General features: G+C 37.4%; 3 protein-coding genes across 16 annotated transcripts; 1 reads left to right on the top strand and 2 right to left on the bottom strand.

Moving 5' to 3' along the window:
- Nucleotides 1-18078: 18078 nt before the first annotated feature.
- Nucleotides 18079-18799, top strand: LOC102396414 (CDKN2AIP N-terminal-like protein). The gene has a single exon (XM_006046956.4). It carries the CDS (start codon nt 18099-18101, stop codon nt 18447-18449), a length of 351 nt encoding a protein of 116 aa, XP_006047018.3. The 5' UTR covers nt 18079-18098; the 3' UTR covers nt 18450-18799.
- A 38391-nt stretch (nt 18800-57190) lies between these two features.
- On the bottom strand, nt 57191-68904 carry LOC102395897 (cytochrome c oxidase assembly protein COX18, mitochondrial). 2 transcript variants are annotated; one of them, XM_006046954.3, is made up of 6 exons: nt 68463-68904; nt 67753-67853; nt 64985-65148; nt 64169-64293; nt 61656-61763; nt 57191-58761 (listed from the first exon to the last, which is right to left on the bottom strand). In XM_006046954.3, the coding sequence occupies exons 1-6, from the start codon at nt 68802-68804 to the stop codon at nt 58576-58578; spliced, it is 1026 nt and encodes a 341-aa protein (XP_006047016.2). In that variant the 5' UTR covers nt 68805-68904; the 3' UTR covers nt 57191-58575. The 2 variants fall into 2 exon arrangements, with proteins under 2 accessions (XP_006047016.2, XP_006047017.2); XM_006046955.3 differs by having other exon boundaries at nt 64169-64290.
- A 5234-nt stretch (nt 68905-74138) lies between these two features.
- Nucleotides 74139-240310, bottom strand: ANKRD17 (ankyrin repeat domain 17). 13 transcript variants are annotated; one of them, XM_044945787.1, is made up of 35 exons: nt 240162-240310; nt 239435-240052; nt 163300-163453; nt 158247-158403; nt 153468-153615; nt 153062-153209; nt 151677-151910; nt 148865-148959; nt 146699-146936; nt 145379-145570; nt 144884-145017; nt 142651-142738; nt 141106-141233; nt 140717-140860; nt 139975-140077; nt 137754-138506; nt 133220-133368; nt 124924-125035; nt 124649-124794; nt 121691-121833; nt 121068-121281; nt 119868-120043; nt 118659-118821; nt 115203-115298; nt 112303-112419; nt 101235-101406; nt 99520-99967; nt 98936-99091; nt 96767-96916; nt 93782-95418; nt 85963-86160; nt 76939-77187; nt 76219-76397; nt 75654-75818; nt 74139-74744 (listed from the first exon to the last, which is right to left on the bottom strand). In XM_044945787.1, the coding sequence occupies exons 2-35, from the start codon at nt 239855-239857 to the stop codon at nt 74685-74687; spliced, it is 7869 nt and encodes a 2622-aa protein (XP_044801722.1). In that variant the 5' UTR covers nt 239858-240052; nt 240162-240310; the 3' UTR covers nt 74139-74684. The 13 variants fall into 13 exon arrangements, with proteins under 13 accessions (XP_044801722.1, XP_025145703.2, XP_044801724.1 ...); XM_025289918.2 differs by lacking the exon at nt 240162-240310 and having other exon boundaries at nt 133220-133365; nt 239435-240113; XM_044945789.1 differs by lacking the exons at nt 239435-240052; nt 240162-240310 and adding an exon at nt 211106-211165.
- Nucleotides 240311-288358: the final 48048 nt, after the last annotated feature.

Below are 288358 nucleotides of genomic sequence, written 5' to 3'. Positions count from 1 at the left end.
ACAAAACGAATGGCTTAAAAAACAGATTTACTGTCCCACAGTTCTGGAGGCTAGAAGTTGTAGATCAAGGTGTCAGCAGGGCCATACTCCCTCCAAAGGTGCTAGAGAAGGATCTGTTCCAAGCCCCTCTCCCAGCTTCTGCTAGTTCCTTGGCTTATGGCAGCATAACCTCAATTTTCACAGAACTATGAGACTATAAATTCTCATTTGTTCCCCTTTGGCTTGGATTTAGTCAATGAGACAAAGGCCTACATATTAGGAAATTAACAGCCTACGAGAAAATTGAAGAGAGCTTTCCTATGCCCAAAAAGTAGTTGGAAAATGAAGCAATAGAAAGAAACCAACCTAAAATTCCCAATGCTCAGGCCATGCAAGGTTTGCCCTTGAGAACATTTTACCAGCATTGGCCTGCTTCCTCCACCAGGCCTCCCCTGGAAAGTGAACAATGTGTCAATCTCCTACATCTGTGTAAGTTTCCCACTTGTCTCCACTGAGCAACATTCTTCCCATGAGGTCATGTACAGCTCGTATCGTTATTCCAAATGACTTTTCAATCCTTTTGGCACCTAACTGGTATGTATTTAAACTATGAGCCCATGAAAAGTAAACCAAACACAAGATATGGTCCAAAGACCTCAGCCATTCTGCAGAAAAACACTTCCGCAGTTCTTCTTCCCTTTTTCCAGTCCAACCCAACTTTCCCACTCAACCCTCTTCTAACAACCCCCCTCCAAAAAAAGGAGGATTGGGAGTAAAACATTTTCACTGTTCACTAGGCACTGGGAAAGCACTGCCTCCTTTAAAGCTCACACCCCAGTACTTGGCACACTGAATTCTCGGCTGCTGTTTCATTTTTCTGACCGCCTTAATCATACTTGCCAGGCAAACATCTGTGGATTGCAAGGCACAATTAGAGGAGATGGAGAGTGCATGTTAAAGAAGGAGGGTGAGGATAAAAAAGGAGAAGGATGGGGAAAAGAAAAAGAAACAATAATCTTTTTCAGAGAAAAACACCATCTTCAGAGAAAATATCTGATAGGACTTGTATCCTTAAACTTCCACCCACTCACTCACCACTCCAGGATTCTTTCCCCCAAATTTAACCCAAGATGGAATCACCTCTAGTCCAGATTGAGGCAAGTTTGGCAGCTTTAGAGGTTGTGTGGTGAAAATTTAGTAACAATCTGCTTTTCTCTGCAAATTGCTAAGGCAATAGTGTTCCTTGGCCAATTCAAAAATCAAGTGATGCCCAAATAAACTGCAGCACATTCTTGTCTAGGGCTTTCATCCAACAGCCAGAGCAAGGTGCTGCCAGAGCTGCTGGTTCTGCCTGAGTCTCCTGCTGAAAACAGCCCTACTGTGAGACTGGCGTTCTGGGGCTGTTTCTTCTATAAAGGCATGGGAGTTGGAGTGAAAAATGGTATGCTTATAGGATGAAAGGAAGAGGACAAAGACAAGAAGATAAGGTAATTGTACAGAATGGTGCTACCACGTATGTAGTTATGATAGAGGCCAAATTGGGCATCAGTTTTATAGGATTATCACACCTAGATGTGATCAGGCTGAATTCAGTGTTAATCTGCAAAGATCTTCCCTGTGATTTTTATTTCAATTCACTTTCTAGTCCCTCTCTTTTGTTGAACAATACCACAAATAAATTGTATTAGCCCCCAAACCAGGGTGGGCTTCCCAGATGGTGCTAGTGGTAAAGAATCTGCCTGCCAATGCAGGAGACAAGAGATGTGGCTTTGATCCCTGGGTGGGGAAGATTCCCCTGGAGGAGGGCATGGCAATCCACTCCAGTATTCTTGCCTGGAGAATCCCATGGACAGAGGAACCTGGCTGGCTACAGTCCATAGGGTCACAAAGAGCTGGACACAACTGAGCACCTGAGCATGCAAACCCCAAACCAGGGTATGATTTCTCAGCTTCCATAGTCTGTCACACCTCTTGTCAATGAGAGCTCCTAGAAAGATATCTTTCAGACACATCTGTTTTTCTGCATAGACACTGGCATTAGTATAGCTCAAGTCCTCACCATCTTCTTTGCCTGGATTAATGGCAATGGACCCTTATCTCTCCCCCACATATACTCTTCTCTTTTCAGTCTATTCTAAAATCAGGATGATCTTTAAATGCAAACACAAACATGTCACTCCACTGCTTAAAACTCCTCATGGCTCCCTGCTGCTTTTATATTAAAGTTCAAACTTTCATCATGATTTTCAACACCCTGTTTTTATGGTTTCTGCCCAACTCTCTAGATTCTCCTTTTTTCCCCATAGTACTATGTTCCATCTATACCAAACTCTCTGTGGTTCCTCTAATGCACCCTCTTTCCCCCTCTGTGACCCTCCTTGCCTCCCACCCAACGTTTACACTCTCTTCTGGCAGCTTGAGATCGTCCCATGCTCCCCTCTTGCTCCTCCTCCCCCACTCCTCTTCCTTTTCATCATCTGCTAATTTCTACTTACCCTACAATCTTCAACTGTGATTTCACTTCATCTGAGTTAGGTGCTCTTCCCACAAGCTTTCTCAGAACCATCACTTTCTCCCTCAATAAAGTGTGACAGCCTATAACTGCTTGGTCACTCTTCTCTCTTCTGTTCTCTTCAACTGCTCATGAGAATGTTTTAATTTCTTTTAGAAGCAGAGAGAAAATAAACTTATAGATCAGAAAATATTTTAAAATATAATATTTGTCTTTATTGTTGTTTAGTTGCTAAGTCATGTCAGACTCTTCTACAACCCCATGGACTATAGCTCTTCAGGCTCCTCTGTCCATGGGATTTCCCAGGTAACAATACTGGAGTGGGGTTGCTATTTACCTCTCCAGGGGATCTTCCTGACCCAGGGATCAAATCCACATCTCTTGTATTGGTAGATGGATTCTTTACCACTGAGCCACCAGGGAAGCCTTAATATTAATCTTTGTGTGCTAGATGTGTATGCATGCTAAGACACTTCATACCAACACAAAACATAATTCTCAATACTTTCTTGGAGGAAGGAGATAAATTAAATCAATAGTGCCAAATGCCCATGAAAATCATAATGTCTGTCCTGTGAAGTAGCTGGAAAAATATATGCACATAGAGAACAAGTCTAAAGAACTGAAATCATCTCACTGTCTTGGAGCCTTGATGAAGCCCTTTGTTCTGGTGAGAAAGCTGAACACTATGGAAGATTCGAGGATTGCTTCTGTGCCTCTGACCTGTATGATCAGCAAACTGATGTTTCTCTAACCCTTTTTAAAAAATTTTTTACAGCTACTGTAGACAATCCACCAAAGGAAACTAAAATATGTTGCCCCCAAATATGCAATGCAAAAATTCTTCAATGCAAAAGTTCTGTTTTCAGCCCACTCTCTCCACTATTGATTTCACCTCATCTCATTTGGGTCACCTCTAACTCCCTCCTCCCTCTTCTCTTCTCCATGTAACGCTGTGAACCTCTCTGAGTGACCCTCACAGTAGAGAAACTTTTCATCTTTAACGAAGATGTTTTATCAATGGTGCTGTATAGAAGGAGAAGTTTTGAAACTACTGTAAAAATAAGACCATTAACTGGAAGTAGGAGGCTTAAGTCCAAACCCTGGCTCCAGGGAACTCCTGACTCCAAGGAACATTAATTGACAGGAGCTCATCAAACGCCTCCATACCGACACTGAAACCAAGCACCACACAAGGGCCAACAAGTTCCAGGGAAAGACATAACAAGCAAATTCTCCAGCAACAAAGGAACACAGCCCTGAGCTTCAAGATACAGGCTGCCCAAAGTCACCCCAAAACCGTAGATATCTCATAACTCATTACTGGACATTTCATTACACTCCAGAGAGAAGAAATACAGCTCCATCCACCAGAACATCGACACAAGCTTCCCTAACCAGGAAACCGTGACAAGCCACCTGTACAAACCCACACACAGCGAGGAAACGCCACAATAAAGAGAACTCCACAAACTGCCAGAATACAGAAAGGACACCCCAAACTCAGCAATTTAAACAAGATGAAGAGACAGAGGGATACCCAGCAGATAAAGGAACAGGATAAATGCCCACCAAACCAAACAAAAGAGGAAGAGATAGGGAATCTACCTGATAAAGAATTCCGAATAATGATAGTGAAATTGATCCAAAATCTTGAAATCAATATGGAATCACAGATAAATAGCCTGGAGGCAAGGATTGAGAAGATGCAAGAAAGGTTTAACAAGGACTTAGAAGAAATAAAAAAGAGTCAATATATAATGAATAATGCAATAAGTGAAATTAAAAACACTCTGGAGGCAACAAATAGTAGAATAACAGAGGCAGAAGATAGGATTAGTGAATTAGAAGATAGAATGGTAGAAATAAATGAATCAGAGAGGATAAAAGAAAAACGAATTAAAAGAAATGAGGACAATCTCAGAGACCTCCAGGACAATATTAAACGCTACAACATTCGAATCATAGGGGTCCCAGAAGAAGAAGACAAAAAGAAAGACCATGAGAAAATACTTGAGGAGATAATAGTTGAAAACTTCCCTAAAATGGGGAAGGAAATAATCACCCAAGTCCAAGAAACCCAGAGAGTCCCAAACAGGATAAACCCAAGGTGAAACACCCCAAGACACATAGTAATCAAATTAACAAAGATCAAACACAAAGAACAAATATTAAAAGCAGCAAGGGAAAAACAACAAATAACACACAAGGGAATACCCATAAGGATAACAGCGGATCTTTCAATAGAAACTCTTCAAGCCAGGAGGGAATGGCAAGACATACTTAAAATGATGAAAGAAATAACCTACAGCCCAGATTATTGTACCCAGCAAGGATCTCATTCAAGCATGAAGGAGAAATCAAAAGCTTTTCAGACAAGCAAAAGCTGAGAGAATTCTGCACCACCAAACCAGCTCTCCAACAAATACTAAGGATACTCTCTAGACAGGAAACACAAAAACGGTGTATAAATTCGAACCCAAAACAATAAAGTAAATGGCAACGGGATCATACTTATCAGTAATTACCTTAAACGTAAATGGGTTCAATGCTCCAACCAAAAGACAAAGACTGGCTGAATGGATACAAAAACAAGACCCCTACATATGTTGTCTACATGAGACCCACCTCAAAACAGGGGACACATACAGACTGAAAGTAAAGGGCTGGAAAAAGATTTTCCATGCAAATAGGGCCCAAGAGAAAGCAGGAGTAGCAATACTCATATCAGATAAAATAGACTTTAAAACAAAGGCTGTGAAAAGAGACAAAGAAGGTCACTACATAATGATCAAAGGATCAATCCAAGAAGAAGATAAACAATTATAAATATATATGCACCCAACACGGGAGCACCGCAGTATGTAAGACAAATGCTAACAAGTATGAAAGAAGAAATTAACAATAACACAATAATAGTGGGAGACTTTAATACCCCACTCACACCTATGGATAGATCAACTAAACAGAAAATTAACAAGGAAACACAAACTTTAAACGATACAGTAGACCAGTTAGACCTAATTGATATCTATAGGACATTTCATCCCAAAACAATGAATTTCACCTTTTTCTCAAGTGCACATGGAACCTTCTCCAGGATAGATCACATCCTGGGCCATAAAGCTAGCCTTGGTAAATTCAAAAAAATAGAAATCATTCCAAGCATCTTTTCTGACCACAATGCAGTAAGATTAGATCTCAATTACAGGAGAAAAACTATTAAAAATTCCAACATATGGAGGCTGAACAACACGCTGCTGAATAACCAACAAATCACAGAAGAAATCAAAAAAGAAATCAAAATTTGCATAGAAACAAATGAAAATGAAAACACAACAACCCAAAACCTGTGGGATACAGTAAAAGCAGTCCTAAGGGGAAAGTTCATAGCAATACAGGCACACCTCAAGAAACAAGAAAAAAGTCAAATAAATAACCTAACTCTATACCTAAAGCAACTAGAAAAGGAAGAAATGAAGAACCCCAGGGTTAGTAGAAGGAAAGAAATCTTAAAACTTAGAGCAGAAATAAATGCAAAAGGAACAAAAGAGATCATAGCAAAAATCAACAAAACCAAAAGCTGGTTTTTTGAAAGGATAAATAAAATTGACAAACCATTAGCCAGACTCATCAAGAAACAAAGGGAGAAAAATCAAATCAATAAAATTAGAAATGAAAATGGAGAGATCACAACAGACAACACAGAAATACAAAGGATCATAAGAGACTACTATCAACAATTATATGCCAATAAAATGGACAACATGGAAGAAATGGACAAATTCTTAGAAAAGTACAACTTTCCAAAACTCGACCAGGAAGAAATGGAAAATCTTAACAGACCCATCACAAGCACGGCAATTGAAACTGTAATCAAAAATCTTCCAGCAAACAAAAGCCCAGGTCCAGATGGCTTCACAGCTGAATTCTACCAAAAATTTAGAGAAGAGCTAACACCTATCCTGCTCAAACTCTTCCAGAAAATTGCAGAGGATGGTAAACTTCCAAACTCATTCTATGAGGCCACCATTACCAAAACCTGACAAAGATCCCACAGAAAAAGAAAACTACAGGCCAATATCACTGTTGAACACAGATGCAAAAATCCTTAACAAAATTCTAGCAATCAGAATCCAACAACACATTAAAAAGATCATACACCATGACCAAGTGGGCTTTATCCCAGGGATGCAAGGATTCTTCAATATCTGCAAATCAAACAATGTAATACACCACATTAACAAATTGAAAAATAAAAACCATATGATTATCTCAATAGATGCAGAGAAAGCCTTTGACAAAATTCAACATCCATTTATGATCAAAACTCTCCAGAAAGCAGGAATAGAAGGGACATACCTCAACATAATAAAAGCTATATATGACAAACCCACAGCAAACATTATCCTCAATGGTGAAAAATTGAAAGCATTTCCTCTAAAGTCAGGAACAAGGCAAGGGTGCCCACTTTCACCATTATTATTCAACATAGTTTTGGAAGTTTTGGCCACAGCAATCAGAGCAGAAAAAGAAATAAAAGGAATCCAAATTGGAAAAGAAGAAGTAAAGGTCTCACTGTTTGCAGATGACATGATCATCTACATAGAAAACCCTAAAGACTCCACCAGAAAATTACTAGAACTAATCAATGACTATAGTAAAGTTGCAGGATATAAAATCAACACACAAAAATCCCTTGCATTCCTATACACTAATAATGAGAAAACAGAAAGAGAAATTAAGGAAACAATTCCATTCACCATTGCAACGGAAAGAATAAAATACTTAGGAATATATCTACCTAAAGAAACTAAAGACCTATATAGAAAACTATAAAACACTGGTGAAAGAAATCAAAGAGGACACTAACAGATGGAGAAATATACCATGTTCATGGACTGGAAGAATCAATATAGTGAAAATGAGTATACCACCCAAAGCAATCTATAGATTCAATGCAATCCCTATCAAGCTACCAACAGTATTCTTCACAGAGCTAGAACAAATAATTTCACAATTTGTATGGAAATACAAAAAACCTTGAATAGCCAAAGCGATCTTGAGAAAGAAGAATGGAACTGGAGGAATCAACCTGCCTGACTTCAGGCTCTACTACAAAGCCACAGTTATCAAGACAGTATGGTACTGGCACAAAGACAGAAATATAGATCAATGGAACAAAATAGAAAGCCCAGAGATAAATCCACACACATATGGACACCTTATCTTTGACAAAGGAGGCAAGAATATACAATGGATTAAAGACAATCTCTTTAACAAGTGGTGCTGGGAAAACTGGTCAACCGCTTGTAAAAGAATGAAACTAGAACACTTTCTAACACCATACACAAAAATAAACTCAAAATGGATTAAAGATCTAAACGTAAGACCAGAAACTATAAAACTCCTAGAGGAGAACATAGGCAAAACATTCTCTGACATACATCACAGCAGGATCCTCTATGACCCACCTCCCAGAATATTGGAAATAAAAGCAAAAATAAACAAATGGGACCTAATTAACCTTAAAAGCTTCTGCACATCAAAGGAAACTATTAGCAAGGTGAAAAGACAGCCTTCAGAATGGGAGAAGATAATAGCAAATGAAGCAACTGACAAACAACTAATCTCGAGAATATACAAGCAACTCCTACAGCTCAACTCCAGAAAAATAAATGACCCAATCAAAAAATGGGCCAAAGAACTAAATAGACATTTCTCCAAAGAAGACATACCGATGGCTAACAAACACTTGAAAAGATGCTCAACATCACTCATTATCAGAGAAATGCAAATCAAAACCACTATGAGGTACCATTTCACACCAGTCAGAATGGCTGCGATCCAAAAGTCTACAAGTAATAAATGCTGGAGAGGGTGTGGAGAAAAGGGAACCCTCTTACACTGTTGGTGGGAATGCAAACTAGTACAGCCACTATGGAGAACAGTGTGGAGATTCCTTAAAAAACTGGAAATAGAACTGCCTTATGATCCAGCAATCCCACTGCTGGGCATACACACCGAGGAAACCAGAAGGGAAAGAGACACGTGTACCCCAATGTTCATCGCAGCACTGTTTATAATAGCCAGGACATGGAAGCAACCTAGATGTCCATCAGCAGATGAATGGATAAGAAAGCTGTGGTACATATACACAGAGTATTACTCAGCCATTAAAAAGAACACATTTGAATCAGTTCTAATGAGGTGGATGAAACTGGAGCCTATTATACAGAGTGAAGTAAGCCAGAAAGAAAAACACCAATACAGTATACTAACACATATATATGGAATTTAGAAAGATGGTAACAATAACCCTGTGTACGAGACAGCAAAAGAGACACTGATGTATAGAAGAGTCTTATGGACTCTGTGGGAGAGGGAGAGGGTGGGAAGATTTGGGAGAATGGCATTGAAACATGTAAAGTATCATGTATGAAACGAGTTGCCAGTCCAGGTTCGATGCACAATACTGGATGCTTGGGGCTGGTGCACTGGGACGACCCAGAGGGATGGTATGGGGAGGGAGGAAGGAGGAGGGTTCAGGATGGGGAACACATGTATACCTGTGGCGGATTCATTTTGATATTTGGCAAAACTAATACAATTATGTAAAGTTTAAAAATAAAATAAAATTTAAAAAAAATTTTGAAAAGTACTTGGCAAGAATAAAATACACCTAAGGACAACATTAAAAACAAAGCTAGCTAGGACTTCCCTGGTGGCACAGTGGATAAGAACCCACCTGCCAATGCAGTTTGATCCCTGGTCCCTGGAGATTCCACTTGCCATGGGGCCACTAAGCCCATGTGCCACAACTACTGAACTCACATGCCTAGGGTCTGTGCCCCGAAACAAGAGAAGCCATCACAATAAGAAGGCTGCACACTTCAACCGAGTAGTCCTCACTCACTGCAACTAGAGAAAGCACATCCAAAGCAATAAAGACCCAGCACAGCCAAAATTGTGGCTCAGTTGGTAAAGAATCTGCCTGCAATGCAGGAGACCTGGGTTCAATCTCTGGATTGGGAAGATCCCCTGGAGAAAGATAAGGCTACCCACTCCAGTATTCTGGCCTGGAGAATTCCATGGACAGTCCATGGGATCTCAAAGAGTCAGACACTACTGAGTAACTTTCACTTCCACTTCCAAAAATTAAAAATAAAAACTAAAACAAAATAAATTCACAGAAAATATGGGGAAAGTTGTTCTGCCTCCTTCTTGACCCTTTCAGGCAAATGAGAATTTCCTAAGGAACATTAAGAGCAGGCAGAGCAATCCACACAACAGATGGCTCCAATACAAGCCCGTTTACACAGGTCACAGTTTTCCAATCCAGTGCTTTTTCTGGATTATGGTGGAAGAGATAATGTAGATATGCAACCATATGATTTACCATCTACCTGCCTTCAGCAAAAGTCAGGAAAGAAATTTTGCTATACGGAGTGCTATGCCCAGGAGCTTTAAGGCTTAGGGCATACTTAATTTTTTTTTTCTTTTTAGTTTTTAATTGAAATTCTTTCCCTTTCAAGACCTCATCCTTTGTCTTTAGTAAACTATTCCCTTAACTTTCCCAGAAGTAAAAGTTGACATGAACACATATTTCTCTATCGCTAATTCTTACTCCACTCACCCTATAATATTGCTAGTATGGGAAGGGGGCCCTGTTGCCAGGGCAACCAGGAGGGCATAAGGTCAGCCTCAGTTGGATCTTCTAACTGATCAAATTCCAACTATGCTGTTGACTCATCTCAATTTTATAGATGTAAGATGGTAAAACATTTCATAATTCTTCTGACTTACATGTTTTGTCTATATCTTCATAAGTTCCTGCTGACCTGTCTTTTTTCCTGAATTCACTAATTTAATTCACTTATTTCTACTAACTAGAGATGATACTCAAAGTATTTGGAACAGGCATGACATGAAAAATACATCAGAATGGATGTATTTGCCAAATCAGAATGTATACCAGCTGTAAACAGGAAGTAAATCAGAGCATACTGATCACCAACTAGTCTAGTCTGTAGCTACCTTGAAACCTTTCCTTCCTGCTATCAAATAGACTTCTCCCCTGACTAGTTATTGCATACTTAATGTCCTAATGGCCCATCACCTTATACAACTGAATGATAATTAGATTTTGATATGAAATTTATCTGTGCCTTTCATGTCAGCTCATAGTTACTATGGAGAAGGCAATGGCACCTCACTCCAGTACTCTTGCTTGGAAATCCCATGGACGGAGAAGCCTGTTAGGCTGCAATCCATGGGGTCGCTAAGAGTCAGACATGACTGAGCGACTTCACTTTCACTTTTCACTTTCATGCATTGGAGAAGGAAATGGCAACCCACTCCAGTGTTCTTGCCTGGAGAATCCCAGGGACGGCGAAGCATTGTAGGCTGCCGTCTATGGGGTCGCACAGAGTCGGACACAACTGAAGTGACCTAGCATAGCATAGCATAGCATAGTTACTAAGATTTGTTTTTAATTATTTTAGATATCCCCTTCCTAGGAAGAAAGACTGTGTTAGAAAGTGGAGAAGAATATTAAAGACTGTATGTAGGAAGGAAAAATGGGATCTCAGAAAGTACAAAATTGTTTCCTAGTTGAGGTAGGAGTGGTCCCACATGATGGTCCGCAGTATTGTTCCTGAAATGCTTCTGGTCCTTCTCCTTCCTGGTATATGGAGCAATTGTACTTCCCATTCTGCTTTGGCAGGGCCAAATAACTAGTTCTAACAGAAGAGCTGTGGGCAGAAGTGATGTATGTCACTTCCAAGAAGAATGTTGCATTATTGCTGAGACCACCCAAGAGCAACTAGCAATCTTCCACATTCTAGCTGCTATTCCAGCTTTGATCCCAGAGTGAGGGTAACTTGAATCAGAGACCTCCAGCTGACTCACAATGAAAATGAAGTATGAGTAAAAAATAAACTTTTTAGTCTTAGGCCAATGAAGTTTTCGGCTTTGTTTCTTACTGAAACATACTCTAACCTATCCTGACTGATATATATAGAGAGAGACAGAGACCTCTGTCTAGTGTCTCCTCATTATGAGACACCTACCTCAATAGTTTTTAAGATCCACAAACTCCCTCACGTTGTAAACAAAATTTAGGAAGCTGGAGAAGAAGGCCCAGAGTGCTTATTACATTCTCCAAAAGGTGTGTGTGTATATTGTTTAAAAAATATTTACCTACATCAAGATCAGAAACGTATTAAAGGGAAAATGAGAAGAGTGTTAAATTCCAGCTGAGCTTGGTACTTAACTGGTTGGGAAGTTTCAGATAGGTAAACAATCTCAGTTCAGTTGCTCAGTCATGTCCGACTCTTTGCAACCCCATGGACTGCAGCATGCCAGGCTTCCCTGTCCATCACAAACTTCTGGAGCTTGCTCAAACTCATGTCCATTGAGTCGGTGATGCCATCCAACCATCTCACCCTCTGGCATCCCCTTCTCCTCCTGTCTTAAATCTTTCCCAGCATCAAGGTCTTTTCCAATGACCTTGCATCATTGGAATTCCTTGTGTCATTGCATTCTTCGCATCAGGTGGCCAAAGTATTGGAGTTTCAGCTTCAGCATCAGTTCTTCCACTGAATATTCACAACTGATTTCCTTTAGGATTTACTGGTTTGATCTCCCCGCAGTCCAAGGAACTCTCGAGAGTCTTCTCCAACATCACAGTTCAAAAGCATCAATTCTTGAGTGCTCAGCTTTCTTTATAGTCCAACTCTCACATCCATACATGACTACTGGAAAAACTATAGCTTTGACGAGATGGACCTTTCCATGAAGTGATGGGACCAGATGTCATGATCTTAGTTTTCTGAATGTTGAGTTTTAAGCCAACTTTTTCACTCTCCTCTTTCACTTTCATCAAGAGGCTCTTTAATTCTTATTCACTTTCAATCTCTGCTGCTGCTGCTAAGTTGCTTCAGTCGTGTCCGACTCTGTGAGACCCCATAGACAGCAGCCCACCAGGCTCCGCTGTCCCTGGGATTCTCCAGGCAAGAACACTGGAGTGGGTTGCCATTTCCTTCTCCAATGCATGAAAGTGAAAAGTGAAAGTGAAGTCGCTTAGTCGTGTCGGACTCTTAGCAACCCCATGGACTGCAGCCTACCAGGCTCCTCTGTCCATGGGATTTTCCAGGCAAGAGTACTGGAGTGGGGTGCCATTGCCTTCTCCGACTTTCAATCTCAGTGGAATCTAAATTTCATAAACAAAGCAGTGAACTTTTATATGTGAGTCATGACGTGTATGAATTAGCAAAGAAATTAAGAAGGCATTTAAATGATTCTTTCAATATTTAAACTTTGAATGAAAATGAAGAATGATAATGAAATAACTAATTCTTCAGTATAGTATAAGACAGCATATATAAATAACAGCTAATTAAAGTAGTGTTAATGATTATGGCTTTGGCCACCTCATGTGAAGAGTTGACTCATTGGAAAAGACTCTGATGCTGGGAGGGATTGGGGGCAGGAGGAGAAGGGGACAACAGAGGATGAGATGGCTGGATGGTATCACCGACTCGATGGACATGAGTCTGAGTGAACTCCGGGAGTTGGTGATGGACAGGGAGGCCTGGAGTGCTGCGATTCATGGGGTCACAAAGAGTCGGACACAACTGAGCGACAACTGAACTGAACTGAATGGTTATGGCTATCCTGCCTTTCGTTTGCTAATGATATTTCACATTTCAAAAAAATTGTTTTGAATCTTAAAATATTTGTGCACTAAAGCAATCTTTTCTTGAGCTGAAGGAAGCAATTTAATGCAGACAGAAACTGATTTGAGAAGAGTACACAATTTAAATTACTGACTCCAAAAAGTAATTATTGGTTGTTTCCTAAGAGAGCTGACACAGAGGAGAAAAGCCTAAGTGTTGAAAATAAAAATGTATTTGGGACTCCTTAAACAAAAAAGGATCATAAACTTATTCTCCTATGTTATCTTCTAGGGGTTTATAGATTGTGAAAACTTTTTTATATGCAATTATGATCAAACTCAGATAAATCTTATTCAGTTCTCAAGGTTTCTGTGTGAAATTGTATGAAGCTGGAAAATCTGTGGCTCTTCTAGAACCACAACTTTTCTCCTCAAAAGGATCCAGTACTTGAAGTCAGGAGCATGTAACTCCATGAGTTCACACACGTAACTACCTGGCCGTTACCCTGAAGAGAATTGGGGAGCCTGGGCAACGACCTCTCCAGACCATGCCTGTGAGGCGATATCTAAAACACCCTCTGAAGCTAACTGGAAAACACAGAATACTCTGTCATAGCACATGACGGGTCCCACACCTCCATCACGGAAGGGTGGAGGATGCAAACTTTAAAACACATGCTTTCTCCTGTTATCAAACATATAAGGGAGTCATTGCATAAATGGAGAAAGCATTCATCTGAGGAAGTTGATTAAAATGTAAAGGTTCAGAGACCCATCTATAAGAAATAGAATCAGTAAGTTACAAAATGTGCAAATATGACTTCATTGGAAAATGAGATACTAAAATCGGCACTCTGTAAATGTACATCCAGGCTGATATTTGGACTGACTGGGTCACAAGCAGTCAGTCAATCAGAATGCAGAAATCTCCTGACCACTTGAAATCCTACAAAGAGAGAATTGTTTGTTTACATAACTAAGCTGTAGCAGTCTCTATTTTGTATTTTGTAGGCAACAGATACCAGATAGAAATTTGAATTTATTCTTGATTGTGTGTGTGTAGTCGCTCAGTCGTGTCCAACTCTGCGACCCCGTAGACTGGAGCCCTCCAGGCTCCTCTGTCCATGGGGATTCTCCAGGCAAGAATACTGGACTGGGTTTGCCATGCCCTCCTCCAGGGGATCTTCCCAACCCAGGGATCAGACCCAGGTATACTGCTTTGTAGGAGGATTCTTTATGGACTGAGCCACTAGGGAAGCCCTATGTATGATTGGAGACTACTAATAACACCATTATAAATATTACAAAAATGTCTGACAGCAAAAGAGGGTTAGAACAGAAGAAAATAGATGGAGAGAAATTCTAAAATCCTTACTTCCTTCAGAATAAAAGCCAAGATCTTCACAATGGCCTACACCTCTGCTGCCAGCTGGCCCTCTTTACCCTCTAAGCTCATCTCCCCTCCCTCTCTGCTCCAGGCACTGACCTCACCGCTCCTCAAATATGCCAAGCATGATCCTGCCTCAGGGCCTTTGCAGTGAGGGCTCCTGCCATCTGGAAGCCTCTTCATCAAGATATACGCAGGGTTACTCCCTCATCTCCTTCCAGTCTTTGTTCTAAAGTCACCTTCTCAAGGAGGACTACCCTAAAAACATAAGCCACATAATGTACTACTCTTAGTGTTTATTGTCTATCTCCCTCTGCTAGAGCCAAGGTCAAGGATAGGGACTTTTTCCAGTTGGTTCATAGATTATTCCTAGTACAGGGCCTGATACATAGAAATGCTAGATGATTATTTGTTGCATGATAGAAAAAGAGAATTTAATTTAGCCATACAAAGAGAACAAAGTAAGTAATTCTGGAAACATTCAAGAGATACTGATGTGACTTAATAACTTTTTCAAGTGACCAAAAAATTAAATACATCTGATTAACACTTCAACGGGAGAAAGCTGATTTTCCAAACTGACATATCAGAGAACTTCAGAAAGAGATGGTATATATGGAGAAGGGTTAGCTCATTGGCTACTGAATATAGTGAACTTAATCTGACTCAAAAATAATTGTGTTATAGATTACTTTAGCACCTCATATGTGTTAAAATTATAATTAGCATCTCATTTTTAAAGAAATAATCATGGGTTTTTTTTTTTGTTTTGTTTTGTTTTGTAATGTTGTATTTTACAGTGTGGTTTTCATTCAGGGACTCTCCAGCTGCAGAGTTAGTGAAAAAGTCTGGCCCAGCACCTGACCTTTCCTCTTCACATCCCCAGTCGTAGAGATCTTTCTGCCACAAATCAATTTGGGAAGTGAAAAATCAGCACATTTAGTTAAGAAGGATGCACATATATAAGCTGATAGAGGCTGATTTTGCTGAGCTGAAAAGATGTGACCTCAACCTTTAAGAACCTATTTAACCACACTGCTCCAAAGAAGCTTTTGGATATTACAGTTAAATGTTTATGCTCTCCTTTGTGTCTGGGAGAAGCCATCCAACAACTTCTAGAAAAGCAGGCTGGTGGTTGGAAGGCTTCAGTTATAAGAAACAATTTTCTTATTACTGCACTTCCTCAAATAAAAGAATTCTCAAATCCCTGCTTTACAAGAAGGAATTCTTCCTCTGCCTGGAAAGGACAAAGCTCTCATTAGGTAGGTTCAATCACAGCAGGCAGAAAAATGAAAGGGCTGCCCAAATCCAAGAAAAGCTGTACAAGAGCGGTTATTCATATGTCATGTGTGTGTAAAGTTGCTTCATGAGGGAAACAACTATGTCTTCTTTATTCCCACATGTTACATATACATGATTGAAGTGAAGTGAAAGTCGCTAAGTCATATCCAATACTTTGTGACCCCGTGGACTGTAGCCAGCCAGGCTTCTCTGTCCATGGAATTCTCCAGGCAATAATACTAGAGTAGCTATCCATTCCCTTCTCCAGGGGCTCTTCCTGACCCAGGGATCGAACCAGGGTCTCCTACACTGCAGGTGGATTCTTTACTAAATGAGCCACCAGGGAATCCTATATACATGGTTGGCTTTCATTAAATGGCTGTTGAATGAATGAATGGTTTATAAACAAAAGAACCAATCACTGCTTCCTAGGATTAGGATGCTAAGTACTGAGCATCTATTTCTTATCATTCTAATCACACAGATTTTACTTTTTCTTTTATTTTTTCTTCTTCTGTATTAAACCCCATAAATGTTTCTTGAATTATTTTCTGAACTGCTTACTTTTGTCTTTTTGTATAACTTAATTCTTTCACCTTTTCATTCATTCAACAAATATTTGTTCATCCTGAACCAAACTTCATACTTCAGAGATAATAAAAGAGCAAAAGCCTTGGCAACACCCATGTGGACCTATACTTATTCCATCAATATTCTCTAACTGTCCTCAAGCAAGCTGCCTAATCTCTCCTAGCTTCAGCAACTGCATATGTAATCTAGAATAATACCCATTGAAGTAGCTTGTTTGAGGGCTAATTGAGATCATAATGGGTTTCCCAGATGGCACTAGTAGTAAAGAACCTGCCTGCCAATGCAGGAGATATAAGAGATGTGGGTTTGAACCCTGGATTGGGAAGATCCCCTGGAGGAGGGCATGGCAGTCCACTCCAGTATTCTTGCCTGTAGAATCCCATGGACAGAGGAGCCTAGCAGGCAACAGTCCATAGGGTTGCAAAGAGTCAGACATGACTGCAGCAACTTAGCACATACGTACTCAGGTATGCAGTAGGCAACTGATGTGTTCCTTGTCATCTGTGCATTCATTTCCTACTAAATGGTGGGAAATTTAATGACTGATAATCAAACCCATTTGAAGCTCCCAGAAATTAGAACATGTCATCCTGAGAGTCTCATTCCAATGGCATAGACTATGCTGTACATCACTGAGGCTCAACTTTGTTTTCCTCTGTGAACACAGAAAGACAGCAATAATCAGATCTCCTTTCAGTCAGTGGGTCATGTGACCATTAGAATGTAGAAGTGACATTCATCACTTTCAAACCTACTGACTGAAAAAATCTTCCAGGCTTAGCCCCTAACTGAAGCCCAGATGCACAGAATCCAAAGAAGGACTTCAAGACTTTGCATGATACAGAGGCGTAGAACAGAAGGAATCCAGGGCTCTAAATTACTGCATGGACTAGATCCTTCACTCACCACGCCCCCCTACCCCTCAATGACCTGCAACAAACTATGACATGTAAGTTGCTCAGTTTGGGAATTGTTTTGTTTTTACAGCAATTAGCCCATCTTGAATAATTCATTACACAAACCACCACTCAGTCCTAGGACTAAAAACCTGGAAACAGATTAATAGTTAATCAGTTCTCTCGATAAATTTCTTCAGAGCTGAGACTAGGTCTTAACATGTACCCTACTTGTCACTTAGCACAATACCCTAAATAAACAAGTTGCTTAATATCTATGTGTGAAGTGAGTAATGCCATAAGAGAGGATTAAATATTGTCGCTGCTGTTTAGTAACTAAGTTGTGTCTGACTCTTTTGCAACCCCGTGGATTGTAGCCCACCAGGCTCCTCTGTCCATGGTTTATACTTTCATACATACATATTTTAAATGAAGTCCATCCTCCACACTCAAGCTATTTTAAAATGTAAACCTTATTTCCTGAAATCATTCCCATTTAAGAAACAATCAAGATATGATGACAATTAAAATAGCAATTAAAATATAACCCTGTTTCCCCAAGTCACTTATAAAGAGCAGGGCTAGGGTGGAGAGGAGGAAATTATAGGGACAATCAAATGTGTAGGTGTGAATCCTAGTTGTATTTGAATGTTAAGCTCTGAGATTTCAAATCCTTAACACTTCCCTGTATCACTGAGTCCTGGAGAGGTCAGGGGTCATTTTCTCCTTGGATTAAAATCTCTAATCAGCCGGCCCTTAGCGGAGGAGGGCGCCATGGTGGGTGGCGAGGCGGCCGCTGCCGTGGAGGAGCTAATCTCCGGTGTGCGGCGAGCGACTGACTTTGCTGAGCAGTTCCGCTCCTACTCGGAGAGCGAGAAGCAATGGAAGGCCCGCATGGAATTCATCCTGCGCCACCTGCCCGATTACCGCGATCCACCCGACGGTGGCGGCCGCCTGGACCAGCTGCTGTCCCTCTCCATGGTCTGGGCCAACCACCTCTTCCTGGGTTGCAGTTACAACAAAGACCTTTTAGACAAGGTGATGGAAATGGCTGATGGGATTGAAGTGGAAGACCTGCCACAGTTTACTACCAGAAGTAAATTAATGAAAAAGCATCAAAGCTAAGGCAGAAGATTCATCACACTTCCATCATTAGTTACAGACTTGGAAAGGAGGCTGGCATGAATGCAACATTGACCTCAGCAGCCTCTTAAGATTCTTGGTATTAACAACATGTAGGAAAGAGGCAATTAGAATGAAAGGGAATCTTGTCTAGATTGGCATTTTTAAAGTTCTCGTTTTTCTAGTAGCTATCCGTTTTTCTAGTAGCTATCATTGTAAAAGTATGCATGGATATTTATGTGTTTATAAATCATGCCCTCTTTTGTTGGTCGAAATGTTTAAAATGCCTATTTTTTTTATGTTGATGTAATGGCAGGTAATGAATTATACACTTTGGATTTTTCAACAGTGTACCTTTAAGTGTGAAAAAAAAAATAAAAATAAAAAATAAAATCTCTAATCAATTTTGTTATTGCTATCATTTCCATTCTTCTAGAAGTCTTGCTTGCATCACTGCTGGACCACTTCTTAACAAATTCTCATATCTCATCTTTGATAAATTTCTCTTTCTGATTCTCAAGCATCCATCTGCAAGTGTACAAGTATATGTTTGACAACTAAAATACAGATTGCTAGTTCAATATTTATGGCCCACTCCCTGATGGACTGTGGGACACACTCCCCTGGAGCGATGATAAAGAGTGTTGTTTTTTTTAAGTGATAGTCTCAAAACATTTCTCCCCCAGAACAATCAAACAGTATCCCAAGTTCTAGGGCCAGTTGTTGGCTATCTCCAGGTGAATTGTCTACCTGGAGGTGATATTTTCGCTAGAAACCAGCATCAGTATTTCTCTCTTTACTGTTTAAATGCCAGTGGCCTGGGTAGCTGCCAATCCCCAAATACTCTTCCCACTATTTCTTTTTTGTTTTCTTGTGTTCTGTTCTCTTTTTTCAAATTTACTTATTTTTAATTGGAGGGTATTGGTTTACAATACTGTGTTGGTTTCTGCCGTACATCAACATGAATCAGCCATAGGTATATGTATATCCCCTCCTTCTTAAAACACCCTCCTATCCACTATTTCTTAACGTAAACTTTGTTAAATGTATTGTATATTTAGAAGGCTACACACAACTCAAACGTCCAGTTCAGTGAATCTCTCTTTGCTGTTGTTAGTAGGCCAGTTAGCGGAGAAGGCAGCGGCAACCCACTCCAGTAGTCTTGCCTGGAAAATCCCATGGACGGAGGAGCCTGGTAGGATGCAAGTCCATGGGGTCGTGAAGAGTTGGACATGACTGGGCGACATCACTTTCACTTTTCACTTTCATGCATTGGAGAAGGAAATGGCAACCCACTCCAGTGTTCTTGCCTGGAGAATCCCAGGGACAGGGGAGCCTGTTGGGCTGCCGTCTATGGGGTCGCACAGAGTCGGACACGACTGAAGCGACTTAGCAGCAGTGGCGGCAGGAGGCCAGTTAGAGAGCCAATTAGTTAGCTTTTCTCAGAAGTCTTAGAGAACCTCTTGCAAAAAAGGAATTTTGATAAGAGTTCCTGATATCCTAACATCTTTATGTGAGCAGAAACACCTCCCCACCCTCCTCTACTGCCACTCACACTTTTTTTTAAATTAATTTATTTGAAGGCTAATTGCTTTTGCTACATAAATAATGAATTAGAGTTAGCACTGGTGATTATGTCAGGAAAAAAGTTTGAAGGTTTGATATTTAGTCTATACCCTGGCATCTATTGATTTTGATAAAGCAGCACTTATTATTTACACAGAAGCAGCTCAGAGATGGAACACACATTGACACTGTGAACAGGGCTCTGAAGAAAAGACATGCGCTTCACTGGGGTCACATTTATGATGATTCGGAACAAAACTCTAGAAAAGGTGAGGGCAGGTGAGGAGTGGAGAAACTGGCCTCAGAGCAGAGCAAGAAATCCTTTTGTCTCTATCCATATACTCGCCACATGCTGTGCTCTCTCTCACCACTGGCTTCAAAAATCAACAGATAAAGATAATGGATTTATAGCTCAATATAGATTTCCATATAACCAAATCTTTCCTGTATTCTCAAGCATATCCAAAATATGTTCTTATTTAACATGGCATTTTAAAAAATGAAAAGTATTTCAGGGATTCAGGGACTTCCCTGGTGATCCAGTGGCTAAGACTCTGCGCTCCCAATGCAGGGGGCTTAGGTTCCATTTCTGGTCAGGGAACCAGATCCAACATGCTGCAACTAAGACCCATCACAGCAAAAAAATATATAAATAATGGAATGTATTTCAAAAGGTTGCATTCAAATGTTTTTAAGAAGGCAACTGTTCAGTTCAGTTCAGTTCAGTCGCTCAGTCGTGTCTGACTCTTCACAACTCCATGGACCACAGCACGCCAGGCTTCCCAGTCCAACACCAACTCCCAGAGTCTACTCAAACTCATCTCCATTTAGTCAATGATGCCATCCAACCATCTCATCCTCTGTCATCCCCTTCTCCTGCTGTCTTCAATCTTTCCCAGCATCAGAGTCTTTTCCAATGAGTCAGTCCTTCGCATGAGGTGGCCAAAGTATTGGAGTTTCAGATTCAACATCAGTCCTTCCAGTGAACACCCAGGACTGATCTCCTTTAGGACAGACTGGTTTGATCTCCTTGCAGTCCAAGGGACTCTCAAGAGTCTTCTCCAACACCACAGTTCAAAGCATCAATTTTTCAGCACTCAGCTTTCTTTATAGTCCAACTCTCACATCCATACATGACTACTGGAAAAACCACAGCCTTGACGAGATGGATCTTTGTTGACAAAGTAATGTCTCTACTTTTGAATATGCTATCTAGGTTGGTCATAACTTTCCTTCCAAGGAGTAAGTGTCTTTTAATTTCATGGCTGCAGTCACCATCTGCAGTGATTTTGGAGCCCCAAAAAATAAAGTCTGTCACTGTTATCACCATTTCCCCATCTATTTGCCATGAAGTGAGGGGACCAGATGCCATGATCTTAGTTTTCTGAATGTTGAGCTTTAAGCCAGCTTTTTCACTCTCCTCTTTCACTTTCATCAAGAGGCTCTTTAGTTCTTCTTCACTTTCTGCCATAAGGATGGTGTCATCTGCATATCTGAGGTTATTGATATCTCTCCTGGCAATCTTGATTCTGGCTTGTGCTTCATCCAGCCCAGCATTTCTCATGATGTACTCTGCATATAAGTTAAATAAACAGGGTGACAGGAGCCTTGACGTACTCCTTTTCCTATTTGGAACCAGTCTGTTGTTCCATGTCCAGTTCTAACTGTTGCTTCCTGACCTGCATACAGGTTTCTCAAGAGGCAGGTCAGGTGGTCTGGTATTCCCATCTCTTGAAGAATTTTCCACAGTTTGTGGTGATCCACACAGTCAAAGGCTTTGGCATAGTCAATAAAGCAGAAATAGATGTTTTTCTGGAACTCTATTGCTTTTTCCATGATCCAGCAGATGTTGGCAATTTGATCTCTGGTTCCTCTGCCTTTTCTAAGACCAGCTTGAACATCAGGAAGTTCACGGTTCATGTATTGTTGAAGCCTGGCTTGGAGAATTTTGAGCATTACTTTACTAGCGTGTGAGATGAGGGCAATTGTGCAATAGTTTGAGCATTCTTTGGCATTGCCTTTCTTTGGGATTGGAATGAAAACTGACTTTTTCCAGTCCTGTGGCCACTGCTGAGTTTTCCAAATTTGCTGGTATATTGAGTGCAGTGCTTCCACAGCATCATCTTTTAGGATTTGAAGTAGCTCAACTGCAATGCCATCACCTCCACTAGCTTTGTTTGAAGTGATGCTTTCTAAGGCCCACTTGACTTCACATTCCAGGATGTCTGGCTCTAGGTGAATGAGCACACCATCATGATTATCTTGGTCATGAAGATCTTTTTTGTATAGCTCTTCTGTGTATTCTTGCCACCTCTTCTTAATAACTTCTGCTTCAGTTAGGACCATATCATGTCTGGCCTTTATTGAGCCCATCTTTGCATGAAATGTTCCCTTGGTATCTGTAATTTTCTTGAAGAGATCTCTAGTCTTTCCTGTTCTATTGTTTTCCTCTATTTCTTTGCATTGATCACTGAGGAAGGCTTTCTTATCTCTGCTTGCTATTCTTTGGAACTCTGCATTTAGATGCTTATATCTTTCCTTTTCTCCTTTGCTTTTCACTTCTCTTCTGTTCACAACAATTTGTAAGGCCTCCTCAGACAGCCATTTTGCTTTTTTGCATTTCTTTTCTTGGGGATGGTCTTGATCCTTGTCTCCTGTACAATGTCACAAACCTCTGTCCATAGTTCATCAGGCACTATGTATATCAGATCTAGTCCCTTAAATCTATTTCTCACTTCCACTGTTTAATCACAAGGGATTTGATTTAGGTCATACTTGAATGGTTTCTTCAATTTAAATCTGAATTTGGCAATAAGGAGTTCATGATCTGAGCCACAGTCAGCTCCTGGTCTTGTTTTTGCTTACTGTATATAGCTTCTCCATCTTTGGCTGCAAAGAATATAATCAATCTGATTTCGGTGTTTGCCATCTTGTGAAGTCCATGCATAGAGTCTTCTCTTGTATTGTTAGAAGAGGGTGTTTGATATGACTAGTGCGTTCTCTTGGCAAAACTCTATTAGCCTTTGCCCTACTTCATTCTGTACTCCAAGGCCAAATCTGACTGTTACTCCAGGGGTTTCTTGACTTTTGCATTCCAGTCCCCTATAATGAAGAGGACATCTTTTTTGGGTGTTAGTCCTAAAAGGTCTTGTAGGTCTTCATAGAACCATTCAACTTCAGCTTCTTCAGCATTACTGGTTGGGGCATAGACTAGGATTACTGTGATATTGAATGGTTTGCCTTGGAAATGAACAGAGGTCATTCTGTCGTTTTTGAGATTGCATCCAAGTACTGCATTTCAGACTCTTTTGTTGACTATGATGGCTACTCTGTTTCTTCTAAGGGATTCTTGCCCACAGTAGTAGATATGATGCTCATTAAATTCACCCATTCCAGTCCATTTTAGTTTACTGATTCCTAGAATGTCAACGTTCACTCTTGCCATCTTCTGTTCGACCACTTCCAATTTGTGTTGATTCATGGACCTAACATTCCAGGTTCCTATGCAATATCGTTCTTTACAGCATCAGACCTTGCTTCTATCACCACTCACATCCACAACTGGGTGTTGTTTTGCTTTGGCTCCATCTTTTCATTCTTTCTGGAGTTATTTCTCCACTGATCTCCAGTAGCATATTGGGCATCTACCGACCTGGGGAGTTCATCTTTCAGTGTCCTTTTTGCCTTTTCCTACTGTTCATGGGGTTCTCAAGCAAGAATACTGAAGTGGTTTGCCATTGCCTTTTCCAGTGGACTACATTCTGTCAGACCTCTCCAACAAGACCCATCAGTCTTGGGTGGCCCTACATAGCATGGCCTAGTTTCATTAAGTTAGTCAAGGCTGTGGTCCATGTGATTAGATTGGTTAGTTTCTATGATTGTGGTTTCAGTCTGTCTGCCCTCTGATGCCCTCTCTCAGCACCTACCGTCTTACTGGGGTTTCTCTTACATGGGGTCTCTTCACGGCTGCTCCAGCAAAGTGCAGCTGCTGCTCCTTACTTGGGCATGGGGTATTTCCTCACGGCTGCCGCTACTGACTTTGGACATAGGGTATCTCCACTCCGCTGCTCACCGCTACAGCTGTGCGCTGCTGGAGTGGTGAGCAGTGGCTCCGCAGCAAGGCAACTGTGCCCACATTTAATTCACAAGGGAATGAGGGTAATGGACAAAATAAAAAGCATTCTAAGGATTATTCTTTCATCCCATAAAACACCACCAGTTATTTCCTCTTTTTAAATATTCTAATTTTGGATTTTATTGAAATACCAGTCTTTCCTTTTCTAAGACTGTCCATGAACTTGGGATTTCTGTCTTATCTAAAATCCTATAACTATCCACCTATCTTCAGACAGAACTAGAACTCCTATTTAAAGAATGCTATGAAAATTCCTTTTGAACCCATTTCATTTGAACCCATAACTAAACCCATGCACCACCCGACTACAGCCGCTTTGCTGCAGTTGGATGTGCTGGGATTTCTTAGCTCGTTCACTCTGCCTTCATAGGGTCTGAAAGGACAGTGATATGAGCACTCGGGGCTCTAAATGACTCCCCTCTTTCACCAGGAAGACGGATATGCTGAAATTATTTAGAGGCCCCTAGCACGTTTATTCGGAGAAGGCAATGGCACCCCACTCCAGTACTCTTGCCTAGAAAATCCCGTGGACGGAGGAGCCTGGTATGCTGCAGTCCATGGGGTCGCTAAGAGTCGGACATGACTGAGCGACTTCACTTTCCCTTTTCACTTTCACGCATTGGAGAAGGAAATGGCAACCCACTCCAGTGTTCTTGCCTGGAGAATCCCAGGGACCGGGGAGGCTGGTGGGCTGCCGTCTATGGGGTCGCACAGAGTCGGACACGACTGAAGCGACTTAGCAGCAGCAGCACGTTTATTTCACTGCTCTTACATGGAGTTAAGTGGAGCCTCTTCCCCGCCCCCCCCCCCCCATAATTTATTGCAAATTTTCTTGAAAAAAAAAGGAACTGTCTCCTGACACAATTTCTCCATTGTTTAGGTCTGATGGTGAAACATGCCCACTGGGTGAAGAGTAATCTAGTAAAAGGCCAGATGACAGGAAATGATGGTGGCATGCCCTGTGGGTAAGCAGGAAAGCTGAATCTTTAAGCCAGAATCAGGACTCTTAAAACATGCTGCTGGGGACTTCCCTGGCAGTCTAGTGGTTGACACTGCACTCTCACTGCAGGGGGCGCAAGTTTGATCCCTGGTTGGGAAACTAAGATTCTGCATGCCATTAAATGCAGCCAAAAAATTAAAAACTCAGAAAACAAAAAACAAGCTGCCTAATTTAATTCTAATTTTTACATACATGTATCATATGTATATCACATTTTTTTAAAAATGTAATTGATTATCAAAATTTTTTACAAAGTGCAGAGGATTTGTAGTGCAGTGAAACCATTCTGAAAGGCACGGTAATGGTGGATATATGACATCACACATTTGTCCAAACCCATGGAAGATACAGCACCAAGACTGAACCTTAATATGAAGCAGGGACTCTGGGTGAAGATAATGCCTTAATGTAGGTTGACCAGTTTAACAAATGTACCCCTCTGGTGCAGGATGTTGGTAGCTGAGGAGTTTGCCTATTGAGGGTTGGGGGATATGTCTTCTTTTTTTAAGTTTCTTACCTATATATTTTTCTTTTAATATTAAATCATGCAGAATAAATAAATAAATGCATAATAATATACCTTCTCTATGTTCTCTCATTCCTCTCTCTTGGCTAAAAGATAATATTGTAACTGCTTCTAATATATCTACAGTATCAGACAAATCATTTTCTAAATTTCTTCTTTTAAAGAGTTTTTAGGACTTTCCAGTGGTCCAGCGGTTAAGAATATGCCTGCCATGGGGAACACATGTATACCTGTGGCGGATTCATTTTGATATTTGGCAAAACTAATACAATTATGTAAAGTTTAAAAACAAAACAAAATTAAAAAAAAAAAAAAAGAATATGCTTGCCAAAGCAAGGCCATGGGCCCCTCCCAGGTTCAGAAAGATTCCACACACCGAGGAGCAGCTGAGCCACGGCGCCACAACTGCAGAGCCCACGCAGCCTACAGCCCGTGTTGCGCTCCGCAACAAGAGGAGCCACAGCAACGAGAAGCCCGCACGCTGCAACTGGAGAGTGGCCCAGCACACCACAACTAGAGAAAGCCCGAGCACAGCAATGAAGACTCAGAGCAGCCAATAATAAAAATAAAAAAATTAAAGAGCTTTTTATTCTTTCCATATACAGTTCCTAGACCTACCACTCTCTCGTTGCATGCAACTTCTTTTTATCCCCAAGAGGTCAAGCACGGCACTTTCCCACATTCACCCACTGGGGATCCTTTGCACTCTTCCTACCACAATGCCTTTTCCCTTTTTCTGCCTGGAAAAAAAGGTTTATACATCCTTGAATTTCAACTTATCTTCATAGTGAAACCCTCCTTAATATCCCAAGATAATATCAATGAACACAATCCCTCTTTTGGTTTACATCACTAGCATAAAATTTGTTAATTATATTATACTCTGGTTAATTATTCACAAAGTTGTCTTTTCACTGGATTGTAAGAAACTTGAGGCTCAAATGACCTTTGTCATCTTTGTATTCCCAGCTTTCACCTGAGATGGATGAATGCATTCACTTAATAAATACCCGGATACATTTTGATGTATAGCAAAACCAATGCAATATTGTAAAGTAAAAAAAAAAAAATAATAAATACCCATAAGTAGTTCACCTGACCAAAGAGAGGAGCCAGAATTCTCCAATTTGACCAATGAGAGGAAGCAGCAAAGTTCTTTTCTTATTTGTGTTTGATTGATTAGATTGTGTACATTTTTCTTCTATTACAGTCTTTCAGTGGACGCACTATTACCTATCTCTACTCTTCAATTAGGTTTAAAATAGCAAATCCCTCCCCACCTTTCATGAAAATGGCAATTTAAATTTGAGTGATGATCATCCACAAAGATTTATCTATTCAGCCACTCAAATATATTTTCTATCTTCCATAGGGGACAAATTAAGTTCTTTTTATCCATGGATTTCATCTGGGAGACAAAGAACAAGACTGTTTATATCAAGCTCACAAGCAGAGTACAAAATGTCTCTGAAAATTCAAAATCCCATGAAAATTTTGACATCAGCAAGATCTAACTCTCATGGGTTCCACAAGAATCAGCTCCTACAGCACCCACTAAATGATGTTTTCCTCCAGCAGCCTGAAGCCTGAACCAGACTAATGGGCTTCAGGAAAGAGTTGTGGTTTCAGAGAATGGGAAAATATGATGATCTACTGTTGGAAGCTACCCATCATGGCTGCTGCCACTACTACCTCTCACCCTTCATTTATCCACTGTCTCACACACACACACACACACACACACATCCCCACAACTCCCCTTTTGAGATAGGCTGCTATAAGACACATATATAGATGTACACTACTCTTACAGTGGTTTTCTAGGTTTACTTACTTTTACTTACAGGTTAAATGGGGTCAGTCAGGTTCCAGATTTTCCCAACTTCCAGAAACTCTAATCTCCAGGAACCCATGTGGAAAAGACATCAGGTAGAAACATCTGTCAGAGTTTGATGGGAAACCCACTGGGCTGGAAGACACTAGTCCTCAATTCTCTGTTGATTCTATCATGATCTTAAGCAAATCTCCTTACATTTCATGGTGTCAATTCATTCATTTACTATAGGATATATATATATATATAGTCTATATTTTGATATTGGACATGTGCTAAATGGTACATAAAGGGGAAGGGTAGGGACCATTATACTCGTTGGTAAGTAATTTAAAATAGTTCTTTTAATAGAAAATAAGTAAAGATATAGTTGGAGGATGGACCTAGAGATTTTCATACTCAGTGAAGTAAGTCAGACAGATAATGAGAAATATTGTATGACATCTCTTAAATGTGGAATCTAAAAAGAAATTATACAAAGGAACTTGCTTACAAAACAGAAAGAGACTCACAGACTTAGAGAACAAACTTATGCTTGCCTGTATACCTACTATATTTAAAATGAATAACCAAAAAGGACCTATTATATAGCCATGGAACTCTGCTCAATGTTATGTGACAGCCTGGATGGGAGGGGAGTTTGAGGGACAATCATACATGTATATGTATGACTGAGCCCCTTCGCTGTTCACCTAAAACTATCACAATATTGTTTGAATCAGCTATACCACAAAACAAAATTTAAAAACAAAATTTTTGAAAGATACAACTTGGAGTCAATTTTGAAGTTGTAGGATTTTTAAAAGATGAAATAGGAAATTTCAAAGACATATGATGCTCATTCTGAGTGGAACTATCTCTATTCCTCCAGACATCTGATGAATAGGCTCTTTTTCTTCTGTAATAGAAATCCCTTAGTGGAAAATGATTGCAAAATACTGACAAACACTCCCCAAAGTCCCTTCTATATCTTGCATCCTATGAGTCTGTGTATTAAACGGCAAACATGTTGTTTGCCAGTTTGATTAAAACCCCAGGTATAAATCACTATTGAAATCTAATGCTTTACATAGGAGTCAAAATTCCAGATTAAAGTATGTCACAATCCTAAGTCAAATGTCCTTTCTTCATGGAAGGGGAAGGAGAAAATAGAGTTATAATGAGAGAAGATTTTGACAAATGGACACCTGATTCTCTATAGATGAGGGATAAAAGCAAGAGTGAGAAGTAAAGGGAATACATAAAAACTACCTGGAAAGGGAGCTGAGACAAAATGGAACTGTCCCAAGGAGAAGGCACAGAGAAAGTTTGCTTTTTCAAGGTGGAAAAAACGAACTTCTCCCTGCAGGAATGTTGTAAAAACTAGACTCCAGAAAATACAGTCTAGGCAGCTTTACTACTTTGGTTCTGGACATCTCTGAGAAGTCATGAAGGTTAAATTGTACCATTCCCATTCTCCAGATTTTATGTACATAGATTAACTGTAAATCTTGGTGTAACACACATAGTCTTCATCTTATTACTTCCTGTTGAATATGGTGCATTTAAATACTGTAACTAACCACACACAGTATATCCAACCACTCTACGATGGCCCTGAAACCAAGAACATCAATGCTCACAGATAAATACATAAATTCAGATATTTTATCTTGACAATATCTATCAACAAGAAATAATACACCCCACTGTTATTCAACAGAGCTTTTATAAAATAGGAACTTGTTAGAAGAAACATATCTATATCAAGATCCACAAAATAAACACAAAATGTACTCTTGGGAAGATACATTCATGGGAAAATATTTTCTTGTACTTTAATTTCTGCTAAGGTTGTGATAACAGAGTTTGAGTCATAAGTACTAAAGGAATCAGTTCAAAGACTACACTATATAAGGGAACACTACTGTAGATCAAATCTCTACAGGCACAACTGCAATTCAGCTGTGTGAGCATCTGGCAATGTGGTCATTTGTATTTATTTTTTAAAGTGTGAAAAAAATGATATACTGAATAAATTATCCATGATTTATGAAAGGGAGGAATCATTATCTGAGACCAAAAGTACAAGTTCAGCATATTCTATGTGTCTTATGGCTTCACATATTTAATCAAGCAAAGATGAGAAAGGGAAAATGGAAGATGCTAATTTTCTTTATGGCAGAGATATATGTTGTAAAGTAGCTGGTAAAATAATTAGAAAAGGTAAATTCGCAAGCAAAGTTCAAAATTCTATCTCGTCTGCATGGCTCTAATGTACCTGGAGAATAAAACATTTCAAAGTCTAGGCTATAGTGGAGAACAATAAAGTTCTGTTTTCTGTGGAGAACAATAAAGTTCTGAAACCTTCATTGGGCTCTCCAAACAATTCAGGGTGTTGCCTTTGATCATCAAAGCCTCAGTATCATTTGAGTTCAGGTTTCCATAGAAACTACCTTTACGTAGTAGCATACTTGTTTCAGCTGGCCAAAGAACAGCTGCCAACAGGCCTTAGGCGTGAATACCAAGGGTTGGAAGCAACACATTTTCCATGGAGAGATTCCATATTTGGAATTCATCTTTTTCAGTTGGTTTCACCAAGTTCAGAAATATTGGCCTTCAGGCCATAGAATAAAGCCCAATTACCTGATACTTCTGGGAATATTTAGCAGTAAAATAAACATCAAGTCACAACATTATTAAGATGGCATAAGTATCTTGGCTTACATTCTCAAAATTTTTTTACTTCCTTCTGAATTGTTCCAAGCATGCCAATGTGTGTTGAAACTATAATTAAGTCCTCCCACTTCTCCATGAAAAAAAAAAAATCAAGTCTGCCTAAATAATAAAGGTTCCTGTGCAAATGCAAAGGATTTTAGAACTATCAGCAATGAGTTATTTTAACAAATAAAGCCCTTAGAACTAGAACATTTATTTGTACTGCGTATCTGGAGAGCTCAAGTAGAGACACAGAAATGTCCATCAAATGCATTCATTTATGGAGATCACCAGGGAAGGATTGATCCTCTTCTCCAACCTATGGAATGAGAATCTACAATTCAGCCTGAGAACAGCCCACCATGTTTAGGAAGCATTTATTTAATTAACCATTATCAAGTCACAAGTCAAATGTCACCTCCTCAGAGGCCTTCCATATGTACCAGAGATAAAGCAATACCACCTTGAACATTACTCTCTGCTGCTCCTTCATAGCAGAACTGGAAGAAAAAGAATCAGAAAACAGATCAATTGAGATTATCTAGGTTAAGTAAATGGAGAAGGCAATGGCAGCCCACTCCAGTACTCTTGCCTGGAAAATCCCATGGACAGAGGAGCCTGGTAGGCTGCAAGTCCATGGGGTCACTAAGAGTCAGGCATGACTGAGTGACTTCACTTTCACTTTTCACTTTCATGCATTGGAGAAGGAAATGGCAACCCACTCCAGAATTGTTGCTTGGAGAATCCCAGGGACAGAGGAGCCTAGTGGGCTGCCGTCTATGGGGTTGCACAGAGTCGGACATGACTGAAGCGACTTAGCAGCAGCAGCAGGTTAAGTAAAAGAAAGAAAAACTAATGAAGAAAATGAAAAGAGTTTCTATACCTATGAGAAACCATCAAGCTGTCAAAATATGCACAGTAAAAGTCATGGAAGTAGAGAATAAAGAGAAAGTGGCAGAAAAAAATGTGAATAAACAGTTGTTAACAACTTCTCAGATTTGGTATAAAAAATTAATCTAACAGTTAACTAATATTTGACAAGGGGGCCAAAGAATACTTATGTGTGGAAAGGATAATTTCTTCAATAAATGTTGTTAGGAAAATGAAATAATCACATATCAAAAAAAGAAAAAGAAGAAAAACTGGACCTTTATCTCTAATCCCCTCCTCAATTAACTCAAAATAGGTTAAAAACATAAATGGAGGGCCTGAAACTGTAGAACTCCTAGAAGAAAACATAGAAGAAAATCTCTGACACAAAAAACACAAGTAACAAGCAAAAATAAGCAAGTGGGACTACTTCATACTAAATCTATGGAACAGGAGAAAATGTTTGCAAAACATATATCAGATAAGCGATTAATATTCAAAATATGTGAAGAATTTTACAAATCAATAGAAAAAACAATCCAATTTAAAAATGGGTAGAGAAATTAAACAGACATTTTTCTAAAGAAAACATAAAAATGACCAACAAACACCTGTAAAGATGCTCACTCTCAGTAATCACCATGGAAATGCAAACCAAAATCACAGTAAAATATCACCTCATACCTGTTGGAATGGAAATCATCAAAAAGACAAGAGATAACAAGCATTGTTAAGGATGTGGAGAAAAGAAAACACTTAGACACTGTTGACAGGAATGTAAATTGGCACAGACACTATGGAAAATAGTATGAAGGTTCCTCAAAAAATTAAAAAAAAAAAAGAACTACCATAAGATCCAGAAATATCCAGAGGAAATAAAAACAGGATCTCAGAGATATATGAATTCTCATATTCATTGCAACATCATCTATAATAGCCAAGCTATGGAAGTAACCTAAGTGTCTGTTCATGTATGAATGGTTAAAGAAGATATAGCGAATATTTATGCAACAAAATATTATTTCAGGCATAAGACCAAAATACTGGCATATGCAACCAAATTGATGGTCCTTGACAACACTGAAAATGAAAGAAATTGAAAGTGTTAGTCGATCAGTCGTGTCCAACTCTTTGCAACCACATGGACTGTGACCGCCAGGTTCCTCTGTCCATGGGATTCTCCAGGCAAGAATACTGGAATGGATAGCCATTCCTTTCTCCAGGGTATCTCCCTGACCTAGAGGTCGAATCCAGGTCTCCTGCATTGCAGGCAGATTCTTTACTATCTGAGCCACCAGGGAACCTCCTTTGAGGACATTAGCTAAGTGAGATAAGTCAGAGAAAGAAAGGCATATACTGTATGATGTCATATATATATATAATATATATATAGTACCATATATGCAATATAATACTGTACTATATATTTGAAAGCTGCTAAGAGTATAAATCTTACATGTTGTCACCACAAAAAAGAAATGGTAATTATGTGATATGATGGAAGTGTTAGCTAGTGCTACCATAATAATCACATTGTAATAGATAAGCTTATCAAATCAATGCATTGTACATCTTAAAGTTACACAATGTTATATTCAATTATATCTCAATAAAGTTGAAGAAAAAAGTAATCTATCCACCCAAGAAGCTCAAGAACTCCAAGTAGGATAAACTCAGAGATCAAGTATTCACTGCCGCATTTTCATACCCTAGAATTGTACCTAACAAATAGAAGTCTCTCAGCAAATATTTGTTGACTCATTCAGTAAATTAATCTTTATTTCACAAATGAGAAGCCTGAGGCACATAGAAGCAGAATAATTTTCCCAAAGTCAAACAGCTAGTAAGGCATGGAGTTTGGTTTTAAATCCAGACAGACTGACAACAGAACTCAATCTTAAGTTTGCTGCTGCTGCTGCTGCTGCTAAGTCACTTCAGTCGTGTCCAACTCCGTGCGACCCCATAGACGGCAGCCCACCAGGCTCCCCCGTCCCTGGGATTCTCCAGGCAAGAACACCGGAGTGGGTTGCCATTTCCTTCTCCAATGCATGAAAGTGAAATGTGAAAGTGAAGTCACTCAGTCGAGTCCGACTCTTAGTGACCCTATGGACTACAGCCTACCAGGCTCCTCCACCCATGGGATTTTCCAGGCAAGAGTACTGGAGTGGGGTGCCATTGTGCGTACATCAAGTCCAGCCCCTGAGGTGCTGAAGTGTTCAAATCTGTATCTTCTATCTGAAACCCATGTAACATAATTAGCCATCTTCTACTGCCTCCTTCTGCTTCCATCTGAAGGACTTGACATTTCTGTAACATCACGTCTCAAGTCTTTAAAGATGGTGAGGTATCGAGGAAAGAAAGTGAGCTTTGGTGTCATACACACCTTGGTTTGAATCTCTAATTAGGCTCTACCAAAGCCCACGGACTGAGGACCCTGGTGGGCTACAGTCCACGGGGTCGCAAAGAGTCAGACACTAAGCAACTTCACTTTCACTTTTCAAAGCTTGTCACCTTAGCTAGGTAGTTTGATGTGCTTTCCAATTTTCACGTCTTGGTAGGCATAGAGAATGATAATATTTCTATAGAACACTGGGGAGAGGCAGCACCTAGGTAATTGGTCTGGAAATCCAAGTGTTTCATGCTCTTCCTATCCATCTCCTGGAGAAGGCAATGGCACCCCACTCCAGTACTCTTGCCTGGAAAATCCCATAGACGGAGGAGCCTGGTAGGCTGCAGTCCATGGGGTCACTAAGAGTTGGACATGACTAAGTGACTTCACTTTCACTTTTCACTTTTCACTTTCATGCATTGGAGAAGGAAATGGCAACCCACTCCAGTGTTCTTGCCTGGAGAATCCTAGGGACGGGGGAGCCTGATGGGCTGCCGTCTATGGGGTCACACAGAGTTGGACAAGACTGAATTGACTTAGCAGCAGCAACCCATCTTCAGGGCTAAGAGGATCATATGTGGGCATTCCTACAATCGATCTGCATACACAACCCTTGTTGTTGTTGTGCAGTCACTCAGTCATGTCCGACTCTGCAACCCCATGGATTGCAGCTCGTCAGGCTTCCCTGTCCTTCACCATCTTCCAGAGTTTTCTCAAACTCATGTTCATTGAGCCAGTGATTCTATCCAACCAGCTCATCCTCTGTCGTCCCCTTCTCCTCATGCCTTCAGTCTTTCCCAGGATCGGGGTCTTTTCTTATGAGTCGGCCCTTCGCATTGGGTGGCCAAAGTATTGGAGCTTCAGCTTCAGCATCAGGCCTTCCAATGAATATTCAGGATTGATTTCCTTTAGGATTGACTGGTTTGATCTCCTGGCAGTCCAAGGGACTCTCAAGAGTCCAGTTTTCTTATTTTAACTATAGGGTACCAGTTCATAAAATGGGGCAAATGATGTCTCATTCACAGAGCACTTGTGAACTATAAATAAAATATCATGGACAAAATGCTTGCTATAGACAGTCAATATGTAGGGGCTCAGTTGATGGTAGTTATCATCAGGGTTACTATGATTAGTATTGTTCAAAAAGAAATAACAAGCACCAAATGGAGTCACTTATGCTGAGTCCCATGTCAGCAAGCCAAGACTTAATTACAGTTTCAGTATCTCCCAGGATGTGACCTTTAACTAGTCAATCTGGGGAATTACCTGATTAGTACTGGTGAGGTAATCTGCAAGGCAGACCCCATTCTTCCCACAAAGGAAGGTGATTTTGCTGGGGAAAAAAGAAATTATTTCGTTTATAACTTTCTTGTCCCACCCCCTTTCTGCCTTTAAAAAATTTCATTTTTGACCACCTGCTGGGAGCTCCTTTCTCTTTGTTAGGTGAAATGCTGCCCAACTCATGAATCACTGAATAAAGGCAATATGATCTTTAAATTCCTTAGCTGAATTTTGATTTTTTTAACATTATTAACATCAGCAATAGTATTTGTTTATAGTTTCCATGGTCTCTCCAAACCCAATAAATAGCCTAAGCCAGATTCCATCATGCATGTTTGTTTCTCTGCTTCCTATAACACTGAAGTATTATTGCAGATTACTTTTAGTTTATTAATTTTGACTTCCTGCTCACTCAGTGATAAGGCACTTAACTGTACACTGTGGGAGATTTCAAGAGCATAACCATAGACTCCCAGAACAGGATGAGACTACTACCCAGTTGAATTGCTTCCCTCAAAGGCTTGAGTTCCTTCTGAAACATTCACTGAATGAGTATTTAGTCAATTTTCAGATACCTCCAATGATGAGAATATAACCATCCAAAGAAGCCCATCCTAGCTTGGGACACGATTTATTAAAAATTCTTCTTTACACTGATTCCAAGTCCAACTTTGTATATCTTCTGCCTACTGATAATTTTCAATTTGGAGCCACATTGAAGAGCTCCAATATATGTCATACAGACGTCATCTTGAAAGATCACATCCTAGGACTCAGACATACCTGGGATTGTCTGAAAAAAAGGGAACCTGAATTCAGTCTAGAGTATTATTTGTAGGAGGAACTGGAGAGCTTCCTGGAAAAGAAGTCATTCATTCTAATAAAAATCTGGCTGTGGAATGGTACATAGGAATCACAGTCTACAAATACAGGAGAACAAACAAACAGCTTCTTTTCTATAATAATTTAATTTTTGACAAATAGAATAACATACCTCAAATGATGTATGGCTCACAGATGATGAGAGAAGAGCAAATAAGTCAAGCTCAATGTCAGTTTCTGAGGCATTCTCCCAGTCCTGCTCCTATGTACTCATGCTTAAGTCCCAGGGACAGGAAGGGAGGACCTTACAGTGAAAAGAGAGATGGGATTTTTCTGAAATTAAATAATTACAATCTACAAGCCTGTGCTGATAAATTCTAAAATCTCCACAAAATAAAAGGTTGAGAGGAAACATTATATATATATATATATATATATATATATATATATATATATAAAATAAAAACTAAGTCAAGAAAAATATCAAACAAAAATGATTGATAAAGTTGAAAGGAATTGAATGTTATCAACTAATTACCTCTAATAAAAGATTTCAGGACTAGACAACTTTATTTGCAGGTATTTCAGTTCATTTTATTAAGCTAGCACAACCAAAATAGCAGAGGTGACCAAGGAGGGTCTAAAACACAAAAATCTGTAAATCTCACTCATGTGGGTTTGAAAGGTCAAAATAAAGTAAGAGCAAATTTTGCAAATTGGAGACATTAAAAGGATGGCTTTTTATTAAGGATATGGGTATACAAAGAGTGAAAGTGAAAATGTCAGTTACTCAGTTTCCCAGGCCAGAATACTGGAGTGGGTTGCCATGCCCTCCTCCAAGGGATCTTTCCAGCCCAGGGATTGAACCCGGGTCTCCTGCATTGCAGGGGCCACCAGTACTAAGCACTAAAATACCTACTTTTCTAAGATTTCTGTGATGATGCAAGTTTATGCTATATTGAGTTATGCTTCATAACATAGCACAAGTGAGGGTTACAACTACCCACCCCCTTCAGATCTCCTTTGTAGCACAGAGGCCTGGGCAGGGGGCCGAAGGGACCACATCTGCTGAAGAAGTCAGAGAGAAGGCCTGCTTTGGTGGGCAGCCTGGGTAGTGTTGCAGAGCTGGCATGAACCATCCACTCAGCTGGGACTCCAGGTGTCACTGCAGGAGGGAAGAAAGAGCGTGCACCCCCGACAGCCACTCTAACTGACTGAGAAACACACAGAAGAATGTCTAGGCAGACTCTAAGCAGAACTAGTTTGGAAGAATCTGGGGGAGCTGGAATTCTCACAAAATGGGTAAGTTATGGAGACCACAGTTTCATCTTTATACCCTTATGGCCTGGGGAGAAAGTTTTCAATTGTTTATTCTCCAGGAGTCCTCGACTTGGTGGAAGAAAGAAACACTTGCGAAGTTAATGATATTAGACAAGACAGGACTAAGTGGAGACTTTGAATTTGACACCGAAATACTTCAGAAGGAAGTTCTCGGATAACCAAGGGGCCAGGAAAAAAAATTCATCAAAGAGAAAAGAATTTAAGTTTTGACTGTACAGGACGGGCTGGCATGGAATGGGAAAACTGGAAATGGGAGCCTGAGGGCATTCGAGTGGCATGTTCATCCTGCAGAATCGTCTTGATGGAATGTTCTAGAAAGTTTGTCCTAGGAAGCAATCTCAAGGTAAAGGTCAACACTTCATATATAGTATATAATCTAACCTCATAAAAGGACTATTTATTTTACATGAAATCTTATTAGAGCATCAGAAGTCAAGACACATTAAAGAATAAAGTGTCTTCCTAGTGAACTTTTTCTGAAAATTTAAGGATGGACAGAAAGAAAAGACATAATTACAGAAAAACTGGTGCTATAATTTTACTGGAGAGGACCACTGCAATCTGACGGTGTCGAACGCCCTCTGGTGGTCATATAATGAGACTGGTTGCCCTGGGGATTTTCATTCATTTTTCTTAAATTGGAAATGGTTCCAAAAGATGAAATGACATTGATGAATCTTCAACACTTCCTCTTTCATTAATCTGCACACAAATTCAGCTCATCACAATTTATTTCCCTCCCCCAATTCTACTGTTTGGTGCTTCTAAAAAGCCCCTCCTTTAACGACAGCTACAGTAAAAGAACTAGAGAGAATTTGTGTACATATATAGATGATACTACGGTTAATTCCATTGGCAAGAAGATATTGTTTTGCACTTCTAAAGAAAATATCAAACATCATGAAAATCAGTGGTGTGGAAAACTTAGGCTTTTAATGTCATTCATAAAGATTTCACTCTTTTCTGTGAGATAAGCAAAAATGACACAAGTACGCAAAACACCCCACAAAGTGCCTGCCATAAAGCATGTATTCAGTCAACAGAATTTCTTTCCCCAGAATAACAAAGTGCCTGCCATAAAGCATGTATTCAGTCAACAGTATTTCTTTCCCCAGAATAACTAATGATCGATACCTAACTAGGGTTCAGAAACAAAATAGGCCTTTCACACACATACACTAATGGTGTCTAGGGGAATAGATCGATATGTTAATTATCTTGATCGTGGTAAGAATTTCACATTGTATTAGCATATCAAATCATCAGGTTGTTCACCTTAAGAATATGCAATTTTATTTTTTAATTATAAACCTGGGGGGAAATAAAAACAAGAGTATAAAAGGAGAAAAAAAAGAAAGAAAATGGATTTGACAGAAAATCAAACTGCCATAATGACACAGGATTGAAATTTTCATTATGAGACCTACTATCTGCCTGCCATATACTGATTCTTCTTTGCTAACCTTCGTTTAGCAACAGCTGAAAAGAGTGGGAAAAAACCATCCATATTCCTAACTACTGAAACGGAAAAGGAAAACTCAGTTCTCTGCTACTCATTGGACATACAACCTCAAACATATCACTTAATTTATTGGGGCCTCAGTTTCTCCATTTGAAAAAAGAGAGAGATTGTCATAGATCAGTGACTCTCTAATACAGCCCTTGGAACACCAACCAAGAAGAGTTCATTGGCTCTAGGTAAAATGAGCAACGTAGAAATCATGTAAGAAATTTAATTTCTTACATGAAATTAAATTACTAAAGTAAAAGATTGCCATTGGTTCTGAGAACAAATCTTCTTACCCATTTGATGTTAAAACATTCCTCCTTCTACGAAGCAATAATGACCTGATCTTAGGGGTGGCTTGAATGTCCTGTTTAAGTAAAACATTGCCAACCCAAAACTGACCCCTAATTTGGGGCCTATGATATCATTGGAAATCTACTGAAAAAAATTTTTTTCTGAAAGAGTGTGTATGGCAAAAAGACAGTTCAATCCGGAGACTGGCTGACCCAGGCTTTAACCTGTGTGTGTGTGCATGCTCAGTTGCTAACTTTGCAACTGAATGGATGGTAGCCCACCAGGTCCTCAGTCCATGGGATTCTCCAGACAAGAAGACTGAAGTGGGTTGCTATTTCATTCTCCAGGGAATCTTCCCAAGACAGGGATCGAACCTGCATCTCCTGCATTGCAGACAAATTCTTTACAGCTGAACCACCAGGGAAGCCCCAGAATCTATTAGTTACAGATTATATGACCAAGATGTGATTAAACCCTCTCTGCTTGAAAGGGTTGTTGATCTAATAAACCAAAGATCTGAAAACTTGGTTCCTTGCTGATTTCTAAAGGTCCTTCCAGTTCTGCTTTCTAAGCTAATACAAGGAAGTCAACTGGAAAAATACACTGGAGTGATAAAATTAACACTGATGAGCTGAAAACAGTGGATATTCTATTGATTCAGACTGAAATGCAAAGGAAGAGGAAAAGACAGTCTGCACATGAACATCACTGAGAAAGATTAGAATTCAAACAGAATGCCTTCTGTATATGCTTGTTACACAACTATTATACGCTAACGTACACATAAAAGTATAATTTCCTCACTCCTAAAAACAGAAACTTTTAGTCATGAGATTTTAAAATTCCAAATTTTCTCCTTGAATTTCATAGTCTTCAGTTCAGTTCAGTTCAGTCGCTCAGTCGTGTCCGACTCTTTGCGACCCCATGAACCGCAGCACGCCAGGCCTCCCTGTCCATCACCAACTCCCAGAGTTCACCCAAACTCATGTCCATCAAGTCGGTGATGCCATCCAGCCATCTCATTCTCTGTCATCCCCTTCTCCTCCTGCCCTCAATCCCTCCCAGCATCAGAGTCTTTTCCAATGAGTCAACTCTTCGCATGAGGTGGCCAAAGTACTGGAGTTTCAGCTTCAACATCAGTCCTTCCAATGAACACCCAGGACTGATCTCCTTTAGGATGGACTGTTTGGATCTCCTTGAAGTCCAAGGGACTCTCAAGAGTCTTCTCCAACACCACAGTTCAAAAGCATCAATTTTTTAGTGCTCAGCTTTCTTCACAGTCCAACTCTCACATCCATACATGATCACTGGAAAAACCATAGCCTTGACTAGATGGACCTTTGTTGCCAAAGTAATATCTCTGCTTTTTAATATGCTATCTAGGTTAGTCATAACTTTCCTTCCAAGGAGTAAGCGTATTTTAATTTCACGGCTGCAATCACCATCTGCAGTGATTTTGGAGCCCCAAAATATAAAGTCTGACACTGTTTCCACTGTTTCCCCATCTATTTGCCATAAAGTGATGGGGCCGGCCGGATGCCATGATCTTGGTTTTCTGAATGTTGAGCTTTAAGCCAGCTTTTTCACTCTCCTCTTTCACTTTCATCAAGAGGCTCTTTAGTTCTTCTTCACTTTCTGCCATAAGGGTGGTGTCATCTGCATATCTGAGGTTATTGATATTTCTCCCGGCAATCTTGATTCCAGCTTGTGCTTCCTCCAGCCCAGCGTTTCTCATGATATACTCTGCATAGAAGTTAAATAAGCAGGGGGACAATATACAGCCTTGATGTACTCCTTTTTCTATTTGGAACCAGTCTGTTGTTCCGTGTCCAGTTCTAACTGTTGCTTCCTGACCTGCATACAGGTTTCTCAAGAGGCAGGTGAGGTGGTCTGGTATTCCCATTTCTTTCAGAATTTTCCACAGTTTATTGTGATCCATACAGTCAAAGGCTTTGGCATAGTCAATAAATCAGAAATAGATGTTTTTCTGGAACTCTTTCGCTTTTTTGATGATCCAGGGGATGTTGGCAATTTGATCTCTGGTTCCTCTGCCTTTTCTAAAACCAGCTTGAACATCTGGAAGTTCACAGTTCACGTATTGCTTAAGCCTGGCTTGGAAAATTTTGAGCATTACTTTGCTAGCGTGTCAGATTGAGTGCAATTGTGCAGTCGTTTGAGCATAGTCTTATTTGTATCAATTTTGTGAACTCTGGTTCTAAAAAGGAAGAAAACAAAAGGAATTGGGAAAATGAGAACTCTAACTATATAGGGTCCCCAGGCTCCTTTGGTCTTTCACACTGCCTCCCCACAGAGCTTGGAGAGGAGAAAACACACACACAGGCACACATGTACCCACAAAAGTCCCTTCCCCCTCCCCCACAGTGTTTTTCCTCCGCCTCTGACGAAGCTGCCAGATCCAAATGTAGGTCACAGGCACCACCTAGAGGCATTAATCCTCCATCTGACTCTTACTGCTGTGAACTGATTGAAGTCAGTTCCAAATCCAGATGAGTTCTTCCTCTAGTCACAGACTTAAAAATTAATCAAGTAAGGTGTTCCCATCTCTAAAGGCTGTCAGGAGAAGTGACTTAGACTAAATGAAGAGATGTGCAAACAGACCCACCCTGTCAAATGGTTGGCTTATCTGTCTCCATCTCATTCGTTAGCATGTTTGTGGTTTCTCCTGCTGCCTATTCCGCAAGAAAGATGTACAACACAAAGCCCACAATTCCACCTTTGGGGGGATCAGGAAATAATGAACCCGTTAGCACAATAATTGCACACAAGCCTTAACTCAAGAAATAGCATGCCCTTTTAAAACAATGAAAATGTGTCTGCAATAAATGATGTTATTAATAGATCCTCCAGTTACCATTGCTATGAGGGACAAGGACTCCATTTCCATTAACACAAAAGTTAAATCTTTCGTGTGCTGGCTTTATCTAATCAGCAATAACAAGATATCTGGGTACTGTTTTAAATTGATCATCTGCACATCTTATCTAACTGAAATACATAAACAGAGTTCCCAGTATTCAAAGGCTAATCTACACCTAAGGTATTACAAATCACCAGGCAAAGTTAAGAGATAGTTTAAATAAGGGACTATGGGCTTCCTGGGCCCAGGTTGCACCAGTAGTAAAGAACCCACCTGTCAATGCAGGAGACATAAGAGACAAGGGTTCAAACCCTGGGTCGGGAAGATCCCCTGGAAGAGGGCATGGCAACCCACTCCGGCATTCTGGCCTGGTAAGTTCCATGGACAGAAGAGCCTGGAGGGCTACAGTCCATAGAGTCACAGAGTTGGACATGACTGAAGCGACTTAGCATTCACAAGCATGGGCTTCCTATGATTTATTAACTGAGCCTACAACCCAGGACTGAGTTTTACAAAAACCTCACACTTTTTTTTTAACTTTTAGGAGCTCAGCTTGGCAGAAATAATGTTGGCTATAGACACTGAAGTCCCAGGTTCTAGCCTCTATATCACTACCTAGTTTTGGAATCTATGGCTACTCATTTAACTTTTCAGTTTCTCATCTGTAAAATAAAGAGGCTGTTTCTTATGAATTATAAAGTTCTAAGGCATACAAATATTTCCTGATAATTTGAAAGTCCTCTGTGGAATAAAAGCCTATTAAAACATCTGCTCTTTATTAGAACTGATTCTTTCTACAAACCACTAGTGGGCAGTGTTGGGCTATCTGGTTAAGATAAACCACCTGTAGGGTGGACAAAGCGAATTTCTGCAGCTTCTCAGAACCTCAGCAGCCCTCCTGCCCATTACTCTAACAGTACTATCTCACCTGTGCTATAATACCCACCAACCACGAAGATCAAGAAAAGTCTAAAGAATTAAAGTCTCAGCATTAGATTTCATTTCATTTTCACCAGAAGTTAATCATTAGGCTCCACTCTGGTATTTTTAGCTCAATCTTTAATTAATCACTTTAATTATCATATTAACTCATTAAAATTTTAATATGCACCTGGATGACCCAGAGGGATGGTATGGGGAGGAAGGTGGGAGGAGGGTTCAGGATGAGGAGCATGTGTACACCCGTGGAGGATTCATGTTGATGTATGGCAAAACCAACACAATGTTGTAAAGTAATTAGCCTCCAATTAAAATAAATAAATTTAATTAAAAAAAAACAAAAAAGACTTAAGATCTTAATGAAAACAATTATATAAATTTATATAATAATACAAATCTTTGCTTTATCCAAATGTTTCTGAAAAGACATGTATAACTACCTTTTTTATGATGGTAAATGTTTCACTATTTTTAACTTTAGAAATTGTTCAGAAAAATCACAGAAAAACAAGAAGCCCCTTAACAGTTTGAAAATATCACTTTATATTTTGTGGCTTTTCCTTGGTGTAACAACTTTTGCTTTTTTCAATTTATTTTTCATTGAGATATAATTGATATATAATACAAGTTTCAGGTGTACAACATAGTGATTCACAATTTTTAAAAATTATACCCCATTTATAAGTATAAAATATTGGTTATATTCCCTGTGCTGTACAATCTATCCTTGAAGCTTATTTGTTTCATATATAATAGTTTGTACTTCCTGATTCCTTGTACTTATATTGCCCCTCCCTTCTCACCTCTCCCTACTGGTAATCACTACTAATTTGTCCTCTATATGTGTGAGTCTGTTTTGTTATATTCACTACTTTTAGTTTTTAAATTCCACCTAAATGATAACAGTATTTTTCTTTGACTCATTTCACTAAGTGTAATACCTGCCTCTTGAGAAATCTGTATGCAGGTCAGGAAGCAACAGTTAGAACTGGACATGGATCCAGCACCGTGCATTGAACCTGGACTGGCGACTTGCCTCATATATGATATTATGGATGCTTGGGGCTGGTGCACTGAGACGACCCGGAGGGATGGTACGGGGAGGGAGGAGGGTGAAGGGTTCACGATGGGGAGCACGTGTATACCTGTGGCAGATTCATGTTGATGTATGGCAAAACCAATACAATATTGTAAAGTTAAAAAATAAAATAAAATAAAATTTAAAAAAAGAAAACAAACAAAAAAAGAACTGGACATGGAACAACAGACTGGTTCCAAATAGGAAAAGGAGTACATCAAGGCTGTATATTGTCCCCCTGCTTATTTAACTTCCATGCAGAGCACATCATAAGAAATGCTGGGCTGGAGGAAGCACAAGCTGGAATCAAGATTGCCGGGAGAGATATCAATAACCTCAGATATGCAGATGACACCACCCTTATGGCAGAAAGTGAAGAGGAACTAAAAAGCCTCTTGATGAGAGTGAAAGAGGCGACTGAAAAAGCTGGCTTAAAGCTCAACATTCAGAAAACCGAGATCATGGCATCTGGTCCCATCACTGCATGGCATATAGATGGGGAAACAGTGGAAACAGTGGCTGACTTTATTTTTCTGGGCTCCAAAGTCACTGCAGATGGTGATTGCAGCCAGGAAATTAAAAGACGCTTACTCCTTAGAAGGAAAGTTATGACCAGCATATTAAAAAGCAAAGACATTACTTTGTCAACAAAGGTCCGTCTAGTCAAGGCTATGGTTCTTCCAGTAGTCATGTATGGATGTGAGAGTTGGACTATAAGGAAAGCTGAGGCCCGAAGAATATGCTTTTGAACTGTGGTGTTGGAGAAGACCCTTGCGAGTCCCTTGGACTGCAAGGAGATCCAACCAGTCCATCCCAAAGCAGATCAGTCCCGGGTGTTCATTGGAAGGACTGATGCTGAAGCTGAAACTCCAATATTTGGGCACCTGATGCGAAGAGCTGACTCATATGAAAAGACCCTGATACTGGGAAAGATTGAAGGCAGGAGGAGAAGGGGACGACAGAGGATGAGATGGTTGGATAGCATCACCAACTCAATGGACATGGGTTTGGGTAAACTCCGGGAGTTGGTGATGGACAGGGAGACCTGGTGTGCTGTGGTTCATGGGGTCGCAAAGAGTTGGACATGACTGAGCGACTGAACTGAACTGAAATGTCAAATGACCCTTCCCACAAGCTTCTGTACAATTTCACCTTCCTCCCCTAAGTCAGCATGTTCTTAGGTCAGTATTTTAGAGCAAAGTTTCATTCTAATGTTGCTCTGGGTGATTACTGTCTACAACAGAAGAGAAGGGGAACCAACCCCTTTCCTTTCAATATACTGCATGAGGTGAGAAACGTTGCACCCCACTCCAGTACTCTTGCCTGGAAAATCCCATGGACGGAGGAGCCTGGTGGGCTGCAGTCCATGGGGTCGCTAAGAGTCAGACACGACTGAGCAACTTCACTTTCACTTTTCACTTTCATGCACTGGAGAAGGAAATGGCAACCCACTCCAGTGTTCTTGCCTGGAGAATCCCAGGGACAGGGGAGCCTAGTGGGCTGCCGTCTATGGGGTTGCACAGAGTCGAACACGACTGAAGCGACTTAGCAGCAGCAGCAGCAGCAGCAGCAGCAGCAGGTCCACAATTTCTTTCCCAAAACAGCAGGAAAGAATCTTTCCCTTCAGAGCCGGGAAAGTCTTGGTTGATGGTGGCAGACTTGCAGTGTGACCCCTTAGACCAACTGAACAGATACCATTTTAAACCCATTTGAAAACCCCTGCCCCCAGACAGAGGCCAGTGGGTACATAATATCTGACTACACCTGGGAATAAAGGGAAGAAAAATCTTGTAGACAAGTCAATAGCCATCTAATGGGGGAGAAAAAGGAAAATTAAGATAAAATAAAGGAAACGTCTAGCTTAGAGGGAAAAAATAATTAATTCCACATTTTAGAGAACAAAACACTAAGTCTTGGCGACCCCAACTACCTTTCAGCACCTGATCTGGAGAAAGTGCTTGGGAATGCATATTCCTTGGACACAGTGGTGCATCAAGACAATCTCATTGTGTTTGGAAGAACAAGATACTTTAAAGCAGTGGACAGCTTTAGAGAAACACATCTGAAACTTCCCTGTAGAGCTCGTCTAATGTACTGCATCCATGTTAAATATGTGTGTACTTGTTATCTCAGCCAAAGGCAAACACAACTGCTTGGAATACTTACTCAAACACTGGCCCTGTCCCATCCACTGTAGAGAACTAGAAACATTATACCTGGGAGTTACAGGAGGGCTGTTGTTTTTAAGGGTCTGGATTTCCAATTCTTCTCACCATTTTCACTTGAGGTTACACTTTTGCTTGGGAATCACCTTCTTTTCTCTCTCCTCTGATGACCCTCGGCAGCCTTGGGCACTGCAAGAGGGGTGGAGCCATTCTATCCTGGTACTGACGAAGAAGCCTGCAGATGAGCATTCTATATGTAACGGAACTGAGCATTCTGGCGAGCATTCTGTATGTTGAGCATTCTGTATGTAACTCAGTGTCGCTGCACCAATACTGGACCTACATAGGACACCCTCACATCTGTGTGGAAGGCTGGGTGCATGCGTGCTAAGTCACTTCAGTCATGTCCTACTCTGCCACCCCATGGATCATAGCCTGCCAGATTCCTCTGTCCGTGGGATTCTCCAGGCAAGAACACTGGAGTGGGTTGCCATGCCCTCCTCCAGGGGATCTTCTAGGCCCAGGGATTGAACCCACGTATCTAATGTCTCTTGTATTGGCAGGTGGGTTCTTTACCTCTGGTGCCACAGGGGAAATCCCGGAAGGCTTGGGGGTCAGTGTAATACAATTCCAGAGAAGAAAAGAATAGGAACAGTTTGTTGCTTTTGCTAGTTGAAGGTCTATGGAATTACAGAGCTTTCTATCCCACTTATAAATCTGATTTTTTAGGGAATTCCCTGATGGTCCAGTGGTTGGGACTCTCTGTTTCCACTGTTGTGGTCCTAGATTCAATCCCTGGTCAGGGAACTAAGATCCCACGAGCTGAGTAGTGTGGCCAAAAAATTAAAAAAAAAAATTAGAAACTTTAGAACTGGAGTGGGCTATTAGATATAAATTGATGGAATGATTTCAAGCATGGGCTCATCATTACTCCCTTATCTTTTTAGTTTGTGTAAACTGGACATGTCCCAGGACTACTGTAAGTTGGTATTCTCAAACTATAACTTCAGCATCTATTTTCCGTCTGGGGTAACCACGGAGATTTAGGTGTCCACCAGCAAGATCATCAGAACAGTATGGAATACTGGAGGAGAGAGAAAGTGGTGAGTAGATCGGTCCCCCACAATCCATGCTTCTCTACCTGGGCATGTGAAGGTGAAAGTGAAAGTCACTCAGTCGTGTCTGACTCTTTGTGACCCCATGGACTATACAGTCCATGGAATTCTCCAGGCCAGAACACTGGAGTGGATAGCCTTTTGCTTCTCCAGGGGATCTCCCGAACCCAGGGATCAAATCCAGGTCTCCTGAATTGCAGGCAGATTTTTAACCACCAGAGCCACAGGGAAGTCCAAGAATACTGGAGTGGGTAGCCTTTCCCTTCTGCAGTGGATCTTCCCGACCCAGGAATCACACCCAAGTCTCCTGCATTGTGGGCGGATTCTTTACTGACTGAACTACCAGGGAAGCCCTGGGCACATATGAAGATCTAAATGATTTAATCCTAACCCTACTGTCTATATCTCAGATAGAGCTTGAGAACTGGTAAAACTTTATCTAAAACATCTGAAGCTTCAGACATAAGTGAAGGGGAGAACTGGGCCCTTTCTTGTGAGGATGAAATGGAAATAAAAGCTTTCTTGAAAAAAAAAAAAATGGCTGTGGGTACAGTTGCCATCTCCTGAGAAATGCTGCCCATGGGAGGCTGAGGTTGTATGTCTTACCTCTAGACACTTGGGGAGCACCTTGAGAGCTCTTGCAGAAATATTTCTTCAGGACAAAGGGAGCGGAGTGTCTTGACTGATAATGTGACTCTGGTGGCCAGTGCATTCACTTGAGCATACATTACCCTCCACAGCAGGCTTCCCTGGCTAATTTTAATAAACTCATGGAATTCACGTCCATGAAGCTTTTTCATAAAATCAAAGAGTAAAACCTATATACACACTTCTGTTGATGGATCACTTTCCTCCCTATACTTATGAAGGCCCAATTCTAGCTTAAATATCATGGAGAAAAATATCTTTGCTTTACTTTGTGTGGTCAATAGGGAAAGACTGAGAGGTTACTGAAGAAATGTATCATTTGGCAGGGTTTTCTTCTTTAAAAAATGTCTATTTCCCATGTATATGTATGACTGAATGCCTTTGTTGTCCACCTGAATCTATCACATTTTTAATTGGCTGTACTCCAATACAAAATTTAAAAGTTTAATAAAAAAAGATAGTAGTGATGATATTTTTCCAATTAAAATTATTTTCAAAGGAAAAAAAGTCTATCCCTAATCTCAGAAAAATCCCAGTCTTGAGAATTTTAATAGAATCTCACTGACAATGTGAGCAACTTTGCACATAGAATAAAAACAACAGCAGGGCCAGTGTGTGAGTTGCCATACCTACAAGGCCACGAGGAATTACCAGCTGTATGACTGCCTCACCTTTTTTGATCTCTGTGTGCCCTGATTCCATTAAAAAATTTTAGAGTAAGTGACAAGGTGTCAGATTAAGCTGGGGCTGAGCTGGGAGAATGAACATCTTACTTTCTGGGGAGTTCAGCACATCACTGATATACAGAAAAGACACCAGTTACTCAGGTGCAGCAACAGGAATAGCAAACCCGATATCGGGTCCAGAAATGTCACACGTGCATTTTGGACATACAAACAACTGACTACTGGAAGCTTACCACATGTAGTGATGGACAGGGTAGGATCCCTGAGATGGATGAGTCAGAGACCACGGTCAGGATCATCCTGGTAAGGTATTTTAATAAACTCCTGCCTCCAGGAAGATAGAAAGGAGAAAACGCACCCTGCCCAAGGCACTGGGCAGAACACAAATTGGAGAGGTTCCTCTAAAGAGCATCAGAAAGTGACTCCGCTCTCCCTACCTCCATCTTCGCAGACTACAGATACGAAGAAAAAGGGAGGAGATTATGGGAGATGGAGTGACTCCTTGGATCTAGACAGAGTAACGGCAACACGGACATTGGAGGAGTGCATTCATTCCCACTGCTCTTAATCTACAAGCACTAGGGCTTGGACCTGAAAAACAAGGCCAAAGATATGCCTAAATTAAGGATCCTGAGATGGGAAGATTATCCTGAATTATCAGAAAAGAAAGATGGTACTAAATCATGTCCGACTCTTGCAATCCCATGAACTGTAGCCTGCCAGGCTCCTCTGTCCATGGAGTTCTCCAGGCAAGAATAACTGGAGTAGGTTGCCATTTCCTTCTCCAGGGTGAATTATCAGAGTGGCCCCAAAAAAGCACAGGAGTCCTTAAAAGAGGCAGGCAGGAGGGTCACAGTGAAAGAAAGAGATGTGACAATAGAAAGAGAGCTGGGGGGATGGGGCAGAGATCATAAGCCCAGGAACTTGAGCAGCTTCCAGAAGCTGAAAAAGGCAAGAACTAGTCTCTCCAAGAGCTTCCAGAAAGAATGCAGCCCTGGGGACCCATTACAGACATCTGACCTCCAGAGTTGTACGACAGCAAATGTGGGTTGTTTTAAGGACTTCCCCAATGGCTCAGCAGGTAAAGAATTCATCTGCACTGCTAGAGACACAGGAGATGCGGGTTTGATCCCTGGGTCGGGAAGATCCCCTGGAGAAGGGAATGGCTAACCATTCCAGTATTCTTGCCTGGAGAATTCCATGGACAGAGGAGCCTGGCAGACTACAGGCCATGAGGTCGCAAAGAGTCGAACAGGACTGAGTGACTTAAGCACACACTAAGTCATTAAGTTTGTGGTAATTCACTATAGCAGCAATAGGAAAATAATATGTGATGAGAACTTCAAAATTTGGAATTGTGTCTAACTGCTCCATCTCTTAAGGGGGTGGAAACTATGAGATGGCTCAATCTCAGCTTCCTTTTGTAAGATGGTATAATTTTGCCTCCCCTCTTATCATATAGGCTTTCTTCTGCTACCCTTGCCTGCTTTGCAACATCCTAGCTTTATCATCATGTGGGCCTGGGCTGTGGATGGCTGGTCTAGCATTCACTGTGGATGAATCTGTTCCCCAGCTGACTTGGTCTCCTTGCCATGCATGCTAAGTCACTTCAATCGTGTCCAACTCTTTCTGACCCTGTGGACTATAGTCAGGTTCCTCTGTCCATTGGATTCTCCAGGCAAGAATACTGGAGTTGATTGCCATGCTTTCCTCTAGGGGATCTTCCCAACCCAGGGATGGAACCCACATCTGTTGCATCTCCTGCATTGCACATGGATTCTTTACCACTAGCACCACCCGGTAAGCCCTTGGTCTCCTTGAAAGTTAAAGTGTTAGTCACTCAATTGTGTCCTATTCTTTGCGACATGGACTGCAGTCCATCAGGCTCCTCTGTCCATGGGATGCTCCAGGCAAGAATACAAGAGTGGGTTGCCATTTCCTTCTCCAGGGAATCTTCCTGACCCAGGGATCAAACCCAGGTCCCCAGCATTGCAGGTGGTTTCTTTACTGACTGAGCCACTAGGGAAGTCCTGATCTCCTTATCTGAATTCAAATTTCCAAGAGAGATTTAATCAGTCCAGCTTGGGCTACTTGAACAACCCTGACCCAGTCATCTATGGCCTGCAATGGGAATGAATTGTCAATGGGTTATAAAACAAAAAAATCTTACTCCTGAAGGGTGGAGGGGAAATTACAAACATATCAGACAGGTAGAACAACTGAGTGGCAAAGTTGTCTGATGGAACCTCTGTTTAGCTACCACCGTCACCCAGTGCGATGACAGGAGTGAAGACATAGAGGAAGCCATTAAAAAGAGGGGTGACGAGGCAGTCAGTAGATGTCAGGAAAAATGGAGGGTAGGTAGTGCTATACCCAGTTAGCATGGGTATCAAGAAAAAGTTCTTTTTCTTGGGGAAAAGTAAGGGCAATAGTAATCTATGAGTAAAAGTTAAGAGGTCCCTCACCATTCACCATCCTCATCACTAGGGAAATGAAAAAAGAGCTGAAAGGGATGTGAACACTCTGAGGAGTTCTGTTTATCATGGAAATAAGACAGATAAGCAGAGTGGAGACGTTTGGGAGAGTAGGGGTACAGTGGGAGGCTTAGTTAAGAGAAGGGACACCTAGATCAGAATGAGTTTCCGAGAGAACAGATAACAGAAAGACCCAGTGATCATGCACAATGGATTTAGCCAACCGTGTGTTTTCCCAAATAATGAGCTTTAGCTGTGCAGGGGTTGGGGTCTGCTCAGAGGCACCTTCTGAGGCCTGGACGGGTTTTGTTTCTGGGACATCCCTAGTGGTCCGGTGGCTAAGATTCTGTACTCCCAACGCAGTGGGCCTGGGTTCAACTCTGGTCAGGGAACTAGATCCCACAGGCCACAACTAAAGGTCCTGAGTGCCACAGCTAAGACCCAGTGCAGCCAAATAAGTACGCCAACAAATTAAACAACAACAAAAGAGAGTTGTGTTTCTGAGCTTGTCCTAGCTCGTAAGAGCAGGCCAGTGCTGAAATCTGGTCCCAGGGACCAATCCCAGTAGGCCAGCCACTCTAGTTTTCTTTTACCACTATTGGAAAAGTTCTTAAAATATTTCTTAAAAACACCAATTCACAGAACATCTTGATGACAATGTCTTTTCAAAAGCTTTTTTTTTTCTCACCGTAACAATAGTTTGGGGACAGTGGGTTTTAAAAGAAACAAATAGGTCAATCTGGCTATATACCAAATTGTTAGGTTCTCTTTGGCCAGTAAAGGTCAACTCTTTCACGAGTTTGATAGGGGTGACTGTTAGTTATTCCTGCATCTTACTTTCCAGTTTCCCTAGCAAATTAAAATGAAAGGAAGTCTCAGACTAACTTCTACCACATATACATTTATGAAACAAGAAAAAAATTAGCAAGTGATTAGCAAGTAGACACAAAAAGTGCAGCTCTGTGCTCTGAGCTCTATGAAATCCCAGTCTCTTTCAGGTGACCTCATCACATCTGACATGAAGACTCATTACAGGCAGGGTTCTGCTATTCTTGAAAGGAAATCAGAGCTACTCACACAGATTAAGCCTTAAGACCGTCACTGAGGTTGTAGGTACAGATGGTTACATACCATCACAGACTCAAGGGATATGAATTTGAGAAAACTCTGGGGGACAGTGGAGAACAGAGGAGCCTGGAGTGCTGCAGTCCATGGGATCGCAAAGAGTCAGACACAAAGAGTCAGATTGCAAAGAGTCAGTTGTTCAGCAAATGAACAACATTCATTCAAATGTACGCAGGTCTCTAAACTATCTCAACCAACCCAAATGCCTTCATGCAACTAATTTGACCAATGAGAACCCATTTCAAATATCCATTGTGGTGATTAAAAAGCCACTACTTTCATCAACTAAAACTCTGTGATACTGTAATATATATAAAAAAGATATATTTGGCTTTGATTCCTGGCACACAGCTCCTAAAACACTTGTAATTTCCTAGGTGAAAAGAACAACAGAAGGATCTTTACTTATACTATTTGGTCTTTTATGCTCCTGAAGCTGTTCCTCAAGGAGCCGTGAGTTTGTTATTCCTAACAAGGCCTTGCAAACACAGCTGAGTTTATGGTAACAAGGTAATTTTCAGAAATCCTCTCCTAGATAACCAAAGATGGAGGCTGAATATTACAAGAGAAACCAATCACAATATTACAGGGTTGAAATTTTCAGCCCCATCCCTTAACCTCCCATCTGAGGACAGGGGCTGGAGACTGAATTCAACCACCACTGACCAATGCTGTATTCACTCACACCTACATAATGAAGCCTCCAAAGCATGGGAGTTGTGTGTTCTCAGCCCTACACACACCAACCCATGCAGTCCTTTCGTATAGCTGTTCTTGAATTGCATCCTTTAATATAGACAGATATTAGTCAGTAAAATGTTCTCCTGAGTTTTGTGAGCTGTCCTAACAAATTATCATACCCAAGGAAGGGGTTATGGGAACCGCAGATTTGCAACCTAGTCAGGCAGAAGTTGTAGATAGTACCTGAGATTGGTGCTGAAGTGAGGGAAGGGGCAATCCTGTGGGACTGTGTCATCTGTACTGACTCTGCAAGCAGATATGGTAGGGGGTGACCCAGGCACAGCAGCCCCAACATAAGAGAAGCCATTTTTGGCCTAAGCCATTCTGTGATCTAAGCCTACCTATAGTGCTTGCCCTTGAACAGGTCATCAACTATGATAAGGAAATGCAGGAACAAAGGAAAAGCAGTCAAGAATCAAACAGTTCAAAGATAAAACAGAGTCCCAGTTCTTCCTCAAGGGACATACAATAACCATCTGATACATACCTTTGAAGTCCTGAAGGAACTAAGGCCCTCATCCAGCTGAAAGAGGTAACTACACATCAATTAGGTGAGAACTAGACCCCAGATCCTGTTCCCAAACTATGGTAGGGGTAATGACGGTAATGAAGCTAAAGGCAAAGGAGAAAAGGAAAGATATACCCATTTGAACAAAGCTAGTGGAGGTGATGGAATTCCAGTTGAGCTTTTTCAAATCCTGAAAGATGATGCTGTGAAAGTGCTGCACTCAATATGCCAGCAAATGTGGAAAACTCAGCAGAGGTCACAGGACTGGAAAAGGTCAGTTTTCATTCCAATCCCAAAGAAAGGTAATGCCAAACAATGCTCAAACTACCACACAATTGCACTCATCTTACAGGCTGGTAAAGTAATGCTCAAAATTCTCCAATCCAGGCTTCAGCAATACGTGAACTGTGAACTTCCAGTTTTTCAAGCTGGTTTTAGAAAAGGCAGAGGAACCAGAGACCGAATTGCCAACATCTGCTGGATCATGGAAAAAGCAAGAGAATTCCAGAAAAACATCTATTTCTGCTTTATTGACTATGCCAAAGCCTTTGACTGTGTGGATCACAATAAACTGTGGAAAATTCTGAAAGACATGGGAATACCAGACCACCTGACCTGCCTCTTGAGAAATCTGTATGTAGGTCAAGAAGCAACAGTTAGAACTGGACATGGAACAGACTGGTTCCAAATCAGGAAGGGAGTATGTCAAGACTGTATATTGTCTCCCTGTTTATTTAACTTACATGCAGAGTACATCATGAGAAATGTTGGACTGGATGAAAGACAAGCAGGAATCAAGATGCTGGGAGAAATATCAATAACCTCAGACACACTTCCCTGGTGGCTCAGACAGTAAAGCATCTACCTGCAATGCAGGAGACCTGGGTTCAATCCCCGGGTTGGGAAGATACCCTGGAGAAGGAAATGGCAACCCACTCCAGTACTCCTGCATGGAAAATCCCCTGGATGGAGGAGCCTCGTAGGCTACAGTCCATGGGGTCACAAACAGTCTGACAGGACCGTGCAACTTAACTTTCACACAGATGACACCACCCTTATGGCAGAAAGTGAAGAACTAAAGAGCCTCTTGATGAAAGTGAAAGAGGAGAGTGAAAATGTAGGCTTAAAATGCAACATTCAGAAAACTAGTATCATGGCATCTGGTTTCATCACTTCATGGCAAATAGATGGGGAAATACTGGAAACACTGAGAGACTTTATTTTTTGGGGCTCCAAAATCACTGCAGATGGTGACTGCAGCCATGAAATTACAGATGCTTGCTCCTTGTAAGAAAAGCTATGACCAACCTAGACAGCATATTAAAAAGCATAGCCATTACTTGGCCAACAAAGGTCTTTATAGTCAAAGCTATGGTTTTTCTAGTAGTCATGTTTGGATGTGAGAGTTGGACCATAAAGCTGAACACTGAAGAACTGATGCTTTTGAACTGTGGTATTGGAGAAGACTCCTGAGAGTCCTAGGATTGCAAGGAGATCCAACCAGTCAATCCTAAAGGAAAACAGTCCTGAATATTGATTGGAAGGACTGTTGCTGAAGGTGAAGCTCCAATACTTTGGCATTTGATGCAAAGAACTGACTCATTGGAAAAGACCGTTATACTGGGAAAGATTGAAGGCAGGAGAAGGGGATGACAGAAGATGAGATGGTTGGATGGCATCACCGATTTGAAGGACAGGAGTTTGAGCATGCTCCAGGAGTTGGTGAAGGACAGGGAAGCCTGGTATGCTGCAGTCCATGGGGTCGCAGAGTTGAGAAAACTGAGTGACTCAACAACAACAAAGATAAGGGAGAACATATTTGATTTCAAAATCTCTACTTGGTTGTGACTTTTATCTTATTTTGGCCATCATGCAGCATATGGAATCTTAGTTCCCCAACCTGGGACTGAACCCACTCCCTCTGCATCGCCAGATTCTTAATCACTAGACTGCCAGGGAAGTCCTGTAATTTTTTTTTTTTTTACAAGCACTCATTATCTTTTACTAGGACTTGACATTTAAACCGTGACTGTAATTTTACATGGGAATTTCTAGTTTTTATCTGGATCCCCAAGTGGAACATCTGCATTTGAAGCTTCATACAAGCATAACTGAAGCTTCTACAATGGAACTTCACAGTTTTCCCAAGTGTAGCAACGCATGGGATACATTTTGAAGAGCATGAAATAAGAAGCTGTTAATTCTTACATAGATACAGAATTGGTATTTTAAATACTCTTTACCCTCAGAAAATCCAGGAAGTTTGAGGTTATAATTAGAAGAAATTCCTCAAGTTATTAATTATACCACTGTTGAAACATGCAGAAATGCAGCTGCAATGGAAGGGATATAGTTCAGTCTATTTTATACTCCAGTTTTAAGTTTTCCTGGAGAGCTACAACTTAGGCAGAAGACAAAAACCAAAGCTAAATATAATGCTGCCTTCTCAACTAAGGAAAAACAAATATAATCGCCTTATCAGGGATATAAGAGGAAAAGTATGCCCACTGAAATTTCCTTAAAATGGTCCCTAGAGGCTTGTTTGTCATGGAGTGCTTGGCCCTCTGGGGTCTAGTAGGGATCTTCAAGGACAGACATTTTTTTTTGTTGTTGTTGCCTTAGAACTCAATAAGACTGGGTGCTTTCCTGAAGCATTTACTTTTATTTTAGGTCTTTCCATCAATGTTTTTGTTCTCAAACACCCCAGAGTCCTCATTTTATAGAACAAAATCAGCAGTATAGGCCTAATCAATTAGACGATCTTGCAAAAGTTATATAAAAACTGGGTAGTCAAGAGGTAGTCAGTGGTAGAGTTCAAAGGAACAGGGATTTGTTATATATTCCTTTGGGACAGTTGTATATTTCCCTCATGTTCGAGTTACAGAAAAGCAAAAAGTTACTGTTTTAAGAACTAGGCAAGGCTTCTTTATGAAAGAGCTCCCTCTAATCTTTTGCTGCCATTCCTCAGCTGGTAATTTTTCTTTCTTGTGGTAACTGCTAGGTCTTGCAGTTCCTATGGACAGGAAATCAACCAGGATTAAAATGCTTTAATTTAATACACCTTTGCCAACAGAAAAAATTAACAGTCTAAGAAAAAAGATGGAAAATTTTATTCAAGCCGATTTGAGGATTATAATCTGGGAGACACTCAGAAAGCTCTAGGGGCTGTTCTGCCAATTAGAGGTCAAAGCACGAAAGTTCTGGAGACAAAGATGAGGATTGGTGGCGGGTAATCAGTCGCTCAGTTGGGTTTGACTCTGTGAGCTCATGGACTGTAGCCTGCCAGGCTTCTCTGTCCATGGGATTTCCAAGGCAGGAATACTGGAGTGGGTTGTATCCCCCTGTACTGTAGGGGATCTTTCCAAACCCTGGGATCAAACCTGTGTCTCCTGCGTTGGCAGGTGGATTCTTTACCACTGAAGCACTGGGAAAGCCTTTTGGGTTTATGTCAAATGATAGTATGACACTGATCGTTTATGCTATTTAGAGTTTACACAATCCAGACCCACAGGAATAGTGGGTCACAGGTCATCACAGTCCCTTACGAGGAGGAGTGTGGGAGGATCTGTTTGTGTGTGGGCTTTTTGACTGAGTACTAATAACCAAAACAAAAACAACAACAAAAAAGAAGGAAGTGTATCTCCTTGTGTCCACTGATGAGATTAAGATGGAATGTCATCTCCTAAGGAGCTCTGGTTTATGCAGATGAACTAAAGGGGAGGGAGGAAGCCCAAAGGGGTGAAGAAAAACTGTTAGTTTTTATTTTGCTATAAAACAAGAATTTTATCAATTATTAGCTGAGTTCTGGGAAGTCTTAGGTGAAACAGACATGAAGGCTAGGCTTCCTGAGTACAGCGGTGGTGAACTGGGGAGGACCCCCTTGTAGGACCCATTTCTTTCTCAAGGGCAATCCCTAAATGTACCCCTTAAAAGAAAAATTTGAAAGAGATATATAATATCCAATATATCCAACAGCATCTTCCTCTTGGTGCATAAGCAGCATGAAGATTTTGTTAACAGCATCCACAGAAAACAAATATACCAGTAAATATCATTTTACTTTATCTGAGAATAAGAGTTCCAAAACAGAAACACAATACTCACAAGAGCCATACAATTACCAAATAAAGTTCAAAGATTTTTAATAGTCCTTTTTACTTTTAGACTGTATTCCACAAATGATGGCAGGCCAGTTATTATGTACAGGAATCATGGAATCATTTCCTCCCCATGGCTATGTAAGTTCTCAGCTAATGAAGTTTGATCCAGCTGTTTGTTGGGATTCCAGCTGCTGACAGTTTAAAGCTCTTAGTGGTTGTGGCTTTCGGATCACAAAAGAGAAGGGTCTACTGTACTCTGAGATTACAGAAAAGACTCAACTCCATCTCCAGAATTCTACAGAACAATCCTATTTCATGATCATGTGATCAATGATTACATCTCTAATGAATGAAGACATGCTGTTCATATGCATCTTTCTGGCTGAATAAGCTGATTCTCCACGTACTGTTTAATTTCTAGTAACACTGAAACTAATGTATTTTCATGTATTCAGTAATTATTAAAACTTGATAAATACTATCCTGATCATTCAAGCTTTTAAAATTTTGCTCTTTTTTTAAGCTATGAAATTATGAATTAGGTAATATATGATATTCTCAGACCATCAATGTTATGTATTATCACATCAAGATGAATAAGTCTAAAGAAATCTCCCGACTAGCAATATCTTGACCCTAATACAGAATTTTTTCTTACTTAACAGGTTATCAGAGATACTGAGTTCCTTCATATTCTCTATGATTAGCTTAAGATTTTCTACTTTGGGTTCCAGCAGTACTCAGTGCTATACCCTGTATTGCAGACTTCTTAGAGAGAAAGGAATGTACACTTTTTATATTCTTTCAGAGCACAGCTGAAAAGCAACACCACCTACCATGTTAGGTACTTTCTTACACGTGTGGATTACTCCACAGCATGTATCTCAAGTCCCTTTCATTTTAAAATCATACATTAACTTGTTCCATTAGAATAATTTATTAACCAGGAATTACCAGAAGGCCTTCAGGAGTTGGGAGAGGGGCTCAAAAAAGGCCTCCATTTGTATTTCAAGGACTTTTCTGAAGAGAAAACTATGGCTTTATTAAAAGATCAAACAGGTCTACAATCCTCCACATCCTACAAATTTTAGAAATCACCTCACTGGATTCTCTTATTTTATACACTTTTCTAGTCCTGTTCTCCAAAGTTCTGGAATCTCTAGCAAATTGTAATTTTATAAACAGGGCCTGACACTTTGATTCCACTTTTATAGTCTTAGCATACAATTAAATATACTACATGTTTAGCAGTGAAAAGATTTTAAGTATTGTTATATATATCTGGATTATATCTTAATCCATAGTACTTACAGAGTTCATGATTTTAAACAAAAGCAAATTAAATCATACCTGAAGTTCTAAATCTTCTAAATACATTAACAGTGAAACCTGTAATTGTTTCAAAAATTACTAGAAAGTACGTGATTTTCTTGAAATGAACTTGGAGTGAAAGGCAGCCAAGAGGTCCTTATAAGGAGTGTCTGAATCTAACTTGGTCAACGGGATCCTGCAAAGTTGGCGAAACCTAGGAGAACGGAGCAGCAAGTTCTGTGAAAGGCCCATGAAGCTGGAGCACAACCAGTAGAGGACAATTGACTGCAATGAGAAGAAAGGACATGAATGTTAGCATCTCTCCATTCTCCAAGGTCTAGAGACAGGCAGGCAATAAAAAAGAAAATTAACAATCTCTGTAAACAGAGCACCAGGACTGAACAAGACCTTCAGGAGCTAATAGATACCTGGGTCAGATCTAACAGATAGTAAGAAAGTTGAAAAGAAGACCCCCCAAATGAAAAGAAACCAAAAGGAGAGGTATTGGTGACAGAAAGTGGATGGCAGAGAACTGCTCCCAGGCAGGGGTCCAAGAGAGATCTCATTTCCTTCTTTGGCAATTAAGCATATTGTTTCCCCACCTAGAGTCTCGACAAACTGCTACACACCAGGCAGGCTACTGGAGGCATTTATGATGGCAAACTTAGCTTCCCTACACCTATACAGAGTCACCTATCTTCCAAATTTTCCCAGGAACTAGTTTCTAAGTGTAGTCAGGAATAGATTATCTTTGCCTTTTCCTGAGACAAAGCATCTCAGCCCAACCCTCTACTTTTTTTTTTTTTTTTTTTTTTTTACCACCACTGAGATTCAGTTATTTAGGTCAAAGAGCTGTCTTTCTCATGTCTTCACAGAGCTGTTACATTAAGTTGCCTAATTCTGACTTTCCTATATATGAAAGAATCCACTTTTGGATATTTAAGATGTTTTTTTGGTCTCTGTTACTCACTTGGAACCCAACTTTTCATTAGAACTTTACTGTTACTTTACTTGATCTAGGGGTTTCCTCAGTTATAATTGGTAGTCTTTTAGTCTGCAGCCTCTTGAAACATCCCCATATATACATACAAACATACATCTTTTCTAAACTTCCCTTTGGCATCAGAAGGTAAGCAGGCCCCAGAGGCAAGACCATGTGCTGGCTGAGTCCAGTCCTGGGATCAAACTGCCTGAGTTTGAAATCTATGTATTTAACTTTGGCAAGTTATTTTTCTTGTTTTTCTTGTTACAGTTTTCTCTTCTATAAAGTGAGGGACAGACTGTACCCAGGGATGCTGTGAAGAATAAATGAGAAAATTCATGTAGTGTGGTAAGCACAGTGTCTCATATTAAGCATTTATTTGTCCCAGAACAAGTTTTTAAGGGAAGTAATAAAATCTTAAATGCAGATTATTAGTACAGTAGCTAAAGAATAAGAGCCAAAATGCCTGGATGTATGTGAAGACTCTGCCACTGAACAGATGAGTGACCATGAGTTACTTATCCTCTTTGTGCCTCAGGGTTAAATTGGAGATTACAATAGCACCTACTTCAGTGTACTGTTGGGAGAAATACATGTACTAATACATATGTGTGTGTGTGTGTATGTACATAAATGACTTAAAACAGGGCCTGGCACAAAGTTCATGTTGAATAAATATTAGCCAGCATCATCATCAAACTTATCTATGAAGCAAACAGTACCCTGGGCCCAACTACTTCAGACTACAAACTGCCTACTAAGTATCACTCATCTTCGTTAGTAATAAAATCCTAATTTTCAGCAAGGTATATTGCTATCTGGAAAAAAAAAAGACTATACTTTTCATCCTCTTCTGCAGTTCGGTATGACCACATATTTAAGACATAAGCACAAGTGTTTGGTAGGGCATCTGGCAAGGGTTCTTAAGTGATTGACTGTAGTTGAAGCATCTGACTGTAGCTGAAGCACCCTTTTACTATTCTTGCATGATAACAAGCTTCAGTGGCCATCATGACTACCCTGTGGCTTTCAAGACAAGAATGACAGGTTGTGGACAATGCAGCATTGAGAGAGAACTAGGCAGTCTTTCTCATGTCTTCACAGAGTTGCCATATCAGCTCTACATTAAACGCTTAATTCTGACTTTCCTATATATGAAATGGTCTCTGTTACTCACTTGGAACCCAACTTCTCATTAGAACTTTACTGCTATTTTACTTGATCTGCAGTTTTCCTCAGTTATAATTGGTATTATTTCTCCTTAGAAATGTAGAGAATTTGCATTATTCTGTTTTTACAGAGTATTTTATAACATTATTATTATATGAGAAGTACTATAACAGGCACTTGTTATTTCATTAATTTTCATATACATTATGGTGTCTCTTTTAGAAATGAGGAAACTTATTTTACACAGGATTAATGACAGTACTATGACTAAGTGACAGATGAAAAGTATTTAACAGACATATTTGATGCTGAAAACATACTATTTCAGATTTTTAAGACAAGTCCTATGAAGTACTTTTATACAAGGGATAGAACTTGAACTACCAGCAACAAATGACTACTACTTTACGGTCTCTGTGTTGATTCTGAGCAAAGACAGATACACTGACAGCTTTACCCATCTCAAGTATCCATGAAAAATATGCAAAAGGCTAAAAAAATGAAATAACTGCAAATATAACATTATTTTTCTATTTCTATAAAAGTTTTATTACATATAAATGGGGACAAGTATACCTATCTCATAAAATTTCTATGAGATCAAATAATATTACATATGAACCCATGTGGATCCTTGGTGGGGAAAATTTTTGTTTCTTTTTAAATGCTAAATTCCTTGGATCCCTCTGTGAAGACAAAAAGAATTCAATATATCAACTAATCAAACAGAGCAAATGCTACATTCATAGTACTGTTCATGGTACTCTGCAAGATTAAAAAAAAAAAAGAGGAAAATGGAGGGTTAAGACACATTCACGTAAAGGAAGATTAACCAATCCCAAGAAATATTCAGGTGTCACTTGGTGATAGAGTCAGTAGATTTGTTATTACAGAAATCAGAAACCAGTAAAGGACTAAGGAGTCAGAGGAAGCACAATAGAAGAGGCACAATGTCAGTCAGTCTAAGCTAAAAACAGAGAGAATTTATATTTAGCTCATGCTTCACACAATGCTGGTGCTTACTCACTGAAGGTACTGTTGCCGCTATTGGAATCATCAACACTGAGACTGCACGAACAAAGTGCGTAATATACGTCTGAAAACGAGACTTTCCAAGTTTTTGCAGGGCAAAAATCTGAAAGGGTAAAATAAACACACACATGCTGATTATCTAAATACACATTAAATGAGACAAGCTTTAAAATGCAAAGTGACTTTTGACTGGCCTCTACCTATATTTTAACAAAAGCAATAAAAATTAAAAAACAAAACACTGATTTGTTGATTAACTATCACTGGTTGATCAACTCTTTAATTCTTAAATGGAACTAAGTAACAGCAATAAAGAGATTCATCTATATTAAATAGGATCAAAGCGTAATTTTTATAGGTCAGTGTTTTTTAAAGATTGTAAAACTGAAGTCCCTTCAAGATAGGTATTATGTATGAATCATTACCCTTTTTTTTTTGGCACCTAAATACAGGGCCTGGCACAGAGAAAGAACTTAACAGGTATCTGAAAGGTTTGTGATCTGGTTACATGGACGACAGAAAAGAACTAAGAAGGCTAGGAAGAGGAGTTATGGTTTATGAATCACTTACAAGGCAGCTTAGCTTAATGATTATGAGCACAGATTCTGCGATTGCACACTCTAATTACGAGATTCACATGGCAGCCCTGCATTTAGTGGTTATGTGACTTTGGGCAAGTTACTTCACCTTTCCGTGCCTCCCATTCTCCACCTTAAGACTGGGATAATAACAGCACCTACATCATAGGACTATTGCTAAGAATTAAATGAGTTAATTCATGTGAATTGCTTACAATAGTGCCTGGTACACAGTAAATGTTAAGCAAGAATAGGCTTTTATTAAATTTATGCATGCTGGGTTGTTAGATGGAATAAAGGAAAGATGGGAGGACTGACGTCAATTCACTGGGACCTTGTGTCATCACTTCCTTCTTCCTAAGAAATACTAATTACTAACCAAGTTCACAGAACTATGCTAGATGCTCTTAGGGTAAAACACTTAAGACTATACACAGCGTCTTTCCTCAGGAAACCTTCACCTAAGGCCTGAGAATCTTCATATTTCTCATCTGAAAAAATAAGGGGTGTATTAGATTTCACAAACAGCAATCAGCAGATACGAGGTCTGTGAAATCTCAACTGCATTAGATCTTTCCTCCAAAATCACTGCAGATGGTGACTGCAGCCATGAAATTAAAAGACGCTTACTCCTTGGAAGGAAAGTTATGATCAACCTAGATAGCATATTCAAAAGCAGAGACATTATTTTGCCAACAAAGGTTCGTCTTGTCAAGGCTATGGTTTTTCCTGTGGTCATGTATGGATGTGAGAGTTGGACTGTGAAGAAGGCTGAGCGCCGAAGAATGGATGCTTTTGAACTGTGGTGTTGGAGAAGACTCTTGAGAGTCCCTTGGACTGCAAGGAGATCCAACCAGTCCATTCTGAAGGAGATCAGCCCTGGGATTTCTTTGGAAGGAATGATGCTAAAGCTAAAACTCCAGTACTTTGGCCACCTCATGCGAAGAGCTGACTCATTGGAAAAGACTCTGATGCTGGGAGGGATTGGGGGCAGGAGGAGAAGGGGATGACAGAGGATGAGATGGCTGGATGGCATCACTGACTCGATGGATGTGAGTCTGAGTGAAGTCCGGGAGTTGGTGATAGACAGGGAGGCCTGGCGTGCTGAGATTCATGGGGTCGCAAAGAGTCGGACACGACTGAGCGACTGAACTGAACTGAAGATTTCTTCTAGTTAAAGGGTGTATGTTCTTTTCAAGAGTCTAAGAACAATTCTTTATGGAATGAAAGACAAGTTTCCCCTAAACTCAAGTTGAGTAAAGTAGCATGAGCTAATGGTAAGATATGGCTAAAAGGTCGTATTTTATACATATGTTTCTCCATTTCATTTTATAAAGAAATTCTATGACTAAAAATGGCAGTCAGGTATGTTTAATTGACATATTAAACATATACACAAAACATCAACATATTGTGGGAATAAGACCAGACTGACATCTTAATTGCTGCCTTTACCAAAAAGCAAATCACAGAACTGTTATGTACTAGCATCGTACCATTTTACAGTTGAAGGAGATTTTGGAACTGTTCCAATTCAGCTCTCTTATTTTAAATTATGAGCATTCTGATCCCCAGAGAGGTTAAGGAACTGGCCCCAGAAAATTAATCAACAACTGATCTGCGACCAAAACCAAGGGGTCTCATGACTAGCTAAGACTCTGCACCCACAATGCAGGGGGCCCAGGTTCGATCCCTGGTCAGGGAAGTAGATCCAACATGCCACAGCTCAAAGTTCCTACACGTCACAACTAAGACCCAGTACAGTCAAATAAATAAACAAATATATATTAAAAAACCAAAAAACCAAGGAATCTCAATGTTAGCTCAGAGCTATCACCAGTAACTCAAATTCATTTCTATCTGATGTCAGGACAGCAACAGAAATCTCAATGATTTAAACGGCAAGCAAATCTTATTTAAAACCACTGACCTCCACTATTAATAAATTGATGACGCCAACGGAGACAGGCAGAATCCAAGTGGAATCCAGAGCAGTGAGGTCATGAAACCATAGGACCCCGCCAGCAGTTAACTGCTCCTGAACAGAAAAACCTGCTGAAACATTTTTATAAATGAAACAAAAGAATTTCTAAAAACAGCAGAGGGAAGTGATTCCAATAAGGTATTCCTCACACTGAAGACTTGCATTTTTCATTCAGGTTATTTTCACTCCACAACATAAGCTAGTTCTTGTACTGAGAAAGAGGTAAGAAGTTTCTGGAGCAAACGGATGTGGAGACACTAAAGACGTGTAGCAGTAACCTTTACAGACTGAAATTTAAAAAATTACTTGTCTATAGGCTGCTTTCTTTCAAGTCAATTTAGATTACTTTATGGTTAGAAATGCCTTTAAATGAAAGTAAAAACAAGTCCCTTAGTTTGTAACCTTTCATATTAATATTTACACTTATAACTGTGAAAGTTTTTCTGGCTTCTCCAATTTATAAATAGAAAAAATTCATGGCCCTGAAACCATATTATGGAATTATAACACTAATTTTATTAAGACTTCTAAGAAATAGTACTAGTGACATCCTTCCTAAACTGATTTGTCTTCTCAATACAGCTAGTTTGGTTACACCTAATATTTGAAATTCTATACTTGTGTAAAGGAGATGATAAAAGTATATTCCAGTTACAGAAAGTATGGATGTTTTTTATTTTATTTTATTTTTTGCTTTTTCTTTAGAATACAAGACAGTGTTAGAGAACTTGCTTGGGGGAATTGCATTTCAATAGTAACTACCTTCTGAATGTGTTGCCCCTGTGCTAAAATTTCGGAGAGCGATAGACATGAAGATCCACATTGGAAGCTGAATCCAGACCAGCACAGTTGCTTTGAAGGGGTGGCAGTTATCCCGAACATAGAGCTCTGAAACAAGCCTCCGCATAGTCTTTAGGTAAGTGAGCCTAGTTTGAGGGAAGAGGGAAAAAGGGAAAGGAGAAAACATCATCTGAATACTAGTTGTGCTTCATCCCTACAGGATAAACACACCCACGCTATGGTTACTGGCTAAAGGATTTATGCAGGATTTTTGACTGTCAGAAGCTATACCAAAGTGAAGTGAAAGTCGCTCAGTAGTGTCTGACTCTTCGCAACCCCATGGACTACATACTCCATGGAATTCTCCAGGCCAGAATACTGGAGTGGGTAGCCTTTCCCATCTCCAGGAGATCTTCCCAACCAAGGGACAGAACCTAGGTCTCCCGTATTGCAGATGGATTCTTTACCAGCTGAGCCATCAGGGAAGCCCAAGAATATTGGAATGGGTAGCCTAGCCCTTCTCCAGCAGATCCTCCTGACCCATGAATTGAACCCACATCTCCTGCATTGCAGACTGATTCTTTATCAACTGAGCTAAAAGGGAAGCCCCTAAGCTACACCAAGTGGTTGCTGAAAAAAAAGGAAAATAAAGCCTTTTACTCAAAGTTTGTTCACAATGTAAGCAAATTACATAACAATTTGAGAAATCCGCCACTGTCAAACTACCGGCTTTATTTCTGGAGGTCTTAGGCAAACTAGGCTTTAACAAAGGAAATTTCACTACTAACATGGTATGACCACAATTTGAATCAGAAATACTAGAGGTGAAAGCACATTTTACTCAAATGTCTCCACTCCAGCCAAACTCAATCACCTGATCCCTGAACATACCTTTCAGAGCAATGTGGTTTTGTACTATGTATGCTCCTGACCTGTCAAAACAGTCTCCATTCTTCAATCAACTCTTTCATAAAGATTTTCTTACTGCTTCTCTGTTAACCATATTAGTTACTCCTCTGTTGTTTTTGTTGTTGTTGTTGTTGTTTTCAACTCCTGTTCTTACGTCCCACTTGCTAGACTACAGTATTGGATGGGTCTTCATCTTTAAATCTCTTGTGGCATGTTTTGTACAAGGTAGGTTTTCAACAGGTTTGCAGAATTTAATCAAATTATAATGCACTGAATTAAGACAGTACACAGAGACATTCCAGGCTCCTTGTAATTCAGTCTTCGCCCACTCTTTCAACTTTATTTCCTGTTACTCTTTTTCTTGTCCCTTGAATGACCTGGGTCATCCAACAACTCAGACTTTCACATCACAAGCCTTGGAAGTTATTACATCATCTTTGAAGACTGTCCACTTTCCTGGCTGTTTGTTCACCTGACAAACTCCTTTTCATTCTTCAAAACCCAGTTAAACTGACAACACAGGAAACCCTCAGATAATGTCTTCCTTTAGAAAGTCATTCATCTGTGTAAGGATGTGTCTGGACAATCATCCTGCCAGGGATGCATAAGTACGGTGGCACAGTCTTACCTAGGCTGCATTTATAACCCATGTGAGCAGCTACTGTGTTCTTCTGGTCTAGAGCTGTAGCCCTCAGACTTCCTTGATCAGTAAAACGTCAAAACTATAGGTTTACCAACTTTTTATTTTATCAAGTAAAGATATTAAGCTATAAGAATGATTTTTTAAAAATGGCAGGTCCTTTTAACACTAAAGAGGGACTCAATTTCATATTGAAGATAGGTGGCAAATTTATACCTATATAGATAAAAATATATGGATAGGGCCTTCCCTGGTGGCTCAAATGGTAAAGAATCTGCCTGTAATGTGGGAGACCTGGGTGTGATCCCTGGGTGGGGAAGATACCCTGGAGAAGGAACTGGCAATCCACTCCAGTATTCTTACCTGGAGAATTCCAAAGACAGAGGAGCCTGGAGGGCTAGAGTCTCGGGGGTCACAAAAAGCTGGACATGACTAATACACACATATACCCATATATATACACATTACATATTCATACTAAAACACCCCTATTTTTCTCATTGCTGTGAGATGCTGAACACTTTGTCACAGTCTAGTTAAGAATCAGAATTTGGGAACCTAACTAAGCAGAACTAGGGTAGGCTGATAGGAGGAGGAAGACTTAAAAATTCTTAGTGGATGGCTGCCCACATGGAACTACAACATGCTCAAGCACCCTTAGGCAAGGGCTCTCAAAGAGCTCAGGGAGACAGCAACACAGGATAACTACAGCAGAGTAACAACTCCTGGCCTACCCAGTTGCTTTTACCATGGCATTTATATTTTCTGTCTCCTCATTCTTTTGGGCAGCTACCTGCTCTATGCTGTCAAAAAGGTTAAGTTTGTAAATAACTTGTATCTTTTGTTGACTAAAATCTCAACAAAGTGGCACAGTATCTGTATCCTGTGAAGCCTTCCCTAACTTTCCATGATGACCTAACTCCTGTACATAATCTTTTTTAGTTACTTAATCCAGTCATTATTTGATTACACATCTGTCTTTTTCAGTAGTCTGGAGTCCTTTAAGATCAAGGAACTCTGCTTTCTCTCTTTTTATGCTTTCAGTCCAGTATATAAACCTATCACGCCACAAAAACTTTTTAAAATATTAAAAAGTAAAAAGAACGACTTTGCTGCTAAAGCTACAGAATACCACACCCTGTAATAAATAATACATACATATAGTTTTTTTCATGGTCTTATATTCAGAGAATTAGCTTACCTGGCAACTCTCTTGGACCATCCCAACTGTTGTGCACAAACTGCAACTTCTTGATTAAGATGTTGTGCAATGTTTTTTATTTCTGGCTGCAAATTTTCCACCTAGCTAAAGAAAAAGTAGACTTTGTTATGAGCACATTAAAGATCTGTATTTATAACCATTCATAATTTTACTCTCTATTCCCTAAACTCGTTTAAAAAAAACGTGGTTTACTGGTTGTGTCAAGAAACTCTAAGATTGCTCACAAGATGTTAACTTACGATATCCTCAATTGCAATCAAATTAAAATTCCAACTTATACACTTATCAGTGTGATGTTGGGCAAATTATTCAACCTCTAAAGTCTTGTTCCCTCTTATATAAAATATATAACAGCACCTACTTCACAGGGTTATTTTAAGGATTAAATAAGCCCTACACTCCACACTTTTAATGTTCAATCCGTGGGCTTTCCAGTAATATAAACTGAAGAAACGGTAGTCTATTAAGTGTCTTTAATATGCTCTTTGTAGCTACAGAGCCATAAGAGAATCTGCATTTACTTCTGCCTGTGTCAATTCCTTTTTGTAAGCTTACTGCCTTAGAGGTGCTGATGATTAACAGTAAGTACTCCGGAAGTATCTGGGGACCTTAAGCCCCAGGTGAGACGTTGACCCTCCTCACCACGGAAGTGGGTACGCACGGTCCACGCGCGGCTCGGCACCCCTCACCTTGGCCAGGATGTAGTGCTGGTAGGCAGCCAGGGGTAGTGTGACGGCCCCGCGCAGGACCACGGTGGTGAGGAGAATGCTGCCCCACCAGGGCAGGCCCGAGGCGGTGTGGGCGAAGAGCAGCACGTCCTCTGCGCCCTGCACCGGCGCCGAGGTAGCCAAGGCCTCGTACCAGCCTCCCGCGCCTTTCGGGCCAACTGCGGAGACCGATGCCACCGCCCACACTGGCAGAGCAGAGCTCTTGGCGCCGCCCGCTGGGGCCCGTGAGAGCAATGGGTCCAGGACACGGACCTGCAGGGCAGGCCGGGGCCGCAGCCACCTAACGCTGAGCCGGCACAGCATCTCTGCGCCAGGGTTGGGTCCGAAACGCCGGCCTCACGGACCACGCGCGCTCGCACCGCTCCGCCTAGGCCGCTACGCGCATGCGCCGGCAACCCCGGCGTAAAGTGGGCGTGGGCTCGCGGGTGGCCACAGTTGACCTTCCCGGTCAAGCCAGTGACGTATTGAGTCGCACTAGAGATGACGCACGAGGCAGAAATGTCCCACCTTTCCCACGCGGCACCGAGCAAGTCTACTGCGCAGACACGAAACTTTCGCGCTGCTGTGGTGGAGCTCCTCGAGGCTAGACCGGAATTGTAGTGTTGGGGGTGGGACTTAGTGCCCGGAGCCCGGCGAGGCGTTCTCTAGGAAGCTCTCGTCCTGTAAAGTCGGTCTTCGGCATATACCTTTCCGTTCTTTTTGACTTAGCTAATCATGTCATGGTTTAAACTTTGTGGGTGCTTTTTGTGATCAGAAGGTAGCCCCCCACGTCTTTATGTGCACCCCGATTGCTTCCGCTAGGGATTGAGATAGATTATACTCAATCTATCTTGAACGCGTTGCTGAAATGCCAGTTTGGAGAGGCGTGAGTTTCTGTGTTGTTAAAATCAAGTCTTTATACTCTAAGCATACTTTAGTCTGTGGTATAAATATTTAATTGCCTCATCTGTCCTAATAAGCATTTTCAGAACCAGTTTTAGTGTTTCATCTTTCATTATAAAGAGCAGTAAAGTTTATTAAGAGTAAAGAACCATCTCCTGAGTTAAGGGGAGTTATCACTGGCAGCACGGTGACTTCTTTATTGGGGCTTAACGTCGTGTATAAACTTTCAGGAGGCTGAACAGCAACATCAGCTGTCTTCTGTTTAGAAGGAGCAGGCTAAATGTACATGGACTAGTTTTTAGCTTTGTGTTCCTGGGAACACAATGGGATGACATGGAGTTTCTTAACATAATGATCATCCCTAGACCTAGAGGCCAAATTGTGTTGAGGAACAAAATCATTGATTAAAACGAAGGTGCCGCCCAATATTGGGGTAATGTCAAACTGGAGCTACTGTTCTTGCTTCACTGTGCACCTGCCCAGGGGTTACCAGATGTTTTCTCTGGGTTCAGGAAGTGATCTTCCTTCAAATTGCATGATTAAATCCATTCATGAAATTTTATATGTTAACACACACATCCCAACATGTTATAGAATTTCTTTTCCAAAAGTAAAAGCCTGTATCACTGTCTCTCTATCCATTTGTCAAGTTAAAACAAGCAACCTATTGGTACCGAGTACTGGTTTAAAGTGGAAAATAATTTTACATGGAATTATCTTGGCCTGAAGGTTGAGGGAGCAAAGGAACAACTTCTATGCTGCTGCACTCCTCTCGTTGCAGAGACCTGATAACATTAGGAGCTGGACTTTCCACAGTGTCATTTAAACCTAAGGACTGTGACCTTTTGATATGTAGGAGAAAAGGAGTTGATGAAAGGAAAAAGATCCTAAAATAAAAACTCCACGTTTATGCATTCACTATTCAGATAATTTAAATCAAGAATTTTTAAGCTATTCATCAAATTCCTAAGACTTCGTTCTGTGGATTTGTATTCAGGAGTCGGGGCTGGAACTTCTTCAATGAGTGTAGGTTCACCTTTTGTGCTACATTTTGGGGTCACAGATTATAGTCTCATTTAAAAATGTTCCACTACTTTAAGTTTGAATATTGTGATCTAAATACAATTTATGAATATTTAACCTAATTTCATATACTTAAAACATACAGATTACAATTTGGTTAATGGAGATGATCAGGACTGGCTATCTACTTGGTATAGAATGTAGGGAGAAGTATTTGTCAATTATAAAGCCCAATGCAAATACAAAGTGTATATGTATGTACTGGTAACAAACATTGTGATACTCTGAGTATTTTGAGTGGAAAAGTATACTACAGAGTGACTATACAAATATTGGGCAAACCAGCTGAAATCATGCCAACCCTAATACTTTGCAAATGGATATATTATGTTTAAAAAGTTCATTTAAAAAACATTTTTAACATTTCTAACAAGTTCAACTACTTATTAGCTTATTCCTGTCTTTTTATTCATACTACATCACATAGCTAACTTTTTTCTTAATTTTATTTAAAGCTCCTGAAAAACAAAGACTATATATTTACTGTCAGAAGTTTCTGAAATTCTTATTCATCACTGAGCTGAACACAGGAATGGAGGTCAAAATGTGAATATAGGCTATTACATATATATATATATAGACTGTCTAATGTACAGTCATTTAAATTTTTCTCTTCCCAAATACACCTTCTCAAGTGTTTAACAAAAGAAACTTTAAAGGATATTTTCATGAGCAACTTAAAGTGATCCCTTGGAATCACATTTCTTTTTCCTATTAATGCACTGCTTTTAAAACCAGTTACCTAATATAGCATTAGCTTTTTTTCTCATTAAAAAAAAATTCTCTTGAATTATCATTGACTTTTAAGTACTAAGTATACGATATTGGCTTTTACTTTCAAAAGTGGGAACTGATTTCAAGGTAGACGTCTAATATAAAACCTCTTATGACCCATATATTAGTTCTATATTTTTACTGTCACATAAAGAAATTCTTATTTATGTCAAAGCCACAGTAACACATTTTTCTCTGTATTCACTTATCCAAAATATAAGTGATGGTGTTTTTGCAATCAAGGTGTATACCACTGTAGATTAAATATTAGAGCATTAATGATGCTCTCATCCTAAATCCCAATCATTTGGAATTAACAGCAGTTAATTCACAATACCGCCAGTTAACTGAGTGTTGTGACTTGCTTAATCTGGGATATATTTCCAAAAAGATTCAGGAGCATCTAGAATTTACAAATTATAAATATCCCAAACATTAATATTAAAAGACATCTGAATAGATACATTTATCTAAAGTAAAAATACAGAGTATTGGTATACTCAATCGCCATGTTAGTAATGGAAAACAGTGAAATGGTTTTCTTTGATATTTTGAATCATTCTGAAATAATCCTGAGTTAAAACTTTATTTGAAAGTTCTAGCATTCTTTAAATGTCATGCCAGATTTATCTCTTTAATCTAACACTTTGTATTGTTTTTAAAAATAAAGTGTGCAAAAATATTTATGAAATGTATAATTAGGTCATTTTAATCAATAGAAAAATAGAATAATATTTTCATGATAAACAAGACAGGAACTGTTAGTAAACTATTTACCTCCTTTTTCCTGAGAAGAAAAATGACTGTAAGATAAGTATAGTTATTACCCCCAAAAAAGTAATTTTCAATTACTAATAGATTGATTTAGCTTTGTAGTAAGAGGAAACAGAAGGGAAAAATACCTTTCACATAAATAGTAAAATCACGTTTTTGGAATATACTGGTATATGCTGAAATATATGTTGAAAAGGCATACCATGGGAATTCTCTTGGCACCAGTACACAAAATCATTTCTAAAATGGAATGATTGGTATAAACAGATTACACAATAATTGGGATATTAATTCTTTTGGGATTTAAAGTGTGAACTAACCTAACTGTTACATCTAAGAGTTAAGCTGCTTCTTAAAAGGGTGAGAGAAAAGAAATAACCTTATGTAGTCTGCAATTATACATACCACATACTTTCCAAAAAGGGGGGAAAAAAAAGACCTGCATGGTCTCAAAAGATGATTTTTTTATTATTCAAATAAAAGTGCACTGCATTACATCTGAAATATAAAAAATGTATCTGAAAAATGTTCCCAGTACAGACTTCTAAAACCATGGTATTATATTTAACAAGCCTGACCCCAAAAACTAAATTAGGAGCATTCCAATCAATAGTCCCCTGTCCCATAGCTTTGAAGTAAAAAAAAAAAAAAAAAATAGTTTTTCTCTCTGTTTTTTAGCAAGACACCCTATCTTAAGAAACCCACTGTTGTGAGTCAACACAAGGTCATGTGTTGTGATAAATACTGGGTGGTATCTGTTATCTAGCAGGATTATTTTAATTAGAAAATAACCCTAGTAAACACAGAAAAGAAACTAAGCAAAAAGTTATAGGATAGTGGCAAAAGTCATACATAAAATACTCTGTTAAATAGCATTATACCCCTTTCTTAGTAAAGTGCAATAATTTTATGTCATAGCTACATTTATTTGTAGGATATCATTTAGCTTTTCCTTTAAATATGGTTGTATCAATCACAGACAGGGAGAAAAACAAATTTATGTATTTTAAGACCACCTCCTAATTAAAAGATACAAATGTGTTTATAAATTTCTGGATATGTTTGATAAATCTTTTTACTCTTTACTTAGGTAACCAGAGTAAAAGAAATCATTTCATTTTCTTGAACAGTCAAGGAACCATATTAATATTGTTAAACTGGGTGATCTATCTGAATTTTAGTTAATGTTTGTTTCACCAATGAGGAATTATGTCTATTATTTTTTAAAGACATTACTTCACTTTTATGCTTACTTTCTATTTCAACCATATAATTTATTGTATCACATGAGACAGGGTAGGACACATATTCTTCTTGGAATATGTTACTGTTTATTTTTTCAAGTGAAATGAATAGATAAATCCCACTGAGTAGTTTAGTGTGGCCCTGTGTCTTACATAAACAGGTTAAACAGGATGCTTTATTTTGTAACCTGTGTATTCATGTCTACCATAAGTTGTCTTAATGACAAATGCCAAATTTATTACTTGCCCCAAGTTAGCTGTTGATCCCTTTCACTGATAATATACAAACAAGTGTAGAAATTAAGAAGGCTTTAAAATATGGAAAAAAAAAAACTTTAAATTATTGAAAACTGGAATTTTTATGTTGACTCCTGATGACTCCAAACCCAATGTTAAGAATCAATATTATCCAATATAAAATAGTACATTGAATTGTTTAATAATAAACAGTATATTAAGAGCTTGTATATGCTGACTGGGAACCAGTGGTGGCTTTTTAAATTCTCAGAAAGACTGAATGTTTTATGATTAGAAGAAACCACAGGTGATGACGCAGATTCTCCATCTCTCTGTAGCAGCCATTAGAGTAAAAATCTTTATAGAATTATTTCACGATCAGAAAGAAAATTTTACTGGTATTAGTGGCAAGGGTGAGGAGAGAAACAAAAGAGTGAAGAGAGAAGTGTGTATTAGTTTTTAAAAGTGTGACAAGGTAATAAAAAGACATGAAAAAGTGTTAAAATTTCTTACTCTATATGTGCCTTGCTGCAAACAAACTCAAAAGGAGAGCAGCACGGGTATTTTAAAAGCCAGCGTCGGGAAACATTCACTGATAATGCCCATTGTTTTACTTTATACTTAAATTACACAAGCAGAAAAGTTATACTTATTAATAGTTTAATGTATGAAGGAAACATCCAGATTTCTGAATATGAAGGTACATATCTCACATTAATTTAAGTCTACGTAAAGTAGAGCCTCTATACTGACATATTGAAATTTACTTTCTGCTTAGCCTTTTCTGTTATGTAAACAATTGTACATTTATTTGCCATTCTAAAACTTCAGGATCAAGTTTACATAATTTTGCTAAATTTCCGTGTTTGCTCAGAAGCAGTTTACAGTACTAAAACCAACCAGCCAAAGAACAGCTTCAACAGAAAGTTATGTCCAAAGGCGAAGAGGGAAAAGAAAAAAAGAAAAATGATAAGAAAAAGGCTAACTAAGGTAAAATGGATGATGATGGGGAATGGGCAGTCACAAATGTTCACAGAAAATAGGTCAGTTAGTAAGTTCTTCTGCAAAAAGCCTACACACTTCAGTCAAGCACATCAGTAGAATGATTTGGGAGCATAAATTTTTTTTTCGGCCACTTGTGATTTCCTCTGAATGAAAAGGAATCTGCAGGCTAACAAGCTGATCCTCATCAGCCAAGCTGGTTCATATGCACACTGTTCATGTGAGGTGCCCAGGGTCCAGTCCACACCTATGAATATAAAGTACATGTTTTATTAAATATGCATTTAACATATACTTGATTAAAATAAAACTCTTAAACACTAAGGAATATTTATGAACTAAACCAGCTAAGTTTCTCAGTTAATTGGCAACATACTGGGAAACAATAAAGAAAGCAGTGATAAACCACTATTATCTGTTGTTTTCCTGCCTCTACTCTTATCCCTCGAACAGGATCTGAATTACCATCATTTTTAAAAAACCGTTATCTGAGTACATACAGGTTGATGATTGTGGAATGAAAATCAGGTATTAAATATACACCACAATAAGTTAAAATATACAACCATCTCTAAGCATTTTCACAGTCACATAATATTTTGACATTTATAATACTTTTAGTAAATAACCTCTAGATGGACCTTTTTGCACAACTAAATTTTGATACATAAAGTTACAAAACTTTACAACTTAAAATTTTTTACCTACCACCCAATGGAATATATTATGTCTTTCCTAATTTTGGCCCCAAACCACTACCTTTGGTACCCTTTTCCATATCCCTCTGCTATATTTCAGCTATAATAAATTTCCCTTAATTTCCCCAACTGCCCATATTCACCAAACTCTCTCACAACCATGATTTATCTCTATTACATTTGTCTTGGCAGCTAGGTGCTATGCTTAGTTGCTCAGTCGTGTCCAACGCTCTGCGACCCCATGGACTGTAGCTCATCAGGCTCCTCTGTCCATGGAGTTCTCCAGGTCAGAATACTGGAGTGCATTGCCATGCGCTCCTCCAGGGGATCTTCCCAACTCAGAGATCAAACCCAGGTCTCCCGCATTGCAGCTGGATTCTTTACTGTCTGAGCCACCAGGGAAGCCCCTTGGAAGCTCATAATCATTAAATAAATGTTCATGGAATGATCAGCCTTACCGTTTGAGGGCCATTATTTTCTGTGGAGCTTGAAACCATCTTTATCAGGGAATTCCAAGAGGGGTCCGCAGCATGAGGGCCATTAAATATGGGTCCTCCAGCACCATCAGGAAGTGGTGCTACTGGAGGAATCATTGCATTCCCATACACAGAAAAAGGCATACCCTTAAAAAAGAAAACAAGGATTATGCACATTGAAGTCACTGGTTATTATTTTTCCCAGTATAATCAATACCCTAAAATTGTACTTGAAACTTCACCTCATTTTGGAACATGTAAGCTATCTAAGTGATTTAAAAATTATTTTCCAATATGATTTCTTCCAGCATTAGACAGAAGACAGTGTAAGCCTAGTATATAAAATCTTTTGTCCAAAAACATTTCTCTAAACAACTCAGACAAAATCAGGATTTATAAATATTTATATTTTAGCTAGATTTTCACCTATAATTTCAAGCCAAAGCTCCAGCACCATTTCACAAATGCTTATACATGGGAAGTAAAATAAGGCTAATAATCAGAAAATCATTTAGAACTAATGAACATGCTTTTAAATCACCATTACCCCAACTTTAGGAAAGTCCATGTATCCTGCAGGAACATGCTGATGGAATGTACCAGAAGGAGTTACAATTCCTGTACTCTCTCGCTCCATTGCTTGATGCTGTGAAAACACTCCTGGATCAGACATTGGCCTGTGAATCATAGGATTTCCCATCCCAGGGTTACACCAGTCTACTTTGTCTGAGGGAAGATGAAGAGGCAGAAAAAAATAATTGGAGATATTTAAAATCAGAAAACAGCAAAAAAAAAACTTAATATATGTCTAATATTTTCTACATTGGATGTGAATTCCTTCAGAATAATGACCTACTTTTATATCTTTACCACAATATTTCCATGTTTGTAGGTAGTGAAACAACAGCCGCATAATGTAACCTAAACAGTTTGTGTTACAAAACAAAAAAAAAGCTAAGATAAAACTAAAGAGCCCCAAAGGAAATATTAATATTTCCTTAATATGATGAAATGAAGAAAATAATATGCTTGCATTAAACTATACTCAGCAATGATTAACTCAGTGAGAGATCACAGGTGAACAAAAAAATTTTCAAACTCTTAAATAAATTGATTAGTCAAAATGAAGAGATATGAACACATATTTTCTTAAAAGAATGTTTATGATAATTAAATACTGCTTTTTATATTAAAATTATTTAAATATTTTAATATTTTGGTTAAATATATAAACTTAACTTCCAATAAGCAGAATAGCATACCATACCTTGATTGCCAGCAATCCCTTCAAAGGACCAGATGCCACTGTGTCCTACTGATGTGGACAAATTACTCCCAATAACAGATGGAGCTGAAGTTCCAGTTTGCCTGATACGTGCAGAACGTTCCGTCCCAATAGGGACTGGAACTTTTCTATCCTGAGAGACGTTGCTGGGCTTTTCTGACCCTAAAGGTACTGATGATGGGGCAGGAGAAGGTGCACGAACTCCAGAGGATACTGACTGTGCAGGAGAATCTAGAGAAAAGATATTGGGAAATAATATACACTGTCTCTATAGAGCCTGTAATTTTATAAACAAAATTTTAGAAATATGAGTATAATGCTTACATAATAAATTATGTATATTAAAATCTGGTTAAAGTTCTGTGACTTTGCAGTCATTTTTTAATTTGGCTCACAATTTTCCTATTTAGTTTTGGGATAGTAGAATGCGAAATGTGAATGATGCCTGCACACTAATTAATATTTAAATTAATTTGCCCTTGACCATAAGTAAAATATAACACCAGAGCAATGAGAAGACAATGTTTAAATTAAAAAGAAACAACAATGACAACAAAATGGAGGTGGGGAAAATCACTGATTGTATTGGCAATTTTCAAACTATTTTCCTTGGGAATATTTGTCCCTTGGTTGTATGTTAAAAAAAAATAAGTAAGTTTCTTTAAATCAGGACTTCACAGAACTTTAATATGCTGATAAAATACCAACAGAAGGCTATGTTTCATAACCCAACTGATTCACTGTACCTTGTGGATATGCCACAGAACACACTCTTAGAAGTGCCAATTTAAGTTTTACTTATCAAAACAAGGCTAGTTCTTAATACACAGAATTTGGGAATATTCATTAGTGATTTAGTCTCTTTATACACTATAGTGAAGAAAGTGAAAGAAAGTGAAAGTCGATCAGTCGTGTCCAACTCTTTGTGACCCCATGGATTATACACACAGTTCATGGATTTCTCCAGGCCAGAATACTGGAGTGGGTTGCCTTTCCCTTCTCCAGGGGAATCTTCCCAACCCAGGGATCGAACCCAGGTCTCCTGCATTGCAGGCAGATTCCTTATCAGCTGAACCACAAGGGAAGCCCAAAACAACAACAACAACCTTCTTTGGAGTAGAACTTGGGATATATTTCAAGCTCTTTTACTTTTTTTAATACATGCCCAGATGCTCAGTAGTGTCTGACTCTTTGTGACCCCATGGACTGTAGTCCACCAGGCTCCTCTGTCCATAGAATTTTCCAAGCAAGAATACTGGAGTGGATTGCCATTTCCTTCTCCAGGGGATTTTCCCCACCCAGGGATCGAATCTTGATCTCCTGCATTGCAGAAGGATTCTTTACCAACTGAGTCACCAGGGAAGCCACCATAGTGAAGAAGGAAAACCAAAACCAATCATACTTTTCTTATTAGAGTCTAAATATAAAGCATATTTAAAATTAAATACAGGCTAAACTGTAGAGGAACTTGAAGCTTAAAAAGTCAAAACAGTTACCTGCATAGTGCATAGCTACAATTTATTTGAAAACAGAAAAACTGGTTTAAATAACTATGAACTGAATCTTTGAGGGCTACATACAAGATGAGATTATGAAGAAGCCTATATGTAAAGACAGTCAGTAGTAAGAGGACTGACAAGAAACAGACTATGAGTGAGAGACCATAAATCCTTTAAAGAGAGAGAGAGATAATAGCTGTCTCAAATCTTAGATGGTTTCAAAGATCACCCTGCATAGCCTTAAGGTAAGCACCACTTTCCTTGAGATTCCCAGGTCTACAGTCCTTGCTACGAAAAGAGCCTAATTATAATTTTTCTTCTTATCCCTAATTATTATAATTTCTTTAATTAGAATAAACAAGAAAAATCTAATTCAGAGTCATGTTATTAAATATGCTAACTTATAGAGAAAAAACAGATTTTATAGGTTTTGTTGGAATACAATCTTGGGAATCTGTTTTAGAAAAAAAAAAAATACAAGTACAAAACTCGGTACAGGACCTTGGCAGGGCCCCTTGCAAATGAGATACCCTGAAACTTAAATTTCAGTAAATCCACTTCAGTTCTGAATTCAAATTGGAAGAGCAATGTGACTTACAAATGGAAAGAATGCTCCTGCAGGAAAACTGCACTGCACTGTCACGCCTCAGTTCAGTGCTAACTGAACTACAGTAGATCATGAGATGACTGTGGTTAGTTATGAGTAACAAAACTTTTTTTTCAAGGTTAAAGAAAACAGAAGAGAAAATAGCAGCATGAAAAAAAAAACAGCAGCATGAACATATACTGCAAGGATGTAAGTACTGTTTTATAGATATATTTCAGTCACACACAGGTATATGCATACTGAGTCATGATGTAAAATTAATTTTTTCCTTAAAAAAACCGTCATTATTATTATTTTTACTGCTTTTGGATACAAAAGAGCCTTATAAGATTGAAATGTCAAAGTGACCCACTGACTAGATTTGCCAAAGCCTGAAACTCACAGAGCACCAGTGATCAGTACTCAAAGCACGGACGGGTTGAGCACTGACAGGATAGACCTTAGCAGTCTGAGTGGGATACGGGCTCAGGGGATCTCTGCCTAGCCTGTATGCAGAAGGATCTTGGGCATCACCAGTCTGTTGTTTTGCAGCCTTGGGAAGGTTCTCTGCTTTCTTTTTTTAACTTTTTTATTTGGAAGTAAGGGACCCATGTCCCCCATATCTTAGTTTAATTTGCCCGAGTCCTAATATCATGTCCTGACATCCTATAGAGGAGAAGGGAAAAAAAGAAGTGGAATGCACGGAGAAATGTTGATAAAAGCTGTTTAAATACCTAAAACCAGATAAATACATTGTGAAGAATAAGTAATGCTTTTTGGGTTAGTTTTCCAACAGCATGCAGAATGGCAATTTTTATGAAAAATATATAGATAAATATGAAAAACAAAATTCTAAAAGACTACCATAAATAAACAAAGCTATGAAATGACATTTATGTGAACAGATAACATAAAGAATAATCAGAAGTCAGGTAAAACAAACTAAATGGTCATTAAAAAGTATTAAGATTTTTATTAGTAGTAGTAGTACTGTTAGTCGCTCAGTTGTGTCCAACCCTTTGTGACCCCATGGACTGTAGCCCACCAGGCTCCTCTGTCCATGGAATTCTCCAGGCAAGAATACTGGAGTGGGTGGCCATTCCCTTCTCCAGGAGATCTTCTCAACTCAGGGATTGAACCTGGGTAGGTAATGAAATGCAAACTAGTTAAAAGTTCAGTAATAAAAGGAAAAGTCTGAGAATCTTGGCTGATCAACCAGTCTAAGAGTTGCAAAATGATGACTCAAATTGTAATTCCTTTTACATTTATGAGTTGTCATTATACTGTAATGACATTGTAAGTCCCCCGTCTGCATTGTAAAATTTTATTTATAACCATTACATATTCCATGGATTGTTTTATCCAGTGAGCTGACATTATTCATTTTGATGGTTAAACTGTCCTGAATTTGGCTAGTGGGAGCTCCTTCAAGCTATATGCTGCATTCCTCTGACATGCCCAACCATCTAAACACGTAATTACTTTCTGACACTACAAGACTTTTTGCAGACTTCTCTTATACTCTTCCTGCCCCAGCTCTCAAATCAGCTATTTCCCCAACAAGCCCTAGTTTCTTTTAGTGGATTAAAACATTTAACAGACAGATCTGGATGCTGAATGTGCTTACTGCTACTGAAGATCCATTGCTTCTAGGCCCTTTTCAGTAGATAGTTCTGGGGGGAAAATGGCAACTTTATGTGATTCAATCCAAAACATAACATCATTTTAAAATCATGAGTTCATATTGATCCTCTAATTCCAATACAATTTCATAGCATTCTTCCTTGCCTTACTCTACATTCTTCTCTTCCTATAATCAGAGCCCTGGATTACATCATTTTCAATATTCTTATTTATTCATTTGCTCAGCCCTATAATATAACCCGCATAGGTTTAAAATCACTCATCCATAACATAAAATACAAATGTCCTAAGTAGAAGTGAAGATTTTGTCTGTAGTCTGTTTGTCTTTTGGGTTTACAAAATACTAATGTCTTCAAAAGTTTTTAGATTGTTTCTTTTTCATTTAGGTTTATGTTAGTAATTTAAAATGCAGATAGGTTTACTTGTTTTTATTTATATTCAATTTGAGTGTTTTTCCTTTCATCAAGGTTGGTTCTGTTTTAAATTTGTGAATATTAATATGGTTACAAAAACAAAACTATTATTTCTACTGAGATAAGTTCTCCTTCTTCCCTGTTTCCTTACATTCTGCCTCAAAGTCTGATGAGGAATAAAAGCAGTTTCAAAGTAAGTGCCCACAGATTACTTTACAAATTACAAAGGGAAAAATGATAATTTGATAGTGTAGAAACCAAGTGATCAAAGTTAACAGCACAAACTGACATTTTATATTTTCTAATGTAATACCGTGAGAAGGCTGCAACACTAATAGGAATATTCCTGTCAAAAATACATAACTTAAACTTAAAAATGAAGAAATATCAGAAAAACAAATTGAACCATTTTACCAAACAACTGATCTGTAACCTTAAAAAAAAAAGCTTTCTTTGAAAGATTCATAAAGTCTAAGCAAACAGTTCCAGGTTATTTGAAACTAAAAAGATATGGGAATTACATGCAGTCTGTGACACTGATTTTAATCTTGAAAAAGAGGAGATAATAAAGGCATTATTGGGATAACTGGTGAAATATGAGTATGGACTATATATTAGATAATAATAATGTATCAAAGTAAAATTTGCAGAAGTTGATAACTGCATTGCAGTTTTGAAAGAGAAAGTTCTTGTGATTCTAAAATATTATAATCTGGAGTATTTAGGGGAAATCAGTCTGTATCTGCAACTAACTGTAAAATGGTACAGTAAGAAACCCCTGCAGATGGTGACTGCAGCCATGAAATTAAAAGACATTTACTCCTTGGAAGAAAAGTTATGACCAACCTAGATAGCATATTCAAAAGCAGAGACATTACTTTGCCAACAAAGGTCCGTCTAGTCAAGGCTATGGTTTTTCCAGTGGTCATGTATGGATGTGAGAGTTGGACCGTGAAGAAAGCTGAGCACCGAAGAATTGATGCTTTTGAACTGTGGTGTTGGAGAAGACTCTTGAGAGTCCCTTGGACTGCAAGAAGAGCCAACCAGTCCATTCTGAAGGAGATCAGCCCTGGGCTTTCTTTGGAAGGAATGATGCTAAAGCTGAAACTCCAGTACTTTGGCTACCTCATGCGGAGAGTTGACTCATTGGAAAAGACTCTGATGCTGGGAGGGATTGAGGGCAGGAGGAGAAGGGGACGACAGAGGATGAGATGGCTGGATGGCATCACTGACTCGATGGACGTGAGTCTGAGTGAACTCTGGGAATTGGTGATGGACAGGGAGGCCTGGCATGCTGCGATTCATGGGGTTGCAAAAATTCAGACACGACTGAGCGACTGAACTGAACTGAAGAAAGCCCTACAATCCCTACACACACATATTTTACACACACACACACAACACACACACACTGAAGAAAGCCCTACAATCCCTACACACACATACTTTACACACACACACACTCTTTCTTTCTCTCTCTCCTCTCACACACACACACAGATACTCAGCAGGGAAAGGGAGGAATGTGGTAATATGTTAACAAGTAGTGAATGGGCGTGGGGGAAATATACAAGTATTCTTTATGCTATCTTAAAGGACCCTAGAGATATAAACAAATGCAACATGTTTACCTTAAAAAGAAAACACAACACATTTACCTTAAGTGGTTCAATGTTCAAAAGCAGAAAAGATCTATAAAAATGTTTTATGACAACTGTGTGTATGTGTTCTTAGTTGTGTCCGACTCTTTGTGACCCCATGGATTGTAGCCTGCCAGACTTCTCTGACCGATGGATTCTACAGGCAAGAAAACTGGAGTGGGATGCCATCACCTCCTCCAGGGGATTTTCCTGACTCAGGGATCCAACCTGCATGTCTTATGTTTTTTGCACTGGCAGGTGGGTTCTTCACCACTAGTACCCCTTGGGAAGCCCCATTGATCTTCCTTATAATGAACTAAATAAATAAATAACCATATTCCTCCAGTACACAAATTTATGTTGTATTGAATACAGCTTTAAATAACTGAGGCTGTAACTTTTTATTATAAGCCAGAAAGTTAAGACTAAAATGTCATAATCAGTTATTCCTTATAGTTATATTTACTTTCAATGTTCTATTAATAGTTTAAGTTTACATAAACCAGGCTAAATAGCTGTGTTATACTATATTCACTTTTTCTCAATTATGATTCTTAAGAAACTTTCTTCAGCTTTTTCAAAGATAGGTAAAGTATCCTCAATAGGAATCGCTATGAACTTCTCTTTTTTCTTGGTACCTTATTTGCATACTTACTACATTATTTCTGGCATGTTTTTGTCATAGTCACTTATTTATTTTTTTTTTCTTAAACCATTTATTTTAACTTAGGACACCTGTACAAGGATATATAATATTCCATGTGACAGTCTTTGTTATTTGATAAACACAAGAAAAACTATACAATATATACATTCACTATATATGTTCATGCTTTCACTGGCAGACATGCAAATCTCTCAAATATGAAATTTTTTTAATTCTTTCACTCAGTTGACCAGTCTCTATTAACTGAGCTCTAATGTTGTTAGAAGAAATTGTTAAAACTTAAAAAAAAAAACAAAAAAGGATTCTTACTAAAATTTCCTCAAAGTGAAAGCAATTTGATGTCTTTATCCTCACTAAATAAATAAATAACCACAAATACAAAAAATCCTACTACCCTTATTACAGAAATCTCTTAATGTGAGTTGAATTCTCTGTTTATGTAGCAGATGAGATTTAAAGTAGACAAAAAAGTAGCCTTATACTATAAGGCTACAAATCCTTCTTCATAGAAACTACATTCTCAAATCTAAAAGTAAATGTAAATCAACAGGTGACAAAACAAGACTTTTGATTCTCAAAAAATGATCCATCTTAGAAAATACAATATTCTAGATTTGATAGAACTGAAGTTGATTCTAATACTTTAAAAACCTGGAGAATCTATTTAAATTTCTCCTAATTTCAGATTGCCAAGAACATAAATTACAATTTTATAGTATTTATTTATTTATTGAGGTATAAGATTTACAACTTTTTGTTAGTTTCTGGCGTGTAATACACACTCTTCTCCTTTTGCCTTCAATCTTTCCCTATACACACACACACACACACACACACACACAAACACACAAACACACACACATATATAGGTACATGTACATATATACTGCTTTCCATATTCTTTTTATTTATGGTTTATTGTGTGCTAGTAGGCCAGCAAATTTGGAAAACTCAGCAGTGGCCACAGGACTGGAAAAGGTCAGTTTTCATTCCAATCCCTGAGAAAGGCAATGCCAAAGAATGCTTAAACTACTGCACAATTGCACTCATCTCACACTCTAGTAAAGTAATGCTCAAAATTCTCCAAGCCAGGCTTCAGCAATACATGGACGTGAACTTCCAGATGTTCAAGTGGGTTTTAGAAAAGGCAGAGGAACCAGAGGTCAAATTGCCAACATCCGCTGGATCATGGAAAAAGCAAGAGAGTTCCAGAAAAACATCTATTTCTGCTTTATTGACTATGCCAAAGCCTTTGACTGTGTGGATCACAACAGACTGTGGAAAATTCTGAAAGAGATGGGAATACCAGACCACCTGACCTGCCTCTTGAGAAACCATATGCAGGTCAGGAAGCAACAGTTAGAATTAGACATGGAACAACAGACTGGTTCCAAATAGGAAAAGGAGTGCATCAAGGCTGTATATTGTCACCCTGCTTATTTAACTTATATGCAGAGTACATCATGAGAAATGCTAGGCTGGAGGAAGCACAAGCTGGAACCAAGATTGCTGGGAGAAATTCAATAACCTCAGATATGCAGATGACAACACCCTTATGGCAGAAAGTGAAGAGGAACTAAAATGCCTCTTGATGAAAGTGAAAGAGGAGAGTGAAAAAGTTGGCTTAAAGCTCAACATTTAGAAAACAAAGATCATGGCATCTGGTCCCATCACTTCATGGCAAATAGATGGGGAAGCAGTGGAAACAGTGTCAGACTTTTTTGGGGCTCCAAAATCAATGCAGATGGTGATTACAGCCATGAAATTAAAAGACGCTTACTCCTTGGAAGGAAAGTTATGACTAACCTAGATAGCACACTGAAAAGAAGAGACATTACTTTGCCAACAAAGGTCCATGTAGTCAAGGCTATGGTTTTTCCAGTGGTCATGTATGGATATGAGAGTTGGACTGTGAAGAAAGCTGAGTGCCGAAGAATTGATGCTTTTGAACTGTGGTGTTGGAGAAGACTCTTGAGAGTCCCTTGGACTGCAAGGAGATCCAATAGTCCACTCTAAAGGGGATCAGTCCTGGGTGTTCATTGGAAGGACTGATGCTAAAGCTGAAACTCCGGTACTTTGGCCACCTCATGCGAAGAGTTGACTCACTGGAAAAGACTGATGCTGGGAGGGATTGAGGGCAGGAGGAGAAGGGGACCACAGAGGATGAGATGGCTGGATGGCATCACTGACTCAAAGGACATGAGTTTGAGTGAACTCCAGGAGTTGGTGATGGACAGGGAGGCCTGGTGTGCAGAGATTCATGGTGTTGCAAAGAGTTGGACACAATTGAGCGACTGAATTGAACTGAACTGAAGTGACTTCAGTCCCATTTCACTCTTTGTGACCCCATGGACTGTAGCCCACCAGGTTCCTCTGTCCATGGGATTCTCCAGGCAAGAATACTGGAGTGGGCTGCCATTCCCTTCTCCAGGTATAGTATTTAACTTATTAAGAGATTTAAAACTTAAAAATTCCAAACTTCGAAAAACTTTAAAACTTTTTTTTTAAGGGAACATAAAGGCAAACTCTTCCTCTAGAATTACTGTGTATTACTCACCATTTGATGCTGATGAACATGGAGTCAACAAACTAAGTGGGGAAAAATGTTGTCTGTTAAAGTTAGCAGCTGTGGGTGCTCCTCCAAGGGGTGCCCCAGGTCCATACATTTGACCTCCTGAAAGGTTTGAGGCAAAGTTTCCCAAATGTGTAGAGGAAGGTGTTACAGAACCATATGGCGAGTCCATATTGACAATACCTACAACGTAGAAGATAAATCATAATTTATAATAGTTACCCTTAAGATATGTAACTAAACTAGAAAAACCTAGAATTCCAAGAGGTTCCTAATAAATGCAAATATATTTTGGATTATTAAAAAAATTTCTCCTTGTTTACTTCTTCCAGTTCACTGACTCATTACCTCCCCCTTTATTTTATAAAGATAGCTATAAAAAGGAAATTAACATGAAAAATATTTTATATTTAATGTTAATTTTGGCAGATTATTACTATAGAATACATGGAGATTTAATATAACACTAAAATTTACATAGGTTTGGTGGGCAAGGAGTTGGATCAAATTTTATCTTTAAAAAAAATTATAGAAATCAATCATCAATCAATTAAAAATAAATAAACATTAAAAAAAAACACTTAAGGGGAGGGAGGGATGAGTAGGCAAATCACAGAGGATATTTAAGATACTGAAAATACTCTGGATGATAGAATGATGGTGAATACACATCACTAGACTTTTGTTCAAATTCACAGAATGTACAGCATTACAAGAGTGAACCCTCATGTAAACTAGAGACTTTGATAAGGATGTGTGAACGTACGTTCATCAATTGTAACAAAAGTACTACTCTAGTGTGGGATGTTGGTAATAAAAGAAGCTATGCCTGTATGGAGGCAGATGGTATGGGAAATCGTTGTACTTTTCTCTCAATTTTGCTGTGAACTTAAGAGTGCTACTTAAAAAAAAAAAAATCTTCAAAAAATGAAATAAAAAAGCTACAGAAAAAAGGACTGTAGATATACTCTTGTAATAAAGAGATCTGATGATCAGCACCTTAACTAAAGTGACCATGCTTTCCATAGCTAATTGAGACAGTCTGTTATTGAGTGCCTCCTGATATGATGCAGTGTGAGATTCAAACATTACCTATCTGATGTTCCTGCTAGAAATGTTTAACCAGAATGTAACCATGGATTGATAAAACAGGCAAATCTGAAATGTAGGACATTCTTCAAAGGATTCAATATGGATAAGAACAAAAGAAGGTGGTGAGATGTTTTTGACTGGAGGAGATCAAAGAGACATAGTAGCCAAAAGCAATGTGTGAACCTTGATGGCTGCATCAAAAGGAGAGAAAATAGAATGTATAGGCATAAAGGATATATCTGGCACGATGGTTTTACATATTGGGTGCTATTACTGCATTAATTTTCCCTTTCTAGGGTGTAGAAATAGTGGTATAGCTGTGAAGGCAAATGTGCCTGTCTTGACCTGAATCTAATACTTCCCTCTGATGGACTCTCAAGTTGAACTTCATGGCTAATTTTGGCTCTAATCACTGTATACCCCTTAAAACTTCACCTCCCTATGACTGTGTCCTTTTCCTATACTTTTCAAAAAAAACCAGTATTTCCTTTTTCTCTAAATCTTAATTTTAGTATGTTTTTAACATTTAGTAATATTACTCATAGTTTTACATTATTAGTAAAAATAATGGTCATTATACATAAATATAAAATGGAAGTTGATGGAAAATCCCAAGTCTTCCTGGTTAATTCCCACCCCCTCTGCCCCCCAAAAAACTAGCTACTATATGGCAAATATCCTTTCACATGTTATCTTTAAGCATATATTCACTTTGTGGTGGTGGGTGGTTTAGTTGCTAAGTCGTGTCTGACTCTTGCGACCCCATGGACTGCAGCTCACCAGGCTCCTATGTCCAGGGATTTCCCAGGCAAGAGTATTGGAGTGGATTGCCATTTTCTTCTCCAAATTTTACTCTTTCTTAACCCATTTCTGACAAAATGTGGTCTACTGGAGAAGGGAATGGCAAGCCACTTCAGTATTCTACCTTGAAAACCCCGATGAATAGTATGAAAAAAGGCAAAAGATAGGACACTGAAAGATGAACTCTCCAGATCAGTAGGTGCCCAATATGCTGCTGGAGATTAGTGGAAAAATAACTCCAGAAAGAATGAAGAGATGGAGCCAAAGCAAAAACAACACCCAGTTGTGGATATGACTGGTGATAGAAGCAAGGTCTGATGCTGTAAAGAGCAATACTGTATAGGAACCTGGAATGTTAGGTCCATGAATCAAGGCAAATTGGAAGTGGTCAAACAGGAGATGGCAAGAGTGAATGCCGACATTTTAGGAATCAGCAAACTAAAATGGACTGGAATGGGTGAATTTAAATCAGATGACCATTATATCTATGACTGTGGGCAAGAATCCCTTAGAAGAAATGGAGTAGCCATCATAGTGTTAACAAATGAATCCAAAATGCAGTACTTGGATGCAATCTTAAAAACGACAGAATGATCTCTGTTCATTTCCAAGGCAAACCATTCAATACCACAGTAATTCAAGTCTATGCCCCGACTAGTAACACTGAAGAAGCTGAAGTTGAACGGTTCTATGAAAACCTACAAGACCTTCTAGAATTAACACCCAAAAGGGATGTCTTTTTCATTATAGGGGACTGGAATGGAAAAGTAGGAAGTCAAGAGAAACCTGAAGTTTTCAGGCAGATTTGGCCTTGGAGTACAGGATGAAGCAGGGCAAAGGCTAATAGAGTTTTGCCAAGAGAACGCACTGGTCATAGCAAACACCCTCTTCCAACAACACAAGAGAAGATTCTACACATGGACATCACAAGATGGTCAACACTGAAATCAGATTGATTACATTCTTTGCAGCCGAATATGGAGAAGCTCTATACAGTCAGCAAAAACAAGACCGGGAGCTGACTGTGGCTCAGATCATGAACTCCTTATTGCCAAATTCAGACTTAAATTGAATAAAGTAAGGAAAAGCACTAGACTATTCAGGTATGACCTAAATCAAATCCCTTACCATTACACAGTGGAAGTGAGAAATAGATTTAAGGGACTAGATCTGATAGAGTGCCTGATGAACTATGGTCGGAGGTTCGTTACATTGTACAGGAGACAGGGATCAAGACCATCCCCATGGAAAAGAAATGCAAAAAAGAAAATGGCTATCTGACGAGGCCTTACAAATAACTGTGAAAAGAAGTGAAAAGCAAAGGAGAAAAGGAACAATATATCCATTTGAATGCAGGGTTCCAAAGAACAGCAAGGAGAGATAAAAAAAGCCTTCCTCAGTGATCAGTGCAAGGAAATAGAGGAAAACAACAGAATGGGAAAGACTAGAGATCTCTTCAAGAAAATTAGAGATACCGAGGGGACATTTCATGCAAAGATGGGCTCAGGACAGGACAGAAACGGTATGGACCTAACAGAAGCAGAAGATACTAAGAAGAGGTGGCCACACAGGAGAACTATACAAAAAAGATCTTCATGACCCAGATAATCACGATGGTGTGATCACTCACCTAGAGCCAGACATCCTGGAATGTGACGAGTCAAGTGGGCCTTAGGAAGCATCACTACGAACAAAGCTAGTGGAGGTGATGGAATTCCAGTCAAGCTATTTCACATCCTAAAAGATGATGCTGTGAAAGTGCTGCACTCAATATGCCAGCAAATTTGGAAAACTCAGCAGTGGCCACAGGACTGGCAAAGGTCAGTTTTCATTCCAATCCCAAAGAAAGGCAATGCCAAAGAATGCTCAAACTACCGCACAATTGCACTCTTCTCACATGCTACCCAAGTAATGCTCAAAATTCTCCAAGCAAGGCCTCAGCAATATGTGAACCATGAACTTCCAGATATTCAAGCTGATTTTAGAAAATGCAGAGGAACCAGAGGTCAAATTGCCAACAACTGCTGGATCATTGAAAAAACAAGAGAGTTCCAGAAAAACATCTGTTTGTGCTTTATTGAGTTTGCCAAAGCCTTTGAGTGTGTGGATCACAATAAACTGTGGGGAATTCTGAAAGAGATGGGAATACCAGACCACCTCACCTGCCTCTTGAGAAACCTGTATGCAGGTCAGGAAGCAACAGTTAGAACTGGATATGGAACAACAGACTGGTTCCAAATAGGAAAAGGAGTACGTCAAGGCTGTATATTGTCCCCCTGCTTATTTAACTTATATGCAGAGTACATCATGAGAAATGCTGGACTGAATGAAGCCCAAGCTGGAGTCAAGATTGGCAGGAGAAGTATCAGTAACCTCAGATATGCAGATGATACCCCCCTTATGGCAGAAAGAAGAACTAAAGAGCCTCTTGATGAAAGTGAAAGAGGAGAGTGAAAAAGTAGGCTTAAAGCTCAACATTCAGAAAACTAGGATCATGGCATCCAGTCCTATCACTTCATGGCAAACAGATGGGGAAACAGTGGAAACAGTAGCTGACTATTTTGGGGGGCTCCAAAATCACTGCAGATGGTGACTGCAGCCAGGAAATTAAAAGACGCTTTTCTTTGAAGGAAAGTTATGACCAACATAGACAGCATATTAAAAAGCAGAGACATTACTTTGTCAACAAAGATCTGTTTCATCAAGGCTATGGTTTTTCCAGTGGTCATGTATGGATGTGAGAGTTGGGTTATAAAGAAAGCTGAGTGCCAAAGATTTGATGCTTTTGAACTGTGGTGTTGGAGAAGACTCTTGAGAGTCCCTTGGACTGCAAGGAGATCCAACCAGTCCATACTAAAGGAAATCAGTCCTCAGTGTTCACTGGAAGGACTGATGTTGAAGCTGAAACTCCAATACTTTGGCCACCTGATGTGAAGAGCTGACTCATCTGAAAAGACCTCGATGCTGGGAAAGGTTGAAGGCAGGAAAAGGGGATGACAGAGGATGAGACGGCTGGATGGCATCACCAACTCAATGGACATGAGTTTGGTTCAACTCTGGGAGTTGGTGATGGACAGGGAGGCCCAGCGTCCTGCGGTCATGGGGTCGCAGAGTCGGATATGACCGAGCAACTGAATTGAACTGAACATATTACCTAGATGTTACATTTTTTGAAAAGTGAAGTATTTTCACTAAATTCCAACTTTAAAAAATTAAATAACAGATATTTCTCCAAGCAGACATACAGATGGAAAAAGCATATGAAAAGATGCTCAACATCACTAATTATTAGAGAAACACAAATCAGAACTACACGAGGTATCACCTTATACTGGTCAGAATGGCCACCATCAAAAAGCCCATAAACAATAAATGCTGGAGGGAGTATGGAGAAAAGGGTACCCTCTTACACTATTAGTAAGCATATAAATTCATATAGCCACTATGGAGAACAGTATGGAGGTTCCTTAGAAAACTAAAAACAGCTACTATACGATCCCTGGTCTCTGACTCAGAGGTAAAAGAATCTGCCTGCAATGTGGGAGACCTGGGTTCAATCCCTAGGTCGGGAAGATCTCCTGGAGAAGGAAATGGCAAGCTACTCTAGTATTCTTGCCTGGAAAATGCCATGGACAGGGGAACCTGGCAGGCTACAGTCCATGGGGTTGCAAACAGTTGGACACGACTGAGCGATTAACATACTATGTGACCCAGCAATCCCACTCCTGGGCATATACCATAATTTGAAAAGATATATTTACCTCAATGTTCACTGTAGCACTATTTACAATAGCAAGGACATGTAAGCAATCCAAATGTCCATCAACAGAGGAATGGATAAAGAAGATGCGGTACATATGTACAATGAAATATTACTCGGCCATAAAAAAGAATGAAATAATGCCATTTGTAGTAACATGGACGGCCCTAGAATTGTCATACTGAGTGAAGTCAGACAGAGAAAGACAGATATATGATATAGTTTGTATATGGAATCCAAAAAAAGAGAATAAATAAAAAAAACTTATCTACAAAACAAAAATAAAGTTATAGATGTAGCTCTGTACATATGTAGAAAACAAAACTTATGGGTACCAGGGGGTAAGGGACCAACTGGGAGATTAGGATTGACATATATACACTACTGTATATAAAATAAATAATAAGAACCTACTGTACAACACAGGGAACTTTACCTACTCCTCTGTAATGGCCTATATGGGGAAACAATCTTAAAAGGAGTAGACATATGTATGTATATAACTAATTCATTTTGTTGTACACTTGAAACTAAAACAACATTGTAAATCAAATATACTCCAATAAAATTAAAAAAAAAAAGAATTACATGTATTAGCATATGAAGCTTTACAATAAATTATATCGATTCTATTGTTTTAGTATTCAAGAGAAACTGCTTTTGAAAATTCACAAAAAATGTTTCAATCAATTCCCAGCAAAGAAATATTTACTGATCATGTTCATTACATTTATGTGCTAATAGGTAAACATAACACTCAGTTCCCATTAGTCCCAGAATGTCATCTCTTCAATAACACACATCAAGTTGGCAACCTTTCTGTAAAGGCATAAATAATATTTTTAGACATCAGTAAAGCATGGAAATAGAAAAAGAACATTATTGGAAAATTGTGGAGTATGAATAAAGTCTCTAGTCTAGTTAATTATAGTGTTCCAATATTAATTTCTTAGTTTTAATAAATTTAAATAAATAAATATATTTAATAAATATATCATGTTTATGTAAGATGTTTACATTAGGGGAAGTTGGGGTAATTATAGAAGAACACGTCTATAAAAAATATTTCAAAGTAAAAAGTTAAAAAAGAAAAAACAACCACTCAAAACCAGATCTTTAGATCTTCTTTAACTATCAGCACTGCCCAATAGAACTTTTTATGTTAACAGATGTGTTCAACATCTGCACTGTGCAATATGGCAGCTACCAGCTACATCTGCTCATTAAGTAAGGACTTGAAATACGATCAGCCTACAGACACTATGGAAAACAGGATGGAGGATCGTCTTAAGAACTGAAAATGGAACTACCACAATGATCCTGAAATTCCTCTTCTGGAAATATATTCAGAAGAAACAAAAATATTAACTTGAAAATATACCTACACTCCCATGTACATAATAGCATTATTTACAATTGCTAAGACATGGAAAAAAACCTAAGTATCCATTCATGGATGAATGGAAAAGAAGTTGTGGCCCACATACACTTGTTTTTTTTAATATGGCTGAATATTCCACTGTGTGTGTGTGTGTGGCATATAAACACACACAGTGGGATGTTATTCAGCCATATATATATATTAAAAAAGAAGGAAATTCTGCCATTTCTGATAAATGGATGTGCCATGAGGGCATCAAACTAAGTAAAACAAGTCAGACAGAGAAAGACAAAGTTTATATTTTCATTTATATGTAGAATTTAAAGCAAACAAACTCACTGAAAAAGATCAGATTTGTGGATATCAGAGGTGGGGGGAGGTGCAGATTGAAGGTAGAGTTGACTGTAAAGCAGAAGTAAAATAAAATTTTAAAAATATGTGGTAGTTTTTATTTGAAAAAGCAAACTTTTGATGGCATTATCTTATTAAATTAAAATATAAGAGACTGTTTTTTTATTTTGAGAGAGAAAAATGTATTTGATGAAATTTACTTATGGTAAATTTAAGGTAAAATCCATTGCAGTTTCTAAAAATATTAAAAAAAATAATAATGCCATACTAAATACACTCAATACTCACAACAGCATTTGATTTAGTAAAACAGTTTGTCCATCTGGCCCAGTAAGAGTAAAAGTACTAGAAAATAACCAGAGTTTTTGCATCATCTGTGTAAATGAGCAGGTGAAGAATGTCAGAAAATACAACCTTACCTGAGGGACTTGGAGCAGGTCTCTGTAATGGTGGTCTGAAACCTGGAGCTTTAGAAGTATCAGATTGATGTAAGGGATCTGAATTTGGCAAATATGAGGATTTTCCTGATAGCATAGATTCTGGTGTTGACTGAGATGAAACAACAGATCCTCCCCAGAAGGCATGAGCAGAAGTCGGGCTATTTTCAAACAATGTGCTAAAGGGCCCAAATGGTAAGGGGGCACTGAAATTGGGAGCAATAGGTTTATTTGCTGGATGTACTGAATTTTGACAAGCACTTTGTGTACTTAAGGTCGAAGGTAGCTGGACAGAGGAGGGAACACTGTGAGGTCTTTTAATGTGATTGACACTGAGGACTGCAACAGATGAATTTTGCACTGGAGCTGGATTCTTGTGAGGGGCAGTTGTGCCATGAGAGGGTGGTCTAATAGCAGGTGGTTCCATTTTAGGAGGAGGCTGGGAGCATCCCATTTGTGTCTGAGGCATAGGGTAAGTCACTGGGGCAGTAGAAGGCACCGCCACTGGAGCAGAACTTGTGGTTGCTAAAGAAGGGACAGTCATTCTGCCTTCCGGGGGAGGAACCTGAGACTGCTGAAGAGGTGGTCTTGGCTCCTGAGAAGCAGATCCCGGAGGCTGTTGCTGAGTAGAATGAACTGATGAACTCCCAGAAGAACTGCTGCTGTTTGGAGGTCTACTGTTTGTTGTTTCTACTACTGGTGGACTACCTGCTTCCGGCTCAGAGGAAGATGCCCCTTTATTTGGAGATGCTGTTCCACAATCCAAAGGGCTGTTTCTAGAAACTCCTCCTGGCTGGGCTGGTGGTGACGGGGAAGATGGGGATGATACTGGGTAGTGTTCTTTGGCAGTAGGCATAGGATATGTGGCATTTGTGGGTGCAGTGCTGTTGTTGCTTGCTGTGGTTGTGACCGTTGTGGTGGTGGCATTGGATGTCTTCACAACTGTGACAAAAAGCTGCCTTCTAACAGAAGGTGAACTCGGACTGCCATTTGTAGATGTACCAGGCACCGTTGAAGCTGATGAACTGGTTGTAGTTGTTGGACTTGAAGTTAAAGAACCTGCTGAATTCACCTGAGAACCACTGCTATTCTGATTGCTATGGCGAGGCACCATGTGAGGCTTAGGCGAGTTAGTAGCTCTGGCAGGGCTCAAAGGCCTGACAGGAAAAGGACCCCAAGTGGATTGAGCTGGTGGAAAAGTACCTCCAAAGTGGGTCATGGGCAACCTTGGTGGACGGATCTGCTGGAAAGTCTGAGCAGCAAGCAAAGCATGTGCAAACTGTGGAGGAGGATATGCTAATGGAAGAGAAACTGGAAAACCAGGCCTCACATTATTCACTGGATTCTTAATGGTTTTGTGAGTAGATGCAGAAGAAATTGCAGGCACAGTAAGTGCTGTGGCAGTTTGAGATGTTGATGACAGAGCTACAGTCGTCATTTTAATTCCCATTAAGGAACTGTTAGCAGCAGTGGTGGTAGGTGCTGATGACCCTATTTTGGAATTTGCTGAGGAGCTTTTCAAACGATTCTTTGGAATGAGTTCATCAATTTCTTTGTCTGGATCCTTGATCAGAGCATTGATCAACTGAGTTGCCTGTCTTGTTGATTCAGTGCCACCCCTACAAATGGACCAAAAAAAAAAAAAAATTAGGTCCAATTTCCCCTTTTTAAGATATATAAGGCCTAAATTCATTTGTGTGTGCACTGCATATGTATGCACATATATACAGAGAACAGATAAAAAGCTAAGCAGCAAGTTTTCTATTTTTGAGGTATTTTGCAAGCAAAGCGATAAACTGTCCAACACACCACTATATTTTTCAAAGGAGAAACAAATTACTTCTTTTCAAAAAATTTAATTTCACTATTGTTTCCTCAGGCTAAGCAATCATTTTCCTACTGTGAAATACATTCTAGATCGAAAAATCACTGCACTTAAAATCCTACATAATCCATACTGTTACCATTAAGTTCAACAATTGATCAACATTAAAAACAGTACAATTAAGCAAGAACAATAATATCACTGAGTAAGAAAACAGTCTTTTAAATTCAGGTAGGTAAAATGACTCTATTTACAGCATGTTTACTACTGGTTTCTTTATAAGTAGAGTGATTATTTTAACTATTTTGGACAGATGTCTCAAAATGAGAGAAGAATCCTGATAATGCCAACAATGGCCATAAGGTCAAAACCCAGTCTTCAATGTTTAGGAATGTATGTGGTTGACAGGAAAACCTTATGGAAACCCCGAGGTGGAGGATTTCTGCTTTCCCTCTTCTCTGGATAAGGCAAGTGTGACCACACCTACCCGAGAAGAGGCATAAAAAAGATAGGAGAGGAGAATAAGTATAAAGTAGAGTGAGTTAATTGCCTTCTTCCTGTTGAGGCAAGTTATTAAACTATAAGCCCCTCTATTACTATCAAGGGCACCAGTCTATCACAACCAAATTTATGATTTCTTACAATATCATCTTTATTTTAAGGATATTACAGCTTAGAAATACTCAAATATTAATTCAAAACAAATATCTACTTTAGATTTAAATCTATGACTGAGCTCATACTCTAAGTATTCAATCTAAGAATAATAAATCTCAAATGCTAACTTAAGAGAAAGATGGAAAACTACTAAAATGTGTTAGAAATCCTTTCCTTCTAAAAAATTCTCAGAATCAGTTTTAAGAATGCCTTATTAAATGTTTATATAAGGAAAAATTATTCAAATCTTTGTCATACACACAAAAAAGAAAAATTCTTTTAAAGTCCTTTGAAATACTTCATAAGAACATATAAATTAGAAAAACAAATTTTAAGAGTTGTTTTCTCTAAAATGAATCAAATTCTCATTTAAAAGTAGGCTATTAAATACAAAGTTCCATTGAAAACTCAAATGCTTATCTATAATTTTTAAGCTCTAATGCAATAAATATAAAGGGAAAAAAAAATAAGAGACAAAATTTTGCCTTATAGTTATTATCCGGTCTCCCGTCTTGTCTTTCTGCTTATCAATATCTATGTGTGCACCAGTGAACTCCCGAATCGCATTAATATTACAGCCTCCTCTTCCAATCACTCTGGATATCACAGTTGATGGAACAGATACTTTCTTTGACCTGTTTAATGGTTAGAAAAATAAATTAAGATAAATCATAAATATCAGTGGTTGTAATTAAGACAGTTATACTAATTTTATAATAAAAAATGCAGAACATTGTTGAATAAGCCTCTTCTACCTAGTCTCATCCTAAATGAAACAAGGCAACTAAGAGCCACAGAAAAAAAGAGTGAGTTTACCAAAAACTGTTTGCTTTTTTGACTTTTATCCTTCATTACGATCTATAAAGCACATCCATGTAGACATACACTCTGTAAACGCAACTACTAATGGCAAATAAGACAGACGGGTTCCCACCCACATATACTGACTGTGTAGAAACCAAGTAAGAAACATAACACGATGTCGTAAGTGCTCTAACAGGGTATCATAAAGACACACTGATGGGGTGTCTAATCTAGCCCAAGGAGTTAAGAAAGGTTTCTTGTGAGTGCCTTTAGGTGTCTGACTTACACCTTATATTCTTGTTTTTATTACCCAATATTTAACTGAAAGGATGATACTGAAAATTCATGTTTTCCTGCATTCTTCTAGAGGCCTTCAAATGATTATCCACAAATATGGATACTTGCTAAGGTATGTTTAGTTGTGTGAGGAAACAGAAAAGCCTGTTGGAATTCCAAAAAGCAAAACCCACCTAACATAAAATTACTCAGATTCAGCAAAGGTAGATATAAATTTCTTACAAGTCTAAACTAAAGAATACTTCTAAAAGAAAAACAGTATAACTCTCAATAAAAAGAATGCGCCAATTATGCTTCAATGAATAAGTAAATTATTTATTCACAACAGATTAAATACTAAATTAGAATTTTTTTAAAAACCTTGCCTCTCTGCCCTTTTATATATATAACTAAGTCACCTGATAATTCCTTTTCCCTTAAAGAACATAACTCAGGGATCATTATTTTAAATTAGTTAAGAATTTGTTTGTATACTATACTATAAGATGCATGCAGGGACTTCCCTTGGTGGTCTAATGTCTGGGAATCTGCCTTCCAAAAGAGGGGATGGAAATTTGATCCCTGGTTGGGGAACTAAGATTCCCACATGCCCTGGGGCAACTAAGCCCAGGCACCCACAGCTAGAGAGCCTGAGTGCTCCAGAGTCTGTTTGCTATAACAAATGAAGCCCACAAACCACAAGAGGAGCCTAAGTGCTGCAACTGGAGATGCCCACAACAGCAATGAAGACCTGGTACGGCCAAAAATAAATAAAACTGCATGCAAAAACCAGAATTATCTTTTTATATGAGAGCATGGATAATGGAACCTGGTGAGTCCCAGTCCACGGGGCTGCAAAGAGTCGGACATGACTGAGTGACTAACAGTGAGAATGAACTCTGGTGTTATGATTTTAATTAGTTTAAGAGCCATGTGACAGACAGAGATGAAGACAGAGATGGAGGCTGAGGGGAAGTCTTGGCCGAAAACAGGAAAAGAAATGTACATCATACTTTTTTTGGATCACATCCTTTCTAGGTAGGTGGTATCTTACCACCTTGCAGTTTCTGGGATACTGTTTTACTTTTTAACACACATTATTTTAAAAATCCCAAGCAAAATACAGTAAAATATTTTAGTTCTAAAACTCTTGAAGTAAAAATATTCTATGATTTGAAGACAAGAATAGTTTAAAATCAATATTTATTTACTCTCCAAATATTTATAAGCATGTGATAGACACTACCTACTGGGCTTCAAGGTTACAAGGAAGAATAAGACAATCTATCACCTTAAAGAAATTAGTTCACTACCAAAAGCCAGTATGTATGCAGGTGAAGCAGACACACAAAGACCTAACTTTTTATGTAAAATCTCCCAGCTTTGAAAGTATTAACATATACTTTTTTCCATATAAAATATAGTATAGGTTGTCTCCATTGGCAGCCCTGGGCCACCAGTTTGTTTGCAGCATTTGGAACAGTTGGGGAATTTAATCGCAAGGTAGACTGTACTTCTCTGTGAAATAGAGCACATATAAAAAGAATGAGAAAAACAAAGAAATAATCAATTACCTCCTTACAACCTCTTTCCATCCTTCTTCCCTCTTCTGTCCACGCTTGGGACTTGCTACTGTTAATTTCCCATTTGGAGAGGAAAGGGGAGATGGACCAGATTTTGTGCAAGTGGAGAGAGAATTACTGGTCACTTCACTGATAGTCTCTGACAATCTTTAACAAGGAGGAAAAACACACATTAAATATAGAACAGATGAAGAATTTTTGAATGATAACAGCAAACTAACACATGATTTTATTCTTTATTTTCTGAATATTATGAATAAATGAGAAATTTATTTTTCATTTTCCAATACTGGGCAAAATATGAAGGGGCAATTTTAAAAAGATATTATTTAGAGGTCAAATATAGCGGAACTAAAATACAATAACAATCTCTGAAAAACCACAACCGATACTTGTCATGGGTTAACAACCCAAATGAAGAAATTACACAGTAATTCTTTAAAGAAGTGTGCCTTCTTTAGAACAAAGACTAACACTTACTTTGTCTTTTTCATTTGACTGCTTTACTAAAAAATTCAGCAACAAAGTGTTTCATAATGATACTGTAAATTGTGAAAATAAAAATTGGAACTCACTTTATTGAAGTCTTGCCAGAAACAGATTTTCTCTCCTCCTTTGGAAATGTAACCAGAACTGATGGCTGTTTCTTGCTGGTCACAGTGGTAGTGACCACGGCAGGTGAGTGATTGTCACTCTTTCGGCTGCTGTTGCTGTTACTACTTTCATCACTGCAACTGGAAATTCTCATGTTATCACTATCTCCACTCTCGCTGGTACTGCTGCTCTTGGACTCTCCGTTCACCTTCTCTGGCTGACTGTATGAGATTGGTAGTGGATCATCAAATATAATTTGAACGTTTTCCGGAGTAATTTTATTTTTCCTGTTTTTCCTCTTTGAACTGGTTGTAGTTATGGTATTATTTCTTTTACCATGGGAACCTGCCAAAGTGGTCCAGGTTGCAGATATACCTATGGTAGTAGTGGTTGTGGCACTTGGAGGCTCTGTCAAGACTTCAGGTTCATCTGTAGAAGCAGTAATACCGAATTAGCAAGTTCTAGTGTTCTTGCCATACATTTAGCTTTAAGAACTTGACAAAAATAAACTGAGAGGCTACTCTACTACTACTACTTTTAGATATAAAGTCATCAGTCATTCCATTATTCACTAGTAATGAGATGGATATGATTTATCTATTCTCCTCTCTGTTCCTAAGTTCTAAATAACATATACTAGGAAGTTATAAAAAAATATTTCAGGGGACCTTCTTCATAGTCCAGTGGCTAAGACACTACACTCTCAATGCAGGGGACCCACGTTTGATTACTGGTCAGGGAACTAGATCCATCATGCCACAGATAAAATCTTACATACTGCAAGTAAAGACCCTATATGCCGCAACTGAAAAAGAATCCTGTGTCCTGCAACTAAGACCTGGTGCAGACAAATATATAAACATTTTTTAAAAATTTGGAATTCTTTTAGGAACGAATATGTTACTATATATTACATATTATTCATAATTATTAAATTTCTCAAGTGTAATAATGTTATTGTTGTGTACAGTATATATAAGACTATTCAAAAAAAAAGAGGAAAAATATAAACGTGCCACAATGTTATATGAATCTAGGTGACTTGCAGGTATTCATCATACTAACTCTTAAAATTTTCTGTAGCCTGAAATTTTTCAAAATAAAAGACTGGAAGAGAGGGAAATACACACATACACACCATACATATATGGTGGTTTAATGACAATGGTTCTTTCTAACGATATCCTTACCTCAAATGATTTTTAGTTAGAAAGTAATTAAAAGTAATTTCCTCATTTAAGAAAAAATCTGAACATGGTCTTGACTGTAGATGAAATTATGGAAGTACTGATAATTTTTTTTATGATTTTATGTATTTATTCCAGGTGCAATGTCAGACATCAGCAATTTATTTTCAGATAGCTTAGGGAAAAAAATATGTATATACACTTAGAGAAAAAAATAAAGCAAATATAGTAAAATGTTTGTTTTTAAATTAGGTGAAGGGTATTCAAGTGTTTGTTTTATCATTCTTTCAACTTGTGTATAGGTTTGGAATTGTTTACAATGGAAAGTTGGGATGAAGTCAATAAATAAAAAGGGCATAGAAATACTTTAGGGTTTAATAATATAAAAGATCTACTGTTATCTTGACTCATTGACATTTAATGTTATCTTAAGTTATTTATATTTAATGAAATATAATTTTGAATAGAAAGCATTATATGAAAGAAATTAGACGATTTAGAGAAAATACCTTCAACTTTATGTTTTTCTTTTTCTTGAGCAGCTTGGAGTTCAAAGTTTTCTTTATTTTTGGCTTCAATTTCTTCTAGCTTTCTTCTTTGTTCTTCCTTTTTCTTTCGTCTCTTCTCCTTTCTCTTTTCTCGTTTGGCAGCCAAAGCCAGCCTTCGACTTTCTTCCCTTAACTGTTAAAGAATCAATAAAACAGAATTATAACATTGGAATTTTCATTGGAAAAATGTTGTCACATAATGTCATTCATCATAAAGGTACTGGGATACCATAAAATTCAAAGTTATCTTAGTTCAACTCACTGATCAAAATCATACTCAAATCACTGTAAAGAGAAGATACTATTTTTAAATGTCAAGATCAAATTAATGATAAAAGACAACCTAATTTCAAAATGGATGATTGATAAAGATATATATAACTCCATAGTCACTAAGGAAATGTAGATGATAAGAGGTATCAGATAGCAAAAGTTTGGGAAAATGAATTCTTTCCTACACTGCCATTGGTATAAATATCAGAGTTTTTGGAAAGGTAATTTGAAAGCCTTCTATGAAAATTACAAACTGCTTATCCTAAGAATATATTCTATAAAATGTCTACCTCTAGTAGAAAAATACAGGTTTAATACTTTCCATTGCAAAAGCTGATTACTATGGTAGTAAAAGGAAACAGGCAAATTCATGTGGTGAGATCCAGGGTGGGGATAAATTAACAACAGTATACATTTACAGAACACTGAGCTGTGCTCACATGCTCAGTTATGTTGGACTCTTTGCAACCCCATGGACTGTAGCCCACCAGGCTCCTCTGTCTATGGGATTCTCCAGGCAAGATATACTAGAGTGGATTGCCATTTTCACCTCCAGAGAATCTTCTTGACCCAGAGATCGAACCCACCTCTCCTGCATCTCCTGCACTGGCAGGCAGATTCTTTACTACTGGTGTCACCTGGGAAGCTATCTATATATTTTATGTGCATTTTAAACATATGTCAAAACAATGATACTCAGTTTATGGAAAATGTCACAATAGCCTAACTAATGAAACCAGTGCTTAGAGACAAGCTTATAAGCCAAATCAGACTTAAGTTTCTTGAGAAAAAGTCTGATTTCGTTTTTTTAGTCTCCAGCCTTTGTTAGTCACTCCTCCTCCCTTTTGAAATAATCCCTGCTCAGGGTGACTGAAAGGTTTTGCCACCTTGAAAGTTTTCACATCCGGAGGCAATGCACCATAATTACATTCTCTTGGGTAAGAGATAAGATTTTTGTTTTTGGAAAGATAAATAATTAAGGAGAAACTATAGAAAATCAGATACTTTCTCAAGCAGATGGATTTCAGGAAAAAACACAAATGGAAACTGGAGATATAGAATTTGTTTGCATAGTATCTGCCCCCTAGAAACTTTTGCTGATCTTTCAAAAGTACCCAAGTTTCCTCTCAGTTCAGATCAGTTCAGTCGCTCTGTTGGGTCTGACTCTTTGCGACTCCATGGACTGCAGCATGCCAGGCTTCCCTGTCCATCACGAACTCCCAGAGCCTGCTCAAACTCATGTCCATCGAGTCAGTGATGCCATCCAACCATCTCATCTTCTGATGTCCTCTTCTCCTCCTGCCTTCTATCTTTCCCAGCATCAGGGTCACTTCTTTGCATCAGGTGGTCAAAGTATTGGAGCTACAGCTTCAGCATCAGTTCTTCCAATGAATATTCAGGACTGATTTCCTTTCCTTCAGGATTGACTAGTTGGATCTCCTTGCAGTCCAAGGGACTCTCAAGTCTTCTCCAACATCACAATTCAAAACCATAAATTCTTCAGGGCTCAGCTTTCTTTATAGTCCAACTCTCACAACCATACATGAATACTGGAAAAACAATAGCTTTGACTAGATGGACCTTTGGTGGCAAAGAAATGTCTCTGCTTTTTAATATGTGGTCTAGGTGGGCCATAGCTTTTCTTCCAAGGAGCAAGGGTCTTTCAATTTAATGGCTGCAGTCACCATCTGCAGTGATACTGGAGCCCAAGAAAATAAAGTCTCTCACTGTTTCCACTGTTTCCCCATCTATTTGCCATGAAGTTATGGGACTGGATGCCATGATCTTAGTTTTTTTAATTTTGAGTTTTAAGCCAGCTTTTTCACTCTCCTCTTTCACTTTCATCAAGAGGCTCTTTAGTTCCTCTTCACTTTCTGCCATAAGGGTGGTGTCATCTGCATATCCGAGGTTATTGATATTTCTCCTGGCAATCTTGATTCCAGCTTGTGCTTCATCCACCCCAGCATTTCACATGATGTACTTTGCATGTAAGTTAAATATGCAGGGTGACAATATACAGTCTTAATGTACTCCTTTCCCATTCTGGAACCAGTCTGTTGTTCCATGTCCAATTCTAACTGTTGCTTCTTGAACTGCACAAAGATTTCTCAGGAGGCAGGTAAGGTGGTCTGATATTCCCATCTCTTTCAGAATTTTCCAGTTTGTTGTGATCTATACAGTCAAAGGCTTTGGCGCAATCAATATTGCAGAAGTAGATGTTTTTCTGGAATTCTCTTGCTTTTTCTGATCCAACGGATGTTAGCAATTTGATCTCTGGTTCCTCTGCCTTTTCTAAATCCAGCTTGAACATCTTGAAATTCACGGTTCACATACTGTTGAAGCCTGGCTTGGAGAATTTGAACATTACTTTACTAGCATGTGAGATGAGTGCATTTGTGTGGTAGTTTTGAACATTCTTTGGCATGTTTATGTAGGCCAGTTTGATTGAGAATAGTAGAAAATCACTTTCAGATAGCATATCAGTGGTCTTGATTACCTAAGGTCCAACAGGGCATTTTAAAGACTTTTATCTTTTACTGTGCTGGAAATGACACTGTAGTTGTTCTTGTTGTTCAGTTGCTCAGTCATGTCAAACTCTTTGTGACCAGATGGACTGAAGCATACCAGGCTTCCCTGTCCTTCACTGTCCCTGGGAATGTCGCAAACTTATGTCCATTGAGTTGATAATGCTATCCAACCATCTCATCCTCTGTGGCCTCCTACTCTTCTGCCCTCAATCTTTCTCAGCATCAGGCTCTTTTCCAAACAGTTGGTTCTCTGAATCAGGTGGCCAAAGTGTTGGACCTTCAGCTTCAGTATCAGTCCTTCCAATGAATATTCAGGACTGATTTCCTTTAGGATTGAGTGGTTTGATCTCCTTGCTGTCCAAAGGATTCTCAAGAATCTTCTTGAGCACCACAGTCCAAAAGCATCAATTCTTTGGTGCTCAGCCTTCTTAATGTCCAATTCTCACATGTGTACATAACAACTGGAAAAACCATTGTTTTGACTATATATGGACCTCTGTCAGAAAAGTGATGTCCCTGATTTTTAGTATGCTGTCTAGGCTGTCACAGCTTTTGTTTCAAGGAGCAAGCATCTTTTAATTTCATGGCTGCAGTCACCATCTGCAGGTGATTTTGGAGCCCAAGAAAAGAAAGTCTGTCACTGTTTCTATTGTTTCCCCATCTTATCTTCCATGAAGTGATGGGACTAGATGCCATGATCTTAAGGTTTTTGCACGTTGAGTTTTAAGCCAGCTTTTTCACTCTCCTCTTTCACCTTCACTAAGAGGCTCTTTGGTTCCTCTTGGCTTTCTGCCATTAGGGTGGTGTCATCTGCATATCTGAGGTTATTGATATTGCTTCTAGCAATCTTGATTCCAGTTTGTGATTCATCCAACCTGGCATTTTGCATGATGTACTCTGCATATAAGTTAAATAAGCAAGGTGACAATATGCAGCCTTGAGGTACTCCTTTATCAATTTTGAACCATTCCATACCAGTCCATTGTTCCATGTCCGGTTCTAACTTGCTTCTTGACATGTGTACAGATTTCTCAGGAGGCAGGTAAGGTGGTCTGGTATTCCCATCTCTTTTAGAATTTTCCACAGTTTTTTGTGATTCACACAGTCAAAGGTGTTAGTGTATTAATGAAGCAGAAGTAGATGTTTTTCTGGAACTTTCTTGCTTTTTCTATGATCCAACAGATGTTGGCAATCTGATCTCTAGTTCCTTGGCTTTTCTAAATCCAGCTTGTATACCTGGAAGTTCTCGGTTCACATATTGTTGAAGCCTAGGCTGAAGGATTTTGAGCATTACCTTGCTAGCATGTGAGATGAGCACAATTGTGTGGTAGTTTCAACATTCTTTGGCATTGCCCTTCTTTAGGATAGAAAGAGAAAACCTTTTCCAGTCCTGTGGCTACTGGTGAGTTTTCCAAATTTGCTGGCACGAGTGCAGAACTTTAATAGTATCATTGTTTAGGATTTGAAACAGCTCAGCTGAAATTCCATCACCTCCACTAGCTTTATTTATAGTAATGCTTCCTAAGGCCAACTTGAGTTGACACTATAGGATGTCTGCCGTTAGATGAGTGACCACACCATTGTGGTAATCTGGGTCATTAAGATCTTTTTTGTACAGTTTGTCTGTATATTCTTGCCACCTCTGTTTCTCTGCATTATTCACTTAAGAAGGCTTTCTTTCTTGTCTCTCCTTGCTATTCTTCAGAACTCTGCATTCAGTTGGATATATCTTTCACTTTTGCCTTTCACTTCTCTTAAAAAAATACATATATATATATACACACACACTGGGTCTTAGCCGTGGCATGTGGGATCTAGTTCCCTAACCAGGAATCAAACCCAGGCCCCCTGCATTGGGAGTTCAGAGTCTTAGACACTGGGCCCCCAGGGAAGTCTCTCATTTCTCTTTTCTCAGTTATTTGTAAGGCCTCCTCAGACAACAATTCTGCCTTGTTGCATTTTTTTTTCCCTTGGGGATGGTTTTTGTCACCATCTCCTGTACAATGTTACAAACCTACATCCATAGTTCTTCAGGCCCTCTAACAGATCTAATCACTTGAATCTATTTGTCATGTCCACTGTATAATCATAAGAGACATGATTTAGGTTATATCTGAATGGCCTTGTGGTTTTCCCTACTTTCTTCAATTTAAGTCTGAATTTGGCAATAAGGAGTTCATGATCTGAGCCACACTCAGCTCCAAATCTTGTTTTCACTGACTGTATAGAGTTTTTCTAACTTTGGCTGCAAAGAATATAACCAGTCTGATTTTGGTATTGACCATCTGGTGATCTCCATATGTACAGTCGTCTCTTGTGTTTCTGGAAAAGGATGTTTGCTATGGCCAGTGTGTTCTCTTGGCAAAACTCCATTAGTCTTTGCCCTGCTTCATTTTGTACTCCACGGCCAAACTTGCCTGTTACTCCAGGTATCTCTTGACTTCCTACTTTTACCTTCCAGTTTCCCATGATGAAAAGGAAATCTTTTTTGTGGTGTTAGTTCTGGAAGGTCTTGAAGGTCTTCAAAGAACCAGTCAACTTCAGCTTCTTCAGCATTAGTAGTTAGGGCATAGACTTAGATTACTGTGATGTTGAATGGTTTGCCTTGGAAACGAACCGAGATCATTCTGTCATTTTTGAGATTGCATCCAAGTACTACATCACCGACTCCTGTTGACTATGAGGGCAACTCCATTTTTTCTAAGGCATTCTTGCCACAGTAGTAGATATAATGGTCATCTGAATTAAACTCACCCATTCCCATCCATTTTTAGTTCACTGATTCACTCTTGCCATCTCCTGTCAGACCACATCCTATTTACCTTGATTAATGAACCTAACATTCTCTGTTCCTATACAATACTGCTCTTTACAGCATCAGACTTTACTTTCACCACCAGACACATCCCAAAAGGGATTTTAAAAACTTTTATCTTTTACTCTGAGTGAAATGGTACTGTGGGGTTTTGGGCAAAAGAGTGATCTGGTCTAAGTGATACAAGATGATCACTTTAAGTGTTAAACAGAGAACAGATTGCAGAGCAGTGATGGAATCAGGGAGATTAGTTAAATGACTACTGTGGAAATAAAGATAAGATATGATATTAGTGACTTGAACCAGAGTGAGAAGTGATGAATAGTGACTAGGATTTCAGATAGAGATCCAAGGCAAAGGTCACTCAATTTTGCAACACAGTGGAGAAAAAATCAAAGATCATATCAAGACTTTTAGCCTGAGCAGTTATAGAGTTGTGGGTTTGGAGCAGGCAAAGATCAGGAGTTCATATTTGGACATTAAGTATGAGATGTTTAATTAGGTTTCCACAAGGACATGTTGAGTAGCTAGCTGGATATAAGAGACTATAGAGTGTAGGGAAGAGGTCTGGGCTAAAGATATAGATTTTGGATCAGCTATTATATAAAGGTAAGAAACAGGATGAGATGATCAATAGATAAAGAAGATCCTGTAAAAAGCTAAATGGCTTACCAACTAAGAGGAGAGATGAGGAGGAACTAGAGACACAGAAGGAATACTCAGAAAGATTAAGAGAAAAACCAAGAGTGTGTAATGTAACGGAGGCTAAGTAAAGAGAGTATGTCACGTGTTACTAGGTTTAGTAAGGTAAGGATAGAGAAGTAATCATTGGATTTAGCTACGTGAGAGTCCCTGGAGACCATAAAAACATAGTTTGGTAGAGCTGAGGGAGTGACAACCTAGCAGGAGTAGATTCAAGAAAAAAGGAACTGGAAATTACCAAAGTAGACAAGGAGTTCTGCTGCAAATGGGAGCAAAGAAATGGGCTTGCAGCCAAAGAAACAGGGGCAGGAGAGAGGTACTGGAGAAAGCAAAAGCTTTCTTAAGACTGGATAAAGAAATGTGCCTATTGATGAGGATGATTCAGGAAAGAGAGCAAAATGATACAGAAGAAAAGAGAATTGCTACAACAATGTTTTTGACTAAGCCATAGCAGACAGAAAATATGATCTAGCTCACAACTGGAGGGATTGGTTACAACAAGTTTATCCAGTGACTAGTAGGAGGTGTACAGGTGCAGGGGTTGGTGGGTTGGGAAGACAGAGTTGGGGGATGTCTCTGGCAGTTTTCTTCTGGTGCTTCAGTTTTCTCACTGATTGGAGTAGGATGCAAGATCATCAACTGAGGTTGAAAAAGAGGATATACTAGATGTCACAGGGTAAAGGAGAAAGAAACAATGGTCTAGATGAGTGGCAGGATAAACTAGGGAAATATATAGTATGACTACTGGGCAGCATTAAAGGGTTCACTGTCACACATTTAAAGTAAAATTAGTCATCAAGATTGATGTTTTTTTTCCCCCCTCTTAGAAACTTACAGTTACTAGGCTTGAGGTAAGAATAAGGAGAAAGAAGAGTCAGGCCAGTGAAGGGTGGCATTATAAATGGATCCGTCTATTTACTGGTAGACAGAATGTTTTCAGGATTGTTGGAGGCAGCTTTACTCTAGAGGGAGTAAAGCTGAAAAGAGGTGATAATCAGAGAACGAAATGTATAGAACTGTGATTGTGAGGTAGGCTTATGAATCAGTTCAGTAGTGGCAAAAAAAAAAAACAGACAAAAAAGAAAACATCCATTAGAAACATTTTAAAAATATACCCTACATAATTCCCTAAAAGATTAATGAAAGTTTACAAAGGGGATAAATAAGTGATAAAGTACAGGGGTAAAAACATTAAAAATGCAGACCAATAACATCCATCATGGATTCTAACAGCCCAAAGCATAACCTAGTTGTTAATGTCCTAAGAGATCAAGCAACTAACCGCGAGTATTCCAAAGTTAGACCAGAGGAACTGCTCCAGAGCATGAACTCTTGCACATAGTAAATAGTCAGTGAATCAAATGTTTGCTGCATAAGCATAAGGTAATCTGATAAATATAACAAGCCGTATTGAGCAGCAATTTTCACAAACCTATTAACCAACATTTTCAAATTAGAAAGGTTGATCAATGTAATAAGTTATCCATGTAGAACATCCAAGTTAAACTAGATAAGACCAACTTCAGTGATGTTTCTAAATCAGAAATGGTGCAGCCAGAATGTACCAAGTCTCAAACGGCAAAAAGGTGTATTTTTCCAGATGTAAATCATAAGCAAAAAATTGTGCACCAAACTCTAACACATCTCAATCTGATAATTTACCAAATACACTAGAAAGAAGCTGCAGTTTAGGCAGAATAGTCTCCTCCATAATCTAAAATTCTATCTATATACCACCCTCATTCAAAACTGCTTATAAAGTATCAATGCATATGGAATAATTTACATTTAATTAATTTATGATTAAGAATTAATATTATGGGGAAATATGCAATGACACTGAAGGAAATTCTTTTCGAATTGCTTTAAATCTGAGGCTCTGAAAACATGAACATTAAGGTTAAGAAAGGCTGGCAAGAATTCAAAGAAACAACACTTATGTACTGCTGATGGTATTAGGGAAATATTCTGGAAGTATCAAATTTAAAATATACTGACTCATGTGAAGAAAGAAACTTATTCCATAAAAATAAAAGTGCCAAAATATAGCAAAATATGTATAATAATGTTTATTGCAACATTATGTGTAGTGACAATACTGGAAACTTACTATGTAGTATATTACACAGTTATAAATCACTATCAATTGAAAATATTTTTCAGTTATTGACAGTGGGAAAACCAAGTATTAGAGTATTATGTTCACATCATTCTTTTATTTTTAAAGTATACTATCTTCACATACATGGATACTTATGTGTTCAACAAATGTTTACTAACATGCCAGGCATCATTTTGTGGTTCATACACTCTAGTGGTAGAGAGAGACAAACAAGTTAAGTAAAATGTAGTATTTAGAATATCAGAACATGAAAATAAAGAAGGGAAGAAGAGTAGAAAGATGTGAAAGGGAGACTATAATATGAGGCAACTTTGCAGAGTTCACAGTTTACACTGCACATATTGTAACAAAGAAAAACCCATTCACGTTAAGAATAGACATGCACAACTGGACATATGCCTAAATGCTGTCTGACTTTGTAATCCACAGGCTTGCAGTATATTCCTAAATGTATTTCATGTAATGTATAAACAACAAAGGGATGAAACAAAAATTTTATTTAAAAACAAACGTCTATGTCTCAGCTAAAAAAAAGGATGCTTTTTACAACTGTGTTTTTGTTTAGTTGCTAAGTCGTGCCCCACTCCTTTGTGACCCCAAGGACTGTAGCCTTCTAGGCTCCTCTATCCATTGGATGTCCCAGGCAAGAATACTGGAGTGGCTTGCCATTTCCTTCTCCAGGGGATCTTCCTGACCCATGGATCAAATTTGTGTCCTTTGCATTGGCAGGAGGGTTCTTTACCACTGAGCCACCAAGGAAGCCCTTCTGAGATTTATAACAATGCAAAAAGAAACAGTATCATTAAATAATACTTAGAGAATCTAACATTTAAAAATGAGAGAGTAATGCAAAAACAGGACATTATAATACTGTAAGGAGGAAGCACTAAAACCCAGGTGGACTTCAATTAAGGGGAGCAAGGAAACCAGGGAACTAAGAATAAAGAAGTAGATTTAAATCCTATCCTAGATTAGGTAAGTTATTTATTATCCCATAGATTTAGTTTTTCCATCTGTAATATGAGGGTAATAACACTTTTATAGAGAAGATTCAAATAATTTACATTCTCTCCTATAATTTGACCCTATATATCGCCTGGCATTTTAGTAAACATTAAATAAATACTAGATGCAACTGGTCATATTTCACTAGCTGGTTATGCCTTGGTCGTGTATGTCTTCCTAGTGCATTTGGTACTTCTGATAAATCTGTTGGCAACAAATTACAAGGTTCAGGATCAATGTAGTACAGATTTGGATGAGGATTAAGAAAACATTAGTTGAGATAACTGAGCACTATAGAGGCTAGGCTCTCTAAGTTCCAGACAGGTAAAGTAATCGTTACGGTGATTATAACAATCTGTTCTCAGGATATTATAATACTATAATACTGTATTATAATAGCCTGTAACAATCACTGTAATTATAACAATATGTTCATATTCAATTAAAACCTCAAAGTGGCCAAGAAAAAGCTAATTTTTATTTGATCAGAATATAAACTAGAAAATTTTTTTAAATGAAAAACCTTAATATAAAAAATATTTTTGACTTTAGAAAAAAATGTTTAAAATTATTTTATTTTCTTCATGCAAGATGAAATATGTAGCTTAACATAGTAAGTCTAAACAAGAAGAATGTACCCGACCCTAATGAAAAATATTCTCTTCTCTAAATTTTTGGTAGAATTCAGCTGTGAAGCCGTCTGGACCTGGGCTTTTGTTTGCTGGAAGATTTTTGATTACAGTTTCAATTTCCGTGCTTGTGATGGGTCTGTTGAAAAATATTCTAATATACAACTAACTTGTGAACAACATGGGCTTCAACAGGCCCATTTCATGTGAACTCCTTAAAATAAGTAAGTACTACAATACTACACAAATTGCAGTTGGTTGAAATCCATGGACTTGAAACGGCAGATATGTAGAGCCCAACTCTAAAGTTACGCGTGGATTTTCAGCTGCATGGTGGAGTGATCAGTGCTCCAGCCCCACTATTACTGCATATTTAAAAACTGCATGTTCAACTTTAGAGCATTTTTAACCTTTTTAAAAAAGATAAAACATGGCAGAATATATATTCTATAATATTGAATACCAACCAATTCTTTTCCTTCTATGATTACTATTTCTATAATATTACATTCTAGAGGACAGTTAGTGATAGAACAGAGAGTAAAGAAGCAGCTATGGGTCTGTCCAAACTATACAGTGTTTGGAGTATTTTACTCCCTGCAGGAATAATGGGGATGATGCTGTAGTATGCCTGAAAGAGATTTGGATGGGGATTATCAGAACATTTGTTGAGATAACTGAGCACTAGAGGCTAGGCTCTCTCACTTCCAGATCAATGCAATTCCTACAATAACATTTAGTTAATTTAACTATAAAAAAAACTACTTTAATGATATAACAATATTTAAAATACTCAATTCTACCAGTTGAGCCAAACTTGGAGAGAAAACCATGTACATAATTTAAAGCAAAAGCAAAACAAAGCAAAAAACCACAAATAAGGAGGAAGAAAAGCAGAAAGGAAAAAAGTAGATAATATTTTTCATATGTAAAGGTTATCATATGGAAAGGTTACCTTTTCCAAGTCTAACTCCTCTAATAAAATGCTGGCATTTTTGTTTGCTTCAGCAGCCTGTCTATCTTTGGCTTGTACTATTGATTCCATACAAAGGTGACACTTCTTCAGCATCTCCTAAAACAAAAAAATTAAGATGTTTCTAACCTCAAAATAATTAACATTTAGATAGATTCCTGAAAACATGAAAATATTAAATAAGGTACTTGAATGAACAAACAGTAAAGATCAATAGTAGGGCAAAAAGGGTACAAATAAAAACATAATTTAAATGGCATGTTTTTTAAAATACATAAGCAAAGAGCCTCTACTGTTCTTCAAAATAACATCCATCTGACTGGTACTAAAAGTATTTAGTCCTATAATTTTAAAAATGAGAAATCATACTGCAAATAGACCTGCAATAATCTGTTAGGTGGTTAACAGGCTAAAGGAAAAGGGCAATGTCAACAAAAGAAAATGGGTTTAAAAAATTTTTAAATACTTATTTGGCAAGAACTGTTCTCAAATACTTAGTTTGTTTCTGTAACTTCTTATGCTGAATCATTCATAAAAAACAATATTTATAGACTTTTCTCTTATTTCATTTTCAGAACACACTTTTTGACAGGAAAGGGATATTTCCATACTAAGATAAAGCCTTATTTTCAATTTCTGTCCCCCTACATAGATATCTAGGAATACTATTTCTCATGAAAAAATCTAGAGGCAGGCAAGACAGTGGATTAGCTATGTTAAATCAAAAATTAATGAGAAAAGTTGCTGTCACATAATAACTGGGAAAATGAAAGACATTTTTACATTTTTCAGAGGCATGACTTAGGATTTCATTCCAATATTTTGATTTCAATTAGAATTCTAAGGGATTTATTTTATGTTCTCTTCCTTTCCTGCAAAAAAATCCTAGCAAATTCATTCTTAAGCTGACAGTCTGACTTTTATATTATGTTGAACATGTTAAGAGTTTTCTTGACCATAAGTAAAAGTACTATGCTAATTTTTGTTTAAGTATAAAAAAAATTCACTGACTTGTTCCTCTCAGAAGAGTTATCAGTCTGGTTAGATTATATCACTAATGAATAGTAATAATAACTTGCTATAGGTTGTTTATTATCAACATTAAAATTAAATTAGCTTAAGTACTATCTAAAAAGCCAAAGTAATTCTATCACAGAAAATGTTTTATTACTTCATTCAGTTCAGTTTAGTTCAGTCGCTCAGTCGTGTCTGACTCTTTGCGACCCCATGAATCGCAGCATGCCAGGCTGCCCTGTCCATCACCAACTCCTGGAGTTCACTCAGATTCACGTCCATCAAGTCAGTGATGCTATCCAGCCATCTCATCTTCTGTCGTCCCCTTTTTCTCCTGCCCCCAATCCCTCCCAGCATCAGAGTCTTTTCCAATGAGTCAACTCTTCGCATGAGGTGGCCAAAGTACTGGAGTTTCAGCTTTAGCATCATTCCTTCCAAAGAACACCTAGGGCTTATCTCCTTTAGAATGGACTGGTTGGATCTCCTTGCAGTCCAAGGGACTCTCAAGAGTCTTCTCCAACACCACAGTTCAAAAGCATCAATTCTTCAGCGCTCAGCTTTCTTCACAGTCCAACTCTCAGATCCATCCATATGGAAAAACCATAGCCTTGACTAGACGGACCTCTGTTGGCAAAGTAATATCTCTGCTTTTCAATATGGTATCTAGGTTGGTCATAACTTTTCTTCCAAGGAGTAAGTGTCTTTTAATTTCATGGCTGCGGTCACCATCTGCAGTGATTTTGGAGCCCCAAAATATAAAGTCTGACACTGTTTCCACTGTTTCCCCATCTATTTCCCATGAAGTGATGGGACCAGATGCCATGATCTTCGTTTTCTGAATATCGAGCTTAAAGCCAACTTTTTCACTCTCCTCGTTCACTTTCATCAAGAGGCTTTTTAGTTCCTCTTCACTTTCTGCCATAAGGGTGGCGTCATCTGCATATCTGAGGTTATTGATATTTCTCCCGGCAATCTTGATTCCAGCTTGTGCTTCTTCCAGCCCAGCGTTTCTCATGATGTACTCTGCATAGAAGTTAAATAAGCAGGGTGATGATATACAGCCTTGACGTACTCCTTTTCCTATTTGGAACCATTCTGTTGTTCCATGTCCAGTTCTAACTGTTGCTTCCTGACCTGCATATAGGTTCTCAAGAGGCAGGTCAGGTGGTCTGGTATTCCCATCTCTTTCAGAATTTTCTGCAGTTTATTGTGATCCACACAGTCAACGGCTTTGGCATAGTCAATAAAGCAGAAATAGATATTTTTCTGGAACTCTCTTGCTTTTTCGATGATCCAGCGGATGTCGGCAATTTGACCTCTGGTTGCTCTGCCTTTTCTAAAACCAGCTTGAACATCTAGAAGTTCACGGTTCACGTTGCTGAAGCCTGGCTTGGAGAATTTTGAGCATTACTTTACTAGCGTGTGAGATGAGTGCAATTGTGCGGTAGTTTGAGCATTCTTTGGCATTGCCTTTCTTTGGGATTGGAATGAAAACACCTTTTCCAGTCCTGTGGCCACTGCTGAGTTTTCCAAATCTGCTGGCATATTGACTGCAGCACTTACACAGCATCATCTTTCAGGATCTGAAATAGCTCAAGTGGAATTCCATCACCTCCACTAGCTTTGCTCATAGTGATGCTTTCTAAGGCCCACTTGACTTCATAGTGTTCATTAGGAAAGTAAATACTCCGAAGAGTTTCTTAAGTAGCCTACTTCATTCCCAAATACTACATAAATGAAAATAGTTATATGCCACACATTATTGCTCAAACTAAGGCTTCTTTTCTTAATGTGGAATATACAAATATAAAAAAGCCAAATGGGATCCCAAGTTCATAGAGTGGGGATGAATTTCATCAGTGTATTACCTTATCAGTGATCGTTGCTATGTATCTCATACATTCAGAGTCTGATGGAAACTGATTGACTTCTTTGACTAAGTAGCGCACCACTTTCACATGACCCTAAAAAACAGATATCAATGTCAGACTGAAAACAAACTCTATCAGAATTCAGTAAATCTAGTCTGTCTGAACAACGATTTCATTGGCATTCGTGCCACAAAATAAACAGTTAAGTTGGGTATGATTGGCATTTCAAATAAAAAAGTGAAGTAGGAAATGGCAACCCACTCCTGTATTCTTGCCTAGAAAATTCCATGGACAGAGGAGCCAGGCAGGTTACAGTCCAAGGGGTCGCAAAGGGTCAGACATGACTGAGCGACTGAGCACACAAACAAACAAAGAGACAGGCTTTGGTTTTAACGAATTAGATAAATCTACATTGTTCACTTTCATTCCAACTCCTGAAAAGATACAGAATAATTTGAGCTAAAATTCTAGTCAGTCAGTCAGTGTTAGTCTAAATCATTCTGAATTTTTAAAAAGATAACCAAAAGTCAGTATGAAGAAATACATGATATGTGTGAAAGAAAAACCTCACCTTCCCCCCCAGCCCCAGCTAACTCATTAGATCTTAGCATCCTATTTCAATTTTAAGCATCAAAAGAGTAGAAATAACAATTTTGTTCTTTTTTTCAGGTGAAAACTGAACAGATAGTACTGTACTAGGTAATTAAAAGAAAATAAGATACACTTGCCTAAAGCTTAAATAATGGTTATATTATTTACTATTAACAAAATTCTCTATGTTAAAAATCTTTAGACCCTATTCAAGAGACTCTCTACTTTCTCTAATCTATACTATTAATGACACAACACCTCTAAACAGACGGATAAACATATGTTTATAGTCAGTACATTTCCTCTGTTGCCTTTATTTTTTACCTTCTCATCTACATCTTTTAAAATTACCTGTACCTTTTAACTAAACAGACATTTCTCCAAAGACATACAGATGGCTAATAGACACATGAAAAGATGCTCAGCATTACTCACTATTTGAGAAATGTAAATCAAAACCACAAAGAGGTATCATCTCATGTGGGTCAGAATGGCCACCATCAAAGTCTACAAACAATAAATGCTGGAGAGGGTGTGGAGAAAAAGGAACCCTCTTACACTGTTGGTGGGAATGCAAACTGGTACAGCCACTATGGAGAACAGTGTGGAGATTCCTTAAAAAACTGGAAATAGAACTGCCATATGACCCAGCAATTCCACTGCTGGGTATACACCCCAGGGAGACCAGAAGTGAAAGAGACACATGTACCCCAAAGTTCAATGCAGCACTGTTTACAATAGCTAAGGCATGGAAGCAACATAGATGTCCATTGGCACGCGAAGGATAAGGAAGTTGTGGTAATATACGGAACGGAATATTACTCAGTTTGAGTCAGTTCTAATGAGGTGGATGAAACTGGAGCCTATTATACAGAGTGAAGCAAGTTAGAAAGAGAAACACCAATACAGTATATTAATGCATATAATGGAATTTAGAAAGATAGTAACGACTACCCTATATGCAAGACAGCAAAAGAGACACAGATGTAAAGAACAAACTTTTAGACTATGTGGGAGAAGGCGAGGGTGGGATGATTTGAGAGAATAGCACTGAAACATGTATATTACCATATGTAAAATAGATGACTAGTTCAAGTTCAATGCATGATGCTGGGCACCCAAAGCCAGTGCTCTAAGACAACACAGAAGGATGGGGTGGGGAGGAAGGTGGGAGAGGGATTCAGGATGAGGGGACATGTGCGCCCATGGCTGATTCATGACAATGTATGGCAAAAACCACCACAATACTGTAAAGTAATTATCCTCCAATTAAAATAAATAAATTAATTTTAAAAAACTACCTGTATCTTTTAATGAATACCTTAAATGGCATTTGCACCTTTGCTTGATGCCTCATTAACACTTCTACAGTATTTAAAAATATTTATATGGGACAATTCAGTTACCTAATTTTGTCTGTGGATCTCTGATTACATTTTGTACAAAATGCAACACTTGGAATCTGTACAACTGTACACAGTAGGTAATAAGAAAATAAGTACTGAAATGAATAACAAAAGAGTATAAAAGGTGTATAAAAGTGCCCTGCTTAAGGAGCTAAGTCTATTTGGAAACATGAGGTATATGCATGTTATATGTTAAGGTAATAACAATATATTTGTCAAAATAAATGATAAAGGTAATAGCAAATTGTAGAATTTCTATAATCTTTAAGAGATAAGGTATTTCAATGTGAGCTCAAATGGAATGGGAAGAGTTTCTGTAGAAGTGGAGATTTACATTGCACCCAAGAAATGAGTAATTTTAGAAAATTGAGGAAGGACATGGGCATTCCTGAGATGAGAACAAAGGTGATATGAGAGACAGTGACACAAAAAAGACCAAGCAAGTGGAAAAATCACATGAGGGACTCAATGGGAGATGAGTTCAAAGGGCACTAGATTAGTCTCTGAAGAACAACTAAGATTCGATTTCAGAGGATTACAGAGACTGGCGAGACAGGAAAAGTTTCTTGAAGAGGATACTAACAGAGTGAAATGGTTAGGAAGATAAACTTGATATGCTAGCTTGCTTGAAGAGGGAGCTAGTCACTGAGAATAAGTATGATTAGCGAGGAAAAAAAATTCAGAGTCAGTGGGAAGGTAGCCTGGAACACCCAGGGAAGAGATGGTATAAAGAATAAGAGAAATTAATAAGAGAAAAAAGGAAAAGATTTTTTTAAAAACCAATTTTTCAATACAACAAAATAATTTGGAATCTGTAAGAGATTTTACCTATTGAATGAGAAAACTCAAAACTATAATCCCTGGAATAATAAACTGGCTTTCCAAATAACAAATCAGACCTGCATTTAGGAGATCAACCAAATCATTAAATCAAGTAACTTATATATAGTTCTATGTTATGCACTACAGAAGGTTTCAATTTCACAAAATTTATTTCTACTTCTGAAGGTTTCAAATATTGGCAGCTCAATTTTCATTCTTCTTTTTTTTCCCTAGAAATTAATGTGAATAATTAAAAATAAAATCAATTTAAGTTAAATTTTTCTGTGTGCTAATACAAGAAAACACTCATTCATAACTAAGTAATTAATTACTCTTAGCTGGATTCATATTTTGCAAAAGAGTAAGACTGCAACTAGATTTTAAAAATTCTACATAGTACAATTTTTAAAAGTTTACTTAGCTTTGACATCCAATACTGATACTATTGATAGCTTTTCTGGGATACCTATTATCTAACTTTCAATGTTGCCATCAGAGTGATTATGTGCTTATTATCTTACTGTTTTTACCTTTGCTGTTAGCTCCTAAAATGAGGGTCTTTAGTGATAATTAAATTATGAACTTCCTAGTCAAGTGAAAAACATCCAAGTGGATGAGAATGAAAGACTTCTACCTTTCTAAATGCTGCCATAAGAGGAGTTATCTTGCGGTTGTCGGCTGCATCCACATCTGCACCTGCTTGCACCAGTAACTGAACCACATCAAGGTGTCCGCCATTTGCTGCCAGCCACAATGGAGTGTTCCCCTTCTTGTTACGTACATCAATATGGGCTCCCCTAAATGAATGACACAATATCACTTTCAAATGAAATGACACAAATGATAATAAACATCAACTATTAACTTGTGAAAATATTCTTTAAAGGAAAAAAAATTATTTAAAAATATATAGGACTAAAAGGTATTTCTCTCAAAATTACATTATAAAGAATTTCCATTCATCAAATTAAAAGCCACTAAATCAAAATTAACCATACATCAATAACTGCTTTTCTTATTTTAAATTAAAAATAATTCATTCTTTGTGCATAATTTTGATTTTAAATCCTGAGAAAATGTAAAAAATTTTTAGAGAAATAAGAAGATACATCCTGTTAATATCATAATATACTAAACAGTATCCTAGAGCACAAACATTATCCTATGAGGTGGTTATATCTTTCAGATTATTTGTATTCATGTATTTATATTACGTGGTTTTGGACAAGAATGAATCCTAAAATAACATGAAGGTTTAGCACTCAGTGGGCACCATGGTGAATAAGACTCATGGCAAATAACACTAGTTGATAGTAGCTACTACTAAATACTACTATTAGGACACCATGCCAATCAAATTTAGCAGACAAGCAACTCTGAAAGACTGGCAGGCAACCTCTAAGTGACTTAAAATAAAAAAATTCTGGACTCTATCTTATATCTTGAACAGTTTCATAACTCACTTAAAAGTCCTAATTACCATAAAGAACATGAAAAATCAATGGTGAAGCCTAGATTATTGACAGACTTACACGAATTAGGGTGACATCTCTGCAAAACTATGTGGGTGATGGGACTATGGCTGACAACAGCTTATTATAGCACTTAAAAAGTGTATACCCAGACAAGAAAGGAAGTAAAGTATTTCTAGGCTGCACTGAAAAAAACAATGCAGCATAGCTCTGTATGGGTGGAAAATAACATAGGTAGGTTTAAAACATTAAAAAAAAAAATACACTGTTCATAGAAGTAATCACATCTGATTTTTAAATAGTACAATTTGCACAGAGAATAGTAATCACTAGTAACCCCATATCACATGTGGAGTATGGTAACATCATACCTGCCAATAAGAAGCTCACAGAATTTATAATGCCCTTTATCTGCTGCTATGGTTAAAGCTGTATCTCTCGAGGAGGGCACTGGAGGGGCATTAACATCAGCACCTTTATCCAAAAGGACTCGGCCCACCTCTGCATAACCACCAGAGGCAGCTTCCATTAGTGGTGTGAGGCCAGTCTACGTTTAGTGAAAAATAAAAAACAACACGTAAGAGACTAGAAAGTACCAAAATGTTAAAGAATAATAATTTGGGGGAATAATATTATATAGCTGTTACCAAAATTCACATCTCAATTTCAACACTGACACTACTAACCTCTCTCAGTTACAGTGACGTCTACTGAAAGCAGATGATTCTGCCTAATGTTAATTTGTGGGGGAAAAAAACGATGAAAGTACTTGGCATATGAAAGTGAAAAGTGTTAGTCACTTAGTCGTGTCCAACTCTTTGTGACCCTATGGACTGTAACCTGCCAGGCTCCTCTGTCCATGGGATTCTCTGGGCAAGAATACTGGAAGGGGGTGCCGTTTCCTCCTCCAGAGGATCTTCACGACCCAAGAACTGAACCTGGTCTCCTGCATTGCAGGTAGATTCTTTAACACTGAGCCACCGGGGAAGCTCTGTTCCTCTCTTCTCTTTCATGATAGTATATAGTTTTTAGCTGACAACCCTAATGTCATTATTACCTACAAAAATCTATTGGTGGGACTTCCCTGGTGGCCCAGTGCTTAAGAATCCACCTTCTAATGCAGGGGACATGGGTTCGATCCTTGATCAGGGAACTAAGATTCCATATGCTGCAGGACAACTAAGCCCATGGGCCACAGCTAGAGAGAAGCCCACGTGTAGCAACGAAGAGCCCACATGTGCAATGGAGATCCCTGCAAGCCCACAAAGAGTATTCCACGTGTCACAGATACACCTTTCACAGCCATAAACAAATAAATTTTTAAAAATAAAAAAAAAGAAAAAGAAAGCAATGTCTCTCTCGAAGATTAAAAAAAAAAGTTGCTAAGGTATTTTAAAGAGGTGATGCTTAATAACCAAGTCATATAGAATGGCTTCTGTTTAAATGTATAAATATATATGTAAGAGATGACTATTACTACAAAGTACTAGAATTATAATAAGCATATTGCCAATGTATACCTTAAACGTCAAAGAAATAAATCCATAGGCTAATCTCAGACCTCTTCTTACCTTAGCTCTGTGTTCCACATTTGCTTTTCTATCAAGCAGAAGACTAACCACTTCAGTTCTTCCTTGGAAGCAGGCTAAGGTAAGGGCAGTGTTCCGATTGGTTTCTATTTGAGCATTAATGTCAGAGCCCATGTCTAACAGGAGCTTAACGGCAGCTGTGTGCCCATTCATAGCTGCTAACATCAGAGGAGAAATGCCCAATTTGCTACCAGTTCTGGGGGTGGAATATGGGAAGAACAGAAGGAAAAATATACATTTTTAAATGTCCTGGAAAAATTGGATGATAATACAGAATTCTATCTCATGATTGAAGATTAAGATTCTTTATTCTGTAGACTTATTTAAGAACACACTTCAAATCCTTTACTACCCAGAACCAGAATACTTTCTGTACAATAATTTGGACTAAAATCAAATTAACTCATTATTAAAGTGAAGTTACTCAATTCCGTAAGAAATACAGTAATTGATAATTTTTTCAAGTTGTATGTCAATAATTTTAAATTTGAATTCTAAATTTGTAATGTAGGCATTTCCTAAGTATGGCATTAAAGATGTGTTGTTCTACAAATATCTTTAACATTACGCTCTTAAGGGACTTGGAGAGAGAGACTAAAACTTACCTAGAATTAATCTCAGCTCCTGCATTTAGTAATATTTTGATAATATTCACATAGCCACCAGAAGCAGCCAGGCTTAGAGGTGTGTAATCAGAAACATTCCTGTGCTCTTTATTTGCCCCTCGAGCCAACAACAGCTCCACCACCTGGAAAAAGAAAAGGGAAAAAATGGCTTTCTTCTTATGGCGAGACAATTTGCAAGGTGTATATTTATGATTTCTCTTTTTTTCTGGTATATTGTCTATAATAAAAGAAAGGGAAAGTCCTTTCATCCTTTGCACAAAATCAGTCTCAAATGAAAAGCAAAAGGTCTTAGAAGTCAACAAAGGGATAAGTAAAATCCATTTTGCAATCTGTTGAAATGACAGTATTTTCATTGAAAGATCTATACTTCACGTGTTCTATAGATTTTTTTTCCATTTGTACATGTAAATGTCCTTAAAAACTAAATAAAAAAAAATTTTGCAATAAAGCTAATACTTATTTTTCCCCAACATTTTACTATAAAAATTTTCAAGCACATGGAAAAATTGAAAAAAATTACATACATTCATCACCTAGATTCTACTATTAACATTCTACTATGCTTACTTTTCTATCACAGTTACTTGTCTGTTCATCATTGATGCATTTTGTTTCTAAGTAAGGTGTAGACACCTACAATTTCCCTTAAATACATCAGTAAGTGTACAATTAACTAACCTCTTATTTTTATTCAGGTTTTTTTTTTTTTTTTTTAGGTGAAATCTGTAACTTTAAATAAATGCACAAAACTTAAACTGTATATTCACTGAGTACTGACAAATGGATAAAACTAATTTAAATCTGCTATTTTTTTCCACTTTATTATTTTTTTAATTGAAGGATAATTGCTATACAGAATTTTGTGGTTTTCTGTCAAACATCAGTAAGAATCAGCCATAGGTATATCCATGTCCCTTCCCTCCTGAATCTCCCTCCCAGTTGTTATTTACTCATGTTCCTTCCCAGTCAATTCTACCCACAGGCTAGTTTCATTTACCACAGATCTTCATATAAATGAATCACACAGTGTTTGAGAGTAATTTGTATGTATTGTGTAGCATTCCATTAAATGAATACACTAGTTTATCTATTGATGAACATCACTACTGTTTCTAGTTTTGGCAATTTGGCAAAATTTAGTACTGTCAATCTTTAATTTAGCCATTCTAGTAGATGTGATATCTCACTGGGTCTTAATTTACATTCCCTGATAGCTGAGAATATTAGCATTTACTTAAGTGTCATTCAGGGGTCTTTTAGTCTATATTATACCACTTTTTTTGTCTTTTTGTTTTTTAAGTTCACATTCTTAACCACTTTCTTTTTTAAATTTTATTTTTTTATTGAAGCATAGTTGATTTGCTGTTAGTTTCAGGTGTACAGCAAAATAATTCAGTTATATATACATATATATACTGAACACGTATGTATTCAGTTATATACATATAAAATTTTTTCTTTTTCAAATTCTTTTCCCTTATAGGTTATTCTAAAATTTTGAGTATAATTCCCTGTGCTATATATATAGTAAGTCCTTGTTGGTCATCTATTCCATATATAGTAGTGAGGATATGTTAATCCCTAACTCCTGTTTTATTCATCAGCTACTCCTTTCCCCTTTGGTAGCTGTAAGCTTGTTTTCCGTGTTTGTGAGTCTATTTCTGCTTTGTATATAAGTTCATTAGAATCTTTTTTTTTTTTTAATTTCACATGTAAGCAATATCATACAATTTTTGTCTTTTTCTGAAGCTGTGACTTTCTATCAGATTTTTCCTTTAGTCAGTAAGCCTAAGTGGCTTATGTAATAAGATTATAAATCAAGTCCCCAAATTGGCATTAGGTTATTTTATCTTACAAGGAGTCCCTTAAGCAATAAAGTGTGTGTGTGTGTGTGTGTGTGTGTGTGTGTGCGCGCGCTCAGTCTCTCAGTCCATAGGGTTGCAAAGAGTCATTCATGACTGAGTGACTGAGCACACACACACACAGATCAAGTATTTCCAATGAAGTTTAAATTGAGATATATAGATTTGCTGGGAAGCTCTTCAAATCACACAGTGATCAAAAATTTCAGTTAAGTCAAAATTTTATTCATTATATTCCAGAAACAGAACATTTACAATTCTGACTGATAGAATCACCTCCACTGTGGAATACATAAGATAATGAGAATGGTGAAATAAAAAGAATGACCTAGAGTGCTTCCTAAATGTAAGATTCAACTATATTCAGTTATATACATATACAATTTTTCCCTATTGAGAAGTTATCAATACAAAGAGACAGCACAACTGGTGAATATAACTGGATTTAAAAAATGGATTTAAAATGGGGTTACCCAACTGATTATTAAGAAGACACACAAGTGAGTAAAGTTATAAGTTCTTGAGTCCACACCTAAGTACACCAGCTGTTCTAGCTAAAAAAAGCTAGAAGATTATATAATATTACCCAAGAACCAAGAGTTAAGAAGGGTTGGGGAACAATTAAAAGATAAAATTACTCAAAACAACTAAAAATTGAACACTCTTAATTCCCTACTAATCTTATATGTAGACAGCAACAGAGGCTAAGCTTAAGTGCTTTTCATACGAAATACCCTGGGAGAGGAAAAGATGAATGAATACAGGGCCCTGCTTATGGGAAGCTTGCTGACTTGATTTGGGATGTCTTAATCATTCTATTAGTCTGAATGCAGGATAGAGGGATTTCCATGGCAGGCAGTACTTTTAGATGAGTAGGATAATAAACAATGTATGCTTTTTTTGGCAAGACAGCTTATGCTAACATTAATTCTTATCCTTTTGCTAAAAAGCTAATAGCTTCGTTACTGTGATAAATCTTAATGTCTGTCCACTGTTCCTACAAAATCATATAAATTAAACCATATATTTGTTAAATGGAGGGAGGAAAAGAAATTATACTTGGGAACAATAATACCTCCTGTCTTCCCCCAGAACAAGCCAAAGATAGTGGTGTATCCTTGGTTCTTTCTGACTGGGCTTCAATGTCTGCACCGTTGTCCAGCAATATTTCAACAACACCAACATGACCAGCTGTAGCAGCCAATATGAGTGGAGTAAAACCTGAAGTAAAATAAAGATCTTAGCTAAGCAAAGAAACAGTGTTATTTTCTATTCTATCTAAGCATCAATATAGGACTACAAGTAGTAGATACAAATTCAGAAAAAAGTTAATGAACTTCTCTTGTCTACCTTTCTTGTCTCGGTGCTCAATACTAGCTCCTCTTTCTAGCAGAGTTTGTACCAGTTCCTCGTGACCACCAGCACAGGCAAGCGTTAGCGCTGTGTCATGATTACTCTCAGTCTGTAAAAAATTAATTGTTGATTAGTTCATCAGACAGTTAAAAATGTTAACATCAATTGCATAATATGTACATATTCCAAATACACACCCACACATATACCACTCTACCTTATCAAATAATTGGATATTAAATCTTTTTCTCCCCATTAGCAGTTAACATGTGAATTTTTTTTTTTAATAAAGACTAATATTTGAACTTGATGGGCAATTCTTAAAGCAAGCAAGAAAAAAAGTATGATTTTCCAACCAAATGCTATTTTCAGCTACATGTTTTAAGAAATACTACTGTGGACTCACTTTCTCTTCTACACATAAATGGAGTAGCACAGACAAGATTTATTTTCCCATTCCAAACAAAAAAGGAAGGTTATCTGAAATGACAGGCAATACATGACACTGATCACTGCAGACAGAAATGATTAACTTATTGTATTGCCCGGAGAGTTTCCAGGCTAAAGTGAAGGGAAAGGATACCCAAAAAGAGTCCGGCAGTCTCCCTGGAATTGAAGAAGAGTTTGGAGAAGTGAAGGTGGCTAGAATTCATGGGGCAGACTACTGGGGAGGAAGGCGCTACATTCAGATGGTTCTCCAGAGACCCACAGAGGGCTCCCCTAGAGTCTTCAGCTGAGCTCTGATCAGCACATGTGCATAAGGAAAATTATCGGAGGCCAGGGAAAGACCACTAGAAGGGGCTGAACACCACCAAGAGGTTAAACAGGACTGGGAATGGTTTGATTCCCACAGTAGAGCAGAAAGGCCCTCAAAACACACCAGAATACTGAGAAGAATCCTCAGCTATTGGGCCAAATTAGCTACTCTGGACTCAACTAAGAAAGCTGAAAAACAAGTCTTGAAATGAAAACACTATTTTCAAGTAACTGCATTCAAGGAACAAAGCCCATAAAAAGTCAAAGGAACAAAAAATATACATAAGATATAGAGTACTTTGAAACACCAAGACCTATAATTGAGACATGATGACACTGTTAATAGTTTACTTCTGACTTCTACCAATGATAGGGACGAATATTGGATTTACCAGTGGCCATACTCTAGCATGGTTTAAATACTTATTTAGTGAGTTGAGTCCTCACGTTTTTATTACTCTAAGCTGGTGCTATACAAAAAAGTTAACTACTAGCCATATGTGACTATTAGTACTTGAAATATGGCTAGAGTGACTGAGGAACTGAATTCTAAATTTTATTTAATTTTAACTTAAAAACTGATAATTCGGTTATTAGAAACCTTTTCTGTATGTCTGGGGCAAATTAAATAATGATACCTACTTTTTCAGTCATTTAATCAAATCTAAATGCAAATCAAGTATTTCCAATGAAGTTATATTGAGATATATATTTAGAAATAGAGTGGCAAGCCATCTGGATTTGCCCAGTATGGAGGCGGTTTCTGGGATGAGAGGTTTTTGGTGCTAAAGTCAGGAAAGTTTATGACTTATGATTTGACCACTCTAACCTGTAAGTATAACATGCACACTAAATTTTAAAGACTTCAGTATGAAGTAAAAATGTAAAATACCTCAGTAGCTTTTTAGTATTGATTGTATGTTTAAATAATATTATGGATATATTATGTGACATATAGCCTTATAATTAATTCCTATTTCTTTTTGCTTTTTTAAAATGTGGCTACCAGAAAATATGCAATTATGTATCTATCACTCTCATGGGACTATCTATTCCTGGAAGGTAATGAATATGTCTTATTTATGCTTGCATTCTCTACCTTAGTGATGTATTGCCTAGGAAACAATAGATGAGAATTAAGTTGAACAAATGACAGTAGCTATAAGAGTAATAGAATCAAAGACTATCGCTAATTAAAATAAGACTACATATATGATATATATATATATATATATATATAATATCACATAATAAATGCAAAAAGGACAGGCATAATCTCCCACAAGTTCAGTAATTCTAAAAACCAAGCTCCATTATAAAAAACTGAGTAACAAGACACAGAAGGAAAAAATAGAATCAAGAAATAAGAAAAAGCCTACTAGTCAGGGATGAAGAGGGTGACTGCAAAAGCTGCTCTGCAGAAGAGGCTGCAGAGAGCAGAGCTACTGACTGCAGAGATCAGGGATGGACTGGCCCCAAGGGAGAGATGCACCAACTACAACAATGGAGAAGGACATGAATACTTAAATGAGTGACAGCTCTGATTGTGTTATAGTAGTTGATCTTCATTTCAGGTCTATAAGGAAGGAATTATTGTGTCTGACTTTAGAGAAATGGAGACAAATGTCAGAGAAATAACCTAATGGTCACACATGCTAATGAGTGATAAAGATTGGTGTAAGAAAACCAAGAGGACAAAATGCTGCTTACCCTATAACATCACAGCGCAGCCCTAAGGCACAGCCAACTGAGGGAAGCATAATATTAAGTCTAACTGTATTATGCACTCTCTATGTTAGTGTACAAACTATCAGTAGAAGAGCCATCTTTATGACGAAGAGTCAACTTTACCAAGTTTATAAGTTTTCTAAAAGTTTTCTGGGGGTTAAAGAGTAAGTTAAGAAACCGGTGTCACTCTTAATAGAGAATGAAGAGACAAAGTTTTGAAAGGTAAGCATGAAAAATGTTAGAGAATCAGTAAAATTGGTTTTTTTCCCACATTATAAAATATCAATTCAGTTGACATTTATTAAGCATCTTTTACAGTCAAAGTACTCTGCAAGGAACTCCAGGGCTGACAAAGGTAAAAGAGTCTCTGCTTACTAGAAGTTTACAGGTACTGTACAAAGGAAATTTAGGTTCAAACTAAGAGAGAAATGTGAGTAATTTATGAGTTGGAGGAAAAAATATTTAAAGTTGAGCAGGGTGGTTGGTTAGTCAAATTCCTTGGGGAACTTAAAAGTAGGTCACTTCACTGTATTTCTGCATTAAGGGGAAATTAAAGCAGCTAATACTTTACAACAACCTATTAGAACAATAAAGAACAAACTTAAAGGTCCTGAAATGAAACTTTCACCCTCTCAAATACATACCTATGCATTCCCAAAACAGTAAGAAATATCCTGATTTGCAATACATCAAGAAAAAATTTAACTAAAGTAGGAATTTGGGTTAAAATTAACTACTGACAAGATATATATATATTTTTAAAAAGCACTTTTGAATATTTTTAATCTAGGAAATGAAATACAGATGATGATTTTCTAGAAGGTAAAGTAACACTGAATTTACATTATACTGGTTATTAAGTCACATTCTTGGTCATATATTGAGAGAAATCTGGAAAGAAGAGCTTTGTTAAGAGCTTTCCAGGTTTATATTCTAAAGAAAATTTTCATTTAGCTCACAATATCATGAAATATACCATTCTGTATCATAGTATGTTGTTATCATGATATATACATAGTATGTATATATCATGTTTATATCAGGTTTATATCATAAACCTGATATAAAACTTATCAGGTTTATAAGTTACCAGGAATGATTACTCAATTTTATAAGAGGAAAAAAAAAAACCAAGGAAGAATCATAAGACAAATGCAATATTAAAGGAAAAGGCAACTTTTAATGAGTTGGAATGTAATTGAAAAAATATATCTGAACTATAAAAAAAGAAATTTATTAAAGTACTTTGAAAACTGTTAGAATTTAAAGAGATGAACACTCGTAGACCTCCACAATCCCAAACATCTCATTCTCTAACCATATCAGGGGTCATATATAAGATCAAAAAGGATAGCACTTTAGGGCATTCAATAAATGAGACAAATCAGTAAGATAGTAACAACCCACTTAAAACATTTCATATAAACAAATAGAAAATAGGTGCATTTTAAGGTAGAATGCTTTAATGGCCGAGTATTACATATTACTATCAATTCATTTTATTCTGGTCTCCTTAATTTCTCTCATGAAATCATGATGAAACTATTTTCCAAGTTGCAAAGACAGGAAAAAGAGAGAAGTACCAAATGATATTTATACCACTAAAGGTAAAACATAGTTTTACAATTTCAGTATTGATATGTATTTACCTTCTTTAAAAGATAATAGATATATGCTAATTATTAAAAACAAAAGAAAAGTCAAAATTACTTAGAAAGCTTACTTTTTCTGTTTTTGAGATGTACTGCAATAAGATACTCCAAGTTTAAGGAAAGCCTTTAGAAATTTGAGAAAAAAGTGTCAAGTAGTTTAGAACTGGAACACAAGTTCAGTTCATGCCAGAACACAGGTTTTAGAACTCATGAACAGAACAACTAATTCTTTCTCACTTTTAGTGTCTAGCGGAAGGAGGAGCCTGGTAGGCTGCAGTCCATGGGATTGCTACGAGTCCGACACGACTAAGCAACTTCACTTTCACTTTTCACTTTCATGCATTGGAGAGGGAAATGGCAACCCACTCCAGTGTTCTTGCCTGGAGAATCCCAGGGACGGGGGAGCCTGATGGGCTGCCGTCTATGGGGTTGCACAGAGTCGGACACGACTGAAGCGACTTAGCAGCAGCAGCAGCAGAGTTAATTAAGGAGAAGGCAATGGCACCCTGCTCCAGTACCCTTGCCTGGAAAAACCCATGGATGGAGGAGCCTGGTGGGCTGCAGTCCATGGGGTCGTTGAGTCGGACACGACTGAGCAACTTCACTTTCACTTTTCACTTTCATACCTTGGAGAAGGAAATGGCAGCCCACTCCAGTGTTCTTGCCTGGAGAATCCCAGGATGGGGGAACCTGGTGGGCTGCCGTCTATGGGGCAACATAGAGTCGGACACGACTGAAGCGACTTAGCAGCAGCAGCGGCAGCACAGTTAATTAAAATTTAATACAATAATATATAGAAAATATTTAATTAATTCAGGGGATTCAACTCTGACAACCAGATTTACTGTTTCATATAAAACCATAGCTTTTAAAAATCTCTACATGATTCCTATCTACATGTTTCTATATCTAGAGTATCCAGGTATAAGTTTTATTATATCACTTAAGCAAAATAAAAATAGAGAGCAGAGCTATGTTATCAGAATATATAGTAAAACAGTCCCAAATAATCACTTCTAACTATCATTTATTGATGTCTGCTAAAATAAATTCTGGTACCAGCACAGCGTGTGGTATTAGTAATCTTAAAAGTCTGGAAAATATCCAAACAATTCAATAAAACCATTACATGAGAGGCGAAGAGCCTGTGGCACAAACACCAAGGGTGATTTCTAGTTATAGAACATAAGATTTGAGGACTCTTACAAGGAATGCAAACTTGTTATCTTTAGCACTCTTTAAGGGCCAGAAATTAAACAGAACAACTAAGCCTGTGTGCCTATAGACAATGCTCTGCAACAAGCGAAGCTACCACAATGAGAAGCCCACACATTGCAAGTAAGAGTAGTCCCCAATCACTCCAACTAGAGAAGACTGAGTACAGCAATGAAGACCAAGCATAACAAAATAAATAAATGAATAAATGAAATCAAATATTAGTTCCCAACTATAATGATCAACTAAACAACCATTTTCCAAGAATCATTAGCATTTCAAAAGGAGGTGTGTGTGTGTGTGTGTGTGTGTGTGTGTGTGTTAGTCACTCAGTCATGTACAACTCTTTGTGACAGGCTCCTCTGTCCATGGAATTCTCCAGGCAAGAATACTGGAGTGGGCTGCGATTCCTTTCTCCAGGGCGTCTTCCTGACCCATGGATGGAACCCAGGTTTCCCACATTGCAGGCAGAGTCTTGAACGTCTGAGGCACCAGGGAAGCCCCAAAATGAGACATACTGAAGCATTAAAAATTAAACTTCTTCTGTTCTTCCTTAAAATTTGTGATAAATATGCGGTACGACCTAGGAAATATGCTAAAACAATGCAGATTAAACACACATGACACCTTGTTATCTAGCCAGATTCATTTTTTAGATTCTAGACCCAAAGTGTTTGGTCATTTGAAAGCTGGCTGCTCTAAAAATTGGCTTTTAGGTAAGATGTCTCTCCTCACCTATAAAATGGGAATAGTAACAGTACCTACTTCATGGTACTGTTATAAAGATTAAGTTAAAGAAAAACAAGTAAGTATTTGTAAAGTGTTAAGAACAAAAAGTTTAAGTTTTGTTAAATAAACACATGAAGGATTCAATTAGAGAACTTTTAATCTTTCATAATAGAAGAATCTTGGTACTAACTTTTTCATCATATCACCTGTCTATAATAGCACAGTACTGTCACATATAAATCAAAATATGCATTATGTAAAATCTCATGGCATTTGTATTTGAGAATCTAATAAAAACTTCAGATGGATTAAGTACCAAAGAATCTTATATATACCACTTTAAGTAACTTCTTGGTATCAATAAAAACTAGTAAATTAAAAAAAGCAACACTGAAAGTTAAAGAAAAAGTGGTAAGCAATTATTTCTGACTATTAATTCTGTACTATGTGTTCTAAAACATGTAATGCAAGAAATTTCTAATTCCTAACTATTCAATTATGGTAAACTTCAAGAAAAGTATTGTGACTCAAATTAGTCTAACCCATCTGAAAAACCTCATGTAAAGAAGCAGATTTTTAAGGAGCCATAGTCAAATTTTTTTTTAATAAAAATGTGTACTACATTTAAAATGTATGTTGTATTTTAAATTTTAATATTTTAAAAGTATTTTTATGCAGCTTCTCAGAAATTTATGCTGGCTAAGTGGTAAAGTTAGATATTTCATTATATTTCATTATAATAATCTCAAATTCAATAAATTCATGATCATACTTAATGGAACCTTTTCTGGGGCTGTTTTATTTTAAAGCATTAAAAAAGAAATCCTTTTATATTTTGGTGAAGTTTCATTTTTACTTATGGACCAATTTTTGATCCCATAAAAACTAGAAAAAATACTTCTGGTTAAAACATTAACAGATTCAGAGCAAAACAGATTGGAGAAAATAATGCAAATTCAATAAAAAGTTCAATCCAATTCTATAATGCAATCCTTAAGAAATGTAAACCACTGTGGTTCATCAAATGAACGTCTTTTTCTTTTTTTAATGAAAAATGAGGCTTATAGTATGGTATCTGGAAGAGTACCTTTGAAGTTAAACAAACCTAAGTTTGACTACCAGCCCCACCACTTCTTAGTTAAATGAAGTGATTGTAAGCCCAATTCTTAATGTCTCTTTTAGCCTTGATTTTTTCATCTGGAAAATGAGGTTTTAGGAGTAGCTACTCATATGTGTAGTCTGAAGATTAAATAACGTTATTCCTTAAAAATAGCCCCTGACAATTTTAAGTGCTCAAAACAAAACAAAAAAAAGTTAGCTCTTATAATAAGAAAAGCAAGTAAGAACAAATTAAATTCCTTTTCCACAGTATTACCAAGAAACATTTTAATGAAAAGGAGGCTATTTTCAATAGCTTAATAGTACAGCCCCTTAATGGTGCAATGTTACACACACACACTTTCTCCCTCCCTGTCTCCTTCCCTAAAACTGATAATTATAAAGAACTGATCATTTATAAAACAAGTTTTATAATGTACACCACCACTCTCATACTAGTCTCTCTATCAGGTACTAATCAAAACACAAAAATAAATACACTGCAAACATTTCTCAGTCCTGAAGAAAGCCACATACCCTTACCTCCTTCAGCAGTCTTGTAAGCTAGGCCTCTTGGCATTACTTCAGGAAGAAACACAAGCTATCCTTTCTTCCCAACCTCACTTTGCTCTGAGGTTTCATGGTAAGTGAATGTTTTAAAATAACTTTTTTTTTTTAAAAGAACTTAACAGGTGTTATATACAGACACACAGAATTATTACATACTTCTGTCAGTAAGATCAGAATTTTCAAAGACAATATAAATGCAACTGAGTATATACATATTAGATGGAATTGAGTATGAATTTTAAAATACAGCTTCTAATTAAAGTTTAGATAAAATACACAAATCTTAAGTTTTGTCTCTTGACATCCTGTTCTAAAGTTTAAGAAAAAAAGATTACTTGATGACTGTGGAAACCAAATATTCACAGTAATTATCAGTAATAATCTGTGCTTAGAATTTTATTGCTTTAAATGTGGATTTTGTAATTTATATTTGTGGCTCAAGTCTTTGCCCAGAGACAAAGCAGTCTAGGATGATTTAAATCACTGATGAAAGTTTCACAGTGATACAATGCAGTTAGAGCTGTCACTCCTGAGTGTGGACTTACCTGCGCGTCAATGTCAATGGCAGGGTAGATAGGAAGCATGGCTGAAGGAGAGATGATAGGGCTTGGAGTTGGAGTCTGAGGTTGGGAAATGGAAGCAGCGATACTGTGGGTAGGAGTGTTTGACATTGCAGATGCTCTTCCACTGACTGCTGTTGGACAAAATAACTGCACTTAATAAGGATGAAACACTGTTAGGTAACAGCAAGAAATAATTATTAGAAAATAGTTAAAGATATTTAAAAACAAAATATCTACAGAGAGACTGCCATAGCACTAATAACACATTTTCCTGGTTATTTCTGACATTGGACACAGAACAAAATTTAAATATATATTGAAAGTAACCCATTTGCTAAACAATAATCCATGTAGAAAACAAATTCCCCTCTTACGGTATGTAATCATAAAACTTTAGTTCAAAATAACCCTGAAAGCAAAAATATTTTTATGAATTAAAAGTAATATATGCAAACAGTTATCCATATGTCTTAGTAATCAGAAAAGGAATAAAAGTTAAAACAGTCAAGTTCAGAAGGAGAAAATATGACTTTTACCTGCCAATTTCACACCTCACAGTCTAGAACTAATGAAAGTAGTATCACTGGGGATATTCACTATGGACTATTTAAAATACTTCCTATTCATTTATTAGCTATAGACAGGGGGTGGCCCTCAGTATGACAGTATGTATATATATAAATTTGATCCTCACAAAGAAACAGTTTCTCATGTACAGAAATTATTCTGAAGGAGGTAAAATGCCCAATCAATCAAGCAATCACACTGGACTTAGAAGGATGAAATTTAAAGATTAGGGTAGAAATAAATGCATGCATGCAACCATCCTTCAAACGTAGATTATTGTTAGTTCTTATAAGTGTAATTTTGCCATGATATTATTTTCACCAAAATAAGTAAATTAAGAAGGGGCTAATTAGGTCAGTACTTGAGCTGGGAGAATTTCAAGGTGGTAGCAGTTGAGGGTACTTTACTCCCTCATCAACTGACTTTTGGAGTTGACATGTGAATATCAATCCTTTCCCCCCTTATTGAAAATGCTAATCTTGAATGATCAACAGTAGTATGGATGTAAGTTACCAACGTAGTTATCAACTACATCAGACAGAAAATCATGATTCACAACTGGATCTGAAACCAGCAAGAGGTTATTTATGATACTACCAAGAACAAAACTGAAATTGACCTTATTATAACAATTATAAACATGATTGTCAATTAAAAAAATCTATTTTACATGAAATCCTCAGTTCAGGCACAAACATACACTATACATTATAGCAACACACATTCTATAATTATACATTTTTAAGTCCACTTAAAAGCCAAAACAAAAACAAAGGAGGAAACAAAACAAAACAAACAAAACACACTCTTCAAATCCTTAGGGATCCAGATCAATAGAAAAGGGTATGTACTAATTTATTAATTACCTAATGACCTTGATATTGTTACTCCATGCTGGTAGTTTTGTATGTTAAGAAAAAGAGCAAGACAATTCACACATTTTAGATAAAAATTTCAAAACCATATAAAATCTATGGCTCTTAAAATAGATTCCATATTCTCCTTTGATTAGATATTCACAAATGAAAATGCTAACCTAAACACAAAATTAGCTTAAACAGAATGAACATCAGTCTGTCCAAAAAATTGATTTTTACTTCATGATACTAAACAACAAAAAAATCTAGTTTACCATTAAATGGCTAAATTATAATTTATATTTCCATTAGAGTAAGTTCTTATAAAGAACATATTAAATTGGTTTTCTTATTTTTGGTCAAGGAGATAGGAAAAATCGATTTCCTCATATCACTTCCTTTCAGGTACCTATGAAATTGTTTTACTAAAACTAAATAACTGCCTGTCACTCATCCATTCTCTACAATTAAAATTAGTAACTGTAAATATGTAGGTACCTGAAGGAACTATGGTACAGACCAGATGTTTACATGTGGAACTTCCTTAGTGTTAAGAGTTCAGAGGTTTTAACAACAGGTAAGGAAAGAGGAGATTTTGAGAGCACAGCAAAGCAAGGTGTTAAGACTGGTTAAACAAGGAACTGATCTTGCTTTGGCTAGTATAGAAACCAGGGAAGATAGAAGATCTTGGCCAGCCAAGTGCTAGAGAAAAAGCGACTGAACCTTATAAGAGCATCTAATAAACTGGGACTAATGAATAAAGGACAGAGATTATGTTTAAGGAAAAAAGAAAGACAAGACTAAGCCTAATGAAGTTGTAAGATATTTAAAAATCCAAAGAAATGGAAATGGTTATTAGTTAACTGAAATAACAAGTACTACCACAGAAAAGTTTAAAGAAATGCTGTGGAAGTGAGTGTATATGTGTATGTTTGTGCATGTGTACATGCATGATGCAGGGATAGGTTGCAGGGAGGTAGCTGGTGGTTTGTAATCCTGTTGTTTATTCTGGCCATCTCTCCTCTCCCCATATAAATGAGAATAAACAAGCAAAGTATTTTTATAATATGACAAGTATTTGTCATATTTCCTGAAAAGTTTTATACTTAAAAAAAATTTTACATGAAGATACTGTAACACAGGGAGAATTTAATTATTTTGTTTGGTAAACAAATCACAAAAAAACTACAAGCCTCCAATGATTCTGACTGGCATAAAAATCATACAATTGGCAAATCATTATTGATAACTATGCCCAAGAACATCAGGTAAATTCTGATAGCATATCAAAATTTTAAATATATTCATTGGTATGCAATGTCCATTCACTTAACTGAATGAGTAACTCAATTCTATACATTCTTTGGTAGTTCAATTTACATAATAGAAAGAATACCATTACGATCTAAATGAATGGTCATGAAAGAAATATCAAATTCGGGATTTGGAGCTAATAATGTATGCTTCAATTTTCATAATATATCTACTGTTTTTAAAATTACATTCCCAATTATTATAAATAGCTAATGCTGATTGGTAGTAATTTTCAAATCTATAAAAAATTTATACTTCTTAACACAAGAATCTTTATTGTTCTTACTAATGATTAACAGCATTTTTTTCTGATGTAGTTACTGGACCCTCTAAGATCAGAAATTTTCATTCCACATATTACTGTTGAGGTGATACTAGAAGAGAACTAGGAAACTTTTGATTTTAATTTCTAAGTACAAAATCTGTCTCATTAGTTAGTTTCTTAATGTTACCTACTAAATATCTCATATATGCCTGCTCTTCACATCAGTCATATCCAACTCTTTGAGATCCTACAGGCTGTAGCCCACCAGGCTCTGTCCATGGGATTCTCCAGGCAAGAACACTGGAGTGGTTGCCATGCCCTCCTCCAGGGGATCTTCCCTACCCAGGGATCAAACCCACATCTCCTACACGGCAGGTGGATTCTTTACCACTGAATAGCCAGGAGGCCCAACTAAATATCTCAACACTACACAATTTAGTTTTCTCTTATTCTTTTAAAAAATTAAAAGTTAAATTATATATAATCTATCATATATAATGCTATGTAAACATAGTTTCAAAACTTCAATTATCCTTTAAATATAAACCAAAGAATTAAAAAGGGAGAAGAGAGGAGATAAAAATTATCAAAATTCACCTATTTAATACCTTTGTTTTCCCGTTTCTTCCTTTTCTAGTTTGGTTTTTTTTAATGGAAAAAAATGTCCTTTTCAGTATAGTATTCTTATGGTTCATAACCCTGTGAAATCTCATTCTACTAGTTTGTTATAAAACTCATGAAAAATATTCAATAAGTAAATAGAACTAGAACCACTGAAACAACTTCCTAAAATATATATATATATATTTTTTTGCCAATGAAACTAATTAAAATGTTAAAAAAATTCTCTGGCTATCCAGTTAAAGATATATCATTTATGATACTGTCAGGGGACTACTCCTTTCCATAATACAATTACAATTAGAAAGAAACTACACATTAACATTCATAAAGGATAAATCACTGACATACTATATAATCAAATCTTATTTGGTTTGGTACTTTTTTAGTGTTGTAAAAGTATTTACATTTTTTTAAAAATATTCATCAGATTTGAAGTCTGATCCATCAGGATATAAAGTATTTCTGTTCACAAATAAGATTTCTGATGTATCCTACTAGTTTTGCAGTTCAACTTCTATCAATTTCCCAGTTTACTGGTGTGAATACAGAAGCAAAAAAGCCAAAATTCTATCAGTGTTCTTAACTTAGAAAAAAACAAGAAACAAACAAACAAAAAATTAAACATCAACCCGACTACCAAAAAACCTAGATTCCCAGCCTACCCACCTAAGCCAGAAAGTTTCAGCCACTTGCACTGAATGAGCTAATTTTTAATTTGACCTGTATCCATCAGAGAACTTCTGAGATTGAAATAATATTTCTAAAGATATACATGGGTCAAGAGTCCAGAAATAGTTCTCAAGTTGGGTAACGGCAAAAAATTCTGGCACACTCTTACTCGCCTTAAGTAAATCATATTTGATACCTGCTCGTAACAATATAAACCCACCTGCCATGATGTCATCCAGCGTGTCATTGAGGGTCTGAGCAGGGCTGGCTACCATTAACCCTTGTTGTGTTTCTGTCAGAATTCCTTGCCCCAGCCCTGCCAACTGTGCTTGGCCCAGTACTGGCTGTCCAACTATCACTCCTTGCAGTTCTGTAAGATTTGCGATGGACCCTGGAGGCAAGGGACCTGCCGCCAGAGGCAAAGCTTGAGGCATGGCCAGAGGCTGGATTGGTGCAAAACCCATCTGAGCAGCAGTTTGCTGGGGTTCATCTTTAAGCAAAACGGGATCCACTTGCTGTAACCGTGCATAGTCTCCCTCAGAAAGCTGTTCTCCAACCCCAACCGGAGTCAGCAGTCCCAGATGTTGGCAAGACTGTTGCTGCTGCTGCTGAAGTTGAATTCTTTGAGCTTTAACCTCTAGATACTGCTTTTTTAGCTGCTGCTGAGTTTTCAGTTGTAACTCTCGTTCTACTTTCTGTAGTTCCTCCAAAATCTTTTGTTTCTTCTGGATTTGTTCCTCCCTTGTTTTGTTCAGCTCCTCGATCTTCTCCTTGGTAAGTTGGTCAGCATGAGCCAGTTCCAACGACTGCAGCTGTGCATTCTTTTCTATGGCTTCTTTTATCCTCTGTTCCAGTTCTGTTAACTTTCCCTGAGCCTCTTCTACAATGCTCTCTGGAGACTGATTGGTGATGTAACCCTGTACATCCTGGCTGTTTGCTGGCAAATGGCTGCTGGACTTTTGTTTAGAAGCAGCTGTGTGAAAAAGAAACCCCCTCAGAAGTGCACATGAATGGCATCCTCATTACAGAGTTACTGTTGGGAGGTTTAGTGCCAACAGTTATGCACCAAGTTATTATATCCACAGAAGGTGAAAATGCATTAAGGAGTTAAAAACAAATCCACCTTCTTCATCATAAATATAAAATGTATGTATTTTATGTGCATAGAATAATCTTTGGGAAATCAATTTCAGAATTTTAAAAATACCACATGGCTAAAATTAGACAACAGAGGGATGCAGATTTGTGATATCAAAGTGGTACAATTAAAATAAAATCTAAGACTATGTGTCGATAGATACTTCACCTGATCATAAAGATGTAAAAACTTATCATAAGAACAGAAAAATAATGCTAAATTATTATGATGTAGAGAAAACTTAAACCTCTAAGTCAAGGTTTTTCTACATTTAATAATCTGTGCCTTTTAAACACACACACATACACACAAAGAATACTCAAACCACTAAGAAGTACCAAGAAATTAAAATTCAACTAAAATAAATATTTGTTGGGGCCTACCATCTTCAAGACTGATAAAGGTAAGATAGAAATTCACATATTCATAAAGCTACTTGGCCAGTAGACAACTGGAATTCAGTTTCCCTGGAAGAAAAGATGCTGAACTATGACATTCATCGTATCTTCCGACAGCCAGGTGAATAAACGTTATCTGGCTATCGGTATAGCAATCATTTGCTTGGTATACCAAGTGAAAAAGATGCCAAGGCTCTAGATTGGTAGCAGTGATTGAAAAGAACTGGTGGAAATACTTAGTATTACTGTTGGTAAAATAATACAGGTAGCCAAAAACCAAAAAGTTAAAGCCACACTGGTTCTTCAGGTAAAACTCTCTAAAAAGAAAAACTGATTCAAACTAGTCGCTGTTTCGGGACATGCCTTATGAATCATACATGATGTAACATCCACAAGTAAAATATGGACCTGAGAGTTCTAAAGAAACAAACAACCATATCTGAAGTAACTTTGAATTCTTGGTTGAGAAAAGGCATTTCAGATATAAAATCTATATTAAACCAGTTATTCTAAAATAAAATTTAATTTTGATCTAGCTGTTAATATTATGCCTTATATCACTACAGAAATTTCAGTAATTTACAAAAATGTCACCCAATTATACCCAGTCTAATATCTTAACATGACTAGAAATTACTAGTTATTAGAGAAAATCACAGATAATCAGAATTGCATCAAAGATGAGCATCTGAATTTCTATTAATACTTCTCATTCCAGCACAAATCCGTGCTCTCAACTATGTTCTTTCCCAATAACATGCTTTTTTCATTGTTTTAAAAAAAAAATTTTTACGCCAACTTAGTAAAATTCATTTCTTTGTAAAAAAATAATTTTAAATGGCTATTTTTTTTGAATCTTATCATTTTTACTTGGACAACCTGAAGGCTTTAGAAGTATAACTGACCTTTATTCCTGATGGGAAGAGTGGTGGCAACATTGGCAGGTGGTTTGTCAGGCTCCTGAGGTGGGACAACCATGGGCAGTGCTTGAACTGGTACTCGCGGAGCCTAAGACAAATAAAACTGATTATATGTCTGCCTTTCCTATACCTTCCACTAAATAATATGCTTTAAATGATTCAGTTGGTAAAAAATCTGCCTGCAATGTGGGAGACCTGGGTTCGATCCCTGGGTTGGGAAAATTCCCTGGAGGAGGGCATGGCAACCCACTCCAGTATTTTTGCCTGGAGAATCCCCATGGACAGAGGAGCCTGGTGGGCTGCAATCCATGGGGTCGCAAAGAGTCGGATATGACTGTGCGATTGGATGCCACAGAATGAAGAATAAGTTATGAAGATCCATTCAAAGTATTTTTTAACCTAATCTCAGGAAACAATATATTTACTTAAAATATGCTGGTATCAAATTATTTCCATGACTTTTCTTTTTCTGGCCACACCACAAAAGTCCCATCCACTGGGACAAGGAAATCCCTAAGATATTTTTTTAAAACAGAAAGCAAAGCAAAATGGTATCAATCTAGAATGTGAGTATTATACTGAATGGTCATTAACTGTATCGAGTACATTATCTTTAACGAGAATTGCATATTATAACAAAAAACAACCATTCTAGTTTAATCTGGAACTATGACTAAAAAAGGGATAAAGATAATATAATATAAAATGCTTTAGTTTAGAATCTTACCCTATTTAAATCGTGGGATGGGGGGGTTAATTGAGTGACATCTGGTGGAGGGGCTGAAAGCAAATTATTAGGATAGTCCAAAAGATAGCAAACAACGCTTGTATGACCACCTTTTGCTGCTTCTATCAACATAGTTGAGCCATCCTAAAAGAGTGAATATGGAAAGGGAAAAAACAGTTTTTCAAATTAATTTACAGAACCATCAAGGAAGATAAAGCCAACAGGTCCCAGACACATTACAGTTTCCAATTTTAGTAAAGAACACTTTCCTCTAAAAACAGAAAATGAACACATTCAGAATGTCAATACAAGTTGAACTTGTAGATAACGTGTTATGCTCAATAGTGAAGATTAATTCACAATGCTACCTGAACATTTGAGTTACATACTTTTAAACGGTGAGTTGGATCTGCCCCATGAGCCAAAAGTAGTTCCACTACTGCCAGATGACCCCCTGCACAAGCCAGGGACAGTACAGTATGGTCATTATTAGCTGTGGTTCTATTCACATTTGCTCCTAAAACAGACAATCCATGAAAAATAATGTTAATAAAATGTTGTTTCTTAAATTATGGTAGACTTCAAAATCAAAGAGTAGAGAGAACAGGATAATGAAGCCCCACATATTCATTACCCAGCTTCAATGATTATAAACACGGCCAATCTCATTTCACATATATCCACATCCATTCTCCTCTCCCATCTTTAACTATTCTAAAATAAATCCCAAACATATAATTTCATCCATAAATGTTTAAGTATGCAACATTAAAAATTAAGTATAAAAGTATATATTACTCAATATAATCACTGTTTTATAAAAGTAAAATATAAAATTTTATCTAAATTTTTTTATCTTCAGTGGGCAAGATGACTCAAAACCAATAAATAAATAAATAAATAAATAAATCACACTGCCCTCTATGGGCCAAATAATGGAAGGAATTAACAAAAAATATGAAGTAATAGTAGTAAAATTCTCATCCCTGATTTGCAGCACTGTGCAAGGCATGTGGGAAATGGAAAAAATAGCAGGAAGAAACTGGAATCAGATTCATTAAAATTAAACAAAGGAAGAGAAGAGATAATAACTGAAAAAAATTTCATTCTTGAATATCATGTGTTATTCATAAACATGTAACACAAATGTTTAAATTGCCTAAAATAATTTGACCAATAATTTCTGATTTATTAACAAACTTCAGTATTTTTGGTAAAAAAGAAATGGCATATATTGCCTTTTTAATTGTATATCGTCTACATAGTCTCTCTTTATCAATGTTGCATCAAAAGTAAAATCTTTAATCTCCTATACTGAAGTTCATGAAAAAGTTTCAACTTGAACTCATATAGTAAATACCGAAGAGATAATTTAAAGAAAGTAATAATACGCTAATTTTGTTAATAAGGATGTTGGTTTTCAAATAGAATAAATGACCACGAATGAAAATGCATTTTTGGCATATTTTTTTCCATTTAAATTTTTAGCTTTTTTTGGGTGGGCTGTGCTATATTTATGATTACTTCTTTATATTTTACAAAGAAGGAAACCTAGGCCCAGGGAAATATAAATAAAGGAGAAAAGTGTCTTGCCTTCAAGTTAATCAGTGGCAGAAACTTGGCACAAAAATCCAGGTTTCAAGATAAATTATTACATGAACAGAACAGACTTCAGGCAATCTAAACCCTCATTTACATAGAGAAATTTTTCTTTATTGAAATGTTACTCAACAAGTGTGTTCCCAGTATGACAACTCTTCATGGAATGGTTCTATGTGTTACAGGGTATTTATCGACTACCCACTCACAAAAATCTCAGTAGCATCCTCCATCACATGATACCCACAAAATGTCCTTTACCTCTAAATCTCTTAATACCCAAGGGCAGGGAATAGACATCTCTGGGAAATAATCACTGCCTTACACAAACCTACCTTTACTAATTAGGAACTGAACAGTACAAACATGGCCAGCTCGTGCAGCTTTCATTAAAGGAGTTCTTCCACCTTCAGATTCATGCTCCTGTTTAAAAAGTACAGACTTATTTGATATTTAATTTCCAGTGAACAATTATTCTTTTTCATGAAAATCAAAAGGAAAAGAATTGGACTAATTTTGGAATCTAAATATATTAAATAACATGCTCTGAAGTAAATCAAGGAATACATTCTTTAAACTATCTCAAATTAGAAGCATGCTCTTTAGAAATATATTAAGAACTGAAATTATATTCAGTGATTGCTATGCCCTTATCTGAATCCATCTAGCTAATTTTTCCTTCTCTCTCTACAAAAGGGATTGTAGAACTTGAGCAATGAATGGCACTCTAGCACAGCCCTTTCCAATCAACATTATCTTCAACCACTACACGTAATTTTCTTTTCATAAGTTTTTATCTTATCTGTATGAATTTCTAAAGTACACCACTCTCTCTTATATACTTCTCATTATTTCTATTTTACCTTACATAGACAGTGATAATTTGAATATCTTTTTAATACTACCAATGACAAGATATTACTACAGATTTCTGGGTTTCAAAAGGATGGAGAACCAACTGCATTCTTATGATTCAGAATATCAGCACAGGAAAAACTTACAGGTCTTACAGTATAAAGGTTTGAGAAAACTACCTTTTATAAAGCATTTTATATGTCAATCTTTTTACACTTACATCTGATAATTTTTCTCTTAAGTCATACACTAAGTTGTTTTAACTGCAATTAACTAAGCAAGATTACACTGCTGCCATGTTTCACAGTCACTGTGGTAAACACTAAAAATATAGCCCCTAAGCTGAAGTAGGTCAAAACCTAAGAGAAATAGGCACATAACTATAGCTAGAATATAACATGAGTCGTAAGCTCATCAAGAGTTGTACTAACACAGAGCCAAAAGAGACCACAACAGTAATCTAAGTTAATCTTTTCCTTTCACAAAATGAGAAGTTAAATAAATTTTAAGAAACCAGTTAATTGAGGAGCCTGTTTCTGCCTGTGTGAGTTTCTGTTATAAACCATGAACTGCTACATGAAAACACACAGGTGCTCATGGTTTAACTAAAACCTACTTTTCTTACTCCCACACAGGTTAAACTGGAAGAATGCCTTTATTCCCCCACACAGGATTGCTTTATTTTTCCCTATCTCTCAGTCTATACTCCTACTAATTTTTCCAACCGGAGGAACCTCTTTTGTTACAACATCACGGTATCTATCTTTCTAAACCTTATCCAGCCCCAAAATAACATCTCAGATGACGTCTTCACCTCTTCTGAGCTTTCTGCTTATCCTTTCCCTATGACACCTCTTTATAATCTAAGAATGACCTCAGTATTTCACCCTTCTCACTAAAAGTTATCTGAGGGGACTGCCCTGGTGGATCAGTGGCAAAAAATCCACCTGCCTATACAGGAGACAGGAATTCAATCCCTGATCTGGGAAGATCCCACATGCCGCAGAACAACGAAACCCCTGTACCATAACTACTCAGTTCGCGCTCTAGAGCCCAGGGAGCCACAATTACTGAGGCCTGTGCACCCTTAAGCCTGTGCTCCACAACAAGAGAAGCCACTGCATTGAGAAGCCCACGTACTGCATCTAAGAGCATCCCCCAACTTGCCATAACTAGAAAAAGCCCAAGAAGCATAACTAGAAAAAGACCCAGCACAGCCAAAAAATTAAATAAATAAATCTTTTAAAACAAAAAAAAGGTATCTGAAAGAAAATATTACTTATCTTTTTAACTCCTTTATTTAATAATGCTTTGAATGGTACAGGTACAATTTATTTCCTAAACTACAGTGAAATGCCCCTAAGCAATATGTGCCTTTTTATGACAAATCAAAGAAACTTCTAAAAATAGTTAAGTACCTAAAAGAAAACTTGTACTATTATTACCATTAATTATTAACATATCAAACACAAAATTTTCCCCTTTTTGTAGGGGGAATGGGGTATTTGACTGGATATTGCTGCTAACGAGGAAATAAGAATGGACACAAAACAGCTTAGGGAAAAAATATGACTAAATGAATAAACAATGGTGAAAAGGTGAACATAAAATTAGAAGTAAAGAAATACCTTTTGTCTACAGCCTCCACAGGATTTTAAGTTAATTTCTTGTCTTAGCTTTAATTACTAAGATTTAGAAAGTGCCATGGCTTACCAGATCTGCTCCTGCCTGAAGTAAGACATCGGCTACATCAGTATGACCATTTTCACAGGCATATGTTAGTGCTGTATCCCCTGTTGCTGTTGTTGCATGAACATTAGCTCCTGCAGTGGTGTTAGACACACAGCCTTAACAAAAGAATCATAAAACACAAATGTGGATACTGAAATTCCTTTTAGAGAAGCCATATCGCCTCAGATTACACAAAATAGCCTTATTCATGTATAGAAAGAGAGAATATTGTCTGCATGTTTAAAAGCAAAAAAGAAAAAAAACTAGAAACAGACTACTGCTTAAAATTAAAACTGCAGATACTCTAAACAGCAATAAGGTAAATTATTTACTCAGAATACACACAAAAACATATCTTTTTTTCTACACACATTCAGTGCATCATACATCAGAAAAAAGTTATTTGCATTGTAACACTTTTACTTATATAAATCATGCAAAAAAACAAAAACACCTCCCAAATGCAAAAATGCCTACCTGCAGCTAGTAAGTATTTAACTAACTCCAAATGACCCTCTTGAGCAGCTTCCATTAAAGGGGTAGAACACCCCAGTTCTATATCAGCTCCTGCCTTAATTAAAAAGTCTGCCACTTCCAGAAAGCCTCCACAGCAAGCCAAAGTCAAGGCAGTTTCTTGAGTTTCTTCTGTCTGTGCATTGATATTTGCTCCTAAAATATATTTAAAGAAAGTCATTAACTTATCCCAGAGATAAGCAAAGAATGGTTATTTCCTAATAAACTATATTTCAAAATGAACATTTATATTACTTCACTAAATGATAAAGTGCTTCTCCCCCCACTTCAAGAGGCAGTTAAAAATAAAGAAAACCATCAAAACCACATCCATGAGGCCATATTTGATATACACTGCTGGAATAAGATTCAGCCAGAAGGAGTTGATCCAAGTCAATGTGGTTTAAGGACTTAGAAAAAATAAAATGTAGCTCCTTGTTATAAAGATCCAAAATAATGATGGTAAAGATGCTGATGAAAATAATATATATTTAACATGCTATTATTTGTCAGGAAATATTTAATGCATTTTACATATTTTTATTAGCTCCATTTTTGCAGCTAAGGAAATGAGATTAATTAACTTGTCCAAGGTCAGAACAACATTATCATCACTACTACCACCTTCACTACAGCTAACACTTAACTGGCTGCTGCTGCTGCTGCTGCTAAGTTGCTTCAGTCGTGTCTGACTCTCTGCAACCCCATAGATGGCAGCCCACCAGGCTCCCCCGTCCCTGGGATTCTCCAGGCAAGAACACTGGAGTGGGTTGCCATTTCCTTCTCCAATACGTGAAAGTGAAAAGTCAAAGTGAAGTCGCTCAGTCGTGCCCGACTCTTAGCGACCTCATGGATTGCAGCCTACCAGGCTCCTCCATCCATGGGATTTTCCAGGCAAGAGTACTGGAGTGGGGTGCCATTGCCTTCTCCGTCTTAACTAGCACTATATGACAAAAATGTCCTAAAAGCTTTATACGTATCTATAAACTCACAATAATACTAGAGATGATAATTTTTAAGGCACAGAAAGTTAGAAATATATAACTTACAACCCTACCCCACCCCAGTTTTCTGTTTTTATTCACACAGCACACAAAGGCTCTGAAAGCTCTTAAATACTAAAATAGCACAGTATGGGAGTTATTTTCAGAGCAAATACTTTAGCACCCCATTATGAATCTACTGAAAGAAAAAATAAGGAAAGATAAAATAAATTCAACTTTATAAATTATCATCTCACATGTTACACATTTATGCCTTAGTATCTTGATTGGTATTGGTTACCTTGGCCTAAAAGTAAAGCCACCATTTCTTCATGTCCTTCACGAGCGGCTTCCATCAGTGGTGTATAGCCTTCATCATTGACTTCTTCCAGGCTAGCTCCCCTTTCAATAAGCAAAGCTGCAAGTTCCACGTGCCCACCACATGCAGCCAAGGTCAACGGAGATTCAAATGAATCAGCAGGCATGTTCACTTGGGCACCACTGTCAAGAAGCAACCTAGCTACTTCAACATGGCCATCCTGATTACAATGTAATTAAAAAAGTGAATCAGCACCATTTTAAAAATTCGTTAAAAATACTTCTCAACTGCTATACAATGAAGTTCACTGATCTCAATTCAAATAAGAATTAATAAATCTACATTTAAGAGTTGAATAAGCAAGCTGACCTATTTCTATTCCTTCAGTATTTACTGTAGTGGTAAATAGAGACTGAGGATATAAAATATGTAGAAAAATGCTTCCAATCAAAAAACTTATTTACCAATAGGAAAAAAACACAGTTAAGTACACAAAACAAGAGATTACTGTGAGATAACATCAATACTGAATACTATAAGCTTAAATGCTAAAAGGATAAAGTTTAGAAAGGGGGAAGTAGGATTTTCATAGGAATCTTAAGGACAAGCAAATTTCTGATTAGGTAGACAAAGAAAAATGCAATACTTTTTAGAATGGGGGAATTCAGCATGATGTATTAGTGAAAGGGGAACACAGTATGTACATGGTACTTCCTTTGTTGTTCACAATCAAATGCCAGTGAAAATTAAGAAAAAGAAGTTCTCACTTAATATCTCTGTCTCCTTTATCGGTCTCCCTTTCCCACAGCTTTCCTCCCGTTCCCACACTGTTGGCAACTCCACGGCTCACTTTTCCATTCTTTCTTTTTTTGATATACTTTTTCCTTCTTCATCACCTCGCAGATATTTCACCTTCTTTCGAACATGTCATGCCCATTGTTACCTTGGTACTTGCCATATTACACAACTTTAATGGTTTTATGACTATTTTACTTACTGGCTGTTACCATGCTGTTCCTTTAAGCTCAGACTTTTCTTCCTCCATAAGCAGTCAACTCTTACATTTCCTTCAAAGTCCAGTTTAAAATCTCAGTCTCATAGCAAGTCTCTAAACCTATGGCCTCTACTAATATCTTTCATTTGCTTATAACATTTAATTCCATTGCATGAAGAGTAGGTCCACAGAATATTCCATTTTAATTATTTAATCTACACATAAGTTGTTTCTCTAGTGGGGGTGGCAAAACGGTTTTAAGTTCCTTATCATGGGGATATTACTGAGCATTTCACACACATTTTGTCATTTAATCCTCAAAACAACCCTAGAGAAGGATATTATCCTCATTTTAACAGGTGGGGAACTCTAAACCCTCCAAGAAAACCTGTTTGTTCAAAAGAATGATTTAACACTGGTATGGCAATAAGAAAAACAAAAATGGCTTAAATGGCTACTTAATATTTTTTAAATTACTAATTAAAATTTAACATCATTTCAATAATCATTCTCTGAAGGGAATTTGAGACAAGAAACCAAATTAATTTGGGGTCATTTTATCTTTGGTATGTTTTCTCATAAATCTCTCTATAAAGTTATTATGATACATTTCTGTGCCACAAGTCATAGACTGAAATACAAAAGTTTAAAAGTACTATTCTTACACATTCTCAAGAACAAACTAAAGTTCTTAAAAAAGGGAATTCGGGGTTGAGAAAAGACTATGACAGAGGAAGAATTATGTAACACAAACAATATTCTAATCTCAAATTTTTCATAAATTTTAAATTGTGGGTTTGATGAACATGTTTACTTTGTATTATGTACATACTCTTGTGGATTATGAGCTCATCTTTAACATCCTTGATCAATCTGTCAGAAAGTCATTTTTGCACCAATTATATAAAACCAGTATAGTTATGTGAGACCAAGAAAATGAAGGTTGTGTTACACAGCTTCAGAAAGCACTCTGATAAAAGTTAATGTTGTTCAACTGGCTCTGAAAACGACTGATAAGTCAGATAGCTAAGGTTCTGATCCACGGTAAGTCATGATAAACAGAATCTTTGAACCCAGGGAAATGGCACTCATTATCCACTGGCTCTGTCTCTATCTAATATATAAATTTTAAGTATGTATTTCACCAATCTTACCATGCAAGCCTCCATTAAAGCAGTGTGCATTTCATCTGTTTTATGCTCTTGATCTGCGCCTGCTTCCAAAAGAAATCGCACCATCTCTAGATGTCCTAAACCAAAAGTTCGTAAGATTACTTAAAAATGTTTTATTAGTCCAAAAAAGTAAAGTTATGTTTTGAAAACTTGTATTTAACTTACAGTAATAAATATATCAGCAGAATACTAAAATCAGCTACAAGCCATCCTTGACGGCCCAACACAAATTATACAAGTAATCTGTGCTGTTCTACTCCTTACCCTTTTGCCCCAGAAAATGCTGTTACTAGAATCCTTGCTGCAGGTGAACAAGGTTGGCACTAAAATGCAGCACCTGGAATATCCCCTCCACAACCTTGTTAAGCCCAGGCATGTCACAGTTATTTATACTATAGACTAAATTACCTTTTGTGAACTGCAGCCTGGGATGAAAAATCACCAATGAAGGTATTTTTTATGAGGCAATGAGCTTTAAGTTTCAATAACAAACTCACAGATGTTTTAGGAACAAGCTGTATGTAAGTTGGAAACTGCATATATAAAAATATCCTTGAAACAACACCATTTATATTTATCCATTTAGATATTAACATATATAGACACATACATATATATTCACACAGTTTCAAATAATCGATAAACTTCAATTCACATAATGATTACCTTATGAGTAGTTACAAGGATTACCGATTATATTTTTAAAAGGACTTCAGATACCATGTAAGAAACAATAGAAAAGTTACTAATTTTTTCTCCAACTGTATCTGGAATGAGCTTCAGTCAATTCTCAATCAACTGGGAATGGAGGGAAGGACTGGATAGTGGAATCATAGTTAAAACTAAATTAACTTTGGTGAGTAAGTGTTGTATCTGCCATACCTTGTTTTTGCTAACAAATTATACTTCCTTCCTCTCTGTCATTCTCCCTTCCCAAAGTCCACATCAATGTTTAGTCCTGGCCTGAATTCTATCCCTTCCCCATCTCCTCCATGTCAATGGAGGTATCCTAGGAGACCTCACGAGAAATAGAGCAAAGTTAAGAGTGTGCACAGATCCCTGGAAGTAGTAGAAATGTTCTCCAGGAGCTCATTTCTTTATCCAGGTTCTTTAATAAAAGCCTGCAAGCCCTAACCTCAGCAGGATGGGGCTACAAGCAAAGCAGAGAGGGAAGAGCAGTTATATATAACCCCATCTCAATGCTCACTGGCCAGGTGGCTTTCAGTGATAAAATGGAGCCAGTTTTGCTTTCAAACTATTTGTGAAAAGGTGAGAGAAAGCCACCCAATCAGCCTGCCCTAGAGGCTGCCCCAAGGCTTAATTCCTCTCCTCACAATGAAGATCAACCTCTGCTTAACTACCAAACAGAAGTGGAGAACTAAGAGACCTCAGCTGGGCTTCCTAAGCACCCTTAATCTGAATTATCTGTAACACCAGATAGTCAAAAGTCCTTGGGAGCCTATTTTAACATTTAACTTAAATTTCAGTCATTTATTTGTATAAGGATTATTTTAGCCATGTTTTTAACTGAAATTATTCCTAAAGACCTAACAAAACTTTGGCTGCTCTGAAATAGAAAAACAACATTGGGGCCAACACCAGAGTGAGGGAATCAAAGTCCTGGGTGCAAAATTTAAGGAGACATTCACTCAAAAGCTCGGAGAAGGCGATGGCACCCCACTCCAGTACTCTTGCCTGGAAAATCCCACGGACGGAGGAGCCTGGTAGGCTGCAGTCCATGGGGTCATGAAGAGTCGGACACGAATGAGTGACTTCCCTTTCACTCAAAAGCTAGTGGATATGAAGCTTCAGCCACTCAGAGTGAGTGCTTCCTTAAATTTTGTATTTTGCCTTTCAAGAGCTTTTTCTTGATGCCTCTAGGTCAAAAATGTATCACTTATTTTATGATAGAAAGAAGACACAGCTGCAGATGGTAGAAAACATTGAATTGAATGGCTATGCACATATAATATTTCATGAGATTTTCTTTTTGAAAAGTTTCTTCATTTATAGACATTTATCTGTCATAAAGGTTGATTCTGAAAAATATATGGCTCTGTGGCTATCATTTTAGAATCCAGAATCTAAATCATAGCTAGCTGAAAATTAAATATTTATTCAGACAATTATCTTCACCCCCAAAATAAGATACTTTACTCTGTTACCGATATTTTCAGGTTGACTGATGTCACTTAGAAGACTATGTTACTAACCTCTTTGTACAACTATATCTGGGCAGGTAGATTCAATTTCAACCAGCTCTTCCTTTATTACACATGTTGATGATACTCTAAAAAAATTGTTCTTTTGAATACAAACTGCCTTCACATCACTTATAATTTTTTTTCATATATCCTCACTTTCTTTTCCATTTTTCTCCTTCTTCATGATTACATACCTTCTTGTTAATAAATCGTTTTGATTTCCACTGCGTTTACTTTAAATTTACAGCCTAAATACGTCTGAATTCAATAGGATACTTTTGTGTAAACCAGTGAAAACACAAGCATAAACATTAAAAAGTACAATGCATATTAAAATTATGTTTCTGATAAAAACTGGGTCAATTACTATTTTTCATTGACAATATTTATAATATTGAATATTTTAAAAATTATATAAACTCCACATACTAAAAACTTTTAACCTCTGAAATACTTTAAACACTTTTATTTATAACATACTACATACTATTACCATCTTTTATTTTTTAAGTGAATAACCATACTACATGAACTGTCATTTCATGAGTTTAAAAACTTCATTTAAAAAAAAAAAAGTTTTTTTACTGTACCTTTGTAGCAAGCTAATGTAAGGGCACTCTCTTTAAATTCATTGGAATGCGTATTAATGCCAGCCCCATTTTCTAGCAGCAATCTGGCTACTTCCACATGTCCAGCACTTCCAGCTTCCATAAGAGGAGTATGACCATTTTCATTATGGTCCTCAATACTAGCACCGGATTCCAAGAGCACCTTTACAACATCTACATACCCTCCAGCACAAGCATATGTAAGTGCTGTATTGCCTATTTTAATGAAGAAAAATAGACATTCAGATAAAATAGCAAAATAAAACAGATTTAGTATCAAAGAGAAAACTAACATAGGAGACTATAAAACTTTAATAAATTTAGCTATTACACTTATACATATAATTCTTTTCTTTATTACATTTTATCTTACTGAAACCAACTCCCTATTTTTTCCATTTCAAAATCAGGGTTAAACACATGAGGAAAATCATATACACTTATCACAACTGTAGGGTTATAAAAGAACTGAGCAATTCTGAAACAAACTTTTCTCATGAGAAAAAAGTCACATTCATTCTAACTTTAAATCTGAGAAATGTTTCCCAAAGTGTATTTGTTCTTTAGATTGCAATTATTCATCATATATAGATATACCTCATACTGGTCCTTTTAATCACACGTTGCTTTTACTACAACTTTAAACATCAATTAACTGGTAGTCAAAGTTAAAATAATTTCAAAAACATTCCCTCTTAATGATAAAAATTTCCCTTATAGAGGGGGTAAAAAAACTTCTGGGTAAAATAAGGATTCCTAAAACCTCCTCAAATCAGAACCTATATAGACCTTTAAAATTATTTAAAATATTTAATAAGTTTGAAAATCTTGCATGAAGGAAATGCACAAAATGTATTTTCATATATTTTAGAGCTTTGATACAAATTCATCTATGCCCAAGTTTGAAAGAAAAAAAAAATTGATTTAGATTAACATTCTATCTCTTGTGGAGCATAATGCCTTTGTTTTCCTCTAGGCCACAATTTAATAACACTAGACAGTGACACACCTACCTTCTACTCCATATCCTTCTTGTTCTTCTCCCTATCTTCCCTTCCCTTCTTCCCTGATAAATAGAAAACCTGTGTTTGGGAGGTGTGGCCTATACTTCTTTATTTCTAAGAAAATGGTCCGTCTAACCCAGTCAGTGTTTAATATAAAAGAACCAAGGCCAAGATAGCCCTCATACATAAAACAGGAGATATTTCATTCAAAACACATTGTATATACTTTAAGCATAATGCACAGATGTACACAAATCTACAGTATTGATAACTGCAAAAGTATCACTAATGAGCACTTTCATCTGAATTAATTACTAATAGAGGGTGTTAAGATTTAAATACTGAAAAAGAGGTATGCAAAACCTGTTGAAGACTGTGCATTGACATCAGCTTTATGAGCTAGCAGCAACTTCACAATTTTGACATGTCCTCCATTAGCAGCAGCCATTAAGGGTGTAATGTCACCTTTGATCCCCCTATCTTCCACATTCGCATGCATTGCCAACAAAACCTTACAAAAGAAAAAGTTGAAAGGATATTAGAAAATTATGTATTCATCAAAATTTCTTGAACATACATTTACATTAACACCTACCTAGTCATATTACAGAAAAAAGCCAATAAACAAAAATTATATCTAACAAAACTATTTCTTGAAATGAGCCTGATGGTTGATTTCATTTTATTTCCTTAATACACAGGCCAAATTTTGACAAAACAAACAAAACAAAACAAAAAAACCTGTGAGCTTTATTTTGATAATACAAACCTGTGCAAGCTCATAATATCCAGCAGAACAAGCTAAACAAAGAAGGCTCTCCCCTTCCTCGGTATGTTCATTTACACTTCGCCCTTCAATGAGTAACTTTCGCACAGCATTTACATCTCCTTCTGAACAGGCTTCTGCCAAACTGCGGCTATTAGGAGAAGAATATTATGATATCAGGATGTAAGAAAATAAAAAATTGCCTGGCATTAAGTATTGATTTTTGAAGTTAATCTGGACAGTAGCACTAAATAAGAATGATTATTTCAATATGACTCATAACAAAAAGAAAATAAAATGATTCAGTTCACTGAGTGGAGTGGGTAGCCATTCCCTTCTCCATGGGATCTTCCCAACCCAGGGAGTGAACTCAGGTCTCCCTCATTGCAGGCAGATTCTTTACTGTCTGAGCCACCAGGGAAGCCTGAGTTTTTAAAATCTACATATAAAAGTCACTCAATTAAAATTATCAACATTACAAACTGTTTTCAGTCATGTAGCTGAAACACAGTCTTATTTACTATTTGTAGGGAAAAAAAAAACCCCAAAGTTTAAAACATAAAATTGTATAGAAGATCACATGAAGAAAAATTTGAGTTACAACTATAGTTCTGTTTGCAAAGCTCAGCCCCTAGAAAAATTTTATAAAATTTAATGAAATGGATAAAACTTTCACTAATTATAAAGGCGTATCTGGGTTCTACAATTAAGTAAAAGGAAATGAGACAGGAAAGTTTTGAGCATATACTTTGGACTAATCTAGAAATAACTATGGTGCTGGAGAAGACTCGTGAGAGTCCCTTGAACTGCAAGATCAAACCAGTCAAATCTAAAAGAAATCAGTCCCAAATATTCATTGGAAGGACTGATGCTGAAGCTAAAGTTTCAATACTTTGGCTACCTGATGCGAAGAGCTGACTTACTGGAAAAGACCCTGATGCAGGGAAAATATGAAGGCAGGAGGAGAAGGGGATGACAGAGGATGAGATGGTTGGCTGGCATCACCGACTTAATGGACATGAGTTTGAGCGAGCTCTGGGAGTTGGTGATAGACAAGGAAGCCTGGATGCTGCAGTCCATGGGGTCGCAAAGAGTCAGACATGAATGAGTGACTGAACTGAACTGATAAATAACTGATAAGCAGATTCTTTTTTTTTCGAAGTATTTACTTATACCATCACATTTTGGGGAAGTATGAAAAACACGCAGGTAAGGCAAAGGCTTAATTCAAGCAAAAAGGAGAGTCAAAGAAGTGGTAGAACAACAGAAAATTAGACTGAAAGTGTAAGTTTTTGCCCTGTAAATCGCCCATAAGAATTTCAATTATGGACATTTCTAAAGATGTTTTCACTTATAGATAAAATTCATTCTTAGCAAAACACTAAATCCAAGTCTCAATTAATATTCTCTTTATTTAAAATAAACCTCAATTCTTACAGCTTCTTATTAAAACATGGCCCTGCCACTTTAGGTACTAAAGGCATCCAAGGATAACCTCTTTTCCATTCCCCTACTCCCACTAAAACTCAGTTTCAACATCATCCTTGATCATGATTATGGTAAAGTCTCCTAAGCAGTCTCCCTGCTTTTACCCCTGCTCTCCTCCAGGCTTTTCAATGATGGTACCAGAGAGATCTTGTTTAAAAAGGGAAGTTGATCATGTTACTCCTCTGCTCAGAATCCTCCACCAGCTTCTAACCTTACTCAGAGTAAAAGTTAAATTCTTATCCTGTCCAGTGGGAGAATCTCATACTCCTTTTACTTCTCTGGTTTCATCACCTACTATTCTCACTCTTACTCTTTCCACTTTAGCCAAGTTGGATTTCATGTTTTTCATTAAATATGCTAGTTCGGCTGCAAGGCCAAGATTTATGTATCTGCTATCCCCCTGACAAGAGAACTTCTTTCAGGCACAGATCATTGCCTTTTCTCCAGGAGATCTTCCCAACGCAGGGACTGAACCCAGGTCTCCCGCGTTGTAGGCAGATGCTTTACCATCTGAGCCACCAGGAAAGTCCCAAATAACTCAATGTTATCTATTTCAAGTCTTTGCTAAAAAACCACCTTCTATGTGAGGATTTCCCTGATTACTCTATTAAAAATGCAACATGACCTCCAACCCCAAACACTACCTTAGCACTTTTCCATTCAATGTTTTCTGCCCAAAGTCCCTTGTTAACTGTACTGACCCTTGCCAAAGTGAAAGTCTTAAACAGCACTTAATAAGTTTCTCTTAATCTTGCATTTTACAGGCACTGACAGTCTCTAGACTCAGTGTTCTCTATCACCTTTAAGTAAGTTCAGGACAAATCCCTCCCACATGACATTTCCTGTAAAAAAAAACACACTCTTTTCTCCCTTTCAGGTGATCTCGCATTCTTTCTTTGCCCCTCAGGCACATATTCTCCTCTATTTTCCCATTTGAACTTTCACTCCATTTCCTTAGGTGTGTTAGCTTTAAAACAGCCTTTCAGGAACTACTCTAGCAACAGCTGAAGTTCAAAACTTCCAAGCAAAATGTATGTTAAATTTGGTACATGGCTCCACACTTAACTAATGTAAAATCTGGCACACAGCATCACTGCACTCCCCTTGGTTCTCAAACTTTGCTGAACAAATATGACTGTCACAAACATGCTCTACTGTTTTGCTGATCACTTCTAGTACTTTCAATGCCAAAGAATCAATGACTCTTTATTGTTCCTATTTCCCGTTTGAACTAGACTCTCCAAAGTGTTTAAAATCTCTTCTCTTGCCAGTCTCAGAAGGCACTACATTGAAAAACATCTAAAGAATATCAATAATATTGTAGGCTACTAAAACTGAATGGTAACTAAGGAACAGAACCTGAGGTTAACTAGAGTCAATCAATGAGAAGGATGGTAAAATAAATTAATAAAATGAATGAAGAATTAGATGAATGAAGACAGAGTTAAGAGAAACAGCAAATTCACACTCTTGCTAATATTATATAACCTCTCCTTCAGTCTTAAAAATACTATTATACAAAAGACAATTCTCGAATGTTATTTTTTATTCTCTAAATTCATACACAAAAGAATATTCCTATTTCCTCAACTGTTTAAAGGCAATGGCTAAAATGCAGTTGACCCCTGAACAACATGGGGGTGAGGGGTAACCACACTCCACTCAGTTGAAAATCTGCAAATAACTTAACAGTCAGCCCTCCATATATGTAGTTCCTCTGTATCTATAGTTCCTCTATATCTATATATTCAACCAACCACAGACTGTGCAGCAGTACAGTATTTATTATCAAAAAAATCCTGTGCTGGGAGTTCCCTGGTAGTCTATAGGTTAGGATTTGGTAGCCACTGCTGTGGCCCAGGTTTAATTCCTAGTCAGGAAACTGAGATCCCACAAGCTCTGCAGTGCAGCCAAAAAAAGAAATTAAAAAATAAACCTGTGTATAAATGGACCTGTGCAGTCAGACCTGTGTTGTTCAAGGGTCGACTGTAAACAAAATGGCTTAATGGCTTGTTTTTAATTAAAGGGAAAAAAAGAAGCCTTTGAGGAATCAAGACAGTAACATGTTATTAATGGTTCTTTTCCAGCTGCTTCCCTGGCATTATATTTTTAACTATACTATCCATAATTGTTTTATATACAAGATGACGTGATATTTTTTTTTTATTGCACAACATCATTAGAAAAACTTAATAGGCCAAGTCACAAAATATTTACTGAGTTCTTATTAAATGTGAAGTATTATATAAAAGGAACTATAGGATATAGAAAGGTAACATCCTTGGAACACAATCATATTCAAGTTATGGAAACTACATTTACAAAATTTTTGAACATTCAAAAACAAATAAAAACCGTCCCTTCAAAATGGTCAGAACTATGACATGACTTTCACTTTTCACTTTCATGCACTGGAGAAGGAAATGGCAACCCACTCCAGTGTTCTTGCCTGGAGAATCCCAGGCACGGGGGAGCCTGGTGGGCTGCCGTCTATGGGGTCACACAGAGTCGGACACGACTGAATGACTTAGCAATAGCAATGACATGAATGGAGAAGGAAATGGCAACCCACTCCAGTATTCTTGCCTGGAGAATCCTATGGACAGAGGAGCCTGGCAGGCTATAGTCCATGGGGTCGCAAGAGTCGGACGTGACTTAGCGACTAAACCACCACCACTACCATACACATGAAGTGGGCTTCCCTGGTGGCTCAGACCATAAAGAAACTGCCTTCAATGTAGATCAGGGTTTGATCCCTGGGTTGGAAAGATCCCCTGGAGAAGGTAATGGCAACCCACTCCAGTATTCCTGCCTGGAGAATTTCATGGATAGAAGATCCTGGCGGGCTACAGTTCATGGGATAACAAAGACTGGGACATGACTGAGCAACTTTCACTTTTTTTTTTCTCATGCACATGAAGTAGAAATCATTGACTTCTTTATCAGGAAAACATTAAAAAAAAAAAGAAAACAAAATCTAAATCAGCAACAGGTCTTTTATAACATATTAGCTATGAAGTCAGTTTTGTAGTCAGACAGATAGGGGTGTTCTGGCTCTGCTACTTGTTATTTATTTGATCTTGATTAAGTTACTTCTTTTCAGTTTTTCATAAGTAAAATGGAAATAAAAATAAAATCTATACCTAAGTTTTTTTTTTAGTATAAACAAGGTATCAAATGTAAAGTGGTTATTTAGTACAGTGTCAGGCACAAAATATATGCTCAGTAAATGTTAGCTTTTTTATTATCTTTAAGAAAATATTTTTATACTGATCACAGTAGAAATATACTTACTTGTCCGACTGCCCTGCATTTGCTGTGCTTTCAGCTCTCATGCGAGTAAGTGCAGCAGCAGCTTCATCCAACGCACAACTAACAGATGACGTCAACCTCCGAAGCACTTCAGGATCTGCAAAGGCTTTACCATCAGCCGTAGATAATTTGCCTATTCCTATTATATTATTTTCACACCAATTTGGATATACCCAAAAGGAGAAACAAAGCAAAATTCAAGTTACTTAACTATTTATGTTAACTTCCAAATGATATAGTGGATAGATATATATTGCCTGGCTAGAATCTTGGGAAAGCACTGTTCTCCAACTGTCTAATAATCTTACTCCTTTTATGTAGTCCATACATGCTCAACTCTGTGACTCTCTGGTTCTAGAAATGGGTCGCTGGTATTTGCTGGAACAACTGGGTATCCATAGAGGTTTGCTATACATTAGAAGAAGAACCTATGTTTAAAGGTTGCCAAATTGCCAAGTGCTATTTAGCCACTTTTATCACCACAAGGAGAAAAAGACTACCCAAAATAAGTCAATATAGAGGAGAGCAGAGAAATACAAAGGAGATATTACTGATAAAGTTTTATTTGATTCATTGATTCTAGCAGTGCCAGAAGCTAGCACCAACCCCATACTTTTGGTATATGGCCACTTTAGCTTAAGAATATTTAGTTGGGCTACTACCACTTGTGACCAAAAAATGGACTGAAAAGACACTAGAGGCTACATAAAAGATAACCTACCTGTGAGTATCTATTTGCTTCAAATTACAACTACAACTTAACACACACACCCAAAATCATGTCTAAAAGCATCATGTCTAAAAAAGACAGTTAGAATAGCAAATTTTTTTTTAAGTTTCAAAAACAGAAATGGTTAGTTACCATGTGCATGAGACATAACTTGTTGCTATTCTAGATATTACTATAAAGCAAGCTGATCTCTAACTTAGTTACTATTCTAACTCAGCAGTGCTTAATACAGGCTACCCATCAGTGAAGGCTTTCAAGAATTCAGATGTTGAGCTCTCCTATATCTAAAGATATAATTCAGGTAAAAGTGAGGCCTAGGGATCTACATATTTTAAAAACTCTTAAGGAGATGCTGATGTACAGCCAGGATTTAAGAATCTTTGCTCTAACTTGAAGATAAAATATCTAATGTTATAAGGGATATTAAGGAACCCCACTACATAACACATGGTTCATAAACAAAAAGCATTACTGTCATTTGGCAATTTGTTAGAAATGCAGAATCTCAGAACCCAAAATTACCAACTGATAACCTACATTTTTAAAGAAGACCCCTAAATGATTCAAATATAAGTTTTTAAAGAAACTATTTAACTAAGACACAGACCAAAAAGATGTCCCAAATGATGATAATAAACATATTTGAGCAGATTTCTTTTAATAGTGGAAAGACTAAAAAATATCATATAAGTTTGTATTTGAAGTTTATAAAAAGTTTACATGCATTTGCTTTCCTTTCTGAAAAATTCAAGATATGAAATATAACATCTTATGGAATAAATCTGGCAAGAAGCCTTTCTGATTTTAGATGTAACAAATGTAAGGAGCAATCAAATTAGTGTCTGTTACAATCAAGATGTACAGAGAATAAAAGCAGTCTTGGTTTGATAAGACAGATACCTACTGTATAATTCCTATTACTAATACCAAAAGCCAGCTATAGTCTAAACCTGCTATAGTAGTATTTAGTCAATAAGACATCTGTGGTTAGTTAAATATCCTAACATTATTAAGACCAAGCTTACAGATGCATTCTCACAGGAGAGAATTAGCCCCAACATTTCAGCCAGCTCTTGCTGGCTATTTAACAACCGTTTGTCAACGACAGCAAAAAGAACCGTTAAACAAGAGAATATATCTGGATCAGTAGAAAGTAATTTCCGTTTTAAAAAGAAATAACATTGAGAACAAAATATTCTATATTAAATTTTTATGGATTTCTTGTATCTTCATAAGATATCTATTTTATAAAAATAACTAGGAAGTAATCTAAGAAATATATAGCAACCTTTCAAATAAATAATGATTGAAAATTAATCTCACCATTCTGGATTACTGTGATCTTTTTTACTAGTCTTATTCAATTATTAGATATTAATCAGTTGAGATCAAATAAAACATACATGACCAGATTATTTTTTCCAAGTTAGGACATTTAATCAATTGAACAACAGAACCATATAACTTCAGAGAAAAGGTGAATTAAAAGATTAGATTTCTTATTTCAAGATTATTTTAAGATAATTATTTCTGCCCTTTTTCTTCTTAGAACTTACTCAGAGGAAAACTAAAATATAACAGGAACTTCATCTTTGATAAAACTAGAAGTTTATAAATCAAAGCTAATATTAATGAATACAAAGTAAAGACGAGATGTAACTGACTTGGCAAAACAAAGTAAGCAGAACCATAGATAATCAAGAGAAATAAGGTGATCGGCCCTGTAGCTATATACAGGTTCCAGGTACAAGGGTAAGGTTTGGGTTGGAAAGCAGAGAGACTGGCTGAACTCCTATGAGGAGCATTTAGACATTTAAGACTCCATCCACAAACTGCACAGCAGATGACTGTTCTCTAAATAAACTAAACCAGAAAGACCCTGGGCTAGGACACATCAAGTATAGATGAAGAAAAGATAATACTAAACTGAAAATGAGGATCAGATGAGCATATGCATGATAAACAGTGAGATCCTTGGCCCCCTTTCTACTCTCAGCTCTCAAAACGCTGGCAGCCAGCATTTCACTAGACAAAAATGTGTGTGTGTTGTGTGTTAGTCACTCAGTCATGTCTGACTCTTGGACTGTAGCCCACCAGACTCCTCCATCCATGGGATTCTCCAGGCAAGAATACAAGAATGGGTTGCCATTCCCTTCTCCAGGGGATCTTCCCAACCCAGGGATCAAACTCAGGTCTCCTGCATTGCAGGCAGATTCTTTACCATCTAAGACACCAGGGAAGCCTAGACAAAAACAGGCAAGAAATTAAACAGCCACAGAGAAAAGACTTAAAGATATTGACATCTGGGGTTTCAAAGAAATGGAGTGGCTTCTGTACAATCATTGGTATACTAGGGATTCTAAAATGTTCCCAAGAATACCCAGCTCTGGTTTACACACTATATATAATCTTTGGGACTGTGAATTTGACAGATTTTTATCCTCATGATTAGCTTCACTGATAGCTCAGCTGGCAAAAAATTCACCTGTAATGCAGGAGACCCCGGTTTGGTTCCTGAATTGGGAAGATCCACTGGAGAAGGGATAGGCTACCCACTCCAGTATTCTTGGATTTCTTTGTGGCTCAGCTGGTAAAGAATCCACCTCCAATGCAGGAGACCTGGGTTCAATCCCTGATTGGGAAGACCCCTGGAGAAGGGAAAGGCTACCCACTCTGGTATTCTGGCCTGGAGAATTCCATGAACTGTATAGTCCATGGGGTTGCAAAGAGTCAACATGACTGAGCGACTTTCACTTTCACTTTTCCCATGGAATAGCTGACCTGAAGATAACAAGGTTATCTGGGTGGGCCTGACCCTATCAAACATGACCCCAGGAAGAGCAAAGAAATTTCTATAGCTGGTTGGAAAAAGAAGTCAGAGATTCAAAGCACAAGGATTCTTCTACATGCCATGTTGATATGAAGATGAAGGAAATGTGGACAGTCTCAAACAGGTTTGCTATACAAGAGAGCAGTTCCAGTTGACAGTCTGTACAAATATCAAGATTTCAGTCCCACATTTCCAAGGAACTGAATTCTGCTACCAACATAATAAACTTGGAAGTGAATTTTCTTCTATAGCCTACAGATGAGAACTCGGCTTAGCTGATATCTTGATTGTTAGCTACTGTAAAGAAAACGGGAAAAAATGGGAATAAACACAAAGATGAGAAAAACAAAGCAACTATTAGCATTCTATAAAAAGGAATTCTATCTCCAAAGATAGCTCCTTTCAGCTGAAATCTACCTTCATGTAGCATCTTTAAACCTGGTTTTGCCTCTTCGGACAAGAGAAAACAAACAGCTCTCTTATATTCAATTCAAGTCTCTTCATCTTCAGGAGAATCATTCCCTGTTACTCTTATGACATATTTTTAAATAATTTCACAATTTTCATTTCCCTCACTTTACAAGGTTTTAAAAACAGTGTATGACGCAAAAAGTGGAAGGAATTATACACAGTCAATTCTTATTATTCATGGTAATTATGTTCTGTAAAATCACTGGGAACACTCAATTAATGAATACTCTTCCAAAAGGAAATACAGGGCTAGGTGCCTGAAAGACTCTGGCCTGAGCATCTGCATTAACCAGTCAATACATAAGCTCGTTTCATGTGTGTTTTTAATATATTATACTTGATTCTTTAACACTGAACTCACAGGCAACAGCACTGTAACTTGAGCTGAAAAGGCTTACCTAATACACCTATTTTCTCCACAAGGCACATCACAGCCTGCTCACGTTTAGAACACTAGAGAACACTTCAGCATTATACTTGGGAGCCATTTTAAACAGTGAAATTACCAACAAAAGGCACAAAAATGTGGAAAATGTAACCCAAAGTAGATTGTGGAAAAGACACTTGATTATGAGAGCTGACACAAGAAGGCAGAGAGCATCATCTCAGCAGAAAACATGCACATAGAATATATCAAAAGTTTCACTGTTCTGTGCATTTCTATGAAAGACAGAAAGTGCTGTGAGTATTAATATGGGGATATAAATACATTTTATGAAGTGGATGAATGTGCAAAACTAGAATTCAAGATGAATATAAACTGACCGTATATGAAGTTTCTGTTTATAAGGTTTACAGTAACCTGTCAATTGTATTCTGGCAATGAAAACGTGCTTTCATGAAATGTTCCATGTAATTCTCCAGAAAGTAATCCTTAACTTTTATCAATAGTCTTATACTAAATATCTAAGATCATATATTTATAATAACTAGAATTTTTAAGAGTCATATGAACTTTGGAAAATTAGGTAGGCTTATTATACATGTAGAGTTTGCAGACTTACCTGCAGCTTCTAGTAAAGCTTCCAGTCTAGCTTGTGTTTCTGGATCTACTGTCCTGAGGTCTGCACCATCAGCAGTACCTGACAAAAGTAACTTGGAAGCCGTTTCCAGCATTGGATTTTCCAAATCATCTTGATCCAAAATGAAAGACTCCACCTAGAAAACAAATACCAAAAATGGAAGGAAGGGAGAAATGAAAGGAGAAAAGGGAAGTGGGAAGAGAAACAAACAGAAGAAAAAGGAAGAAGAGAGAAAAATATTTTAACTTCAGTATCAATGATAAATACAATGCAATCCTAAATAATTTCAATGGAATATATAAGCCCACAGTTCAAAGTAGAAAATTAAATTTGTAGAATATTTTAAGAATGTATTATTCATATCATATGTAATCTATTTGTTTTCCTTACTGAAATCATAGGTGTTCGTCTATTTTCATGGGGGAAGGGTAGCACATGAGGGAGGTCATGATGTTAATACTTAGTTAGACATGTTTGACTGCAGTAGAAGACTTAAATCAGCTATTCTCAAATCTTTTGTTCTCAGGACACCCTTATACACCTATGAAGTACTGTACTGCTCCCAAAGACTTCCCTTAGGGGTTATATTTACTAATATTTACCGAATTCAAAATCAAACTACAATATCAAAGTGTAGGTCGCTTCAGTCATGTCCAATTTTGTGACCCCATGGACTGTATAGCCTGCCAGGCTACTCTGTCCATGGGATTCTCCAGGCAAGAATACTGGAGTGGGTTGCCATTTCCTTCTCCAGCAATATCAAAAATCACATCATTAATATCACTACTGGTTTCATTACAAAAGTTTTTAAGTACTGCAAAGCTGTGAAGCTCAGGCAAATAAAACTTCCGAAATTCTAATTTGTGCCTGTAAGCTTAATTTTATCACTAATAACAAATACTGACTGTTTTCCTTAAAGTGATAGGCTCACTTCGATCATTTTTGAGAACATTTGCCAAATGTCTTAAGTTTGATAGACATAGTGTGTCTGTCAGTGGTAGTGCTTTATGTGTACGTCCCATTTTATCACATAATAACATTAATAGGATATGTAATCATATATGGAGATTTCAAAAAATCAATATTTACTGCTTTATCAAGATTATTCTTCAGGTGAAAGTGGCTTTTTAATTTTATAACTCTGAGTATATGGTAATGATAAATACAATGATACTAGTATAATTTGATGCCATGGCCTTAAGAGGCCAGCAATTTTACCTACTATTGCTTTTGTATCATCAGTGCAAATAAATCAACCCAGTAAAAAGGCAAGTAACATATTAGTATAGTGATGAAAACAATTTTGACCTTTTGAACATTCTAATTGATTTCTGAGAACTTGAGAGGGCTGCAGATCATACAATGAGAACCACTGATACAGTAACATATACCAGACTCAATGAAAAGAAATGTAAAGAATTAGAAATAGCAGCTCTTAAGACTTTTAAGGGAAAAGTTTTATTTTGACATCCCTTGTCATACTGCAACTTAAGAATATGTAGAAAGATGTATTTTTTTTTTTTTTTTTAGTTTGCTGATAAAAAGGTGATAGTTATTATATAAAATATCACTAACATATTTGGGTAAAATTTATTTCACAAGTTTAAAGCACTTTTAACACTGTAATAACTAAAATGAAATAAATTCTTAACCAATATAACATCAGAAACTCTGTATCATTCCATCTTTGAAAGTCACCTGTTTAGCAATCAGACATAAATCCTATTTTTAATCTATACATATTTAATACTGAATGTTAAATTTGGGGGAGATAATGTTTCTTTCAAAATTTCCCTTAAGCCAATACAGTTTAATATGAAATAATATTTCATATTTCTAATATTTCAAATATAAATACACAGAGAATAGTCTGAAAATAATCTCTAAATCTTTGAAAACTTTCCAAAACTTTGCTGTACAGTAACTTTAAAAATCTATAACAATTGCTATGATGGGTAGGAGATTAAAATAAACAACTTCTTAAATAAACTTTAAATTATTTATAAAGGAAGCAGTGAAAGCTTAAGTGTTATATATTAGAAAGTGGACTTTTCACCATGGTTTGGTCATAGAAATATGTGATTCAAAATTTAAGCATGGTAAAAACTATGTCTTTTTATCTTTAACCATGGTTCAGAATATGAGTCTTTCTAGAGAAAACATTGCATCCCAATGATATTTTCTCTGTTAAAGTATCTACAGGTTTTCAATACAATAGAAGACAAAAAAAAAAAAAAGGAGTAAATAACCATGAAAAAAATGTACATAGGTAAAATGAACAGATGAAAAATTAAATATTTCAAATTAATGTTTTAGAAAACAAAATGTATCAAAGAGCAGTGAAAGTGTGTTAGTCACTCAGTTGTGTCTGACTCGGCAACGCCATGAACTGTAGCCTGCCAGGCTCCTCTGTTCATGGAATTCTCTAGGCAAGAATACTGAAGTGGGTAGTCATTCCCTCTTCCAGGGGATCTTTGTGACCCAGGGATCAAACCTGGGTCTCCTGCATTGCAGGCAGATTCTTTACCATCTGAGCCAAAGAGCAGTGCAGAGTGCCAAACCAAAAGTACAGAGAAAAGGTACTAAAACTGTTCAAAGGAGACAATGCATGCAAAAAAAAAAAATATAAAGGCATTTTGACCAAAATAACTAATTGGTATAAGACAAAAGGAGAAGGAATACAGTATTGGTAGACAAACATAAAATTTCTACATGCTAGAATATAGGATTTACTATAGGAAAAGTCAGAAAGTTACAAATTAGACCATAGAAGGTATTAAATCTCAATCAAAAGCAATTTCCTGATATAAGGTCCCCTTATGCCACACCTCATCTTGACTAAGTTTGGTGAAAATTTACTAAGAAAAATACACCTCAATCTTTTCATGAGGCATACTAAATGCAGAAATATGTTTTATTAAATCAATTCCATGAAAGTTCTTTTTTTGGCTATGCAACTTGAAGGATCTTAATTCCCCAGCCTAGGAATTCAATCTGTGCACTCAGCAGTGAAAGCCAGGAGTACTAACCACTAGATCCCAAGAAAATTTCCATCCATAAAGTTCTTACAGGGATTTCCCTGGTGGTCCAGTGGTTAAAAATCCCACCTTCCAACACAGGGGATTCAATCCCTGGTTGGGGAACTAAGATCCTACATACAGAAGAAGGGGGAGTATCTAAGCCCTAGCCACCAGAACTACCGGGTCCATACGCCGCAACTAGAGAAAAGCCTGTGTGCCACAATGAAGAGCCCACATGCTGCAACTAAGACCCCACACAGCCAAATAGCTAAATCAATGTTTTTGAAAGCTCTTACATTGATTTTTAAATTTTAAAGCCCACTATTTTTTGTTGTTGTTGTTGTATAGTCTCTAAGTTATGTCTGACTCTTTTGTGACCATGGACTTGTAGCCCTTCAGGCTTCTCTGTCCATGGGATTTTCCCAGGCAAGAATACTGGAGAGGGTTCCCATTTGAGACTCCAAGGGATCTTCCCAACCCAGGGATCCAGCCTTGACTCTTGCTTGGCAGGCGGATTCTTAATCACTGACCCACCTGGTAATCCCCTACTATTTTTACTATGTGAAGAACCTGGTATTTTAAAAAACAGTAGATTCAAATGCCTATGAAATGCTCTATAAATTTTAAAAGGCATACGATAAAGAAAACAGGAATGGATGTCTATTATATCCTGCCCTACCTCCCAATTTATGAAAAAGAAACTAATTTCAAGGATACCATCAGGATCTAAAGACCTAGGTACCATTACTGCTTCATTTGCTACCTATGAGAGCTAAGCAAGTTATCTCATCCATCTCTAAACACTTTTTCTGCATAATTTTGTTATAAATTTTGACTAAGATATATATATATATTTTGTCTATCTAAACTCCACAGAAATAGGAATTTGTTTGGAGCGCTGGTATGGAGCCACTAGAATGATGCCTATCTCATTGTGAGGACTCAAATCATTCTTGAATAAATAAGAGATGGTTTGAGGCTCCTTTCTTTTCAGATTCTAAAAGGTTGTAGTGTATTTGGAGAAGGGAGAGGTAGTTATATAAAGGTATATTTTCTAGACACAGAAAAGTCAAGTATTAGGTAGCAGGTATGACAAAATGCTATATTCATTGATATATTAAATACACTTTTATTACCATCTTTGAGTAAGAGATACTGCTGTTTACTATCACATGTGTAAAATTAGGCCTTGTATCTAGGAACTTACTTCTTTAAGGTGAGAATGAAACAATAACAATAATACAGAGTAGAAGTGCATAAGGTAAAGAGAGAAAGAGAAAAAAAGCGTCATAGGAGTTCTGAAGAGGAAGTAGAAGACAGCTCCTTCCTTTAACACCAATTCTCTTCCTACCTGAAAAGATTATTGAACAACATTATAGAACAAGTAGATATAAGGAGATGCAGTCACAAAAATACAAAAATAAGTAACTCTATTCAAATGTCAACTAAGTTATGGGCATACACCTCCTTAACATGTCCTTAGCTAAGGAAACTCAGATTAAAAACCAAAATATAATTAGGCTAGATTCAAACCTAACTCATTTTTATCATATTATTTCTATAGAAAAAATTCATTTTCAATCACAGCTAAGTTCTGGAACATTAAAAATGGTTTGAATAATAAATTCACATAAATATTCTGAAACTCCTTAGATGAAAAGTATAAATAACTTTCATGAAGAGGGGAGAGACAGAAGGAAATGAATGTCCTTATTAAATTCATTCTTCCCTAAAGAAAATAATCTGTCAAAGTTATCGATATTCAAAGCATGACAATTTAAATTATATCTAAACTACTTTGGATGTGCGATTTTGTCTAGCTGGATATTTTATAAAATGGTGTATGTGCATCAAATTCTTGTCTAATGCAAAGAACAAAATGCACAAGTCTTAGAAATCACCATCAAAATGTAATAGTCTTAGAAATCGCCAGGTTCAGTTTATTGCTACAGATGAGGAAACAGAAGCACAGGATCTGTATTTAAACAGCAAGTTTCTAAACATCTAAGAAAAAGAGATCAGTTATACAATTAACAAGTTCCAATATTCTTTCTACCAGTAAAAGAGGCTGTTGTTTCACTTTGCTCTAGAAAAGCTAACTTTAAATTCCGTATTTAAGGGATAAAGCTGCCATCACCTGAACCCAATGTTCAATTAAAAAAAGTGAGACAACTAAACATTATATGCCCCTGATTTATGCAACATAAAATATACAGTACCTCCTATGAAGTGCTGTTGCCTCCTTGAATTAACTTCTAGTTTATAAAAATTATTAAGGCAAGTATCTGGAACAAATTAAATTGGGGCTTCTCAATCTTGGCATCGCTGACATTATGAGCCAGATAATTCTTTGTTGTTGGGAGCTGCCCTACACGCTTCAGGATGTTTAGCAGCATCCCTGGCCTCTACCCACTAGGTGCCAATAGCAATCCTATCACAGGTTGCAACACCAAAAGTATCTCCAGACAGTGCCAAATCTCCCCTTGGAGGAAATAACAAAAACCCTACACGCTTCAGGATGTTTAGCAGCATCCCTGGCCTCTACCCACTAGGTGCCAATAGCAATCCTATCACAGGTTGCAACACCAAAAGTATCTCCAGACAGTGCCAAATCTCCCCTTGGAGGAAATAACAAAAACCAAAAATTCTAGGGATGGGAAGTTGAGAACCACTGAGTTAAACAGAAGCAAACAAAAACAACTAAAATATAGAATATGTTGTAAAAGAGAGAGAAAGACAGTAAAAGGGAAGAACTGTTCTAAATTAGAGACATTCCAGAGACATACCAGCAAAATAATATAGACCTTATTTGAAATTTTCAAGGCAAATGAAGAAATCTGAATATGAGTTGGTATGGTATAGTATAAAGGAATCACTCTGGTTAGGTAAGAAACTGCTTCTATATTTTAGAGATGCATGTTGGGAGTATACACAAATACTGTCAGGAATTTGCCATAAAGTATTTCAGGAAAACAAAAGTTGAGTAGCAAATTCTTAATAATGCTAAATCTCTGAAAAGGAGATTTACAGAGGTTTTATTTCACTAGTCTTTATACTTTTGTGTACATTAAATCCTTTTAGTTTTTAAAGTTTCAGGGTGATGTTTTACTACAGATGTTGCTTGTGTTTAAAAAAAATTACTGAAAAGTAATACTATCCAATTAACAAAGTATTTTTTTACTTTCTTCTCAAAATAAACTGAACACAAATGCTTAACAATAAAAGCCAAAGTCTTTTTAACAATGGTCAGCGGTGAATGAATTTGTTAATGCTATTAATGGAAGTCCTAGTCCTTGAATACTCAAAACACAAAGTCACATGAAAACATGGAAATAAAGGGTCATCTGGACCGATTGTGAACATTAGCATAACATTTCAAACTAACTCCTCTTCAGAACAAATATATTATCACTGCTATATTAGAGAAAACAGTCCATTTTATAGTGTAATAAACTAGTATTCACGCCAAAGAATAAAGTGAAAGTGAAAGTGTTAGTCCCTCAGTGGTGCCTGACTTTTTGTGATCCCATGGACTGTACAGCCCACCAGGCCGCTTTGTCCATGAAATTCTCCAGCCAAGAATATTGGAGTGGGTTGCCATTCCCTTCTCCAGGGGAACTTCCCAACCCAGGAATAGATTCCAGGTCTCCAGCACTGTAGGCAGATTCTTTACCATCTGAATCACCAGGGAAGCCAAAGAATAAGAATATAGTATATTCTGATTAACTAGATATCATATTTACAAATTCCATTCAATTTAACAAATATTCACTGCCAATTACATACTATGCGCAAAGTAGTAGGACAGCCAAGGGAGAATGGTAATACAAAATGATTTTTTAACAATCAATGCCTCCCACAAATATTATATAAAAAAGGCAACTCTAAAGGCAACTTTATGTACAAATAGCTAACTGTATCAAACAAGATTGGAAAGTAGTACTAAACAGATGCTAATACAGAGACTGTAAAGAGGAAGGAAAAAATATTTCCAAATGAAAATAGTAAAAAAGAATAATGCTTAAAGAAGATGTAGCCTTTCAGTATTATGCGGAGAAGTCCACAGTTTATATGGTAGCTTCTGAAGGGTTTAAGCATTAAAACAGTGTTTTAGAAAGAGGCCATGTGAAAGATGGTTTTAAACATACAGGACAACAGACATAAAGAAACTAATTAGGAATTATCAATCATTTAATCAATATATCAAATGAAAGATTATGCAAAGTGGGGATAGGAAAAAGAGTCAGTCTTAAAAGAGTAAACATAATTTAAAAAAGGAGAATGCTAGCAACTACAGAATTTGGATATCTTGAACTTTAACACTCCCATCCTCCTATGCCATCACTATCTCAATTTATTACTGTTTTTGTTCTTCTGAAAACTACCCTCCACTTATCATTGAATGTCAAGCTGGTAACCTGAATTTCAAGATAATAATAATATCAAAAGGTCACACATAAACAGGTGAATATAAAAAAAAGACTAATTTGAAATTTTGTAACACTGATTGAGTAATTCTTAATAGTTTACACTATATCTTTGAAACAAGCCCAGAGAAACATAGTACGTGTTCTTCTTAGTTCTTTGAATACAGATTTATTATACATAAAATAAGAAATATATAGTCATCATAATTATTCTCTTCCATACATGATCCTGAAGCCTAATAAAAATTTCTTTGCTCTGTATTTTTTATGGTCTTAAATAGGGTAAAATCCAGCTAAAATAGTACAATTCTTAATAAAGACTAAACTATTCCAAAATTAGTATATTTGGGATACACTTTTCCAGTAGTAGTAGAGTCACTGAACACTGATTTACATATACATTAAAATAACATAAGAAAATAAATAAGAGCCCACTTAAAAGTCCCTGGAAAAAGAATATCAACAAAGAGCCTGACATTATGGTACTGGTATCTTAAGATAAAAATAAATAAAACTGAAGAAAATTTGACTAAAATAAATTTAGCTTTCAAAAGTCTATTCATTGATTTATGATTGATTAATATCTACATTCTTTCATTCATACTTATCTATCCTTCTAATAAATTTCAGTCAGGACCTGGGAATATGCTAAGAATCAGTGGTATAAAGAAACACAAAGCCCAATAGTACAACATGATTTCTTTTCTTATGCTTCAAAGTACTTATCTGCCTGCAATAGCTCACTATGAAATTACAACAGTTTAGTGTGAAAATTTGGAAACTATAAACTTTATAAAGTGGACAAATTATTAATGGTTAAAATAAGTAAAAATTCTATGGAATTCTCATATCTAGAGTTTGTAAGTAGATTTTTTGCTAACAGAATTAAAGATACATATTATTTCAAGGATTTCCTTAAATCCAATAACAACAGTACAAAACAATTTAGTTATAAATTTAGCCTACTTCTGGTATATATCATTATTCATCAATTATCACAAAAAGAGCCTCAAAATAAAACAATTTCTTGTAAAATGGCATTAAAATGTACATGCAAATATACATACACATACAGATTAAACACACACACACACACAGATTACACACACACACACACACACACACACACACATTACACACACACCCCCCCTAGAGTCATAACCTGGTAAAATTTACTTCTCAAATACAAAACTAAATGCTAGAAGACAATCTGAAAAGAAGTGAAGCACAATTAATTTTTAAAAAATTCTAAACTGTAGAACAAAATAATTTTTAGACATGCAAGTACTTTTAAAATTTAAAAACCACAAACAGTTCTGAATTTAGAGAATTTATGCCTTCATCAACTAAAATGAATCCAAGAAAAGGACAGCCAAGAAATCATAAGACCAAGCAGTTAAAAAAGAAATTAGTAGAATATAATTTATTGTTAACATTTCAGATAGTTTTTAATAAAAAAGGAAGCAACTAGTTACAAATACTGTTTAAATTCAATCAAATGCCTTCTGAAGAACAGGAAGAAAACATTTTTCAAACTGGGAGGGAAACAATTTTAAAAACTCAAATTCAGTTAAACACAAGGGGGACAGGTTGTGGGATAATAAGAAAATGCATCTTTGTCATTAATTGTTGATGTTAGGAAAAAAACCAAAAACCCAAAGACTAACTTAATATAAAAGAGAGTGGAAAATCTTATAGATTAGGATTTAAATAAGAAAAAAGGAAAAAACTCAACTACATGGTACTACAAGAGAAAAAAAATCTAAAATATTTTGTCATAAAAGTTAAAACAGAGGTGTAAAAAAGCAATCTTAATCAAAGGTGCCATTATTAACATGAATAAAGGAAGAATTCAAGGCAAAACATACTACATAGAAAAAAAAATTTATAATAATAATAGATACAATATACTGGGAGTGTGTGACAGCTCAACTTCTACGTACCCTGACAATGCAACACAGAAACATATAAAGTAAAAATATTAGAAACTTAAGCAACTTGAAAATTCACGCAACTTAGTGGGAAACTTTCCAAATACCTATCAGAAAATGAGGAAATCAAGTAGACAATACAGGTATGGGCAATTCAAAAATAGAATTAACAAACTATACTTATATTTCATAGTGAAACAGAACTTAGTATATCATATGAACAAAGAACATAGTCTTTGAAAGCAAATAAAAACCTGATTATATCTTAAGCAAAGGAAAATCTCAACAGGTTTTTTTTTTAAAATAACACAGGCTACATCTGAGGTCCATAAAGCTAAAGGAAACTAAAAATTATCAATAAAAGGATAACACTACACTTGAAAATTTTAAAAGAAAAGAAAATAACCTACTAATGAACTCTTAGAATATAGAGAAAGTGAAAACTAACATTGTGAGCGTATCATTTCAAATGGAATTGGTCCCAGCAATTCTTAAAGAAAAATTTAAAGCCTTAAATATATTCAGTATAACACAAAAAAGGTTTAAACACATAAAAAGTTTCAAAAATAAAATACAAATAAAAATATACCAATATAACTTACAGTGATAAACATAGAAATGAAGAAATTCAGAGATACAAAAGTAATAAATAAAACCAAACACTACTTCTTGGGTAAGTCTGACAAGAGAAACAGCCTTTAACAAGTCTGATTATGGAAAACCAGAGAATAAAAAATACAAGGAATCATTAAAATTAGAGAACTAAGCACAACTGATACATCAGTAAATGGGAAAGTCTAAAAAAAAATGGATGATTTTCTAAGAAAAGAAATCATCAAAATTACCTCAAGGAAAGGCAGAAATGTAATAGAATATATCCACAGAAGAAACCTTAACAATAGTTATACATCTACCTTTCAGAAGGAACATAACATTATTATATTATTTACAAAGTTAATTTGGCAGTTGTATAAAAAGTACAGTGCACAACACATACATGAAAGGGGATCGAGAAAACATGAAACACAGTCACATGTGATCTTCCCCTACCTGGAATGCTCTTGCCAATGCTTTCACCATTGTTCAGGTCTTAGTTTATATTTTACCTTCTCAGATGATAATATCAGAGGTACTGTCCTCATTTCTCTACCACACCATTCTCTTTATTTCCTCCACAGTACTACCATAGTCTAAAATTATCTTGTTCTTGAGTACTTGCTTATTATCTCTCTTCTCCATTTAAAAAAGAGAGGAACCAATCAGACTTACTCAGCGCTATCACCAGTTTGTGGCAAAGTTCCTGGCACAATGCAATACAATATTACAAGTATCCAAACACTTGCTGAATAAATACTAAAAATGACAAACACCATTACCAATATTAGGCAAATATATTAACGTAATACACTACATTAAACTGCTAGAGGTGAAAAGAATATGTATCATCTTAACAAAAACACATGATAAAACACATTATCTATTACCACAGAAATACTTTTAAGCCAAGGAGGTTACTTTTGTTTCTGACAAGGTATTCTATCAGAAATCTAAGGCATATATAAATGTAGAAGTTTAAAAATTAGAAGCATTCCATTTAAATCAGAAAAGATGTCCAAATCAGAACTAGTAGGGAACAGGTCTGGAAACCTAAGCAATGCAATAAGACCAGAAAACAAAACAAAAAATAGAGAAGTATAAATACTGAAAAGGGAAACAACAAAATGCCATCATTTGCAGAAAACATAATCATCCTTCTAGAAATTTCAAGAGAATCAATCGACAATTAAGTAAATGGTAAGATCAACATACAAAAAATCAGTAGATTTCCTATATACTAGCAATAACCAATTGAAAAATAAAGTGCAAAATGGAAGAAAAGATGTAATTCACGGTAACAACAAAAACTATGAAATACCCAGGAATAAACCTAACAAGAAAAATGTAAGACCTACATGAGGAAAGAAAAAAAAAAAAAAAAAACGATAAAATTTACTAAAGGACATAAAAGAACACCTGAAGAAATGGAGAGGCATACCATGTTCCTGGATGGGAAGATTCAATAGTGTAAAGATGTCAATTCTCCCCAAATTAATCTGTAAATTCAATGCACTTCCAATCAAAATCCCAAAGGGATTTTTAATGGAACTTGACATGTTGATTCTAAAGTTCATCTGGAAGAGAAAATACACAGAAATTGCCAAAATTTTTTTGAAAAAGACAATGGGGAGGGGTGCCCTACCAGATGTCAAATATAAAATGATAATCATCAAAACAATGGAGTATTAAATCCAGAACAAACATATTTTGGACTTTTAAATTATGATACAGATGATACTTCAAGTCAGTGGGAAAAAAAGACATTGTTCAATAAATTATTTTGGGAGAATGGTTACAAAACTGAAAAAATTAGTTAGGTCTCAGCCATAAAACATATATTTTAAAAATTCCAGATGAATTAAAATCTACTAGAAACATTAAAACTGAAGACATAGTAGAAGAAAACATAAAAGGCTAAATTACTATAGAAGGCTTTTCAGGAAAGACACAAAACCTAGAAGCTAGGAAGGAAAAGATTGATAGATTTCGACAGTATAAAAATGAAAAATCCAAAGATTCCATAAAGTAAGACAATTGACAGGTTAGCAGACAATGTCATAAAATATGATGGTTATATTATAAACAGAATTTTAATGAAATCCTAAAATTTCAGTAAGAAAAAGGCAAACCCCACAATAGGCAAAATGATACGAGTAGGCAATTTATACAAGACATAACAAATGACCAACAAATATGCTCAACCTCACTGGCAATCAGGCAAATACAAATTAAAATGAGGTATTATTTTTTATCCATTGACAGATATTGTCTGTTTTGGGGAATAATATGGTAGACTCTATAATCAACATTTAAAATGCAATTTTCATTCTAGGAATTTAGACTGCAGAAATACTTGTATTATGTCAGCAAAAAAAAAAAAATGTACAAGTATGTTTATTATAGAACTGATTATAACAGAAAAAATTATGTAATCCATATACCCATCAACAGAATAATAGTTTTGGGTTATGAAGCAATGAACAACCATCTGAAGAATAAAGCAGATCTACATATAAAGACTTACACCATAACTATTTAAATGAACTTATTCTATTCTTTCTGTCCCTTTAATTTTCATCTCTTTAGACTTATTTATCTTTATGAAACTTAACAATGCAGTGACATTTTCCAACTTGTTTATTATCTTATTTGAATATAAATTCACTTAGGCAAGGACCATACTTTGTTCCTTGCTTTGCAAACACAACAGGGCCTTAAAAACATTAAGCTTAAACTCAAACATATTTCCTGAATGAATACACAAACACTGATGTCGAGAAGTATCAATATTACATTTCATTAGGTGAAAAATGTAAGTCTCAGAAAAGCAGGCATGGTATATGTCTGCTTAAGTTGATTAAAAACAAAATATATGTATATTCAAGAAAACAAAAATTTCAAAATATATAACTCAAGTGGTGATCAAGGAGTGAAATCATCAAGAGAATTTTACTTATCTGTACTCTTCTATACTGCTTACCTTATAAAAATACCAATAAAAGGACAACATAGTTTTCTACTGTGTAATCCTAGCAAATAATTTAATAATTTAGATCTTCAAAGAAAATGTAATACTTTAAATTCTAGATCCTCAAAAATATCAAGAATAACTTATTTCCATATTTCTAACAAAAATTACAAAAGAAATATCAAAACAATTTGTATTATTTTGAGGTATATAGGATTAACTTGCTAGTATATGTAATTCAGTCTGAAATGCACATGCAACAGAAATACTTTTTAAGTAAACAGAAAAAAAAGTCTTGGCATTGGGCTTCCTGGTGCCTCAAATGGTAAAGAATCAGCCTGCAATGTGGGAGACCTGGGTTTGATCCCCGGGTTGGGAATATCACCTGGAGGAGGGCATGACAACCCACTCCAGTAGTCTTGCCTGGAGAATTCCATGGACAGAGGAGCCTGGCAGGCTACACACTTCATGAGGTCACAGAGAGAGGACTGAGCAACTAAGCACAGCACAGCCTGACATCAATATTAAGTCACTGTAAGATTCAGTTACAGCAACAGCTTGTTTTCCTAAGAGAAGTAAAATCAAGAGAACACTGTATTTCCCTCCATTCTTTTTCTTCCTGTAGCCAATTAAATTTCTTTGAAAATCAGGTTTATCAAAGTATAAGTTAGAATAAAGTTCACCCATTTTTAGTTGTATAAATCTATTGGAGGGAAGATTGCAAGTGAAGGGTTAGTCGCTCAGTTGTGTTAGACTCTGACATCATGGACTGTAACTGGCCAGGCTTTTCTGTCCATGGAATTCTCCAGGCAAGAATACTGGAGTGGGTAGCCAGTCCCTTCTCCAGGGGATCTTCCTGACCCAGGGATCGAATCTGCATCTCCTGCATTGCAGGCAGATTCTTGACCATCTTGAGCCACCAGGGAAGTCCCATATAAATCTATGGATATTGGCAAATATATAGTTATATAATTCTCACCACAATCAAGATAGTATTTCTTATACTCAAGCATTTCTCCTGCTCCTAAAGGCAATCTCTTATCACCACCCTAGTAATCATGCTTTCTGTTACTTTCATTTTTCTCTTTTCCAGAAGGAAATGGAATTACTCAGTTTTGAGTGCAGACTCTTTTACAAATGTACAATGCCTTTAAAATTCATCTACTCTACAGCACGCATCGCATCAGTAGTTCATTCCCTTTTACTGCTGAATACCTTTCCATCATATGGATATATCTCACTTTGTTTAGCTATTCAGTAATTAATGAATATTTGAGTACTAGGCTTTATGTGGGCATGTTTTCATTTCCTATGGATAAATACACGAGAAAAAAAAATGTGTTTTTAAAATTTTTAAGAAAACAGCAGACTTTTATAAATGACAATACCATTTTGCATTCCCACCTGCAATGTATGAGAGTTCTGGATGCTTTGGATTCTCACTAGCATTTGATATTGTCAGTTTTTTCTTTCTTTAATTCCTCCACTCTAGATATTAATGTAGGGCTTCCCAGGTGGCATTCGTGGTCAAGAACCTGCCTGCCAATGCAGGAGACATAAGAGATGCAGGTTCAATCCCTGGGTTGGAAAGATTCCCTGGAGAGGCGCATGACAATCCACTCCAGCATTTTGAGTCTATGCTCTAGAGCCCTAGAGATGCAACTACCAAGCCCATGTGCCACAACTACTGAAGCACACATGCCCTAGAGCTAGCACTCCACAACAAGAGACGCTAGTGCACTGCAACTAGAGATAGCTTCCGCTCACAGTTAGATAAAGCCTGCATGCAGCAATGAAGATCCAGTGCGGCCAAGTAAAAAAATAAATAAATATGGGTCTGGAAGATCCCCAGGAGTAAGGAATGGCAACCCACTCCAGTATTCTTCCTCGGAAAATTTAAGGACAGAGGAGCCTGGCAGGCTACAGTCCATGGGGCTCCAAAGAGTCAGATACCACTGAGCAACTGAGCACACAATGAAAAAGATATACAAGAATTTGAAGAGTTTGATATCAAAGATCTTAACAACTCTTACTTCCTGTGAGCCCATCCAAGAGAAAGTAGCTATAGTACATTCTAAAAATTAGCCTTTCTTTCCCCAACACATCTTTTTCTATTTGTGGCTCCATCTGCCTCAAATTATGGCAATAAAGGTGGGTGGAAAGAGACAAGGAAAAGTGGGAGGGAAAAGATAGGGGAAAAAAAATCCAGCAGGACAAAGAAATAGGACATCAGGCACCTTCCAGCATGAAGTCATCTATTTTTCCGAAGAAAACATTTTCTCAATTTTTCATTACCTTATATAAAATACAAGGTTGAATCATTAATTCAACCTCTTCCAATCCCCTTCGTAACATTATGTAGGACTTCCCTGGTGGTCCAATGGTTAAGAATCCGCCTGCAAATGATGGTGACAGGGCTTAACCCTGGGTCCAGGAAGATCCCACATGCTGCAGGGCAACTAAGTCCCTTGCGCCACAAGGGACTAGAGCCCACATGCTGCACCTACTGAAGCCTGTGCGCCCCAGAGCCTGTGCTCCACAACGAGAGAAGCCGCCACAGTTAGAAGCCCATATGCCACTCTCCACACTTAAAGAAGGCCCACAAACAGCAATCAAGACTCAACGTGGCCAAAATTAAAAATGAAGATAAAAGTTTTAAAAAAGTTAAATGTAGAGGTATACCCTAGAAATTTACAATTACAGTTCCCTCTCTGCTGCCATTTACTAAGATTTTCAAATGGCTAGTTTCTTCTGACCACTCAGGTGTCACTTAAATTTGTCATTCCTTAGAGTATGATTTTGTGGAGAAGGCAATGGCAACCCACTCCAGTACTCTTGCCTGGAAAATCCCATGGAGGGAGGAGCCTGGTGGGCTGCAGTCCATGGTTCACTAAGAGTCGGACACGACTGAGCGACTTCACTTTCACTTTTCACTTTCCTGCATTGGAGAAGGAAATGGCAACCCACTGCAGTGTTCTTGCCTAGAGAATCCCAGGGACAGAGGAGCCTGGTGGGCTTCCATCTATGGGGTCGCATAGAATCGGACACGACTGAAGTGACTTAGCAGCAGCAGCAGAGTATGATTTTGTGACCCTATGAACCCTCCTTCTCTCTGTCATGGTTCATCCCCATCGCCTTGACTTCATTTTCCAATAGTAGTAATGATAATATTAACTTCTATTATTTATTTTCTAGTCAAATTACATACTGTCAGTCTTTTCAACTAAAAGTCCCAAGAAAGTAGGAACTTCATCTATCTTTTCATTGCTGTTGTCTAAGCCAAGAGCAGTACACCAAGGAAGCAGTCAATAAATATTTCTTGAATTATGTCATTAAGTTATATCATTAAAGATATTTAACTTTGACAAGTCCTTTATTTTGAAACCCTGAAATACACCTTCATGCTTTCCATTTTTTATCATCTTAAAAATATTTCTGACAGCAGAGTATATCCATGAATTATATCTTTTTCACCTAGAGGAGTATAATTGCAATGAAAATTCATACAGTTTAGTATATACCCTTTTTTTGAAGCCAGAAAGACATTAAACACTAAAAATGTTCTTGTCCTAACAGAGATTGACTTGTATTTTTAACCCATCATGAATTTCAGAATCCTAAAAAAGAAACACAGGAGAGCTTTTGTCTCTGTCTGCACTGATTATAGAACAAAATAGGTTTATATTATAAAATACAGAAAGAACATTTTTGTCCAGATTATTTAAACACTGAAAAAGTCTATCATAATACTGGAGAATCTCCTCTTCTGAATTTTTTTACGAAATGTCAGCCAACTCAAAGGTCTGCTTCTATTCAGCATTTAATAAAGATGCAACTTTACTTCCTTGGTAGTATGGACTACAATGTTTGTGTCCCCCACAAAATCGTATGCTGAAATCTACCTCACAATATAATGATACTGCAGTGAGGCCTTTGGGAACTAATAGGATTAGAGTCATGAGGAAGGCACCGTCAGTAATGGGATCGGTGCCCTTATAAGAGAACATGCTTCCTCTTTTTGCACTCCACCACATGAAAATACAAGATGGCTCTCTGCAACACGAAAGAGGGTCCTCAGTAGAACCTAACACCATGCCAGCACCCTGAGATCTCAGACTTCCAGCCTCCAGAACTATGAAATGTAAATTTCTGTTTACAAACCACTTAATCTATGGTACTTTGTTATAGCAGCCCAAATAGACTACGACATCTGGAGAATTAGGGGGTATATTGCTTTATATTCTGTTTAACCAGTCTTAGAGCAGTAGTTCTGGAATTTAGCTATACAACAGAATTAACAGAAAAAGTACTAATGCCTGGGAGATAACCTTAGATATTTAATCATGTAGGGGTATGACTTGGGCATTAAGAATTTTTAAAAGCTCCTAGGTAATGCAAATGCAAGACAAAGGTTAAACCACTGCTCAAAAGGTGAAGATTAATTAACTCCATCATGAAAGTAGCTTATGTATGAAGACAAAAACAGCTTCTCTTAATTGAAAGGCATTTAACCATTCTAAATGCCATTAGCTTTTGTTTATATTCAAAAACAATCAAATATTTTCTAAATCACATAAAGGGCGTCAGAATCTTTCTCACACTTTCTCTCAGTTATTAAACACATCAAAATACTTCTAATGTACTCAGCACTATGCTAGGCACTGATGAATAAAGCTGGATCACTGTATTCTTGTGATCAAGCATCCACTCCTACCTTTAAGACGTCCTTACCTCAACTACCACCATGATCACACTCTACTTTCCATCAAGGGTTGGACTGTATCAGTCCATCAAAGAACAACTATAATGCCAAATGTACACCTTTGGAGGACTAGTGTTCAAGTTTAACTCTGTTCTTACTCAAGGATTATTCATAGAATTTAGTCAATCCTAGTCAAAGAGATGTTGATACTGTAAAGAACAGGTGCCCTGAAATACAAAATGACCTCACTAATTAATCATCTCATTAAATAGTGCTAGGGGAAAAAGTTAAGATTCTCAACTTTTTTTCTCATCATGTATCACAATATAAAATAAATTCCAGTAGGACTGGATCAAAAAATATATAGATAAATATTAGCTGATCTCCAGAAGAGGAAAAGACGTTTTTAAATATAAAAGAAGACATTCTTCACAAAGATACACAGGAGGGAGATGGTGAGACATATGGAGAGAGTAACTTGGAAATTCACAATATATAAAAAAGACAGTCAATGGGAATTTGTTGTATGACTCAGGGGAAGTCAAACAGGGGCTCTGTAACAATCTAGAGGGGTGGGATGGGGGGAGATGGGAGGGATGTTCAAGAGAGAGGGGACATATATATACTTAATGGCTGATTCTCACTGATGTTTGACAGAAAACAACAAATTTCTGTAAAGACATTATCCTTCAATCAAAATGTAAATTAAAAATCATATACATATAAAATACCCTTATATAAAATGTGAATTTCCCAGAAAAAATTTATCACATTTGACAAATATTCACATCAGTACATAGAGATTTCTTCAAAAAATAAAGCCACATTTCCTTAGAAAATGACCAACTGACATTTTAAAAATGTTTTTCCAGTAGAAAACCTAAAAATAACCCAAGTATCCAACAATATAAAAGCAGTCAGTTATATTCTTCAGCTAGAATATTATGCAATCACCAAAATAGAAAAACGCTCAAGGTATATATATATATTAAAAATTAGGATATAATATTCTGAAGTCTAGTAAAAATATATCAGGTGTGAGTAAAAGACCAAGACACAAGTATTAAGATATACTTTTTCCTTCTGCTTCAAAATCTTTACACAAATTATATATTAATGTAATTAAGGTTTCAAAATCCATATCCTTTGATCTAGAAATCTACTAGAAGTTTTCTGAAATACAGAAAACACAGGAAAATACTCATTGCTAAGTTATTTATAATAGCAAAAGAAAAAAATTGACATATTTAAATTGATATTTTAAGGATACAGCAAAATATAAATAATGTGTGAGGAGACTTTTGCATCTGTCTTCATCAGTGATTGTTGTTCAGTTGCCAAGCAGTGTCCAACTCTTCACGACCCCATGGACTGCTGCATGACAGGGTTCCCTGTCCTTCACCATTTCCTGGAGTTTGCCCAAGTTCATGTCCACCGAATCAGTGATGCTATCTAACCATCTCATCCTCTGTTGCCCTCTTCTTCTTTTGCCTTCAATTTTCCCCAGCATTAGGGTCTTTTCCAATGAGTCGGCTCTTCCCATTTCAGCTGGCCAAAGGATTGGAGCTTAAACTCCAGCACCAGTCCTTCCAATGAGTATTCAGGGTTGATTTCAAGATTGACTGGTTTGATCTCCATGCTGTTCAAGGGACTCTCAAGAGTCTTCCTCAGCACCACAGTTCAAAAGGATCAATTCTTTGGTATTCTGCCTTCCTTACAGTCCAGCTCTCCCATCCATACATGATTACTGGAAAGACCACAACCTTAACTATTTCGACATTTGTCAGCAAAGGTGATATCTAATCTTAAAGCACTGTGGTCAGAAAAAAAATACCTGAAATGATTGCAGTTTTTAAAAATTTACCAAAGCTTGATTTGTGACCCAAGATGTGGAAAATGTTCCACATGCATTCTGGAGAATGTTCCATGTGCACTTGAATAAAAAGTCCAATCTACTGTTTTGGATGAATTCTAGCAAACAGAATCCAACAACACATTAAAAGGATCGTAGATTATGATCAAGTGGGCTTTATCCCCGGGCTGCAAGAAGTCTTTAATATATGCAAAGCAATCAATGTGATATTAACAAATTAAAAGATAAAAACCATATAATCATCTCAACAGATGCAGGGAAAGCTTTTGACAAACTTCAACATCCCTTTACAGTAAAACTCTCCAGAAAATAGGTATAGAAGGAACATACCTCAACATAATAATGGTGATATATGACAAACCCACAGCAAACATTATTCTCAATGGTGAAAAACTGAAAGCAATTCCTCTAGGATTAAGAACAAGACAAGGATGCCCACTCTGGCCACTATTATTCAATACAGCTTTGGAAGTCCTAGCCACGATAATCAGAGAAGGGAAAGAAATAAAAAGAAACCAGATTGGAAAAGAAAAAGTAAAACTCTCACTGTTTACAGCTGACATATTTACTAATACATAGAAAACCCTAAAGATACCACCAGAAAATTAACTAGAGCTAATCAAAGAATATAGCAAAGTCACAGGATATAAAATTAATACACAGAAATACCTCACATTCCTAAACACTCTAAGGAAATGTCCACAACAGAAATTTAGAAAACAATGCCATTCACCATTGCAACTAAAACAATAAAAGACCTAGGAATAAACCCACCTAAAGAGACAAAAGACTTGTATGCAGAAAACTATAAGACACTGATGAAAGAAACCAAAGATGAGGGCTTTCCCAGTGGCTCAGTGATAAAGAATCCGCTTGCCAAAGGAGGAGACACAAGTTTGATCCTTGGTCTGGGAACATTCCACATGCTATGGAGCAACTAAGTTCGTGCACCACAACTATTGAGGCTGTGCTCTAAAGACCAGGAGCCAAAACTACTGAAGCCTGCACACCCTAGAGCCCTTGCTCCACAACAAGATAAGTCACTGCAATGAGAAGCCTACATATTGCGCCTAGAGCGCAGCCCCAGCTCTTGGCAACTAGAGAAAAGTCCGTGCAGCAACAAAGGCACAGCACAGCCAAAACTAAATTAGTTAATTTAAAAAAACTACATGGGTTGTCACCTCACAACAGTCAGAATGGCCATCATCAAAAAAACTACAAACAATAAATGCTGGAGAGGATGTGGAGAAAAGGGAACCCTCCTGCGCTGTTGGTGGGAATGTAAACTAATACAGCCATTATGGAGAAGAGTATAGAGATTTCATTAAAAAAAAAAAAAAAAAACTAGGACTAAATCTACTATATGACCGAGCAATCCCACTCTGTGGGGACCAAGTATCCCACTACTGAGCATATACCATGAGAAAGCCACAATTCTAAAAGATACATGTACCCTAATTTTCACTGCAGCATTATTTACAATAGCCAGGATGTGGAAGCAACCTAGATGTCCATCTATCCATGGATGGATAAAGATGGTATCGTACATGTATACAATGGAATATTACTCAGCCATAAAAAGAACAAATTTGAGTCAGTTCTAGTGAGGTAGATGAACCTAGAGCCTGTTATAGAGTGAAGTAAGTCAGAAAGAGAAAAATATCATATATCAAGATATTAATATACAGAATAAAGAAAAATGGTATTGATGAATTTTTTTCAGGGAAGTGATGGAGATGCAGATGTAGAGAACTGACTTATAGACACAGTGGGGAAGGAGAGTGGGATGAATAGAGAAAGTAGCATTTACAATATACACTATCATGTGTAAAATAGATAGCTGGTGAGAAATTATTATATAACACAAGGAGCACAACCTGGAGCTCTACGGGGTGGGAAGCTCAAGAGGGAGAGGATATATATATATATAATTATGGTTAATTTGCATTGTTGTACAGCAGAAACAAACACAACATTGTAAAGTGATTTTCCTCCAATTAAAAAATAAATTAAAAATACAATGTGTGGCGGGAAAAATCAAGATATATAATATTTTTAAATAACAGGGTCCCGATTTGTTAAAAAAGTGCATGTAACTATCTGCATAAAGTATGACTAAAAGGAAACAGCAAAATTTAGCATTGCTCATTTTAACTTTCTTTGAACCATTTTAAAATTTTCAAGTTTTCTATGAAATTTTATAATTAATGAAGCTTTCCATCTCATTCCTAAAGACCTGACAATAGAGTGTTTGCCATTAGTAATTAAACAGTTTTTTTTTAAACTGCTTCAAAATGTATTTACTTTCCGAAACACAGGCAGCTGAGAGCAATTTTTAGAATTTCTCATTAAACATGATTAGGCTTCTTTAACGGAGAAGGCAATCGGCACCCACTCTAGTACTCTTGCCTGGAAAATCCCATGGACGGAGGAGCCTGGTGGGCTACAGTCCACGGGGTCGCAAGAGTCGGACACAACTGAGTGACTTCACTTTCACTTTTCATTTTCCTGCATTGGAGAAGGAAATGGCAACCCACTCCAGTGTTCTTGCCTGGAGAATCCCAGGGACAGGGGAGCCTGGTGGGCTGCTGTCTATGGGGTTGCACAGAGTCAGACACGACTGAAGCGACTTAGCAACAGCAGCAGCAGGCTTCTTTAAAATGTACTATGAAAAGCATATTAAATGCTGCTGCAAAAAAACAGTATGCTATAAACAGTTAATACTGGCAATCGATTGTGTCAGAAGCATTTACAATGGACTTGTTTGACACTGTACCTGTTGAGTAAATACTGCATGTATAAGTTATGAAATGACTTTACAACTAAACAGATAAGAGCTAGAAAGACTGTAGATGTGACATTCTACTGGCCACCATAGTACTCTCGCCTGGAAAATCCCATGGACGGAAGAGCGTGGTAGGCTGCAGTCCATGGGGTCACGAAGAGTAGGGCACAACTGAGAGACGTCACTTTCACTTTTCACTGTCATGCATTGGAGAAGGAAATGGCAACCCACTCCAGTGTTCTTGGCCTGGAGAATCCCAGGGACGGGGAGCCTGATGGGCTGCCGTCTATGGGGTCGCAGAGAGTCGGACACAACTGAAGCGACTTAGCAGCAGCAGCAGCATTGGCCACCATAGATATTTCACTGCAAATTTGCCACAACTTGGTCTATTTTAGTATAACTCTCTCCACAACCCAGCAGTTTACATACAGTGACTAAATGGTTTAGAGTTACAACAAAGTAACTGGGAGCTTCCCATTTCTTCAGACAAAACAGGGGTATGATAACTGCAAAGAAACAAGTGAATCCTACTACCTCTTCATCTTTCTACTACATCCAGCATTATTTGAGGAAAACAAAGCAGAGAACTCAGCCCTATTTCGTTCAGGAGACAAAGACCAGAAATTGGAGAAGCTGAGAATGCTAAAATTTATGAGGCAGAAAATTGGAGAGAAGAACCAGGAAACAGAATCATTACAGAGCTATAACCTAACAACTATAGGGGCTCCTACAGGGTTGGATTCAACCCTGTAGGAAGAGATTCAACCAGCCAGAGGAAAAGGAGTTCACTGAACACTTCAGGTATTTGGTAGAGAATCCAGAAAGGTCACATATATGAATGAGAAGGGCTTCTCTAACTTTGGTGTATAAATACTAGAAAGATGCCATAAGAATGCTTCAAAACAAGCCTCAAAAGAATGAATCTTATTTGCAAGTAATTTGCTAGTCAAAATTAAATTCAATACTTCTTAAAGAAGTACAATAATATTTAGATATTTGACAATGTAATAATCACACTAAGTTAAGTGTATGTGTACTCAGTCATATCTAACTCTTCGCAACCCCATGAACTGTAGCCTTCCAGGCTCCTCTGTCCACGCAATTTTCAGGCAAGTGTACTGGAGTGGGTTGTCATTTCCTTCTCCAAATCTTCCTGACCCAGGGACTGAACCGACATCTCTTGCATCTCCTGCATTAGCAAGTGGACTCTTTAAGAAGCCCAATAATCACATTATTCAGCATCAAACAAAAATTACTAGACTTGCAAAAAAGAAAGTACGTCCAGTAACTGGGGAAAAAACATAAATAGAAACAGATCTTGAAATGACAGGAATGGAATGAGCAAACAAAACTTTAAAGCTCTTTAAAATAATGTTCACGGATACAAAGAGAATGTGAACAAATTGCTGCAAGAAATAAAAATCTACAAAATTGAAAGATCAAAGAGAATTTCCATTGCTGAATAAAGTATCTGTTATTAAAAATGAACTGGATGACACTGCAGAAGGACCAATGAACCTGAGACAGAGCAATAAATACTATTTGAACTAAACTTTGAAGGGAAAAACAAACAAACAAACAAATAATACAGAGGCAATGTCACTTTTAGCAGGATGTTGTGCTTACATGCTCAGTCACTAAGTTGTGTCTGACTCTTTACAGCCCCACAGTACAGCCCCATGGTCTGCCAGGCTCCTCTGTCCATGGAATTTCCAGGCAAGAATACTGGAGTGGGTTGCCATTTCCTACTCCAGGGGATCTTCCCAACCCAGTGACTGAACCCGCCTCTCCTGCACTGGCAGGTAGATTCTTTACCACTGCACCATCTGGGAAGCCCCGATAGAGGTAATAAAATGGAATATTAAAAATACTCAATCTATTGAAATATATGAACAATGGAAATAGGGGCAATAACAAAGTGGGACAAACAAAACAATTAGCAAAATAGTAGACTTAAACACAACACATTGATAACTACATCAAGTAAAAATGGATCAAATACATTGATTAAAAGGCAGAGATTGACAGTCTGGATAAAAAAGCAAGAGCTAAATATATGATGCTCAAAAGAAACATACTTTAAGTATAAAGACAGAGAGAGGTTAAAAGAATAGAAAAAGACGTACCATGAAAACATCAGCTGTGGCAAGGCTGGTAGAGCTATTATTAATATCAGACAAAGCAGAATTGAGATAAAACAAGGAATACTAACAAAGATAAAAAGGGACATTTAATTACATAAAAGGATCAATTTAGCAAGAATATATAATAAACCTAAATGTTTACATACCTTGTAACAGAGCTCCAAAATATAATGGAGCAAAAATTGACAGATCAGAAAGAAAAAAACAAGACTCTTCATAATTATAGTTTAAATTTTGAAACTCATCTTAGTCCTTGCTAGGCAAGTAGACAGAAAATCAGTCAGAACATAAAAGACTTGAACATTATTAATTAACATAATATAATTGATATTTATGGAACACTCACCCCATAACTGCAGAAAATATATTCTTTCTAGATATGCATGAACTTTTGTCAAAAATGAATCATATTTTCGACCATAAAACAAGTTTCAATATATCTAAAAGAACTGAAATTGGAGTACAGTATAGTCTCTGACCACATATAATACTTTTAAATAATCCACAAACTTTCTCAAAAATAGTTCCTCATCTGAGTGACAAGATGACCATAAATGACTTGAGAGACTATCTTCTCAATTCTCCCAAGGATGTTATATAAACAACATGATTATATATGCACAAGAGAAAAGAGATGTCTTAAGCATTAAAGTGTAATTTTCCCATGAAACCCCAGTTGAGAAAGACAGAATGAATCAAAGAGGAATCACAAGGAAAATTATAAAGCATTTAGAACTAAGTATTAAAATGAAAACACAACACATAAAAATGTGTGGTATATACCTAAAGCAGTGCACAGAAAGGGTATTTACAGCCTTTAATACAGTAAAAAAGATGAAACAGTAAAAACAATAATCTAAGCTTCCATTTAAAATAACCAAATAAGAACAAATTAAATCTGCATAGGAAATATAAGAGCATAGGTCAATGACACAGAAAATGAAGATAACATAGAAAAGTCAATGACATGAAATAAAAATTAAAGTTTATAGAAAAAAAATTGATAAAGATTTTACAAGAACAAAAGAGAAAATACAAATTATCACTATCAGAACTGAAAGAATTACTAAAGAATAATTACAGATTCAGATCAGATCAGTCGCTCAGTGGTGTCCGACTCTTTGCGACCCCATGAATCGCAGCATGCCAGGCCTCCCTGTCCATCACCAACTCCCTGAGTTCACTCAGACTCACGTCCATCAAGTCGGTGATGCCATCCAGCCATCTCATCCTCTGTCGTCCCCTTCTCCTCCTGCCCCCGATCCCTCCCAGCATCAGAGTCTTTTCCAATGAGTCAACTCTTCCCATGAGGTGGCCAAAGTACTGGAGTTTCAGCTTCAGCATCATTCCTTCCAAAGAAATCCCAGGGCTGATCTCCTTCAGAACGGACTGGTTGGATCTCCTTGCAGTCCAAGGGACTCTCAAGAGTCTCCTCCAACACCACACTTCAAAAACATAAATTCTTCGGCTCTCAGCCTTCTTCGCAGTCCAACTCTCACATCCATACATGACCACTGGAAAAACCATAGCCTTGACTAGACGAACCTTTGTTGGCAAAGTAATGTCTCTGCTTTTGAATATGCTATCTAGGTTGGTCATAACTTTCCTTCCAAGGAGTAAGCGTCTTTTAATTTCATGGCTGATTACCATCATTTAAAATAATAAAGACCACTATGAACAACTTTATGTCAATTAATTCAACAACTTAGACTGAAATATACAAATTACGCAAAAAGAATTAAAATTTTCAAAACTGACAAAGAAAAGCTAAATAGCCATGTATCTATCAAAGGAAATGGATTTTTCATTAAAAATGTTCCCACAAATAAAACACAAAGTACAGATGGCTTCATTGCTCAACTCAATCACTCAAACAAATTTTCAGAAAATAGAAAAGAAAGATATACTTCCAAACACGTTATAAGGCTAACATTTCTCTGATACAAAACAGCCAAATGTTTTTTTTAAGAAGACTAAAGATCAATATGCCTTGTGAAGAACAAGAATCCTTAATAATATACTAGTAATCCAAATCCAGCCATATCCAAAAGGGGTCATATATCATGACCAAATGCATTTTATTCTAAGAATACAAAGTTGGCTTAAAATCCAAGAGTCAATTAATATAATTCACATAATGACAGAACAAAGAAGGAAAATCAAGGATCATCTCAACAGAATCAGATAAAAGACCTGACAGTTCAGTATCTTTTGATAATAAAATTTTTTAGCAAACTAGGGGTAGATATCTTAACCAGATAAGGGAATCAAGAAAAAAGTATAAAGAACATCATACTTAATTACGAAAAATTGAACACTTCCCCCACTAAGATCAGGAACAAGGCAACTTGGTCCAGTAAGTCACCAATTCTATTTAGTATTTTACTGGAGGTCCTACGTAGGCGAACAAGGCAAGACATAAGAATTAAAGGCATAAAAATAGGGGAGAAGGAGAGATAAATGGACTTAAATTTGCAGAGATGACCATGCATGTAGAAAATTCTACTATCAAACAAACAAACAAAAAACAACCCTGGTTAACCAAGTGAATTTAGCAAGCCAATAGGTTATAAGATCAATATACAAATGTCCATTTGTATATTGGACAAACAACTGCCAAATAAAATATAAAGAATTATCATTTACAATAATCTAAGTATTTCATCTTGGCCTCTCCTAAACCAGGAAGAGGAGAAAGACTCTTAATTACTGTCATTGGAGATGACTCTTATCACTGGTGATGGCTCAAACTTAACTCCGCATAAGAAACTTCAATAGATAACCCAGTTACTTGGACAGTAAGGAGATCAAACCAGTCAATCTTAAGGGAAATCAACCTGAATACTTGCTGGAAAGACTGATACTGAAGCTAAAACTCCAGTATTTTGGTAATCTGATGCGAATAGCTGATTCATTGGAAAAGTTGATGATGCTGGGAAAGACTGAGCGCAGGAGAAGACGGTGTCAGAGGACGAGATGACTGGTTGGCTTTGCCGATGTAGTGGACATGAACTTAGGCAAATTCTGGGAGATGGTGAGGAACAGACAGACCTGGTGTGCTGCAGTCCATGGGGTCACAAAGTGTCAGACATAACTGGACGACTGAACAACAACATTTATCAATCAGTTTTCCCATATCGTTGCCCTCCTACACCCGAGAAGTCCAAATTCTTTTTCCTTTGGCTGCTGCTGCTGCTGCTAAGTCGCTTCAGGCATGTCTGACTCTGTGCGACCCCACAGACGGCAGCCCACCAGGCTCCCCTGTCCCTGGGATTCTCCAGGCAAGAACACTGGAGTGGGTTGCCATTTCCTTCTCCAATGCATGAAAGTGAAAAGTGAAAGTGAAGTCGCTCAGTCGTGTCCGACTCTTCGCGACCCCATGGACTGCAGCCTACCAGGCTCCTCCGTCCATGGGATTTTCCAGGCAAGAGTACTGGAGTGGGGTGCCATTGCCTTCTCTGTTCCTTTGGCTAGTTAGGACACCATTTATCATCCTTTGTTAAGATGGCATACAAGCAGGACTTCCCAGGTGGTTCAGTGGGAAAGAATCTGCCTTCCACTGCAGGGGACACTGGTTCAATTCCTGGTCAGGGAACTATGACCCGAAGATCCCACCTGCCATGGGGCAACTAAGCCTGTGTGCCATAACTAAGACCTTATGGAACCAAAAGAAAAAAAGATGGCATATAAGCTCCCAAGCCTAATTGCTTCTTTCGGTTTTGACTTCTTTTCAATTTGCACATCTCAACCACTGAATCTAAGAGGGTAGAGAAGTCTTCCATTCCTTGCAGGGAGAAATTTAATAGAACATTTTTAAGGCCCAAACAGTGAAAACTACACAAAACTTCTGAGATGAATTTTTTTTTTAATCTAAATAAATGACCATCACATGGGCCAACATTATGTCAGCTATACAAAATATATTCCTATGTCTGATACAGCCAAGAAGCCATGAGTTTGCAATCTCTGCTCTGAGTGTTCTAAATTTTATCCTTGAAACAAACCAGACTACCAGAGAACTGAGTACTCAGGCTACAGTACTAGTTTTTTTAACCCAACTGAATTTTATCAGTAAATCCTTGACTTACATTTTGTAGAAACTAACATCAAGCTTGTTTAGTTTTAGAAGATGGAGTTATTTAATACAATAAGCAGTAGGTCCAATACGGGGGCACAAAGAGAAATTATTTTCTAAGATCTAAATCGCACAAAATGTATCAATTCTCCAGAACATCCACCATGCTTACAGAGTTTATGAACAACACAAATCTCAAAACTCATCAAGTTTCTAATTTGGCTCTTGTTGCTAGTTAATTCAATCTACGTCAACATTCAGAAACTAAGATCATGGCATCTGGGGTCATCACTTCATGGGAAATAGATGGGCAAACAGTGGAAACAGTGTCAGACTTTATTTTGGGGGGCTCTAAAATCACTGTAGGTGATGACTGCAGCCATGAAATTAAAAGACGCTTACTCCTTGGAAGGAAAGTTATGACCAACCTAGATAGCATAATCAAAAGCAGAGACATGACTTTGCCAACAAAGGTCCGTCTAGTCAAGGCTATGGTTTTTCCAGTGGTCATGTATGGATGTCAGAGTTGGACTGTGAAGAAAGCTGAGCACGAAGAATTGATGCTTTTGAAGTGTGGTGTTGGAGAAGACTCTTGAGAGTCCCTTGGACTGCAAGGAGATCCAACCAGTCCACTCTAAAGGAGATCAGTCCTGGGTGTTCTTTGGAAGGACTGATGCTAAAGCTGAAACTCCAGTACTTTGGCCACCTCATGCGAAGAGTTGACTCATCGGAAAAGACTGATGCTGGGAGGGATTGAGGGCAGGAGGAGAAGGGGACGACAGAGGATGAGATGGCTGGATGGCATCACCGACTCTATGGACATGAGTTTGAGTGAACTCCGAGAGTTGGTGATGGACAGGGAAGCCTGGCGTGCTACAATTCATGGGGTCGCAAAGAGTCGGACACAACTGAGCGACTGAACTGAACTGAAGTCAATTTTACCACTGGTATTAATTTACTACTTCTGATTTTTGTATTTTTATTTTTCAGAATATATATACTCATCAGTTCAGTTCAGTATACTCTTATAAGACACTTCAAATTCTTTTGTGGAATGAAATATCTTTTACATAAATGCAGAAGGCATTTTTTTAAAAGAGAGTCAAAGTATCCATATTAAAGAATTCAACATTTATCAAGCACATTACAGAGACATTAAAATATTTCTAATGTACACACTCTAACGTTACTTTTTAAGAGTAGAACAGGATAAGAGATAATGAACTTGAAAGAAAGGCTAGAGAGGAACAAAACCCTAGGGAAGGAGAACTTTGAATAATGAATAGATGTTGAAGAGGGCAGCAGGTAAACACTGTAAGTAGTACAGAATATTATAATACAATGTAAAAATAAACAATTCAGATTAAATGTAAAAATAAAGTTGGGTGGATAGAAGGATGTCAAATAATAGTTCTGGTGCAAAACTGCACTTGTATTTGCTTCTTAAATGTGAAATAACAAAGCAAAAGAAGTTTTAAAACTTGTAAAACACACCATCATGTCAAACTTTTTGTTTAGAAGTTACTGAAGCTACTATCTTTAGAGTTCTAGTTAAGACTTTAATATATATAGAAGGGATCTTAGAAAAACTATACAGTACAATTTAACTTTAGAGACCAAAAAGTGCAAGAATAAAAAGAAAAATATTATTTCAAATAACATACAAAGACTATGTTAGAACTCCAACCTACAGATCACCTGGGTTGATTTGAATAACGTGATTAACTGTTAGCTCTTCTGCCTCATTCCATGTATATACCTAACCAAAACTAAGAGTTCAGAGAACTTTCCAAGATAAAAACACAGTACAGTAATTCCTTCATTGTACATGTGTAACTCCAAATGAAAAACAAGCATTTACTGTGTTCAAGATACAATTCTACGTCACTGAGGACATCAAGAAGAATAAAACTATTCACAGAAAATCATACAATCTCACTATAAGCTCAAGACAATGAAAAAGGAAGCCTATTAAATATAGAAATACTTAAAAGTCAATGTTGATGTAATTTAGCATTCTCACCTATCATACTTTATAAAAGATATATTCTTTGTAATTCATAAAATATTTACAAAATGATCTACCTAAGAAGACTTTTTTCATATGGCATATATAGAGCCTAATCTTAATATTTTGGTTTCTTAAATAAATACATTTTTTTAGAAGAAAGCAACTTTCTATCCACTACTATCTCCATTTATTTCATAAACTAAAAAAAAAAATAGGAAAAATAAACTGAGAAAGATATTTTGAGAAGATAATATTGTACAAATGTGACAAAATAATAGAAAGGAAAATTTTCCAATATTTGTGAACACTTCAACACCAGCACAAATTTTTGGAAAATCTTAACCAGTACTTCCTTATGGAACATAAGAATTTAGAAACTATTTCATACTTGCTTAAATAGTTCATACAAATATATGTTGATCTTTGTATGATGACAGGGCATAAATTACAAGTGTAGAATGTGACAAAGACTGAAGAAATAGCAACAGAACAAATTCAAGGTTAGAACCAGTTAAGGATAAGCACTAGTTAGAAAAATAAGAAGCTCAACAAATGAGGAGTTAGGCTGTTCATAATATCCAAACATCAAGAGGAGGAGCAGAATCTAGATAATCTGTAGCAGGAGTAAGAAATCAAAACAAAGTGGACAGCAAGTATCAAAAGTCAGAAGCAGGCTAAATGATAAAAGGCTTGAGACTAAAGAAGGAATCCAGACTATAGAAATCACCAACAAGCAGTGTTAACACTGGCTCAACATTGCTTCTCATCTCAATGAATGTGTGCATGCTAAGTCACTTCCAACTCTTTGCAACCCCACCAGCCTCCTCTGCCCATGGGATTCTCAAGGCAAGAATACTGGAGTGGATTGCCATGCCCTTCTCCAAGGGAATCTTCCGACAGTCACTTGGAATTTGGTAGGTGGGGAGAAGAGTTGTATTCAGCATTTAAGCATAAAGACAAGAGATATGCAGATGTTATAGATCCTTTTTTCCTACGAGACCACATGATTTCAGTGCCAATTTCAAAATTAATTTGTGGCAAAAACATAGTACATACAAATATAAGAGGAAAGTATAAAGTAGATTTTAAACAACTTAATTTGCTACTTTGCAAAGGAAGGTGAAATGGCTTAGTCTTTGGATAACCAAGATCAGGGCACATGGGTTCAGTTCCTGGTCAGGGAACTAAGATAAGATCCTTAGTTGCAGGGCCACTAAGCCTGTGCACAACTACTGAGCTCCAAAACTACTGAACCCACACACTTTAGAGCCTGTGCACCACAATGAAAAAGAACCTGTGTGCCATAACTAACACCCAAAGCATCTAAATAAATAAATGAAAAGAAGCCTAAAATCTTTAAAGAGAAAAATATTTGAATTTGACACATACTTCATCTATTTGTTTCCACTCGCTAACATATGAGTAATTCAAAGTTATAATTTATAAACTCCTTTCCTAATCATTCTGAACTATAACAAGACATTTGATGAAATTCATAACCCATTTAAGTTTTTAATCTTTATTCATCTTTATCAAAATTAAAAGTATTACATAATGTTATTCTGCAAGCAAAACCACTTCTACTTGTATCTATCCTCCTTCACTCAGGAATCTTCAAAATCCTTTTATATAAATTCTGAATGACGAATTGCAAAACAATATTTAAATTTTTTTCCACAAAATTTTTCCCTCGTTTTATTTCATATCTGCTGTATTGTAGTTGAAGGATAGAGAAACCTAGAGTGACAAAAAAAGTTAGAGAAGTTGGGACTATGTAATAAATTTTAAAATTTGATAATATGGTAAAAGAAAACATTTTAATCGAGTAGACTTAAATCTAAATCTTAGTTTTATGCCATTACTGACTGTAAACTTGGGCAATATACTAAACTAGCGGTTACTCTACTATGATCCGCGAGATCCATAGAGATCGTCAAAACTCTTTCAGAGGGCCTGTGAAGTCAAAACTATTTTTATAATACAGTACTAAAATGTTATTTGCCTGTTTCACTGTTGACATTAAACTGATGATACAAAAATAATGGTGGGTAAAAACTGCTATTCCCTTAACATAAATCATGGCCATATCACCAATCATCATATCTTGTCTGCCATGCACTCATAATTAAGTGAAAAAAATTAAGGGTGAGTTTCCGTTATGAAGTAATAAAAAGTACTAATTTTTAAATTTTCCACCTTGAGTATATTACCTTTTAATATTCAGTGTAACAAAATGGAAAACATTTCTGCTGCATACCTAGATACTGCAGTTGTCTCAAGAAAAACACCTGTGTAAATGTGATATAAACCAATACCTTTTTTTCATGGAACACTGATATCATTTCAACAAAAACAACTCTCTTTCTCATCAGTGATAAATTCAAACTTTCAAGTATACATTATAATTTTGGAAAATTTATATCTGTCACTGAATGTGACAGCTTTCCAGTTCTTTACTTTTCTAAGGAGAAGAGTGATGTATTAGTAAATGTTATTTTTTTATATCATGGAATAAAAGGCAGCAATATTTGGAACTCAGTAAATCAGTATTTTCCAATTGACCAGAGTACGATGCTACAAAATCATGCACCAAATGATCTACTCAAGATACACAAAAAACCAGTGGGTTTTAATTGAACAAAGTTCAAAAAACTCACTGATAATATTTCAGATTCTACACTACAACTAACCTCCAGGAAACCATCATAGTTTTAGGACTGGTATCAAAGAAGAATATTCACAATTATCAAAACGGCTATTAAAAAAATATTCTAAATGTTAAGACAGTATTTTTTCTTAGACTTCCTCCAAAATAATGTATTGCAACAGACTAAATAAAAAAGCAGACGTATCTTCTATTAAGCCAGACTTCAAAGGTATTCGTAAAAATCTAAAATAATTCTTCTCAGTTGTTTTCTTTTGGAAAAGTTATTTTTTATAAAATTAAGTAAAACTGTAATAGCACAATCCTTCTGTATAATAACTTAAATTTTCAACAAATTGTTAACTAATGTGGTCAATTTCCATTGCCACTATAAAATTATGTGGGTATCCTATGTATAACATATATCTATCTGTCCATATATAGCCAGTTAGTTAGAAGCATGGTTCCATCCAAGACCAATATTAATGGCCAACAATCTAGCCACTCATTAAACCAAAACCAAAAGTTACCTCAAGATATTTGTAAACACCTCCTGAAAGACCTTTGTTTTGGCAAATCTGGAAGCTATGTACTAAAACCAAACCAGTGATTAAGCAAGACTTTGATATTCAGCAAGTCTGTAGTGATCAAGTCACTTCAACATCAGAATGAGTTATTCAGTCAAGCATCAGAACAAGGACCCAAATAATTAAAAAACAGAAAGTGCCAATGCTGCTACATGTATATGCAGGTAACACATGACGTGGACCTTTCCTAACGCATGTTTCACAATATGTTCCACCTTAACCACCTGACTGTGTTGAATTAATGTGGGACTAGTAGCATTTGGACAATCCTGACATTACTTTCTTGTGAGAGTAACATTAATTTACATATCTGTAGTTACACTATCTTTTGCAAGCTGTTTTTGAAACCTTCACTTGAAAGGTTTGAAACTACTCCACTAAAATATTAGTCTTCTTTAGAGGGATTACTAACGTTAAGTCTATCTTTTAGTCATCTTCTACTACTCTAGTATGCATTCTCTCAAAGTTGGTGTGTGAAAGCAATGTTGCAACTTCTGCCCCTCCATTCAAGACAGACTCAGCTTTCAAATAAGAGTATTCATAAAGCATAATATAGCAGAGACGTGAATGTTTGTACAGAGTATATGGAAGCAAGCATATGTGAGCATGTTATATGAACATATGTATAACAACATACTGATATAACTGGCAACAGCAAAATCTTTACAAATAAATAGATGACAATGACATCTAGGGGACTTTCTAGACAGCCTGACATTCATAAATACGCATAACAATTAGATAAGCACACACACACACACACAAAACTTAAAAGTACTTAAAGAAAAATATTTGCTTACTAAAAAAATCAGAATGCTAAAACTATCCAGAAAAACAAATGAAGTAAAATACAAGCATTCAAACATACATCTGTACACATCCTGAATTTAAGAATGTTTAAATACCAATGACAGACATTCTGTCTACTGAATTTTTACTTTGATGAAGCAAAGCTAGCTGGACTAATCTCACTGAATTTCAACTGCTTAGCATATTGAAGATGCACAATAAATTCTGGAGTGAAATTATAAGATTCAATATAGCCAACATGTCTAATGTCTCCAAAACCTCTTAATGAATGGAAAATGTTACATTTATTAATTCAAATAACTTACATATTTAGCTAAACTTTTCTGTCTCTAGATCAAATTATATTTATGTCCCAAGAGTAATTCCCAGGGGCTTCCCAGGTGGCACAATGGTAAAGAATCTGCCTGCCAATATCAATCATTTTATATCAATCATCCTGGCAAAGACTAGACAAAGAGACAAGTGGAACGCCTTCCTGTTTTGCCTGGGTCCGTTGGGGCACTGGTTTCTTGTATACAGCTGAGACTCTCTCTGGCTGTTTTTTGCTAATGATTAGAATACCAGGTGCCTCATGAAATGATGGAGAAGGCGATGACAACCCACTCCAGTATTCTTGCCTGGAAAATTCCATGGACAGAGGAACCTGGTAGGCTACAGTCCGTGGGGTCGCAAACAGTCGGACACGACTGAGCGACTTCACTTTCTTTCTTTCAAGATACTGCAGGTTCTATTCCTGGGTAAGGGAGATTCCCCTCGAGTAGAAAATGAGAACCCACTCCAGGATTCTTGCCTGGAAAATTCCATGAACAGAGAAGCCTGATGGGCTACAGTCTATGGGGTCGCACAATCGGACATGACTGAGTGGGTGTGTGTGCGCACACACACACATACGAGTAACTCCAAATCTTCCTAGTGAAAAATGTCACCAGCATTATACTAACTACATAGATACAGAATTTACAAATTCATGGAAGACTTACTGATATAACATATGAAGGATATGTATTACATAAGCCAATATATTTCATAGAATAAAAAGAAATAGAGCAGGACACTGTCAAAAGAGTTTACTTTGAAGAGCTTTTATATCATTACTAAAAATAATTTTTAAATAATTAGCAAGTGGAATTCCCCTGTTTAGATGAAAATGCACTATTTACCACTAGCCCATAATGGTGACAAATCAAAAAGAAACAACAATGTCCCTGCGACTCTTTCAAGACTAAAACCCCTCCAATCTCAAGATAAATACAAATGCAAGAAATAGTTCCATAATAAACCTACTTAATATGTTTAATCGAATCCTTAATTTAGTTAAACCCTAAAAAGTTCAGCCAAATCCTCAACCCACTGAATATCTAAGGAACAACCACAGAGATGTAGGGCTTTTAGCTTACATATTACAACCTGTAAAATAAAGTACAGATGAAGCTAGACACTCTGGATCTAGCTGACAAAGGAACAAGACTGGGCAAGTTACTATTCTTAAAAATGTAAATATTTTTATTTTCAAAACACTGGTACTTTTAAAGGCAAAAATGTATCAAATGCTATACCCTGAAGAAAGTATTTTGAACTTGATTAAAATTAAAAGAAATACTTATAAAAATTTTTCATTTCTAAAGCAATTCTTATAGAAAACTACTAAACATAGTTCAAAGAGAATAAAATTAGAATATATAGTAATCGAGTATCTGACCTCTCATATGTTTTGTTTTCATATTTAAAAAGCTTATATAATATCTCAGGTTTATATGCATAGCACCTGGACACACAAACTTGGAAACACTCCCCCCTCCCCCCCCAAAAAATAAAAGTTTGGAGAACTTTTTTTTCTTCTTGATCTTTCTAAGTACTAAGATCCATTATTACATACGACTCAGAGGAAGAACATCAAAGTTCTAAAATTATAATCATGTCTCAGTAAAAATAATATAAGCAAAAAAAAAAAAAAAAGAAAGAGGTATTTATGTAGGCTCCCTATCATCTGTAGGTGGCCATTTTCCTGAATATTAGTTAAGGTGGGCAAACGGAACAGAAACACTTTGACTACTTTGGTTTGGAGAAAAAAATCACTGATCAGATTATCTAGATAATTTAAATAACTAAATTATTCTATTAAATCCATTACTATAGAGAGCTGAGAAGCAATGATATAAGTTGAAATCAATCTTTTTCTGTTGTACTATAAGTTTTAGAAACACAGTACTTTACTCAAGACTGATGATCACTTAAAAATGTACATTAAATAAATGTGGGTACATACAATAAACAATCACAATTTAAAAGGTAAACCACGGCATTACAAGAATTAATCTGCACTAATTCACTAACGATGTTGATTTTAAGCTTTCTCTTTATTAAAACTTAAATAAAAGTACCCTGTAAAATGTATGATTCAAAAGACCAAGTTATATTCAAAGACAGAAAAAAAAAAAAAAAAAAAGGAATTCAGTGTTTAATGTAAATAACCAAAAATCTACATAAAATTCCAGATGCTCAATAAATAAGTCATAATGATAAAAATTATGGAAAAAATATGGTGATAAACTTCAAATGGCTTAATATTAGATACAATAATAAAATTATCACTGTGGTATATAGATGAACTTCATTATTCATTATTAGACATTTACACAATGAGTTAACTCTTTAAAATTTTTTTCTAGGAAGCTCATTGTATAAAATGCGCCATATGAGGTACTTTAGAAAATGGTACATTTAGCTTCAGAGTTAGGAAGTTTATTCTTTTTAAACTTTTACTATTAGCATTACGTCATCAAGAGTACTTTTTTAAAAAATACTTATTTGGCTGTGCCAGGTCTTGGTTGCAGCATGCAGGATCTTTAGCTATGATATGCAAACTCTTAGTTGTGCCATGTGGGATATAGTTCCCTGACCAGGTATCGAACCTGGGGCTCCTTGCATTAACAGTCTTAGCCACTGGACCATCAGGGACGTCCCCATTATGAGTACTTCTAATTTTTGAAAAGAAGAATATTTCATTACTAGTTGGAAATTTTTCACTTCTAGTCTGCCAATAATTGACAAATACTCATTTAAATAAAGTAACATGAAACAGAGACAAAACTACTCACTTAGTATGGTTTAATGTGACAGGTATATAGGAATCAAACTAAGAGAGAGAGAATTAGGACAAATAATTAAAATTACAGAGAGTAAATAACCTCTGCAACTAACTAGTAACTATGAACAAGTTAGGTAACGTAAAATCTTACCATGACATTAAACACTTTTAGTGCTTTAGTGGGAATAATGAAAAGTCAACTTTTAAGGAAGTATTAGAAAAATTTATACTTAAGACACAAAACTATGCCCAAGTAGGCTTTTCCCAGAAAATAAATAGACTTCTAAAATCTATTATATGCTGAAATTTAAAACGACCAAAGAAAATGTCAGATGAATTTACTGAAATCTATAAGGTACGCTTCTTTTAAAATTCAAAGCAAAAGTTTTAAAAAGCAAATAAAAATGTCCTCCTAGAACTTTATAAACAGACTTCTTTAATCTGAACTACTAATAGCCATGTGACCACTACTAATTACAGAAGTTCCTCAATGAAAATATATATCACTATTTCTAAGTGGATAATTTACCATACCATTTCTAAGGAAACTCACTAATAGTATAAAAATTAAAAAAAGAAAAGAGGAAAAGAATGGAAGTTAACCAGAGAATTCAACTCAGACAATAAACTCTAAGGAGAGGGGGGAAAGAGTACGTTGGCAGGTGTCTGCAAGGAGCTAGATAACACAATAGAATCAGTTTTCATTCTGCAGAACAACCATGAGACTTGCTGCAATGTCAGCTCCAAGCACACACTGAGGGACTCCAGAAAATGCTCATTGATCATGCAGCACTTTATAATGCGCATAGGCTTTTTTCTCCTGTTAACCCCGCCTGGCTTCCCTTTGCAGTTTATTCTCCTAAGCCCTCGCCCCATAACAAATTCTTTTCCTGAGGACAGTAAAATATTTAATAAATTATCTTGAGTCTAAGTATTAGGAATATCACTCATCATCATTAAATCATCATAAAAATTAGCCAGTTTTTTTTTAATGAGGAGGGAAAAACCCTACACCCCCCAAAATAAGAAAATGATTTAAATATTTATATCTATAAATAAAAATATTTGATGGTATACTACATCCAAGGCCAAAACCAATTATAGTTTCACTTTGACATGTATTTCCTTGCACTGATTTATATGCAAATAGGTTCTATAACACTGACACAAGGAGGAAAAAAGAGAAAATACAATTCAAATTATCATGACTGAAAATGCAGATTTTTGTGAGCTCTCAAGCACTGGTGCCTTAAATTTTACAGTCTTTTAATTTTTAATTGAATAATTTATTTTATAATAATCAAAGTCACATGAAAAACCTAGAACCAGAATGTACCAGCTAAATTAGGCAAACAGATTGATACATATGCTTAATTTTACCCTAGAAACTAAAATAAGCAGCTGTTTTTAATAGTTAACTGCAAGCAAGAGTTGTGGGCTTAGATATGTAAATGAATTCTAAGACATATAATACTAAACCTACTCAAAGCTGCTTTGCAGACCCCACCTTCTAATGAGTTAATCTAAAGGTCACCACCAGCACAAGGCTTTTTATTAAGTCCAAAGCCCTTTCCTTCTTTCTTTTTTCCCCCTATCAAACATATATTTACAATTTATAAAACATTAAATTTAAACAAATTAATTCTAGACTTATTTAGTAATCGTGTGAACTAGATTGCCACATTCTCACACGGAATAAGGTCTGACCGTATCTTGCTTTTATGCTCTGCCTCTCTTTGCTCTCTCCTCTAATCTATTCATCTGTAAAATAATTCCGGCAGATAAGATTTCTTTGTTCAGATTTCAACTTTCATTTCATTTACAAACCTAGCCCTACCTCAAGAATGTCTTCTAGAACATATGCTTCCATTTCAGCCGCTGTCTCCACCATGTTTTATCAAACTGCCATGTTTCTTACTGCACTATGATTAGATCATTGCCAGCAGGAACACTCCTCTGTGTCAGCAAGGGAACAGGAAATGGAATGTTCTATTACATGCCTAAAGCAGCTTAGCTGTTCACTAGCCAGGCATCTACCAAAAGAGCAGGGGGTGACTCACTGTGTATTTTTTAAAGATACAGAAGCTCTATTCCAAAGCAAACTTCAGCCAAGTAATTTCAACAGACAAAATAGATACAGTCTCTTATATTTTACCATTTCAAATTTTAAAACCCCAAAATTTCAAAAAAGAAATAATAATGTATTTTTTAAAAAGCTTAAACACGTCTGGCTTCCTGGTTGAACAAAAGAGGTTGAAGTGGGTTACGTAGCAATTTATCCTTAGTAAAGCCTTGTAGTGAGATTAATGGCTGTATTAAATACACAAAGAGGGAGGCAAGGTGATATCAAATTAGGAATTTGTTACATCAGGCATATGCATTATATAATACATATAGGAGTGGACTTGCAGGTGTTAAAATAATAATTTAATGTAGCTTTTTAATGGTAATCTGGTATTCTATAAACTAATCGTTTGGAAATATCTAAGAGAAATGTCATTAATATTCAACAGATTCACAATCATTGAAGCAAGCCAGAACACATCAAGATTATATTCATTTTCTAGAAATGCCTTTAACTTTATTTACTAACCAAAGAAATGGCCTCTCCCTCCCTTATAATAAATAGTACAAAAGATTAAAATATTTCAGATGCATGCAATTTAGAAACACTGGTTCTGGATCATTAAATAGCAAATATGGGTGACTCATGGTAGAGCTAATTTTTTATTATATTTACCACTGTAATAGAGCCTCAGTTGAGTGAAACTATTGAGTTGACCAGAAAGTTTGCTTGGGGCTTTCCATAATATCTTACAGAAAAACTCAAAACTTTTTGGTCAACCCAATACTCTGTCAAATTTCTTCCTTATATAATCTAGAATATAGAAAACACAATGGGAAAAGAAAAATGTTTTATGCTCTATTCTGTAGTATTAACAAAACAACCCTGCACTTTAAGAGTGCCATATGAACTGAACTTGTAGTAATCACTCAATTAGATTAACAACTTTAATTGTAACTCTAAAGTGAACAGTTCCTCTAGTCTAAATTTTTCTAACCTAACTAAAGAAAGTGAATTTTTTTAAAGAGAAGGAAAAAGGAAAAAATTAGAGGGAGTTATTATTAACACATATGATCAACTCTAAGTGATGATATGAATGGCCTTTCCAGTAATGTCTCCTCAAAGTGATGTTATTTTTTAGTATAAACACCTTGTAATTTTCTTGGGCCTTAGTTTATATATTTGTAAAATGTGATAACATTAACTCAACAATGGATTGTTGGGCATCCCTGATGACTCAGTGGTAAAAAGTCCACCTGTCAAAGCAGGACACATGCATTCGATTCCTGGTCCAGGAGGGTCCCACATGCCGCAGAGCAACTAAGCCTGTGTACCACAACTACTGAGCCTGTGCTCTTAGAGCCCAGGACCCAGAACCACTGAAGCTAAAGCACCCTAGAGCCCGTACTCTGCAACAAGAGAAACCAGTGGAATGAGAAGCCTGTGCAGGCAACTAGAGAGTAGCCCCCACTGGCAGCAACTAGAGAAAAGCTCACACAGCCAAAAATAAACAAATCTTTAAAACAAACAAAAAACAAAAAGGTACTGTCCACTGTATATCAGAAACTATCCTAGGTACAATAAACAAGACAGATAAAATTTCTTCTAAACAGGTATATATGAAGACTCAATGAGATGAAGTATCTACTCCTCAGTTTCTGATTATTTAGGGGATATTTTTATTGTGTCAGGCAATATACAAATCACTGTTTTTAAATAAACAAGTTATTTAACCTTCACAATACCCTAGGTGATAATAATTGAAACTAATAACATTAATAACTACCTTGTGCTTACTTATGTGATGAACTATTTTAAGCATTTTGTATATATTAACTCATTAAATCTCAATAAAAGGCAGGAACTATTATTATCTCCATTCTGGAAACTGAGGTACAGAGAAGTTAAGCACCTCTCCCAACTTACTCTCAACTAAATTAACAAGCTAAGATTTGAACCCAGGTAATTGGCTCCAGAGTTTGTCCTCTGAACTATCTACTATACTTCCTCCAGATGATATGATCCTCATTTTACAGATAAGAAAATCAAGTTGCACACAGTACACAGTTATAAAGCGGAGGTAGAATTCAAACCCAGAATAGTCTGACTTCAAAGGATGTGTGAATTAATGGAAAACAAATGATATTAAAAACATTTTCCCAAGATCATATATAGTGCTTACATTTCTGTTTGGAAGCTTCTCAAACAAAATAATGTCCAGTGTAAAGACACAGCTTATGAAGAACTAGAAAACTGGCTCTCACTATTTGCCTCCTTCCAGTTCAGTCCATTCCTTACCTGAAATAAACTGCCTCATCCTTAGATTAAGAGACAGAGAAGGCAATGGCACCCCACTCCAGTACTCTTGCCTGGAAACTCCCATGGGCAGAGGAGCCTGGAAGGCTGCAGTCCATGGGGTCGCTAAGAGTAGGACACAACTGAGCGACTTCACTTTCACTTTTCACTTTCCTGCACTGGAGAAGGAAATGGCAACCCACTCCAGTGTTCTTGCCTGGAGAATCCCCAGGACAGCGGAGCCTGGTGGGCTGCCGTCTATGGGGTCGCACAGAGTCAGACATGACTGAAGTGACTTAGCAGTAGATTAAGAGAAGTCAACAACAAAGTTTCTTTCTCAAACCTTTTTCCAACAGAAGCAAGTAATGACAGATTTGAATTCAAGGAACTCAACATTCAAACACTCTTATTTCCCATAAGATAAGAAGAGGCTTTCTAACTGACAAATCATCCAGCCCCTAAGGTTCAAGTCAATCAAACCATTCACTGTCTCTTTCTCCTCTGTTCTAGGATAATACGGTGCTGCTCTTAAGCTTCTCTGATATTTACTGTTAAGTTTTCACTAATAAAGATGTCATTATAGCTTTCTTACAGAATTATAGATGTTTATATATCATGTATCATGTCTCTCCCTTACAGATCACAAGCTTGATGAAAGCAGGCAATGCTTTGTTTGCCAGTGTATACCCAGAGCCAGCAGTCTCTGGCAGAGAGCAAGGACTTAAGTATTTGTTGATTAAATTAACAAATGCATGAATAAAGGAATCATCTGATATCCAGTTATGCATCCTAATCCCTTTATCTTATTTATTTTTGGCTGTGGTGGGTTTTCGTTGCTATGTGTGGGCTTTCTCTAGTTGTAGTCAGCGGAGGCTACTCTCTGTTGCGATGCACAGGCTTCTCTTGTTGCAGAGCATGGGCCCTAGGGCAAGTGGGTTTAGTAGCTGTGGCATATCCGTGGCAGGTGGAATCGTCCCAGACTAGGGATTGAACTTGTGTCCTCTGCACTGGCAGGTGAATTCTTAACCACTGGACCATCAGGGAAGCTCTCCTAATCCCTTTTAAATTATTGCTACCACTAAGAATTACTTGTTCTGTGATTATTATCTTTAGGCCATTGAAATACGATATTAGAAATACTGAATTTAAACATAATCTACTTTTGAGACTTTCTGTAATTCTTTGTTATACAGCAAAATAATAATTTCTTCTTAATTTTATTTTCTGGTTCTTTTGTTAATATGAGGACCTATGCCACAGCACAGGTTACTTTGGGGGAAAGGGTATGTGAAAGGAGATTCATATACATCTGCTATAAGATCCTACATCCTAATAGTAAGCTAACTTCCTTCTAGTTCAATCAGTTTGAAGGCAAAAAAACCTGTTGCCCCATTTGCCTAAAATGGATTTTAAAATCTTTAATTTTCACCTAGGGCAAAAGCATTAAAGTATAAATAATAGTTAACCTACTAACAGTTATGCAAACAAACACAAACTAACAAATGTTACTTAAATCATAAAGGAGAATACTTAACACAATAAGCTCCAAATGTCCAAAGTGAAGAGAAAAGCTTCTCATAAAAAGTAGAGGAAAATGACAGAAGCTCAATAAATAGCAAGACTAAATAAAGGAATCTTCTAAAATGTACAGTTTCATTTAGGCCCAGCACTTATCTCTTTGAACAAGGAAAAAGAAAACCAAACACACGCACGCGCGCGTACACACACACACAGAGATTTGTTGACAAGCAAGCAACCCTATTTTGTATGGTTTTGTTCCTCCACATAAAACATTGTGTTTTTTCCCAATCAAATCTTCCTTGTAAAGTTCTGCTCCCATCAAATTTTTTTTTTTTTTTCTATTTAGGAAACGGCAAGACTTTTTCAAAATCCACATTTTTAAACAAAACAAAGACACTTAATTGGTTGCAGCAGAAATATAATTATTTCACCCATCTACATAAAAACAAACTACTAGAAAAAGAAAATCTGAACCAATCTCACCTCTTAAAATGTATGAAATGTAGTCATTACATCTCTATTTTTCTCTTTTCTACTCTATTTCAGCAGAAGTGTAAAATAGCCTGGACCAAGCATAACTGACATACATACCTTAAAAAGTTAAATAGAATTTAAATTAAAAGGCTAACAAAATCTGGTCAAATTTCTGATAGTCTATATGCATTAGTAAAATAACTATATATAACTATTTCTATAAATTTACCTTATATTTCTCCTAAACCAATCATGCTATTATATGACTGGGGCTTTTTGATATATCTAATACACCATAGTAAATGCTTTTCATTACCTTCATAGGTTACTTTCTTTTTCTTTAAACTATGGTTTTTATCTACAAAAGCAATGTACAAACATAGAAAACATTCCTGTATAAAAGACAATATAGGGAGAAGTAAACCTATCTCTCACCAACCCCTAAAAGGCACAAATTGTATATTCTTCCAGAAATAACCTACATATATGAAGCATATCTTAGTGCAAGATTTTCTTTTATAAAAACAGAAGGATATTGTACATACTTTCCTACATCTCCATTTTAAAATGTAATACTCCATAATCGTTTCAGATTAGTATTTGTGTATCTCTGATTTTGATTGTTATTCAAATTTCACTAATAAAATCCTGTACTATAATCAGTTCCCCTTTGATGGACATTTGTATTGCTCCAACATTTTGTAATATTGCAATGAATATGCCCAACAAAAGGGCCCACATACTCTGCATATACTTGAATATAACTGTATAGTCAATTTCTTGATGGAAACATGGATTTAGAACTATGTCACTGCTGAACTCTCAAACTACTGGGGTGGTACATTCCTCTGTTAGTCAATCAGTCATGTCCGACTCTTTGCTACCCCATGGATTGCAGCCCACCAGGTTCCTCTGTCCATGGAATTCTCCATGCAAGAATACTGGAGTGGGTAGCCATTCCCTTCTCCAGGGGATCTTTCTGACCCACAGATCAAATTGGGATCTCCTGCATTGCTGGCAGATTCTTTACCATCTGAGCCACATTCCTTTAGGACCTATTAAAACATAATTTGGGGGTCAATAGTATATTTGGCTGACTCTGGTTCAGTATTCTCTTAGTCATCATATTCTCTCATGTACAGTTAAGGGAAATTAAAATGTTAAAGTAACCTAAAATGAGTTCAGACTAGTAAAATCAAGGGAAACACAAGCTGAATTCCATTATTTCTGTAAGTTGCTTGGTATTAAAACAGTAAATGGCAGGTTGCCCACTATTTTATGCACTGTTCTGACACTCTCCCCTGGAAGAAAACATGTACAAAGATTAAGACGGAGGCATGACTAAGAGGAAGTTGTTAAGGATGATATTCATGTGTCTCTGCTCTCTCTGCCCTATGCCTCAGTATGGTTTAAAAACTTTTATACTAGCAAATGGTGGTATACAGTGTGGGGTAGTGTCATAACCAACTTGACAATTTATTAATTACAAAATAACAATAAATCTCTAGCTTAAAAAAAAAAACCTGATGTTTGACTCTTTGACATAAATCATAGCAAGATACTCAACGACCCACATCCCAGAGTAATGGAACTAAAAACAAAAATAAATAAATGGGATCTTATTAAAAGCTTTTGCACAGCAAAGGAAACCATAAACAGGATGAAAAGGCAGTCCTCAGACTGGGAGAAAATAATTGCAAGTGAAGCAATTGACAAAAGATTAACCTATAAAATATACAAGCAGCTCAGGCAGATCAACATCAGAAAAACAAACCACCCAATCAAAAAACAGGAAGAAGACCCAAACAGACATTTCTCCAAAGAAGACATACAGATGGCTAATAAACACGTGAAAAGATGCTCAGCATCACTCATTATTAGAGAAATGAAAATCAAAATTGCAATGAGGTATCACCTCACATTGGTCAGAATGGCCATCATCAAAAAATCTACAAACAATAAATGCTGGAGAGGATGTGAAGAAAAGGGAACTCTGTACTGTTGGTGGGAATGTAAATTGATACAGCCACTCTGGAGAACAGTATGGAGATTTCTTAAAGAAAAAGAACTAAGAATAAAAGTACCATATGACCCAGCAATCCCACTATTTGGCAAATACCCTGAGAAAGCCACAATTCTAAAAGACCCATGTTCAGTGCAGCACTATCTACAATACCCAGGACATGGAAGCAACCAAGATGTCCATTGACAGATGAATGGATAAGGAAGTTGTGGTGCATATGTACCACGGAATACTACTCAGCCATAAAAACAGACATATCTGAATCAGTCCTAGTGAGATGGATACACCTAGAGGCTGTTACACAGTATGAAATCAGAAAAAGAAATATTGTACATTAATGCATATATCTGTAATTTAGAAAAATGGTACTGAAGAACCTATTTGTAGGGCAACAACAGAGTTCCAGACATAAAGGAGAGACTTTCAACACAGAACAGGAAGGAGAGAGTGGGACAAATTCAAAGAGTAGCATTGAAACATATACATTACCATGTGTAAAACAGATAGCTAGTGGGCATTTGCTGTATGATGGAGGAAGCTCAATTTGCTGCTCTGTGATCACCTAGACGGGTGGGACGGGGAGGGAGGTTCATGAAGGAGGGGATATATGTAAACCCATGGCTGATTCATGTTTATGTATGGCAAAAAACCAACACAACATTGTAAAGCAGTTATCCTTCAGTTTAAAAAAAAAAAACAAACAACAACTTTATGTTGGGACTTCCTTGGCACCCAGTGGTTAAGAATTCACCTGCCAATGCAGGGTACACAGGTTTGATCCATGGTCTGGGAACTATGATCCTACATACCTCAGAGCAGCTGAGCCTGTGCTCTAGAGCCCATGCTCTGCAACGAGAGAGTTACCTCAATGAGAAGCCTGCACACTGCAGCTAGAGAGTAGCCACGACTTGCCACAACCAGAGAAAGCCCGTGCACGGCAACAAAGAGCCTGGGCCCAGTGCAGCCAAAAATAAAATAAAATTATAAAAAAATAAAACTGACAAATTATCTAATATTCTAAAAATTCTGTTCCTGTTAAATACAAATCCCATCTAGGTTTAATGGATTCTTTAACTTAGTAAGTTGTGAAACTTCTGTCAGAATTTAGTATTATAAAGATTCTGCATATAATAATTCTGTACGATTTTTTTGGTATGTTCTTACTAAACTAATAAAATAGTGTTAGTCTGCCTTCCACATTTACTTCAAACTATTCCTTTTGAAAACATAAAATTCTAAAGTAATCCTTCCATTATTATTGGGAAAAAAATTGAATGCAAACTAAGAAAAAGATGGGTTTTTATTAACACAAACAGCATTAAACAGCTTCTCTCACAGTCTCCTCACATATATTCCAGGTCTAACTTTGATGACAATATTTTAAAATAAGGATGACTGAAACTTCACCAGAACCTCCAAAATAAATGTTAACAGTTGGACAGGTTTTTAGATATGTGAGGAAGAGCTAAAAGGCTTAGGTAACAAAGAATTAAGTAAGGATATATAAAATTATACTCGCATACATAAAATCATGCAAAGACCATGTAGTAGTATATTCTAAACATGACAAAGAGTATTTATTTCTTAAATAAAATTTTTCTCAAGTCTAACATGATAAAAAGGCTCCAGTAAACTTTTTTGGAAAGACCATTATAACTATCATTCATTTATACAACTATTTACTGAGTGTTTACTAGGTGACAGGCTTTATACTACACAGTGGATATAGAATGACAAAGTTACTGTACCTTCAAGAGTCTATTATTTAGAAAAACTTGATCCTGATTCTTCATAAAGTTTAAAATCAAAATCTTCAATGACTTTTTTCCATCTTCTCTGATAAATAGTTCCTTTCCATTTTTCTTTAATCTAATAAATAAAACTCAAAACTCCACTAAGAACAGTACAAAAAGTATTATTATATTTAAACAAATATTTCATCCAGACGTAGATTCCATCCAGAACAGAACTGAATACAAGCACAATCTTGTCCAAATATAAGTAATATACTAAGCAAAGTAAAAACAAAGCAGCTCTCCCTCCTCTCACATCTGCAATTACAGTTGTGCCTGCTGGACCCTTGCGTTTCTTGTCCCCACCCATGATGGGCCACGCCATGGATTCATTTCTTGTCTCCACCCATCATGGGCCACACCATGGATTCATTCTTTCCTAGTGTTTCACAACAGGGTCTAGTGATGAATATTTTCACTTTCATACAAAATTGATAAGATATTTATTGTTTTTAGTGAATGTTCACCTCCCAAATTTGTCTGTACAACATTTCAAAAAGAAAAACCAGTACATATATAATGGGAATAAGTTCAATGTTTTTGGGTTTTGTTTCAAATAGGCTAAATCTATTGACAGTAAAACACTCTCAATTTGGTGAGTAATACATTAAATGTCCTGTATTTAAAAGGAGTAAGTATCTACTTGCAAAATAAATATACCGCCTCCCCCCGCCCACACACACAGAGCCTACCTCCCTACCATCACTCCACAGACACAGTGGTGGGGAGAGTAGAGAGGATGAGGACAAAACACAAATAACAACGAACGACAAGCCCAAACCCAATCTACTACCTTTCTAAAGGACAACTATTCTACTCCAGGGGACATAACAAACAGTTCCACGTCACTTACAATAGTACCAAAGGCATGGAAGATAATCAGGATGTAAAAACTATGTAGGCAACCTTGCAATCTCATCTCTCTGGTTGTTTGACGGTCTGGAGTTGCTGGCAACAAGCTCCATCAGTCTGCTTTGTCACGATGCCTGTTACCGCTCTGCTATTCCTGGCCTATCTGTTCACCACAAATCTTGAAAGTTCTGCCTGCACGCAACTGCTGCAAGTACTCTTTCAGATTCATAATCCATCTCCTAAGAAATCTATTGCATTTCAATTGCCTATGTTCTCAAAAAACTAGGCCAAAAATTGCAAAGCGAGGTCCCTTTTCCACTAATCTGATCCTGACTAGAGACAGAATCTTCAGGGGTCTTCACAAAAGGAAAATCTCAGAGCATAACTGTGACATTCTAAAGTTTCCAAGGTGGATCTACAGACAGAATCCAAATACAAGCACCCTCATACATACACACATATATACTTGTGTGTGTGTGTGTGTGTGTGTGTATAAATACTGATTTCATTCACTGTAACTCTCTTTGGTCATCAGGAGGATATCCCACAACATAGCTATGTTAGAAGCAATGTTACCATTACTTTCAACTTCTCTCACAAATTTAAAATATTTAGTTTTACTACCAAATCGCCAACAAAAACTAACACAATATAAGTAAACGGAAGTTAATATTTACAACTTTTATGTGTGTAACAGATAAACATTAGCATATTTTATGAAATTACTACTATGTTTTATGAAAGCAAACTTAAACCACATTCATATCTTTCAAAAGGTCCCTCACCAATCGATAATTTCCATCCTCTTCAAGAACATGTATCATAACATCTCTCTGTGAAAGTAATTAATAGTTTAAATGGTAGCCACTGAAAAACTAATAGCTTACAAAGTGTTTAAAAGTGTAACAGAACTGCCAAATATATTATGCTCAGGTAAACTCTCTTACACAAATTCCCCGATTTCCAGTATAATGCTTCTTTTTAAAAGTACTTCTCATAAAATATTTTTAGAGTATATATTTGCATAAGTTGATTTTTTTTTTTTTTAGAACTTCAGCTTGCTTAGAAAACTACATGTAATTTAAGTAGAATCATTATAATGTACATAGGTCTTAGGGTCTTTTGTATTTTACACTTTCAATACTTAAAGACATATAATAGCATAAGATTTTATGATTTTTAAAATCAAATATGAAAAACATACAATTAGAAATACGCTTCCCAAATTATATTTCTGATGCAACACTCCTAAAATTAGGCTTTCAAAAAACATTTTACCTATGTACAGTACAAACAGGAATGCCAACCTATCTTTAAGTTGAAGTGGTATCAAAATAAAATTAATTCCTTCACTCAATAAGCATTGTCCAGTCAGGGACATAAGACCCATCTTTAGAAGGACAACAAAGGCCATTTCTATTCCCATCTTTCAACTCTTCCAGTTCTTCCAGAAGATAATCATGTCTCCAGTAGCTGTAGCTCTCCCTGATCACATGACTTCCTTCTTATGAACAAACCATGCTTCTAATCCCAGTCTTCAGTATGCCAGAGAAAATGTCATTTTATTTAGGGCTATTGGTGGGAAGGACTCAAATTTTTCTAATACATCTAAATTTTTAACAAACTTTTTTTTTAAAAACAGAATCATGGAAATGAGTCCAGAATTGACATACAAAATCAAGAGGGAAAGTCAGTGAAGAAATACTTATGCATCTTACATAAAAATATTCATATATTCTATGCAACTTCCCAAATTCCCGGAATTAATCACGTGTCCAGTATTTCTACCTCACATAGTTTCTAATAACTATGTGGTCCTGGACTGTTACTTTATAAATAAAAGTATCATTATCTAACTAGGTAAATACAACACATCTGCAATGTTTTCAATATTATAAATATGATGCATGAAGGTGGGATTTTTAAAGATTCAAAGACTGCAAAGGCACAAGATGAACAGTAAATCTTTTTGTTACTTGCCTGCAATAAAATAGCAATACATTGTTACATTGTTAACTGATTTGTAGTGTGATTACAAGCTTAACTTCAATATCTGTTAAGTTTGTTACTTGACTTCTGTTTCTTGATTTATTAATTTTTATGTGTTATCTATTGACCGCCCACTGAAGAAATGGACACTGACTCTTCCTTTGTTGCCCTCTATCTCCCAATTTTAAGGGTTATAACACTTTTTTATTATGAAAGTTTATAACTATACTCCTTAACTATTTCACAACTATAATTAAATCTATTTTATATATTTTCTAGGTTGATTCTAATGGCACCCCACTCCAGTACTCTTCTTGCCTGGAGAATCCCATGGACAGAGGAGCCTGGTGGGCTGCAGTCCATGGGGTCGCGAAGAGTCGGACACGACTGAGCGACTTCACTTTCACTTTTCACTTTCATACACTGGAGAAGGAAATGGCAACCCACTCCAGTGTTCTTGCCTGGAGAATCCCAGGGACGGCAGGGCCTGGTGGGCTGCTGTCTATGGGGTCGCACAGAGTCAGACATGACTGAAGCGACTTAGCAGCAGCAGCAGCAGCAGGTTGATTCTAAAAACTAAAAATTAACTGCATTTATAACATGACTAGGTAAATACTAATCCCTGAATGAAATGCAATTTTATATCATTTAGACATTACTGGATGAATGAGAAGTGCCCATGTAGTCTAAGAATTTTCTTCTAGTTCTCTTTAGTTCTTTTTGAAGGTCCAAGATTGCCACTGTAGCTACCGGTTTCTTCCCTTGACACTTCCCTACTACCATATTATCTATCTTGGATTATATTTTCCATTGTATAATAATATCTCAAATATATTTATATAAGATACATAGTTTTTTCTAAGGGTAAAAATTTACTTGTCTTCACATGATAAATGTACAGTATAAAAAATTTAGGTGCAAATCTGCTGCCGCTGCTGCTGCTAAATCACTTCAGTCATGTCCGACTCTGTGCGACCCCATAGACGGCGGCCCACCAGGCTCCCCCATCCCTGGGATTCTCCAGGCAAGAACACTGGAGTGGGTTGCCATTTCCTTCTCCAATGCATGAAAGTGAAATGAAAAGTGAAAGTGAAGTTGCTCAGTCGTGTCTGACTCTATTTTTCCCTAAATGGTGAAAATACTGCTTGTCTTCAAGCATTCAGCATGGCTCCTAAGATTTCAGTTATTTGATTTTCCATTTTTTATTCCCGCTCTCTGGCAGTAACTGAGAATTTTCTTTTTATGTTAGAGTTCTGAAATTTTACCAGATGTGTCTAGATGTAGGTCTTTTTTCATTCATCCTGCGTGGTACTAGATGGGCTCCTTTAATCTGAAATTTTTTATCTTTCTTCAGCTCATGAAATTTCAATTATTTCTTTCAATATTTGTCTCCTTCCCACTTTCTGTACTTTTTCTAGAATTAATGTTTGCAGATGTGAAAACTTTGTGATATATTTTCCATACCTCTCCATTTTTCCAGATCTTTTTTCTTTTGCTTCATATCTAGAGTTCTTCGTCTTTAGCGCAAAATCAATAACCCAGTCTTAATTAATGCTAAATTGTTATTTAACCCACTCATTAATATTTATCATTGTAATTTTCAAAATCTTTTCTTGTTCTCTGCCACTTTTTCAGTGAAACTCTGATTAATCATTGCAACATGTTCTTAAATCTTAGTAAAATAAGTATTACATTTTTTTTTCTTTGAAGTTTTCTTCGGAATTTTATCTGAGGTCAGTTGTTCTTTCATTCCTCTTAATCGTCTTCCATCTTGATTCTCCTCAATTGTTTGTTTATACTGGCTTATAAAAGATTACTTTTGGCTTTCTCTGATGTTGTTCGGACTTGTTTTTGCAAATGGTGTCTCACTTAAATGGGAGTGTGATACCATTTAAGTAGGGCATACAGATAAGCAGGCACCCCAGAAAGGTACCTAAACAAGAAGTAAGCTTGCCGGGATCCACCAAAAGTGCTTTTCTCTGTAGAAGCAAGCTTCAGTGCCTCTGCTACTCTCTCAGATTCCAAGATCTCAGATGTCCTACTGAACTGTTAGTCTACTTTCTTAAAAGAGAACAGTTCTTAGACTTCAGGCCTGAGGGCAGGCACCACTGCCACCAGAGCTGTTTAGATTGGAGGAAGGGGAGGATGGAGGTCCAACTAACCCAGCACTCTGGCAAGTAACTCTTTAAAAAATTCCTGATTATTACCCAATTACTACTGTTCTCTGTACTTGTTGACTCCAAGCCTGGAGCCTTTCCAAGGTTCCCCTAGGAAAACCTGAGCTTACCTCTGGTATCTTGAGTTCCAGTTTCCTTTGAGATTTTGCTGTCAATGCGATCCCGTGAGCTTTCTATCTTCTTCAAAATTTCTGGTCCTCTGATGGTACCTGTAGTGGACTGTGAACTGTAATTTTACTATTCAACATGCTTTATCCCCGGCCCACTTTTCTAGTAATATAATCCCTCATGTCTGTGGGGAAAATATTTCATGTGATTTGAGTAGAGGTGAGTCTTCCCAGCCACCACTGGCTAGAATACCCCAGCCCCCTCTCCTTTGGCAGCCATCTTTGCCTAGCTGAAAATAAAACTAATTCAAGAAGAAAAAGGAAAGTAAAAATGTTGTGAGAAAACCAGTACTGATAATATTATTCAAATCTGGACTTATCTATGCCTAAAGTTGGATCTTCTTCCCTTCTTCCCCACACACATCTGAGTACACACAAAGTTAAAGAGCTAATGAGGTCCTTTTGCTCCTCTTTAAGGTAGTTTGACCAATGTAATAACATCTGTTTCTTGCTTTTCAAAACTGTGGTTTAGTTCAATCTTTAAATAACCTAGGTGGGATGCTGGGAACAAAGAAAGTTAAAGGAATGCAATCAATGCACCATATTTAAAAGAAAAGACAAAAACTGTAAAATAAGCCAGAAGAAGTCAAATTAAAATTTAGTTTGGTGTTGAACATAGAATGAGGAAATAGCTATAAATATTAAGTATATCTTATCATTCCCTAAGACATCTATCATACCTATAGGGGGAAAAAAGGCAGATACAAAAACGAGTTATCTCTCAACAAGTTTTTCCCCTGAGTTAAGATTCCAATGATTTCAAAAAGAACAAGGAAGGAAAATTTTGGGTAGTGATTTAAAATGTTCTAATCTATTACATCCCCAAAGAAAATCCTTTGAAAGGTTATATAGTGTCAATTTCTGGAAGAAAAATTCTTTATCTTTGACATGATTATTTGGGGAGAGGTATGGAAGGAATTGTTTACTGTTTAATTTTAGAGATGATAAAAAGCATAGAAGGTCATTGATCTCAATGGATGAAAGATGAAATCTAGTACTCTTCAGCTAATACAAATAATCCAAGGTTCAAAGACCTATGCCTCAAAAGTTTATCCTACTAAAAAATCTGTAAAATATTGTATGAATATATTTAAGTACATGTGAGGGAGCACAGGTCCACAGTTTTCATCAGAATCTAACTAAAATCCAGGAGCTATAAAAGGTAAAGAAAACCGCTCCTGATTGTAAAAGAACAATGAGGACTTCATTCAAATATTACATTTACAGTTAAATACAAAAATTCCAAGTAATGAATACCTCCAATACATAAAATAGTGTACTAGATGTTTACATTATCTCCATTCTTTAGAAAAAATTATTAGTTCCAATATGGATGAACAAAAGGAAGTTAAGTAGTAACTTTCCCAAAGTCACATAGTATTAAAGCAGGATACAAAAGCAAGTTTCCCACCTTGAATTAAATCTTTCTATACAATGCCTCCACCCCCTGCACCCCCTCCGCTCCAGGAGAAATATTGGAAAATAAAAGGCAATGGGTTATTTCATAATGGAATGTAATATTATGTTGGGTACAGAAATTGTCAGGTATTCACATGTCTAGGATTTAATGAAACTGGAATACCCTTCAATTAATATTTTTATGGAAACTTCTGCTTCTAGAAGTGAGGTCAAGAGACCTTAGTATTTGATTAAGATTTATGAATCTTAACATTCAAGACTCAATGAATGGGTCCTCTTGCTATTCTGTTCTTCTGAGCTCTGTGGGAAACAAAACGAAGTTTCTCATGCATGGAAGACAAAAAGCTGCAATACCAAGCCCATGTTTTTTATGTCTTGGATACAAGATAATAAGAGAATCTGGTGATAAGGCTAAAGTAGGTAAGAACTTCTACATATGGAACGACCTCCCACATACCTAAGACACATTAACAACTTAAAATATATTCCAGAACTAGGTTCTGACTAAGAGAATTCAGTATCAGAGTTTGGGTTGTAGCCAGAAAGCTGGGTCAAACAGTGGAGAGGATCTCAGACTGGGAGATGGTAATACTGGGCAGAGTAAGAAAAGCAAAGCAGGAAAGGTACAAATGAAAGACCAATCCACAAAGCAAGTTAGGGCTATGTTTTAAAGATTCTGAGATTTAAGAAAACAGTATAGTCAGATTTTTGCTTTATACTTTGCCAGTTTATCTAGAACCACTGAATCACCTGCTAAGCTTATAGCAGAGAAGTCATCAAAATATGGTTTGCTTCATCATTCCCAGAAAAGCAGATAAGAATAAGAAAAGGATGCTGCATTTCCCATTACTCTTATCTCTCCCTCTTTATTAACAGTATGGCTAAGCAGTAAAAAATATTAAATTCTGGAGGAACTGAAGAATATATTCTATTTAAGTACTAAAGATCTAATGAATTCTGAATATAATCCTAAAAGATCATCTAACCCATACAACTATCATTTGTAAAATCTTCACTACAGAATTGGAGAAGGGAATGGCAACCAACTCCAGTATTCTTGCCTGGAGAATTCTATGGACAGAGGAGCCTGGCAGGCTACAGCCCATGGGGTCAAAAAGAATAGGACATGACTGAGTGACTAACACTTCACTACAGAATCCCACTTCCTATGCTAACACTGACTCCACCTAAAATAAATTAATCCACATGCACAATTACAGCCAAAGAGTTTTACTGGCAATCTATGAATTAATAAAATAATCAAATTAAAAGGAGTTAGGAAAGAAAATAATAGAGTCAAAATTTTTTTAATTACAGATTTTAAATTGTACTTTTTAAAAATAGCCAAACATACTACTAAACAGTAACCCAATTCACAATGCTCTCCATTATTCCTCAAACCTCAGTTTTAAAAACTAGTATTTATGGAGACTGTTATAGTTCACAAATGTTTTGACACAATGATCTCATCTGACCCCCCACCCAAAAGAAGGTATTATGATGTCCTTTTTATGTGAGGCTCTGAGATTCAGCTTGCCTATCACACTTACTTGACAGCATGAATTAAGACATGTGGTAAGTCTAAGACAGTGTACTTCTCACTTCACATCTTAACAACTTATCTACAAGTTATGTATTTTGATTTGATGTTCCAGAAAAGGTATAGAATAGTATACTATTCACTCACAATCTATGAAATCCATCTCAGGATCACATGAATTTTGCTAAAGATGGACTCAGAGAAATAACAAAATGTAACAGAACAGAGCAACATTAACTACACCCCAATAAAGTCTTTTTTTTTTAAGGAGGTGGGGTGCAGTTCTATACTATGGTGTTCTAAACAACTCTTAAACGTACCAGGGCTATTACTGTAGCTGCTGCTGCTGCTGCTGCTAAGTCGCCTCAGTCATGTCCGACTCTATGCGACCCCATAGACGGCAGCCCACCAGGCTCCTCCGTCCCTGGGATTCTCCAGGCAAGAACACTGGAGTGGGTTGCCATTTCCTTCTCCAATGCATGAAAGGGAAAGTGAAGTCGCTCAGTCGTGTCCTACTCCCAGGGACCCCATGGACTGCAGCCTACCAGGCTTCTCCGTCCATGGGATTTTCCAGGCAAGAGTACTGGAGTGGGTTGCCATTGCCTTATGTATAATGACCCAGAGGTATGTCATAAATTAGAAAAAGACGTCGTTCACACAGATCTGTAAATACAACCTAAATACAAGATAAAATGAGCTAGTGAGTTCTATAATTTATACCAAATATCTCTTGAGCCAATTATTAGGGAGATCAGGGAACAGAAGGGAACCAGTGACCTATACCAGTTAAAAAAAAGCAGACTTTGATGTGAGACTACTCATGTTTATATTCTATTTCCATCATTGACTGTGACCTTGAGCAAGTTATTATTTTCCTTGATTTTTTTTCAACTACAAACTGTGGATAATAGTATTATCTACCTCTTAGAGTTGTGAGGATTAAATAAGACACTATACATAATTATAGTATATAGTAAGCACTCATTAAAATATTAGTTATTGGGGTTATAATTACCCAATGTTCTAAGTGTTATGAATACTTTCAGGAAAGAGGTGATATTTTATCTGTCTCTTAATGGATAAAACATTTAACGGAGAATGACATCCACAGAGACTAGATATCAATGGGGCTTGTAACCCGACATATGACATAGCACATTCTAAAACATACTAAACCACTAAAAACCCACTATAGTTTAAAAAATACAGAGCTCATTCACATAATAAAATGTCAGTTACAGAAACAGACCCATGTACCTTTGGTCCAGCACTTTCACCACTGAAATATATCCTAAAATACAAACATACACACACACAGATACATATCAAAAAGAATCCACTGCACTATTATTTGTAATGGAAGAACACTGGACAAAACCAAAACACTGGGTATAAACACTCAACAAAATCAGGGAAGTCATGATACCTGACAAGGGAACATTTCTCAGCCATTAAGAGGAATAAGATAATCAATATGTGCATTTACATTGGAAGAGTCTATGATAAGATTATTAATTTTAAAAAGAAAATTTCAGAATATCTATATAATGACCCCCTTTATATAAAACAAAAATTTGCTTATACAGATACATGTGCAGACATGTATGTGCAAATACATATAAAGCCATGAAATGTATACACTTAAAATTTATACCTTGGGGGCTTCCCTGGTGTCTCAATGGTAAAGAATTCACCCGTCAGGAAGATCCCCTGGTGAAGGAAATGGCAACTGACTCCAGTATTCTTGCCTGGGAAATCTCATGGATGGAGGAGCCTGGTGGGCTACAGGCCATGGGGTTGCAAAAGAGTCAGACGTGACTTGGTGACTAAAATCTATACCTTGGGCTATAGAAGAAGGGAGCTTTGACTCATACTTTATTTTCCTCTACTGTTTAAATGTTTACAATTTATACTTACTACATGACTTAATAAAAACAGAAAGAAGATAATGCATACTCAGGGCTCTGTAGTGACCTAAACGGGAAGGAAATCCAAAGAAAGGGGGATGGGGGAAGAGGGAAGAAAGAAAAAAAGCGATGTATGCATACATATAGCTGATTCACTTTGCTGTACAGTATAAACTGACATAGCAGTATTAGGCAGTTATACTTCAATAAAAAAAAATAGAAAAAGATGAAAAAAAAGATAATGCAATCTCCCTTTAAGATTCCACCAACATTAAACAAACAAAAATAAACATCAGTCACAGTTTGGCTGCATACTTGGCTGCATACTTCAGCCAAGGTTTAATTTAAAGGATTCAGTACAATTAAGACTTGTCTGTCTCAGGTCATAGAGCAGTTCTTCTATTTTTGCATTTCCTAAATAGCAACTGCATAAGTACTAAATTATTCCTGGCTTATTTGAAATATATTTTTAAAATACTGAAACAAAACTAAAGAACACTAGAATGATAATGCAAGAGAACTAAAACACATCCATAGTTTCTTGATCCTGCCCTAAAAGTGTATGGAGGTGTTCAAGTTCAAAGGCAGCATATTAAGACTAGCAACATCACAAATCAATAAGAACATGGTATAGATCCGGCGGGCTTCCCTGGTAGCTCAGCTGGTAAGGAATACAGCTGCAATGCAGGAGACCCCTGTTCGATTACTGGGTCAGGAAGATGCCCTGGAGAAGGGATAGGCTACATGCCAGTATTCTTGGGCTTCCCTGGTGTCTCAGATGGTAAAGAATCCTCCTGCAATGCAGGGGACCTGGGTTCGATCCCTGGGTTGGGAAGATCCCCTGAAGGAAGGCATGGCAACTCACTCCAGTATTCTTGCCTGGAGAATCCCCATGGACAGAGGAACCTGGTGGGCAAAAGGTCCTGGGGTCGCAAAAAGTCAAACACGACTGAGTGACTAAGCACAGCACACTGGATGCTGGTAGCTTCCCCGGCAGCTCAGTAGTCCATGCAGTCATAAAGAGTCGGACACGACTTAGCAACTAAACAACAACATAGATGCTGGTGCTGAAAGGACCTTTACTTCTTCAGCAGAAATTTGGAAGAGAGGGAGGGAAGAAAGGAAAGAAAGAAGCCATGCCGGCTTACAGGAAGAAAAATATACATACGTACATATATATATACACACATGGATTTAAAAAGACCACTAAGTAAAGTGCAAAATATGGAAAATTACTTTGTTAACCATAAAATCCTATGGATGTTAGCTACTTATTAAAAAGTACAGGAAACTGCTTAGTGCTAACAACTAATTTTAAGGACCTTAAGCTTATACAAATGTAATACATATAAAGATGCACGTACTGAGCAGGTATAATCCAGTCTATCGTTCTATTATTTAAATATATGAAATGACAGATGATGAAATAGCTAAATCAACTGATTAACTATTTGGAAACGTAAGACTAAGTTCCTATCTTCCTCCAAAGTCAATATAAATTCAAAGCACATGAATTAAATGTAAAATTAAGAGGCTCAATAGCCAAGAGGTAGAAGCAACTCAAATGTCCATCAATGGATGAATGGATAAAACAAAATGTAGTATATACATACAATGGAATATTTAGTCCTAGAACGGAAGGAAATGCTGTCACATGATACAACATGGATGAATCTTAAGCTAAATGAAATAAGCCAGTCACAAAAAGACAAGTACCATATGATTCTACTTATATGAAGTATCTAGTCAAAAATCATAGAAACAGGAAGTAAACATTGGCTGCCAGGTACTGGAGAAAAGGGAAATGGAAAACTGTTGTCCAATGAGTATAGAATTTCAGTTTTACAAGATGAAAAAGTTCGGCAGATCTACTACACAACAATGTGAACGTACGTAACATTACTTAGCTGTACACGTAAATGGCTAAAATAATAAATTTTATGTTGTATTGGTAGCCACAATTATTTTAATTATAAAAAATTAAGAAGTACACACTAAATTACTTAAACCACTAAACAATTATTTAACTATAAAGGATCAAATAAAGCACTTGATCAAACTTCTAGCAGCTCAATGGCAAAACAGTTAAAAATAAAACATATAAGGTTAAAAGGAAAAGGCTACATATAAATTAAATCTGTAAAGCACAATTTTTTTAAGACTGATGTAAGACTGAAATTATAGTTTCTCCCAATAAGTTTAAAACTGTAATATGAAATGAATAATCTCCATAGAAAATACAAATTAAAATGTTAATAAAATCAAACCCAACAGAATGTTAAAACTACATCATAATATTTCAAACACAGTTTAATATTAGTAAATTTATTATTGCAATTCACTATATGAATAGCTTGGGAGGGGGAAGAAAGAAATAATTATCTTTTCAATAGATGTCAAAAAGCATTTGATAAAATTCAGTATACCTTTTCTGATACTATTTAGTAGGGTAAGAGAAAGAGATACATTAAATTGATAAAGTGAAAGTGTTAGTTGCTCTGTTGTGTCTGACTCTTTGCAACACCATGGACTGTAGCCCACCAAGCTTCTCAGCTTCTCTGTGCATGGAATTCTTCAGGCAAGAATACTACAGTGTTTAGCCTTTCTTCTCCAGGGGATCATTCTGACTCAGGGATCGAACCCAGGTCTCCTGATTTGAACCACCAGGGAAGCTCATAAAGAAGGGAGTATGTGTATGCGTGCATGCATGCTCAGTCACTCAGTGGTGCCCAACTCTTTGCGGCTCATGGACTGTAGCCTACCAGGCTCCTCTGTCCGTGGAATTTTCCAGGCAAGAATACTGGAGTGGGTTGCCATTTCCTACTTCAGGGGATCTTCCTGACTCAGAGATCGAACCCATGTCTCCTGCGTCTCCTGCTTTGGCAGGAGGATTCTTTACCACTAGCGCCACCAAGGAAGCCAAAATTAATATAGGATTATACCTGGAGACCGAAGAGCACTTCCATTACAAGGGAAGGATAAAGATAGCCTATATTACTTTTATTCAGCATTTTGGGAGTGTTCGAAACTGATGCAACAAGAAAAGAAAAACCACAGATGAAAAAAAAAAAAAAAAACCACAGATGTACATACTAAAAAAAAGAAGACAATCATTATTGGACTCAATATAGCATTTTAGTCAAAAAAAAACTGACTTAGAAGAATTAAGTTTAGTAGCCATATACACAAAGATCAAAATATTAAAATCAATATGTTCCTAGACTCCAAAAATAACTAAATTAGAAAGGGTAACAGAAGAAAAAATACCATTCAAGATAGCAATAAGAACTATAAATAATTTGGAAAAAACTCCACAACAAATGTGTAAAACTTACATGAAAACGGTAAACGTTTATTAAACATAGACAAAGTACCTGAAAAATACAGGCATGCTATATTTTCAAGATAGGAATGTTTCGTACTATACATCTATCTCTCCTCAAATTAATCCAAATTTCAATGTATTTCAATTAAAATCTCAATAGGCATATTCAATGACAATTTACAAAAGCCATCTGACAAGTTAAACACACAATATCCCAAATTCTTGAAGATCAATACGGAAGAATTGCCTCTAAGACATGTTAACACATTAGGCTGAACCACAGAAATCATATTTTTGATGACTTGTGATGTACAAAAAACAATTTCAAAAGGTGCAACCTAACAGCTAAAATTGATATGGACATATGAATAAAACAATAGCTGTTAGGAATTTGGGGATGTTAAAACACTCAAACTTCCCCCACTCTTACTACCCACAAATTCCTTTTAAAGTGGTAAGAAAAAGATATGAGTCCACTGAAGTATTTAATACTAATAAAGCTTTGTCAAAGAGCAACAGAGCTGTTTATTTCTCACCCCAGTTAAATCTACCCAGGTACATACAAAAAGCTGAAAGGGAAGGTGGAAAAAAGTAGGGGAGAAAAGTTCCTGCAAACAATCCTGTACAGAGGATATATAAGGTGAAACCTAAAAGATGAGAAGAAATGAAGGGCCAAGTGAAGACCATCCTGGAAAGAAAGTAAATAGACCCCAAGTGAGAAAGTCCACATGTTCTAAGAAAAAGGTCAGTGTGATTAGAATGCACTGAAAGTGATATAAAATGAGGCTAGAACAACAAGGAGTAGACATATAAAACCTTACAGCCAACTTAGAAGTTTGGGCTTTAAGAGCAATGAGAAGTCAAATGATAATTTACATTTCAGAAAGACTAGCCTAAATGTTGCATGAATAATAAGTGAAATATGGTAGATAAGAGAAGAGAGCAAGATCAAATTAGGAAGCTGCTATATGAAGTCTAAGTAAGAAAACAGCAAGTGCCAAGGTAATGGCAACAAAGGTGGAGTGAGGTAGGAAGTTTCAAGGTATAATTTGGAGGTCTTATGTCCAATACCCTTTCCCTTCCCATTCTCCTATATCACCTTTTTGGCAACAGAAACAGTCACTTTGGGAAACCATTTCATGAGGTTCAAGTGGGAACAACCTCTCCTTGTCTACATCTTAGATGGAGTAGAAAAGACAGGATCGAGGTCTGAACAAAAATCTTCTTCCATAGTTGAAGTTGCTGGTTCAGGAATGGACATGTGACCCAAGCAAGGCCAAAAAGATTATTTCAGGAACTAGGAGTGACTTTTTTTCTTATATTGCTAGCCATAAGAACAATGTAATCCTAAAATTATACTTGTGTAAGACATTAATTATCTTCAATATCCACATTCCCTTTTTTCTTTTAGCAAAACACTTCTCCCACAAGTTATATCTGGGTATAATGGACACAGAGCAAGAGCTAGGTCTTAGGTATAGATGCATAACTAAGCTCTGGCCAATAGGATATAACATGAAGTTATGTTTGCAATTTCTTGGTCAATTCCTCAAAAGGAAGTTATCTGTGCTCATTTTTCTATTTCTTATTTCTCACGGGCTATGTATTAGTTTGCTAGGGCTGCCTTACAAAATATATAGACTGGGTGGCTTAAACAACAGCAGTTTATTTTCTCACAGTTATTAAAACCAGAAGTCCAAGATCAAGGTGTCAGTAGGCCTCTGAGGCCTCTCTCCTTAGCTTAGAGATGGCCATCTCACTGTGTCCTCACATGGCTTTTTCTCTGCATGCACACATCCCTGGTGTCTCTTTTTATGTCCACAGTTCTTCTTATACGGATGCCTGTCAGAATGGATTAGAGAACATCCACATGACCTGACTTAACTTTAATTACCTTTTTAAAGTCATATTCTTACATACAACCATATCCTGAGATACTGGGGGTTAGGGTTTCAGCATGAATTTTGAGGAAATACAATTCAGATAATAACAGGATGAAACATGAACATAATGCTGGTAAGCCAATGATCAGACCTTGTAGATGAAGTTAACACTCTAAGGCAGAGCTGTTCAATAAAACTTTCTGTGATGACAGAAACGTTCTAGACCTTCATTCTCCAATATGGTAGCCACAAACGCTCATTTAATTAAATAAGATTAAAAATCCAGACTGTCAGTTGTAGTAGCTACATTTCAAGCACTCACTAGCCATATGTGGCTAGTCACTACCATACTAGACAGCACAGGTTAAGTGATGGTATAACAAAAGATCAGAAACTTAAGCTACACAAAATGACCTGAAGGTAGTGACTACCCCCAGGTTATCACATAATCTTCCTTGCTTGAACTTCATGTATTTTGGAGTCTCTTTGTTCAAATAAGCTATCCTATACTGTAACTAATCAAAAATTTAGAAGTGGAATGCTGCGATAATAAATTCCTAAAAACTCTGATAAGGCTTAGAAGAACAGGTGGCAAGGACGCATATTTCAGGCTGGGAACCTAGCAACCTCTGTTATGCAGAAGCAAAACCATTTTGTAAAATTCTTGCCTGCAATAATGAGTAGGGCAAATCACCTAACTACCAGGTATGGGGCTTATAAGAAAAGCAGTTAGAAAAACTAAAAACACTGATGTGTTAGCTGTTTAATGAATGACTAGAAACAGCAACTCACCTATGAGTTTAAGCAGTTTGTAAGCAGAGATAGGGGAGAAGGCAATGGCACCCCACTCTAGTACTCTTGCCTGGAAAATCCCATGGGTGGCGGAGCCTGGTAGGCTGCAGTCCATGGGGTTGCTAAGAGTCGGACACGACTGAGCAACTTCACTTTCACTTTTCACTTTCATGCATTGGAGAAGGAAATGGCAGCCCACTCCAGTACTATTGCCTGGAGAATCCCAGGGATGGGAGAGCCTGGTTGGCTTCCATCTATGGGATTGCACAGCGTTGGACACGACTGAAGTGACTTAGCAGCAGCAGCAAGCAGAGACAGATATAAAAATAGTGCCACTGAGAGAAGATCTCTCTGTAGCAAACTCTACCTGTAAGAGCCCAGTAATCTGGAGGTCTCTTGAGTTTGGGAAAGGCAAGTGTCTTGCAATTCCAAATACCATGAGTTAACTTTGTGACCTCAAAGATTCTTTGTCAGATATAGCAAAGATCAGGTAAAGAATGCTGCTTTCCCACCTATGATGATTTTTGATGTGTCAAGTTGGTTACAGAAAACTAAGAGGAAAGAAGGGCAACAGTCATTTTGTAAATACTTTCTCTCAGTTATTCAAACACTAGTCTAGGTGCTGCTCTTTGGGATTGCATGGGGGGATTTGCAGATATAGTTAAAGTCTCTAATAAGTTGATTGTTTTAAGCCAGAGTGATCACTTTTACTGAGCCTAAATTAGTCAGATGAGCTTGTAAAAGATTGGGTTCTTCCTAACGAGTGTGACTCCAAATACTGAGTCTATAACTGGTATCCCTTCGCTGGATATTCCTTTTCTAATTGCCTATGAACAACAGCTTCAGCATATGTCTGAGGGTTCCAGCTTGGGTGAGCTCTTAACAAACTCCTTACCTTACAAATTTCATATTTGTTAGCCAGCCCTCAGAATTGTATAAGCCAATTCCTTGTAAGCTCTTAATACCTACCTACCTACCTATCTACATATCTAACATATATAAATCTACTCATTCTGCCTCTCTGGTTAAACTCTGACTGATATGTCACCTGAGCTAAACATTTCAGATGCTCTCAAGGAAGCCAGGTAACACAGGGAGAAAGGAAAAAGTCTAGTAGAGAGAGGAGAACGAGCTGATTTCAAAAAATAGTACACTGGGACGGCCCAGAGGGATGGTATGGGGAGGGAGGAGGGAGGAGGGTTCAGGGTGGGGAACACATGTATACCTGTGGCGGATTCATTTTGATGTTTGGCAAAACTAATACAATTATGTAAAGTTTAAAAATAAAATAAAATTAATTTAAAAAAATATATAACAAAAAGAGATCTTCTGCTGTAGTTAGTATCACATGGTGCTAACTTAGAAATCAATTGAATAAATGTTTGAGTTTTACCATCAAACCACATTACTGGCCTATAAAACTCTATAACTGAACTTTAAGTAACCCTGCAGCCTCTAAATGTATGCCAACTGGTATGGTGCTATAAAACTTTGCAATCTTAGGAATGTCACACTCTCAAATACCTACTACTTCAGATGCAGCAAAGGAGGATAACAAGAAAGAATCACCTAAGAACAAAGCCAAGGATACACACAATAGTCAAAAAGGCATTCCTCCTATAGAGCAAAACCAAGAATTTTATCAAGGATTTTACATAGCTGCCAGGGCAGTCTTCTGTCCAGAAGGATTTCATTATTACTATGGACCAATGACTGTGGTCTACCTATTCTTTTCTTCTCCAAAGAAGCTGTTATTATGATTATCCTGTTCCTACTCACCACTGCACAATGGGTTGAGCAAAAGAAGGATAGATAATGTTGTTTATTTTACAGACAACTGGACTGAATTAAGGAGAAAAGCATTATGCAGACATCCTACACTGACCTATACATAGTTTCCAGCTAGGACTCTGGATAGATTCTCTTGAGAAAGAAAACTATGCATTGGAAGAAAGGTTTGTACAACTGTTAAGTGGTCAGAAGTTTCAGTCTGGTACTCAAGAAGGTTTAAATTGGAGACATAAACTTGAGTCATTAGCAACTACATATATAAAGACACAAAATGAGATAAAAACACCTAAAAAGTGAGCAAATACAAGACAAAAAGGTCCAGGAAGAGCAATGTGGTACCAAATAACCAAAGGATATACAATGAAGAAGGTAGGAGGAAGCAATAAGACCAAAAAAACCAGTTAGTAATGTAAAAACAGGAGAGGGTGGTATTACACAAGCAAAGAGAACAGTACTTTTTAAGAGACAAGGATTGGTCAACAGGGTCAAATGCTAATGAAACAACTAAATACTATATCCAAAAACCATATCCATGTATCTTTGGGGAAAAAAATCAGAAATATCAAAAGAAACTATCTAAGAAATTTTGTTTAAATACTGGGGTAAAGAAGGTCTCTAGAAGTCATATTTCTAGAACAACTTATTACAAAAAAATAAAAAATTTTCTACATTGTAGAAATACAGTAAACTGATAGAGAATATGTGTAACAAATGACACCATGAAGGATTAATAGACATAAATATAGATACAACCACATACCACTAAAAGGAAAAAAAAAATGCTAGAATAATAAGGATAAAAGAGGAAAATTTCAAAATAAATCCAAATAAAATATAACCATGAAAATTTGCTCAATGTCAACAGTAATAAGGAAAATGAAGACAAAACCAAAACACTAATTTTTATTTAACAGATTTTAAAAACTAAGACGATCAAATCCAATATCATTCTTAAACATTTTTGAAAGAAGTAAAATGAGAGAATTTATCAAATGTAGTACGTGAATAACTTCTCGCCCTCAAATTCCATTTCCAGGAATCCATTCCAAAGAAATACTTTTGTACTCAAAAATAATGGTAAAAGGATGTTTGCTTCAACAATGTATAATATGTATAGCAATGTACTGAAACAGTCTAAATGTCTACCAACATAAAAGACCAAATAAACTACAAACATCATACTATGAAACATTCATAAGTAAATGAGACCAAGTCAAATCTTAATACACTCTCTCAGACACACCCCTCAACACACACACCCACACTCACCCCTTCTCTCTCATTCACTTACTCTCACCAAGAAACTAAAACATTTGACATACACCAAACTAGCAGTGTTTACTCTAAGCGTTGGATAAAACCTTTGTGTGTTAGAAGACTCTATTTTTTTTAAAGTATGCAAGTATCACTAGTTCTTACAGCTAAATAAATATGTAATCATTATATGAAAACATCTCCTTAACTGATATGTTCTAAGAATGATCTCAAATGAAACACAGAAGACAAAATGTGTAAGTGACAGCTCTGCTTTGTATAATAATTTGATTAATATACATGAAAGAAAAAGAATGCAAAGATGATTTCAAATAATAATGATTAATTCTGGAAAGAGGATTATAAGTGATTTTTGTATTTCTTAGATTTATTTGATTTTGCCAAACTTTCAACAAATATCTGTAAGTTTCTACAAATATGTACACTTAATTATAGGAACTCAAAGCATCACTGACTCAATGGACATGAATTTGAGTAATCTCCAGGAGACAGTGGGGAACAGAGGAGTCTGGTGTGCTACAGTCGATAGAGATGCAGAATTGGACACGACTTAGGAAATGAATTAAAACAATTATATAAACACTGCATTTAAAATCTAACTTAAAAGATATTTAATGTTGTACTCTGCACTGTTCTGTAATTCAATTTTTCATATTTTTACACATCTCTACCTGCAGCAACCATAAGCATGTTAGTATAGCTACCTCTTTTCTTACAAAATCTTCAAGGTCAAATTAGAATGGATGATTCTTTGGTGTAATGTAGTAGTCTAGGACACTCTAAAAAAAGTCACATACAGATCTCATTGTTAAAAAAAAAAAAGAGCATAATACCAAGAATTAGTGAGTATTCTAAGAGACATGCATAAAAGATATACAGTCCACCCCACTGGTATGCAAAAACAGAACAATCTCTATAATGAGACCAATTCTAAAAGCAAACAGATACACTGAAAAATGTTAGACTTCCAGGTAATTACATAGGATTAAAAACATCCTCACAGTTTTTAATTATTATTAATTTTGTCTCAATGAGATTTAAATTTCATGAAGCTGGGAATAATTTCTCAGTGTTTCCAAAATTCTCATAATTCCTAAGTAGTTATGCTAGGTCTCAATAATGCATCTTAAAAAAAACTTAGAAAAATATACTAATAGCGATACCTATCTTCTAAAAATCATAAAAAACACAATTTCAACACTGTGCTAAGTTTTCATGTATGCAAGTTTAAAAGTTTTCCTAACTATAATGCATACAGCTATGATTTTAAATATGGCTGACTCATATTCACTGAGAAGGAAATGATTGAGACTATTACAATATAGACTAAAAACAGCCACATACAGTAGATACACAATAAATGTTCAGCAAGTAAAAGAATTAACTCCTATACTGAATCTCACACCAGAAAGAACTACACTAGAGGCTTTGCAACAGGACTAGTTTTGTTATTAACTTCATATAAAAAACAAGAGGGAAACGTGGCACAGAGAAGGAAAAAGACAACATTGGGGGTCAAAGACAGAATTGGAAATAGACCTGGTATAACACAAACATAAGATTTCCTTTTCTTCTCAGGTTTCAGGTTTAGGGCAATAGGAAAGAAAAGGAATAGAACTTCAGGTTAATATTTTTTTATTCCAAATTCAAAACTGACAAGGCCAATTTTTCTACAGATCTCTCTGAAATATTTTTCACTCAAAGCTTCTTTAATTGAAAAACAATTCACAAGGAAAAACCAGACCAAGAATTAATTTTAGGATAGGTCTTTATTTCTTCACTTTTCTTTTTTTCTTTTCTGTTCTGTTCTTTTACTGGGGGCAGGGAGGATTAAAAAAATGAAAGATTAAATGAGAGTAAATTATAGCTTGAGAGGAGAATATGCCCTGCTAGAGATGCGTAGCTACAAACTAGTTTCATATATTTGCCATGTTTAGTCTATACTTTCAAATAATCTCAAGAAATGAGTTTACTTATTTTCAAAATTGAACTAACTCTATCTAATACACCTCACATTTTCTTCACTTTGTGACTCTATGTGAGTTACTGGAGTAATGAGAATATAACTGTATAATCTGCAGTCCTCCTTGATCAAGGAATCCATCCCTATCCAATCATTTTTCAGCTCTCGCTCTAGAACTTGCCTAGTTTTGGTCATCATTTCATTTTCATGGTACAGCAGACAGAAATACATATAACCTATTTTGTGCAGTTGTACCTTATCATTATTTAAAATAAGAATTATGACTTTGGTTATCTCCAAAACCTTATTTAATCTTGTTCAACATTATACTGCACTTTTACTGAAAAAGCCGGCTTTCTTTCAGACCATTTAATCAAAAAAAGCTCGTTTTTTACCTGACTCATATAACCCTATTTAACCTTTTTAATCTATTCTCAATAATCTTGTTGTCCATTTCCATCAGCACAATTCAACAATACCTGCATACTTTGAGACTTTATTATATGTCAAAATTATTTATAAAAACAATATCGGCTCTATAAAGAATCCGTAAAGTACTGTGATCTTTACATTTTTTTCTACTTGACCCGCTTTTATCTCTAGCTTCACCCTGAAATAAACTTAAAAAGCCAACTCTAAAAGATCAGGTAATATTTATGAGTTTCACAGGATGACAGAAGTCAACCGAAGTTATGCTTTCAATAATTAGGTCTATATCGATTTTTTCATAGCATTTTTGGGAAAGATAAAATTTCCAGCATGTCCCCTTTCAATAATTAAAACCCCAAATTACAAATCATGATAAAATAATACCTATAATGCTCCACAATTCCACTTCCACTTTGACTGGATAAAAATAGTTTCTAAAGACAAAAGAAAAAATAGTTAAGTAAAAACACTAAGTCTGAAAGGGTATTTTGCTTCTGTGTGGCAAGTGGATAGGTACAACTCTACCACAAAGGTAAGGTTCCAGGGACTAGAAGGAGTATTCATATTTACCTACCACCTTCTATTTCCTAATGACTTGTTTTTTCAAAAGGTGAAAGAAGTCAGATTTGGCATAGGCTACCATGGATGTTGCTGCCCCCTATCGGTCCTAACAAAAATATAAGTAGTATCAGTAGGCAGTAATTCACATATCATTATGAAGTGAAAATTCCTTCTCATCTATAATAAAGTATGGAAAAATTACAAGGAAGCTCATTACATCCACATTTCCTAACCCACTAAATTATCCTTACAAAAATGCAGAAAAAACTACAGAGTGCAAACACACTGTTTCAAGGACCTGAAAATCGACCTCCTAGTCAACAGCTGGTTGACTTTGGATGTCAGTAGAAGCAGACTAGCGAATAGTCCAGTGAATTTCTGGGAGTCAAAACATACTGCTTTGATGATTATTCCACATCGAAAATTTTAAAATACTAACTCCAATTAAGTTGGTGAAGTTAATGACGAGACTAAACTGAATAATTATAATCTAATAAAAGCATCTGACAGGGGTCCACCATAAATAGTTGCAACCAAGTTCTATAACCTTAAGACTTAAGATTTGAGGTCCCAAATATTTCCAGAGTAAGTGACTAAAGAAGATATATTTACAAACTGTTTTTACTTCAGAGATCTGACTTCACCAAAACCTGACACAGGTAAGATGCTAAGACTTATTATATAACACACATGGTATAGTATGGTAGAATACAGTAGAGGTATAGAGATGCAGAAGACAAGGGTTTCTGTCTTCATATCTGACAGAACACAGCAGACTAGATAAAAGCGTTTCATCAATTAAAAGGCAAAATATAAGGATTTAAGAGTAGAGTAGGCATAGTGTTAATTAACCAGGAAAACAAATAAATCTTGGATCTCCTACTTCACAACACAATTATGCCTTCTTCATTACCACATTACCGTAGAAACAAGTTTCCCAATTCTAAACAATCCATATAAATGCTTGCCTAATTTCCTACAACCACTGCAGTGAGAATGTTTCAAATTAACAAGGTAGGAGGGAGGGAAGTCAAATACTTCTCTGAATATGGTATCTAATGGAAGTTTTACACACATACTATAGGTGAAGGGAAGAAAAGAAAAAAAAAAAAAAATATATATATATATATATAAGCACCTTCAACAAAATCTTGAGTTTATTTAACCCCAGGGTATTCTTAGCTTATCCAGACCCCAACTTAACATCCCCTATTTAAACGGAATTTTTTTTTTCTTAGCTTAATAAAGATAACCTTGAAATGCTTAAGTCTTAAAAGACAGGGAGAAGCAAAAGATTGCCAGTAGAGGAGGTGGTTTTCACTATAAAGCTTCATTATGTTAACTGCTAATTCCAAATGGTGAAAATGTGAATATACTTATCTGTGCTCTCTGTATTTCTCCTCCCAACCCACCAACTTTATAGAACAAGAAAAGCAATGTTCAGGGTAGCTAATTTGTCTTCAGTGACCACCTTACTACCAAAAAGTATCCTCCCCTATGTCATCTGAATTTATTTTAACTTTAGCTGATATGTCAACATCAGATAAAGTTGTACTCAACATCACACAGCATAACAGAGCATGTGAATTTATGAATGAATAGGCAGGCTTTGAATCAAAGGTTAAGTTCCACTTTGCCACTTAGCAGCTATGTGGCCCTGATGAAGTTACCTAAAACCCTTCTAACCCTTTATCTTTGCATTTTAAATGAATATGATGAATATCCCCTCCCAACATTTGTATACCTCTCATACTTTATTTGGGATAGACATTTAACCATTTGCTTTCACTCTCATATTTCCTCAAACTTTTATTTAATCATTGGTGCATTTTAAATCAGTGTGTCTTAAAATAGTTTTGCTCACTGTTACTTAATACAGCAAAATTCCTCCTATGTAATAGAAACTACAAACATTTATGAATAATGAAACAAATATGATGACATCATAGCACTACAGTGAAAATGGGAATATATGAAAACTAAATTCACTCATTTAATTCTCAAAACAATGCTATAAGGTAGAATCTACTATTATCATCATTTAAATATGAGGAAACCAGAGTGACATTAGGTAACTTGCCCAAGATTACAAATGTGTGTGATGGATCAAGGGTATGAATTCAAGCTCCATTCCTGCCCTTAACCATTACGTTAGACTGGTACTGAATAATAGTTTGTATTATGCTTTCAAAATGTAAATCTACCTAAGGTACTTGATTTGATAAATATAAATCTATCTTTAGGTACTTATCTGGCAATCAACAATCAATGTCTTGGTTTAAATGGCTTTCCCTTAATATCTATGAGATCACTATTACTAAGAGAAGTAATTAAGTAATTGAACGATGTTAAAATCCAAATTTCAGTTATTGGACAGCCATGGATCCAAGAAGGAAGGAACTCTATACCTACTCTTGGTTTCCTAAATGAATTCTGGATCTTCCTTAGTTACTAGTTATTCACTGAAAAAATTTTTATTAAGTACTATGCTCAAGCAGAATAGGATACAAGATTAATTATAACAGAACCACTGTCTCAAAGATCTTACCATCTTATTTACAAATACTGCTTTGTCAATTAAGAGGTGAAACAGGGCAACAGATAAGCTTCTCTGGGCTAATCTGGGATTCTACCATAACAACAGAGGAACTTGGCATTTTTCTATGAAAAAACTAACAACAACAAAAAAGATTTGGAATTGAACTTGAGGAAACGTAATCTACTTCTGAAACAACGCTAGGTCTTTGATGTCTGTCTATAAACAGATGCTCCCTGGCCTTGCAAATCCTTTCAAAAGTGAATGAATAAGTAAGTCCTAACTTATTTACTGGGCTCCCTTTGTATGAAATAGCTTCACGAGGTTTGTTACTTAAATTTAAAACCTCAAATTACCTACCAAATATAGATGGAATTCTGATCAACTCCTACTGTATTAAATTTTATGCATCTTTAACAAAAATGTTACTTTTGAACATGAGTTCTACCTTTAATAGCAAGCTATTAAAGGCAGCAGTGTCTGCTTTAGCAAACACTGATGCCATTCAATTACATTTAAAAATAGGTTCAACAGAATGTAATGTTGTTTCTGAAATGGAGTATCAACTCCTGCAATTTCCGTATTTTTTTCTTACACTATTCAAGTTAAACTATTTAATTCATTTAATCCACTAGTCAGTAAAGAAGTGCATCAGAGATCAGAGTTTTTATGTTAGGAAATACATTTCCATCTATTTTCCATATTGGTCAGTCACTCATTGAAAGCTGAGAGAATTATTATAATTTTCAATTTTTGATCTAAGGTTTTGCATCAGATTGGGGAGGTGGGTAAAGGAATATCTGAAGTTGCACAAATTATCTACAACATGGTTATCCTATTCTGAAACACTGAAGAGAAAATCCAATTCTCAATAACCTACACTAACATTTAGAAAAAGTTAGATTCTTCTTCTTAAACATTCAAATAAAGCTTTTATTTAAACTGAATCTCCTTTCCTTCCAATGTTCCCTCTTTCAGAAAATATACAAAATATCCTGCTAGCATTTCATCAAAGTAAACATAGGTATTTTTTGTTATATTATCCTCCACTTTTTCAAGTTAAATAACTGCAAAACTATAACCTTTTGATGATTTTTATCTGAAGGATAATCTCAAAGATGCAACCCATATTTTTCATCATGTAGCCAATAACAGGATGAATTAGAGAAAGGACTTAAGTACAACTATCAGCCATTAAGATTTCCTAGCTTTGTAAAGTTAAAGTTCTGCTGACATGTAGATAAAATGGTAGTGAAACGAAAAACACTGCGCAACTCATCCATTTAGCTTATAGTGTACAGAAAAATAAAGCTAATCAAGGATGGAGGCAGGCAGAGACATACCGTACTTCTCTTTGCTTATTCTTCATCATGTACCTATATAGATTTATTTTTAATAGTTGTGCTTTCTTCCACTTATTTTTCCTGACTCATCTCCATAACAAATGACAAACCCATTGTTTATACTGCTGGACAGAAGACAGAATAAAGCATATTAAAAATAAAGAAAACACTTCTCTAACTGATCAGTCAACATATATCACTATCTTCCAAGGAAAACCAAACCCAACTTACAAAACTAACACCGCTATAAGCTTGAGCCTATTCTACATGATTTAATGAATTACTAAGTTTTGCTTATTAAGCCAAATTCCAATGGACAGAACTATCTAGATATGTAAAGTTTAGAGAATAATAATATTTCAGTAAGTACTGCACTCAACTTGATATTAAGTTCCAAACCAGAGCTTGACATTTTGTTAGAGAATTTAAAATTTTAATAAAATACGGGTATTTTGCACAAGCTGTTTGACTGTGTTGGCTTGCAACGGACTGCCTATTTTTTGAAAGAGGTCAGGAGGGGGATACAGGGACTAAACTCTCATGAAAAGTATACTGGTCTGAATCGTCACAAAACTTTGATTTCCACTTTTGTTGCAACCACCGTCAGTTGCCTCTAAAAAAAAAAAAAAAAAAAAAAATCGTTATCCTCATTTTTAAAATAAGAAGGTTGGATGAGATTATTTCTAAAATGTTTTCTAGTCTCTGTAAAAATAATGCAATTGAAGAGTTCTAACTACCATAACAGATTTTACTGGAAATAAGGATCCTGTTCCATCCTTTTTTCACTGTTTCATATGCAAGTTGAGCTACACACTATTCTGAAACATTCAACTAGGTCAATACAAAATCTATCAATACAAACCTACCCTTAGAATTCAGTAGGCTAAACAGAAATAGTAGCAAGTGCCCATTTTTTTGGTATACATACTTCAACGATTACATCTCTTCAGATACAACTTCATTCAGTTTGAGGTAAAAGAGAATCTATTCTTCTGCTAATAGACAAGTCTCAAATTCTTCAAAAGGTTATTTCTTTATTTGAAATTAGGGAACCCAACTTCCAATAATGCAATTTTAAAAAAATTGCATCAAAATAAGTCCTGTATCAAAATAAGCTGTGTTTGTGGAAGAGAATAAATGGCAAGTGGTACTTTTATATAATTTAGTTGTTCTCTCATAACTAAATTTATAATCAGCCTTTAAAAAAAGGTTTTCCTTCTGTTGCCTTAAGTTACAACTTCTTTCTTCAGATCGAGATTTTCTAGCTTCCATTTCACGAAGCAGACAAGAGAGTTACAAAAGACCTGCTAACTAGTAAGGCCAACTCTTAGCTGGTTCTCAGTATAATATGTTTTACTGAGCTTTTGGTTAAATGCCTTCTTTGAAGAATGAGGGCCTGCAACGCCGCCTGTCTGTGAACCCAGGAAAAATTATAAACAGTTATGAAACCAGATCACTAGGACAGACCAAGAGGCCTTCTTCCTATTCCAACTCACCACAACCAAGCCTGGCTCCCAAGCAGCCTCTTAGGCTGCTCCACATTCTGTGAAAAGCAACAGGGCCTAGCTTAATTCTTCCTCACCAAGGAAGCATTTGAAAATGTATGAGTATGTACATGTAAGGATCAAATACATTTTTCATCCACTGAGTCATATATCAATGTAAATGGATATAAGATCCGTTCATCCAAAATCTTTGAGAGATCGAGGAAGTGAAGGTGACTTCAGCAGCCACAATTACGGGGAGGGGGGAGGGGGGGGGCGGGGGGGGCGGTGGGAACCTGCAGCAGAACAGTATGGAAAAGTACAGCTATCACGTGTCTCTCACATACACAAATACTTAGCTCTCAGTCCATTACAAGCTTGCCTCCCCCTCAAACTGCTCCCCTCCACCTCACTAGTGGGAGAAATCTACCAACCTCCTAATCGTTCCCCAAGAGACTCTCCTACCTATTATCTTACCCCTCCCGCTTTGATCCCGCCCCCGCCCCAGGAGTAACAGGGCCCTACTGGCCTAAGGCCGACCCCGCCGGGTGTGCACACAGTGAACCTAACCAATTGCTTCCACCCCTAACCGTGTGAACCATGTCAGGGTAACGTGCTGTGCAGCAACTCTGTGGACTCTGCGGTCCTCCCACCCCCACGTGTCAGCTACCCTCCCCCACATGTCCACACCTCACGATTTCGGCCCGGGAAAGAAAGCGAGCGGTGGAAAGCCTAGCCCCGAAGACAGATCAAGCCCACAGGAATCTGTCCCCTCGCAAGTCCCCTCCCACCTTTGGCCCCGACCCTTTACACTCCCTTCCTCCCTTCTTCCTTTGAAAGCAGGCCCTTGCCTCAGAAACCTCTTCTTCCTCGTCGTCGTCGTCCTCTTCTTCCTCGCTGTTGTTGCTGCTGGTGCCGCCGCCACCGCCTCCTCCGCCGCCGCCGCCGCCTCCACCGCCGCCGCTGTTGTCGCTGTCGCTGCTGCTTTCGCTGCTGCTGGGGGGTCGGCAAGTCCGGTTACGCTTGGCCTTGTGGTGCTGCTGCTGCGGCGGCTTCTTCTTCAAGAGCAGGTCGCAGACTCGCACCATCCCACGAGGAGACGAGGCCGAGCGAGCCCCGTTGCCGCCGCCAATGCTGCTGCCGACCTCCGCTGCTGCCGCCGCCGCCGCCGCCGCCGCCGCGGGGGGGCCCGCCACCGCCGCCACCGCCGGGGGGCTCCCTTCTCCCTCAGCCGCCGCCGCTGCCGCCGCCACCGGAACCGTCGCCTTCTCCATCTCCGGGGAAAGAGGGAGGGCGCGGACGGGGGAGGGGCGTGGGGGCTAAGCTCTACCGCGACTTCGGCAGCACCGGGGCCGACACAGCGTTCGGTGCCGCCTCCGCCGCCACCGCCTCGGTCACCTCTACTGCCGCCGCCGCCGCCGCCGCTCCGCCAGCTCTCACCTCGTCTCGCGATACTAAGGGCGGGGAGCCTGACGATGGGAGGGAGGGAGAGGGAGGGAGCGTGAGGGAGCAAGCTGGGGGTGGGGGAAGCAAAGAGGGAGACCCGGGTGCCCCGAGATCCAGCAGAGGGGAGACTACCGAGAATCGGGGGAAGTGTGCCTAGGGCGACTTCCGATGGGGGGGACGGCGGGGACAGAGGAGGGCCGCGGTGATTGCCGTAGCGCCCGCTAGCACCCGGATCGCTTCTCTTTCCTCGCTATTTCCCCCACACACAGCCCTTCAGACCTCCCTTCTTCCTTCCTCGCTGGTGTCTAGAACGCAGCTGCAGGCGGAAGTACAAGTGACGCCATCAGCCGTCGCCTGAGTGGTGGCGCGCGGGTGGCCGAAAGACGAAAGTGAGACTTAGAGGGCCGGGTCTCCGGCCTTCGCGAGCGGGCGGTGCTGCGGTGCATGGGGCGGGCGGCTGAGCGGGAGGGCTGGAGCGGAGCAGCCCGGGCCGGGTGGGAGCGGGTACGGAAGCTCGGGCCAGACGCTTTGTTAGCAGGAGGCCGGGACAGCCTGATCCGGAAGGTGGGGCCTGGTTCTGGACTGCCGTACGTAGTTTCGTTCCTGGCCATTTTTTCCACCGCCAAATGGTGAGTTAGGGCTTTGGATCTTGAGAGCTGGCGTAGTATAAAGGAAAGAGCCCCTTTTGCCTCAGTTTGAGTCTTGGATCATAGACTTCCTGAACCTGAGTTTACACTTGTGTCACCAACATAAGGAGTTCGATTAGGTGATGTCTGAGATCACTGCAACTCTATAAAGTTTCCTCTAAAGGGCTGAAGACAGGAGAAGGAAGCAGGATCTGTGTCTGACTTTGCAGACGTTTTAGTGAATGACCCCCATTTAGCCCTTCCGCTCCATCACCTTCTCGGCTTTTATCTGTGAAGTAAGCATCATAAGTAATTATCCTTGTCTGTGGATCTCTTGGAAGGAATATTGTGATAGGGGTTGTGAGTTCATTTGTGGATGTCTGAAGAACTTGGAGGACTTTTGAAATAATAGCGTAGCTTATTGAACTCAATTATCCTTTTCAGGTTCAATAAGGGCACAGCAGCATAAGGAAAATGAAGGAAACATCAAAGACAGATGTACTGGCACAAGATAAAAAGTATGTCTCAGCTGACATAGTTGCCATTTTGAGACTGCTAAGTTTAGCTGAGTGTGCCTGAATTTTTTTAGCATTTTTTTTTTCTTTTTAGCATTGGCATACCATATGAAATGTGGGCAGTTGCCAGTAGTCTGCAGAGTACTATGGCAGAATTGGCAATGACTGAATCGATTCATTCAAGAAAAAATTCATATGTGCCTACTATGTGCATAGTTTCTAAAATCTAAGTCTCTGCTTCCAGGGGCTTTGCAGTGAAATAAGTGTTATAGTAAATACACAGAGAGTGCTAGCCATCTGCCTGTTCCTCTTGTACAGTGGTTGCTAAGTGCAGAACAGTATTGTGCAGCTAAGGTGCTCAGTCGTGTCTGACTCTTTGCGACCCCATGGACTGTAGCCCACCAGGCTCCTCTGTCCATGGGGATTCTCCATGCAAGAATACTGGAGTGGGTTGCCATGCCCTCCTCCAGGGGATCTTCCCAACCCAGGGATCGAGGTCTCCCACATTACAGCTGTATTCTTTACCTTCTGAGCAGCAGGGAAGCCCTGTACATCTTAACACTACAGATTTAAGTCATAACCTCAGGTGGATTCCTCCCTCCTACTTGTGTATTCTGAAGCACCTTTTTCATCCTACCCACTGGAATACTTTTGCAGTCTTTAAATCCCAGCCACATACAATTATGTAACTTGAGCAAGCTTCACAAGAAGGCTGATGCTATTAGACAAAAATGCCTTCAATTTTCCAAATGCTAGAAACTTAGGTACTTCTGAATCTTTCCTTTCCTCCAATGTCAGTGGAATGACACACTCCCTGCTCTTACATAAGATGAATTGTCCATCTGTTCTCTAGTTCCAATCCCGTATTTCTCTTTTATCTTTTCTGTCTTCAGGCTTCTACAATTGTCCTTCCACTCTATCTCCTTTCCTCCACAACCAAGCTTTAAAAAGTACTGTATGTTCAGTGTCTCTTTTTATTATCTGAATCTCATTTATTAACTCTCTGCAGTCTAATTTCTGCATCTATCACACTATCAAAAATAAAGTAATCCCATTATTTAGAAGAAAATGAATTCTTATCTTTTATATAATAAGGAAATAATTAATTTATTGGAACTTGTAGAATAAGATTGAATCTACTGAAATGGACAAAGCCTCTGGAGTGACTTTCTATTATTTTTATCTAGCATTTTTTTTTTTTTCTTTTAGAACCTTGTAGCAGAGTCATTCATGAAACTTATTTATTCTTGGAGATACAGCTAGACTAATTATCCCAACTTCCCTTTAGTTAGTTGTGGTCTTGTAATTGACTTTTAGCCTGTGAAATGTAAGTGGAAGTGATGTGCTCATTTCCAGGCTTAATGAAGTCCTTGCATCCTCACTCTTTCTCCATCAACTTGAAGCTAGTGAGTATGTTGAAGATGCCAGAGCCAGAGAAAGATCATGAGTGGCTAAACTACTACATGGAATATAGATATTTCCAAATTAGAAACACTACTTTTTGGACTTCTTGTATGAGAGAAAATTGAGATTTGAGAATTTATATGTTCCAGAGCTTGAATGACCATGACTAACCCAAAAATTGGTATTGGAAGTGGAGTACTGCTAAAACAGTAACCTAAAATATGTTACATTGCCTTGGTGATGATGCAGCAGATGTTAGAGATACTGGCATCAGAGAATGGAAGGAGACCCATGTTTTGCAGTGGCAAAAGAGGTGTTTAAACTGTTACCCATGATAATTGAAAAGCATATTATCCACCTATTGAGATTGTGACCCAGTAGAGTCTCAGTAATAGGAGAAAATAGTTGAAAAGGGTCGAAGTAATACTATATTTTGAGTTTTACTTTTAGTAAGATATTACTAAAAAGATAAGCTCAGAAAACAGTTGCAGAAATGAACATGCATAAAAGTATTTGGAAAGTTTGGAAAAGCAGAGTTTTTCTAGACCTTGAATAGTAAAATAGGAAGCTAGAAGAGGCCTTGAGTACAGTCCTGTCAAGATTTAGTCCTAGAGCAAAGATCAGATCAAGACTTTGGCCTTTCCATCCAAGACCATTATTTTAGATGGTCTCAGGATAGCTGGGATGATGTTCTTGCAAAACTGACATGAGGGCAAGGAAATGAAGTACATCATTTTTGAGAATTACGTAAGCAAGAACTTTGGGTGTAGTTACTGGAAGCAAATAGATGATACAATTAAACTTTTGAAGGAATTTTACCACTAATCAAATCATGAACCCAATTCAAGTTTGTTCACTTGAGGCAACTGTTCAACCCCAAATTTGCATAAGTAGAAAATAGGACATAAATGCTTTATAGCTCCCCAGTATTCACATAGGATGTGGCCATGGAGAATAATGGACAAAGAACATTTCAGAGGCTCATATCAGGCCATATAGAAGACAGAGGGCACATGTTTCTCTCCGAAACTAAGTTGAGATCTCATCAAAATTTCCTTCACTCTCAGGGTAGATGGATCAGAAAATGCCTGCTCAATATTTCATCCTTTTTATGTATCTGTATTGCCTAGTGTCTCACAGTTTTCTCTTTTTCCAGTGAGAGCATATTCTAGTTACCTGTTTCTGGTCTACCACTGTATATTTTGGTCCAGTTTGTTGTGATCAGACAACTGTGTAGATCACAACAAACTGTGGAAAACTTAAAGAGATGGAAATACCAGACCACATTACTTGCCTCCTGAGAAACCTTCATGCAAGTCAAGAAGCAACAGTTACAATGGGACACAGAACAATGGACTGTTTGAAAATTGGGAAAGAAGTATGTCAAGGTTGTATATCACCATCCTGTTTATTTAACTTATATGCAGAGTACATGATGTGAAATGCTGGACTGGATGAATCACAAGTTAGAATCAAGATTGCCAGGAGAAATATCAACAACCCCATATATGCAGATAATACCACTCTAATGGCAGAAAGCAAGGAGGAACTAAAGAGCACCTTGATGAGGGTGAAGGAGGAGAGTGAAAAAGCTGGCCTAAAACTCAACATTCAAAAAACTACAATCATGGCATCTGGTCCCATCACTTCATGGCAAATAGAAGGAGGAAAAATGGAAACAGTGGCAGATTTTATTTCTTGGGCTCCAAAATCACTGCAGATGGTAAATACAGTCATGAAATTAAAAGATGCTTGCTCCTTGGAAGAAAAGCTATGACAAACCTTGACAGCGTATTAAAAAACAGGGACATCACTTTACCATCAAAGTTGTGTATAGAGCAAAGCTATGGTTTTTCCAGTAGTCTTGTACAAATGTAAGAGTTGGACCATCAAGAAGGCTTTGATGCTTCTTGATGCTTGAAGCATTGATGCTTTGAATTGTGGTGCTGGAGAAGACTCTTGAGAGTCCCTTGGACTGCAAGGAGATGAAACCAGTTGATCCTAAAGTAAATCAACCCTGAATATTCATGGAAAGGACTGATGCTAAAGCTGAAGTTCCAATACTTTGACCACCTGATGCAAAGAGCTGACTCACTGGAAAAAACCCTGATGCTGCGAAAGATTGAGGGCAGGAGGACAAGGGTGTAACAGAGGATGAGATGGTTGGATGGCATCACTGACTCAAAGACATGAGTCTGAACAAACTCCAGGAGTTAGTGAAGGACATGGAAGCCTGGCATGCTGCAATCCTTGGGGTTGTAAAGAGTTGGACACGGCCTTGTGACCAAACAGCAACAAAACTGTACATCGTTTCCTGGAACTTGGGGTGATATTAGAGATAACTTGTGCATTTAATTCATAGGTTGCATCTAGACCTTATGAAGAGGACTGCACATTACCTAAAAACTAGACTTTAAGCCTGACCTAGTAACTAGATAGAACTTTTAGATTGTCTTTATTAGGGTAGGATGTGTTCTTTGTGTGGGAAGAGAGATAAAATATAGTAGATATTTAGTTATCAGAATAGTGAGCTCTTACAGGCTCTAGATTCTTTTTCCGGGCACACAGTTAAATTATATTTTCCAGCCTCCTTTGCAATTAGGCTTACCATTAGATGTGCCAGTTAGGTTCTAACCAGTGGAATGTAAGTGAAAGTGATGTGCTCCTGTTGCATCTTTGGTACATAAAACATGTCACATGAAAAGTCCTTGAGCATCTCCATATTCCCCAGCAACTTAAAAGCATTTGTATTGGAAACCATGTGTTAAAGATGGTGAAGTCACAAGGAGGAAGGACTCTAGTTTCCTGAATCTTCACTTGGAAGGTAGCTGCCTGCCTATTGTGTTAGAGTTCATATGCATTCTTTTGTGTGACCCACTGAGATTTGAGAGTTTGTCCTTACTAGGATAGACCTATCCTTCTTACCCCATGTGCAGCCATCCATTTCCTGGTCTTAACTCATACCAGAGGGGTGAGCCCATGAATCAAGCTAACAAGGGGAGGGGGCTGTGGGGGAGGGGGACCCTAATCCCTCAGTCATGGTGATTGGTTTAGGAATGGGAAGGTTAACAAAAGGAAGCCAATCGGAAACAACTTAACATTTTGGCTAGCTTTATTGAGCAAGGCACCTCACTCTTGCTGAAGTTAAGCAAAAATTTAAATTATCTGTTGCCTTTGGTTGCTAAGTGGCATGAACCTGTCTGAGAAATCATTTCAAGAAAGTAGAGACAGCCTCAATGGTATTGCAAGAGGGGGAAAATGCTCATGAATTGAGACACATGTTGGCGCTCTCCTCGGAGTTCAAAACCTTAATTGGTAAGGGATAGATACTGCCAGGAAGACTTCAGAATTCAAAAGCAGGGAGCTTGTGGCTTAGGCCCCACTTCCCACCTGGAACTTTGCCCAACACAGGCAACCTCAGTCAAGTAGAAATGGCAGCATAACATGTTAAGCAGAGGGCCAGGCAGCATTGATAACCACTCACACTTCTGCATGTTCCTTGACTGCAGTGAACTGTAAAGGAGATATAGAATTCCATAAGAGGTATATAAATTGGATTCACCAGCCCAGTTGCTTTACATAGGCTTGCTGCAGTACTGCTGCTGCTGTTGCTAAGTCGCTTCAGTCGTGTCCGACTCTGTGCCACCCCGTAGACGGCAGCCCACTAGGCTCCTCTGTCCCTGGGATTCTCTAGGCAAGAATACTGGAGTGGGTTGCCATTTCCTTCTCCAGTGCATGAAAGTGAAAGTGAAGTCGCTCAGTTGTGTCCGACTCTTAGTGACCCCACGGACTGCAGCCTACCAGGCTTCTCCATCCATGGGATTTTCTAGGCAAGAGTACTGGAGTGGGTTGCCATTGCCTTCTCCTTGCTGCAGTACAGGGTGATTGAAACTCATGGCACAGGCTCTGGGTTCATGGATTGGATAGAAGATCCTTACCCATAAATTCTAAAGTAAGGGCAGACAAAAAACAATCACTTTTTGAGAAACTAGATTGCAAATTATATCAATGGTAGACCTTAGAGCAACAAATTTATATAGCAGGGAGACCAAATACCCATCTGACAATGCCATGATAATGAAGGACCTACCTCCAGCAACAGGATAAAATCTTAGAGAAAAGCCTAATAATATGTTAGTTTGAATTCTCTAAACTTGCATCCAAAATTGACTTGAAATTCAAAACAGACTGTTAAACTAGAAAAGGGTAAGAAATCTCAACATGGCAAGGTTTAGGCTTTTAATCTTGTCTAGTGCATAAAATAGTACCAGTGTCAACAACTGACACCCTGAAATGTAAAGCTAGTGAGTCTGGGTGGATTGCATTTCTGATAACAATTCCTTGGCCCTGGCTAGGAGGTTTGTTGATATTTATTTAATGTGTTGCAGCCAGCAAGCAATTGTTAAATTTTAGATGTTAGATACTGTCTATATCAAAGTTAACATTTTAGGGGAATTAGTTGGAAAACATCAGGTTTTGGAGTGTATCCATTAGCACACTCCATTGGAGTGTGTACAAGAAAGGGATACATTTCAGCTCAACAGAGCATTAGGAATGCAGAAGAAAGAAGAAAGAATACAGTTGACCCTTATAAATAAATACAGTTGGCCCTCAGTATTGGCAAGTTCCACATATGTGATTAAATCTACAAATTTAGAATCCACGGATCTAGAGGGCTGACAACTAGACCCAAGCATCTGCACATTTTTTGTCTGTGGCAGGTCCTAGAACCAGTCCTCTTTGAGGACAGAGAAACAATTGTGTGTTTCTTAGACATCCCCTTTTTGATTGTGCTCAGAAACCTATGCGACTGAGAGTCAAATAAACCTGCATCTTGCAGGTTTGGAAAACCTATATTCTCTGTCCTGAGCTAAAGTAGGGCAACAGAGGTATACAGTTGAAAACTCAGTGAAAAATATAACTGGAATACTGAAAAAAGCCCTGATTCTTGATCACCTCATGCATTTTGCTGTATATATCCTGTCTGACAATTGTTGACAAATTAGTCCCACTGTGAGTAGCCATTCCCTGAGATGCAACGTGGGGGCAAGTGGACAGAGATAAATTCTAGCAGTGTTATCCCTAAACTCATTCCTTGGCTTATAATATTGGATGCAAAGGCCAAAATGGTAATACACAGTTAATTTAGTTGACTAGAGGATAAACACTGCTTTCCAGCCTTGCAACACATTGCTAAGGGACAGAAAACAGATTAACACACCATCTGTTTTTGGTTTCTAAACCATGGAGTTACCAAAAAACAAGGTAACCAGTAACCAGCTAAGATTTTAAGTGACTTGTTCAGACAAAACTTACAAAGCCTTGCAAACAAAGACCTATGTTTGCTTAATTCTGATACCCTCTGATGTATGGGCAGGGGATCAGGGAGCATCTTTAAGAGAGCAAACTCAAGATGTATTAACCGACCAAGGACCTCACCTACTACTAATTAGAGTGTCCTTACTTTCCTTGACCAGGGCTTCCTGGTGGCTCAGATGGTAAAGCTTCTGTCTACAATGCAGGAGACCTGGGTTTGATCCCTGGGTCGGGAAGATTCCCTGGAGAAGGAAATGGCAACCCACTCCAGTACTCTTGCCTAGAAAATCCCATGGACGGAGGAGCCTGGTGCAGGCTACTTTCCATGGGGTCGCAAAGAGTCGGACACAACTGAGCGACTTCACTTCACTTACTTTCCTTAAGTATGTACTAATAAAATTATCTTTGTCATGCTATACTGTGATGAGCAACATCCAAATCTATTTAAAAGAAATGCGTATCACCTAGAACTCTTGGTTTCCAAACAAGATGAAAAAATTGGATGAGATTTTGGCATGTTTCCTACTTGAGTAGAGAGTATTTCAATTGTCCCTGGGATAATTACATAGTCCTAGACCAGGATATTTAAAAAATTCTACATACTAAGTAAAGCACAAGTATAAATAGGTGCCAGGTAGTCAAGGGGTAGAATGTAGTGGACAACACTTAGTATGTCTATCTTTTCAGGAGATTCCTATCTTTTATGGAATGAGGCTTTCAGTTATATGACTTTTACTCTGCCATAAAGATAGGTGCATGAATTGAGCCAATCTCCAGAGTGATGTATGACAATCTTAGGCTAGAGCTGCCACTCACCATCTTTGACACAACAGGGAGCAAACCTATCTTACCATAAACAGGTTTGCTGCTACTGCTGCTAAGTCACTTCAGTCGTGTCCGACTCTGTGTGACCCCATAGACGGCAGCCTACAATGCTTCGCCGTCCCTGGGATTCTCCAGGCAAGAACACTGGAGTGGGCTGCCATTTCCTTCTCCAATGCATGAAAGTGAAAAGTGAAAGTGAAGTTGCTCAGTCATGTCTGACACAGAGACCCCATGGACTGCAGCCCACCAGGCTCCTCTGTCCGTGGGATTTTCCAGGCAAGAGTACTGGAGTGGGGTGCCATTGCCTTCTCCCATAAATAGGTTTACCTCAGAGGTATTGCAGGTTTGGTTCCAGACTACCACAATAAAGCAAATATTGATGATGTGAGTCACATGAATTTATTGGTTTCCCAGTGTTTATAAGTTATTTTTGTACGATATTGTAGTCTATTAAGTATACAATACTGTTATGTCTTTAAAAAATGTGCATACCTTAAATCAAAAAACACTTCATTGGTATTAAACTCTATTCATCATCTGAGTCTTCAGCGAGTTGTAGTAGCATCACAACTACTTTTGCAGATCACCAAATCAAATATAGTAATAAAAATGTTTTAAATGCTGTGAGAATTACCAAAATATGACAGAGATACAAAGTGAGCAAATGATGTAGGAAAAATGGTGCTGATAGGTTTGCTTAGTGCAGAGTTGCCACAAACCTTTTATTTAAAAAATGCAGTATCTGCAAAATGCAATAAATGAAACTTAACAAAGCAAGTTACACCCATAGAAGAAGAAGAAGACAATATTGGCAATAGAAAGTAGAGTCTAGATGCATTTGAAATCTGGGATCATAGACTAACCCATTGTCCATTAAGTGGCCACCAAGTTCTTTTTTCCTTCCCATGCCTGCCATTCTCATTTAAGCTACTTTAAGGTACGTTTTATACATTTGCAAATAAAATGCTATAGTCCTCTGGGTGACATAGTTCCATTCTTAGAGAATCTTACAAAACAAGGATTGGGGCAGTAGTTAATATTATCCCACTGAAACCCCATGGAGATACTTCTTCAGTTGCCTTCCTTGGAGAAACTGTGATCGACTTTATTAAGGAAGAGAGTGATTTATGATTACTTCCTAACTGCCACAGTCATTAGCCATTAGTCTCTTCAACCCCTGACTTCCCTGATGTGGAATGTGACATCAGTTGTAGTTTCCAAGTGGTCCCAGTAAACCAATTCCCCTTTTCTTGCCTAGGTTCTGAACAAGTTAAAAATAAAAGATAGAAATGGGGACCAAAATATCACTTTATTACTGATAAAGTTACGTTGGTTGATGTTGCTTAGTGGGTAAATAGGCCTGCCAACTGATCCCCAGAATTAGACAGATTTATACCTCCAATTGGAGAAGGCAAATGCACCCCACTCCAGTACTCCTGCCTGGAAAATCTCATGGACGGAAGAGCCTGGTAGGCTGCAGTCCCTGGGGTCGCTAAGAGTCGGATGTGACTGAGCAACTTCACTTTCACTTTTCACTTTCATGCATTGGAGAAGGTAATGGCAACCCACTCCAGTGTTCTTGCCTGGAGAATCCCAGGGTCGGGGGAGCCTGGTGGGCTGCCATCTATGGGGTCGCACAGAGTCGGACACGACTGAAGCAACTTGGCAGCAGCAGCATACCTCCAATTCCTAGCAACACTTGACAGGGACAGCATGGAGGATCAAATGATAATTCGGTCTCTGGACAACTTTGTTCTTGGAGGTTGGAGGACAAAACCAAATCAGACATTCTTCAGAAATTTACTAATTTGTAAGTCACTCAAATCTCCTTAAGTATAGAGGAAGACCCAGAACTGATTGAAGTCCTTTCACAGGGAGTAAACATTAGAAGCAGGATGCTTTTGTTACTAGCACCATTGACCAATTCCTGTTTGAAATTTCCTTCCTTTAGCTTCCATGACAACCTAGTTGCTTTACCTTTTAAATCAATCCTACTTATTCTTTATAGGCCTTTCTTTCTCTATCTGGCTTTTAAATATTGAGTTCCCCATGATTCAGGCCATTGCCCTATTTCTATTTGAACTGTCCCTAAGTAATCGCATATAAGTTCACAATTTTATTTACTATAGTTAAGACTAATGAATTCATAACCCTTACCTCCACCCCAACCCATATAGATCCAGGGCTACCAGTGGATTTACAGTGTTTAATATTTCCTTAGCCTTTATCTACAACCTAAATGGATCTAGGATTATCAAATCCTATTTATTCAGTCTATGTTCTCATTATCTACTTTCTTTGTCCTCACAGCCACTGCCTTAATTTGGCTTCTACCATCTTTCATCCATTCTATTGCAATAGTCTATTAATCTCTCTGTCTCTGATCCTATCCTACTCCATTTTATGCTTGACATTGCTACCTGAGTTAATTCTCTACTTTGTAAAAAGTCAATTGTGAAAACAACTGACATCTGGATTTAAAGAAAACAATACATATTGATTATAGAACATTAACAAAATAGAAAAGCACACACAGGAACATAATGTCCCATCAGCTAGAGATAGCCAATGATGATATTCTAGTCTCTTAAGTAAATCCTAAAGGAAATCAGACCTGAATATTCATTTGAAGGACTAATGCTGAAGCTGAAGCTCCAGTACTTTGGCCACCTGATGTGAAGAACTGACACATTGGAAAAGACCCTGATGCTGGGAAGGCAGGAGAAGGGGATGACAGGAAGAGATGGTTGGATGGCATCACTGACTCAAGGATTATGAATTTGAGCAAGCTCTGGGAGTTGGTGATGGACAGGGAGGCCTGGCGTGCTGCAGTCCATGGGGTCGCAAAGAGTTGGACACAGCTGAGTGACTGAACTGAAGTGTATTTTTAAATAAAATGAAAATGTTGCTTCTGCTTTTTAAGCATGCTTTTTTGTTTTACTTAATATATGTGAGCATATTCTCATGCCATTAGATGTTATTTGTATTGAATATATAATGGATATATCAATTTATTTAAGGCAGGAATTGCAGGGAAGCCTGGTGTGCTGCAGTCCATGGGGTGCAAAGAGTCAGACATGACTTAGAAACTGAGCAACAACAAGACATATCATATTAAAACTTAAGAAAATCAAAAATAAAGAAAAAGTCTTGAAAGAAGCCAGAAGCAAAAAATACCTTACCCATAGAGGAGCAAAGGTAAGAATTAGCAATTAACTTCTTGGTGGTTGTTGTTGTTCAGTTGATAAGTCATGTCCGACTCTCCCCTGGTGGCTCAGGTGGTAAAGAATCTGCTTGCAATGCAGAAGACCCTGGTTCCATCCCTGGGCCAAGAAGATCCCCTGGAGAAAGGAATGGCTACCCGCTCCAGTGTTCTTGCCCGGAGAATCCCATGGACAGAGGAGCTCTACATCCATGGTGTCGTAAAGAGTCAGATACAACTGAGCAACTAACACTCTCCAGAAACCATGCAATCAAAAAGAGAGTGAAGTGAAATATTTAAACCATTGACAAGTAAAAACCCCAGTGTAGAATTCTGTACCCTGCAAAATTTTCTCCACTGAAGTGGGTTGCATTTTCCCTTCCAGATAGCCCCTTTAGTGCCCTTATTTTGAGGTGTGGCTGTAGGTCTTAATTCTGGATGTTCACCTAAAATCCATTTCTAATATCCATCAAAAAAATTCTATAAGCCATTCAGTGTCCTATAATATATTGCTTTCTGCTTAACCACAGTATATTTTACCCCTTTCAACTTAACTCTGACCAATAGAATAGTATCAACAGTGACTTTCTCAAGAAAATGTGAACTTGTGATTGATTATCTGACCTGAGTGGGTTTTAAACAGGCAAGAGTCCTTTTGGCATCAGTGAGTGGGACTCAGTAAATCTGTAGCTTAAATAATCACTTGAGATTTCCTAGAATGAAGTGTTTACTGATGTCAAAACTTTGGCAAGCCATATGAATATAATGTGAATGAGGAATACAGGTTTGTGGTGTGGGTTGTCTGCTTTTAATTATACCAAACAAAGCTTAAATAAAGACCATGACAAATCCAAGATTTTAAATTCCAGGCTCTAGGCATGATTAGAGTTTTGGGGAGCTTCTATAATTGCCCTAAGCGAAACTTGCATCGTTAGGTCCAGATAAATCATACCTGAAAATAAGACATAGAATCTGATCTTCCAAATTGCAGGGTTAAAATGAAGGCTGAGAATTCACAGGATTTCAAGGACATATATGTAAAAATCAGGGACTATTTGGGACATAATAGGATCCTGAGACCATTTGGGTGAATTCATATAACTCTGAAGTTCACAAAACATCAAACCTCACTGTGTCTTCCTTGCCAGCAAGCCCTCTTCTTGTTAAGACTTTCCTTTCCCTCCCTGAAATCCTGTAGCAACCCACTTGAGGGAGCTATCACATGTCATATCTCTCCCACTTCTTGTATCCAGTCCAGATCTGTAACTAGAGTCATAATCCATTAAGAGGTCTATGAATGAGTGGCAAGATTTTGATAAGCTTCAGCAAACTGGAAATACGTATGAAGATGAAAAAAGAAAGGAATACAAATTTAGAGTCAAATATTGATATAGGAGTCTCATCCATGTAGTTATATTAATAATTAATTTAGATGTAATCATTTTGGAATAGTTACAATCATTCGTTGGCTTGAGGAACTGAAATGTATTTTGCTGGTGGACAAAATTAAGTGGATTTGAGATATCATACGTTCCTTAACAAAATGTAGAGGAATGAATAGATTTAAGGAGAAAAGAAAAACTTGAGTGATTTATCATGTTCACTCTTTCTCCTGCTTTTCATTGTCTCCCAAAAGAGCCCAAAGGATACTCTCCTCATCGAGATACTGACAAAGTAGTGACAGAAATGTCAGCAGTCTTGAAAAGCTCAACACTCTTGTTTCCATCATCAAAAGCCTGGAGATAAAGTCGGGGGTGGGGAAGTGCTATAGAAAGAGGCCCTCTTATTTTAATAGAAATAGGATAATCCTACAGTAATACAGACCAATTTATTGCATTTAAGCAACAGAAACACAGTAGATGTGATTGGCATAACTGTATGACTACAGTGGAATTCAGAATGAAAGATCTTTGGTAATGGCAAAGTGATCATGAAGCTTCTTAGGACTAAATAGATAGGCAGCTTACAAGAACAGTCAGGGTTGCCACATTACACATAACTCTTAGCAACCATTTACTTTGTAGTCTATATAGATGGTATCTCTTGGAGCACGAGACCTACTACAAGTGAGAATTGTGCACCCTTGAACTATACAAAAAAGATCCTCATGACCCAGACAGTCATGATGGTGTGATCACTCACCTAGAGCCAGACATCCTGGAATGTGAAGTCAAGCTGGCTTTAGGAATTATCGCTGTGAACAAAGCTAGTGGAAGTGATGGAATTCCAGTTAAGCTATTTCAGATCCTAAAAGATGATGCTATGAAAGTGCTGCACTCAATATGCCAGCAAATTTGGAAAACTCAGCAGTGGCCACAGGACTGGCAAAGGTCAGTTTTCATTCCAATCCCAAAGAAAGGCAATGCCAAAGAATGCTCAAACTACCCTCACGATTGCACTCATCTCACACACTAGCAAAGTAATGCTCAAAATTCTCCAAGCCAGGCTTCAACAGTATATGCACCATGAACTTCCAGATGTTCAAGCTGGATTTAGAAAAGGCAGAGGAACCAGAGATCAAATTGCCAACATCTGCTGGATCATCAAAAAAGCAAGAGAGTTCCAGAAAAAACATCTATTTATGCTTTATTGACTATGCCCAAACCTTTGACTGTGTGGATCACAACAAACTGTGGAAAGTTCTTCAAGAGATGGGAATACCAGACCATCTGACCTGCCTCCTGAGAAACCTGTATGCAGGTCAGGAAGCAACAGTTAGAACTGGACATGGAACAACAGACTGGTTTCAAATAGGAAAAGGAGTATGAAGGCCGTATTTTGTCACTGTGCTTATTTAACTTATATGCAGAGTACATCATGAGAAATGCTGGGTTGCCAGGAGAAATATCAATGACCTCAGATTATGCAGATTGACACCACCCTTATGGCAGAAAGTGAAGAAGAAAGAAAGAGCCTCTTGATGAAAGTAAAAGAGGAGAGTGAAAAAGTTGGCTTAAAGCTCAACATTCAGAAGACTAAGATCATGACGTCTGGTCCTATCACTTCATGGCAAATAGATGGGGAAACAATGGAAACAGTGACAGACTTTATTTTGGGGGACTCCAAAATCACTGCAGATGGTGACTGCAGCCATGAAATTAAAAGACACTTGCTCCTTGTAAGAAAAGTTATGACCAACCTAGACAGCATATTAAAAAGCAGAGACATTACTTTACCAACGAAGGTCTGTCTAGTCAAAGCTATGGTTTTTCCAGTAGTCATGTATGGATGTGAGAGTTGGACTATAAAGAAAGCTAAGCACTGAAGAATTGATGCTTTTGAACTGTGGTGTTGCAGAAGACTCTTGAGAGTCCCTTGGACACCAAGGAGATCCAACCAGTCCATCCTAAAGGAAATCAGTCCTAATATTCACTGGAAGGATTGATGCTGAAGCTGAACTCCAATATTTTGGCCACCTGATACGAAGAACTGACTCATTGGAAAAGACCCTGATGCTGAGAAAGATTGAAGGCAGGAGAGGAAGGGAACGACAGAGGATTAGATGGTTGGATGGCATCACTGACTTAATGGACATGAGTTTGAGTAAGCTCCAGGAGTTGGTGATGGACAGGGAATCCTGTCATGCTGCAGTCCATGGGGTCACAAAGAGTCTGACTGGACACGACAGAGCGACTGAACGACTGACTGAATTGTGCAATATAGTGACCTGGATATAACTTAAAACATACTAAAAATCACAGTTTCTTACCTAATCTCTCAACCTGAGTCATTTTACAGTCTCTAAGAACCCCAAGAAGTGGTCACATGAGGAAGATACACGCATCACAGGTACTTGCTGTAAATCTTTCTCCTTACTTTTTTTTGAATTTTTATTTATTTGGCTGTGTCAAATCTTAGTTTGGCACACAGCATCTTCGATCTTCATTGCAGTTTGTGGGATCTTTAGTTGTGGCATGTGGAATATAGTTCCCTGACCAGGAATTGAACCTGGGCCCCCTGCATTGGAAATGTGGAGTTTTAGTCACTGGACTAGTAGGCAAGTCCCTTTCTCCTTACTTTCTATAAGGGACCCATGGATATTTACTAATGCTTGGCCCCATTTCCTTACCCCTATCTCTAGCCACATCCTTGCTATATCCTTACCATTGCCACAGAGTATTTTCCTGCTTCCTTACTTTGGGCCCAGCCTTATAATTTGTTTTGGCCAGATCATGTAGATGGAAGTAACATTTTGCCAGTTCTGAGCTGTGGCAGGTATTTGAACATGTCTGCTTGTCTTCTTGCCTCTCTATCACTGTTATGAGAACACATCCTAGCTAATATTTCACATATTCAAGGAAAAAGAGTGAAACAGACCCACACTAGCAAACTTGTACCTCAGCTCAACTAAAGATATGTGTCAAAGCCCAGCTGAGATCAGCAAAGCTACCAATAAAAGAGAAAAGAAACACCCAGTGAGCCTCTTTGGGTTTTTTGAGATAATATATGTGGGTGTTTGTGTGGGCGTTCCAGGTGGCCCACACCTGGAAAAGTGGTAAAGAACCTTGCCAATGTAGGAGACAGAAGAGATGCGAGTTCAGTCTCTGGGTTGGGAAGACTCCCTGGAGGAGGAAATGGCAAGCCACTCCAGTATTCTTGCCTGGAGAATCCCATGGACAGGGGAGCCGGGCAGGCTACAGTCCATAGAGTTGCAAAGAGTCAGACGCAACTAAAGCAACTTAGCACACATGCATTCATGGCATTTGTGTATGCTTCTTAAACCTTTCTAATGCAATCTAGAGAAGCTGACCCATGGGTGTGAACAAGAATAAATAATTGTGTAAACCACTGAATTTGGGGAAAGTCTGTTATGTAGCGATAGCTGATCAATTGGGAAAAGGGAATACCCTGGAATTACTAGATGCTGACTCAGCAAACTTGAATCCTCAGGCCACTGATCCACCAATTAGAATTGTTGTTTATGTAATAAGTAAGGTAAAGCTGCATTCCTGGAAAAATTGCATGATTAGTGCTACCATAAAAAGACTTGACAGATGCAGTGGCAATGATCTTTCTAGTCACGTTTATCTATCCTCTTTTGCCTAAGTAGAACAGTCTTAGAGTGTTGGAGAATAACTGTGAACTACTGTAAATATAATCAGGTGGTGACTAGTTACAGCTTCTGCTCCAGACATGCTGTCTTTAATAACGTAAATCAACATAACCTCTAGCAGTTAGAATATGGCTATTAATCTGGCAATTGTTTTTTCCACTGTATCTTGGTAAGAAAGTGAAAGTGCAAGTGTAGTCACTCAGTTGGGTCCAACTCTTTTCAACCCCATGGACTGTAGCCTGCCAGGCTCCTCTGCCTGTGGAATTCTCTAGGCAAGAGTGTTAGAGTGGATTTCCATTCCATTCTCCAGGCGATCTTCCTGACTCAAGGATCGAAGCAGGGTGTCCCACATTGCAGGCAGATTCTTTACCATCTGACCCACAAGGGAAGCCCCATCTCAGTAAGAATCAGTTCAGTTCAGTTCAGTTCAGTCACTCAGTCGTGACTTTGCAACCCCATGAATCGCAACATGCCAGGCCTCCCTGTCCATCACCAACTCCCGGAGTTCACTCAAACTCATGTCCATTGAGTCAGTGATGCCATCCAGCCATCTCCTCCTGCCCCCAATCCCTCCCAGCATCAGAGTCTTTTCCAATGAGTCAACTCTTTGCATGAGGTGGCCAAAGTATTGGAGTTTCAGCTTTAGCACAGGACTCCAAAAAAAGTGTTTTTATGTTGAAGGAACACAAATACACTTTCATTGATCTGTGTCAATTCTTTAGCTCTTAGTTACAATGTAGCCTGCAGAGACCTTTAACATCTCACCATCTTATAATTTTACATGACATTACACTGGCGAACTAGTTTAATGATATAGTAAGGGGTGACTGGATTTCAGGGAGCAGGAGATAAACTCCAATGAAAATCCAGGTAACTGTGACCTGAGTAAAATTTCTGAGGATCAGGTGGTCTCAGCATCTCAAGGTATTCCTATCAACACAATAGGAAAAGTGGTGCACCTTTACCCCATATCACTAAGAAAGCACTTGATGAGCCTCTTCCTAATTTTTAAAATAACATATACTACCATTTAGCACTTCCCAGGTGTCTTAGATGGTAAAGAATCTGCCTGCAATGCATGAAACCTGGGTTCGATCTCTGAGTCAGGAAGATCCCCTGGAGAAGGGAATGGCTACTCATTCCAGTATTCTTGCCTGGAGAATCCCATAGACAGTAGAGTCTGGTGGACTACAGTCCTTGGGGTTGCAAGAGAGTCAGACACAACTGAGGTGACCTAGCACATACGCACTACATTTGGATGTACTACTCCAATCTATTTAATGTTACCAACTTTGAAATGTCCTCAAGGTAAGATAACTTTTTAGCTGGTCTACGTTGTAGATTAAGGTTCTATAACAGATTTATTTCATCCTAATTCCAAAGAAGGGCAGTGCTAAAGAATGTTCAGACTACTGGACAATTGCATTCACTTCCCATGCTAGTAAAGCTATGCTCAAAATCCTTCAAGCTAGGCTTCAGCAGTATTTGAATCAAGAACTTTCAGATGTACAAGCTGGTTTTAGATAAGGCAGGGTAACCAGAGATCAAATTGCCATCATTCATTGGATTATAGAGAAAGCAAGGGAATTCCAGAAAAAACATCTACTTCTTTGACTATGTGAAAGCCTTTGACTGTGTGGATCACAATAAACTGTGGAAAATTCTTAAAGAGATGGGAATACCAAACCATATTACCCATCTCCTGAGAAACCTGTATGTGTGTCAAGAAGCAGCAGTTAGAACCTTACATGGAACAACTGACTGGTTCAAAATTGGGCAAGGAGTACGACAAGATTGTATACTGTCACCCTGCTTATTTAACTTATATGCAGAGTACATTACATGGAAAATGAGCTGGCTCCTGCCAGAAGCATACTGCTGTAGCATTACACTCTTATTCAGAGTTAACTCCAAGGGGAAGAACTCAAGTCAGTGTATCTCATTTTTAATTGGAAAAGTAATGTCCTTTGCCAGTTTATGGGTAGTGGTTAATAGTCTGGGTGGGCATACAGGGACATGGGCAAAATAAGAGGCAAGGATTGAGGGATAGGTATATTTGGGACCTCCTGTAATATTAGCTCATTTTCCAGAACCATCTGTAAACCAGAATTGAATTTTTTATTTCTGAGTCAACTGGTCATAGAGAATTCCCTGTTGGGTTGGTCACCACAGGGAAGTGTGGATTGATAGAATGGTGGCATTATACACAGAATAGGTGGTGATGTGAGCCACCTACATGGTCATATCATTTACTAGTGGCTTCAGTGACTCTTAGGCGCGGGCGGCTGCGACCGGCGCACTTGAGCGCGGCCGAGTGGAGCTATTCCACGTCCGAGGTCTGGGCAGAAGCCAGGAGATCCCCATGCCCGAAGGGCGGCAGCCAAGAAGAGTTACCCCACGTCTGAGGTCAGGGGCAGTGGCCGAGAGTGCCAGGCTGCGACAGTGCGGAACAGCAGAGAAGAGCTACCCTGCGTCCGAGGTCAGGGGCAGCGGCTGAGAGGAGCTATCCCGCGTCTGAGGCCAGGGGCAGCGGCCGAGGAGGACCAACCCCACATCCAAGAAGCTGTGGCTGAGCAGGCGCAGGAGGGCCTAGAGGAGCTATCCCACATTGAAGGTCAGAAGGGGCTGCGGTGAGGAGATACCCTTCATCCAAGGTAAGGAGCAGTTGTGAAGAGATATCCCACGCACAAGGTAAGAGAAACCCAAGTAAGACAATAGGTGTTGCAAGAGGGCATCAGAGGGCAGACAAACTGAAACCATACTCATAGAAAACTAGTCAATCTAATCACACTAGGACCACAGCCTTGTCTAACTCAATGAAACTAAGCTATGCCCATGGGGCAACCCAAGATGGGCAGGTCATGGTGGAGAGATCTGACAGAATGTGGTCCACTGGAGAAGGGAATGGCAAACCACTTCAGTATTCTTTCCTTGAGAACCCCATGAACAGTGTGAAAAGGCAAAATGATAGGATACTGAAAGAGGAACTCCTCAGGTCAGTAGGTGCCCAATATACTACTGGAGATCAGTAGAGAAATAACTCCAGAAAGAATGAAGGGATGGAGCCAAAGCAAAAACAATACCCAGCTGTGGATGTGACTGGTGATAGAAGCAAGGTCTGATGCTGTAAAGAGCAATATTGCATAGGAATATCAGGACCTGGAATGTCAGGTCCATGAATCAAGGCAAATTGGAAATGGTCAAACAAGAGATGGCAAGAGTGAATGTCGACATTCTAGGAATCAGCAAACTAAAATGAACTGGAATGGGTGAATTTAACTCAGATGACCATTATATCTACTACTGCGGGCAGGAATCCCTTAGAAGAAATGGAGTAGCCATCATGGTCAACAAAAGAGTCTGAAATGCAGTACTTGGATGCAATTTCAAAAATGACAGAATGATCTCTGTTCGTTTCCAAGGCAAACCATTCAGTATCACAGTAATCCAAGTCTATGCCCCAACCAGTAATGCTGAAGAAGCTGAAGTTGAACAGTTCTATGAAGACCTACAAGACCTTTTAGAACTAACACCCAAAAAAGATATCCTTTTCATTATAGGGGACTGGAATGCAAAAGTAGGAAGTCAAGAAACACCTGGAGTAACAGGCAAATTTGGCTTTGGAATACAGAATGAAGCAGGGCAAAGACTAATAGAGTTTTGCCAAGAAAATGCACTGGTCATAAAAAATACCCTCTTCCAACAACACAAGAGAAGACTCTACACATGGACATCAGCAGATGGTCAACACCAAAATCAGGTGGATTATATTATTTGCAGCCAAAGATGGAGAAGTTCTATACAGTCAGCAAAAACAAGACCAGGAGCTGATTGTGGCTCAGATCATGAACTTCTTATTGCCAAATTCAGACTGAAATTGAAGAAAGCAGGGAAAACCACTAGACCATTCAGGTATGACCTAAATCAAATCCCTTATGATTATACAGTGGAAGTGAGAAATAGATTTAAGGGCCTAGATCTGATTGATAGAGTGCCTGATGAACTATGGATTGAGGTTCATGACACTGTACAGGAGACAGGGATCAAGACCATCCCCATGGAAAAGAAATGCAAAAAAGCAAAATGGCTGTCTGGGGAGGCCTTACAAATAGCTGTGAAAAGAAGAGAAGCAAAAAGCAAAGGAGAAAAGGAAAGATATAAGCATCTGAATGCAGAGTTCCAAAGAATAGCAAGAAGAGTTAAGAAAGCCTTCCTCAGCAATCAATGCAAAGAAATAGAGGAAAACAACAGAATGGGAAAGACTAGAGATCTCTTCAAGAAAATTAGAGATACCAAGGGAACATTTCATGCAAAGATGGGCTCGATAAAGGACAGAAATGGTATGACCTAACAGAAGCAGAAGATATTAAGAAGAGGTGGCAAGGATACACAGAAGAACTGTACAAAAAAGATCTTCATGACCCAGGTAATCACAATGGTGTGATTACTGACCTAGAGCCAGACATCCGGGAATGTGAAGTCAAGTGGGCCTTAGAAAGCATCACTATGAACAAAGCTAGTGGAGGTGATGGGATTCCAGTTCAGCTATTCCAAATCCTGAAAGATGGTGCTGTGAAAGTGCTGCACTCAATATGCCAGTAAATTTGGAAAACTCAGCAGTGGCCACAGGACTGGAAAAGGTCAGTTTTCATTCCAATCCCAAAGAAAGACAATGCCAAAGAATGCTCAAACTACCACACAATTGCACTCACCTCACACGCTAGTAAAGTAATGCTCAAAATTCTCCAAGCCAGGCTTCAGCAATATGCAAACCGTGAACTTCCTGATGTTCGAGCCAGTTTTAGAAAAGGCAGAGGAACCAAAGATCAAATTGCCAACATCTGCTGGATCATGGAAAAAGCAAGAGAGTTCCAGAAAAACATCTATTTCTGCTTTATTGACTATGCCAAAGCCTTTGACTGTGTGGATCACAATAAACTGTGGAAAATTCTGAAAGAGATGGGAATACCAGACCACCTGATCTGCCTCTTGAGAAACCTGTATGCAGGTCAGGAAGCAACAGTTAGAACTGGATATGGAACAACAGACTGGTTCCAAATAGGAAAAGGAGTACGTCAAGGCTGTATATTGTCACTCTGTTTATTTAACTTCTATGCAGAGTACATCATGAGAAACGCTGGACTGGAAGAAACACAGCTGGAATCAAGATTGCTGGGAGAAATCTCAATAACCTCAGATACGCAGATGACACCACCCTTATGGCAGAAAGTGAAGAGGAACTCAAAAGCCTCTTGATGAAAGTGAAAGTGGAGAGTGAAAAAGTTGGCTTAAAGCTCAACATTCAGAAAACAAAGATCATGGCATCCGGTCCCACCACTTCATGGCAAATAGATGGGGAAACAGTGGAAACAGTGTCAGACTTTATTTTTCTGGGCTCCAAAATCACTACAGATGGTGACTGCAGCCATGAAATTAAAAGACGCTTACTCCTTGGAAGGAAAGTTATGACCAACCTAGATAGCATATTCAAAAGCAGAGACATTACTTTGCCAACAAAGGTTCGTCTAGTCAAGGCTATGGTTTTTCCTGTGGTCATGTATGGATGTGAGAGTTGGACTGTGAAGAAGGCTGAGCGCCGAAGAATTGATGCTTTTGAAGTGTGGTTTTGGAGAAGACTCTTGAGAGTCCCTTGGACTGCAAGGAGATCCAACCAGTCCATTCTGAAGGAGATCAGCCCTGGGATTTCTTTGGAAGGAATGATGCTAAAGCTGAAACTCCAGTACTTTGGCCACCTCATGTGAAGAGTTGACTCATTGGAAAAGACTCTGATGCTGGGAGGGATTGGGGACAGGAGGAGAAGGGGACGACAGAGGATGAGATGGCTGGATGGCATCACTGACTCAATGGACGTGAGTCTGAGTGAAGTCCGGGAGTTGGTGATGGACAGGGAGGCCTGGCGTGCTTCGATTCATGGGGTCGCAAGGAGTCGGACACAACTGAGCGACTGATCTGATCTGATCTGATCTTAAAGAAATCAGATGCTTCTTCTAATAACAGAGAACAGTGGTCTGAGAACACAGTGGTGGCTGGAATGGCACTAGTCACTATTAAGACCTAATGACAACAAATTATATTGTCCAGTCTAAGACACTTAAGAATTTAAATGGAGCAGTAAACAATTAAACTTACATAATTTTTTAAACTACGTATTAACCAACAAATTGCTTTTATTATATTGGTGTCCCTATAAAACAGTCTGTTTGAAAACTTTCAAAAAGAAGTCTGGATACACTAGAAAATATTAAAACTGCTTAATACTGATTATTAGTACATTTAAAATAACAGCCAGTAATTATTCTATACATATTTATGTATTTTAATCAGTTTCACAAGTATATTTGTCTCATATCATGTATATTTTCACTTTGGAAAAATGCATTTCTTCCAGATTCATTGAGATATAATTGACATCTAACATTGTGTAAATATAAGGTGTACCATGTGATTTGATGCACATATATACTGTGAAATAATTGCCACAATATAGTTAACACTTCTATCACCTCACATAGTTACCTTCTCTTTTGTAGTGATAGCATTTAATATCTGCTCTCTTTAGTGACTTTCCAGTATCTAATATACTATTGTTAATTATAATCACCATACAGTACCTTAGATCCCATGAAATTTTTCATCTTATAATTGCAAGTTTGTATCCTTCACCCAACATCTTCCCATTTTCCCTGGCACCCAGCTACACTGAAGAATGTATTTTACATAGTAATATGTTTGTAATTTTTCATAAGAATATGTCTAAACTCTTTAACATATTTTACACTTCTGTTCAGTCACTCAGTCATGTCCGACTCTTCGTGACCCCATCGACCATAGCATGCCAGGCCTCCATGTTCATCACCAACTGCCGGAGTTTACCTAAACTCAGGTCCATTGAGTCGGTGATGCCATCCAACCATCTCATCCTGTGTCATCCCCTTCTCCTCCTGCCTTTAGTCTTTCCCAGCATCAGGGTCTTTTCAAGTGAGTCAGCTCTTTGCATCAGGTGGCCAAAATATTGGAGTTTCAGCATCAATCCTTCCAGTGAATATTCAGGTTATTGATATTTCTCCCAGCAATTTTACACTTACTAAATTTTAAATTGTTAATGCACTCAGTTGACTTTTCTCTTGACCTCAATATTTTTATTTGGAAACATGATCTTTACATTGGTTAACATAAGTATCTGATAAACTCAGAGCAAACTATGCCAAATGGAGTATCTTCTCAGGTTGGATTCTGTTTTATTAAATAAGAAAATATTTCAGTCCAAATGTTGTCAATTACTGTCTTTCCTGCTTCCAGTCATTGTATCTTTTTAAGACAAATCTCATCAAATAAATGATCTCTAATTGTAATTCTTTGAATGTTATACTAAATTCAGATGTTGCACAGTAATAGGTTAATTTTCAATGCATTCTACTCTTGTACAGAATATCAGATCAGATCAGTTGCTCAGTCGTGTCTGACTCTTTGCGACCCCATGAATCGCAGCACGCCAGGCTTCCCTGTCCATCACCAACTCCCAGAGTTCACTCAGACTCACGTCCATTGAGTCAGTGATGCCATCCAGCCATCTCATCCTCTGTCATCCCCTTCTCCTCCTGCCCCCAATCCCTCCCAGCATCAGAGTCTTTTCCAATGAGTCAACTCTTCCCATGAGGTGGCCAAAGTACTGGAGTTTCAGCTTTAGCATCATTCCTTCCAAAGAAAGCCCAGGGCTGATCTCCTTCAGAATGGACTGGTTGGATCTCCTTGCAGTCCAAGGGACTCTCAAGAGTCTTCTCCAACACCACACTTCAAAAGCATCAATTCTTCGGCGCTCAGCCTTCTTCACAGTCCAACTCTCACATCCATACATGACCACAGGAAAAACCATAGCCTTGACTAGATGAACCTTTGTTGGCAAAGTAATGTCTCTGCTTTTGAATATGCTATCTAGGTTGGTCATAACTTTCCTTCCAAGGAGTAAGCGTCTTTTAATTTCATGGCTGCAGTCACCATCTGTAGTGATTTTGGAGCCCAGAAAAATAAAGTCTGACACTGTTTCCACTGTTTCTCCATCTATTTGCCATGAAGTGGTGGGACCAGATGCCATGATCTTCGTTTTCTGAATGTTGAGCTTTAAGCCAACTTTTTCACTCTCCACTTTCACTTTCATCAAGAAGCTTTTGAGTTCCTCTTCACTTTCTGCCATAAGGGTGGTGTCATCTGCATATCTGAGGTTATTGATATTTCTCCTGGCAATCTTGATGCCAGCTTTTCTTGATTCCAGTCCAGCGTTTCTCATGATGTACTCTGCATAGAAGTTAAATAAACAGGGTGACAATATACAGCCTTGACGTACTCCTTTTCCTATTTGGAACCAGTCTGTTGTTCCATGTCCAGTTCTAACTGTTACTTCCTGACCTGCATACAGGTTTCTCAAGAGGCAGATCAGGTGGTCTGGTATTCCCATCTCTTTCAGAATTTTCCACAGTTTATTGTGATCCACACAGTCAAAGGCTTTGGCATAGTCAATAAAGCAGAAATAGATGTTTTTCTGGAACTCTCTTGCTTTTTCCATGATCCAGCGGATGTTGGAAATTTGATCTCTGGTTCCTCTGCCTTTTCTAAAACCGGCTTGAACATCAGGAAGTTCACGGTTCACATATTGCTGAAGCCTGGCTTGGAGAATTTTGAGCATTACTTTACTAGCGTGTGAGATGAGTGCAATTGTGCGGTAGTTTGAGCATTGTTTGGCATTTCCTTTCTTTGGGATTAATCACACTAGGACCACAGCGTTGTCTAACTCAATGAAACTAAGCCATGCCTGTGGGGCAACCCAAGATGGGCAGGTCATGGTGGAGAGATCTGACAGAATGTGGTCCACTGGAGAAGGGAATGGCAAACCACTTCAGTGTTCTTGCCTTGAGAACCCCATGAACAGTATGAAAAGACAAAATGATAGGATACTGAAAGAGGAACTCCCCAGGTCAGTATGTGCCCAATATGCTACTGGAGATCAGTAGAGAAATAACTCCAGAAAGAATGAAGGGATGGAGCCAAAGCAAAAACAATACCCAGCTGTGGATGTGACTGGTGATAGAAGCAAGGTCCGATGCTGTAAAGAGCAATATTGTACAGAATATAAGTTTATTCAAGCAGAAATAGAAGCTCTAAAAATAATCTCCTCATAAGTCAAGGGTATTTGTTTCCTACTGTTGTTGTATTAAACTGCTACAGACATAGTTGTTTAAAACAACACAAATTTATCATCTTACAATTTGGGGGATCCGAAGTCTGAAATAGATTTCTCTGGGCTAAATTGGGAAAGTGTTGTCAGGATTGCATTCTCTTTGCCTGCTCTAGGGAAATTCTGTTTGAGTTTTCTAGCTTCTAGAGTTGCTTGCATTCCTTGGTGTATGACCTCTTCTTCCATCTTAAAGCACAATCCTCCAACTTCTGTTTCCATCATCACATCTTCTTTAACTCTCTTTCTCTTTCATCTTTTCAGAACTCTTAGATTACATTGGCTCACCTGGATAATACAGGATAGTCTTTACATCACAAGAGCCTTAATAGTACCTGTCAAGTCCCCTTTGCCATTTAAGGTTACATGTCCTTAACATGTATAAGCATGAGATATATTGGCCTGTAGTTTTCTTAAAATGTAATTTTGATTTGGGTATTGAGTAATGTAATCCTCACAGAATGATTCGGGAAGTATCCCCTCCTCATCAATTTTCTGAAAGAGTTTGTATAGAATTGGTATTACTCCTTGTTTAAATATTTGGTAGAATTTGCCAGTGAAGCTATATGACCCTAGAGTTTTCTCATACGAAGGTTTTTAACTGAAAATTCAGTTTATTTAATAGCTATAAAGTTATTTAGATTATCTGTTTCTTTTTAAATGAGCTTTGGTAGTTTGTATATTTCAAGCAACCTATCTGTTTTATGTCCTCTTCAACTCAGGTAATATTTGCTCTGAAATCTATTTTGTTAGATATTTATATAATCATCCCAGCTTTCTATTGATTAATCTTAACATGGGGTGGTTTTATTCATCCTTTTTTTTTAAGACCTATATGTTAATATAGTTGGATCTTGCTTTTTACCCAATCGTACAGTCTCCAGTTTTAAAATGAGACTATTTAGACCACTTACAATTAATGTGATCCATATCTTGGCTATAGTGAATAATCCTTCAATAAATATGGAAGTGTAAATATCTCTTCAAGATAGATTTCATTTGATTTTTAATATATATCCAGAAGTGGGGTTGCTGGATCATATGGTAGTTCTATTTTTAATTTCTTGAGAAGACTCCATACTGTTTTTAATAATGATCATACCAATTTACATTTCAACTGGTAGTGCACAAAGGATCCTTTTTTCCATATCCTCTCAACTTTAGATATCTTTTGATATTAGCTATCCTAATAGGTGTGAGGTGATATGTCATTGTGGTTTTGGTTTGCATTTCACTGATAACGACTAATATGAGTATCTTTTTATACATTTGTTTACCATTTGTACGTTTTCTTTGGAAAATAGTCTATTCAAATCCTTGGCCCATTTTTTAATTGGGTTGTTTGGTTTTGATATTGAACTATATGAGTTCCATATGTATTTTGGATATTAAGCCCTTATTGGATATATGGTTTACAGATATTTTCTCCCAATCCATAGGTTGCCTGTTAATGTTGTTGATTGTTTCCTTTACTATGCAGAAACTCTTTACTTTGATATATTGTTAGTTTTGTTTTTGTTGCCCTGACTTTTGGTGTCAAATCCAAAAAGTCATAGCTAACACACATGTCAAGGAGCTTTTCCTGTCTTTTCTTCTGTAAGTTTTACAGTTTCAGATCTTACATTCAAATCTTTAATCCATTGTGAGTTGATTTTTTTGTATGGTGTAATATAAGGGTCCAGTTTCATTCTTAGCATGTGTATTTTAAGTTTTCCCAACACTTGAAGAATCTATTCTTGCCTTATTTTCTTGGTGCCTTTGTAGAAGATTAGCTGACTATATATGAGGTGTTTTTTTTTTTTTTTTTTTTTTTTTTTGAGTTCTTGATCTTATAGGAAAGGATTTCAGCTTTTTACCTTTGAATATGATGTGGGCTTGACATATATGACATTTATTATTGTTGAGGAACATACCTTCTATACCTAATTTGTGAGAGTTTTCTTTCTTTTTTTTTTTTTTATCATGAAAGGATGTTCAATTGTGTCAAATGCTTTCCCTGCATTTAGAAACTAATATTATGGCATGCAGTCCCATCACTTCATGGCAAATCGATGGGGAAACAATGGAAACAATGACAGATTTTATTTTGGGGGGCTCCAAAATCACTGCAGATGGTGATTTGCAGCCATGAAATTAAAAGACACTTGCTCCTTGGAAGTAAAGCTATGACCAACCTAGACAGCATATTAAAAAGCAGAGACATTACTTTGCTGACAAAGGTCTGTCTAGTCAAGGCTATGGTTTTTCCAGTCGTCATTTATGCATGTGAGAGCTGTAATATAAAGAAAGTTGATCACCGAAGAATTGATGCTTTTGAACTGTGGTGTTGGAGAAGACTCTTGAGAGTCCCTTGGACTGCAAGGAGATCCAACCCATCCATCCTAAGGGAGATCAGTCCTGAGTGTTCATTGGAAGTACTGATGTTGAAGCTGGAACTCCAATATTTTGGCCACCTGATACAAAGAGCTGACTCATTTGAAAAGACCCTGATGCTGGGAAAGATTGAGGGCAGGAGGAGAAGGGGACAACAGAGGACGAGGTAGTTGGATGGCATCACCAACTCAAAGGACATGAGTTTGGGTAAACTCAGGGAGTTGGTGATGGACAGAGAGGCCTGGCAGGGGCGTTCAGTTCATGGGATCGCAAAGAGTCACTGAACGACTGAACTGAACTGAAGTCAAAAACCTGTAGAATAAGTCAGTGAAACTGAATCTGTTGTCAGATGCAAGGAATGACTGGCTAAATACTGGAAGACAAATCAGAGGTCATGATTTGTCGTGACACAAGAAGACAGTAGGAGAAAGGAGTAAGATGGCAATGAGGCTAACGGATTTAGCACTCTCAGAGTGAAATGAGCTGGATTACTTGAAGCTCCCTATTAATTACCAAAGAAGCTTGCCTATTACTGAAGCTTGATTGTTATTGGATGTGGGGTCATGTGCTGAATATGTGGAGGGTGGGGCTGAATGAAAGGAAATTAATTATGGGTTGATTTTCCTTCTGACTACTATACAAACACCCCGGCTTGCCCTTTCAAGGAAGGGAAGACTTTCCCAGGGATTGCCTTTGAAGGAATCAATTTTCTTTAGTAGGAGGTTTATTCCACCTTTGTACCTTATGGCCCCAGGCATTTGCCTGCTCTGATCTGTTCACTGTAATTATTGTGTAGACATCTCCCAGATTTCTGATCTGCACTCATTCATTCCATAGTTCATCTGGCCTTTGACTGTGGCTCCATTCCCAATTTATAGTTCTCCTGTCCTTTGAACTAGACTTTGTTGTTTGGTCTCTTCTTTTTGATTCTTGGCCTGTTCTCGAAAGAGTGTTCTAATAATCACACCCACTTCAAACTGCTTCACTTTCATTATTCTGTAAGGACTCAATCCCTACTTCTGTAGGGACCATAACCCACATTTCTGATCATGGAGTCATACCTCAATCCAAACCACTGGAACCTACATGAGAAATTCACAATACTTGTTTATAGGTGTTTTCCTCTGCTAGGTACCAGATGAAGTTCCAGAATTAGCTATAATAATGGCAAAGTCCAGATCATTCTCTAGTGTGTATTTTGGCTCCTTGTCTCTGGCAGCTGGGGTAAATTGCAAAGGATTTGAGTTCACTAGAGTGAAATTCTAGGGACATGTGCACAAGGATTAGTGAAAATGAATTTGGGATGCAAGGATGGAAAACCTGGAAGTGAAAGGGCCCCCACTTTATGGGTCAGAAGCCATGTTCTTGTGTAGGTTAGAAAGTAGTAATAGGAATAATAGGTGGTATGCATCTGTTATGAGAAGAGCCACAAAGTCTTTTCTCTGTATTATCTCAGTTAGTGTTTGAGACTGTCAACTTAAGCTTTCATTTATTTAACGGATACTCATTGAGCACCTACCATATATGTATTAGGCATTGGGCTAGAATAAAGATACAATAGTGAATAAAAACAGACATGGCCCCTATTGTTATTAAGCTTACCAACTAAGTGGGAGAAAGCTCTGAGGCAGAATGTGATCTAATGGAAAAGATACCTTGTGCCCCATCTTGGTGGGAGTACTAAGAATTATACAAAATCTATGTGGAGGGGAAGGGTTATGACAAACCATTGTAACAGGTTTTTAATGAGCTCTGAGGATCATGATATAATTTTTCTTAGGGTATCTTGAGCTTGCTTTGATGCAAGTCTTATAAACAATGGTATCATCAAAAAAGTTTCATTATTGGAGAAGGGCACGGCAACGCACTCCAGGATTCTTGCCTGGAGAATCCCATGGACAGAGGAACCTGGCAGGCTACAGTCCTTAGGGTCTCAGAGTCGGACATGACTGAAGCTACTTAGCATGCATGCATATATCCTTATGTATCATGTTTCATGTTTGGGGTCTTGAATGGCTCCCAGGATCCAGTCAGGTCAACATTTGTCTTTGATTCACTTTGGTGAAAATGACTTCTTGATTCTTCAGGGCTGCTTCCAGTAATTCTGGAGATTCCTTGGATTCTGTTTGGCCTAAATGTTTGCCACTTAATACCCTCTGATAAAGTCTTTCTTCTTTGACTGTGGTTGTAGGACCATGACAGCCTTCAAGAAAAGACTCTCCAGACATGATTAACCTTGTCCATCAATAAACTCATAGATTTCTTTTGCTTTACATATACCTGATATAAGCAGTCTAGTACCTGTTGGAGAGCCTGGGGTCACTGTTGACCAGCAGCTGAGGATGAGCCACATGTGGGGGAGGATAGGATGGTACTTGCTACTCTGTATCAGTCTGTCACCATGTCTGACCACGATGACTTTCTAAGAGTGATGATCTCTGCTTCACTTTTCCTTTTTAAACTTCATGCAGCTCTTTTGGTCAACTCTAACCTAGTAACACAGAGGGAAAAGAATTTTGAGAAATGTGGTTTTCAGCATTAGCTAAATTCACATAATCCAGCCTAGACATTCAGACTAAGAGGTCTCAGAGATACATTTGCTGGAGTTTCTTCAGAGGTGAAGATAGTACAGTGGCCCTAGGGCCATGAAAACCAGGCAATCATATAAGGCCATATTTTTTGACACATCTAGATCATGGGGAATCAAAATAAAACACCTGAGTGTTCTAATGGCTCAAGAGTATCACCAAATACTTCAATTCCTCCAAGTGTGTGCAGAAGACCATTCCCTAACAATGCTTCCTTGAATGTGGAATAAGATTACATGCTCTCTCTGAGTCAGTCTAAAGCCTTGGAGGTGGACAATTCATACCAGCACAGCTTTGAGGTTGCGAATAAATCCTGGAAGAATTGGGGTTTCTCATTCTTCTCTTAAAGAGTACCAGGGCCCCAACAAAGGAGTAAAGAGGGTTGAGAGATTGCCATAGATATTTCATTTATGGAATTCTAAAGGACAGAAATTTTTTTAAGAGTGAAGTATATTTCCTTTTCTCTTTTGAATTTGAGCCACAGGTGCAAAATAGATCGTGCCATCAACTGTAAATTCACAGTTATTATCTGCTCCCTGTTTCAAGAACACCATTTAACAGGTCAAATATTTTACATATATGTATACATTCTTGGATATATATATATATATATATATATATATATATATATCCAATAATGAGAGCAGCAGTAAAAATTTTCAATGGCCTGTGGGAATGCTATACTCAAGTGAAGTTCAGTGTCTAAGTGCTCTAGGAGTCCACAGCATTGTGTATCTCTGGTTAGTTGATGACAATAACCTTCTAATCAGCAGATTAGCTAACATATATGCCTGGACATGTTCCCCCTAACATTCTTGCTCAATTTGGAACTCAGCTTATTCCTTGTGTTTTTCTTTTCTTCCACAGTCCTCCTCTCCACTTGTCTACACTGAAACCTCATCCTTCTTCTAGGAAAGAAGTCATAGCTTCTAGGAGGTATATGGAATATATAGAAATAAGATGAATATTTTTGGTCAAGTTTCTTGGATAAGCAGTCCCAGCTATCTTAACCTAGTGTGGTGGCACCACGATATGCCACCTGGATCCCTTCAATGAAGGTCTGATGCCTCAGCCACTGAAGGGGCTATCCATAGATAGCCATTAGCTTTCAGCGCCTTCGAAGATTGCCTCAGTTCCAGAGAACCACGTAGGAAGTCCTATATCCAATAGTGGACCGAGTATAAAGGCCTTGCCATCTAAAGGCCATTCTAACTCCAAAGCTTCCAAAGGGGTTGGTTGGAGCTTTACCCACTTCTCCCTCTTCCCACTCCTGCTTTCTTTTTTTCCCTTCCACAGGTGTCAATCCCATGGGTATACCTTAGTCCCACAAGTGCTCCCTGCACACTAAACTCAGTCTTAGAATCTTTCTAGAAATCCAACCTGCAAGACATGAATAGCTTGTGAGTCTTTCTTGGAGCCATGCTTGAAAAGACAGATGACTAATTCTCTCCTCTGCCTTCCTCCTCTCAGATAATAGCCTTGTAGTGCGATTATGAATTAAAGGTACATTGTCAGAGTAAAAAATATGGAGGAAGGAAGTTTAGAAGGAAGAAAGTGATCAATGAGAGTTCAAGAAGTGAAGAAAGGCTTTCCAAAGACTATGGTGTTTATATGATCTCTGAAATATGGTAAAGCCTGTCATAACTGTAAGACACAAGAGATAACCCTGTTCTTTTTTTTCTCTCCAGTTTATTCTCCACTCTGCAGCTACCTATTTTCAACCTGAAATAGAGTCAGATTGCCTTTCTTTCTAAAATCCAAAAATTCCTTATTATTCTTGGTATGGAGTTGAAACTCAAAGAATCTGTGACCTGGATCCTGCCTCACTTCTCTAGATTCATCTCTCATTCCTCAGCTCTCCTGAATTTCATTTAGTTTCACAAAAGTACCATGTTAATGCATTTTCACATATAGTTCTTCTTGCTTGGACTACTCCTTTTTTTCTACTACCAAGTTGACTCCAATTTATCAGGACTCAGCTTCAATGTCACTTTCCTGGGAAACCTTTCCTGTCAATGTAATTGCCTTTTTTGGCCCTGCCAAAACACCCTGTACTTCCCCTGGATTAGCATTTATCAAATTTTGGTTTGGTTTTTAAATTTTCTTATACAGTATACACTACCATAATGTTTGCTGAGGGCTTTCTATGTGTCAGGAACTGTTCTATGCACTTGCTATGTATTATTTCCTTTAATCTTTACAACAAAATTATGATACTATATTACCCTTTTTTGAAAGATAAGGAAACAGGCAAATGGAGGTTAAGGAAACTCACACCCTAAGGAGCCTCACAGGAAGTGGTATTTTAACCTGTGTTTTAACTTGGTCTGTCTGGTTCTGGAACCTGTGCCACCACCACGTTGCGGTTTGGTATCTGCTACAAGGTGCATGTGTGTGTGCTAAGTAGCTTCAGTGGTGTCTGACTCTTTGCCACCCTGTGGACTGTAGCCCGCCAGGCTTCTCGGTCCATGAGGTTCTCCAGGCAAGAGTTACCTTGCCCTCCTCCAGGCAATCTTCCCAACCCAAGGATTAAACCCGCATTTCCTGCAACTCCTGCATTACAGGCAGATACTGCTGAACCACTAGGGGGACGCCCCTGCTACATGGTAAACACTAAATAAATATTTACTGAATTAATTAGTTTAATAGGTCCAACCAGAAAAGAAGATGAATACTCAAGAGTTATTGAGAATAAAGTAGGAAAGTTAGGTACAGATTATGGAAACTCTAGGACCCTGAGAAATAGTTTCGAGGTTAGATGGTTGGGAATAAGGATATACTGTTGAAATCACTTTAAAAAGGAGACTAGGTTGGCAACATTTTGTGAAACTTCTACTCTATGCCTTCTGCCTCAACCTTCAACTTAAAATTAGAACATGTAGAAAGGGGTATAATGAAACATTAATGGAAAAATTCAATAGTGCGTAAGATCTAAAGGAAGAGTTTTTTGTTTTCTTTAACATCTACAGAAGCAGAAAGTATCTTTTATAGATAATTTTTTGGCATGACTATTAGGATTTTTAAAAACATGAATAGATTTTTGAAAAAGCATTTACTTTCTATAGGATGGTTGGGGGAAAATCATCTCTTTTTGAGAATTTAAGTTATGTATCTTTTTTTAAAAATTTAATCCCTTGCCCCCTCTCAGCTGCTCTTCTGCTGTGGCCCTAAGTTATGTATCTTTACCAAAGCTCACTTTGTATATATGAGATATCTGTCAAAAAGTATATATGTATATATACTTTTATATATAAACATTTTTTTAATCTTATTTTTTCAATTAGGATTTTAGGGTTCATGTTAAACCCAAAATATTAAAAATCAACTGTGACAATCTATAACTTTTAGTACTTTCTGTTGGTTCCATGTTCACAAGGCAAATAATACTTTTTGTTGCAAACAAAGCCATCTGTTTGGCCAAGTGTCTTGACTAGAAAACTTTGCTGTTAATCTCTAAGTGTGAAATTCCACCCTCAAGTATGTTTGCTGAGAATGGTGAAGACTTAAAAATCATTGTCCTCCAAAGTGATTTGACTACGTCAATTGGATGAATACCAGGGGCCATTTAAACATGGTCATGGGGCTTACCCAGGAATAGGGTAAGCATCGTACCATTCTATTTCTTTCTCCACCCCAACCCCTGCACCTCACCCTCATTTTTACTCATATTACAGAGTGAGGAATTATAATGATATTTCCCTCTTATAATTTTATTTGTTTTCACTCTAAAATGCCTTAATAATTTCAAAGCTGTTAATCTGGTCTTGTGTTCTAAATGTTTTTTTTTTTTTCCTCATCTTTTATTTCCTCCTATTTGTACTGTGTTACTGATGTACATTGTGACAATCTAGAGATACACATAAGAGTTTAGGGAAACAGACAGGACTAGACTAACAGGAAAAGACTTGTCTTTGCATAGTTGAAAGGCTCTCTTTGTTGCCTTTGGCTATGTATATCTAAATCTATACATTCCTATATTTAGAATTTGGGAATACAAAAGTTGGAAGATGTATGGTGTGATCAGAACTTCTCATTGTTTTTATTATCAAAATTGGTAGAGAGCCTTGCATCATGGAAGTGAAAACTGCAGTCATTTACAAATAATAAAAGAAATGTTTCCATTTATATGCTGAAGAAAGTTGTATTACTATAAATTCTATTCTCATTCTATCCTGTACCCTCTCTTCCCTACTTCCCTCCATTTTTCTCTCTGTAGAGTCTGATAACTGATACAAGTAACAGAGAGAATTTACTGTACTTTGAAGAATACTGTCTTTAACATATTTCAACATGTGTAATTATTAGTTTCAGAATACCCTTAGGCTGGGCTTCCCCAGTGGCTCAGTGGGTAAAGAATCTGCCTGTAATGCAGAAGACACAGGTGACGCGGGTTCAATCCCTGGGTCAAGAAGATTCCCTAGAGGAGGAAGTGGCAACCCACTCCAGTACTCTTGCTGGGAAGATCACATGAACAGAGGAGCCTGGCAGGCTATATATTCATAGGCTTGCAAGGAGTCAGACATGACTGAAGCGACTGAACAAGAGCACCCTTAGGCTACTGAGTTACACATCAAAATGCAAACGAATTTAAGTGACTGAAATGTGATTTAATATATACTATAATGTGATACAGTAAATATATTATGAAAGGATATGTACTCAGGAAACCCAGGAAGACCCAATCTAAATAAATCACTATAGAGATCTTGTGGAGAGCACTTCAAAAAGATAGGCAGTAATTCTCCAGAACAACTGAAACTGAGGCCTGTGTTACTTAAATTGTGAGATACAAATCATAAAATATTAAAACACAGTGAATGAAGAAAGTGAACAGGAGTTTTAAATATGAACCTCAATCAAAATTTGTGAAGGAAGAAGTTTTGATTTTTGGCATAGATTTGTGATTGAGCAAGGCTTCACTGGTGTCTCAGACGGTAAAGCATCTGCCCACAATGCTGGAGACCTGGGTTCGATTCCTGGGTCAGGAAGATCCCCTGGTGAAGGAAATGGCAATCCACTCCAGGACTCTTGCCTGGAAAATCCCATGGACGGAGGAGCCTGATAGGCTACAGTCTATGGGGTCACAAAGAGTCGGACACGACTTAGCGACTTCACTTTCACTTCACTTTCACTGTGATTAAGCTGTTTCTTTCAGGGGCAACTCTTATGTGGTATTGGTGAACTGTGAGGTTGCAGGGATTTATTCATTATTCAAGATGGTTGATAAATCTTGTAAGCAATGTTGAAAAGAAAAACTAGCTATATGTAACCATTTATTTTAACATATGGTAAATGAACTATTTTGGAACAATAGGGAAATAAATGAATGGAAGATATTATTTAAAAAAAAGTAAATATTGAAATACATTAAATGGCCTGAACACGATGTGAAGAGATTTATAAAACACAGAAGAGCATATATGAACATTTTAAATCAAAATAATAATTGGGAAAATATTAGGCTCTGTATTGACAGAAACAATATCTTTGTCATATAAACAGTTTATATACAATGATAAGCTAAATACCAAATTCTGAAAAAAAATTTGAACAAAGAATATAATTTGACTTGGTTAATAAGAAAAATTAATAATGAGGCATGAAAAATGATCAGTTCCAATATAATAGAGATGTAATTTGAAATAGCAACATATCATAATTTTATTTTCATGAACATACTAAAAATTTCAGAGAAGTTAAAATGGTGAGATTGCTTTGAAATTGTTGTATTTTGCTAGTATCAGTATAAATTACTCAAATCATTTGTGAAGTTATTAGGCAATAAATATAAACATGTATGCAATGTATTCTCCCTTTGAGTCTCTGATTCTCAAAGGAATTGATCCTTGTGAAAAATGCCAAAGAAAAAAGGACACGCATTATGATTTCATAGCATGGGAAAGGGAAAAATACAAATGGCCATTGACAGAGAACTGCTTAAATAAATTATGGTGAAGGAACTCAATGTAATACTATTTTGCCATTTGTAAGGAATATTTGAGGTATATGGGGATAATGGGTATTTTTAAATAACTAATATTTAAGAAAAAAAAATTTTTTTGCAAGAGGGAGGCAGTAAAATCAAAGCATAAAGGATGAGGACAGAAGAAGGAGATGGGCTTTCAAGTCCAAAGTATTAATATATAATTGTAACCCGAATGAACTCATTGATACATTTAATGAAAGAATGTACCAGCTGAGGATTGGGTTGTTTGGTGATAGAAATGACAACAACCAAGAGGAGAGGTCTTGAAAACAAAACTGATATGTGCCCATTCAGCACTGATTAGGACACTATGATCTTTCTAAGAACTATTTAGGGTGGTTATGCAAATAGGCATTCAAACTACTTAGAGATCTTTTGTCTTTTTAATCTTTTATTTATCTATTTAGGCCATGCTGAGTCTTAGTTGTGGCTCAAGGGATCTTTACTGTGGCGTGCGAACTTCTTAGTTACAGCATGCATGTGGGATCTAGTTCCCCCACCAGGAATTGAACCTGGGCCCTCTGCTTTGGGAGTTTGGAGTCTTGCCAACAGGGAAATTCCAAGGATTCTTTTTTTGTTTATCATCCATGCTAGTCGGACACAACTGAGCAACTAATCACAGCACACAGTCAGGCTACCTCCCTTACCATTAGACATTTCATGGAGTTTGCCTAGACGGATAGAATGTGATAGGCAGGTCAAAGCAAACACAGGAAGGAATGCTTGCACCTTTACTGCTTTATTTCTCATTATAAATTAATAACTTGCTATTCTAGTTTCATCATACATCAATCTCTTTAAGGTTTCTTAGAATAAACGAGATCCTATACTCAATCAGTTCTAGGACAGGAAACAAATTGGGTGTCCCAGTCTGTAAAAGGAGAAGAGAGTGAAGAATTTACCAAGGTAAGTGGCACCTTGTGGACATGACTAATCACCTGGCCTTCCACAGGGGACACCCTATTTCATTTTACAAAGTCTTTGAGCATTAGCACATTAAGATGATCGTTATGAATCCATGAAGCAACCAGAAAATGTTTTGCTATAATTTTAAATAAAAAGTTTTAAATAAATATTTAAATAAAAGTTTTAAATAAAAAGTCTTTAAATAAAAAGATATAACATTCCGTCTATCACAAAAACAATAATTTAAAATAAAGATGAATATGGACTTCCCTGGTGGCTCAGACGGAAAAGCGTCTGTCTACAATGCGGGAGACCAGGGTTCTCTCCCTGGGTCAGGAATATCCGCTGGAGAAGGAAATGGCTATCCACTCCAGTACTATTGCCTGGAAAATCCCATGGACAGAGGAGCCTGGTAGGCTACAGTCAATGGGGTTGCAAAGAGTCGGACATGACTGAGAGACTTCAATCAATCAATCAATGGGCACTCTAATGAGGGAACAAGGAAAAAGAAACAGACTGTGTTAGTGGGACATGCCCATAATATATATATATATTTTCTACTGCAATTTTGTTTGTTTACTTTAGAAAAATCAGGAGAAAAATGAAGTTCCATATTATATATGAGTGAGTAAGAGAGTGATGGTTGCTCAGTCACGTCTGACTCTTTGCAACCCCATGGACTATAGCCTGCCAGGCCCTTTGCTCATGGAATTCTCCAAGCAAGAATACAGGAGTGGGTTGCCATTTCTGTTTCCAGATATGTAAGTATAAAATATAATAATTGTATTAGTAATATAAATACTAGCATATTTAATATTAATTAAATGATAAAATGTATATTAAGAAACACTAATTTTAGAGGCATTTTCATTTCTAATTGACCTGTGAGTCTGTTAAGGCTAATACATGGTAACAGAGAAAAACTACAATTCAAAATAAAGGTACAATAGGCATATAACTATATATATGTTGTATCAAAAAGGTATTTTCTGGACATGTGACTTTCCTCTTCTCAGACAAGCAAAAACATATTGAGCAATAAAACTCACCTTCTATTAAAGCCTTCATATTAAAGACTTTGAATAATCTCAGTAAATTACTTGATAACTAATCTACAAATATAAAATCTGGTTATATATGCTTGTAATTTCCTTTTTAACAAGCAAGTCAGTTTGCTGGTTTACTTCATTCTTGGTTTCCCTTTCTTTTCCCCAAGTTATTAAAACAAATTAAAAGAATTTTTTTCATCTCCTAGTTTCTCATAGTCAAAGTTTATAAGAAATACATTTTTTATGGAGACACTCATTATTAAGATGCTTAATATAATAATTTCCATCTACATCCTTAGCAGTTAAAGATTTTTATAGACTATCATAATCTATGACTTAAATATTAAGAGAATATTGTTAAAACACCCTGATGCTGGGAAAGATTGAAGGCAGGAAGAGAAGGGGAAAACAGAGGATGAGATGGTTGGATGGCATCACTGACTCAACGGACATGAATTTGAGCAAGCTCCAGGAGTTGGTGATGGACAGGGAAGCCTGGCATGCTGCAGTCCATGGGGTCGCAAAGAGTTGGAATGACTGAGCGACCGAACTGATTGAAGCTAAATATTAAGTTTATTGTGGAGAGTTAACCAGTAATGGGCTGGTAGAACAAAATAGAGTCCAATGTGACCATTACCCAAATATAGGTTTGAGATTTAAATTTTAACCTTATATATTTAAGTAATTTAATTCAAACATATTCAGTATAGGCAGAAGTACTATTACTCCAGTTCTCTCCTCTGTATTTTCTTTCTTTTATTCTTTTCATCATTGAGTCAGCTTAGTGTAAGTCTGTACCCCCTTCTAGAATATGAAAATAGCAGCCACTTTTCACTCATCCTCAGGGAGAAATATTTTTGAGAGAAACTCTGTTAATTCCTCCACATTCTGCTTTTCAGAATTCAGCATCAAAGTTTCTTTTTATCCCCAGTCTTCCTTGATTGTCTACCACTGGCTGGTGTGAAAGCTGAAGAAGCCACTGCGTCTGAGTCAGTGACTTCTTACTATGTTCAGAGCAATTTCTCAGGAATAAAAGGAAACAAGGAATTGTAGGCTGTGATGTTAAAATAAGCTATATCAGTTAAAAAAAAAAAAGCCAGGAGAGAGTAGATTTTACTGTAAAAAAGGAATGAGTGGAGCTAATTATGTCTCTGGGTGCATCATATCTTTAGACAGTCTTCAAAACTCATTGAATTCAAATAAATCGAAACATTTTTGGTTAGTCTCTATGTTTCTTATTCATGGCAAGTATAAATGTGAATTTAAAGTTTTTAAAATGAATGATCTTGCATTTCATTCTGCAGTAACTATTAACTCAAAGCTCCAGGATACATTTCTGGGCACAGATGTATATAGGTTATGAAAGGATGATAAACAGAGATAGACCAATTTCAAGAGGTTATAGAAGATAGATAGGACATAATACTCTTAAATACAACAATTATCTCCCAACTCCATAGTCAAACACAGGTATGTTGCTCTTGGTATAGAAGGTGAGAAATGGAGTATTTTCTGCCATATCAGTAAACAAAGATGTCACAGTCATCAGGGATTTTATTCCAGCCCTACAAATGTGAATTCCTGAGCCCTAAGAGCACTCAGGAAGGAGAAGAATACTTGCACCTGGCAGCTATTAGGCTGCAGTCACTCCTTATGGTGAGCACTGAAAAACTCACCAAAATATTAGCCCCAGACAGCTGAGATACCTATGAAAGGAATGATTTCAGTGAGCCTAGACTCTTGCATCTTCTCATACAGAAGTGGTAGTTTAGTCACTAAGTTGTGTCCAACTCTTGTTGGACTATAGCCAGCCAGGATCCTCTGTCCATGGGATTTCCCAGGCAAGAATACTGGAATGGGTTGCCATTTCCTTCTCCAGGGGATCTTCTCAATCCAGGGATTGAACCCAAGTCTCCTGCTTGGCAGGTAGATGCTTTACCACTGAGCCACCTAGGAAGCCCTCCCAAAGAGAAAAGTGCTAAATCCCTGAACTTGAGATAACCTGGTTTTCTTTAATTCACAGAAATATTTTTGACATTCAGACTACTTACTCTTCATTGCAAATGTCTATATAACCTGACTCCTTCCCACCTTTGCTCCTTCCTCAGAGCTGTTCTCTCTAGGTTACCTGAGATGCTGTCTCTTGGGTTTGAAGTCCTAAAAATTCCCACTTAATAAAACATAACTCTCAACTTTTAGGTTATGTGTATTTTTCCAGTTGACTAGGGGAAGGGAAAGGCACCCATGAAAAATATAAATATTATAAAATACAAATAAGCATCAAAGGAAGATTCAAGTAAAACATATGGAGAAAGATTAATATAGATAAAATATGCAAATCTGGATGCTAGTATTTCCACTTATCCTGTTGATTTTTTTAAAAAGTATCTTGCAGTTAGTTAAGAAAGTAAATTTAAAAGCCTTTCACACTAAAACAAATGCAAATGCCTCCTCCATTGTTTCTAAACAATTTTAAAATGATCCGTGTTAAAATAGACCACATGTGTTGAGTTGGGTAGTCTTGAGGTTATATTTCTCTGTGAAGTAGATTTATATTTATGTTAATGCAATCTTGGATTATATTAACTTAAAGCATCCGTTCTATATTTTAGCTTTTTGTGAGACTGGGATCCACTGAAATATTCTAATTCTAGTCACATGATCACAATCCTATATTTCTTTCTATTTTTTTAATCCTATATTTCTGAGATTGAGTTTTGAAATTCAGGGCAGAACTTTTTATTAATGACTGCTAAATTTTATCTCATTTCCTTCATTTCTTTATTTTAGGGAGTGAAGGTAATCATTTTGAATCTTGATTCTGCTATTGATTATATTATTTACTGTTGGCAAGCTTTTTCTGAAAAAGCTAGTGAAATATTTCAGTCTTTGTGAGCCTTGGGTCTCTTTTACATATAAGTTGTCTTTCATTAACAAACAAACTCTTTTCAATGTAAAGACTGTTCTTAGCTTAAGGGCCATACAATGGCAGACCTTAGACCAGATTTGGCCCCCAGGGTATGGTTTGCTGACCCCTGACCAGCTGAATTAATTATCCATTGCTTTATAATAAATTATCCCCACAAATTAGTGGCTTACAATATGGGAAAATACTATCTCAAAGTTTCTGTGGGTCAAGAATCCAGGGCATGGTTTATCTGGTTGCCTCTGCCTGAAAGTCCCTTATCAAGTTATAATGAAGGTGTCCGGAATGCAGTCTCATGTAAAGCCTCAGCTAAGAGAGGATGTATTTCTGAACTCACTTGTGTGATTGTTGGTGGAATTTAGTTCCTTGGGGCTGTTGGCCAGAAGTCTCCCTCAGTTTCTAGTCAGGGAAGCCTCTCCATAGGGCAGCGGGGATGTATCACAGTGAGTTAGCAAGAGAGAGGAAGAAAAAAGCATGCAAAACGGAGGCCAGAGTCCCTTTATAACCTGATTTCAGAGGTGTCTCTGGTCACTTCTGCTATATTACATTCATTAGAAGTGAGTCATTAGAACCAGTTCACACACAAGGAGAGAGGATCACACAAAGGTGTGAATACCAGGAGGCAGGAATAATTAGGGTCATCTTAGAGGCTGCCTGACATATCTATTCATCCAGAATTTTCTGCAACTTAAAGAAAGCGTGCTTTATTCATGAAGTTTCTGATGAAAATAAAGAAGTGTTCATGACAGTCTTGTGGCATGATTTTTTCCTCAGGTTGACTCTAGTCCACTAATACTATGAATATTGCTGGTGGCATACCTTTAAATTCTCAATAATGATGTGATCTAACATTTTGTCATCATATTCCTGGAGATCTCAGGAAACATTTTAGTCAAATATATTTTAAAAGTCACACTGTTTATGCATCATTGGATAGGTGAAATCAAGTTAAAATAAACTGCAGAAACTGCTTTGAAGAATAAAGTAAGTCATTGCCATATTACAGCTCAAGAATATCATAAAGAAAGGACCAGTCCCATCAGCCTTGCCTTCATGACAGGCAGTTTAAGAGATGATTGCATCTTATATGAGCCTCAGTTTTTTTTTTAACCAACTAATGAAGCTGCCTTTCCTCCACTTCCATTTGTGCTCTCATAGAAAGATGTACATTTTTAAAATAAAATAGCCAACAGACTAAATCAGGGATGAATTATATTTTATAAATATTTTTACAGTAAATCACAGTTATAATTTGATTCAGTGACCTTTTACAATTAGAGAGTACCAGTCACTAATACCTCCTATGGAGATAGCAACCATATACCAATGTTTCTATTTTAAGAAAGAAGTATAACATTCTAACCAGAATTGACAATATAAAGTACCATAGTTTTAAGTGCTATATCACTCAAACTTCATTTTCACTGACAGCCCAATAGTTTGCAACTCTTTCCCCATCAAGTAACATACTCATTACTACTTGTTGGGTGTATACTGTGAGCTAAATGCAGTGCTAAACAAGTTAATGTGGATTTTCTTATTAATTTTTCTTAACAACTCTGGGAGGTAGGTAGTACAATTATATGCATTTTTCCAGAGACATTAAGCATCTTACCTGTGGCATTTACCATTCAGTTAGTAAATGATGAAGCCACATTTTAAAGTCCAATAGCTTAAGTCCAGAGTACTTCCTCTGAAGGGAGATGCACACGTGTAACATTTGTTTATTTGAAAACTGCTAAGGAAATTTTTCTGAGGAAACATGGTTGAACAATTTACTAGTTATTAATTATTTCTTTTAAGTTTGAAACCACTAGATGGCAACATTTGCAAAAGCTTTTCTTGCTTCAGGTGGAAAAGTAAATCAACTTCATTATCACTGAGAAAAAATCAGCTTTATCAAAGTATAATTGACAAATAAAATTGTAAGATGTCTAAATTGTATGCCATGATGATTTTATATACAAATACATTGTGTAAGGATTCTTCCCTTTTAATTAACCTAGCCTTCACCACACATAATTATTTTTAAGTTTTTTGAGAATATTTCAGCTCTATTCCCTTCAGTTCAGTTCAGATGAGTGGCTCAGTCATGTCCGACTCTTTGAGACCCCATGAATTGCAGCACGCCAGGCCTCCCTGTCCATCACCAACTCCCAGAGTTCGTCCAAACTCATGTGCATCGAGTCAGTGATGCCACCCAGCCATCTCATCCTCTGTTGTCCCCTTCTCCTCCTTCCCCCAATCCCTCCCAGCATCAGAGTCTTTTCCAATGAGTCAACTCTTCACATGGTGGCCAAAGTATTGGAGTTTCAGCTTTAGCATCAGTCCTTCCAATGAACACTCAGGACTGATTTCCTTTAGAGTGGACTGGTTGGATCTCCCTGCAGTCCAAGGGACTCTCAAGAGTCTTCTCCAACACCACACTTCAAAAGCATCAATTCTTCAGCGCTCAGCCTTCTTCACAGTCCAACTCTCACATCCATATATGACCACAGGAAAAACCATAGCCTTGACTAGACGGACCTTTGTTGGCAAAGTAATATCTCTGCTTTTGAATATGCTATCTAGGTTGGTCATAACTTTCCTTCCAAGGAGTAAGCGACTTTTAATTTCATGGCTGCAGTCACCATCTGCAGTGATTTTGGAGCTCAGAAAAATAAAGTCTGACACTGTTTCCTCATCTATTTCCCATGAAGTGATGGCACAGGATGCCATGATCTTCGTTTTCTGAATGTTGAGCTTTAAGCCAACTTTTTCACTCTCCACTTTCACTTTCATCAAGAGGCTTTTGAGTTCCTCTTCACTTTCTGCCATAAGGGTGGTGTCATCTGCATATCTGAGGTTATTGAGATTTCTCCCGGCAATCTTGATTCCAGCTTGTGCTTCTTCCAGTCCAGCGTTTCTCATGATGTACTCTGCATATAAGTTAAATAAACAGGATGACAATATACAGCCTTGACGTACTCCTTTTCCTATTTGGAACCAGTCTGTTGTTCCATGTCCAGTTCTAACTGTTGCTTCCTGACCTGCATACAAATTTCTCAAGAGGCAGATCAGATGGTCTGGTATTCCCATCTCTTTCAGAATTTTCCACAGTTTATTGTGATCCACACAGTCAAAGGCTTTGGCATAGTCAATAAAGCAGAAATAGATGTTTTTCTGGAACTCTCTTGCTTTTTCCATGATCCAGCGGATGTTGGCAATTTGATCTCTGGTTCCTCTGCCTTTTCTAAAACCAGCGTGAACATCAGGAAGTTCACGGTTCACGTATTGCTGAAGCCTGGCTTGGAGAATTTTGAGCATTACTTTACTAGCGTGTGAGATGAGGATATGAATAGATCTTCAAAAAAAATATACAAATGGAGTATAAGCATAAGAAAAGCTGCTCAGAATAATTAGCCATCAAGAAAATGCATATAAAAACAATAATGAGATATCATTTCACACCAACTAGGATGATTATAATAAAAGAGAAAGACAATAATAGATGTTAGCAAGTATGTGGAGAAATTAGAACCCTTATACATTGCTGGTAGGGCTTAAAATGGTGTTGTCACTAACTATCTGGAAGTTCCTTAAATGGTTAAACATAGAGTTCCTATATGATCCAGTCATTCCATTCCTAAGTATATACCTACAGGAAATTTATACACAAAAATGTACACATAAATATTCACAGCCACAGTATACATAATAGCCAAAAAGTGGAAACCCAAATGTCCATCAATTGATGAATGTATATATAAAATGTGGTATAGCCATGAATAAATAGGCCTTCGCATTGCAGTTTTGGACTATTATTCAGTAATAAAAAGAAATGAAGTAATAATACATGCTATAACATGGGTGAACCTTGAAAACACGCTAAGTGGAAAAACAGTCACAAAGTACCATATATTGTATGATTCTATTTATACAAATTACAATAATGGGCAAACTGATAGAGAAAGTATATTGCTAGCGCTGGGAAAGATGAGATTAAGGGGTGACATCTGCAGGATGTGTGTGTGGGGGGGTTATCAGGTAAGGAAATATTCTAAATAATTGATTGCAGTGATGAATGCATAATTATGAATACACTGAGTGACTTCACTTTCACTTAAATTATACACTATTTTTTTTACATGCTGCACAGGCCTGGGCAGTGAAAGTGTCAAGCTGTAACCACTGGACAGTCAGGGAATTCCTGAATTGTACACTTTAGGTGGGTGAATTGTGTAGCAAGTGAATTATATCTCAATAAGACAATAAAAAATGATAGTTGTACATGATGGTTATTCAGGAATATTTTGCCTTGAACACAGAAGCAGAGAATCATGTGCTGATTCTGAGAGAAGTCATAAGTCAGATGTGAATGCGAAAAACTGCAAGCCTCTAAGCCTCATGTGGGCTTCCCAGGTGACTCAGTGATAATCTGCCTGCCAATGCAGGAGACGTGTGTTCAGTCCCTGGGTTGGGAAGATCCCCCGGGGGAGGATAGCAACCCATTCTAGTATGCTTGCCTGGAAAATTCCATGGACGGAGGAGCCTGGTGGACCACAGTCCAAAGGGTTGCAAAGAATCAGACATGACTGAGCATGCACAAAGCCTCACGTAGTTGCCCTTCAGAAATGTATTAAAGATATTATTGGTTTAAAAAACAAGAAGGCTAATGAACAAGCAAAGAAAAAGTACTTAAAGTAGTGATACTGCTGTAAAGCTTACCTTGATGATATTGAAGATACAAAGCCATATTGCTAAGTTATTAGCATAGACATTCAGAGCTTATTTTCAGGTTTTCTTTGCTGTTGAAGCAAAGAGAAAAATTAGTCAATATTCTTGTGCAACAAATAACATATTGGTTAGCTTGGAGATTACTCAACTTCTTTAATGAATCTTAAAATGACAACAAATGGTATTATCAGTACTTCAGGAGATGTCCTGCTCTTGAACTAATATTTGTAAAATCATTAACTGCTAAGGAATACTGCCTTTTAGAGTAGGCATGTTTCCCCAGTGACTCAGCTGGTAAAGAACCTTCCTGCCAATGCAGAAGACACAAGAGACTTGCGTTTGAACCCCGGGTCGGGAAGATCCCCTGGAGAAAGAAATGGCAACCCACTTCAGTCTGGAAAATTCCATGGAGAGTGGAGCCTAGCAGGCTACAGTCCATGGGGTCACAAAGAGTCAAACATACTGAGCACGCATGCACACACACACACGTAATATCTTAATGATGAAGAACTGCTTTTAAAAACTTCATTTTTACCTGGAAGAGCCATTCAAGGATTCAAGGCAGAAATTTCAAGGAATATTCTAAGTAGAAATACAGGGCAATTTCTTTAATGTCAGTTCTACATTTATGTTATTTTTAAATTGCTTTATATATAGTATATAATAAAATATGTATATCCATATATAACATGAAAGGAATAAATTACGAAAGAAAGAAGGGCTTATGAAGGGAACGGAAGAGTGGAATTGGGGAAGATGAGGAGATTGAAGAGTGATGATCAGAGATGACTATATATGTATATTAAGATATGTATATACATATATGGGCTTCCCAGGTGGTGGTGGTAAATAATCCACCTGCCAATGCAGGAGATGCAAGAGATGCAAGTTCAACCCCTGGGTTAAGAAGATCCTCTGGAGGAAGAAATGGCAACCCACTCCAGTATCCTTACCTGGAGAAGGAGCCTGGTGGGCTATGGTCCAGGATGTCACAAAGTCAGACATGACTGAAGCAATTCAGCACAGCACAGCACAGCATATGTATATATACATATTACTTTTATGATTTTTAAATTAAATTTTAATTGGAGGGCATTGCTTTCAAGTTTTAATTTTGAACTAATATCCAATCATTGATGAATGTACTAATCATCTTTTGCTAGATGATACTGCATTAACAGAAATCTTAGTCTCTCAAGGGCTTATAGCAACAAAGATGTTACTGCATTTGTCAGCTGGGGGTTATTGTTTACTCCACATTCTCTTCCCTTCTCCATCCAGATAAAGAAGCAACTTCTATGTGGAACTTCGTCATAGCTGTGGTAGGTGGAAAAGAGAGAGAGCAGAACCTAGGATGACTCAGAGCTTCTGATCAGAAATGGTACACACAGATTCTGCTTATTTCCCATTGGCCAATTTGTGTTGCCTGATGATGCCTGATACCACTGAGCAGGGAAGTGTAATCTTCCCACAGGGAAGGGCAATTCTGGGTACATGACTAAGCCTGACATTACAGTATTGGAAATTATCAAAGTTTCACTGGAAAAAGCAACAAATATGTTAAGAACAATAATCTACCATCACCACGAACCATACA

This window comes from Bubalus bubalis, chromosome 7, assembly GCF_019923935.1.
Source record: "Bubalus bubalis isolate 160015118507 breed Murrah chromosome 7, NDDB_SH_1, whole genome shotgun sequence".
Lineage (NCBI taxonomy): Eukaryota > Metazoa > Chordata > Mammalia > Artiodactyla > Bovidae > Bubalus > Bubalus bubalis.
Note: the sequence above shows the minus strand (reverse complement) of the source record. Positions and strands in the feature narration are given on the sequence as shown.

Excerpts from the sequence above, each read along its gene's own strand:
- LOC102396414 (XM_006046956.4), top strand. The coding sequence starts at position 18,099 with ATGGTGGGTGGCGAGGCGGCCGCTGCCGTGGAGGAGCTAATCTCCGGT.
- ANKRD17 (XM_044945787.1), bottom strand. The coding sequence starts at position 239,857 with ATGGAGAAGGCGACGGTTCCGGTGGCGGCGGCAGCGGCGGCGGCTGAG. Across the intron at positions 125,036-133,219 it reads CCATTGACATTGACGCGCAG|ACTGAGAGTAATCATGACAC; the intron begins GTAAGTCCACAC and ends AATTTTTTACAG. Across the intron at positions 121,834-124,648 it reads GTTCTGGGGGAAGACAGGAG|GTGGTGGAGCTGTTGTTGGC; the intron begins GTATTATTGTTC and ends TTCTTTTTCCAG.
- LOC102395897 (XM_006046954.3), bottom strand. The coding sequence starts at position 68,804 with ATGCTGTGCCGGCTCAGCGTTAGGTGGCTGCGGCCCCGGCCTGCCCTG. Across the intron at positions 65,149-67,752 it reads TGGTCCAAGAGAGTTGCCAG|GCTCACTTACCTAAAGACTA; the intron begins GTAAGCTAATTC and ends CCCTCAAACTAG. Across the intron at positions 64,294-64,984 it reads AGGGGCAACACATTCAGAAG|CAGGTTTTTCTGTTCAGGAG; the intron begins GTAGTTACTATT and ends AAAATGTTTCAG.